At 40.0% G+C, this 288,358-nt stretch overlaps 1 pseudogene across 1 annotated transcript; it reads right to left on the bottom strand.

The window, feature by feature from the left end:
- Positions 1-169,216: 169,216 nt before the first annotated feature.
- Positions 169,217-170,332, bottom strand: LOC311619741 (neurofilament light polypeptide-like; annotated as a pseudogene). Its single transcript has one exon. The product of its transcript is annotated as a neurofilament light polypeptide-like (transcript).
- Positions 170,333-288,358: the final 118,026 nt, after the last annotated feature.

The following is a 288,358-nucleotide window of genomic DNA, read 5'->3' as shown; positions in this document are numbered from 1 at the left end:
AGGCAAGCTGCCCAGCTGAGCCCAGCCTGTTGACAAAATTCTAAGCAAAGAATTATTATTTTAGGCCACTGGTTTTAAGAGGTAGTTTGTTACACAATAATAATTACCTGTCACAAAACTGAATGAAAGCCTATGTTAAATACTCCAGTGGTTCTCTGATGTCTGAAAAAATCTATAATGATAAAAGTATATTATGCAAATAAACTGAGTAACCTAACAGCTGAATGACCATCCAGATGACCATGCCATGATTCATGATATGCACTGGTCCCAGGCCAGCCAAGGTGGGTGTGATGCAATTGGTCAGGGGGACCTGCCATCGCTCCACAAATTCCCCCCACAGTTGCCCCACTGAAGGCCCAGGCCACCAGCCAGCAGGGTGCTCAATTGAGGGTGGGGGCTCTGTGATTGCCCCAAAGAGGGAGGCCCAGGCTACCCAGCCAACAATGCTGCAGCAGGTAAATGGGGCCAGCCAGTGATCATCCACACAGGGAGGCCCAGGCCAGCCAAAGGATTGTACCCCATGCCTGTTGCCTGCAGAGGGAAGCAACTGGTGATGGGGGAGGAGGAGCAGTGCCACACAGACGGCAAGCAGTGGCAGTGGTGGGGGTGGGTCCAGCCCTGGCAGCTGGGGGAAGGAAAGCCCCGATAGGCCCTTATTGCCAGGCAGGCCTAGGGACCCTACCTGAGGGGTCCTGGATTGTGAAAGGGCACAGGCCAGGCAGAGGGATACCATGCGCCCTACACCAATTTCATGCACCAGGCCTCTAGTCCTATCTAATAAAAGAGTAATATGCAAATTGACTGTACCTCTGCTACACCCACAGGTCATGCCTATAAGCCACGCCCACCAGCCAATCAGGAGCAAGTATGCAAATTAACCCAAACAGAGAGAGCAGGAGGGAGGCTTGGTGTTTCCCCTTCGATGGAGGAAGCCAAGCTTTCTGCACAGCCTGGCCACTCCAGGCTAGGCCTCCACTCCAGGCTACAAAGTTTCAATTACAGAAGATAAATAAATCCCAACACAAATAGCAGCAGCCACAGAGCTGGAGAGTGTAGGAGGCTAGAGTTTTCCCTGGCAATGGAGAAAGCCAAGCTTCTGCAGCCCTGGCCTGTCTGGGTTCTGCTTAAGGCTACCAAGTTTCAATTATAGAAGGTACATAAATCCCAACAGAAATGGCTGCCACCACAGAGCAAGCAGAAGGCTTGGCTCCACTCCAGGGTACAAAGTTTCAATTGCAGAAGATAAATAAATCCCAAATACCAGGGCCTCTGCTTGGGTTTCCAGGGGGACATTGCAAGCCTGCAAATGATCACAGACACCTCTCCCAGGCCGCCCCACGCCCCAAGGGAACCCCCACCCTGATCTGGGATACCTTTCAGGGCAAACCAGCTGGCCGCACCCATGCACCAGGCCTCTATCCCAGTAGTCAGCAAACTGCAGCTCATAAGCCACATGGGGCTCTTTGGACCCTTGAGTTTGGCTTACAAGCTACAGTTTGTCAACCACTGGTCTAAGGTATCACCCAAGTCATTCTCCTAAAGCAGTGGTCAGCAAATCATAGCTCACCACCCACCAACTCAAGGGGTCAAAGAGCCGCAGTTTGCTGACCACTGCTCTATCCTGTCTAATAAAAGAGTAATATACAGATTGACCATCACTCTAACACACAAGATGGCTGCCTCCATGTGGTCAAAGATCCTGCCCCTATTTGGACAGAAGATGGCCACCACAAGATGACCAGCAGTGGAGGACAGTTGGGAGGGACTAGGCCTGCAAGGGATGGCAGTTGCGGGTGACCAGGCTGGCAGAGGAGGGAAGTTGGGGGTGACTGGGCCTGCATGGAAGGGCAGTTAGAAATGATCCAGGCCTGTAGGGGAGAGCAGTTGGGGGGGGGCATGCCTGCAGGGGAGGGCAGTTAGAGGTGACCAAGCCTCCAGGGGAGGGTGGTTAGGGGCAAATAAGCTGGCAGGGGAGCAATTAGGCATCAATCAGGCTGGCAGGGGAGTGGTTAGGGACAATCAGGAAGGCAGGCAGGTGAGCAGTTGGGAGCCAGCAGTCCTGGATTATGAGAGGGATGTCCCAGATTGGAGATGTGCTGGCTGGGCTGAGGGACACACCCTCCCATGCATGAATTTCATGCACCAGGCCTCTAGTATAATATAATATCACTCTCTCTCTCTCTCTCTCTCTCTCAATATATATATATATATATATATATATATATATATATATACACACACACACATACACACACACACACACACACACACACACACACACCGTATTTTTCGGACCATAAGACGCACCGGACCATAAGACGCACCAGTTTTTAGAGAAGGAAAATGAAGAAAAAAAGATTCTGAAACAAATAGTGTCCTAAAATATTTTATGTGCATTAAAACCCAACATCACAGTCATAAACACATGTAATCAGCCCTGTAAAGTAAACAGCAGCATTTAGAACCATTTTAGAGCCAGGCAAGCACACAAAGACCACACAGAGCCGGGCAAGTAAAAAAACTTTTTTTTTACAGTATATGTGTAGGCTATATTTGGACCATAAGACGCAGGGACTTTTTCCCCCCACTTCTGGGGGAAAAAAAGTGCGTCTTATGGTCCGAAAAATACGGTATATACTTTAATGTAATAGCAATTATAAAAATAAGCTGCCTTGCATAAAACAAAATCTAGTACACATGTGTGCTGAAGTCTTGAGAAAAGGATTCTAACAATTTTTTGATTCAGGTTTTAAGTTAAATTTACAACCTTAGAAGCAACATTTTTCAGGGGCAATTTTGTTCATACTGCAGAAACAAAATATGTGAGGCTAAAAAGAGAAAGAACGGGGGTAATTCCACAATATTTTTAAACTAAAATAGAAAGTTGAAACACTGGAACAATCATGAATACCAACTTAATACTCTGCTAATTTGAAAGATCTAAGTCAGACAAAACAGATTGGTTATTATAGAAAAATATAACCTTGATGACAAATGTAACTATTGTCCTTGGATCAATGGGTTCCTTGCTGCAGTAAGGAACCATTGTTAGAACTGATTTCTGATACTATTTCCTGATCTATGCGTTTTCCTGCTTGTCTTTCTCCCTTCTGGGTGAAAATATGGAGACCACTGGAAACACAGCATTTAGCATGGGAAGGGACAAAAGCAAGAGGAAGGACCCCTCCCTCCAGAACTTCTGCAAAATCAACGTAAAAGCAATCTTCCAATCATGTGTGTAAATAATCATTAAAATGATGAATCCTCCTTGCCTTTTCTCCGTTCTCTCCAGAGCATATTAAAAAATGACGATTTATTTAAAAAATGACCAACATCATTTGCATCTTTGCAACAGGGGGCTCCACACAAACGTGATTGCATTTTTCAACAGAATGTCTTCAGCCTGGCATGAGAAGATAACATATTTCAGAAATTACTATGCAGTATATTTGTAGGTTGTTTTTTTTTCATTTCTCAAGAGACATGTTCCTTCCAGAAGCACAGTTGATAAAACATGAGTTATTTTTATAATTTTGTTAGAAAGAAGCTGAAAGCACCTAACCAGCTTCAATAATCCTGTGAAATTAACTGCCAGTGATTTTTGCTCATTTTATATCCTTACTCTGAGCTTTGCTTTAAGGACTGCCTTGTTGTTGTTGTTGTTGTTGTTGTTGTTGAACCTGACAGAAAAAGAGTTTTAGAGTACGAAGAAATTACAAAAACATTTCTTTCTATTCTATAATTTTTAGACAGACCTGGTGCTCTTTTTCTTCACTCTAGAATGCCATCTAAAATTACTAAATGTTCATTAATTGTTAAGGTTAACATCAGCTGATCTGTGTCCTTTCAGTTTAAATGGTCATTTTCTTATAGCTAAAGTAATAAGACATTCATTCATTAGAGATTTGGGGTTTATTTATGAGTAGTAGAGTGTAACTGGAAGGTGTTAAACAGATGAATGAGACCAAGTGTATAGTATTTTACAAAGTGCTAACTGCAGAGTGGAAATGGATGGGAAGGAAGTAAGACTGGAAGTCGTATCAGGGCATGTTTCAGCAACCAAGGAAAGAGAATGACAGGAACCACAACTGCGCTGCTATATGGAATTACCACAATCTTAGTGGCTTAGATCAATACACATTTATTATTTTACAACTAGGGGCCCAGTACATGAAATTCATGCACTTGGGGTGGGGGGTTCCTTCAGCCCATCCTCTCACATACTAGGAGTCCTCAGGGGATGTGCTAGGCCACAGTCTGGCCTTCTTTTGTGGGAGGTGACCAGGCTGATCAGGGGAAGGCACCAAGCCCATCACCCCGCTGCTGCAGCCACTGCCAGTCACCGCAGCCACCAAGGTGTTTTCAACAACATGGACTCCAGTCCCTTCACCAAGAAAAAATGACAACTTTCTTCAGACATTTTCAAGATATGTCTTTCATAGGATATGACATATCTTTGTTGTTGTTGTTTTTATCCTCACCTGAGGATATGTTTCCATTGATTTTTAGAGAATGTGTAAGATAAAGGGAAGGAACAGAGAGAAACATCAAAGTGAGAGGAACACTTTGACTGGTTGCCTCCTGCATGAGCCCTGACCTGGGCACCAGCCAGGAAAAAGCCTGCAACCTAGGTACATGCCCTTGATCAGAACTGAACCCAGACCCTGAGGTTAGCAGGCCTGAGGCATTATACACTGAGCCAAACCAGCAGGATATGACATTTCTTAGCCCTCCAGCAGTGGACCTTCATTTTTTTCCTTTTAGGAGTGAGGTGGAAAAACCCTAGATCACCTTTTTGGATTCTTATTACCCAAGTTACTGAAAATATTACCAGTGGCATACAGGGAGCTTAGCCAATGAGTGGTCAGAAAATGTGTTTCCTTTGTAATCACACCAATCACCAGCTCAGTCCCTGCCCAGGCCTAAAGCCTCTGGCCCAGGCCTTAGTCCTGGGCAGGAGCCCCCAGCTCCCTCCAACGGCCGGCTCTGCCCCTGCCCATGCCTAAAGCCTCGGCTTTAGGCCTGGGCAGAGATTCCCTTGGCTCAGATAACTGGCTGGGCTCTGCCCAGGAGCCCCCTGGCACAGGCCCTTCCCAGACTGCTCAGGGCCCACATACATGGTGCCTGCCTTGGAGTGACCTGGGTGCTGAGGATGTTCCCGAGACCAGGCCGCTGGGCACCTATGTATGCAAATTAACTGCCATATTTGTTGGGTTAATTTGCATACTCACTCTGATTGGCTGTGGGCATAGTGGAGGTACAGTCAATTTATGGTTGTCTATTAGGTAAGATTCTGGGCTATCATTAAGAAGTCAGCAGGACTGTGAGCATTTCAGTTTCCCTTCCTTTTCTAGCTTTTAGAGACACATAGTCCTTGTCTCATGGAGCCCTTCCCCATCTTCAAAGCCAGCAATGGCTCATCAACTCTTCCTCAAAGTATCATTTCTCTGGTTTGGAATCTTTTGCCTCCCTCCTCCCAATTTAAGGACCCTTGTGATCTACCTGGATAATTCAGCTGATTGGCAACCTTAATTTCATCATCTCTTGCCATGTAACATAACATATTCACAGATTGGGAGTTAGAGTGTTGATATCTTGGGGGGGGGGCATTGTTTTGCCTCCACAGTGGGTACTGAGACAAGTGGAAGGATTCTGGAGATACTCAAGAAGCAGAAGTAATTGCACTTGGTGTACATGACTCCCTGTGTGCTCAGTCGATTCAGTTGTTCCTCTCTTCTTTCCGTCACTCACTGATAGCCTTGCATTATTTTATGGGAGGGAGCAGAAATATCTAGATAGCTGACCAAAACAAATCATTAAAATCAGGAAAATATAGAAAAAGAGGTCAGAACTGAAGTGGCTCAAAGGAAATATCAGAGTAAATGGCCAAGGATTACCTTTAGAAATACCCCATTTTCCTGAAAATAAGACAGTGTCTTATATTAATTTTTTGCTCCCAAAGATGCGCTAGGTCTTATTTTCAGGGGATGTCTTATTTTTCCATGAAGAAGAATACAGTACACATTTATTGTTAAATGAAAATAAAGGAAATTTATTACCTTTATACGGTACGGTAGTACTGTAGTTGTCAACACAAACCAGACAAACTGTGAATCCTACAGTATCAAGAATTTACTCATTTATTCAATGACAATCATGTCATCATCTTCTGGAACATCATCATAACAATCTAATTCCTGAATTTCCTGGTGAATTTCTTGTGACTCCATTTCTTTCAGAATCAGTGGACCAAATCTCTCATGTTTAGCAATAGCACTGTCCTTAAATGAGTACTTCTTGTCAAGGTATCCTACTCTCAGTGCATTTGCAATGCAACTGTCAGTGATTTTCTCCCATGAATTCTCCACCCAAGTCACAACTTCTTGCAGTTTAGGTTCCACAAAGTTTCCACGCTGGTTTCTCTCCATTCTATTTTCAATGTAGTCATTAATTTGCATGCGCAAATTGTCTTTGAATGGCTTGTTTATTGCAATATCAAGAGTCTGGAGATAGGCCGTCATTCCTGTGGGAATCATTATCTGATCTATTTTTCTTTCATGAAGAAATGTCTTCATGTCTTTAGTGGGGTGAGTGCTGGCTGCATCCCAGACTAGCAGACCTCTTTGGCTCCCTCTTATAACAAGTGGCAGCATTAAATCAACCCACTTCCTTATAACTGCTTGTGTGGCCGGGCTTTTTCAGTTTCAAGAATAAAAACACCGAAAACACGTTCAATCTTTTCCTTCTTGCCCTTAGAAATGATTAAAGGTGGGATTTTAATGCCATCCAGATGAATTGCCAAAATACAGGAAACACATGCACTTTCGTAAGCAGTGGAGGGAATGTACACTAAGGAAACACCCCACTGTTCAATTGTTTGAGATGATTGGCCCATAAACACTGCAGTTTCATCCATAGCAATCATGTTGGAAAGATTGTATTTAGAGAAGTCAGCATCATCAATAAAGGACTTGAATGCAAGTGCTCACTTAATAACTGAGTATCTTCCAACCTAAACAATGTTGTAAATCTTCTTAAAGACAGTTCACTTCACTGAAGGAAATTATTCAGCCAGTGTTGTGATGCTTTGAAGTCTTTGGGGGCTATGTCAAACTGTGGTGCCATTGCAAGGACAAATTCTTGAATCTGAGCCCTATTTACAACCAAAGCCTCTGCTCTCCTGTCAACAACCCATTCACAGATCAAGTCTTCCAGCTCGGAAAATAATGGTTGCCCACCTGATCCACACTTGTGCTTTTTACCATTTCCCTTGTCCACTTGTTCAGTGAAGTTACCATACTCTGCTTGCCATTTTCGGACCAATCGGATACTCAACATCTTCTCTTTGCAGAAAGCAGTAAGATTTTGGCCCCAAGAATCTTCCACGATTCCTTTATTGTACTCCATGGAGTAGCTTTTTCTTTTTGTGCTCATTTCTAGGGGTAAAAAAAAGGAATTGGAGTATCAAAGTGGGGGCAGGGGGATCACTTAAAATGACACAGGGGGGATCAGAGAGGAGAATCAAAATGGCACAGGAGAATCAGAGGGGGGATTACCATTTTAGTAACCCCTTTTGATCCTCCTGTGTCATTTTGATTGCCCCCTCTGATCCTCCTGTGTCATTTTAAGTGATCCCCCTCCCCCTACCCCTGTGCACTGAACACCTTCACCAGACATCCCCCCTACCCCTTTATCACACATTTACCCCCTGGTACTTGCCTGGGGACTGTCACTGGACTTGCTGGGACCTGGATCTGGGCTGGAGCAGGGTCTGCCACTGACTGAGAACCTTCAGTCATCATGAGGGCAGCTGCAAGCATCAGATAGTGTCACCAGAGACAGACCAGCACTCACCACCTTCACTGCATCCAGATGGCTCTAATCCTCCTGTTCTTCTACACACATCTGTGAAAGTCTCCTCCTCTCTCCTGCCCCGTGCTCACCTCTCACTCCGACCTCCGCTCCACCTCCACACAGCAGTGAAGTCAGGACTTCGTATAATGTTACTGGTTGTTAGACGCCAGTCGGAGCGGCCCTAGCAACCAGTTTATGGTAAATTAATTTTCATTCTGAGACAGAGCCTGGGGGGGGGCCTTATTTTCGGGGGGGGGGGATGCCTTATATTTCACTCAGAAGGAAACCTGTAAATAGATCTTATTTTCGGATGATTTTTTATTTTCGGGGAAACACAGTAGTTCTGAGATCTTCAATACACCAACAGAGGGGTGATTTTTATGCATTTCTCCTAACCATGATGATTTTACTCATCTTGGATAGCTCTTTAGGAAAATCTTAGTAATTACCCATTACACATGTAGTTTTAAACTATGCAACTTCCTGGTGATATTACCAACATGAATTACCACATTTCCTCAATTCTAAAATGCACATTTCCTCACATTATGTTCCTGAAATCAGGATAGATATGGACATATAATGTAGTGCTTACTGTTTTCCCCATTTCAAAAGCTGTTTGCAGCTAATGAAGTCTTCTAAATAAGGGTATATGGTGATTGTCATACATCCTTTGACATAATTGTATAACAATTAACAAATTGTTCTTATCTACTGGGTTACTAGTTATATAGGGGTTTCTACCAACACTAAATAAAATTATTTTAGAATGCAGTAGTCCCCCCTCACCTATAAGGGATACTTCCCAAGACCCCTAGTGGATGCCTGAAACCCAGAGAATACTGAACCTTACTATAAATGTTATCTATATATATAAAAGGCTAAGTGACCATCACATCTGAAACAACTGAACTGATGACCAAACAAGCTGTGTGGAGCAACCAGGCCAGCAAGGGGGTTAATGAGGGATAACCAAATGATTGAGCAGCAGGCTGTGTGCGGCAACCAAACCACCGAGCAGCAGGCTGTGTGGGGCGACCAGGCCCACAGGGGGGTTAGTGAGGGGCGACCAAACAACTGAGCAAAAGGCCTAAACCAGCAGTTGGATCTCCCCCAAGGGGTCCCAGATTGGAGAGGGTACAGGCTGAGTTAAGGGACTGCCCCCCCTCCGTGCATGAATTTCGTGTACCAGGCCTCTAGTCTTCCTATAAATCATACCTATGAAAATTTACAAATTAGGAACACTAAGAAACTAATAACAATAACTAATAATAAAATAGAACAATTACAATAACATACTATAATAAAAGTTATGAGAAGGGTAATGGGGCCATTATTACGTAAAATAAGGGTTATTTGAACACAGGCACTGTGATACTGTGACAGTCGATGTGATAATCCAGGCAACTACTAAGTTACTAACGGGCAGGTAACACAGTGTGTACATGCTGAACAAAGGGATGATTCATGACCTGGGCAGGACCGACTGCAATGGCAAGAGATTTCATCACACTACTCAGAACAGTGCACAATTTAAAAATATGAATTATTTATCTCTGGGATTTTCTATTTACTATTTTCAGACCATGGTTAACCATGGGTACCTAAAACCCTGGAAAACAAAACCACTGAAAAATAAGTACTAAAATTGATCTAAAGACAGTTATAATAGGCTAAACAATGGTATCAGTTCCCATCCCTAGATCCTGAGACTATTACTTTAGGGGGGCAAAAATCTTTGCAGGTGTGATTAATTTAAAGGTTTTGAGATAGTAGGATTATCCTGGATTATCAAGGTGGGCCCTAAATTCAATCCCATAGATCCTTTTAAGAGGGACATTTGACATACACAGAGGAGGTGATGTGAATGAAAATAGAGCAGAGAGTTTTGAAGGTGCTAACCTTGAAGATTGGAGTGATATAGAAACTAGTCAAGGAATGCCAGCAGCCACCAGAAGTTGAAAGAGTCAAAAAGCAACAGCAAAAAAACCCAAAACAGATTCTTCCCTTGAGCTCCAGAAGGAGTGTGGCCTTGGTAACACCTTGATTCAGCCTGTTGATACTGATTTCAAACTTCTAGTCTACAGAACTGCGAGGGAATACATTTCTGTTGTTTTAAGCCACCAAGTTTTGGGTACTTTGTTATAGCAGCCATAGGAAACTAATACAATCTTTTTTCTGACAATAATTATGCAGCAGGACCAGTGGTTTATTCAGAAAAATCATATATCTTTCTTATGACAGTAAAACAATTCTATGTGGACTTAGGAGAATGATTTTCTGTTCAATCTTAATTAAGCAAACTATACTTATTTTTTAATATTTCAGTGACTACAGTGAAAATTCTGGTTGTCAGTCTAGCAAATATCTTACTGCTGCCCATGATATAATAGGCATGTAATCTGGGCAGGAAAATGGACCCCAGGTCCACTTCTAGGGTGAGCACTGCTTTATCTCACCAGGTCGAAAACCCACATTATGTAGCTTTATCAGGGGTAGGTATGAAGAGTACATAGCACCACCTAAAACCACCCAATACTGAAATCAGACACTGAAACATGTGCAGAGAACTGCCTGTCTTCTTACAGCACCAGCCTGACCAGTCCACAACTCTGAATCAGTCCAACCTCCTGCTTTCTCCTGGGTTGTCAAACTGCATCAGTGAACAGTGTAACACACTCCATATCCCCATCGTTTCCCCCTTCCTTTTAGACATCAATGCTGCTCACATATTCCTTCACTTGCTATTGATAAGCTATCTTTTGAATTCTCCAATGCAATTAACTCCAAGTGTATATTACTTTCTTTTTGGGGTCTTAATCTATCTTACTCTCCTGTTCTCGGGTGAAGACCATGTTTATCCAGGCCTTGAGATGAGGGACATCACTTGTGAATGTCCTCAACTACTCCACCTGCCTCCCTTTCTCACTCCGTCATGGGTGACAGCTGGATTCAATGGCACCAAGCCCTCCGGCTCCAGATTAATTCTCATGGTGGTCTATTAGTCCAACCTCCAGATACCCAGCTGGAACTGGACACTGAACAAGGGAAAAGCAATTTATCAATGCCCTCTTTTTCTCATCAAAATCTTCCTTTCCTCACTGCACTCCATATTACTGTGGCAATTAGAACATAATGAAGAAAATGGAATTGGGAGTGGATGAAGGTGGAACGCAAAGCATCAACATCAGAATTTTCTGTTTTTCAAACCTCACAAAGATATGGCAATTGTTCTGATATCTCCAACTGCATTAGGAAGGTGGACGAGGACACTGACAGAGCAAACTCAGCTCCATTACTGACATCTCACACAATGGGAAGCTATTTTGGATGGCTGTAGCTTTGTACATGCATAGAAACACACCCCTTTAGCTGTGCTGAGATAAGTAAATCATAGCAGGTTAGCAACAGTTTTGTATTAAGAGTGTCAAGGAAAAAAAAACAAAACACCACACACAAAAAAAAGTAAGCAAGCATCACATGTTTTTTAGAGTCCCTTAACTTGGAAATCTCCTTTATATCCTTCCGTCTCCCTAGCCTTATCAACAGGTTAACTTTCCCAGATCACCATCCAACCACTGCTCCTCCTCTGAATGCTGCTGGAGATGGTAGTCTCAAGAGTCCTGTGCCAGATAGTAGTACCTCCCCCGTTTTCATTGGTGAAATCCTGCTCATCTCTCAAAGCTCAATGCAGACATTATTTCCTCTGTGCGTATTCAATGGCCTCTCTTTTCCACTTGTCCTATCACAGATGGTTACTCACATGGTCTCTGGCCCAGTGTTCATATTCCCACTGTATCTTTGCATAAATAGTCAGGCATTGGTAGATAACCCTTATTCCAACTTTGTGCTCTGTGGGGTGGGGGAGGAGAGGAGAACAGAGACATGATATCTTCATCTATATTTATATTTATATTTATATTTATATTTATATTTATATTTATATTTATATTTATATTTATATTTATATTTATACTAAAGGCCCAATGCATGGGTGGGGTCCTGTTGGCTCGGCCCCAATCGGGGAGCATCAAGGCCGGGCCTGTCAGGGGGAGGAGATGGTGGGAAATTGGCCGGCTGGCCCCCCTCCGATTGGTGGTGGGAGCAGGAGGGGAGGTGCCTGGTTGAGGGTTGGGCCAACTCTGGGGAGGTGTTATGGGCAGTGGACCCGGCTTGGGGTAGGGCCAATTGGGGGCCAGCAGCCAAGGGAAGGAGCTGAAGGTGCTTGGCCAGCCAGCTCTGCCCCTGATTGGAGTGGGGTGGGGGCTGATCAGGGGTGGAGTTGGCTGGAGGGAGGGACTGTGGGCTGACTGGAGTCATAGGGGCCCACTGGAGGTGGGGCCAGCCAAGGGGAAAGGGCCACAAGAGGTTGGCCAGCCAACCCTGACCCTGATCATGGTGGTGGGGGCTCATGAGGGGCAGGGCCAGGTGCTGGAAAGAGCTGCAGGAGGTTGGCCAGCCGGCCCCACCCCCTATTGGCATAGTGGGACTAATCAGGGGTGGGGCTGGCCAGGGGGAGGAACTGCTGGGGGTGGGAGTGGCCAACAGGCCTCACCCCTGATCCAGCTAGTTCTTTGGCCACAATGGATGTCATAGGGACTGGTCATTATGGTTGTTATGGCATTCTGGTCACGGGCTTTTTATAGATAGATAGATAGATAGATAGATAGATAGATAGATACTCTGCTCCCAACACGACTGTTGATACTATTTGGTTAAGGTGAATTTCCTGAATACAAAAATACATGTACAGCAGGTCCTCTTATCACGTCATTTCATTCAATGTTGTTTCGTTATAACATTGATGAGATGGCATAGGAATTTAACTACTGCTTATATCAATTAGCCTGTGGTAAAATTGGTTTTATTATACATTGTTATGCTAAAGGTCACAGAACCTATCACCGACATTAAGCGAGGACTTACACTGCAGGTGTATTGCTACAAAGGCACAATTTCCAGGGAACACAGCATGTGTAAGCTCTGGGAATTGTTGTATAATTCTATAATGCAATGCACTTTATGGTGGGGTGAAGTTGTTAATGGGGAAAGGCAGAGGTATCACACATTCCTGCTTAAAGAAACTGCAGGAGTCTGCAGCAGCCTTACTGAGATCCCTTTGAGTCTGCCCTCCAATGACCTTGGAGTAAAACACCAGACAGAGTTGTAAATTGGCTCATCTGTGCCACGGACCAGGAGTGCGCACAGGAGCTGAGACTCACACATGAAAAGGACATAGGAATGATTACTTTTCAAAGGGATATAAAACACCTGAATGGTGTAATACATGAATATTTCAGTATCACTAAATTCCTTACTGCATTAGTGACTGTCATCCACACAGAAATAGATAGCTTTGAACTTATCACCTTCATATTTCTAAACTAGCAAATGTAAAAATAGTTCTGCATGCTTGTTTGGACAAAATTTTGTAAGCCACAGCACAGATTGGCTTGTGTGTAGACTGCTGATAAGTTTTACTTGGAAGGTTGAATATTACTTCCTTTTATTATTCCTTCCCATGTTGTCAGGCACTGTGTTGGGCACTTGCATAAGAACAGGCATAGATTATCCCTTGAGTTGCAGGTAAGGAAAAGGAAGCTTTTCTGAGAGAGGGCTAATGACTTATTCAAGGTCACTGTCACAGGGGTCCTCAAACTTTTTAAAGTGGGGGCCAGATTACAGTCCGTCAGAGAGCTGGAGGGCCGGACTATATGAACTACTAATTCCTACTGTAACACCTCGGCTGCGCTCACTGCCCAAAAAACCTGGCGGGCCGGATCAGACTCCTCTGCGGGCCGCATGTGGCCCGCGGGCTGTAGTTTGAAGACCCCTGGAATGAGACTAGGTTTTGAACCTTAATCTGATGGGCTTCGAAAGCCCATGCATATAACTACTGGGAAGAACAGAGTGCTCTCTAATCAGGCATAGTAGTACAGCCACGCAAATGCCAGCAGAGTTGCTGTTAGCAGAAGAGGTATCTGAAGCCCTTCCCAAGTGAAGGAACCACTTTTTCCAGGCCTTTCTCATGTCAGGCATAACAAAGAGTTCCATTTTTGCTTTGTTTCCTTAGAATTTTTCATCAGAAAAGACACCAAGAGGTGTGTACAAATATAGTTGGCTCTAGTTGGCTCTCTGCTTCTCCATGCCATCTGCAAAGGGACCATAATACTTAAGGCAAAACAAGGGTGTCTGATGGTCATTACAGCTGCTTCAATTAGAGGACCTGTTGGCCTTTTTCTGGAGAACAAGCTTTAGAATTTGTACTTCCCAGGATGCTCTCCCCCACTACCCTCTCATTGTCTTCAGGTCTGTAGTGTCATCTCCCTGAAGCTGTTCTCTCACTGCCATAGCTTCCTGTCCTTTCCCTAGTCAGAGTTTCTATAAATTGTTCCCAAATCTGTGGTTCATTTGTCTTCTTCAATAAACTGAAAATTCTGTCTTTCTGCTTCTACCTCTTACACCAGAAAAGCAACTGGCATTTTAATATGAGTGCAACATATAATCTTTGCTCAATAAATAAATGATTCTTTCATATTATTATCAGCTATTAAGTATCTGAGGAACTAAGGATCATAACTGGTAGGTCTAATTTTATTAGGTAGGGTGAGCATGGTAATGAAGGAAGACTCAGGACACAGGTTTCTATTAAAGTGAGGACTGAGGATCATGGAAGTGCTTCAACTGGGGTTGGAGTACAGGTGGGACTGGGATGGAGCAGGAAATGTGATGTTCTCCATCATCATCATCCTCATCATCATCATCATCATCATCATCAGATGCTGGGCACAAGCTGTGATGGGGAGAAGGCAGAGGGGAAGAAATGAAATTACAGAAAAGAAGAATATGCTAGAAACAAAGTTGATAAGTTCTCAGTATTACTGGCAGCCAATCTTAGGGCCCTTCTTTGGGTTTTAGAAAAGTATGAGTGAAGGAAAGGTGTTGTGTATGTGTGTGTGTGTGTGTGTGTGTGTGTGTGTGTGTGTGTGTGTATTGTTTTTTGTTTTTGTTTTTTTAATCAGGAACTCTCATTTGGACTAGTTATGTTGTTTGGGAACTTTGCACATTTCAAGGATTTTATTTAATTCAGTGACTAATGGATGTACCAGCAAGATGTCAACCCGATTTCAAAGGAAAAGTCAATGAACACAAGCACACATGCATGCAAACACACACACACTCTCACTCAGAAATGATTCAATATATTCGCTAATAAATGTAAAAGTGGCTGATAGCATATTGTGCGAAAAATGCAATGTTTTGAAGTTATCTTTTCCGCAGAGTGAAAATCAATTGTGTCTCTACAAGACAAAATTCTTTTGCATTTTTTAATGTCAAAGATCATTCGCATTACTATCAGCTTTCCACTAACTCTATGCATGCAGAGTTGTAAAATAGCTTAATCAATGCAAAACAATCGAAGGTAACCACAGTTATAGAATCAGATAATCCTGGAGGGTCCACTGGAGAGGGCAGATACTCCATCAAAAAGATAGCCAACAAATTTTCCCCGCACATCCAAGTCTTTGATAATTTTCCTGACAAAATGAGTTTAAAATGAAAATGACTATGAGGTGGTAGTTAACTTAAAAGACTGTCGATCTTAGACCTTTAACCATAAGCTAAAGACAGTAACACCTAATACATGCAGTACATATTCTAAGTATTTTTATATATTACACTAGAGGTCTGGTGCACAAAATTCATGCAGTCAGGGGTGAGGGGGTCCCTCAGCCCGACCTGCACCCTCTCGTAGTCCAGGAGCCCTCAGGGAATGTCCAACAGATGGCTTAGGGCCACTCCCTGGGGAACGCAGGTGTAAGCCCTCAGTTGGACATCCTTAGTATTTCCATGGAGGCAGGAGAGGTTCCCACCACCGTTGCTGCACTCACCATGAGCCTGGCTTCTGGCTGAGTGGCGCTTCCCCTGTGAGAGTGCACTGACTACCAGGGGGCAGCTCCTGTGATAAGTTTCTGCCCCTGGTAGTCAGTGCACATCATAGAGGCTGGTTGACTGGTCAACTATCTGCCCTCCTGGTGGTTAGTGCATACCTGGTGAGTGGTTGAGCAGCCTTAGCATATTATGCTTTGATTGGTTGAACGAACGACTGGATAGTTAGCATATTAGGCTTTTATTATATAAAATATCTTCTTTGATCTCTATAACCCTGTGAATTATGTCCTACACTTTCCAAATTACAGACTGAAAACTGAGCACAGAGCAGTCCAGTTATTTGACTGAGGTCATCCAGCTGGAAGGCGGCAGAGCTGAAACTCCAGCCCAAGGAGTTTGGTTCTGCAGTCGGTGCTTTGGCCTGGACCAAGGTAATGACAGTTGGAAAATATAACAGTAGATGATTTTGAGATTAACTTGGGAGGAAACAGCTTGGAACTTTTGTTGATCATATTTGTGGAGAAGATCTGGGGAGGGGGGTAAGGTAACGAGGGCAGTCAGGAAGGAAAGAAGATAAAATATAGGAAAGAATTGAGGATGATATTATTCCATGTTTATCTGATATTTTGAAAATTGGAGAAAAAGAGTATCGAATTATATGGTGTTACTTTATTCCAGACAAGGGTAAGGTAGTATAAACTATAGCTGCCCCTGGCTGGAGATGACAGCCATCATTGTTCCCAGGAGATGACATGGTTCTTAGTAGAAATTAGAGTTCACACTGACAGGAGGGGCTTTAGCTTCAGGTGGATTGATGCAGAAAAGAAGTCTGGAAAGGCCCTGCCAGTGGACGTGGGTACACCTGGACAGGGATTTGAGCTCGTGGTGCCCAGAACTTGTTTGAGAAGGGAGGCCAGGGGTGGGAATGGGGGATTGAACACTTCCTTGCCATCCCTCCACTTTTCTGATTTGATTCCTTGCTTTGTAAGAAACAAACAAACAAACAAAAACAAAAAAACAAAACAAAACACTGCCATAGGGAGACCACAGTGGAGTCCTCTGAAGTCCGGGGCTCAGGGAGGGACTCTCATGTAGGAGTATGAGGTATATAGGCTTTACATGCATCATCTAAACCAAAATCTTCACTGCTCCTCAAATCCCATGAAGTCATTCTCTTACCATCCTCTTTGACAGGCGAGGAAAGTGAGACTCAGAGGGTTGACTCCCTGGCCCACTCCTGATGGAACACCATCTGGGCAGTCCTGCTCCAGAGGCTGTCTCCCCAGCACAATGCGATAACCAAAAGATATCCACAGAAAACAAAACTGAGACATTTTTTTTCCAAACCACTGAAATGAAATGTGGTTTAAAGAAGTCATATCTCATCTAAAATAATCTCTATTCAGACTGGAAGATATCTTGACAAGTGTCACATTACTTAAAACCCTAATACAAATATTACAGAGATTAAGATGATTCCTTTCTTTCAAGAGATTTTTCAATGTCTGATGTAATCCAGACCTCATCAATCCAAGGCATTGAAAGGAGCCCTCTCTCCTCCCCATCTCTAGGTACAGAGCAACGCCTCTTTTTGTAAATGAAAATTCAAGTGAATAAGAAACAATTTGTTTTTCTGGCCTCCTGGGAGATGAAACCAGAGTCCAGCTGGTCCTGGTTGTCAGAAAAAGTCTGGTTTGGGACCAGAGATCTCTATATGAAGAACAGAAGAACCACTGCTAGCCCCTGACATGTGAGGAGCAAAACATAACCACTGGATGCCAAATGTTTGTTTTTGCTCCATACAAAGAATAGTTTTTACGATGCATTTTCAAAACATGGTTGAGAAACCACACTGCAGCCTCAGGGACTGGAGCTTCTCCTGACACATAAAGGTGGTATACATTTCCAAATTAATGGTACCACCAATTTCCAACATGCTTTTACTAGGAAGTGTTCAGAATTCAGCACTTAAAGATACTGTGTTTCTCTCACTTAGACTTTTATGGTGCATGTTTGAAGGGGATAAATCAGGCAAATTAGCAATATTTGACTGTTCAACTTAGAATTAAACAAATTTTCTAGCTAAGCTTTAAAACTTGTAATTTTAGAACTTTGTTCACATTTAATTTCTGTGTAAATTATACAAATGCACTTTCATTAATCACCACCAGAAGAATGATAGAATAATACTTTCCATTCAAACTTACATAAACAACTTTCTATTTAGAGTCGAGCACTTTTGGTTTTTATGATTTTGCTGTGCCTTCACTTTTTTAAATTAATTACCAACTGCTAAAATATCCTCTTTCCTATTATAGGGTACTAAAAGTCTACATTTTGCATGTTAATAAATTTACAGTTTGCTGAGAGTAACTATAAATAGCATTAATGATATAAGACAGATACAGTTCTACTATTTTATTGTTTTAAAGAATACATTACAAACTGTCCCAGATTAAAGGAAACTAAGCATGTGGTGCACACGTGTGTGTGTGTGTGTGTGTGTGTGTATGTATGTGTGTGTGTGCATGTATGTAGATAGAGAGAGGGGAAAGAGAACACTGATGATAAATAAAAGTGTTACTTATTAGCAAGAGGTGAATCTGGGAAATATGAGTCTTCTTTTTACTATCCAATTTTTGCAACTTTTTAATAAGTTAGAAGATTACTACCTAATAAAAAAATTTTAAATGGCATGTTATGAAAAATTAATTAAAAAGTCCTCTTAGAACATTTTTCCCTGGAAAATTCTTTCATGCATTACTTATAAACTTAGTTATGTAACTATAAACAAATATTGAATATTTACTTTCCTTGCCCTGTTATACTCCTATTTATTTCAGCTGAGGCTACCTAAGAGTTAAGAGTCAGTGTGGCAGCAGGCAACAGATCTACAGACATCAAGGAGAAGCTGTTTCAGAAGAAAGAGGCCAGGCCATGCCTCCCCTTCTTCTTGGAGCTGCTTTTCCCAGCAGGAAACATTGGAAGTCCTGAGCCTTCCTGCACTGAGAGGTGCTAAGTACCTGGCCCTCAGTCAGTGCTCCTACATGAAGGAGGGAGTGAGGAAATACATGAACTCTGCATGGTGAAGGATGGATCTTTTAAATAACTTCATGTCAAATGCAGGCAACTGACTTCCACTTCTGGAAAAATTGAGTGAATATACATACTTCCCCCAATTCTGCCTGCTAAGTACAACTACAAACCCTAGATATTGTAAACAAAACAAACCCACAGAGACTCTACATGGTGGTGAGAAGAAGGCAGACTGGCAAGGGACTTCAGGACCCGAGGAATGGAATAGTGGTAGTTTCCTGGCTCTCCTCTTTGCTGTTACATATCCCAGATTTGGAACTCAGAAATGTCAATAGGTGTAGACTAAATGATAAATGACTTTGAGCTTTAGCCAAAGGGACAGCAAAGGGGCAGCCTAGCAACACAGTAAACTATGAGACAATAATTGCTCGACTCCAGCCAGAAATCACAGGCATGAACTGTGGCTGCATTTTCACCGTCAAAGCAAATGCCAAGTACGGAGCCAAACTTCCACCCTTGCTCACCTGTAACAAGTGCCTCAATTTCTTCCCCTCTCCAAAGGGGATAATGTAAAGATGAGGCCAACCAAGGAGTTGGGGCTTGTATTTCCACTGGGTGGTAGTAAACCCTCCACCACCAGTGTCAATGGAGAGCCTGAACTTTCACTCCATCCAGCAGTAATGAGGCATCTCTCTCTTTCCCCTCTGGGTGTGTGAGAACTTTCACTATCACCCAGTAGGCATGAGGACCTTCTCTGAAACCCCACCCACTTGGTTTCAGAGGAGGGCAAAGGGAAGCAGTAACCAGGCTCTTCTATCCTTCCCAGGGAAGAATTAGCAGAGGTCTAGAAGGAGCTAAAAGTCCCACCCCTTCCCAGCAGTAAGGAGGTGCCTTCTCCTCCACCAGCATCTTAGTGTCAACAGAAGCCAATTGATGAATCTGAAATTCTAATCCCCTGACAGTAGCAAGATGGACCCATTTCCTTTCCTAAAAAGGTGTCAAAGGAAGACAGCTAAATCTGAAGATTAAATTAAGGTCCAGAGTTTTACATCATAATATATCTAGATTTCAGTTGAAAATCACACATCATACCAAAAACTGGGAAAGTATCAAAATGAATGAGAAGTGACGATCAATGGGTGCAAAGACTGAGATAACAGAGATTCTAGAAATGACTGACAAAGATTTTAAAGCAGATGTCACTAAAATATTTGGATGAGAACATATGGACGTAGTCAAAACAAGTGAAAAACTAGAAATTCTCCACAAAGAAACAGAAAGATTCAGTAAAGAAATCAAAATATGCAAAGAAGAACCAAATGAAAATTTTATTTTTTAATTTTTTAAAAAATATATTTTATTGATTTTTTATAGAGAGGAAGAGAGAGGAATAGAGAGTTAGAAACATCGATGAGAGAGAATCATCGATCGGCTGCCTCTTGCACACCTCCTACTGGGGATGTGCCCGCAACCAAGGTACATGCCCTTGACCGGAATCGAACCTGGGACCCTTCAGTCCGAAGACCGACGCTCTACCACTGAGCCAAACCGGTTTTGGCCCAAATGAAAATTTTAGAGCTGAGAAATACCACAACCAAAATGAAACACTCCCTGAACAAGCTCAATAGTAGAACAGAGAGAACAGAGGAGTCAGTAAACTAGTGATAGAACAATAGAAGTGATCAAATTTGAACAACAGAGGAAAAAAAGATTAACAATAGAGGAACATAACCTCAGCAATCTGGAATATAGTAAAACATCTACATCTAACCGCCATGCCATTGGAGGGCCAGAAGGAGAGGAGACAGAGGACATAGCTGAAAAACTATTAGAAGAAATTATGGTTGAGAACTTTCCAAATTTGGCAAAAGGCATAAACCTACAGATGTGAAAGCTGAGCAAATGCCAAACAGGATAATTCACCAAAAAAAATCCATGCCAAATACATCATAAACTTCAGAAAACTAAAGATAAAGAAAAAACATTGTAAGTAGCCTGTAAGGGAAAACAATTTGAATAACAGTGGATTTTTCATTAGAAACCAGAGACCAGAAGGAAGTGGCAAAATATTTTGCCAATGAAAAATCTTGAAAGAAAGAACTGCCAGCCCAGAATTCTATATTCAATGAAAATATCTTTCAGGAATAAAAGGAAAATCAAGACATTCTTAGATGAAGAAAAATAATGAAAATTTCTCAGTAGCACACCCACTCTAAAAGAATGACTAAGGGAAATTCCCTAAACAGATAGAAAATGATAGAAAAAGAAACTTGGAACATTGAAAAGGGGGGAAAAAACTGGTTAGCAAAAATATGGATAGATAAATAGATTTTCCTTTTTCCCCTTGAGTTTTATAAATTGTTTGACAGTTGAAGCAAAAATTATAACTCTAACTTAATTCTAAATATATGCAGCCTTTAGACCTAAGGCTTATATGCATCTGCACAGAAGTAGAGGGAAGCATTGAAGAGTCTGACAAGCTTGAAAACAGAAATAAAAATTTAAAATAATTACAGACATGAAGACTAACTAAAAGGAATGTGAAGCAAATGGACTCAGCACTCAGAAATAATGACTAAAGGACTTTTATAATTCAGCCACACACATATATAGAGGCATATACAGATACAGAGGGTGAGACAGTTGACCCCAGAATCATGAAAAATGCATGTGGAGTTATTTACTGGTATTCTCAATAGAATGGCTTTTGACAAGCTTAGTTTCCTTTTCCCTATCCCTTTAATAAACAGCACTGTGAAATGTCAAACAAAGTGACAAGCTAAAGGCATCTTCCTCATTCATGGGCTCTCTACTATTCTTGTAGCCCTGGCCCCCTTTAAATCTGGACCTACTTGGGTCAAATTGGCAGTCTCAACCTTCTCCAGTCCCCACCAAGAATGCCTTCCACAGAGGCATAAGCTGTCTAACTCAAAACAACTCTGAATGTCACCAGTCATCCTTGTGGGCAGTCTTGCTCTCACCTTGAACTACTGCTTAGATGTTAGACTCATTCAGCTCAGTTCCTGAGTCCCACCCCAAGACTTCATATGGCCAAGCAAACATTTGCCCTGCCTTCATGGACTGTAACCTTTCTTGGTAAGCCACCTGTTCTATGGTCCCTTGAAGAGCAGGGTCTGGCATTACTCTTGTCTCAACCCCTACCCCCCTCAGTGGCCTAGGCCCCATTTCCTCAGGTCACACATTCCTTGTTGCTGCTGGCCCATGTGAACTTCTAAGCATCACCAGTTCCTGCTGCTCATGAGAACACCCCACTTCCTTACAGTGGAGGTCCCACACAAATGCTTCCTGAACACTTCCTCATGCCCACTGCCAAGCCCTTCAGAGAGCCTGTCAGAGATGCATTTCCTTTTCTGCCTCACTCTAGGAGATGCATCAGATGCTAGATCCATGCCTCTTCCTTCAGTGTCCCTCCTGCTGATCTAACCAGACATAAGCAGACATGCCCCAATATATGGGGGTGGGAGGAGAGAAAAGGGGAGGAAACATTGTATAAAAGTTTAAGGGGGAAACCTCACACACTTTGGATCACAAACATGTAAAATCCAACTTTAGAGAGAGATAGAAGCTATGCAGAATAGTGCTTCTGGATTTTCCAATTTCCCAAGTGACTATAATATAAGAAGAAAAGAGGGATAAGGAGGAAAATTTGGTTTACCCTAAAAGGGACATCTGCCTTCACCATTATTTAATAAGAGAAAGGGCATTTTAACAATAATAATATAGGATAAGCAATCACAGAGTTTAAAAATGGCATATATTAGCCGAAACTGGTTTGGCTCAATGGATAGAGTGTCGGCCTGAGGACTGAAAGGTCCCGGGTTCGATTCCTATCAAAGGCATGTACCTTGGTTGCGGGCACATCCCCAGTAGGGGATGTGCAAGTGGCAGCTGATTGATTATTCTCTCTCATCAATGTTTCTAACTCTCTATCCCTCTCTCTTCCTCTGTAAAAAATCAATAAAATATATATATATATTTAAATTTTTTTAATTAAATAAAAATGGCATAGATTAGCTTGGTTAAAAGTTTATATTGTGTTTTTTATTTGTTTGTTTACTTGGTTTTATACTCATTTAAACTATTTCATAGGCCAACAGTGTCACTTACCAGTATTTAGTTATTTTATCTTTTAGTAGTGGCTCAGTCACCGAGACAGAACACACTTCTGATTTTACAGATAAGAAAGCGATACATTTACCTGTTAAATACTAACTAATACAAATGGCACAAGCTGATTTCCAGTTCAGTGTTCTTTTCTTTTTTTTTTCTTATTTGCTAAATTAATTTCAAAATTACAATTTAAAGAAATATAATCTTAAATTAAGCCAGGGGAGGGATTATGTTAAATAATTTTTCTGTTTTTGCTAATATTGGCAACAACTATATTTAACTTCGTTAACCACCCCTTTCTTCTAAGGAGTCAAGAATCAGAGGTTTATATTCATAGATGTCTCACCCAAATGGGTCTCATATATTAGGTAAAAAAATAATGTGACTTCAGTGGTGACCTCTTGCTTTTTTATTCCAAGAAATAAGTACTGCAGCATTATTTTCATAGAGATTCTTCTTTGGCAAAATTTTGCTTTTTAAGTTGATTGCCAAGATTTCAAGATTGTGCTCAAAACTGAAAATAACACTCTTTTCAAATTTTTCCATGTCTCATATGTGCTTAAGCTCAGGGACTGAGCAGTCAAACAGCCTCTATTTGTAAGCTTAGAGTTATTTCTTCTCCTTCACTAACAATATTATCCAATTTCTATTTCCATATACTGTGTTATTTTTTTATCCCTTCTATCTGAAGATATTAATTCAGTTTTTCTCATTCCAGTCTATTTTTCCACACTCTTCTCATTCATGTTATGCTAAAGTAGTTTAGGAATTTGCTTTTCAGCACTAAAGTGAATAAATCACCCTTAATCTGGCATGTGAATGGATGTCTGATTGAATTCTACCACTTTATTTTGAGAGCTCTCATCAACTATTTCTGCTTTATTAATCTTAGGAAACTTTAGACATTTGACACAGTCTAATGCGGATATATAAAAGACAAAAAAAAACATAAATATATGTTTCTCTTAGAATAAGAATAAGAGTTCAAAAGTTTTAGAAAGAATAATCCAAACCACAAAGAATTCTGCGTATTCAAAAGGGCACCCATAGCCGAGACCGGTTTGGCTCAGTGGATAGAGCGTCAGCCTGCGAACTGAAAGGTCCCGGGTTCGATTCGGGCAAGGGCATGTACCTTGGTTGCGGGCATATCCCCAGTGGGGGGTGTGCAAGAGGCAGCTGATTGATGATTCTCTCTCATCGATGTTTCTAACTCTCTATCCCTCTCTCTTCCTCTCTGTGAAAAATCAATAAAAAATGTTTAAAAAAAGGGGGGGGCACCCATAATCCCTGCTTGCTTTTCTGGCTTCCCCCCCCCTTCACAAACTATTTCCCAGTTCCAGAAACACTAGATGAGAAAACTGAGTTTGTTCACTTGCAAATCTTTGCCACACAAAACCAGAAACTTGAGATTTTGCTCACTGAATTCTTAAAGTATCAAGTTTTAATCACTTAATAGAATTAATGTACTGAAATATTTTACTAAGTTCTTGATAGTTCATTTTAACTATTAAGCAGAATTATCATTTAGAAATTACAAAATTTGGCATTAGCCCTACTGGGTAGCTCAGTTGGTTAGAGCATTATCCCAATACAGTAAGGTTATGGATTTGATCCCTGGTCAGGGTACATACAAGAAACAACCAATGAATGTATAAATAAGTGGAGCAACAAATCGATGTTTCTCTCTCTCTCTCTTTCTCTCTCTCTCTCTCTCTCTCTCTCTCTCTCTCTCTCTTTCTGTCTCTCTTTCTCTCTCTCTTCTCAACAGTAAAAAAAAAAAAAGAAATTTGACATTAAACAACAATTAACATTATAATTCTGCTGTATAAGAGCTTTGTGACTGGGCGAGTTACCTTCCTACTCAAAGCCACACCTTTCTCTATTACCTACCCTATAGAGCTGGTAGTGACAATAATTATTACAGGTAGTTTACATTTACTAAATATTTATTATTCCAGACACTGCATTAGGTATTTTATATGATTACCTCATTTAATCCTCAAAGGTCAATGCAATGAGGTGTGAGCCATCATAACTATTGTGTGATCTGGAATTTGAATCCAGAACCTCTGACTGTGGGCACCATGCTCATAAGACCCCTTCAAGTGGATATTGTATGAAGCAGCAGATATAAAGTGCAAATCATTATAATAGACATAAGGGTCCAATAAAAGTTTGCTATTCTTTCATTAATATTGAAATAATAATTAATTAATACAAAAGAAAATTAATATAATAACCTTTTAAGGGATTTCTGTGCTTGTTCCAGGTAAGCCCTGACACTTGGACAGCCACAGACTCCCTGAAGACACGCACCGAGTGCCATTTACTTTTGTTCCTGAGGTTCTAATTCTAAGCATCTACTGTGGAGTCAGTGGCCTATAAATGCCAATTGAATTACAAAGGTGTTCATATGGTCATGAATATTTAATCTGTCACAATAATCAAAACTCGCTAAGAAAAAGACCTTGGCATTAGCAACTGGCCTAGAATAAAGGCCCCTGTTTCCTTTTGCCTGTCCTATTATGGGTATGGCTCTCATAATTGGTAAGGCTTCATAAGATTGTAGCAGAATTTTCACTGATACATCTTCTAGGGCAGTGTTTCCCAAACTTTTGACATATGTGTATCCCTTCTATAATTTTCTTAACGCTGAGTACCCCTCATACTCATGAGAATGTAGAATTGGGCACAGCTAAGCACGGTGCAGTGCATATCCCCACCAAACTCCAGTGCAACGCATACCCCCACCAAACTCTTCCCGTACCCCTGGGGGTACGTGTATCACACTTCGAGAAACACTGTTCTAGGGCAAGGGAAATAAAGGGAAAAAATAAATAAATGGGACAACGACAAAATAAAAAGCTTCTGGACAGCAAAAGAAGCCATCAACAAAATGAAAAGGGAACCCATTGTACGGGAGAAAATATTTGGTAATGATACATCTGAAAAGGGGTTTATTTTCAAAATATATGAAGAACTCATACAACTCAACAAAAGAAAAACAAACAATTCAATTTTAAAAATGGGCAAAGGACCTGAATGCACACTTCTCCAAAGAGGACATACAGTTGGTCAATAGATACATGCAAAAATGTCCAACATCACTAATCAACAGAAGATGCAAATTAAAATAACCATGAAGTATCACCTCACACCTGCCTGAATGGCTGCCATCAATAAATCAACAAATAACCAGTGCTGGTGAGGATGTGGGGGAAAGGGAACCCTCGTGCACTGCTGGTGGGAATGCAGACTGGTGCAGCCACTGTGGAAAACAGTATGGAGCTTCCTCAAACAATTATAAGTGTAACTGGCATTTGACCCAGTGATTCATTCCACTTCTAGGAATATATCTAAGAGTCCCAAAACAGCAATCAGAAAGAATATATGCACCTCTATGTTCATAGTAGCATTATTTACAAGAGCTAAGATCTGGAAATAACGCTAGTGCACATGAGTAGATGAATCGATAAAAAAGCTGTAGTATATTTACACCATGAATACTATGCAGCAGTACAAAAGAAGGATCTCTTACTCTTTGAGACAGCATGGAGGGAACTGGAGAGTGTTATGCTAAGCAAAATAAGCCAGTCAGAGAAAGACAAGTATCACATGATCTCACTCATATGTGGAATCTAATGAACAAAATAAACTGATGGACAAAATAGATCCAGAGACTTAGAAGGATGAAATAGACTGTCAAATTTAAGAGGGGAGGGATATGGGGGAGGGGAATGGAAGAGATTAACCAAAAAATGTATATTCATATATTTATAACCCATGTACATAGACAACAGTGTGGTGAAGGCCTGCGGTGGGCTAGGGGCTGTATGGAGAGGGAGCCAAGGAGGGGCAAATGAGAACATCTGTAATACTGTCAACAATGAAAATATTTTTAAAATATCTACATAAATAAATAATAAAAGATGTTCAGGTTGGTTATGAATAGTTAATCTGTCACAATAATCAAAAAATTCCAAAGAATAAGGACCTTGGCATTAGCAATAGGCCTAGAATATAGGGCCCTGCTTCCTTTTGCCTGTCTGTGATATGGGTATGGCTATCATAATTGGCAAGGCTTTGTAAGACTGTATTTTAATACCTATTTAGGATGTAAATAACTTTGTTCTATTTTTGTCCTTAACAAATAGTACTTATTAAGTAACCATCTGCTTCTCAGATTGTAATAAAATCATAGAAAGCAACCTAAGGGCTCATGCTCCCTTAATCAAGTCCAAATAAGACCCTGAAATGTCTCAAGAGAGATTGAATAATTGGTTGTTGGGAAATAAAAGGTTTTTAAGTGCACATCTAGGTAAAATATATGGTTTTGATCATTTCTAACTACTAGCGGAACATTGGAATAAAATTTATTATTTCTTCCTATTATTTTGTTTTATTACACTCCTAGTAAATGCCATTTCTTCATTCAAGAAGCAAATAATTTCAGATTGTTTAGTCAAATGCCTCCATCCTGCAAGTGAGGTCATCAAACTGATTAATAGCAGAACCAGGATTCTATTTCCTGATTTAGGGATTTTCCAGGCATCTGAAAAGAAACAGCCTCAGAAAGATGCAGGTTGAATAAGACAAGAAATGAGCTTCAGAACAGTTGAAACATCCAAAAACTAAGGGGCATATGTAATCAGAATATCCCAATACTATTAAAATGTGTAAACCTCATATTATTTTTCTCATGGCAAATTCTTATGAGATTTTACTTATCTTTAATTTTTTTGAAGAATAGGTTTATTAAAACTAAGCTAATTAAACATTTTTTAAAAAACTAAGCTAATTACTCTAACAATCAACTAATGGTTTTATACAAATCAACACATTTCTAGACAACTGCAGTTGAACCTTGAACAACATGGGTTTGAACTGTGTGGGTCCACTTATATGTGGATTATATCAAACAAATACATGCAACACTGTACATTTATTTTTTCTTCCTTATGATTTTCTTTTTTAAAGTATTTTTAATATTGTTTTTATTGATTCAGAGAGGAATAGAGAGGGAGAGAGACAGAGAAACACCAATGATAAGAGAGAATCAGCCGACTGCTTCCTGCATGCCCCCTACTGGGGATTGAGCCCAAAACCCAAGCATATGCTCTGACCGAGAATTAAACTGTGATCTCCTGGTTCATAGGTCAATGTTCATCCATTGAGCAACATTGGCTGGGCTCTTAGGATTTTCTTTAAAACATTTTCTTTCATGTATCTTACTTTATGATAAGAATACCGTATATAATACATATAACATACAAAGCATGAGTTACTTGACTGTTTTTGTCATCTGTAAGACTTCTAGTCAACAGTAGGGTATTAATAGTTAAGTTTTGGAAGAAGTCAAAAGTTATACACGGATTATATGTAGGTTAGCACCCACATTGTTCAAGGTTCAAGTGTACTTTAGTGACATTCTAGAAAATGTAGACATTTGGTCAAAGCTTTTTGCTAACCTGTTGTGGCTAAGAACCTATATGCATTCAAATCAACATTTCAAATTTCCTATAAATTTTTCCACTGTATACATTAACACATAAAATCTAACTTGGACGAGCCTAATTTAATCTTATACACCTGTGAGTGAGGTTGTTTTTAAAGCTGTTGTAATAAAACCTTAGATCCACATGGATCTAATTGCTCTATGTACAACTTTTCCCCCCCTCTCTGGACAAATAGATGTTGGTGATGAAGGGCAGGCCTCATTTAAAAAGAAACCAAATACAATAATTACTTAGGCATGGTAAAGCCTTAACTTGGCCACCACAAAACCCACCCTGAAAAAGAGTTTGCTGGCTGGAAGGAATGGGAAAACCAGGAACAACAAGTCAATTACAATTTCTTTATGGTCCATTGTAGCATGTTGAGTTTTCTAAAAATGGCCATAGCAATATTTCTGGTCCCACATGTCCTTCCTTGAGTTTGAGCAGGGCTTTGTGGCTGCAGGGATGAATGGAATCTGACAGAAACGAGGCTAAGTAATAAAGGAGAGAGAGCTTTTCAACTTGCCTCCTCAGGACACTCACCTTGGAACCCAGCCATATGTCACAAGGATGCTGGTCACAGGAAGAAGCCACCCGTGGGTAATTAGCTGACAATGCCAGCTGGGATCTCAAGGACAGCTGCCCTCATCTATCTGATCTGTGAGGGCGGGAGCCTCTGGATAATTTAATCCCAGCCTTTGAGCTGCCCTAGCCAATGCCAAGGGGGGCAGAGAGGAGCTAGTCTCACTGAGTCCTGCCCACACTGGAGATTCCTGAGCAAAGTAAGTGTCATTGTAACCCACTGCTTTTGTGGTCTGCTACCGAGCAATAGATGAGAACATCCAGTTTGGGAAAGATGCAATCATGAAGGAAAAATGAATTTCCATTTAAGTCTATCCTATTGGCTTTTAGCCATCTCTCTCATTTTCAAATTCTCACTGAAGAAATGAGTAGATTAGGCCAGTGTCAACATTTTGATCAGGTGCTAAATTTAACAGAGAAAGCCCATGGGTGAGAAGCTGGCACATCAAAACATTCACAGGCTGTACCTCTGGCAGGCCGCTGCTGTGCAGAAACGTCTGCTATTCGTATGGTGCAGTCACTGGGCTGGGCCCAAGCAAAAACCTAATCAGAGGAAACTGGCTTTAGCTGCCCCTGGTCCTTGCTTCCTGCCCCTTCAGTGATCCTGTTGCCCAGGCTTCCAGTCCTCCCAACACCAAAGCAGCTGAAAAACTCAGTCACACTGAAGTACTAATGAAATTTTAAGTTGTAGTCTTCTTAGAAACATAATGAATTATGGGAAGGGGAGGGGATAACAAGAGAAGCAATGCGAGTATTGTTAAGGGAATGAATGGTGGGGTTTTAGGAATCCATGTGAGAGACCGGCTGAGCTGGAGAGTTTTCTCATCACCTCTCAAATGACACCAGTAGCTGGGAGCATTCTAGCAGAAGGTACGGGAAGTTCCAGGACATGTACTGGTAACATGCCACAATGGATGGAAGAGCCATTCTAGATTTCCTGAGTGTAAAGTGACAAGGGAGGAATGTCAAGAAATCAATCTAGACTTGCGGGCAGGAGACCGAGGTGTGGGTCTCACATGCTCTGTGGTGCAGTGGATCCTCGCCTGAACGGTGGGAAGGCGCTGAAGAGTCCCACGTGCACAGGAGAAAAATGCCCGGATCGGGAGTCAGCAGCCCTAGAACCACATCTTGGCTCTTTGTGTCCTCAGGAGCCCAATAAGGCTCAGGGCTCAATAGGGTTGTGACTGCAAAGATTCCCCAGGTCTGAAAATCCACCCTTTCTGAATTATGTGACCCCAAGACATGAGGTCTAGGAAGGTGGGGGTCCCACAGGGTGAGCTGTGAGCTGGGGAGGCAGCCTCTCTATTTTTTCCAGGGCACTGGCCTGAAAATCAAAGAGAGGTCTGTGCTTTTATGCTTTTTCTTTACTTTTAAGAATACTCTATGCAAGACCTTGACAAAGTACTCACACTACACAAGGTTAAAGAAAACAACAGTATTCGCCAATGCTTCTTTAATCTCAAATTCTATTGTTCTTAACATCTTTTCCCCACCCCAGTCTTTAAGATGACATGTCTTTAAATTGCATGTGCATTTGCCAAGTAAAAAGTTGGAAAATTGGGCAAAAATATGTCACTGAGATATGTCTGTTTCCAAGGACAGAAAAGACTGGGAGAGGAGCCCAAATTTGAAACTGGGGACCAAAGATTGGCTAAACATTTTTAGAGTTTATTTGACAAAATGTCTTATAAAATTACAGCTTATTTCAGCCAAATAAATTTAGATGAAACTAAAATACAATGTGAGGAACCAGAAAGAAGGAATTTGTGCATTTTCCAAAGGAAACTCAGTACAGTACAGCCGTTTCTAGAAAAAATAGGCGCACGTTCCTAATTACACAAGGAACAGAAGAGATGTGAGAATTAAAACAGCTATGATACAGCCACCGACGACACACAGTATCTCTGCCTCTGATTAACTATGTGACCTTAGACTTTTCTATAACTTTAATCTGTCACATACATGCACAAAAATGTGATTATTGCAGACCTATGCCACCTCACGCAAGCCTGTGAAAAGAACTGGTGGGATATTAATAGATTTCCTGTAGCAGATATTACTGAACTTGAACTTCATTTTCGAGCTTGGGCAGGTCTTCCTGAGCTGCAAGGAGGTAACTGTCTTTTCTCCGCACTCAGGTCCGAGTCTCTGAGGTGACTAAGTATAAGCCCAGATTGTCACTTAGCTGACACGGCACAGCAACATTTCCGGCTGAGCAGCTAACGAACATCAGGGGCCTTTCTTGGCGCTATCAATTACTACTGAGGAAATCCAGCCTCGGGCTCAAGTATAAGCTAGAAGCACAACAGGGGAAACACAGACAGCTATGCATAGTCGCACACCCAGACACATACATATGTTCACACATGTGCATGTACACAAAGACACAGACACACAGATACTCACACAGTCCTCCACATATATTCACAGACAAGACAGACATCCACCCACACATGTATATGAAGGCAGGTACACAGACCCATGCACATGCCTACACATGTACACTAAATACAGAGATACAAAAGCCTCTCACATACATAGGTGAAACAGACATGGACAGTTAGACAGGCACATTTATATATACATACACACACACATGCACACACGCATGTACATTGATAGAAGGAGACAGACACAAACAATTCCATGCACCCTCGGCAGACCCGGCTTGCAGCAAGCCATGTGGGGTGAGTATGTGTGAGAGGGAGAGGCCACTCTGCCCATTAGACATAGACTCCAGCCTTGGAAAACTGTTGCCTTCCGAAGGAGGTTGAAAATGGGCCTCAAGATATTAGTGACTATGATCATTTATAATGTAACAAGTTATGACTCTAAACAGGATCCTGATGCATTGGTGGTATATGTGTGTTTCTTGGAGTGCTACATATAAGTAGCAGTATATTTCAACCCTAAAGATCTGTTTGGTAGCCCTAGTTGTCTGTGTCCAATTGATCAGTCATTAGGGAAGCTGATGACAGTCCAGCTTCCCCCTCCAGCCCCGGATTAAGACACTTGCCAATCAGAGAACTGACATAGCTGTATCTCTGCTGCTCAGATTCCCTGATGCATTCACATCAAAGGCCACATATTCTGAAAATTCATAACTTCCCCACCGGCAAGTCTTAAGACACAGCCAACCCAGAAAATAGCTGCTCAACAGGCATAAGCAAACCCTAGTAAATAGCCAAATCTGCAATTAGGAATCCCAGTCTTTTCCTTGGGGGTTTCCTCTCCTTCCTGCCTTTCCTCCCAGAGTAAAGATACTGCTTCTCTCCTCTGTGCTTCCAATGACAATCCAGAGAGCGAAACGGGAGGTGCAGATCTAAATCTACAGCCATTTCTATGTGTGTGTTTGTGTTTTTATACTATAGCAAGACCATTGGTGATTGTGAGCAAACAGATCATGGGCATTTCAGATCTCCTAGTCATCCTTAAAACTCAATATCTCTTCTCCAGGAAACGTGCCTTGACTATTCTATACACATCCCTCCCTATCACCCAGGTTAGACACCCCTCTCCTGGGTACTTCCAACACCATGTATACACTTCTCTCATTGCCCTTAACTCATTGTTTTATATCTGTTTATGTGGCCATTTTTCTATTACATTGCAGATTCCTTAGGAGGACAAGCAATATATTCAAATTTATTGTCTCAGGACCAGCCACATACAAAATAGGTACAAAAAAAAAAAACACAAAAAAACACACCTGTGATGTGTTAGGAAAAATGTGTGATTAGGGCTGCACATTCTATTGCTGGGATTTTCAGGTACCTTGGTGGTTTTATGGGACCTCCCTCCAAGTTCATCAGTCTCTGATAACCCATGACACCACAGCACATGAGACACGAAGGTGAAGTGGCAGTTCTCAGGTTTGGTGCACAAGATTCTCATAATGGTAGACAGAATTGCCACTAGCAGAAGACATCTTTCATTGGGATACAGTATTTGCTGTCTGAACTTTTAAAATAGTATTTTTTGCTCTTGGTATCATCTTTTACTCTAAGGACCATAGCAGCTTTCTTCCTTGAGAGAATCAATATGTTTCTGAGGCATGTATTGCTTTCATTATGAAATAATTTTTTAATGGAAAAAACTACTTTTTTAATCAACTGAAATCCACCAAATATCATCTGATTGCACAGTTCTTCTTTGACTTTCCTCAGAAGTATATTCAGAATCCCTTTAACATGACATGGACAGGGATGAGGGGGTGGGGAGGGGCTTAACAAATGTTAAGCCAGATTGTGTGAAGACTATATAGTCTGACAATGACAAAATTCAGGAGCTGTCATACGTGTTAAGAATTTTTAGTAGCCCAATGCCTTTGCTGTTGAGCATAGAATATGAAACTGGGAGTTTTTTGATGGAGTAAATCAGAGGTTTATTTAAAACATCACAGAACTTTGATTCCAAGAAAATCCTTGTACTAATGAATGCGACCAATGGGGAAGCTAATTTGGATTAAATTTTGCCTTTACAATTTTACAGATTTTACAATTTACAAATTTTACAATTTGGTCAGGAGGCACTGCCACAGGCAGTAATGGTTCGGGAGCTGAAGGCAGTTGAAAATTTAGTGTGCCTGCACAGAGATTTTACATTTCTGGTCTCTGAATTCTGTTCATGATCTTCTGTATTGCCTTTTTGGTTTGGTTTGTTTTTTAATCAGTAACCTTAAACTCCTTTCAAATGAGGTCATGAGTTTAAAACTTCTTATTTCTTCATAAAGTTATTATCAGTGTATTTTATTGTGTATGAATTACATTTCAACTAAAAACAGAATTCCTTTTCTCACAAAGAAAAAAAATTACTTTTTGAGTTAAGTGGGGTAGGATACTGCAGCTAAAATGTGTTTTTTGGGTTTTTTTTTTTACAACAAACATGAGTGAACAAATTCATAGCACTATTTGGAAATGAGATACATTCTACTTATATGTTTTCAGGTGCTCAAAGGAAAATATGTCAAAAACCTTTTAAGGGGCAAGATGGGAGGAGGACAGAGTGCAGCCTGGGAGATCCATTTATAGGTTGAGTTAAACAATTGATAGAGAAGGGGGTGGGTTTTAGTGGATTACAAGCATTAATAAACGTTTTTACAATTGGAAAGAAACCATTATAGGGTTTTATGGAGATCTTGGGAGTGCCCAATGGCATGAACCTTCTTTATAATACATGGTTATGACCAGAAATGCGAAAGGAAGTAAAAAGCGTGAGCGCACGTGCGTGCTTATGTGTGTGTGTGTGTGTGTGTGTGTGTGTGTGTGTGTGTGTATGTTTTAAGAGTAAAGTGTAAAAAAGGAGATGGAAGGAAGGGATTGGCCTAGATAACCTATAACATCATTTCCAAATCATAAATTCTATGTGTGCTGTGAGAGGTAGACATCTCAAAGGAAAAATAAATAGAAACAAAACAACTAATAAGCTGCAAATGGTGGAGAGTAGAAGAAACATTATCATCCCTCAAGTGTTTACTGTGTGCCAGATGAGATCTCATAGTAACCCTACCAGGTAAGTACAATTATTCTTATGTTAAAGACAAAGAATTTACAGCTCAGAGAGATTTAATAACGTAGCCAAGTTCATCCAAACAGCGAGAGGCAAGGCCAGGTTTCAGACTGACATTTGGCTGACTCCAAAGCCTGTTCTCCTCCCACAGCTCATCTGGCTTTGGACCTCAACGCCATTCTCCAATATGAGATGCTTGGCTCTTATTCAGCCAAAATGCACTCTGACAGCACGTGAGATGCAGCTATCTGAGGTAAATCCCTGCTTTGCTTCCCTAGGTGAATGTAGGTACAGCTAATGTATAACCTAGGGCAGTGGTCGGCAAACTCATTAGTCAACAGAGCCAAATACCAACAGTACAACAATTGAAATTTTTTTTGAGAGCCACATTTTTTAAACTTAAACTATATAGGTAGGTGCAGTATTATTAACTTAATAAGAGTACTCCTAAACTGGCCTTTGCTAAAAACTCAAGGGGAGAAAGAGCGCATGTGGCTCGAGAGCCACAGTTTGCTGACCACTGACCTAGGGAGATGCAACTCCAGCATCTGAGATCCTTACCAATTAGGCTCTCCCAGCATCTGCTAGCACCCAGCATCTGGAAGCATAGACACATCGTGTGCACTAGCCACAGCGTTTTAGTTTAGGAATAAAAAACTGTGCACTCGTATCCTTCTCTCCCTATTTATTTTCACATAAGCATTCACAAGCTCTGTGGAAATTACCCTCCTCAGTAAGGAAATCCAGAGGAGGCTGGAGAACAGCCACATTCCGAGGACCACAGAGGGGCCGTGAACAAACAACACAGTGGAAATCAGCCATGCAGGTCTAGGTTCTTTTTAACTCTATTCCCAACATCCTCTATTCCTTGTCATCACAACCACAATGTTTCTCTTTAACACACAATTCTTTACTTCATAAAAATGTCTACTAACTTCCCAGTAATATAATCATATTGTGACCTCTCAACCTTGTAACATATTAGCTACAGTAAATTGCATTTTTCACTAAAGTAATACGTTGGCTATATGGTGGTGAGTAAGCTATTCTAGGTGAAATTCTCATCCCCAAATTATATCCTCTTATGAATGGGCTTGTACTTTTCTCTTATTTTATTGCATGTCTGTAGAGTATCACTTATCACAGTAGCAAAAACTAGCACGTACGTTAATAATTATAGACTCTGCCTCTACTGTGAATATCAGTTGTTTGAAAACCAGAATGAGGATTAAGATTCCATGACTCTGTTTCTGGTTCTTAGCACTCATTGTTGTCACTCCATTGTGTCTCACTGGAAAATGTCTAAAACTGTAAAATTATTCCCAAGAAATCTGTGTTTAGGTGTTTTGTTTTGTTTTTTTGTTTTTTGTTTTTTGTTTTTTTTGTTTTTAATGCAGATCTCTGTGGAGATCTTTGCAGTTGTTTTTAAAAGTAGGAATTTTGCAATCTTGACATGTATGAAAGTCCACTTAATTTATCTGCCACCTTCAAGAGAAACAGTACAAACAAAAGTCTCTAAAAACAGGTTATATGACCAAATAACTTTTAGATATCCATTGTACCGTGCATACCCCTACCTCCACCAGAGCCTACAAAGCTCAGAGCAAAGGCCCATGAGGCCCTTCAGTGAAGGAGTCTGTTTAACTCTGTTAAACCTAGTATTCTAAACTGCATTTGATAACAGGATCTTTATTTTGAGCAATTTCCCTTAACAATCCATAAAATGCTGGGCATACTTTGAAAAAACGCTGACATAAACTATTCCAGACGGAATGAGGTTAAAGAAAAGAGTTTCCACATTAGATTTCATAACATCTCTCAAGTAGTCATCTCGGTGTCTGGCAAACAGAAAATCTTTCTGTAGCTGAGATAAATCCTTCATGCCACATTTTAAACATGTCCTACTGTCACGTTTCCGTGGAGAAGACCAACTGGTCACCGCTTTCCAGATAAGAAGTCATTATTTGTTTAGAGTTCTTTATTAGGACACCCATCTACTTTCTTTACCACAATAGGAGTAAGTACAGTGGATAAGTATTTCTTAAATATACCAGTGTTATACCATCTTTATGGCTCTACTTGAAATCATCCACTTTTTCCATTACCTTTTTAAGTGAGAAGGACCATAAATTTAATTGCTCTAGATTTTGAAAGACCCTGAATGCTCTGCTCAGGAATATTAACTTAATGGGGAACAAAGGAACCATGACAATTTCTTGGTGGGGGAGTGGTATGTATAGGTCATATTCATAGTAGAGTGAACTGAACGAAAGTAGGGCAAGCCAGTATTCTCAAAAGTAACTATTAGGTCTCATTCTCTAGCTTTGTGCCACACTCAGCATGTATAATATTTTGTCTTATACTTCACTTTTTTTCTTGCAAAGGAATTGCCCTGTATATATGTCTCCCTCTCACTCCCATAAAATTATTCTGCTTTACTTGATTACATTGCCACATTTATAGTAATTTTTTTTCATTTCCATCAAGTTTTTCAAGTGAGAATCCCATATGGCTCGGTACATGCAATTATATATGTAGCTGTTGATTGCAACTAGTCATGCTACTCAGACAGCTGGCCTCTGCCTGTGAGGAGTGCAGAAACACAAGGGGCAGATGGGTGACGGAGGGAAATCATAGACATGGACAAAACCCTTCCACCTCATTTCTTTTGTGTGAATCTTCTTGAAACCATTCCCACTCTCAGCAATGGTGCTTCTGATAATGAAGGACTAGTTATCATTCATTCTTCCAACCAATATGCATCCAATATCAAATAAATTCCAGGTTCTATTCTAGATTCTCTGGGCTACAACGATGAACAAAACATGAAAAAATTCCATGCTAACATTCTGGTTTGTCAAGAAAACAGATAATAAGCAATAAATATAATATAAAGTATGTATCATGTTATAAGATGGTAAATACTATAAGGAAACAGATAATAAGCAATATATTTAATAAAGTATGCATCATGTTAGAAGATGAGAAATACTATAAAAAATATTGAACAAATAAAGATTATCCAGAAGCCATTCTGAAAACTGTTTCAGGCATGCACGTGTGTTCATGCAGGTGTGTGGTAAGAGAGATATTTGATAATTTCTGTGTGTTTGTCAGATGTCTACTCTTTTGGAGAGAAAATTGTTGGAAGGATGTGACATGGATGAGCATGCAGACTAATCATGAGTAAGGCTGAAAACAGATATAAAGGGAGATCCCTGAGATAAGTATCGCCACCTTCCTAGAGATTATATATTAGCCCACTCCCATCTATTTCCATTAGGTTGTCACTGATGATAGCCTCCATTGGTCAAGCTGCAGGTTCATTCCAATAAAGACCTAAAAATGTGGCCTGTTTCCAGGTCCCAGAGCTTTAACCTATGATTTGTGTTTCTTACAAGGGAAATAATATGAAATAATTTAGATGAATGGAGATGGATGGGTGGGTGGGTGGATAGATGGATGGATGGATGGTGAATGGATGGAGGGATGGATGGATAAGGACAACTGGACACCTCTACAGGGATTCAAATCACCCTTCCAAAGGTGCTCCACTTCCCCATATCATGAGCAAAGGACATTTGTTTTGGATAATATTAGGTAAGTCCCCTTTTCTCTTACCCCTAAGCCCAATCAAGGTTCTCCACCTACAAGTAGGCCATCTGATTGTAAAATACATAATAAAAATAATCCCTAACCTCAAGACACCCTGTGAGAATGTAATAAAAAAAAAAAAAACCAATACCAACTAAATTACTCAAAACTGCCGAAACCGATTTGGCTCAATGGATAGAGCGTCGGCTTGGGGACTGAAAGGTTCCGGGTTCGATTCCGGTCAAGGGCATGTACCTTGGTTGCGGGCATATCCCCAGTAGGGGGTGTGCAAGAGGCAGCTGATTGATGACTCTCTCTCATCGATGTTTCTAACTCTCTATCTCTCTCCCTTCCTCTCTGTACAAAATCAATAAAATATATTTTAAAAAAGAAAAGAAAAGAAAAGAAATTACTCAAAACTAAAATTCAATGATTTTTCTCCTTATTATACAGGGAAACTACAATAGAAGACCTAGGAAATAGAAAACTACCCAAAATAAATAAATAGATCCAAAGATTAATTCTGCCAATCAAAATAAAGACTAGTTATTTTCCTGACTTATGTCACTATTTATTGCAAACCAACATGCATAGTTGAGCTTAAATATTCAGGAATCATAAAAAAAAAAAACCTGATTGCATTTTTAGACTATAGTCCTCCTGGGGTGAAGCATTAACTATTCATAAAGAAAAATGGAATAATCAGCCTTCATAATTTTAATTCTCTTTATCTCAACTGTACATACATTCCAATGGGGTGATTATTCTAATCATAATGGCTAATAACAAATTAGTTTATTTAAAAATTTATTGCTATCAGAGGACTCAATCCAATTCTAAAATTTTTAACCATTGTTTGCATGATGTACTATATGTTCAATTTCAGTCATAGGACTTGCAGACTGGGAATAGGAGAAGGATATTCATGAAAAGCATAACATCACCCAAGTTTTAAACACAAATTTTTATTGTAATTCCCTTCAAAGGACACACTCCTTAGAGATGCAACCTGAACTCTTTCATAAGTAAGAAGCTAACCTGAACTCTTAAATTTCTAGTGCTATGGGAAACACACACACACACACACACACACGTTTGAATCAATCCCTGAATTTAACCTGGAATTATTCTAGATCAAAAATTTTCAACTCTTTTCATCTCATGGCACGCATAAACTACTTACTAAAATGTTGTGGCACACCAAAAAATATATTTTTTGCCAATCTGACAAAAAAATACGTTTAAGTTGATTCATTCACACTGGACAGCTATTGTTGTGTTGGCTGATGTTGTCATTTTTTATCTGAGAGTCTAAGGCAAAAGAGGTCAGTGCCCCTAAGTGAATAGTCAGGTGTTTCACATTTTAAAAATTCTTGCAGTACACTGGTTAAAAATCACTATCCTAGAGAAAAGCTAATGTATCTTAATTTTTTTTTTACTTAATTCCAGACATTGCTAACCCTCCAAGTAGTTTATGAGAAGTTAAAAAAAAATTAGGGGTTTTCATCTGTATCTCTGTATACCATTCTCTTGTATCTCTCTGACTTCACGCAGTACCACTGCACTCCTGACTCACTCTACTGCAGTCCATCACCTCCCTGTTGCTCCTGAGAATGTCAGCCATGCTCCTACCTGAGGACACTGGTTCCTAGTTTCCTTCTGCCTGGAATGCTTTTCCCTCAAATAGCTAGATTCGGGATTTCTGCCACGTGTGATCTTACTTTAGAGCTCTGCCTTGATGTCTACACAGCACTTATCAACGTTTAATTCTGAGATACATATACAGTTTTATTTATTAAGTATTCCCTCTGCAATCATCTAAGTCCACAAGGTCAGAACCGTTGTTTTGTTCATTGCTCTAAACCCAGCAATGAGTTAAGTACCTAGCCTGTGCTATGCGCTCCACAAATACTCAGTGAATAAATAAAGAAGACAGACAAGTAAGAGCAGCTGCACTCTCTTTACTGATAAAGCTGGATTTGGCATACTTAAGAATGAAAGGAATATTTTGCTTGATCCTCTGGACTCCGTGTATCCTTTCTCATCCAATAAAAAAAAATGTTGTTTCCGAGAATATATTTTCCACCCTCTCAAAATTTAAGAACATAGGAGTTATAAGATAAATTGAACCTGATATTACTGAATACAGTTAGCATGTTTCTGAAAATATTTCTAGGTCAACATAGTTGTGCTTATTTTGCTGAAAATTTTGCATACAGCTCATTTATTATTCTTATTTTTTTTTTTTACATAGAAAAAGGTCCATGAAAGTAAAACTCTGTTTCCCTATTAACTTCACCTCCTACTGGATGATAAACAGAATCAGAGTTCTTAAGATTATTGCCTTAATAACTAATCATTGCACATAAAAAAAAAAACACAACAGGATTCGAAAATAACAATTGAGGCAGGAACTAACCTGCCTCAGGAGGTTACTAAATAGTAGGAGAATCTGACTTTTAAGACCTGATTTCCATTTCCTCCCAGTGCATAAACAAACCAAAAAGGAGATAAACCAGACCACAGAAACATGAGATAAAAGCCAAACCTGTCTCTAACCTCAAAAAGAACAAGATGTAGAGAGTATAAGTTGCCTCCAAGGATTGCCTAAGGCATTAGTTAATGTTTGCAAAGCATTTTCAGGATGAAAGCCACATTAGAACAGCTAAATCTTACCACTATCTCAATAACTGAAATACTATGTGTGTTTTTCATGTTGCATTAGAAAAAAAAAATTTAAGATTCTACAAAAAGAAAAGCCTTAACAGCTTTACAAAGGGGAAGTTTCCATTCATTCATCACGTTAACAGCAACCCTCTAGGGAGGACCAGAATTTGCCTTGTGTGAGTCTACTGCCAGCTTCAGAGTCCGTATGTAACACACCTTAATGACGGCAGCCTGTGGGGACTCAGCACTCTCCTTAATTTATTGGGAGGGAGTCAAGAAAACCACTTATTGACATACCAATCCTGGGCTCCACTACATTTGCTCCTGCAGGTTAATTACAGTATAGCAGGTGTACTAAGGCACGAGCTGAGGCTAGATGCTAATAATTCATTTCTATCCCCAACAATTCATGATGCTATTGAGTTTTGGTTTCTGTAAATCAGTGTTTTTCAAATGTATTTTTTTTCTATGCCACAAGCATTTGTGTAGTCTGGGAACTTGTTAGAAATGCAAGTTCTCAGGTCTCATTCCAGATCTATAGAATCCAAAATTCAGGGGGTGGGGTTCAATAATCTGTGCTGTAACAAGTGTTTCTGATAACGCAGATGCATTCCTTTAGAAGTTATATTTAGTTTACATTAAAAAACAACAACAATACCTGGATGCCAAAATCTAATTGGACAGAATAATTGACTTCTTACAAATTTTAAATTTAGTTAGCCAATGGGTATTAACTGCTGGGCATGTGATGAGCACTGGTCTGGGGCTGGAGATAGAGCAGTGAACAAAATGAACACAAACCCTGACCTCGGGGAGCTTACATTCTAGTTGAAGGAGGCAGACAAACAAAATAAGCAAATTATATGGTATTTCTGAAAATGATAAGTACTTTGGATGAAATAAAGAAATGAAGGGAAGAGCTGACGAGAGCAGCATTAATGCATTTTAAATAAGGTGGTCAGAGTCTGCATTACTGAGAAGGTAAAATTGAACTTCAGATCATGTACCTAATTGGTATGTCTGAGATTGTTAGAGGATGTTTTTTATATAAATTTTAAAGGCCCATTTATAAATTGATGTACAGAGGTGTTTATGTCAGGGTTACTGTTGAATAAGTATATTTTAAGTATGTTACAACAATTTTCAGAACACACATTATGTTTTGTATTCAAATCTTAGTTCTAACTTTATCCCTGATTTTACTGTTTGCATGTTTTAACTTCATTTTAGTACTTAAAATTATGTCATTTAACCATTATATTCAATCAAACAATTAATTTAAATATTATACAATTACATAAAAATAATTTACACATGCTAATTCCAGACATTTGATCCAATGGTAGACATAAGTAAAACAGAGCTGTAGTTAAGGTAGTCACATATCAGTAGGAATTAGGAAGAAAGGTTTAATGATTAGGAGACTTGGTTCAGTTTAGACCCAGAGCCCGGGGAATGCATTACTGAGTTGTTGTGGACTGAACTGTTTCCCTTCCTATGTTGAAGCCCTAACCTCCAATGCGACTGTATTTGAATTAAAGTTAAATGAGGTCATAAGGGCGGGGCTCTAATCCAACAGGACTGGTGTCCTTATGAAAAGAAGAAAAACCAGAGAGCTCTCCTCAGGTCCACAGAGGAAAGGCCATTTTAAGACAAGGTGAGAAGGTGGATGTCTACAAGCCAGGGAGAGATGTCTTTCCAGACACCCACCTTCCCAGCACACTGATCTTGAACTTCCAGCATCCAGAACTGTGATAAATAAGTTTCTGTTGCCAAAACCGGTTTGGCTCAGTGGATAAAGCATTGGCCTGCAGACTGAAAGGTCCTAGGTTTGATTCTGGTCAAAGGCATGTACATTGGTTGCAGGCACATCCCCAGTGGGGGGGTGCAGGAGGCAGCTGATCGATATTTCTATCTCTCTATCCCTCTCCCTTCTTCTCTGTAAAAAAAAATCAATAAAATATATTTAAAAAAAATAAGTTTCTGTTGTTTAAGTCACCCAGTCTATAAGCAGACTAATACATGAGGATAAGCATAGTCTTTTAAACAAGGAGAGTTCATTTGCATTTTGAGAAAAATCTCCCTGAAGGCTCTAAGCAATGCAAATTCTTAAAATAATATATATATATATATTATTGATTTCAGAGAGGAAGACAGAAATAGAAACATCAATGATGAGAGAGAATCATTGATTAGCCACCCCTCAACCGAAAGCCCAAGCTTATGCCCTGACCAGGAGTCAAACTGTGACTTTCTGGTTCATAGGTCAGTGCTCAGCCACTGTGCCACACTGATTGGGCACAATACAGACTCTTAAGCCCATCAAGACCAGGAGAAGGAAGGTGATTAAATTTCATGTTTCCATTATGGTCTCTCTCGGGGGAATATTCACCCACGTCCGTAGTATCACAGGATAGTGAGCTTGAGAAGTAGCCACAGTAGAATGCCAGGAGGTAGGAATAAGGTCAAGAATAACTAAAGCACAACTTGCGATCATTTCATTTTTATTTAATAAAGTAAGGGAGGACAGAATTCATTAAGTTGATTCATTAAGTTTATCATTAAATCATTATTTTTGGCATATCACTGGTTATTTTTTAGTACACTTGTATATACTACCGGTAGTTGCTAAGTTAGGTGTAGACTATTCAGTGATGTGCAAAAAGAAGACATATGTTCAAAAATTTTTAAATAATATTAATAAAATCATATAAATAAATATGTTACAAAGGTAATTACTATGAAGAAAAAAAGTGGGTTTCTGCTTCGGTCAGATAGAGATTTCCTAAGAAAGAGACATTAGGGCTGACCAGTCAAAGACCATTCTAAGTAGAGGAGAGGGAATTCTAGGACAGGTAGAGTGCAGAATGTCCTGTGTGAGATGATCTTGAAGAGTCAGGCAAGGGCAGATCATGCAATGACCAGATTATTCAAAAACTATAATAGACAGAGGAAGAAACTATATAAAAACATGGGAATATCATCAGCAAAATCCAAAGTTGTAAAAAAAATCTATAGGAATAAATTATCAGTTTCTCCAACAAATGTATTGCAAGAAAAAAGGGGGAAGGGGAGACCTATAATTTAAATAGATTTAAATAACATTTTGACCAACTATAGTATGTGGGGCTTGTTTAGATTATATATATATATATATAAATCTAAACAAGCCCCACATACTATATATATATATATATATATATATATATATATATATATATATATATATATAAGCCTAAGCAACCATTAACGACCAGTAGACCAAACAACTGGTCAACTGGTCGCTATGATGACACACTAACCACCAGAGGGCAGATGCTCAACGCAAATCATCGGTCAGGCCGAGGGACCTTGCCCATGCACAAATTTGTGCACCAAGTCTCTACTATACTATAAAAACTATATGAGACAAAACAGGAAATCTGAGTTGGATATTTGATGAAGGAAATCCATAGTCTCAATTTTTTTAGATGTGGTAATAATATTAAAGTTATTTTTGAAGGAATAATATTCAGAAATCATGCTAAAATATTTGCATATGGAATGACTTGAACATATGGAATTTCCTTCACAATAAGTCAGTGTCAGGGAAAGGAGAAAGGAAGTAGGAGTGAAGATAAAGCAAGATTGGCCATGAGTTGATGATTCTTGAAATTGAGTATTGGCCACTCTGAGATTCACTATGCTGCTCTCTTTTTCTTTTCATATATTTGAAATTATTCATGGGTAAAAAATAAGTTTTAAAAAGGAAAAAAGGAAAAGAAAAATATTTGGGGGAAAAGAGCTGCAAGTGCATGAGGAAATATCAGGAGACAAACCTAGTCTCCTTTCAATACATGTATATCATGTTCAGAAAATTCAAAATTCCACCTATATTCAGTGCATTTGAAGTCAGATCATTGCTGCTAGTACACATTTTCAATAGCATTTGAAATATTGACACAGCATTGGGAAATTTTGCAAATTTAAGCAGAAAGAATCCATTTGGAAGCACTCCAAAAGGGAATTACATTTTAGGGGGTCTATTTGAGCTAGCTGTAATCAGCAACTCAAGTGTGTGTTTTAAACTCATTGACTATGATTACATTTCAAACCAATCATCTTGTTTATTTCTGCTAAAATTTCAGAAACTAAGTGATGAACTTAAAATATCTGCCCTGCCCGGTCGGTGTCCTCTCTCTCTCTCTCTCTCTCTCTCTCTCTCTCTCTCTCTCTCTCTCTCTCTCTTTCTCTCTCTCTTTCCCTCCCTCCTCTTTTAAAGCAATTTTCTATCATAAATTCTGCTAATGGGAAAGAGACATTAAAGTAACTTGCTAATAAAATAGAATGTACAGCAAAAATAAGCCAAGAATTAAGCTTAAACAATTTAGTCATGCATTTTAGTGGGTTAATCAGGAAAAGTAAAGGAATTCATAACAAGAATATATGAATAGAAAGGAGGAAGATGAGACTGTGGGACAATTGGCATCCACAAACTGGCATTTAATTAAATTGTGTGGCCTTTCAAATTCCAATTATAATTGTAATCAAGAAAATTTTCTTTTAATTTTCAGAATGTTTTAAGTTCAAAATGATAATCAGAGCTCTGTTCTTTTGTCTTTGGGAACCATTTTCAGCAAAGAATTAATAGGAGTTCAAAATATCATATTTCCTCAGCCTATAATAGGTACATATAAAAATTTTAAAAACAACAAACACAAAAAGCAATTGTTTGCCTTGTATCAGAATGTTACTGCTCAGAACCAAAAGATCTCTCTGATTCTTGCACTTAACCTCCCCCCCCCCCTTTTTTTCTCTATAAAGACACAGTATGTTGGTCTGTTTCATAGAACTTGCTTCCTTCTTGAGGAAGAATAATGTCTGACTTTGTCAAGGATACCAGTCTCAATATCAAACACTTTTAAGACTAGCCTGTGGCCCATCACCCTGCCCCACCTCATTCTGTTCTACTTACCAGGTGTTAGTGATCTAACCCATCTGCCAAGGCTGCCCCCATATTTTCCTCAGAATTCCCAATTAGTAGGGATACTTCAAAGGGCCTCTAGGTCTCACTTAGGACCTTCCAAAACAGGTCTATATAGCCACCACCTACTCTCTGTTCTTGGACATCCCTAGTATGCCATTTTCTTGTCAATTACCTTCTCCAGAACCAACCAAAGAAAGTTACTATCAGCACTTCTCTTCATAAGTAGAACCGGGGCTCTTACTGAAATTTAAGTGATGTGCAGATCCTGCCCTTCATCTGCTTATGTTATGTTCCAATGCTAATAATCACACACATGCACAATCACATTACACAGTTGAATGGTTTATGTTCACCAACAGCAGGTATCAATAGATTCAAAAAATGAGAGCTAAATGAATAAGGGAGGGATATGGGAAGATCTATCAATTTCTAGGCAGACTTTAGCTAGCTGGAATGGTGAGACAGGGTCAGGTCCCCACAGGAGCCACTGAATAAAAAAGCCTTCATATTAAAGGGATTAAGAAGTACAAAAATGGCAGTTAGAAAATAGTCACAGCAATGTAAAGTGCAGGGAAAACAGTCAATAATATTGTGATAACAGTATGTTGTGTCAGGTGCATTCAAGACTTATCAGGGGATCACTTTGTAAATTTGTAAAACTGTCTCACCACTAGGCTGTACACCTGAAACTAATATAATAATGAATATCAACTATAATTTTAAAATTTTAATTAAAATTAATGAATAAGATGGCTTCAAATTATGAAGAACTGTGACTTTTCTGGTAAAAGTAAAAAAAGAGTTCAGACTCTATACTATATAGTAGCAATAATTATGAAATTAGGTTGAAGCGGTTGTCATTTGTAGCAAGCTGTGGAGAGCCTTGAATTCCAGGTGGTATAATAAAACTCACTTTTGCAGTTTTCTCTGGAGAAGATTTTGAGCAGAAGAAGAGAGATCTGACAAAAATCAATGACATAGAAAGATCAATCTGATGTGAAACTTATTAATGGAGCACAAAATAATGAAGGTCTTGACAGGGGCAGACAGAAGTAACAAAAAGAAGAGGAGAAAAGCTGCTTCAGAGAAGCAGAACAAAACAAAGCCAGAATAAGATTCTGAAACTAACGTACAAGAAAAGAAAGGGCATGGTCAAAGATGGCTCCTGGCTTAGATGACTGGTCATGGGCAGTGCATGTCAGAATAGAGTGTATGGCAATGAAATTCCAACTGTGAAAGAAGAAAATAAATTCATGTATCGGCAACCTGAGTTTGGGATTGTGGAAAGAAGCTTGCTGCTAAGAATGTTACAGTGAGAATATTTTCTTCAGACGGTATGCTGGAATAGGCTAGATGGGCCCCAGGGTCCTGACTAACTCCTTTGTTTCAAGCCTAGTCATTGGAATGTGTGTAGTTAGAGAAGTTGTTTTCCTGATTATCTCAGGATTTTGAGTCACTTCAAAAGCCAGAAGACATGGAGTCTAGTATTGACCAAAATTTTATCACCATCAGACTCTAAAATCTGTCAAATGTGGATAATCAATTCACAGTTTCAGTGGGGAGGGGATTTCCCTTCTTGCAAACAATAAGATTCTATTTCAATTCTGTTCTCACTGGGAGTCTCCCATTAGCTTCATACTGGCTGGCATCACCTCTACCCATCTATCCATTTCTCACTCACTGACGTGATCATATATCATGCAGCGACCAATAACCAATTCTACTTTTAGAGGAAAAAAAAGGTAGCACTTTGTATATTTGTGGATCATTATTTTAATAATTTCAACAACTGACATTCAAAAGTTAAAAAGTGGAGTTATGACAATTCCAGTAACTACTAAGAAGGCATGAAGACCAAGGGGGTACAGACCACAGTGCTTAAAAAGCGCTGGCAGCAAATGATGTTCATTTGACAAAGGTGGCTTATTCAAGAAAAAAAATATATAGAACCAAGGTTGGACTGATTTGAAAAAGGCTGAAGCCCTGGATCATTGGCCTCGCAGTAGGAAACTACAGGCAAATTCCCAGTCAGTTAAGACAGAGGGCGGTATTTCTCAGTAACTCATTCTCCAGGAGGGCACAGAAGAGTCTCTGGGACCCCTGGGAGCAAAATAGAAGACCTAGACAAGAGGCATGGTTCTCCCATGAGCATACTACAGGGTTTTGACTCACCAGGACTCTGAAACACTTTATTTACTTCAGCACTGGGGAATAAAGAAAGAAAGACCGTTTCAAAAGAAACACCCATAGACTTTCCAGTGGACCTCACTGATTTCAAGATCTGGCTCACAGATTGGACAGTGTGGCTCAATGGTTGACTATTGACTCATGAACCAGGATTACACAGTTAGATTTCCTGGGCTGGGCACATAGCAGATTGCTGCTCAATCCCCAACCTGGGCATGTGCCCAGCCCGAGGAATCTAACCATGTAGGGGGTATGCAGGAGGTAGCTGATCAATAATTCTCTCTCATCATTAGTACTTCTATCTCTCTCTCCCTCTCCCTTCTCTCTGAAATCAATAAAACATTTTTTTAAAAGATCTGGCTCATAAAGCACAAAGACCCACTTAAATTAGCTCAAATAAAGATGAGGCTGCTTTGAAAAGAGAGGAATCTCACAGAAGCCAACGACAGAAAATAATAGTACCTCCAGGCATCTTGGAAATTGGTCTGGCAGCCACTGGAAACAAGAGTGTACGCACTCTCAGGGCCATGGTCACCTTGTGGTTACCCTGCCTTGTTCCTTGAACTTGATCCACCTCCTCTCTCTGTCCATGGGCTTCTCATGCTTGTTCTTAACTGAGACTGAAACATGGCCAACTGGGCTTCCTCGGCCCCTCCTTTTCTCATCTTCACACACAGTCACTACAGTCTTCACAGCTCCCGCTCAGGTTTCAAATTCCCAAAAGCAGCACCTAATTGGCTCAGCTCATCTTCTGGAATCAACCCTCACAGGTCTCTGAACCCAAACTCCTCCTGGTCCTTCCAATGCTAGTGTGGATATCACTTCCTCTGACAAACCTCCCCTGTTACAGCCCCCTGGCCAGGCTGGGGTCCCTCCTATGAGCTCCCACTGCCTCACAGCTCTTACTGCCCTGTAACTGCCCTTGAATGTGTGTCTTCCCACTAAAATAGAAGCTCCTCAGGGATGGGACAACTTCATGTGTATAGTTACTTTCCTAGCACCCAGCTCTTCAAATAAATGAACCTGCATTTCATGGTTTTTAATAAACCAACCCTATGTTTAAATGATGCCTACAAACGTGGCTATACCTCAAGTCTGTACTCTTTGCTCTTGCTGAGGCCACCGTATACACTGCTATGTCTCTACAAAAGCACCTGCTATCCTTCCAGTTGTTAGGGCATTTAAATAAAGATCTCCTTCTTCTGTACAACTCAGCAATTGCAGTGTGCCACAAGAATTTTTAAAACATGCAAAACCTGATTATTTAGTCAGGGGCACTGACCTTTTTTCTCTTATATTGTCAAATTAAAAAAAAATTGACAACAGCCAACACAACAACAGCAGTCTAGTATGAATGAATCAAAATTAGACCTATTTTTTTTGTCAGATAGGCAAAAAAAATATGCTTTTGGTGTAATGCAGACTTTTAGTAATTAGTTTATGTGTGCCGTGAGATGAAAAAGGTTGAAAATTGCTGGTATAAACCCTTAGGATCCAGTGAAATTGACCAGTGAGAATGAATGAAAATTCAGTTCTTTTTACAGGCTATAAATTTATTGACAGGAATGTCAATAAATAAACTTACACTGGGTTATTTTTTATTTGCATTGAACAACACAGTATATAAATGATTTCTCTTATTCTGGATAAATCTAAAGTGGACTCAAAATGCCATTAAGACTCTCTCAATTGTCTAATGTGTTATTAATATATTATTAACAGAGACAGATTCATAGGAGCTTTAAAAAAGTAATTTTCTATACCTACGACTGCCGGCAACAAATTCTAAACCACATATCTGCAGAAAAGAAAATGACCCCTTCTCTAAAACATATGCTTGGTTCATCTCTTGCCCATAGTCTAGTTCTGCTCCATAAAGCACTGAATATACTTATTTTAAACCAATATATTTTCTCTCATTCTTTCTCTCAGTAAATAAATCTTATTTACCATTGCACACACACACAAAAATTAAGATACCTAGGGAAAAACTTAACTAAGGAGGTAAAAGACCTCTACTCAGAATACAGGATGTTGAAAAGAGATAGAGGAAGACATAAATAGATGGAAGAATATATGCAGTGTTCCTGGATTGGTAGAGTCAACATCATTAAAATGTCCATACGACTAAAAGCAATCTACAGATTCAATGCACTTCCCATTAAAATACCATGACTTATTTCACAGACCTAGAAAGAACTCTCCAAAAATTCATCTGGAATAAAAAAAGACCCTGAATAACTGCAGCAATCCTGAGGAAAAAGAACAAAGTAGGAGAGATCTCAATACCAGATATCAAGCTGTATTACAAAGCCAATGTTCTCAAAACAACCTGATACTGGCACAAGAACAAATATATAGACCAATGGAATAGATAGAGGACCCAGAAATAACCTAAACCACTATGTTCAATTAATATTTGAAAAAAAGAGGCAAGAACATATAATGGAGTCAAGACAGTCTCATCAATAAATGGTGCTGGAAAATTTGGTCAGACACATGCAAAAAAATGAAATTAGACCACCAACTTACACCATACACAAAAATAAACTCAAAATGGATAAAGGATTTAAATGTATGATGGGAAACCATAAAAATATTAGAGGAATCCACAGGCAGCAAAATCTCAGATATATGCCGAAGTAATATCTTCACCAATACAGCTCCTAGGGCAATGGAAACTAAAGAGGAAATAAACAAATGGGACTACATCAAAATAAAAAGCTTTTTCACAGCAAAAGAAACCATCAACAAAACAAGAAATCCCACTGCATGGGAGAACGTATCTGCCAATGTTATCTCCGATAAGGGTTTAATCTCCAACATTTACAGGGAACTCATACAACTTAACAAAAGGAAGATGAACAACCTAATAAAAAAAATGGGCAACAGACCTAAATAGACACTTTGCAAAGAAGATATAAGGAAGGCCAAGAGACATTTTAAAACATGTTCAAAGTCATCAATCATCCGAGAGATGCAAATCAAAATGACAATGAGGTACCCATCTCACACTCTTCAGAATGGCTATCATCAACAAATCAAAAAAGGACAAGTGCAGGTGAGGATGCAGAGGAAAAAGGAATCCTCCTGCAATACTGGTGGGAATCCAGACTGGTGCAGCCACTGTGGAGAACAGTATGGAGTTTCCTTAAAAAAAACTAAAAATGGAACTCCCATTTGACCCAGTGATCCCACTTCTAGGAATATATCCCAAGAAACTAGAAACACCAATCAGAAAGGATTTATGCACTCCTATGTTCATAGCAGCACAATTTACAATAGCTAAGATTTAAATCAGTCTAAGTGTCCATCCGCAGATGGGTGGATTAAAAAAATCTTTGGTACATCTACACAATGGAATACTATGCTGCTGCTATATAAAGGAAGGAACTCCTACCATTTGCAACAACATGGGTGGATCTGGAGAGCATTATGCTAAGCAAAATAAGTCAGTTGGAGAAAGATAATTATCACATGATCTCATTCATTTGTGGAATATAATGAACAACATAAACTGGTGAACAAAAACAGATCCAGAGACAGAAAAGCTTCGATCAGATGCTCAAACCTCAGGGGGAAGGTAGGGGAGGGTGGGGGTAAGGGAAAGAGATCAACCAAAGGATTTGTATGTATGAATATAAGCATAATCAATGGACACAGACAACAGGGTGTGAGGGGGAGGGCAGGATTGGAGGGAGGGGGCAATGGAGGGGGATAAGGACACATTTGTAATACCTTAATCAATAAAGGGAGGGAAAAAGTATTAGTAGTGAGTTGCATGCAGCCCATGGTCGCAAGTTTTACAAACTTGCACGTCTTTTTTTTTCACATGTCTCCATAGCAGAAACAGACCTGTCCACTTAAGTAAATCTATATCATCTTCGATCTTGTACCACATCTCATGAAATAAACAATGCTAATAGGGCAATCTTTACGTTCTTTCTCCATGGATCCAATTTTATCCATTTATGTACATAAGAAAGCCTATATTTTCAATGTTATTAAGACAGACGTTGCATTACTTCTCTCTTTCAAGTTCTAGAAGGTGGAGATTGGCAAGAGTGTGGACCACATTTAGCTGCCTTGAAAACTGTCAGCTTGTGTTGTCTACCGCAGACACCAACCCTTTGGAAAATCATAATTAACTCAGGCTTTTTGTTTATATGTTTGTTTTTAATCTCAGATTTCCACAGTTGAGTGCTAAATACCCAGTTTCTCAAGATTAATATGCTCAGAAATATAAATGACATTAATCTGACAAATTAACAAACTACATATGATTCTACGATGGCAGTTCCCAAATTCAAGTCCACTGAGTGTATTAAACCAGAATCTCTGGCCACAGCACCCAGAGTTGGAATTTTTAACATGCTCTGCTGTGTCCTTGATGCCCGGCCAAGTTTTGGAACTGCTCTCTGTACTATAGCAGCTAGAAAGTGAGCCAGAGGTCCTGGCAGGCTAGCTCAGTGGGTTAGAGCATTTGCCACTCTGTTGACTAATGAGTTTGCCGACCACTGGGATAGGGGCTTAATCACAAGGAACAACAGCCTGTAATTATTGGAATCGAGAGAGAGCGTCGTCCCAATATACCAAAGTCACAAGTTTGATCCCTGATCAGCACACTTACAAGAAACAACAAATGAATGCGTAAATAAGTGGAACGACAAACCCCCCGCCCCTCTCTTTCTCTGTCTCATAAGTAAAATTTGAAAAAAAAAAAATTTAAAAGAAAGAAAGTGAGCCAGACAGCCCTGCGTGGTGCAGGCCAAAGCAAGCTCAGGGACAGGCATTCTCACGGTGTCATAGCACCATGTTGTGGGTCATGGAGGAAACATTTCAGATGAATTCAGATCTAAGTTGTTCATCAGAGTGAACATAGAAATGAAATCCAAACCTCCCCCTGCTCAGATGAGAGGACATAGAGCCAGAGGGAGTCAGAGGCTGCACAGTGCATTGTGTCTGTCCCATTTGATCTTTTACCTGGCAATCCACCAATCCCTTCCAGCTCATCACAGAAAATCAAGAGCCCAGAGCTTTTTCTAGACAATAGCCACATCCCTCAAACCCTCTGGCACTTTTGTTTGTTCTCAAACGCCCTTGTTTGTACCCTTTTAGTTCAGAATTATGGAGCATATACTCACCCTCCATGACTGGCTTTCACTCTCAGGAGTTCCTAAATCAAGACCCTGGCTTTTTGTCTCCCCGTCTTGCCGCATTGCTTCTGCCTTGACTTACATCCTTTGTTTTTATTGAAAATGTCTGTTCAAGCACTTTCTGGAGTAGGAGAGATAGCAGTATAGGACTTTGGACATAAGCAAGCTAAACTTTCTAAATTAGGGACATTGGCTAACTAGCGAACTATGGAAGAACTACATGCAAAATACAGAAGAATCTCTGAGAGTAACATAACACACTCTGACCCAAAAGAAGCTCAGTTCTTAGGCTTTGCCGGAAGGAGAGCCATGGAGGATGCATCGGTGAGTATCAGAGAACCCGGTTGACAAAAGCGGAAACCGAGACAGATTGGGCCACTGGAGGGCATTCACGTGAATAAACGTCTCTCATTTCACTCCATAAGTGTAGGTAGGAACTCTCAAGGAAACCTGTGAGTGTATCTGTAAGTACTATATTTTTTAAAAAAATTAAACTGGACAAGGGAAGGGACACGAAATTTTAAATGATTATCAATTTCAGATGCAGCATGGAACATCAGGTGAGTGACACTCCTTCAGAAGGTACCTCAAATGAGTCCCACTCCTGTCTCAGTGCTAAGTGCATCACAGGCATCATCATTTCTTCATTTTATAATGCTTAGAGGATTCAGTTGGAGACAAATTATCTTAATTGACCAAAGCCAATAATTATGTTAAGAAATTTTAGGTGCCATCAATGCTGCTGCCAGTCCCAGAAATATAAGAAAAACTAGGCAATATATAGGTTTCTCATTAGCACACCCTCATGCCTAACTTACCTATATCATTTCTGTGAATGAGTGACCGCTCCTCTTGTCTCTCAGAGCATATACCTGCCCCAGACCTCTGACCACGTCATCTACGCCTGAACCTGCTGTCCCAGAGAGGGCTCGGGCTACCAAATCAGCAGGAAGAACACCCACTCGCTCAGGGACCAGGACTTGTCATATGTGAGTTAGGAGTCTATTTGCAGTAACTCAGGTGAGATAAGAGAGCCTTACCCAAGGTGGTGGCAGTGGGGATGGAGATAAATGATCAAATTCTGGAGAAATTAAATGATCAAAAGCACAGGTCCTGGTGACTGCTTGACTGTGACAGTGAAGGAGAAGAAACAGACAAAATGATTGCTAGGTGTTTTGACTTGGACAGCTAGGAAGATGATTGAGCTTTGAGGGGTGTCTGTAGGCAGGAGGAAGTTGTCTCACTCTTCATAGGTTGCTAATGCATGAGCCACATTTCACTTTCCTTCCAGGCAAAATACAAAAACTCCTTTACCCTCTAACTTTTAATTACAGTTTCCTACACAACATAAAAGTATACACATTTATGATTCAATGCCATGTCATTCAGTGGATCAGCACACTTTTTCACTGGGTTGATCCAACACACAGAAGTGCTAATGCCCTGGAATTAGCCACTTGAGATAAGAGAGAAACATAAAGGATTAAAGAGATTTGCCACAAGCATATCTTGAATAATGATCCTTGATTAGTATTGATTCTCTGTGTGATTTTCCAGACCAACTGATCAAAATTAAGAAGTCAAGCTCAAAAAGTCATCCAAACTTTGGGAAACATAAACTATTTCCCAGTCATTCTGTCAGCTCTTTTTAGGTAGAGCTTATGCTGGGGAACTTCAAAATAGCCCACTCATAAACAGCCTGAGAAGTAACCAGCTCAGGGTGACTTTAGCAGGTCAGAAAGACCATGCTAGACTAACATTATCTCTTACTGGGCTAAGACTATTTCTCCTTAGTTGAAAGTCCTAGCATTAATTTAGAAATTAGAATGTTAGAGTAGATAAGAGTTCAAGCTTTATGTCAGAATACAGTAGTTAAAGGTCCAACCATGCTGGCTGACCAATAGCAAGTCCCTGAAGCTCTATGAGATTAAATTTTCTCCTTTGTAAATTTGGCAACTATTTAACAAGCCTACTTACCACACAAGGGCTTTGTAAGGTTGCAAACAGGTAATAGTTGAGAAGGTGATCTATGGTTAAATAATATTAATTGTTAATAAGTTTTCATAAGTATGATTGTCATCATTATTACCTCAACCATTTCACCCTTTTGGTTAAGTAATATTATTCTAGAATCTGCTATCTGAATGCATCTGAGATAAATATGAAGGAAAGATTAATTGGAGGGGGGCATTCTCTGCCTTCTCACATAAACACACCACAGTGTGTTTTTCCCCTTGGTTTAGTTACACTAAGAAAGATTGAAAACAAATGGCAGGAGACTTCTTCCTATCTAGATAAAGAAAAGGAGATAAGTCTGAAGAGAAGGAAACTGAGAGGAATTCACAAAAAGATACTACCGTATTTTTCGGACCATAAGACGCACCAGTTTTTAGAGAAGGGAAATGAAGAAAAAAAGATTCTGAAACAAATAGTGTCCTAAAATATTTTATGTGCATTAAAACCCAACATCACAGTCATAAACACATGTAATCAATCCTGTAAAGTAAACAGCAGCATTTAGAACCATTTTAGAGCCGGGCAAGCACACAGAGACCACACAGAGCCGGGCAAGTAAAAAAACTTTTTTTACAGTATATGTGTAGGCTATATTTGGACCATAAGACACAGGGACTTTTTCCCCCCACTTCTGGGGGAAAAAAAGTGCATCTTATGGTCCGAAAAATATGGTATTTAAAACAGGGAAGTCATACACAAAACACAAATAAGGTGTTTGAAAGGCCAGGTTTTAGTAGTAGGGCAACTAGTGATGGAACATAAAGGTAGGGAAAGCATCCATCATCTGCAAACTGCTTTACATGATACAGAGCAGTTTATTCTCACTACTTTAAAAGAAGGGATAATTATTGCCAAAACAAGGCACAAAGATACTATTAAAATTGTGTGAAATTTATAAGTCCTATAAAAGAAGTCAAGCATCAAAGGAGATCATTAGAAGCAGAACTGACATCCAGAAGGAAGAATCTGTGATAATAAAAACAGCCTAATAAAACAAACAATACCACAGCTAAGTTATACTAGTACAGACAATGATAAAGAAAGAGAAATCTACAGAACCACAGAACCAACCAAGCATATTCAATATGAGAATAATCAGTGTACCAAAGACATAAAAATGTAGGCAAAGCATAAGCCTCACCTAGGGAATAAATTAGAGATAATTTATGGGCTGTCAAGATATCAAATTTTAATAAAGATAACTTTAAGGAATATGAATTATTGATTGGGAACAATCTTCATTCAAATATACTTGGGCACCTACTTGTCACATTTTAAAAGTCTGAAACACACAAAAGAGTATGAGGTCTAAAGAAGAAAGAAGTGGAGAAGATGAAGATGGGATATATAGGATATTTTGATTGCACACTTGGATAGACTCATATAGAGAAGTTGTGGATCAAATCTCCTCCAGAGACCTCTGCTAAGGAATATTATTACTTTTATGTGTTTATGTTTGGATTCTTGGGAGTTGAAGGCAATGCCCAGTATATTAATTTTTCTATGAGATCCACCAAAGAAAGGGAAGAATTTATTTCTAGGCCACCATACAGGAAGAAGCCACTACACAACCTCTTTGACATCTAAAGTGGCACAGATTGGAGATCCCTATGTCAGAGATCAAAGGAGCACAGGGAAGACACTTCCTTACTGAGGTCAAATCATATGATAGAAATTATTGTTTGATAAGCTGAGAACAGTTGCTGTGGCAGCTTACACTTGTTTTCATCCATCTGTCTCTTTGAACTATGCACCTTAGTTATCTGGAGACTGGTAGATTTAGACCCCATCTATATATACATATATATAAAAGCCTAAGCAACCATTTGATTGTTGGACTGTTTGACCATTTGACTGGTAGCTATGTCACACACTGATCACCAGGGAGAAGACACTCAAAGCACAGGCATGGAAACATGGAACAGACTGATGAATCTCAGAGAGAGGGGGTAGGGAGGAAGAGGGAAGAGATTAACCAAAGATCTTACATGCATACTAAAGGCTCAATGTACAATGCACAGATTCATGCACTGGTGGGGTCCCTCAGCCTGGCCTGCTGGGATGAGGCTGAAACCAGCAGACTGACAACCCCTGAGGAGTCCCAGATTGTGAGAGGGTGCAGGCCAGGCCGAGGGATCCCACTGGTTTACGAATCCGTGCACAGGGCCCCTAGTCTTATTACAAAGGTAAGAATATCCTGATGGATTACAGGTATAAGGCAGGCTTAAAAAAAAAATCAACCCAAATTTAAGGGAAAATGAAACATTATAAGAGAACAGACTCCAACAAAAATAAATTAGTTTTCTCTTTGAAGATAAAAGGTAGTTGTTAAAATTTTTTCTCTTTATGTTGAAAGTATTACAGATGTACAGATGTTTCCTTTTTTCCCCCATTGACCCCTTCTATACCACACCTACCACTGTCCCAGGCCTTCACCCCATTATTGTCTGCGTCCATGAGTTATGCATATATGCATATAAGTTCTTTGGTTAATCTCTGCCCACCCACACACACCTGCCTTCCCTCTGAGATTCAACAGTCTGTTCCATGCTTCTCTGTTTCTGGATCTATTTTGCTCTTTGAATTCGACATATGAGTGAGATTATGTGATACATGTTTTTCTCTGTCTGGTTTATGAGTGAGATTATATTTGTGACATGTGATACATGGCTTTCTCTGACTGGCTTATTTTGCTTAGCATAATACTTTCCAGCAAAAAAAAAAAAAAAAAAAAAAAAAAAAAAAAAAAAAAAAGGGAGCCCACTGAATGGGAGACATATTTGGCAACGATACATCTGATAAAGGATTAATATCCAAAATATATAAGGAACTCATACAACTTAACAAAAGAAAGACAAAACAATCCAATTTAAAAATGGGCAAAGGACCTCAATAGACACTTCTCCAAAGTAGATATACAGATTGCCAAGAGACATTTGAAAAATTGCTCAAAGTCACTAATCATCAGAGGGATTCAAATTAAAATGACCATGAGGGTATCACCTCACACCTGTCAGAATGGTTACCATCAATAAATCAACACATGACAAGTGCTGGCAAGGATATGGAGAAAAGGGAAACCTGGTACACTGCTAGTGGAATGGAAATTGGTGCAATGACTGTGGGAGAAAGTATGGAGTTTCATTAAAAAAAATTAAATACAGAACTACCATTGGACCAAGTGATGCCACTTCTAGGAATACATCCTAAGAAATCCAAAACACCACTCCAAAAGAATGTATGCACCCCTATGTTCATAGCAGCACAGTTTATAATAGCTAGGATCTGGAAACAGCCCTAGGGCCTATCAACAGATAAGTGGATAAAAAAGCTGTGGATACATTTATACCATGAAATACTATGCAGCAGTAAAAAAAAGACAGCATGGAGGGAAAAGGTAGTTTTCTAAAGTGACAGAAAAAGCGGGAAAAAAATATCAATGAGGTTGTACAGCTAAAAATATTTCAACAAGGAGAAACAAAGAATTAAAAACAATAAAAAGTAACTATAAGATCTGGCAAATTGAAAGATTTTCTAAAGTAATGGTTGAAATCCACATAAAAGAGTTAATTAGACCGCATTTTGAAAAGCATAACATAGAAATAGTACTTTATAAAGTATACCAGACTATGACATATCACCTGTGAAAAGTACTCAAGATTAACTTATTTAATTAAATATATATTTAAAGTAATGGTAATAACTGTATCAAAACTTTAAAAATATATCATCAAATTTGTAGATATTTTCAATGGGAAGGAAAAGTTTAAAATCAGCTATAGAAATGTCATAATGAAGTGGAATAAAAGGAGGCAACAATAAAGAAAAGCTTATAGAGCAAAGGAAATAATAGAAAGTTTTCATTATAATGTATAGGGCAAATAAACTAAACACCAATATAAAGCACAAGTAATTGAATGGTATAAAAACAAAATCCAACAATCTGAAGCTCACAAGAGACATACTTAAAATTTAAATATGTGGCCAAAACCTAAGGAATGATTTAAAGACTGCCATGCCTATGCAGATACAAAAATAAAATAAAAAATGGAGGTTTTTACTATGGTAAAAATTTAGAACATGTTAACAAGGTTACTATTATATTAAACAAATAAATTTACAGCTAAAGTTATCTTAATCAAGAGAATGTCTAATAATATTGCAGGTATATATTCTAAACAGGATAGTTACAATATATTCTGAAGAAAAATGGATTAAAAATGGTAAATATCATTGTATCTGAAAGCCTTGTCAGTTTACAATGTCAAGTTTAGTAGAGAGAAAATTAAGAATAAAAATGCATTTTTAAAAACAGTATCAAATAATGAATGGAATAAATATATCTTTGGAATAGTAAAACCTAACATTAAGAGAAAATAACTATTTTTATTAAATCCAAGTAAATTATATTTTAGACTTGCTTAGGCAAGAAAAACAATTGATAAATATCATCTATCTACATATATAAAATTCTAATATGCAAATAGATTGAACAGGGAAACAACCTAACAACTGAACAACCAGTTGCTATGATGTGTGCTGACAGGGAGGGGGTGTGGAGGGAACATGGCGGATATTGGTGGAGGTGGGATGGTGGTGCAGGTGAGCAGGGGCACCAGACCAAGGCAGGGTGCTGGTCGAGATCATCAGGTGGTTCCTGAAAATGCTTTGCTGCCACGTGCAGTGGTCCCACCTGGTGCTTGCACCTGTTGCCAGTGCCGGCCTTGCTCATATCCACTGACCAGAGCCACTGTTCATACCCACTACTGGTGCCCAGAGCCACTGTTCATACCCATTACTGGTACCCAGCACCGGTCCCGATCGCTTGGTGCCATCAGTGGGTGCAAGCGGCAGCTGCCGCCCTGATCACCCTTCAGAGTTTCTCCACCTCCCTACCCCGCTGTTGACAATGCTGGCCCCAATTGCACCCACTGCTGGCAATCGGGCAGGTGAGAGCAGGACCAGCGCCATCAGTGAATGGGAATAGCGACAGCGGGATCAGGGCTGCTGGCAGTCAGGGGGCTGAGGGTCACAGCAGAAGAGGTCAGGTGGAAGCATGGAGGATGGACCAAGAACTGCCCCTGTGCCCACCACAGCCTTGTGGACCATAGCTCCTTTCAAGGTGCATGAATTTGTGAACTGGTAAATGTATAAAATCTATTATCCTATATTTTCACCTTGTAATGTGATAAATAAGAAAAGACTTTAAAACTGTTCAACTGTGTGATTTTAAAATTGGCCCTTTAATGACTAGGTCATGGAGAAAATTCAGATTACAATAATGTGTTATTTAAATGATGTATATATTATTTTTAAAATTCTTTATATAGAGAATAATAAACATCAAAGTATGTAAACACTGAAGAAATATAGAGTCTAATAGTCATTAAGTCTTATTTTTTTTCAATAAAACTGCTTAAGTTTATTAAAAATTAAAGAATATAACCCTATAAAGCAAGATGTAGGTAAGGCAAATTTCTTCGTGTGTGTGTGTGTGTGTGTGTGTGTGTGCGCGTGTGTGTGTCATAAGGAAGAGATTTATCAAGACCTTGGAGACAAAAAATATTATCGATATAATAATAAGTAACAATAAAAATCTCCTACAAATGGAATACTTACTCTGGACCACTTACAGTGCTCAGCACTTTTCATTTTTATCCCATTAACCTCCAACTCTCCATCATCTATACTGCTCATTACTTTCAGCTTCCACCAAGTCACATGCGATAGAAGCTGGCTTATCAAATAGAGTAAGGATTGGCATAACTCTGCTGGAGGCTTTTGTTAAAGATCTAACTTGTAATTTTGATGACAGAGTAGAATACATTTAAATCATTCTAAAGCAGCTAAAACAGAAATCAAAAAAAGCTATTGCTACTGGCTGGTGGTTTCAAGACAAAGGGAAAGAATTTGAAGTGTTAGCATTTTATTAAACATGGCATTTTATTATTTATATTAAAAACTGTTTTTATTATATAAACAGTTTCAAGGGCATAGAAATTAAGATGTTGATATTCATTAATATTTCACTTTCTCAAATGAAATCCAACTCTGCTTTAGTCTCACTTCCAAATAACTGCCTCTAGTTCTCCATATGCTGTTCAGAATTGATTTTAGAGGTTTTGAAAGAACATAAAAGAGAGCTTATTGAATGCCTCTATGTTTTTATTATATTCTTACAGTCATCACTGATACATGGTGACAATCAATAAATGCCCCCAAAAAACCTTCCTTGCAAATAAAACTCTTGAATTCCTATTTTTCAAAGGTAGATTTCAAAGTGAAGTTAAATATAAAGGAACAAAAAGCACCCGTCATAAACTAATTTAGCCTTATTTATACAACTTCCTATACAAATACCATATGGTATATATATTATACAATAAAATGTTTAAATTGCCCTTTACCAAACTAATAACGCCACCCATTTCTATGAAAGCCTCTCATTGAATCAGACTCATTGATCAACATCTATCCTGGTCCTAATATTCCTAGGACTATTATGGGCAAATGGTGACATAATGAAATTAGACATTTCCAGATATCTGTTGTAACACAGGGATATTTCATTAGCCTGTGTTATTTTTTTTTCCTAAATAAGCTGACACAAATGAAAATAAACTCACAAGCAAGAAAAAAAATCGCTTTGCAAAAATAGGTATTCATTTCTATTTGTGATGTGAACTTCTGTATGCCTTGAATAGAACATGACTGTTCTTTCCTCAAAGTACAAAACCAAAATAGAACATTGTAAGATAATTAAAAACCTGTCCAACATACACCTAGATGAGGTTTCAAATATGTCATTTCTACTGACCTTGCAGACATGTAAGGCAAGAATGAAACTGTATTCTCTTGATGTGTAGAGCAGTGTGAGCCTTTCCATCACCCACAGGCAGAAATACAGCAGCACAAGCACAATCACACCAGAGAACCACCACCAAAAAAATGAGTAAGTAGCCCCTCAGTAGAGTATGACACTGCTTTCTGGACATCTCAACACACTTTACAGACACTGCTTATGATGAGCACTGCATCCTAACAATGAACTAACTAGGAAAAGTGGGAGGTCTGGGGTGAGAGAAGAGTAAGAGTAAGAAAGAATGTGATAAGAGGCAAGGGCAAAGCTGTGCCCCTCTGGTCACTGAGCTAACTGCCTCCCAGTTCATTTTATCCTCATCACACTCTAGGATGGAGATATCATTGTTCTCCTCCCCCTTTCCTGGCAGGTGGAGGCTTAGAGAAGTGAAGTAATCTGTTCCGGGCATGAAGCTAGTAAATTACAAGAGCCAGGCTTTAAAAACACGGAGCCCAAGCTCTTAACATTTCTGCTCACGCAGCCCTTCTGAGAGTTGTTTTGAACGTGATTCATAATATTGTTGTTTCTTCCAATGAAAACAGTTGGAACAATGCCAATTCTTGAATGTCCTGAGACAAAACACCAACTGTTTATTTCAACAGACCCCAGAGAAAGAGGATTTTTCTTTTCTTTTTGTTTTTTCATCCCATTGACTAGCGAGACCCCATGGCTACCTTGGACAAGAAGACTGCAGAGGCCAAGGTGACAATGCTGCCGTGATGAACTTTGTTCACAGTCTGGGCACTCTCTCATTTCAGTTCAGACCCGTTGAATTGTCCCTGTTGAAATCACTGCACGTCCTTTTGCTTGAATAAACAATAAGGAATTATGTTTTGAAGCAGTCCTGGCTGGATTTAAAAAATGAATATTATGGACTTGTTTGTATAAGTGGCCCAAATCTAAAATTTGGAATAAGTGTATAGCATCAGTATTATGTATTTCACCTGTGTGATAGTAACTATGCAGTAACATTTTCTCAAGTTTCACGTTTATAAAATGTTCTCTATTAGGACAGATCAAAGTAACTGGCAAATTTTCTGACTGAATTTAAATTCTTAAAGACATTTTAATGGCAATGCCGACTACAAAACTGGTAGGGAGTGTACCTTCCAAGAATATAATTTCACTAAAAATAATATGCAAAGAAATTTGATAATGGAAACAAAAATAATGACTTGAAAGAAATAAAATGGGCTTTTGAGAAGTAAATTATTGAAAGAACAGATGGATTGAAATTTGAATATTTTCATCACAGTAACACACATGCAATTCCCAGATAACACACAAACACAAATACTCTAAAGGCAGACAGTGACATCTTAATTCCATGCAAGATGCTGTAGTGCAGTGGTTGGCAAACTCATTAGTCAACAGAGCCAAATATTAACAGTGCAACAATTGAAATTTCTTTTGAGAGCCAAATTTTTTCAACTTAAACTTCTTCTGACGCTACCTCTTCAAAATAGACTCGCTGAGACCGTGGTATTTTGTGGAAGAGCCACACTGAAGGGGCCAAAGAACCGCATATGGGTCGGGAGCTGCAGTTTGCTGACCACTGCTGTAGTGTATTTCCTAGACACATGTGCCTGCCTCTTTAAAAAACAAACAAACAAAAACCCAGAAAAACAAAACAAAACAAAACATGATCTTCATTTCATCCCATTTTTTAGGATAACTTTCTTCTCCCCAAAATACGTTTTAATGTTGGGTAAATAATCACATTATATTAGAGGCTGATATTACAAATAAGCAGAAAACCATTTTATACATAGCTGTTGATATAAGATTTACAAGAAAGAGCAACAAACATCACACAAGGAGATTACATCAACAAAAAAGAATAGATAGATTTGTGGCACCATTTTCTTGCTGAATTCAAATTCAGCAATATGTGCTATATCCATTGCTGTTACAAAGTGCTCTAGTGACTAGGCCCTGGTGTTAGATTCCAAAGCAGAGTTTATTAAATACCCAGGCCATGTCTCTGAGCCCAATAAAAGCACTCATTCTCAGGCAGTCCAAAAACATAACGTACTTACATCACATCATCAAAAGAGTCCTTTTTAAAACAAATGGTCTAGTGGGCACAGAAGTGTCTATTGCTGCTTTTAGCCATATCCCTGAAACAGGAAGGAAAAATTTCCCCAAAATAATGTTAGGAATCTACCACACGCATAAGGTTTTCTTTCAAAAGCAAGCTCTAGTCTTCAAAAAAGTTTCATCCAAACTGCATTAATTGCAGAGAGATGGAAAGGGCTACTGGAAGAAGTCACCAACTGCTGGTTGATCCTTCAGCTTGGGTGGACCCCAGTCATCAGAGGCTCTGCAGCCCTTCTGCCGCCCTTGAAAGGTACACTCTGCCCGCCATTCTCACAGTGGGAGCTGTGCCAAGGACATGGCCTTCAGAGAGTAAGGCGTTGTTGAGACCAGCTGCCCTGAATATGTAACCCAATGCAGTTAAGGCCCCTCTATAATCTTTTAAGATTCTTAAGGGCAAATGCAGAGATTTATTCATCTTGTGGTCACCCAAGACAAGCGTCGTATTAGGTTCTCTTGCTGATTCAACCTACCACCTACCAACCTGGAGTGGTGTGGCTCTTTCTTCAGTCTCTTCTTACTATTTGTTCATGGGGCTCATGTGTGAACTGACAAGGACTAAAGCTAAGGGCATGGCCTCTGGAGCTAGGCCACCTTCATTTCAATGTACCAGCTCTGCTGCTTCCTGTCTGGGAAGCCTTGAGCAAGCACCTTAACCTGTCTATGTGTCTGTATTTTTGTCAATTATAAAATGGAGACAATAATAGTATCTTCTTCCTGGTTCTATTCTAAAGAATAAAGAAGCTGTTGTATGTAATAACTGAATATCTCCCAAACAGTCCTGTTTCTTATGTATAAAGAAAAAAAAAGAGAGAGAGAGAGAGGGTGAAGCATGGTTTGGTGAGGTTATGTGATGTCCCCAAAGTCACAAAGTTAATAAGCATCAAAGGTGGGCTCAGTCGCCACCTGCTTTGTATCATGTCATCATTTTCTCTATGCTCTTCAGAAAAAAGAAAAAAAAACAATTTTAAATTATGTGATTGCTTACTTTCTTTTCAAGGTCAAATTATGCATAAATTGTTTTGCTGTCTCATGATCTTCCTGAATGGGCAGAAAGCATATACGGGCCTTGAGTCAGCCATAGTGCACCTACTCCTCAAGAGACGGAATTCAGACCATCTTCGGTACAAGAGCTGGCTGGCTGAGTAAGGACAAGTAAAGGGAGACTATGAGCTTCACAGGTTTAAATTATGTGATTATTTACTTCCTACTCAATGTCAAATTTTGCATAGATTCTTTGGCTCTATCCAGAGGTAATTACTTTGTGCAAACTATATGCAAATTAAATACATATTAAAGGGCAGGGAGGAGACAAAAATGAGTTGTATCTAATCATAAAATTCTGAAATCACGTCCCTTAGCTTCGCTATTTACTTACTTTGACTTTCTCCCTGCTCATTTACTCGTTTTTTTAATCCATTTTTTCTCTCAGAAAACATCTTCCCAACTTCCTTAAAATTTTACACTAGAATTAGATTTCTCTTAGAAAATCCTTCTGTAAGGCCTGACTACCAGAGTGAAGTAGTAATTCGAAAATATCTATTTTGATGCTATGAAAATATGTGGTCTCATATATTTGATAACAGTTAAATGTTCTCAAATGGAACAGGGAGAGGAAATGACCAACTCTTTCAGTCATGTGTCTTCTTTCTCCATTCTTCCTCAATCTCTCCTAATATCAGGTCCCCTGTTACTAGAACTACAATGCTTAGAAAATTGACAAAGAATTTAGAGAAAATAAGAAGAATCTGGAAAGCATTAAAGCTAAATCACTTGCAGTAAGCCCCGGACTGAATTCACTCCCACGTACCATATTTATCATTTTTCTCCCTCTCTTCTCTGTTAGCTCCAAACACTGGGCTTGGTAAGAAGGAAACCCAGAGAAACTGTCAATTTTTCCCAAACAGGTGCAATTCCTGTTCCAAGATTGGCTTAAGGGAGCCCACAAGTCTTGCAATTATATGTAATATTTTGCATGTATTTGCATTAATACATTTTCCTGAAGTAAAAGTTTATCTTTGACTTTCGATCTCCACATGATCTGTGATCCAAATTGCCAAAGCCCTGCTAAGTGTCCTCCTCCTCTCTGCCTGCCACCCTAATGGGTATTATTTTCAGCCCAACACCACCAAGAACAAAAGCTGGATACTCTTGCAACTTCTTTATGAGATCAAAATAAGCAGTGGTGGGAAAGGAAAGAGAATAACAGTATGGGAAAAGGCGCTCCAGAGGGCTGGAGGTCAGTGGAAGGTGCTCCTGAAAGCTCATTTTCTCAGCTTCTTGTGTTCATGTATATTAACAGAGAGAATGAAATTAGCAGTGGCTCCCCTTTTATGCACCAACAAACTTCATGTTTGGAGATTTCTTTTAAAATGTTATATTGAGGTAAAATGCTCATATTCTGGTTCCCTGAAAATATGTTTGGGCTGTTACCTTGAGGAGTTTTATTTATAGGGCTCTCTCCCTTCTTTGCCAATTTTTCCTTCATGAAAATTTCCATGTCCTCAAGAAATGATTCTAAAGGGGCCAAATAATTCATTCTTAATTTAAAGTCAGCTTCCCATAGCAATGACGGACTAGAGTGATCAGTGGTTGAAGAAAGGACTTCTATTTCAAGGTTTCTATTCCTCTCTATCAACCCATAATAAAAGAGAAAATAAGCCAAAAAGTATCTGGCCTTTCCCCCCTCTCTAGACCAGAGGCTGAAACTCATAAATTTGTACAGAGAACACTCTAAGGGTTGAGTTCTCTAAATCTCTTCTTTCATCCCCTCTCCATGAGAAAATCAGGCTGGGGATTTTCCTCATCAGTCCATTATATAGGGTCTTCAGAACTACAACTTAATAACAAAACCATACATAATGATGGGAAACAATTTATATGTGTCAGACACTGTAATTTAAATATATTACTCATTTGATATAAATCCCAGGGCAAATCTCCAATTTATAGCTGAGAAGAACAAAGAACTAGAAATAGAGAGCCACTTCTCTTAACTCTGTATAGATTCATTCTTAGTGTCTATATTAGTCCTTACCAGAATCAACCTGGTAACAGTTAAAAATGCATTTAATCGGTCTCACACATTTGTGAATTACTGGATAATGAATATCCTCTCTTTCTTATTCATTTGTACCACCAAATGACTACCATATACCTTACATATAGTAAGACTATCAACAAATATTTACTGAGCTGACATGAACTTAACAAAATCTCCATCATTCCTCCAATTAGAAGTTTGTCTCCCACCCCTGCTATACCTCTCACTCTTTCTTACTTGCTTGTTCTTCCTTTTTCTCTTCTTACCATCCAGGGCCAAACCATCATGAAATGTGAAAATGCTCACAGTTTGTAATATGGATAGGAGAATAGAGGAGAAAAACCACTTGGAAAGTATTGCTTTTCCTTAATTTCTGACCTTTTAAATATAAATATTCTATTAGAGTCTCCAGCCCTTCACAGTATATATAAACACTTAACAATTTTTGCATAAATATTAGCTCTGGGATCACCATCTCATGGCAAAAAAGTTGTAACTATTTTATACTCTGTCCACAAATTGCAGAGATTATATAAAATTTTTTCTAAAACATTAGTTATACTCATATATTTTTCCTTGGTCTTTAAGGTAATAAAGGAGAAGAAAGACTCACATCTTCAAAAAAGAATCTGAATTCAAACGTTTTAGAAGAAAAATTGAAAAATCCCATTTCCTTTTGAGCAGTAGGGAAAAGATTTCTCAGCTAACCGGAGTAGGGATGACACGGTTCTTCCTAGGAAAGATAGCAGTTTAACAAAAACAACAAAGAATTTTGGTGTCTGAGGACTCTCTCTGGAATGCAGTCCCTTGAACAAATGAAGTGCTTCATCTATACCTTAATAACCAAAGGCATTCTACAGAGGCCAGAGCAACCTTTGATGTCTCCTTTGATATTAGATGTCAGTTGCTGAAGGAAAGAAGCTGTCCAATGAGTCAAAGAAGGCACTCATAAATGTCCCCACTGCACTGAAGCTCAAATTAAACTTCAATATCATGTTCCACAACCACAATATATTTTTCCCCTTAAACATTAAACTCTTATCTCAACATACTACTTACAAAGAAAGAATTGTGTACAAGAAAATGTTTCCTGTTATTATCCTAGAACAGTAGAAATAGGGAATACAAGAGGCATGTGGGCATACAATTTCAGTTCTTTAAACCAATTTGAAAAGTATTCAAGAGATGACAGTCAAAGTTGTAGTACAGAAATTTCTAGTATTATTAGAAGGGGCCATATGAACTCCTGTAGTTTTACAGATAAGAAAATAAAGTCAGAACTATCAAATGATTTGCATCAAGTCATACAATCATTTAATGTCAAAGTGTTGAAAGTCAATTGGATTTCAGATTCTTTATGCTTATTTCAATATTTATCTCAATATAACATGCCATTAATTTAGTCAAAGATCCCAGAGTGACAATTTCTATTCAATCATTTGTTTATTCTATTAGCCACTTCTATGATTAATAGTTTCAGGAACATTTCAATTTAATTTTTAAAATCTGATATTTAAAATATGTGTAAAGCACATCGCGTACTTTATCTTATCTATACTAATAAAGGGTAATATGCTAATTAGACTAGATAGACCAGACATCTTTCATACATCCTTCTGGACAAAGCCACAGTGGCTGGACCAAGGCAGAGGCAGTTAGAGGCAATCAGATCAGTAGGGGTTGATCAGGCCAGCAGGCAGAGGGGTTAGGGGCAGTCGCGCAGGCAGGTGGGGAGCTGTTAGGAGCCAGTGGTCCCAGATTGTGAAAGTTGTGAGAGGGATGTCTGACTGCCTATGGGATCGGGCCTAAACTGGCAGTCGGGCATCCCCCGAGGGGTCCCGAATTGGAGAGGGTGCAGGCCAGACTAAGGGAGCCACCCTATGCACAAATTTTGTGCACCAGACCTCTACTCTAGTATAATCAGAATAGCCATCTGAGTCAGAAATCTTCCCTGCCTTGCAGATGAGGTTGAGAGAGTTGTTATCCAGGAGCACAGAGTCAGTGAGTGATGGAGTAGGACCCAAGCCCAAATCCAAAGCCATCAACTCATCTATACCCTATAAAAGTAAAATAAAAGTCCATTCATCCAGTGTGTTCTCATCATATCTTTTTTCACTGGTATAACTGAGTATCTGTAATACAATGATTATTTATTTTTATTTGAAAAACAACAACCTTATTCATTTATCTTTGATGTCTCCTTAAGTTATAATAGTCTCAGCATATAGTACAAAATACACATCAGAAATGAATGAACCCTGGCTGTGTGGGGTCTTAAAGGGCCTTCTATAAAACATTTTGAAAGATAAATGTACATATTGAATACTGCAAGGTAAAATAGAACCCTGCATACGACAAGCTGATTCAAAAACAGAGAAAACAGCTGAAACCGGTTTGGCTCAGTGGATAGAGCATCTGCCTGCGGACTGAAAGGTCCCAGGTTCGATTCCGGTCAAGGGCATGTACCTTGGTTGCGGGCATATCCCCAGTAGGGGGTGTGCAAGAGGCAGCTAATTGATGATTCTCTCTCATCGATGTTTCTAACTTTCTGTCCCTCTCTCTTCCTCTCTGTAAAAAATCAATAAAAATATATTTAAAAAAAAAACAAACAGAGAAAACAGCTGACCACAGAGGGAGTGCACAGAGCTGGGAGTGCAAACCCTAGACCAGTTGGCTGCCCTGGAGTTTGAGATGGTCCAGTCAACCAGCCCCATGGATGCAAATCTGTGTCCCAGGCTAAAGCTAGCACATAAAGGACAATGAAGAATTCACAAGGTAAGCAAGGATGTCTTGAGCAAAGAGCATATACAAAAGCTTGGGTTGAATGAAAGCAAGGCATGTGGAAAGAACCTAGGAAATTCAATATGGTGGAGATGTCAACTACTGGCATAGTGGTGACAGGTGAGGCTGGAGAAGGAGGGAGGAGTCAGAAGAAACTGGTCTTTTGAGGTCTGTTAAAGAGTTTGACCTTTTTTCTGAGGGCCGTGGAGAACCAGGGGAGAGGTTTAAGCAGAGAGAGAACACAATCATATTTTGAACATAGTAGCATCTGCAGCACATAACATTTGCACATTGCCACTCTGGGGATTATGGCAGAAATAATCACCATGGGTAAAGCGGTGTCAAGATGAGGCCCAAGGACCAGAGCGCAACAGCAGTGATGGGAGCCAGAATCAGAGGTGGAAACAGGACTTTGGGAGAACATCTGGGATATAATCACAGGAACATCTAGCAATACTGAGGAGGCTCTAGTAGTAATAAGTGAAGACTCCCTTTATCACAAAGAAGAATGAATGAGAAAAGCACATTATATGTATGGAGTGATATGATGTAGGTACTACATATTTTCTCAAGGCATTTTAATTTTCTGCCAATTGGTCATTCATTTGTTATGTGTGAAAATTCTCCACTATCTGAACAATTCATTTGTCAGCATATTCACCACTCACATAAACAAACACGTTATGCACTTATATATCATTGCATAAGTGTCATAGGGCTTTTCCCTCTATTTTCTTATTTAATACTTGGAAGACTCTTATGAAGTTGGCAGAACAACAAGCACTATGCCCGTATCACTGATGAGGCTCACAGGGGTAAAGTGGCCAGAGTCAGTGAACAACAAACCAGAATTTGAATCTTCTGAAGTTCAGTGTTCTCTCAGCTACATAATCATAAGTGTAAGTAATTTAGTGTCTTTTTTAGAGTCTCCATCTGTCCAAACGTGCTGCACAGTGCTGACTCCAAGGAATCCGTGGGAATTAAATCACTGCTACTTGCCGCACATGCTCCTGCAGGTGCATAAGGAAGCTTGGCACTAAGAAGGTGAAAAACATCCAATGCTGCTGTGACCATATTTTCCGAATCCTTAATGTGGATACAGGGGCCAATAAATTTCAGTACAATTAAGCTAGTGAAGCAGAATATTTGACATTGGGACTGTCTTGGAAAATTGGAACTATACCATCTTACAATAACAATGATTATAATGAATAACATTTATCGAATGCTAACATTGTGCAAGGCACTTTCCCAGGTGCTTTCCTTGCATTAATACATCAATGCTCAGTATAACACAATGACCTAGGTAGTATTATTGTCTCCTAGAGGCCCAGTGCACAAAATTCATGCATGGGTGTGGTCCCTAGGCCTGGCCAGTGATTGAAGCACAAGCGCCTGGTGTGGAAGAGCAAGTCTCAGCTGACCTCTGGGCCCTGGGGAGCACCTGGGCCCTCAGCTCTGTGCACCCCTCTCCACCCGAGTCCCCACATGGAGATTCAGTGAGTGGGGTCAGACATAGCAGGCCAGGGCATAGCATGGGCCTCTGGGCCACCCAGCAGGCACCACATGGAAGCTGGGTGGGCAGCACACTCTCTCCTGGTCTGCCTTGCAGATTGGCTCCTGCGTGAACCCACAGGGAGCCCGAACCGCCCCTGCAGTCCCTGTGGCAGCTGCCTGGCTCACTCTGAAGAGGCCATGTGTGGGTGTAGGGCAGACTCCTGGCAGGCATGAGCACCTGAGTGCAGGGGCTTCTAGGTGCCCACGTGAGACCTGGCGTCCCAGGGGAGGGTAGCAGGGGGAGTGAGAGCGAGTTCAGCAGACACCCCGCATTCTCACGACACCTCTGTCCACAGGTAACCCGCAAGAGGTCGCAGGGTGTCACCATTTCCCGCCTAGTTCCACACTGCATCCTGGTGGTCACTGCACATCATAGCGAGCAGTCCAATTCCTGGTCAAATGACCATGCGAGGTGACAATTTGTATTGTAGGTTTTTATTATATAGGATACAGAGGGGAAACTGAGGCTCTGAGTGGCCAGTAACTTGCTCAAGGTCCCATAGCAAGTAATTAAGTAAAGTCATATTTAAACCTAAGTAATGCTGAATGAAAACATGTCTTCTTAATCACTGATGTTCTGCTACTTCTCACATTATCATCAGCAAAGTCTCTGTCTTCACATTCCCAGGAGGATACTTGAACTTCAAATACTACTTTCAGAAATACAAATACATCATATAGTTCTATCATTTGTGGCATATGTTACAAATAATGCTAACGTAGGATAGCAGGATATCATTACTCGATTTGGGAAACCAACAAAAGATCAGCTATAACTTCTTCATTATGAAAATAATAAAAAAAATGTGGACACCAATATTTTTCTTGAAAAGCAAATATTGGACAGTTGCTATCTACCCAGCCCTGTGGTAAACCCAGAGGTAATGCAAAAAATAGAAAACATATCTGTGCTCTCCAACCACCAGGAACACCCAGGTGGGCCTGAAAGAGATGCACTATTCAATTTTTGAAAAATAATAACCAAAACTTACTGAATTCACTGTTCTAAATTCATGTAGTAACTTTTTAAATCCTCACAAAATCCTAAGAATTGTTGTTGTTTATCCCATTTTATAGAAGAGAAAACTGAGGCACAGAGGTGGATTAATTTGTTCAGTAATTAGCAGAACTGATTCCTTAACTTGAGCCCATACTCTCAACACTAGCTCTCTTTATCTCAACTTCGTGCTTAAAATTAGGTGAATAATTTAGTCTGAATTATTATAACCCCAGATGTCTCAGGTTTAAGACAGAGGGATGAAGAAGCCTCACTTAAGCCTTAAGTCCAAACCAACTTCTCCAATGCAGCTTAGAAGTGAGGGCACTGGCCCAGGGACAGTCAGTGGTGTTCTGATGCCCAGCCTGCTATTGTCTTTTGTGTTTATCTTCCGTAGCTAAGAATAATATGTGGAGGAAGGGTAAACAGAAGGATAATCACTTCCTATGATTGGTTCTTCCTCTGGATACCTCAAACCTCAAAGCAATCCCAACGTTCAGCAGGAGGTGAACAAATAAAAACTGTAGAGTATTTCCAAACTCAGCAACGAAAGAAAAGAGCTACTAATAAAACAAGATGGATGCATTTCCAAGCAATTATGCTGAACACAAAAAGCCAGCGCAGTGGTGTGTGCACCATATGATTCCTCCTATTTGAAATCCTTGAAAAGATGGATCTCCTCTACAGTGACAGAGAGCAGGTCAGTGCTTACAGGGCTGTAAATGGATGGAGATTGTATAGGAAGGGCACAACCAGGTGGTAGAAATGTCAGGGGTTCTTTTGGAATTGATAAAAATGTTATATATGTATTACTTTTGGGAATGGTTATGCTGCCAGAGGGGTACACGAGTGGTGACCCTCCATTGTTTAGGGAAGTTCACTGGGCAATGACTGAAATAAAAATTTTCAGAAGCTCCCAGGAGAGGATGAGAGGTGAATAGAAGATTTTATTGGTGTAGAGTTACATTTCTTTGGTTCCAATATCCCATTTCATCCAAGCCAGTCCTGGAAGAGGGGCAGCTGGGAGTTCATTGGAGCCAGAAAGAGAGCCAGCGTCTAGAGTTTCCATTCCCTGTTGCAGCTGGGTGTGGTTCAGCATTCAGGCTGGATTAAAATGTGGAGCCCAGCATGGCCCAGTGCCATGTGGCCACATGGCACATGACAGGCAAGAGAGAGAAGGGGCTAATTTCCTTTATTTGGAAGTTTTTATATTTAGATTTTGAGTGCTTGCTGTGGCCACACCCATTCTGGCCACTGACTCATTTTTCAGGTGTGATGGGCAATTAGTCTCCTAACCCACTCAGACCTTGCTGGGCATGAGTATCAACTGCCTTTGTCTACCCTTCCCCCATCAGTGGGGAACAGACTTGGAGAATGTTAAATGCAGTTTTTTGGCAAAGTTGTATAAATGGCATGCCTATCTTTAGGTCTCCCGTTTCACTCCATTCTTGTTATTACAATGCTATCAGTTACGCGGTGCATAAGGCTGTCAAATCTCACTGAAATATATATACTTAAGATGGATGTATTTTTATTGGAATTCTGGATGAAATCTTGGACCATAAAAAGGACATTAGTGGGAACAGTGACAAATTTTTAATAAAATCTATATAGGCCTAGACAGCATGGCTCAATGATTGAGCATGGACCCATAAACCAGAAGGTCATAGTTCGATTCCTGATCAGGGCACATGCCCCACTTGTGGGCTCAGTCCCTAGTTTGGGGCATGCAGGAGGCAACCAATCAATGATGTTTCTATTTCTCATTTTCTGTCCCTTCCTCTCTGAATTAATAAAAGTATATATTTTTAAAGATCTATAGATTAGTTAATAACATGTGTCAATGCTAATTTTCCATATTAATGTGATTTTTTAAAATTTTTCCCTAAGTCTAAAATAATTTTAAAATGAAGAGTTTTTTAAAAAAATGAAAGCCCCTGAGTTTTTTGAGCTGAGTTCACCCAGAGGCCAAGGAAGACATTCTGCAGCCTCAGCTTCCCGCAGACCACAGCTCTTCCTCAAATAGGTCACCTCACAACTGTGGTCAAAGCCTTTCAGCAGAGTAGGTGGCCCTCCTACAACATGGTGCAACCAAAGAGCGTAAATAATGTTGGTAGAAGAGAAAAGGAATCTTTCCTGAGCCCAGACAAAACTATCCAAGGAACAGGTCATGTCCCCTATTCCCGCTCTCAATGTGGCTTTATATTTAAGGTATGAAAATTTCACTACCATTGCAGATGGGGTTTAGAAAGCAGGGAATAAGTCATTCTCTGCACAAACACTTTTAAAATTTATTTTTCCTACAAACAACCGCAACACACCAACAAAACATCAAGCCACGAAAGCCTGTGACCCCTGAGAGATAGAACTGCCCTGCTTATGGACTGCAGACAGTTTGCAGGCCACCATTGCAAGGTGAGGAAGCAAGATGAAGTCTCCTGGGCGGGACTTGAGCTGAGAGTCCCAGCAGGTCTTAGCGGTCAGAGTTCAAAGGGTGAGGAGAGGAGAGAGCTCCCTGGACAAAGAGCCCTGTAGACCTTTAGTTGGAACTCAGACTATTTTTACCTAAGGACAAAGCTCTGTCTTATGTTAAAAAACAGCTTGTAGATTTTTTTAAAAGGCTTCACTTCTAGAATACTTGATGTGTATTTGATTTGATTTTTTATTTTGAATTTTCACTCACATGGAAAGCTAGCTCCTTAGGGGAAAGCCATAAATAAGGTTTTGGAATTAGAAATAAGAACCTCATTGACCCTCGCACAGAATATTCAAGGCATATGCACGAACATTACTCGTGTCAGGATTTTAAAGGTTGATTAGTACGTCTATCACTATTGTAGAAGTAACGTACACATCATTATCATGATTTATATAAGAATGAAATGCAGGCATCTTTTGGTTATGTGATTTTCAAAACCTCAGATTTTCTCTGTAGACCTGGGAATCTATATTAAGGTCACACAAAAAGGAGGTTTAAGTTGGAACGTTGCTAAATAAACTAGAAATTCTGGTTTATTCTGTTATGTAATATGTTTGCATTTTAATGTAATATTTTAAATCAAATCAACCAAAGCATATGACACTTCCAATGTACAAATCAGAAGTCAATTAAAAGCACTCCATGTGTGATGATCCATATCTGTGATGTGTCCTGAGAATGAGAAAGTCTCTCTGCAGAACCCCAGCAGCCACCTGGTCCTTTGGTGTTCTAGGTGTGGGAGTGAACTGTAATTACGCAGCCACACACCCAGAAGGGAGACAGTCAAGTACAAACATATGACAAAAATAAACAAAACAAAAACCAGACTTATCCCCCAAACCTCTTTCTGTTCTTATTAAAAATAGGTTTTTGTTTGTTCCTTTCTTTTATTTTCCAGACATTGCCTTTCTGTTCCTATATTATTCAGGCGGCAAATAATTCTAGTAATTGTATATTGATGGCCCCACAGTATTGTCCTAAAAAATAAAACTTTAATTGGACTTTAAACGTTCACCTTAATTCAACTTGGATACTGAGGTCAGTCCCTACAGTGCAATAAGGCAAAGATATCCAGCTGAGCTGACAAATAGGGGCAGAAACACAACACATGTACCCAGGCTGGAGGCTGCATCTCTCTTGAGGAAGAAAAGCCTTTGTATTAATGTATAAAAGGTTCCCTCCAAAATGCACACTCTCTACTATTGAACACTTAAGTATCAGATAGTTTCATAATGCTGATGACCTTCACAGAGATTTGCTTAATAAATGTTTCCATTTTATTGGCAGCCAATTTCATTTTCTCAGCGATGTATATTCAATCATCAAACCATGTGTAAATTAATGTTCAAATAAAGAAGGTCATCGAGTTTTTCTAGGTATGTAGGAACAGTGGGTGCCTTAGTCATCTGTGTTTCCCCTGCCATCCCAACATGGGGCTTTGCACAGTGAGAATTTACTTCATTTGATTGAATTTATGAAAGAAATATTCCATTCATACCCTAGCTGCAAAAAATCTGACTAACATCATATTTTAAATGGTTATTTTGAAAGCTACACTTTTTTTGGCCTGAACCTGAACTCATGCCTAAATCAAACTCTCCTAAAATTTTTCCACCATAGAGTTGTAGATTCTAGAGGTTTACAGATGCATTTAAATTTCCATTGTCCACCAAGTGGGTGCAATGCAAAAGAATAATGCAATATAGACTAATAAAAATGCAAATAAAAATAACAACACTTCCTTCATCTCACCATGAGCATGTCTCTGGGAACCATAACTCACCCATTGTCTATAAAAAGTGTACCAAAAGCAAATGTTTCTCAAAGTAGAAAACAAATGCTAACTGGTTTCAGCTCATTCATTCTAAAAATAGAAGAACTTGCCCTGGTTGGTGTGGCTAAGTTAGTTGAGCATAGTCTTGGGCACCAGTCAGGGCACAAGCTCCCGTTGCCGGTTCAGTTCCCATTGGGGTCCATGTGGGAGGCAACCTATCAATGTTTCTCTCTCACATTGATGTTTTTCTCTCTCTCTCCCTCTCTATTTCTTTTTAAAAATCAATAAAAACATTATTTTTTTAAATAAAAAATAGAACTAGAATTTTTTCATCCACATTTTATGGCTCTCCGACAAATTCATCAGATTGAAATTAGCCAATATAGCATATCTGTTATAGTTTCCTTTTATTAAAATAATAAGTAGAAAAGGAAGATATGGGAGGAACAAGAGTTTAATGACTTCTAAGAGCTGAATTGAAACATAACATATATCTTCAACTAAAAATTTCTACTATTAATTTTTCATCATATCACATATTCTTATACTGGATACTGTGCAACCATTAACAATAAGCTATTTTTACAGACAAAATAAAACAAAAAAATTACACATATTATATAATATGTTTTTACTTTTTTAAAAATTGTGATCAGTCATCTTATTTATAAAAAGATGTAACAAAATTTTAAATGACACAAATATCATTTTCAAAACAACAGTTTGAATTATCATTTTTAAAACACCACCAAAAAGTGAGTGTATTTAACTTTCTCAGCTCATTAGTTTTTACTTTTTTTAATCAACTTTTTGGGATATAAGTTACATGAAATAAAATGCACACATTTAATGCACCTACTTAGATATTTTATGCAAAATTGATAGATGTATACACATTTTCATCTCCCTCAAAAGTTCCCCCACCGCCCCTGCACGAGGCAGCCACGGATCTGCTTTTTGTCACTGCAGGTCAGACTTGACTATTCTAGAAACTCATACCGCATATGCTCTTTAGGGCCTGGTTTCTTTCACTCAGCATTATGCTTTTAAGATGAATCCATGTTGTGGTATGTATCAATAATTCATAGCTTCTAGTGTGTGGATATGCCACAGTTTATTTATACATTCATTTGTTGATGGACATGTCGGTTGTCTCCACTTTGGGTAATATAAATAAATCTTCCATAAATATTCATGTAAAAGTCTTTTAGTGAATATGTGTCTTCATTTCTCTTGGTTAAATACCCAAGGAGTGGCATTGCTAGGTCTTATGCTAACTGTATTTAACTTTACTAAAAAATACCAATTTTCTTTTCCAAAAAGTTATACTGTCTTACATGTTACCAGAAATGTGTGAGAGTTCCATTGGCATTACAACCTCACCCTTGGTATTGTGAATCTTTCGTTGTGACAATTCTAGTGGGCGTATTGTGCTCCCATTGTGGTTAATTACTTCCAGAATCACTTCTTCACATTGCCACGTTTCAGTGAAGCAGCCAACATGTGTAGATAGCATTAATTAAATCACCAAACCCAAATCAATATCTCACGGTCTTGTCAGAGTTTAAACAGATCATCACTATAATGAAAATATGAATATCTCTGTTACAGATCCTTGCAGCCCAACTCCTAACTCTAAAGTCAAGAGGAAAATGGGGAAATAAAGGGTTAAACGCTCATGCGTGGAACCAACTTACACCCTCCAGCTGTGAACCATTAGGTTTGTCAGGATTACCTTCAGGAAACTCCTGCTGCTTTATTAAGACTAATAGGCAACAGCATTTTGACTTTTTGATAGGTGGAGTTATAAATCTACCATCAAAACTGGAGAAGACAGGCTAAGTTTATGTACACAAGGAGAATCTTTAACTATGGACCTCACAAGATGCTCAAACTAGGAATGTCCTATTTGTTCCAAGGAAGGAGGGGAAGGAGATGGAGAAACTGGGTCTGGACTAAGGAATTATTTTCCTTTAACCAAGTTTTACAGCAGGGCAGGTTACAGCTGTGCAGAACAAGTTCTGTTAATTCCTCTGTGTGTTAACCAAAGAATGTTTGCTCATATGAAATTGTTCCCTCTACATGTCTAGAAAAATTTTACTACTTTTATTGAATTTTATAAATTGTTTTTCTACATATTCTTTTATATGAAAATGAATACTTCAACTCTTGGAAGAGAACAAAGTAAAGATAAAGATAAAGGAAATGAACTGAATTTTAGTGTTTTATTAATAAAATAAAATCCTATTTGAGAGACAAAAAAGTTCTATTAAGCCATAAAATATTTTCAACTCCATTTGAGTGCCACTTTTCTTTTAATGGTTCCATGTTTAAGTCAGCCAACTCGAAAAATATAGCTTCTCATTGCACATAACTTTAATAAAAATGCATATAATTATGACTAAAATTTTCTTTTCAAAATTTATTCCTTTTCAAAAGTCAAGAATTTCCTAGTTGTTTTAGTTGTCTTTGATGTATATGACCTAAAATCTTTTAAACTGGTACAAGTATTCAGCCAAAAATATTTCCAGCTCCTCAAGTGGTGATCAAGAGACCTATTAAAATTCTGTTTAGATAGATTATCTTGTATATCTGATTATCTTTTTCTGATCTCCCAAAATCTAAATTTTGTCTGCCATATCTCTAGTCTGCTATTATCACTCCTAATAATGCTGGAAAGATCTCTCTAAAACACAAATCATTCTCATTACTTCCTTGCTTAACATTATCAATATTTCCTCAGAGGAAATATTCTAACCTGGGTTTTACCTCCCTATATTCATAGACAGAGTCTCCATCAAGGCAGGAACTTCATCTAGGAACATTTTTTTTTGTCTGTTCCCCAAATAAGTGGATGGATAAATGAATAAATGAATGAATGAATGACTATGTCTTTCAGGCCTTCAATCACTTATGGTGCTCTCATTGGAAAGAGTGCATGTGATGTTTATGAAGATGATTACATACTTTTGGACGAGTTCCTGGGGAGTGTGATGTGATTGTATACTTCAATAACATTTTGGGTAAAAGCAATGGCTTCCGGTTAATTGTTTTATTTCTCACAGTGCTCTATAGGCAATAAGCCCTCAAAAGATGTTGAACAAAATGGGATGTTGCCTGTGTTCTCTACATATACTCTTTCTACCCTTTCTAAATATAAAAGCAACCTATTGAGGCTGCTTGGCATGTGGCACTGCCACAGAAGGAGAGAGACTTGTGGCATGAAACACATAACTGAGTTTTTGGTGCCCAAACACCAGCACCACCAGCTTTCAGGGGAAGATGCATCTGGTGGACAGAAAGAGCTTCCTGGAGAGGCTGCAACCTGATCTGACACCTGCAGGAAGGGAAAGGTGTCACTGGGGAGAGAAGTGTGCATTTCCCAAAGGGAATGAGCTCAAGCAGCCAGGAACATAAAAGACAAAGACAAAAGCAGAAGTAATACAATCCCTGTCACCATTTCCCTTATGTTGAGACATTAGTATAATAGGATTCCATATTCCTTCTGCCCAACATTCCATTGTAATTTTATCACCATTCGCAACTCATTAAAAAATAGACTCTGGCTCCTCACTGAGACACAAAGCTAATAAGGAAGCGCCATTAGCATCAGGGCTTGGCTGGAGTAATTACTTCTAGCTGCATTTGGCTCCTCCAGTGAAATGTGGGGCTGTGAAGAAGTGATTCTGGAAGTGCTTTAACAGAACTTAGAACAGATGCTTTCATCTGGAACACTGGCTCCAGGGCTCATAAACCACGTGGGAACGGTCATCCATAAAAATCATTATTTCTGTGTGAAATGATTGACTAGAATCAGATTCCCAATTCTCAGGATTTTACTGTTGACACCACTGATGACACTCTCTAAGGGTATGCTTGGTAAACTTTTGATCTGGGTTGTGGTTTCTTACTCCACATCCTTTTTTTTTTTTTTTTTTTTTTAAGTAGATGGAGTTTTTGTTGTTATTCTTGTTTTTTTTTTGTTTTTTTTCTTGGCAAAAGTTAAAGAGTAAGGGAAATGAAGCCTATAGATCAGGCTTAATTTATGATGTGTAATGATGGGGAAGGAGCAATAATAATAATAATAATAATAATAATAATAAACTGCTAACAGAAAAGTGGACTTCAATTGTGGAGAGCATGTGATTAGAGACTGTGGCGGATGGAGGTGTCAGAATTCCTGTCCTTGAGAAGATGAAACAGTTATATCTGGGAGTCATCTTGGGTCTTATGAAGCAAACATACAGGGGGGGGTTAGGAGAAAACAATTACTGGGCAAAAGCCTGGATGGCTCTCAATAGACACATGAGGATACTTGGGGTTATCTTGGCTTTAGAGCCAAAGATACCAAGATTTAGGATTGACCATATGTGGAGACCACCCAACCCCCAAGGCCTCCTCTCCCATGAGGAGCATAGTGATGCTTCTTTCTTGGCTTGACTTCTGCCCCAGCCAGTGTCAACATTATCCTCAAGAGGCTCATGAGATACATGGATGATGCTTGGCCTACTTTATCTCCTTCTAGAACAGGACTTTCTTAGCTGCTATTATGTACTATTTTTAGCATCTCACTCTTATGTTCCACTCAAGTCTCACTCTCTTTTGTTCTCCACCCTGGGGCACTCTGTGCTTCAAGGCAATCATTCAGAGCCTTATTATTGCTCCCAGTGCTGCCCTTGTTCCTTTTGAAAGCCTTTTTTCCAATCACCAATTTCCAACAGTCCCCTAGCATGTTTCTCTCTATACTTTTAGATATGTGGCATAATATATAGTCAGAGTGTATTAGAATTTTTCAATCATAGCTATAGCATACCCAGAATGGCAGGTCCTCTGAAAAACTTTAACTAAATCCCAAAGAAGGGATGCTTTGAAAAGAAGAGTCCAAACATAAATCTAGAATATATTCTCTTAAACCTTGCTTTTGAAAGATGCAACTAAAAAAAAAGGAGAAATATTCTATAGAAAATACATAGATTCAAGATGTTGGGAATTTTTGCAAACCAAACCCATATCTTAAATAAGAACAAAGGCAAAGGAAATGTTATCTTAATTTTCTCCTGAGTAAAGTGAGCTATTTAATTTCTCTTATAAACATGGGAATGACAGAAAGTGCTGTTTCTGGCAGGTATACCTGCTTCCATAATAGTTCTCCTAGTAGGAGAAAAATTAGCAAGAAAGGATACTAGCAAAGTGTGGAACAGCAAAATGATACTTTTGCAAAAACTGTATGTAAATGAGGAAGATAAAAAATCATTATTTTGGGTTTTTTTACACCATAGAACCAAAAATATGTTTAAAATTCAGAGAAAGGTTTTAGAGTTTAGGTATGCCATTTTATAGAGTGACTTTAAAAACATAGGCTATGTGCCCTAGCCAGTTGGGCTCAGTTGATAGAGTGTTGGCCTGCAGACTGCAAGGTCCCAGGTTTGATTTTGGTCAAGGGCACATGCCCAGGTTGGGAGCTTAATTCCCAGTAGGGGGTATGCAGGAGGCAGCTGATCAATGATTCCCTTTCATCATTGACATTTCTGTCTCTTTCCCCCTCCCTTCTTCTCTGAAATCAATACAAATATACTAAAAACAAACAAAAATACATAGGCTATGGTGCCAAATTTTTAGATACAAAAGAATCTGAATCTTTTTTGAACTGAGGGACCTTGGTCGATGCATTTAACCTTTTCAGAGCCTGTTTTCCTCTGCCATAAAAGGGGGAGGTAATAATTATAATAACAGTAGGAATAATGATGGCCTCATAGGGCTGTGTAAGAGTGTAACTCAGTGTTTATTGATGCTGACCTGAAAGGTTTATATCATACATAAACGCACATAAAACCCTACATAAATACACATAAAACCCTACCCCAGAGTCTCACCATCATTTGAAAATGTATATGAAGAAAACAATGCATAGAAAGATGGGCACTCACCACATGAGACAAATTACCTTGAACGAGTAGGAAATGGTTAGTTTGCTAAGAGAAGGTCCAACATTAGGACAGAATCTGCCCGAGGGATGTTTTTCTGATAACTTGCCACTAAGTCAGACAGGCCCCTCTCTGGCCTTCTGTGCAAGAACACACTCTGTCTCTTCCTAGAGAAGCTAGCAGAGTTTATAGTTGATTTCTATTGTCATTGGTTCTAGTGAACAGCATTCTTAAATCAAGCAGCTGTCAGGCTGCTAACTGGCTTCCAGACTGAGCTACTCCAAACAGCCTCACCGCCTCACCAGGTCTGCAGAAAAGCATAAGGCCTATTAAGGCACAGAGGTCCCTGGGTGTCACATGGCTGCTCAGCTCCTGCTGCTCAGCTCCGGCTGCTCTTGCTCTGCAGCCCACTCCTCTTTGGGAACCAGGTGTTGAGAAACTAAATGGTGCTGAAGTCCAATACTTGTTATCAACCTAGACTTCACATGTCCTTAGAAAACCCTATCAGAATCTTAGAAGACCACTTTCCAAGTAGGAAATATGAAAAAGGGAGAGCATTTACGTAGAAACTGGTTGTTTGGGGGCAAAGAAAAAGAAAAAACATACACGGAGACAGATTTCTGGTTTTTAATTCAAGAGATTGCTGTGTTGTTCCCTCAGATCGATGGAAATGTTTTGCATTGTCTCTGTAAGTTCTAATACCAAGAAATTAAATGCATCGACCTAGGGTTGGTGACCCGTTTTTTTGTGTGTGTGTTTTGTTTTGTTTGTTTGTTTGTTTTTCTTTTAACCTGAGCTTTAAATGGCAAATGACAGTATATTTCTAGCATGGCTCTCATAAGGGAGGTTAATGGAGTAGTTGAGCATATAAGGGGAAATACGCAGGGTGTGTATTTCCTTCTTTATTTTTTTACTCCTGATCTTTGGATTGAACACTTCCTATTGATTTATCTTTAAATTCACTGAGTCCATATTTCTTCTACCATCTCAGGTCTGCTATTGAGACCATTCTAGGGAGTACATAAACTTAGTATTTTTTAAATTCTAGAATTTCCTATTAGTTCCTTCTATAGCTCCTTTCCCTCTAATACCATTCCCTATTTGTTGAGTTATTGTCATATTTTGATTCTTAAAACGTGATTTTCTTTAACCTTGAGAACATATTTGTAAATGCAACTTTGAAGATTTTTGTCTAAAAAATTCAATACTTGGTCCCTCTCAGTGTTATTTATTTTTTCTTCCTGAATAGTCACACTTTATTTATTTATTTATTTATTTATTTATTTACTTACTTACTTACTTACTTACTTATTTTGCCTGTCTCCTAAATCTTGGTTTAAAAAAAATGGACATTTCGGGTGATATTTTATAAAAATTATGAGCTCTATTTTATTTTTCTGAGAGTTTTGTTGTCGTTGCCTGGGTTTAAACTATGGAATGTCTCCTCTATAGAATTAGCCTCTGATGTCCCTGTTCAATTTTTAGTCTTATTTTTTTTTTTAATCTTTTTTTTTTTTTTACTTGATCTGCCAGGAGTTGCTCCTAAGTCTGCATACCTTAGAAGTTAACTAATGATTTGGGCTGACATCACCTAACCACCTTGGGCTATACACCTTCCATCTTCAGTGACTTAGGGAGCACACCTGCCTGGGGCTTAGGGAGCACATTCCAAATCACTCCCAGTGACAGCCAGTGCTAAGGTCTGTCTTGACTTCCACTGTTTGTGTGTGTGTGTGTGTGTGTGTGTGTGTGTGTGTGTGTGTGTGTGTAGTTTTCCAGTCTAACCTGCATGAGCACAGAGCCTGTCTCAGTCCTCCTATGACACTTTCACTTGCAGAACCCCCTGCCGACTTTCTGGCTCACCTCGGATAAGAACAGGACATTGGGCTAGCAAAGTTTCCACTAAGTTTTTAAGTTTTGTTGGCAAAACAGTGATTTTTTGTTCCCCCCCCCACCCCGAAGTGTTTGCCCAGAAACATCAAAGTCATTTGTTTGTTTGTTTGTTTGTCTTGGATCCATCTCTACTCTGGTAAGCTGGCAAACTACAGCTGGAAAGGTGGCTGGGAACAGCCCAGACAATAAGGTTGCAGATATCCTGACGTTCTTACCTGGGCCTCTAGAAATAGTTGAGTCATAAAGTCTTCTCAATATGTTTGTCCCTCTTTATTGAGTTTGCCTGCCCTGGGTGGGTTTTCTCAGCATTCTGTGCAGTTTTGTAGTTGGTTGTTATGGAGAGGTTTCTCCAAATTCTTCACTTTGCCATAACTGCAAACCCCTCTTATTCCTGTATCTTTAAAGTGGATGCTGATAGATAATAAATCACTCCAGTATGTAGGTTCTATTGGGTATTATTTAAAAGCAGGATGAAACAGTTTTGTTTTAAATCATCTACATTTATCGTATATAAGAAATGACATACTTTATAAACTCTTAACATGACTTAAAAACTTAAGATACTGACTTAAAAAATGTGTGAGGGCATGTGTAGTTTGTAAAGATTTAGTAGGTACATACTAGTAAGCCAAAAATTTTAAATCCCAGTTCTAGAAAACAGGGAAGTTTTAAGACCCAATTCCTCAGTCTCTAATATTTTGAAATATACCAGGTCTGAATTGAATCAAGCCTGTTGACCTTGTCTGGAATGGTTCAGTTTTAGTAAAAGTGACTCTGTTCTGTATCCTATTACAAAAGTTTCACCACATATAAAATAAATATTAAATACATTTAACAGCTCTTAAGGGTTGCCTGACCAGTGCGGCTCAGTGGCTGAGTGTCGACACATGAACCAGAGGGTCAGGGTTCAAACCTCGGTCAGGGCACATGCCCAAATTGCTGTCTCAGTCCCCAGTTGGGGGTATGTAGGTGGTAGCTGATCAATGTCTGTCTCTCTCTCTCTCTCTCTCTCTCTCTCTCTCTCTCTCTCTCTCTCTCATCAATAAAAATATATCCTAAAAAATAAACTCAATTGTTAAGGGTTAAATTAGGCTAGCAATTGCCTTCTTTAGTTTTGATGCTTCATATTAGGTATAATATTAGTCTTATAGATATCATGCAATACCCACTTATAATTAGAAAGTGACGGGTAATAGTCATTTAGCAATTTCTCTGTAATTCTCAAATTTTTTAGCTGTTTATCATTCTTTCCCCCAAATATGCATTGAATTATAATCTAACAGACCAATAATTACACTTCAGTTAGGCAAGTTGCCTCCTCAGCTTTCAAGAGATTTATGATAAAGCAATGACAGGCACATACCAAAATTAAATACTCTACAAAACATTGCAGATCACTAATAATGAATTAAACCTCCCCAAATAAGCATTATTATACCAGTTACCATGCATAAGATATGTAAAACTAACAAAACAAGTAGAGGACAATAATGTAAATGCAAGGAGAGAAAAAAAACACAAAACTAAGCATCTAAGAGGGACAAATGTATTTCACAAAGTTGAATTTCTCCTTTCTGCATTCCAATATATTCTTAACATAGTCTTGGTGGTTCCTTCTATGGAGTGAAATAGTAGTTGAAGGACAGGGGGCTAGAGAACTCATTTTTCACTTACTACTTTTATGGACATGTAGAATTTTACTTCTAATGCCATGTGCATGCATTTCCCACTCTAAATAAAAAAATAATTTAAAAAGTATACACATTGGAAAATATCTTCTACATGTTATGTAAGGCATGTTTCACAGCTATTGATATTACATTTGTAATGAAATCACACAATGTTCTTTGAATACACATTAGTAAATCAAATGCAAGGAAAACAAGAGATAAGTGGAGTCAACAAAATCAAAGAACAAATAAGGATTATGAGAAATAAAAAGGATAAGATTTAAGGTAGAGATAGTAAGTACAGGGTGAATTAAAGAATGGAGAATGCAGGATTCAAGGGGGAAAATCTGGGTTTTTATTAAGTATTTACATCAGGTTCTACATTGGGAGTATATGGACAGATGACTTTAAAAAATTGATGATTTCATAGCTAAAAAATGTAATTGAATTCTCTGTAGTACCACTCCTCCCCAAATGATGATCTTGCAAGAGAAGCATATGTAGAGGCTAAGAACATTGGCTCTAAAGTGAAAATTGAGTTCTCTGCCTTTTACTATTAAGTAACCTTGAGTCCAGTACTTAACTCTCCTCACTTCCATTTTCGTATCAGAAAAATAGGGTAATGGCCCAAAATACCTAACATGGTGCTTGCAGGAATCAATGACGTGGCACCCGATAAACAGTCAGAAGATGTCAGCAACCATTATTAAATGCTGATAACAGTGTGGATATGAATCCCAGGGCTTAATAACCAGAGTCACAAATTGTCACCATGTAAAAGGCCATCTGCTGCTCTATTATTAAGTTTATGAATTTTATTATATTTGAAAAATATGAGTTCATTGATAAGATTAAAAGTTGGTTGATTTTTAAAATGTTCTTGACATGCTGCTGCTCAGGGGAGGCCGGGGGGGGGGGGGGGGGGGGGAGGGGGCAGGTGGAGAAGGCAGCCAGGCTGCCAAGGTGACTATCATCATTTTTCAGATACCCAAAACAAACAATTAAAAAAAAAAACACTGGTGGATCTGGAGAAACTGGAACATCTGCACACTGTTTCTTGGAATGTAAAATGGTCCAGCTGCTATGGAAAACAGTATGGGGATTCCTCAAAATATTAAAAATAGGACTATAATATGATCTAGCAATCCTGCTTCTGGGTATAAGTCCAAATGAACTGAAATCAGGATCTCAAAGAGATTGTTGACTCCCATGTTCATCCCAGCATTATTTACAACACCCAAGATCTAAAAATACCCCAAGATGTTCGTAAGAGATGAATTTTAGTGTGGTATATAACAAGTGTGGTATATAACATACAATGGAATATTAATCAACCCTTAGAAAAGAGAAAATCCTACTACTTGCAACAGCATAGGTGGACCTAGAAGACATGCTAAGTTTAAGTGAATCGATCACAGAAAGATAAATACTGAATGTTCCTTTCATCTAAAATAGTCAAAATGACATAAACAAGTTGAAAGATAAAAATCATATAGTCATATCAATTGATGCAGAAAAAGCATTTGATAAAATCCAACACCCTTTCCTGATAAAAACTCTTAACAAGGTGGGAGTACAAGGATCATACCTCAACGTAATAAAAGCTATTTATGATAAACCCACAGCCAACATCATACTCAATGGGCAAAAACTAAAACCATTCCCTCTAAGAACAGGAACAAGACAGGGATGCCCACTATCGCCACTCCTCTTTGACATAGTACTGGAAGTACTAGCCATTGCAATTAGACAAGAGGAGGAAATAAAAGGCATCCAAATTGGAAAAGAAGAAGTAAAGTTATCCTTATTTGCAGACGACATGATATTGTATATAAAAAACCCAAAAGACTCCATTAAAAAACTAATTGGCTTAATAAATGAATTTGGCAATGTAGCAGGATACAAAATTAACACCAAGAAATCTATGGCATTTCTATACACCAACGGTGAGTTTATAGAAACAGAGACTAAAAAAGCAATTCCATTTACGATCGCACCAAAAAAATTAAGATACCTAGGAATAAACTTAACTAAGGAAGTAAAGGACCTATACGCGGAAAACTACACGACACTGAAAAAAGAGATAGAGGAAGATGTAAACAGATGGAAGAACATACCATGTTCATGGATTGGTAGAATCAACATCATCAAAATGTCCATACTTCCTAAAGCAATCTATAAGTTCAATGCACTCCCCATTAAAATACCAACGGCATATTTCACTGACCTAGAAAGAACTCTCCAAAAGTTCATTTGGAACAATAAAAGACCCCGAATAGCCACAGCAATCCTGAGAAAGAAGAGTAAAGTAGGAGGTATCTCAATACCAGACTTCAAACTGTATTACAAAGCCACTGTTCTCAAAACAGCCTGGTACTGGCACAAAAACAGACATATAGATCAATGGAATCGAATCGAGAACCCAGATATCAACCCAAATCACTATGCTCAATTAATATTTGACAAAGGAGGCACTAATATACAATGGAGTCAAGACAGTCTCTTCAATAAATGGTGTTGGGAAAATTGGACAGATACATGCAAAAGAATGAAACTAGATCACCAACTTACACCATACACAAAAATAAACTCAAAATGGATACAGGACTTAAACATCAGACTGGAAACCATAAAAATACTTGAAGCATCCACAGGCAACAAAATCTCAGACGTATGCCAAAAAAACTTCTTCACTGATACTACCCCTAGTGCAATGGAAGCTAAAGAGAAAATAAACAAATGGGACTACATCAAAATAAAAAGCTTTTTTACAGCAAAAGAAACCATCATCAAAACAACAAGAAAGCCCACTGTGTGGGAGAACATATTTGCAAATGTTACCACTGATAAAGGTTTAATCTCCAACATCTACAAACAGCTTATACAACTAAATAAAAGGAAGATGAATGATCCAATTAAAAAATGGGCAATGGACCTAAATAGAATATTTTCAAAAGAAGACAGAAGGAAGGCCAAAAAGCACATGAAAACATGCTCAAAGTCACTAATTATCCGAGAGATGCAAATCAAAACAACAATGCGGTACCATCTCACACCTGTCAGAATGGCCAACATCAACAAATCAACAAACGACAAGTGTTGGCGAGGTTGCGGAGAAAAAGGAACCCTCGTGCACTGCTGGTGGGAATGTAGACTGGTGCAACCACTGTGGAGAACAGTGTGGAGTTTCCTCAAAAAACTGAAAATGGAACTCCCATTTGACCCAGTAATCCCACTTCTAGGAATATATCCCAAGAAACTAGAAACACCAATCAGAAAGGATATATGCACCCCTATGTTCATAGCAGCACAATCTACAATAGCCAGAATTTGGAAACAGCCTAAGTGTCCGTCAGCAGATGATTGGATCCAAAAACTATGGTACATCTACACAATGGAATACTATGCTGCCATAAAAAAGAAGGATTTCTCATCATTTGCAGCATCCTGGATGGAATTGGAGAACATCATGCTGAGTGAAATAAGCCAGTCAATGAAAGAGAAACACCACATGACCTCACTCATTTGTGGATAATAAAGAACATTATAAACTGATGAACCATAAGATAGATATAGAGACAGTATATCAACAAGTAGACTGTCAAGTTACAGCGGGGACGGGAGGAAGATCTGGGGGAGATAATAGATCAACCGAAGGACTTGTATACATGCATATAAGTGCAACCAATGGACACAAAACTCTGGGGAGGGAGGGGATGTGTGGGAGGGAGGGAGGGGGTCAAAAAAAATCAATAAAATATATTAAAAAAATAAATAAATGAATAAAAAAAAAATACAATAACCCAGAACCCTCAGTTCAGAACATATGATCATTTTGTCATTTGGGATAAAATAAATCTCTCCTAAATATTTTTGAAAAGACTTTGCTGAATAGATTGCATAAAAAGATTGCAAGGATAAAGGAAACTCTCTAGAAGAACTTTAGAAGTATTCACCTACTTTGTTTGCTGGACAAACATTTATCTGAATACAGTTTGTGATGAGCAGTGTTCTAGACACTGGGGATCCAAACACAGTCCCTGGTCTCAAGGAGCTTAAAGCCAAGGGGCAGAGGACATGGACAGATAAATAGATGATGGTGGAAGAGTAAGTAAACACAGCATGGAAATAAACAGGTTTTAAAAAGAATAGTATAATATGATCTTAATTGTGTCAAATAAATGTATATTTATATGAATAAGAAAAAAAAATAAATAAAAAAAATAAAATAAAATAGTCAAAATGTAGGGAAGTAGGCAATGGTGGTTATCAGGGGATGGAGAGAGGTAGAGGGAGTTGCTATTCAATGGGTATAAAGTTACAGGTCTACAAGATGAGTAAATTCCAGAGAGCTGCTGTACAGCATTGTGCTAATCATCAATAAGATATTGTACACTTAAAAATTTTTAAGCAGGTCGATCTCATGTTAGATATTCTTACTACAAAAACAAAAACAAAAGAAAAACTTTTGGAAGTGATTGATATGTGTATTACCTTGACTGTGGTTGATGATAACAGGAGTGTATACATATGTCCAAACTCACAAAGCTATATACATTGTGTGTAATTTTTATATACCAAGTATTACTTCAATGAAGTTACTCCAAACAGAAAATACGAACAAGACAAAGATGCAATGTGTTTTATACAAAGAACATTTAGGAGTTCAAGATGAATGAAAACTGAATGGGAAAGCTATCTTATTCCAACAATTAAAAGTTTCGCCCTGAAAAGGATACTTGTTCTGCATTGCATAGCCATCCTGACATCACAACGACTTTTTATCTGCATGTTGAACAATGAGCTCAAAAATACAGAATGCTATAAAAAGCAGCAGCACAAAGGGGATCCTAAACACCTTGTGAAGAGCCAGAGCACAAAATTTGAATTTATTTCCAGGCAATCGGCTTGTTGAGTCACTAAAACTGTTGCTTAAGACATGCATGCCTGATTCAAGAGCCATTCATTGACTTCTGTCACTTAAAACAGCACAAGTCTTAGCAGTTGTAGAAAACTGAATATCTCAATGAGATTAAGTATCCTAAAATTAATCTATATATTAAATATAATTTTGATCAAAATCTTATCAATTTGAAAGAGTTAACATCCAGAGATAGCTAAGACTCCATAGGAAAATATGGCTCAGCTGGCTAGGCATTGTCCCGTGCACTGAAAGGATGCTAGTTCCATTCCCATTCAGGATGCATGCTGGGTTGCAGGCTTGATCCCTGGTAGGGAGCATGTGGGAAGTAGCTTGTTTTCCCTCACATCAATGTTTCTCTTTCTCCCTCTACCTTCTCTGTCTTTAAAAATCAATTTAAAAAAACTTTTTAAATTTATTTTTTCTTTACTGATTAAGGTATTACATATGTGTCATCCCCACAATCCTGCCCTCACTTCCTTGTGTCTGTGTCCATTGGTTATGCTTATATGCATGCATACAAGTCTTTTGGTTGATCTCTCTCCCTTAGCCCCACCCTCCCCTGCCTTCCCTCTGAGGTTTGACAATCTGATCAATGCTTCTCTGTCTCTGGATCTTTTTTTTTGTTCATCAGTTTATGTTATTCATTATATTCCACAAATTAATGAGATCATGTAATATTTATCTTGCTCTGACTGACTTATTTTGCTAAGCACAATGCTGTCCAGATCCATCCAGGCTGTTGCAAATGGTAGGAGTTCCTTCCTTTTTACAGCAGCATGGTATTTCGTTTTGTAGATGTACCACAGTTTTCTAATCCCCCATCTGCTGATGGGCATCAAAAACTTTTTTTAAAAAAATAGGATAAAAATGAAGTTAAGAGTAACTACAGTACCAAACATCAATAATTAATATGAAATTATAATATTTAAAACCATGTGGTACTGGCACAGGGAGAGCTAAAACAGACTCACAGATATATGAAAAGTTCATTGGGGGGAAAGGGCTGGACTTTTTTTTTTCTAAATCATATTCCAATCATTGTTTTTTCTTAAAGTGAAAGAAGAACTGTACTCCCAGGTTACCCTATACACACTAAAAGAATCAATTACAGGTTCCTTAAGGATATAAATATAAAAAAGCAAAACTAAAAACTGTTAGAAATAGAGTGTAGGAGTAAATCTTCGTGAATTTGGAATGGAGAACGAATTTCTTAAATAATACACAGTAATGCAAACCATAGAGGAAGTTGTCAAAATTAATAACTGTATTACTCTGCTCGGGATGCCATAAGAAAGTACCATACACTGAGTTGTATAAATAAAAAATTATTTTCCCACAGTTCTGGACACTAGCAGTCCAAATCAAAGGGTTTAGGGTGATCTCCTCTGAAGCCTCTCTCCTGGGCTTGCAGATGGCTGTCCTCTCCCTGTGTCTTCACATCAGCTGCCCTCTGTATCTGTCTGGATCCAAGTTTTTTTTATTATCAGGACAGTAATTGTATTGAATTAGAATCTACCCTAACAACCTCATATTGACTTAACTACCTCTTCAAACATTTTATTTCCAAATATAGTCATACACTGAAGTACTAGGGGTGAGGACTTCAGCATATGAATTTTCAGGTGACACAATTCAGCCCATAAAAACAATGCAATAGAAAAATGGGTAAAGGCTTAAAATGGGCACTTCACGGAAAAGAAAACTCTAACAGCCAATAGCACACTATGAAAATATGCTGAATCTCATTAGTATTCACAGAAAAACAAGTTAAAAACCACCATGGCACACTGTCTCATACCCACTAGATTGGCCAGAATTCTAAAGTCTAACAGCAGCAAGTATTAGCAAATATATGAATCAACTAGATTGCATATACTTGGCTGATGGGACTGAACATTTGTCTAACGACCTTAGAAAAAAAATTCTTCAGTCAGTCATGTTAATGGTGTCCATGCCCTAAGATTCAGAGATGTCAATCTTAGGAATATTCACCAGAGAAAGTCTTGTACACTTATATCTATGAGCACATAAAAATTGTTCATACAATAACTGTGGTAACAAAATGGCGGAAAACCAAATGCTTATCAATAGCATAATGGATACATAGCAGTACAATCCTATAATTAAATACTGTATAGCCGTTGAAAGGAACCCATTACAGCTTAAACAAAAATGTAGATGAATCTCAGGAACATAAAGATGAGTAAAAAAGCAATTTCAAAACTAATTCCTACAGAATAATGATTCCCTTTATATCCTTTCAAACCATTAAGATTATTTTTTAGCGATTCAAACAAATGTGGCAAAACCACACACAAAAAAAGAAAGAGAAAACAAGCAAAATCCTAGATGATGGTATTCTCTGAGGCAGTTGGAAGGGAATGGGCTGGGTGGAGGGTTCTACCACAATACAGAGGTATTTACTGAATTCATTCAAAACACTAAACCTAATGAGTGCATTTTTTTTTTACAATTTTTGTTTTATATTCAACACTTTAAAATATATCAAAGTAAAACTTAGAGCACAAAAGTAGATGAAAGAATGTGAGATAAAATGCTATAAAAGGCTTTTTATTAGAAATGAAAAATCTAAATAAATGTATTTAATCTATGCATAGCAACTATATCTGTGCCAAGTTCTAGTCATTGTCATTTATTTTAAATCATAATTTCATCATGTACTGATAGCAGAGTTTAAAAAAAAAAACTGCTAGCAAATAACATTATTTTTAAAATAAGATAAATGCTAATAAAATTATTCTTTCACCATAAATCTTAATGGAATGCTCTGTAAAGACAAGATGTTACCATATCAAATTCCTGTCATGTACAAAAAAGATGCTCATTTGATCTATTTCACAATAGGCTATTATGGGAACATATATTCCTTTTTTCATATATACCATGTCAAAGTCATCAGAACTACCCTGAAATTGATTTGGGGTTGGGGAAGGAACAATATGGCCTTGGTCTCATTTCCTTTAAATCAAAAAGTCACATTTAAAATGCAGACAAGTGTATAAACATGCAAGTTCAATTTCAAGGGAGGGAATCTGAGTCCAAATAACAGGGAGAGACAAATTCCATTTTTGGCCCAAATATTCATATACAGAGCCACTAGCTAGGCTTAGGATTTCATGCCCAGACAGACTTACAAGTATGAGCCCTAAAGGAATAGAAAAACCATAAATTGTGTCCTGACTCACCTAACATTGCTCCAGAAAACACAGTACAGTCACAAGGACACCATCCAACCCCACAAGCCTGTGAGAGCTGCTGTCTGCACTCTGGGGCTGCTAGGCTGCAAATAATAGAATATAGAATATAGAGTGTAGAATATAGAATGCAGAATATAGAATATAGAGTTTAGAATATAGAATGCAGAATATAGAATATAGAGTGTAGTATATAGAATGCAGAATATAGAGTATAGAATATAGAATGCAGAATATAGAATATAGAGTATAGAATATAGAGTGTAGAATATAGAATGCAGAATATAGAATATAAAGTGTAGAATATAGAATGCAGAACACAGAATTTAGAGTATAGAGTAGAATGTAGAATATGGAATATAGAACACAGAATACAAAATAAGAATACAGGATATAAAATATAGGAGGTTCAGCCTGGGAGGGAGAAACAGCCTGTCTTATGAAATGCACTCCTCCACCCCCTCCCCCTCCTCCCACAATTTCTGCCCTAGCCTCTGCCTATTCAATAGAAGTTTTAATATTTTTACTATAATTAACATGAAAGCAGCTTTCAGCAATATGGGGGATATTTAAATACAGCATTTACTCTGCTTGTAACAAGAATTCCACTATCTTTCCAATCTTAAGAAATGCTTAAAGAAGGGCTTCCTAGCTTTGCCTGGCTCTCGTCCATCGATTCCCACTCAAGTAGGAATGGAGCATTTAGCCAAGACAGACATCTGGACAGAGATACAGACCAACTGTGTTTTGTTTTTTTTCAAGGGTTTTTGGAACCCCCCATTCCTCTCTTAGCACACTCACCACAATCTTTATACCAACTTAGGATACTCTATACCCTTTACCCTTTAACAATCCTAAACACTCCCATGCCTGGTTAGGTACTAGGATAATCATTACCAATGGCACATAATAAATAAATAAAAATTCCCTAACCACAGATCAGAAAAAAATTGGAAAGCCCAGTCATTCAATATTTCCAATATAGAAATCATTCCAATGATGGAAAGACGTGTTGCTGCTTGGAAACCAGATGTGTGCTTAAAAGATTACCCTGAGCAAACATCTTCATGACTGTAATTAGCCCTGGATGCAGTGCGGAGATAATGAATTACATAAACATAGTAACAGGACAGCAAATACCCCTCTCCCTGGCACAACATACAGAAGGCACTCCTGTCTGAGCACAGCAGGGAGACAGCACTTCTGCTCCGGCCTGGCTGGGCAGAGAACCCCATCGGGTGTAATTAAATTTCACAAAATGTCAAAATGCAGCATGGAAACCATAACAGGTAATGTCACTGAGGCTCTGCATCTGGAGAAGTCCTCTGCATAATTTATGGAGTGTGTGCTGTCGCACTGCACGATCAAAGCAACAGGAAGGGGAAGGAGAAAGGCTCAAGGTGGTGGTGGACCCCGCCTGGTCATCTGAAACACAAATCTGCGATTTGCATAGTGAATATAGACCTGGGGATTACCGGGAAATGAGCCCTAAATCACAGGTACAATGCCTGGAGACTCAGGGAACCATATTAAGGAAACTTCCTTTGAAGCTATAAGAGGATTTATTGCTTTCTATTCATAGGTCCTCACACTATTACAAAAGCAAAAGCAGCTTGAAAATTGGGAGTTTTGAGCACAGCACTAGCTGGCCACACTGAGAGTTAAGTGCCTTCTGCATGCCTAATAGTGGGAAACCTAATAAAGGAAGTAGGAGCTTTAAGTTGCCAGAGGTTTCTTCATAGGAATAGTATAATTCGGAGCTGAAATTACAGGGTGCAACCCACATGACACCATGGGGTACCTTGATGATCAGACTGTTTTTAGATCCAGACCCCCAATTGGCTGTGACAGAAGATGAGTCTCCAGGGGGCAATAGGGCCCCAGATGCTGGGAGACCTCTCAGACTCAGAAGGAAACAGCTGAGAACAAAGCAGCCCCTCTCCACCCAGGAGCTCAGGCCTTGTCCTCTGAACTCAGCCCCTGGGAGGAGGAAGCTGCCCACATCAGTGCCCTCTCCAGAGCCCCCTTTCTTCTTTCCACCCCCTCCCTCCTCCCACCCTCCCACAGATAGTCTTGACCAGGAGAACTCCGCCAATGAGCTGAAAGGAACCCCTGAAGTCTAAAGTCAGGGGGCTGCACCATTTTCCAAGCTCTGCTGGGCCTTAGGAACCACCCTGCCTGCCCACTTCACACATCGGGAAAAGGAGCAGCAGAGACTAAAGGGCTGGGCTCCCAGAGCCCTGTCTTGGGTCTTGGCCTCCACTTTCCGACTCCAGGTCCTCCATTCTGTCCTTCAAAACGCAAAGCCACAGTGTAGGGCCCCATCTAAGGCAACTGAACCAGGAACTATTTTTAAGCAAGATCCCCAGAAGGTTCCCCTGCACATCAAGGTTTGAAAAGCACAGTCCCGCTCTCCCAACCCAGCAAAGCAGATCTGGGTTCCAATCCCTACTGCTTCATTTTCAAACTAAGCAGATTCCTTAAAATTATACGTCTCTCAATTCCCACTGCAAACTCATCACAATCCTTACCTACTAGGGTTCTTGTGAGGAGTAAACAAATGAATATGTGAAAAGTGCTTAGCGTATGCCTAGCATAAAAGAAATTCTACACGAGTTTTAGCAATCATTATTTTAATACGACTTTTATGTTGACTTGACAGGGGAAACATCAGAAAAGTTATCAACTTCTGCATACAGATGCCTCTGCTTTAAAAAATAATGGATTTTGCAAGGCTTTTAAGGTTTAATATCGTGACTCCCTGGTGACTTCAAAGAACAAAGAAAACTTCCAGGATCAATATAAAAGGACCGCTATCCCAGTTTCATCCTTTGCCACAATGCCCAGAGTTCTGGATAACCCAGTAGGTCAAGCATGTTTCAGATACTCAGAGAGCAAGCCACATTTCCACGCTACCCCCCAACATTTAGAAAAATGCAGCTCTAGGAATTTATTTGATTTTGCAATAAAAAAAAAATCTAGTACCTTTGCTAATGTTTGCATATACCCTGTTTCCCCGAAAATAAGACAGTGTCTTATATTAATTTTTGCTCCCAAAGATGCGCTAGGTCTTATTTTCAGGGGATGTGTTATGTATTTTTCCATGAAGAAGAATACTGTACACATTTATTGTTAAATGAAAATAAAGGAAATTTATTACCTGTATATGGTACGGCAGTACGGTAGTTGTCAACACAAACCGGACAAACTGTGAATCCTACAATATCAAGAATTTACTCATTTATTCAATGACAATCATGTCATCATCTTCTGGAACATCATCATAACAATCCAATTCCTGAATTTCCTGGTGAATTTCTTGTGACTCCATTTCTTTCAGAATCAGTGGACCAAATCTCTCATGTTTAGCAATAGCATTCTGAGACAGAGCCTAGGGGGGCCTTATTTTCGGGGGGATGCCTTATATTTCACTCAGGAGGAAACTTGTAAGTAGGTCTTATTTTTGGAGGATGTTTTATTTTCGGGGAAACACGGTAGGTAAGTTTTGTTATTTGCATACAGGTTATTTCAAAATATATCTTTTTTCAAATCTTTATGTGTGTTATTTCTCTTTTCTCACCTAATTACACAAGCTAGGCAAGAATACATTTTAGTTTTGATTACAGACATAGGGGCATGTTTGCAGCCCCTCATGGACATTAATAGATTCCACCACTGTGAATTACTTGAAACTATTCTAATATATCAGATCATTGTATGCATTTTACATGCTGCACCATCAGCCTAAATGTCCTTCCTTATTTTTAACCAGTCTTATTACCCTTCCACTAAGCACTGCCAGGAACACACCTCTGGTAGAACAAGTTGAGTTTATTACTCATCAAAGAGAAGAACAGTGCACTCCTAGGGAACTATGGGGTGCCAGAAAGAGAGTTTAGAAAGAACAGGATTAGGGCCAGCATTCGGTGACTATGCATAGGAAGGAAGAGCTTTGCTCAGGATTGGCTGTGTCTATGATTGAGTTTCTCAGTAAATCTTATCAACAAGATGGGAGAAATGAAGCCAAGTTAAGCATGTAATTTGTAAAGAAGGAGCAGGCACTCCTAGTATGCAAGATGGAGGAATAGCTGGCAGTTCTTGCGCTTTGGGCAACATGCAAGCTTTCATCTATGTTCAGACATGATTTCAAAATGCTTTTGTTTTTGACGTGATCTATCAGAGCACAGACCATTAACATCTGATGTTGATGTTCTATGAAACTGTTGATGTGCAACAGAATACCTACACCTACCTATGCATGCCAGGTCAGTTCCTAGCTGTCTGTGGCTATTTTTCTCACCGGGAAAGCATTTGGTCATTCAGAATTGAGGAATGCCTCCCATAGATCCCTCCAAGCTCTCTCCCTCTGAGTCAGGTGTCTGTCCTCAGTGCTCCATTGCTGGCTGTGTCTGCCACTTCTGGAGCCCATGCCAAGCCAAGCTGTCCAGGTCTGTTTACTCCTCATTCCTCTGCTAGACCAGGAGCTCTTGCTGGCAGGACTTCTCATCTATGTTCGTAGAGTGTCTCCTGTTTCCCCCAAGGTCTTTTCTCCACTCTGTTCTACCCAGGAGCCTGCCCTATGTGGTCAACAATTTGCTCCAATGCTCTCCGTCTTCTAGTCTGGTTTCAACAGGAGATGAGAGGAAGGGGGGAAAGGAAGGTCAGGGTATATTCCTGTGGCACCCTCCCTTCAAGGTTGTCTCAAGATGGGTGTGTCACTCGTTATAAGTCTCAAGGGAACATTTCTACAAGAGTCTCCTCTCCTCTTCAGGCCTCTGGGTGGTAGCAGTAACTGCCCTCAGTAGTCCCGTGCACCTCACCATTCATTATGGAGGCCTCTGTCCGCCTTTGTGAATAATATCCTCCTCCAGTTATGCTAACTTAAGTATGTCTTCTTTTCCTCTTGTGTCTCTTTACACTGTGTTTCTATCTGGTTGCAGATCTATTTCTGTATCACATATGATCTATTGCTGAGACTATGACCCCAAGCTCATGGGTTTCCATTCTGGACCCAGCCCAGTGCCTGGCATGCCTTTGGACGGATGGATATATCTATTCTTTGTATTAAACATTTCTCTTTTTTCTATAGTAAGAGTGCTTTCCAGGTGGGCAGGAAAGAGATCATTTGTATGTGGCAGAATCTCCAGAAAAGGACTCAGGGTAAGATGGTGATAATCCACACAAGGGTAATATTCTTGGAGTTGATGGCTAGAGAGAGATGAGACAAGTCAAGATGCGGGGGCATGAATAGTGCTACAAGTTGAAAAAAAGAAAAGTATAATTATGCCATCTGAATCCATTTTTTCAAAAGGCACTTAAAATATTTTATCTGAGAAGTGATATTTAAAAAAAAAAAAAAAAAACAGAGAAAGGAAGTTTGAGGAGCTTGCCTATCGATCCAATGATCACACGCAACTCAACCCACCATCTTCTCAAGAACTATTCCACACACAAAGCTCCGAGGTAGCTTTTCCAAAATGCAGTTTGTAAAAACCAGCCACACTTCTTCCTAGAAGAGGCAGATAGATTATACTAAATGTACTAGTAGCATATACCACTTACAATTCTGGGCTTGAGTGCCTGTAAAACCATCTTCCACATCTGTCTACAATTTTAGCAAAATAATAATACCCATATCTAGAGACAAGGAGATGCTATCATGTCCTAGCTTCCATTTAGCCTTTAAAATAAAGTCAGATTTACTGCAGGCAAGGATGATAGAACCATCTATGAGAAAGATCATTGGAGGGTGACGGATTGCCATCTGCAACAAAGGATGGTGGGTATTAGCACAAGGGATGATTTCATTATTTCTCGATGCCAACAGAGGTTTCACCTGATTGTTCTCCAGCTGTTCCACATTAAAATAAATTGTGCACGTTTAAAAGAGCCAGTAACGAGGGTAATAATGACTCCTATGCTCTTGCATCTTAATAGTCAACTTTGCAAGAATTATTTGGGGTATAAGTAAGGCAGGAACTGCCCTAGGCAGTTTGGCTCAGTAGATAGGGCATCGGCCCATGGACTGCAGAGCCCCCGTGTTCCATTACAGTCAAGGGCATGTACCTCGGTTGCAGGCTCAATCCCTAACCCTGATCAGGGCCCATGCGAGAGGCAACTAATTGATGTGTCTCTCTCACATTGCTGTTTCTCTCTCTTTTTCCCTCTCCTTTCCACTCTCTTTACAAAATAATAATAATAACAATAATAATAATAATAAATGGAAAAAATATCCTCTGGTGAGAATTAAAAATATAAAATAATAAGGCAGGAACCACACTAAAAAATTCTACTTTAAATTGATCCAAAAAGAGGGAAAATTCTCCTTGCAATTTATATTTTTTAATTCTGTTTTATGGGAGGCATAATAACAATAGCTACATTCTGTCCTCTAAATATATCTGAAAGAAAGATGGGGTGATATTCAAAAAAGAAAAGTCACTGGATATTAGGTCTCATATTCTCTTACAAACATCATCTGTTAGTAACTACCTCGGAGGTAGTTACTATGATCATCTCTGTAATGATGATCATAGTAACTACCTCCGAGGAATCCTGCTAGTATTTAAAAGGGAAAACTTCTTTCATAGTGTATAGCACATATTAAGGGATAAAAAGTAAGTGTTCCTATTACCAGCCACACTGAGGGGTCTGGGTCTTGTTGTCACCATTAGAAGGGTCTTAGAATAGAGTGGCATAATGAAGCATTCGCTTATATTAATCAAAAGTCTCCAGAATTATGCCTCTCACCTCTGTACTCAGTTGTCCGTGTCTAATAATGCTGCATGTCTGCTCTTACACATGTCAAGCATCACGGTACAGTTAACATGGACTTTGGTCAAGAAAGACCTACCCCTAGCTGGTTTGGCTCAGTGGATAGAGCATTGGACTACAGACTGGAAGGTCCTGGGTTCAAAGTCAAGGGCATATGTTCGGGTTGTAGGTTCCATCCCCAGTAGGGGGCGTGCAGAAGGCAGCCAATCAATGATACTCTCTAATCGTTGATGTTTCTATCTCTCTCTTCCTCTCCTTTCCTCTTTGAAATCAATAAAAATATATTTTAAAAAAGAAAGAAAGACCTAGATTCTTCCCAGCTGGCATGAGCATCAGCATATGAACCAGGAGGTCATGGTTCAATTTCAGGTCAGGTCACATGCCCCAGTTGCAGGCTTGATCCCCAGTGTGGAGTGTACAGGAGGCAACTGATCAATGATTTCCTCTCATCATTGATGTTTCTATCTCTCTATCCCTGTCCTTTCCTCTCTGAAATCAATAAAAATATATATTTTTTTAAAGACCTAGGTTCAAATAGGACTACATGTATTTGTCTTGAGAAGGTATTCTCTCTGAACTCAATTTTCTCTCAGGTAAAAGAAAAATGTAAATAATAAAAGTAAACTGCATATTTTATTATGAGGCTTAAATGAGATAAAGTGAAGCATATTACAATAGATAACCAGGCACACAGCTGACACACTGGGAAGGTGGCAAAACTGGCAGACACTTTCAGGCCCCACTTCCTGCCCAGCACTGGGCACTATCTAAGTTTAATCATCCCAACAACCCTATGAGAGATGTTGTTATTAGTCCCATTGTACACATGGGAAAACTGAGGTACAAAAGGTTAAGTAACTTGCCAAATGATATGGGTAGCAGAGCTGCATGTGAACCTGATAAGTCTGACCCAGAGACTCAACTTCACCTTCTCCACCGCCCTTTTCTCCCTGAAAAAGTGATTACTTGGGCCAATATCCTCTCCCCAGGCTCAGCGCTGCTCCCTACTTCACTGACTCACCCATCAGAAGGCCTTTGGTTACCAGAAAAGCCATAATCCCAGGGAAACCCTCTGTGTTCTCTGGGAAGTCGTTAGTTTCTGCCCTGCATGTTATCCTTAAAGCAGATGCTGACAGCCATTGCTAGTGTATAGGGAAGCTGAAGAGACAGCTAAGGTCTCAGATGTTCACCCGTCACATCGCTTTTCCTCCCAGAGAAACACATTTTGGTCAAAAGTACTATCTTCTGAACACGGTTGGCATTCCCTCTCCCTCTCCTGCTGCAACCTGACAAAATTTACAATCAGGTTGGCTTTCTGCCTTGGCGTGGGCCTCAACGCCTTCTGAGCTACTTCTCTATCCAAGTCCTCACTCCTTGTCAGCCTTCTCCTTGGCTCCTTTGCCAACAGTAATTTTTCTGTACTCAACACCACCTGCTTTTCTTCACCCCCTTCTGTATTGCCTGCTCCTTTTATTGTTTATCTTGAGAAGCTCCAGTTTCTTTGCTTTGACAACACAGGCCTACTATCTTTAACGGCATGTCCCCCCAGAAACATTAATGTACCTGAAATGGTTCGCTGATATTCCTTTGAGGACCTCTACCCAGCATTTTACTGCAGAAAATAAATATAACCTACTCTTAAGAACAGGGCTCACGTCTCTGTGCCTTTTTATAGTACAATGATCAACCACTCTCTTTTACTCTCTTAAGTATATGACACATTTTAAAATATATGTTGAAACATCTGTTGCCTCCCAAGCAGCTGAAAGCTATTTCCTGAAGCCATGATTCACTCCTTTCTGATACACGCTGACATTCTGTCTTTTCGCTCCTCCACGTGCCTCTGATACTTTGGGACAGGGAGGCGTGACTCACATCGGGATGGTGTATGTCTTTTCAAACACTCACCTGGGTCGGCCTCTATCTAATCAGGTCACAGGCCTCACTGGGCCTGAAGAAGAGGTGGCCTGGCCTGATTTTGCCCGTGGATACAGGGACACAGCATATTTTTCAAATGGATGAACCCCTAACCTCTACCTAGCGCGTCAAAACTTCCTAAGTCCCCCTCGTGGTTTGCAAGTCGTTTTCCAGGACTGCCTCTGTGAGCAGATGGGTGACCTGCATCCATCAGCTGGAAGAGCACAAGTTATATTGAGAGTTCTACAAACCAGAGAGCATAAAACCCAAATCATTTTGAATCAAAATATGGAAATAGCTATAGAATCAATCTTTTGGAATGTGCCACATTCCCCCATGCTATGCATGTTGGACCGCCATTATCAAATTTGTGTGAAGCTCAGTTTTATTTAAGTTCATTTTACTTCAATTTCAGATGTTAATCATTTGCATTTCCAGCAATCACAGATCCTCCTGCCTCAAGGCAGTTAGTGGTTAACAACTACTATAAAGCCATACTGGGATTATAGAGATTACCTGGAGCCTCTAGGGTTATTTCCATTCTGTGTAAACATTGTCAGAACATAATTCAGTGAATGTCTTTGTGTGAACTTTGTTTCTCAACAGTATTTGGTTTCTGTTGTAAGCATTAGCCTATTCCAGGCCAGTTAAAAATGCATAATAGCACTAACCAGTTTGGCCCTAACCAGTTTTGGATAGAGCTTGTGGACTGAAAGGTCCCAGGTTCAATTCTGATCAAGGGCATGTACCTGGGTTGCAGGCACATTCCTACTGTGTTTCCCCAAAAATAAGACATCCTCCGAAAATAAGACCTACTTGCAGGTTTCCTTCTGAGTGAAATATAAGGCATCCCCCGAAAATAAGCCCCCCCCCCCTAGGAGTCACAAGAAATTCACCAGGAAATTCAGGAATTGGATTGTTATGATGATGTTCCAGAAGATGATGACATGATTGTCATTGAATAAATGAGTACATTCTTGATATTGTAGGATTCACAGTTTGTCTGGTTTGTGTTGACAACTACCATACTACCATACCGTATATAGGTAATAAATTTCCTTTATTTTCATTTAACAATAAATGTGTACCATATTCTTCTTCATGGAAAAATAAGACATCCCCTGAAAATAAGACCTAGCGCATCTTTGGGAGCAAAAATTAATATAAGACACTGTCTTATTTTCGGTGAAACAGGGTAGTAAGAGGTGTGCAGGAGGCAGCTGATGTTTCTCTCTCATCAATGTTGCTAACTATCTCTCCCCCCTTCCTCTCTGTAAAAAAAAAAAAAATCAATAAAATATATTAAAAACATTGAATTTTTAAAAATGCATAATAGTATAAATAACCAATTATGCCCTGCATGGTGTTGATCAGTGGTTGGAGTGTCAGCATACACACTGGAGGGTCACAGGTATGATTCCCTATCAAGGGTACATAACCTGGGTGGCAGGTTTGACCATGCATTAGGCAATCTTTCTCTCTCTCTCTCTCTCTCTCTCTCTCTCTCTCTCTCTCTCTCTCTCTCTCTCTCTCTCTTTCCCTCTCCCTCCCTCCCTTTTCTCTCCTTTCCTCCCTTTTCTCTCATTCTCTCCCGTTTCTTTCCTTCCCTCCCTCCTTCTCCCCTTCTTTCCGCCTTCCACTCTCTCTAAAAATCAATGGGAGGTGAAGCAACCAATTATATCATAATGGTGGTCTCATCAAATTCAGAACCCTGCTAAGCCTGCGTTAGGTGAGCAGAGAAAAACTAATGACAGAAGAGAGAGCAACCTCCATGCAGAAGGCTGGAGTCCAACTCCCTCCCCCCACACAAATGGCCCTCCATGTTGGCCAAGGCAGTAGCACCTTTAACATATAAATCTTGTCCACCTGTGAAGTTGTGAGATGCCCTGCCATAGCTAACTTCTCTTTACACATGGTGAGAGAGTGACTTGGTTAGGAGCAAGAAGAGGGAGCAGGCTGCAAAGATTTGATTTCCAGCCTTACTATACACTTCCTGTGTGACCCTGAGCAAATTACTTTTGCTTACTTATGCCTCCGTGGTTTCATCTGTGAATTCACAAATATGGAATCCAAAAATGAGGATCAATTAGATATTATAAACTAGATTATAGAGCTACAGATATATACAGATAAGGTTTAGACATACTACTGGTTTTGTTTCCTGGGTAGAACCTGGACTGTTACAGCCAGTTTATTCATTACTCTGGATATGCCTAAAATCCCTGAGGCATTTTTTAATGAATTCAGAATTGTATCTGATTAGTAGGTGTTAAACAAATATGAATAAATGTTTATAGAATTCAACTGATAGAAAAGACTACATTTGATAAACCTTCTGTGATGGGAATGAAGAAAAGTTAACTCACAAGGTGGGGTGTGTCCCTACGAACCTCGGTTGACTCAGGTGGGTTTGGCAAGCATGAACAGGAGAGCTGTATGCACCTACCCAGACTGAATGTCAGCTGTGCTGCATGCTGTCTCAGGTGATAAACTAGGAGAAAAGCAAAGTAAGCTATCTGCAAGGGAAACAGAATCATAGAACATCACTAAGCAACATCAATAGCATAAATGAAAAATAATGCACATGGGCTTAAATGACAAAGCAGAGGGCAATGGTCATGCATTAGAAGGGAAAGAGATTTTGAGCTAAGAGGAGCTAAGAGAAGGGTCTCCTAGAGGTCTGGATATCAGGGATATTCTACAGGAAAAGCACAGTGCTTTGCAGCAAAATAGAGTGATCAGTCCGAAGATAACAACAACAAAAAACAGACGATGGTGGTTTGCCAGGAAAAAGAAGCATTTAAATGGTTTCTCTACAATGTAGATCCAGGTTTAACAATAAATTTGGCAATAAAAAATGGAGAGCCAGAGCTGCAAAGAATAACTCTGCAAATAAAATATGCCTTAGCAAACAGCATAAAAGCACATGCATTTTTGTTAACACAAGATGTCTTCAAGCTGTAGCGCCCCAAAGACATAATTATCTAAAACTGAAATTGCAACATTTTTAAAACGTAGGCAAATGTGCCTAAATACTGAGAGCAGTAAAGAGAATTCTCACAGCAGAACTCATAAAAGGAAGGACAGATGTTTGATGTAAAGAATCAATATCTGCCTTACAGAAAAAAAGATGTCTTGTGGATTGTTTTCTCTGGACTACAACATCCCAAAGAATTGACCTCAAACTAAATAGTTCCTAGATAATTTTCCCCTTACGATAACCTAAGTATTCCAGGGGTAATTCAATATAAGTGATATCAAGAAGGATACCATAGTGAATGACCCATAAACAACTCTTAATTTTTTTTTTCATTCAGCAAACATTTTTGAGCCTTTAATATGAGCCAGGCACTATTTCAAAGCTGGGAACATAGCAGTGAGCAGGACATTTGATGTTTCTGCATTTATAGAGCTTACATTCTACTGAGGAGTGTGAACACCAAACAAATGAAGAAGCAGGAAATAGCAGTGAAGTTAAGTATTGTGCAGAACAACAGGGTGATGAGGTGGAATGTTGTAAGCAAGGGAAGAAGTTGTAGGAAATGGGGTTGGGAGGTGTGCACATGGCATTCCTGGAAGCCCTTTTAGGCAGGATGAGAAAGAGGGATCTCATTCTAAGTGGAAAGGGAAGCTGATAGAGGTATGTAAGTATGATTAAGACATAATATGAGTCTTTTTAAAGATCATTGTGATTAATGGGTGAATAATGAATTAACAGAGATGGAGAGGCCAATAAAGAGCTTTTGATTTAGGTGAGATGAGAAATAATGATAGCTTGAGTTAGGATAGTGGCAACAGAGGTAGAATGTGGTGCATACATTTGGAATGTGCTTGAAGGTATTATTAACAATCTCATCAGGAAATGGGGGAAATTCAAGATTACTCTCAGATTATTCTGAGTGACTAGGCAGATGCTGAGGCCATTCATTTAGATGAGGAAGCTTGAAAAATATTTAAGGAGAAATATAACTGAAAATGTCAAAGGGGCATTTGAACATATGGATCTAGTGGAGATAAACTTGGGTGTCACCAGCTTATAGATGATAAATAGTATAAAGCCATTAGACTGGATGAGAGCTGGATAGACACAGAAGAAAAGAAACATCTCTTTAGAGACCTGAGGAATGCCATCTTTTAGCAGCCAGCCAATGTGTCATAGTAACCAGCTTCTAATAATTCTTGTCGCTTACTGTCCAAGACCTTGTGTAGTGCCCACTAACCCCTGTCCTCACCAGTGAATCAGGTCCAGCGTATGTGACCAATAGAATACAGAAGAATGGTGTATGATTTTCAAGGTTTAGTCATAAAAGTAATTGCGCATCTGCCTAGCTCTCTTTGTGTGCTCACTCAAAGGAAAGCCATACGCCATGGTGAGAGGACCCTCAAGCAGCACTGTGAAGAAGCCATATGAGGGAGTCAATCCAAACTGAACCTTCAGATAACTGTAGACTCGGTTGACATCTGATGGCAACTTCATGAGACCCCAGGCGGCTCTCAAATTCCAGAGCCAGAGTAACTGAGAAAAGCAGTTTAAAAATGTAATGGCTGGAGCACTTTTGTTTGTTTGTTTACCATTCAATGAAGATTTACCAGGTACAGGTGCCAAGGAAACAACAGAAGATAGAACGAAGTCCCTGCCTTCAAGGGGCTTACATTGTAATTTGTGGGACATCATTATCCCTTTAAAAAATGTAAGTGGGGGAAATGTGTCTCTATTTTTGACAGACAACAGAATTACCTTCTGTTAGCTCATGAAAAAGAAAACCCAATATACAGATTTGGACAACCATGGAAATTTAAATAATAGCATTCTGCTATTGATTTTACTACATAAAACAACATAATTAATACAGTGACAGTTCTGATTAACTCAATTTTCTTTTCAGCTATCAATATTTGAGAGCAGAGAGGGAAGGGGAAAGAAAAGGAAAAAGAGTAAAATATAGTCTAAGACTTTATCCTACCTATGACTTTCGGAAAGTGAGTCATTCCCATTACTTTAATTTTACACAGTTATAAACTGAGGATATCTACCACATATGCATCAATAGCTTTGTGATTAAAAGATGACAACCAATTTTATTTTTTAAAACATCAATGTTGTATACTAGTATGCTGTATAAATCATACAAAAACAAACTTTTCTCCATAGGATTTTATGAATCATGAAGATTAAATAATAAGGATAAATTAAATAATGAAGAAGGTATTCTTCATTTCTTTCAAATGGAGAATTGTCATATCTCCCTTATTCCTGATTCTTGTAGCTGGCTCTCACACACTGGGGACCTGTCTAAGAAGAAAAATAACAGCATTTTGCTGATCATTTATCACATCTCTATCCCTCCAGTGTTCTTTATTAGGTACCAGCAAAATGTTCTCCACTGTTGATTGCTTTCTCCTTCCTGGCATTTCAAATCCTTCGGCCTTGCCCTTCACAATGCTGATATTGAAATTTAAAAAAAAAAAAAAAAAAAAAAATAGGCAGCAATTTGCTTGTTATTCAATAATCACTTATTTTGTCAATCAGAGATAAGCTCTCTAAAGGCAGACACGTAGTCATGGAATATTTGCTGCAGCACTACTGGGTACAGCTGAAGGTAGACTAAGTGAAAATAAAAGTGAGGGCCTGCTCTAAAACTAAGAAGATACGTAGTTAAAACGTCTAGAAATTATTTTGTAATGAAACAATTTTCTAAACATTTTCCCTCAATATGATTTTATAATATGATATTATCATATTTGTAGTTACCCAGGCTACCTTCTTACCTCTGTGAAAAAGAGCAACTTATCTAGCAAATTATCCAAGTTTATAGCCATATAATAAGTATTTATTGAATATCTATAGTATGTGAAACACTGTTCAAAGATACTCAGTAGACCTAAAAGACAAACCCAAATTAGTAATCTCAGATGGAAAGAGATTGTTGTGGTTTTCCTACGTTTTATATTTGGGTTTTAAAGCCTTTTCTAACTTAGATTTAAGTACTCTATTATTTACTAGTAGCAGGGGGTTCTCAATTACAAAAGTTATTAAAATTAGTACCTGTATACTGAACTTGTTATTTTTAATGTCCTTTACTAACCATAATCCAAAGAAAGCTTAAATGTATATAAAGTAGTTGGCTCATAACCTCAGAGGTTTGGGGGTCTGATAGCAATGGAGGCAGAAGGAAATGAGATGCATAAAATGAATGGCTTCTGTCATTCTCCTCAAACTAGAGGGCCTGAGGCCACTGGGCAACTCTTCCCACTTGCAATTCCCAGTGGCATGGTGGCCCAGGGATGAGTGAAGGCCATCTAGTGATCAGACAAAATAAAATGTAAGAATATCTTTCATGTTATCTTTTCATGAATATGCTGAGAGGGGCTAGAAGTTTAGGGACAACTTTAAGTCTTTTTAGATTCTTATAATCTCAGGGTCGCCTGGGAAACAACTTCCTACTGTAAGCCAATTATTAAGAATTTACAGCTATACCAGCATAGATCTTTCTAGGTAAGTTGAGATAATAAAAAAAAAAAAAAAAAATACTTGGTCACATAATACCTTAAAGATTTAGGAGACCAAGATTGGATAAAACCTTGGGATTCCTAAAGTATATTTTGTTTTACGTCTAACCCATTGTTTATGAGGGAACTGATTACATGGCCTGATTAACCAAATGTTGATGTAGTTACCTCAATAATTTAGGTAAAAAGCTAGGTAACTTGAGAACCAGTTTGTGAGTGGTAGTCTGCAAACCAAGCCTACCATAGTTGTCACCACTGAGAAGAGGGGAAAGGAATGAGGTTTTGTTTTTTTTAATGGAAATATTTTTAAGGGAAATATTAGCTGTATTTAAAATGTTTCATTTCCTGGAAAGTCTAGAAGAATTCAAACTGTTCAAAGTTTTCTTGCTGTGTGTCTACTTTATTTTTCTATTTTTAAACTTTTTTCTAATTTTTTAACTTTTCAGAAAAATGGGGTGGGGGGAGGAAAAGCAGCCTATGAAAGAATTACTACAAAATATGTTTGAAGAAGGACTAGTATAATCTAAATAAGGAATTGAAAAGAAAACTATAAACATAAAAATTGAAAGTATGGAACACTTCATTTCAAATAGGAGGCATACTAGACCACATTTGCTTTTTCCCTTTTTAATTGCCTCACTTTTTTTAAGAAATTAATGACTCACTAGTGCACAGCCATGACCAATTACAGTGAAGCATTGCTTTAGCGTGCCTTCAGTAAATGCCTGCACAGACATGCTTTCATTTTGAAAAGTTTTGGCCAAAATACCATAAAAGTAATTATTTGCTTGACACAAAACAAATATATATAATGTTACACATAAAGGTATTTCCTGAGAAACAGAAAATAAAAAAAAAAAACCATCAGATATAATAAGCAGGACCCATGTCCTCATTCTATTAGCAAGGTGGCTGTCACTTGACAGCCTTCAAAAATGTATTAAAGTGCTGCTTACAGATGGAATTGTAATACATTTCATATTTTATTTCAAGGTGAATAAGGGCCTTCTGAAAAATGTAGAGCCAAAGGCTCTGAACAGTGAAATCCCACTTACTGGTATCTCCAGCACCATTACATGGATAACTGCAGAATAAATTAGCAGTGCCCAACATGTGTAAAATGTAAGCTAATGCCACACAGGATATGGAGAAAAATAGATCATAACCAAGCCCTCCATGTCTTTGAATGTTTCCAGCTGCTTAAGAACACTTTCTAGCTTTTCAATGCTGTGCAAAAAATTTAAACTTCTGAGCCTTGCCTTTTACATGTGTTAAGTGTGGCAAAAGCAACTACTTCACAGGGACATGGTGAAGGCTCATGTATTAATTTCCTGGCTTATATAGACACTCCAAGCTATTTCCTCTTTCCTTCCCAATAGCAGAGATGTAATGAAAAATTAAAGCAAAACTCTCAAGAAGTTGAAAAATAGCTTCAGAGATGCATGAAACAGGAAACTGATCTGATGCCCTATCTTCCATTCCCAATTTCAGAATAACTAGTCAATTCCATGAGGACTATACTACAATAATAACAACATCAACACTTATGAATATCTCTTTAATGTTTTAAGTTATGCTGAGTCTTAAGCTAAACAATTTATGTACTTAATCCTATTTAAACCTCACATCTACCTCTTAAGGCTGTATTCCCATTACTCCCATTTGTGCAGTGAGAAGATAACACAAATTCATGATACAACTACTCATTAAGAAAGTCAAGTCTTGAACCCAGTACTCTGACTCCAGAAGCTAGCTAGGTGCCTAATCACTAGGCCATGTTATGCCATCCTATTAAATCCCACTTATTGGTATCTCCAGCATCATGACATGGATAACTGTAGAATAAATTAGCAGTGCCCAACATGAGTAAAATGAACAAGACAAGACATTCCAGACTTTTTTTTTTTTCAGAAAAAGAGTACTCCAATATGACCATTCAAGTCACTATGCAATTCTCCTTTTATGAAAACTAAACTCTATTTCTTACTGTTCAAGCCCTAATTCTAAGAGGTTTGATAGTACAGGCGTTGTCATACAATCTTGATCAAAGTGAATTCCTGACAATTAATAGATGCAGTCTGCTATTGAACTGCACTTACTACATCCCTTAAGAAAACACAGTCAAATTAGGCTACAGAGCTTCCTAAGGACCAAGCCAGAAAAATATATTTACCTTAACATCTGTTTATTTCCTTTGCCAAGCAAATAAGCAATGTTCTGCTCTAGCACCAAGTTTACCAGCTGCCTGGATGCAATGAGCATGAGTTAAATCCAAGCCAAACCACATAATTAGTTGAGTTTTACATATCAGCCAGGTACACAAGAAGAGTCCAGATGGAAGTATGTTTAATGAATGGCCTTTTAATTTTAATTTTCATGGACAGGCCACTAATGAAATACATTTGCTGTTGTTCCCCCTACTCTTCAAGAGAATTCACTCAAATGCACCTTATTCAACATAAACTAGCTGCCTTTTTATCATGATAACATTATCAAAATTAAATATAATAAACTTTAAAAGTGAGGCTATGTTTAATGTATTTGTAATAGCAAGAAAACAAGACATTACTGCCAATGTATTCATTTTATCTCTAATTATCAACTGTGTGGGGACATATTTCCTGTCTTCCAACCAAGGTCTCAGATCTCGCTGGCCAGTAGACAGCTGTTGTTCTACCCAACTATCTCCAATTGAAAGTGTTTAAAAAATGATGAAAGTAATTAGAAGCTAGAAATTAAATTATAAACTTAGATATTGGATAAATAATAAGAAAGTTTCCACTTGTTTTTACTTTCTTTGGAGGAAAAACAAAACTTTAGAAGGTCAAATCAAATTAATAGGTACAAATATAGTTACTCCATCCTGTAAAATAAAATCATACCCTGAAGGCTCCTAATACCGTGTTTAAATATTAAAATTATTTCCAGCTACAAATAGGTACAAAGAAAAATTTAAGGGTTAGTTAATATTGAACTTTCATGAATAGGCAGGATTCAATTATGGTAAAAATCAGAATTATTGATCAACAATTAACTGTCATTACCAATTGATTGTTTAAAAATAATGAAAACAAGTGGCTTGAATATTTTTAATCTTCACATTTAAATAATATGTTCCTTGGCTTTAGATCATGTTTTCCTACACAGAAATCTAAATCAAAGATGAGTATGTCACCAAAAGTAGCAATGAGGGTTTGTTGCCAAGGACAGGAGTGTTCTTGGTATTTCCCTAAACTTCCTCCATGACAGGGCTCCTCAGCACACTACACAGGGCCTGAGATGTCTGCTGTTGTGACACATTTTGCAGTTGCATACCTCTCTCATGCCACTCATGCTTCACGTTCTGCCTAAAGACGCTCCCATCTTCCCTCAGCTCACTGTCTATTAGGACTCAGCTCCAGTTAAATACCTCAAGTTGGGTAAGATGCTCCATCCTGTGGTTTTAAAACACTTTGTACATGCATCTATCATTGTATTTTTTTATTTATATGACTTGCCCACTCCAGGATAAGCAGACCTTTAAATAATGCTGAAACAGTCTCTTTTATGAGAACCTGGAATCAGAACAGAGCAAATCTAGTTCATCTCTTTTCAAGACAAATACACCATGCAAGGCTGAGATGGAGACAATGCTATACTCAGAACATTAAGAAGGCATTATGGGAAAGCCAATCTTTGAAGAGAGGAGGAAAAGGAAGACCATGTGGACAAAAGTAAGAGGGAAGGCACCCATCCCTCAATAGGCCAAAAATAAATCAATTTGATTTACCATTCCCTGTGTCCAAAAACAGGGCTCACACATGCAACCTTGGGTTTTGTGAGATTCTTCTATATCCTTCAACAAATTTGCTTAAACGATGCTGAAAGTATTTTTGTTTTTAATAAGGAAATGATCCCTAAAACACTTTATCTATATATGAAAGGCTAATATGCAAAGTGTCCCCTTGGGAGTTTGACTGGGAGATTGGGAGTTCAATCACTCGCTATGATGTGCTCTGACCACCAGGGGGTAGCATGGAACATGGCAGGAGACCAGCAGCGGTGGTGGCTGGGTGCTGAGGAAGCGAGGGAAGGAGGAGTCAGAGAGGAGGGGAAGCTGATGGTCCCTGATCCCCAGCCAGGCTTAGGGTCCCTGCCCATGCACAAATTTCATGCACTGGGCCTCTAGTTTAGAAAAGGAATGATATGTATCTGTTACCCAAATGAGACAATGAGTGTCTTTTGCTGTATTAGATCAGAACAAGGATTCCCTCTCAGCCCCCAACACCCAGCAGAATCTCCCAATGTTGTACCCACCATTAAAAGAATAGCAGTTTTTAAAAGAAGAAAAATAGCAGTACAGTTTTATAAGGTTTTAGTATAGAAGGAGCTTAGGAGGTATTCAAAAACTTGGGAAGTATTCCTCTAACTGCCACTATTTTAAAGATGAGAACAAGGAGACCCAGAGAGGTGAGAAAACTGGCCCCAGATCATATAGAAAGTGAGATTCACAGTAGAGCCTAGGTTTCCCATTGGGCAAGCCATTTCCTCTCCTACCCAACATGCTTTCTTAAATTTTTGACTCAAGCACAACCAGGGAAACATCTATGTTGTGACATCAACTTTTAGAAGAACAAAACTAAACAGTGGTTTTATATCCTGCAGATCAAAAGTGGCAATGAGGGTTAATAAGACTCCATTTATTTAAGACATTCCATTCTCATAGTCTTCACAATGATAGCACCTTAAACTATTTGACATTGAAAATTGGGACTCAAAAGAACTGTTGGTCCAGAAAGGAACTCACTACAGATTGATTCATTTGCCTCTCAGCATAACCATTATGGCTTTTCTCAGTTTAGGTTCTTACAAGGGTATTTCTTAGATCACATGATCTCACACATCTAGAGGAAAGGATGAACAACATAGACTGATGAACAAAAACAGACTAAGAGAAAGAGAAGCACCGAACAGACTTTCAAACCTCAGAGGGAAAGTAGAGGAGGGTGGGGGTAAAGGGGAAGAGATCAACCAATGGACTTGTGTGCATGCATATGGGTCTGGCCAGCGGCCATGGACAACGGTGGGGAGGGGGGGGGAGTGAGGGCATATGTAGGGAGGGGTATGGGGTGGAATGAGTACAATTATGTGATACCATAATCAATAAAAAAAAAAATGGGGAAAAAATAAAATAAAATATGCAAAAATTAAAAAAAAGGAATAGGCACTAATTATTTAAAACAAAACAAAACAAAAAAAGAAGGTATTCAAAAGGGGCTCTCCATCTCAGCTGTAAATTAGTTGCTTTGAATGGAGATATAAAATACAAGTGCTTATTTTTCTTTCCATAAAAATCAAGATTTCAGTTTTCAATTTAAATAAGCAATCATTTAATCATTTAAAATAGGTTCCTTATATTTGAAGTATACAATTCCTTTCACCATTGGTCAAAAATAAAAATTACTTAAAGCTTAAAAAAAAAAAAAAAAAGTATAAAAGAGAAAAAATAGCCCTAGCTGGTTTGACTCAGTGGATAGAGCATCAGCAGTCAGAATGAAGGGTCCTGAGTTCAATTCTAGTCAAGAGCATACCTCAGTTACAGGTTTGATCCCTAACCCTGGTGGAAATCAAGCAATTAATCTGTCTCTCTCACACTGATGTTTTTCTTACTCTCCAAAATTTAATGGAAAAATATCCTTGGATGAGGAATAAAAAAAATAAAAAATAAAAACACTCATAGACACAGATAACAGTATGGTGATTACCAGAGGGACAGTGAGATTGTGGGAGGTAGAAGAAGGGAAATAAATAATGATGGAAGGAGACTTGAGTTGGGATAGTGAACACACAATATAATATACAGATGAATCATATACCGTATTTTTCGGACCATAAGACACACTTTTTTCCCCCCCAGAAGTGGGGGGGAAAAGTCCCTGCGTCTTATGGTCCAAATATAGCCTACACATATATTGTAAAAAAAAAGTTTTTTTACTTGCCCGGTTCTGTGTGGTCTCTGTGTGCTTGCCCAGCTCTAAAATGGTTCTAAATGCTGCTGTTTACTTTACAGGGTTGATTACATGTGTTTATGACTGTGATGTTGGGTTTTAATGCACATAAAATATTTTCGGACACTATTTGTTTCAGAATCTTTTTTTCTTCATTTCCCTTCTCTAGAAACTGGTGCGTCTTATGGTCCGGTGCGTCTTATGGTCCAAAAAATACGGTACTTGAAATCTATGTACTTCTATTAAACAATGTCTCTCCAATAATTTCAATTAAAAAAAGTATTTTTTAAATATATTTTTATTGATTTTCAATAATATTTTATTGAAAGGGGAGAGAGAGAGAAATTAGTGATGAGAGAATCATTGATCAGTTGCCTCCTGCATACCCCCTACTGGGGATCAAGCCTGCAACTTGGGCATGTGCCCTTGACCAGAATCAAACCTGGGACCTTTCAGTCCATAGGCTGGTGCTTTATTCATGGAACCAAACAAGCTAGGGCAGAAAAAAATTATTTTAAAAAAATCTATGATAAAAACAATTATCTGTTACATAAAGCTCTATCAATCAATAAATAATTTTTTTGATTATTCACTGGATGCAGCAGGATGCCAGCCCTTAATTTCAACAAAAACATTATCCTTTCACCTACCCAAATCTGGATGGTTAGGTTTGTTCTCTTTCTTTTTCAGATTATGATAAATTAGTTGTCTCCGTTCCCTAGAAATCAAGATTTATGTGCTCTTTAAATACTTCAACACTACTTTAGAGGTTAAATTGTTAAGGTCAGAAAAATGGTGGAAGAATAGATAGGCGGATTCTGAGCCCTGTCCCGAAGCAGAAAGAGAGAGCAGCTGACGGTCTTGTGCTATGAGTGTTTATTAGCAAGCTGGGAGACAGCGAACACCAGAAGAAACTGCTGGGGGGCCGCTGACAGGGGTACCCCTCACAGGGAAGCACCCACGCGGGGCTAGGGGGAAATCCTGCCATCTTGAGAGGAAGATTGGATCCTGTCAGACGCCTGAATATCCACAGCCGCAGCGACCACCAAGCAGCTGTGACCCCCAGAACACTGATCCCAGGCAGCGCAAACACTTGGACTCACAGGAGTGCCCCACCGCATAGTGAAAAGGTCAGATTTCGCAGGGAGAGGGTGGTGAGTGTTCCCGGCTTGGTGAAGACAAAGGCTGGCGCGCACAGAGCACGCAGAAACTGGAGGACAGGGGCGGTGATTACAAGTAGAAGCCCCGGCTGTTGGGCAGGTGTCACCCGTGAAAGTGGACAGGGCTCCTAGCAGGGGAGATATCTAAAGAGCAACACATTTGGATCCAGCTCGGAGGGATATCGGAGAGTTGCGGGAGATTGCTGTTGGCTCGGATTGCCCCCTCCCCCCCTCCATTGATCAGTGCCACAGAGAGGGGAGAAAAAAAAAAAAAAAGCTGGAGAGGCTTTAGAGCACATGTGTCAAACACAAGGCCCGCGGGCCAAATCCAGCCCGCCAGGCCTTGCAATGTGGCCCGCACCGCGCTGTCATCACTGCACTCCGCTGTCAGTTTATGACATTGTCAGTTTATGACTGTTCAGTAAACCATTCGGCCCGCGATTTAGGCTGGATTTTAGATTTTGGCCCCTTCTCTGATTGAGTTCGACACCCCTATTTTAGAGCCTGGGAAGTCAACCTAGAAACACTGCCACAAAGAGGCTAATTCACAAATTGACTCTAGTGTAATAAAAACAAAGCTAAACCTGCTTAAAAATCAGGACTGGATCACAATAATAGAGGAAGCGAATGACATTCATTACTGCAAATTTTATTTAAAATTTTTAAATTTTATTATTTTTTTAATTTTTTAATTTTTGTTTTTTATTTTTGTTTTCATTATTTGCAACGTTTACTCAAACTATTTTTTTTCTTTCTCCTCACTTGATTTTATCTTTATAATTATTACATTGTATACATAATCAACATTATTACAACTACTATTTTACCTTTTTTATCTTATTTTCTTTTGTTTATTTTTATTATTTTTATTTATTTTTTTTTATTTCAAGATTACTGTTCTACAGTCTTTATCTATCTTTCCTTCTCCAATGCCTTATTCTATCTCAACCCTACCTTTTTGCCTTCACTCTCTTTATAACTTTTTCCTTTGATGCCCTGTTTATCTTAACCCTTTCCTGCTCTAGATTTTCCCCATTCTTTCTGTTTACCCCCTCCTAAAATTTCACCCTACTTGTCTATATCTACTTTCCAACCCCCTGCTCCAAGCCATTCACACCTCCCTCGCCGCTGTCCTAAAACCAAAACAACAACAAAAAAAACAGTCATTCTCTCTATCTCTTTGAAGTTGTATGTTGAATGTTAACTATACTGAAGTTGTATGCTTTTTTTATAAGATTGATTTACCTATTCTTTTTGTTTGATTGTATATTTTTGTTAGCTGGGTTCTAGTCACCTTTATTGGTGGTTATTAATATCACAAACACATTTCTATTCAGTGCCTTGTGTGTTGTACCTGGTTGTGTTGTATTTTGTGCCTTTAAATTAGGGGTGTCAAACTCAATCAGAGAAGGGGCCAAAATCTAAAATCCAGCCTAAATCGCGGGCTGAATGGTTTACTGAACAGTCATAAACTGACAATGTCATAAACTGACAGCGGAGTGCAGTGATGACAGCGCGGTGCAGGCCACATTGCAAGGCCTGGCAGGCTGGATTTGGCCCGCGGGCCTTGTGTTTGACACATGTGCTTTAAATCAAAGCACGAGAGAGAGAACTACACAACCAGACATCCTAAAAAGAGAGATCATGGGGAGACAAAAAAACAGCCCACATACAAAAGAAAAGCAGGCATCACCAGAAAAGGAAGTAAACGAGATAGAGGCAAGCAACCTACCAGAGCAAGAATTCAGAGTAATGATCATAAGATGGCTAAAAAGAATGGAAGACAAATTTGACAATATGAGTAAGAACCAAGAAGAAATGAAAATGACATTGCTACTGTAAAGAACTCAATAGAAAGCATCAAGAGTAGACTAAAAGAAGCAGAGGACAGCATCAATGAGCTAGAAGACAAGATGGAAAAAAATACCCAATTAGAGCAGATTCTGGGGGGAAAAATTAAAAAGCAGGAGGAAAGTCTAAGGGAACTTTGGGACAATACAAAACAAAACAATATTAGAATAATAGGGGTTCCAGAAGAAAAGGAAACTGAGGAAGACATGGAAAACGTATTTCAAGAAATAATGACAGAAAACTTTCCTGAGATAGAGAAGGAAAAACCCACACAAATCCAAGATGCTCGCAGAGTCCCAAGCAAAATGAACCCCAGAAGACAGACGCCAAGGCACATGATAATTAAACTGGCAAACACCAACGACAAAAAAAGAATTTTAAAAGCAGCCAGAGAGAGACAGAAAGTTACATATAAAGAAACCCCCATCAGACTAGCAACTGACTTCTCCACAGAAACTTATCAGGCCAGAAGGGAATGGGATGAAATATACAAATTCATGCAAAGGAAGGGTCTGAATCCAAGAATACTGTACTCAGCAAGGCTATCAATCAAAATTGAAGGGGAAATCAGGAGCTTCACAGACAAAAACAGACTAAGGGAATTTATCTCCACCAAACCAGCAATGCAAGAAGTGCTAAAGGGACTACTGTAAAATTAAAGAAATAGAAAGCAAAGAAGGAACACAGGGGTATAGAATAAAAATGGCATCAAATAAGTACCTATTAATAATAACTTTAAATGTAAATGGACTAAATGTTCCAATCAAAACGGATTGGATAAGAAAACAAGACCCATATATCTGTTGTCTACAAGAAACCCACCTCAGAAAAAAAGATGCACACAGACTGAGGGTGAAGGGATGGAAAAAGGTTTTCCAGCTGAATGGAAATGAAAAAAAAGCTGGGGTAGCAATACTTATATCTGACAAATTAAATTTCAGAGTGAAGGACATAACAAGAGATAATGAAGGCCACTTCATAATACTAAAGGGAGCAATCCAACAAGAAGAAATAACCCTGTTAAATATGTATGCACCCAATACAGGAGCACCCAAATACATTTAAAAAAAAAGAAACTGCTGGAGGATATTAAGGGAGAGATTAATAGCAATAAAATCATAGTAGGAGATTTTAATACCCAACTGTCACCCTTTAACAAATCATCTAAACAAAAAATCAGCAAAGAAATATCAATCCTAAATGACTCACTAGACCAGATGGAATTAACCAACATCTTCAGAACATTCCACCCCAAAGCCACAGAATATACATTCTACTCAAGCGCACATGGGACATTCTCAAAGATAGACCACATTTTGGGACATAGGCAAAGTCTCTTCAAATTCAAGAAGATAAAAATCATATCAAGTATCTTCTCAGACCATAATGGCATAAAACTGGAAATTAACTACAATAAAAATAATCCAAAGAAATCAAACATATGGAGACTAAACAGCATGCTATTAAACAAGGACTGGGTTACCAAAGAAATGAAGGAAGAAATTAAAAACATCCTGGAAACAAATGACAATGAAAACACAACTATACAAAATCTATGGGACACAGCAAAAGCAGTTTTGGGAGGGAAGTTCATATCCCTACAAGCCTATTGCAAAAAAAACAAGAAAAAATGGTAACAAATTATCTAACTCTACAACTCAAAGAGTTAGAAAAAGAGCAACAAGAAAAACCCAGTGTAAGCAGAAGGAAGGAAATAAAGAAAATCAGAGTGGAGATGAACGATATAGAGACCAAAGAAACAATACATAAGATCAACAAAACCAAGAGCTGGTTCTTTGAAAGGATAAACAAGATAGTTGAACCTCTAGCCAGGCTAACCAAGAAACAAAGAGAGAGGACTTAAATAAACAAAATCAGAAATGAAAGAGGTGAAATAACAACAGACCCCGCCGAAATACAAAGGATTGTTTCAAAATACTACGAACAACTCTATTCCAAAAAACTGAACAACCTGGAGGAAATTGAAATATTCCTAGAAAAATACAACCTTCCAAAACTCAATCAGGAAGAATCTAAAAATCTCAATAGAGCAGTGACTTGGGAAGAAATTGAAACAGTCATCAAAAAGCTTCCAGCAAACAAAAGCCCAGGGCCAGATGGCTTCACAGGAGAGTTTTACCAAACATTCAAGGAAGAACTAAAACCTATCCTCCTCAGACTATTCCAAAAAATTCAAGAGGAAGAAACACTTCCAAACTCCTTCTATGAAGCCAGCATCACCCTAATACCAAAACCAGATAAAGACAACTCAATGAAAGAGAATTACAGGCCAATATTCCTCATGAACATAGATGCCAAAATCCTCAACAAAATTCTAGCAAATCGGCTCCAGCAGAGCATCACAAAGATCATATACCATGACCAAGTTGGATTTATTCCAGGAATGCAAGGATGGTACAATATCCACAAATCAATAAACGTGATACATCACATAAACAAATCTAAAGATAAAAATCATATAGTCATATCAATTGATGTAGAAAAAGCATTTGATAAAATCCAACACCCTTTCCTGATAAAAACTCTCAACAAGGTGGGAGTACAAGGATCATAACTCAACATAATAAAAGCTATATATGATAAACCCACAGCCAACATTATACTCAATGGGCAAAAACTAAAACCATTCCCTCTAAGAACAGGAACAAGACAGGGATGCCCACTATCGCCACTCCTCTTTGACATAGTACTGGAAGTACTAGCCATCGCAATTAGACAGGAAGAGGAAATAAAAGACATCCAAATTGGAAAAGAAGAAGTAAAGTTATCCTTATTTGCAGATGACATGATATTGTACATAAAAAAAAAAAGACTCCATTAAAAAACTAGGTAATTTACTTAATAAATGAATTTGGCAATTTAGCAGGATACAAAATTAACGCCAAGAAATCTATGGCATTTCTATACACCAACAGCGAACTTATAGAAACAGAGACTAAAATAGCAATTCCATTTACCATTGCACCAAAAAAATTAAGATACCTAGGAATAAACTTAACTAAGGAAGTAGAGGACCTATATGCGGAAAACTACACGACACTGAAAAAAGAGATAGAGGACGATGTAAACAGATGGAAGAACATACCATGTTCATGGATTGGTAGAATCAACATCATCAAAATGTCCATACTTCCTAAAGCAATCTATAGGTTCAATGCACTCCCCATTAAAATACCAATGGCATATTTCACTGACCTAGAAAGAACTCTCCAAAAGTTCATTTGGAACAATAAAAGACCCCGAATAGCCACAGCAATCCTGAGAAAGAAGAGTAAAGTAGGAGGTATCTCAATACCAGACTTCAAGCTGTATTACAAAGCCACTGTTCTCAAAACAGCCTGGTACTGGCACAAGAACAGACATATACATCAATGGAATAGAATCGAGAACCCAGATATCAACCCAAATCACTATGCTCAGTTAATATTTGACAAAGGAGGCACAAATATACAATGGAGTCAAGAAAGTCTCTTCAATAAATGGTGTTGGGAAAATTGGACAGATACATGCAAAAGAATGAAACTAGATCACCAACTTACACCATACACACAAAAAAAACTAAAAATGGATACAGGATTAAACATAAGACAGGAAACCATAAAAATACTAGAGGCATCCACAGGCAGCAAAATCTCAGACATATGCCAAAAGAACTTCTTCACTGATACTGCCCCTAGGGCAATGGAAGCTAAAGAGAAAATAAACAAATGGGACTATATCAAAATAAAAAGCTTTTTTACAGCAAAAGAAACCATCAACAAAACAATAAGAAAGCCCACTGTATGGGAGAACATATTTGCAAATGTTATCACTGATAAAGGTTTAATCTCCAACATCTACAGACAGTTTATACAACTAAATAAAAGGAAGATGAATGATCCAATTAAAAAATGGGCAATGGACCTAAATAGAATATTTTCAAAAGAAGACAGAAGGAAACCTAAGAGGCACATGAAAACATGCTCAAAGTCACTAATTATCCAAGAGATGCAAATCAAAACAACAATGTGGTACCATCTCACACCTGTCAGAATAGCCAACATCAACAAATCAACAAACGACAAGTGTTGGTGAGGTTGCGAAGAAAAAGGAACCCTAGTGCACTGCTGGTGGGAATGCAGACTGGTGCAACCACTATGGAGAACAGTATGGAGTTTCCACAAAAAAACTGAAAATGGAACTCCCATTTGACCCAGTAATCTCACTCCTAGGAATATATCCCAATAAACTAGAAACACCAATCAGAAAGGATATATGCACCCCTATGTTCATAGCAGCACAATCTACAATAGCTAGAATCTGGAAACAGCCTAAGTGCCCATCAGCAGATGATTGGATCCAAAAACTATGGTACATCTACACAATGGAATACTATGCTGCCATAAAAAAGAATGAATTCTCATCATTTGCAGCAACCTGGATAAAACTAGAGAACATCATGCTGAGTGAAATAAACCAGTCAATGAAATGAAATACCACATGACCTCACTCATTTATAGATATTAAAGAACATTATAAATTGATGAACCAAAAGTCAGATATAAAGATAGTAAAGCAACAAGCAGACTGTCAAATTACAGCCGGGAGGATAAGAAGATCTGAGGGAGATAAGAGATCAACCAAAGGACTTGTATACATGCATATAAGTACAACCAATGGACACAAAACTCTGGGGAGGCAGGGTATGTATGGGGGGTGGGGGGGCAATGTTAAAATATGTACACAGATAATAATTTAATAAAAAATATTATAAAAAAAAATGTTAATGGCAAATCCTTAAATGTCAGTCTCCTCATAGAGCCTGCTGCTTACAGTAATTTCAAAATCAATATGCATTTTCTAGATTATATATAAACTAGATTATATATAAACTGAATTTTGTGCACAAGGGGGTGGGGGGTGTCCCTCAGCCCAACCTGCACCCTCTCCAATCTGGGACCCCTCAAGGGATGTTCAACTGCCCTTTTGCCTGATGGAATCGGGTCTAAACAGGCAATCAGACATTCCTCTCACAATCCAGGACTGCTGGCTCCCAACTTCTCGCATGCCTGCCTTTCTGATTGCCTCTAATCACTTCTGCCTTCCAGCCTGATCACCCACTTCTTAACCACTCCCATGCCAGCCTGATTGATGTTTAACTGCTCCCCTGCCAGCCTGTTTGCCTCCAACTTCCCTCCTCTGCTGACCTGGTCACCCCTAACTGCCCTCCCCTGAAGTCTTGATTACCTCCAACTGTCCTCTCTTACAGACCTGGTCCCTCTCAACTGCCCTCCTTTGCAGGCCTGGTGCCTCCCAACTGCCCTCCCCTGCTGGCCATCTTGTGGTGGCCATTTTGTGTCCACATAGGGGCAGGATCTTTGACCACATGGGAGCAGCCATCTTGTGTGTTGGAGTGATGGTCAATCTGTATATTACTCTTTTATTAGGTAGGATAATGAAGACCATGATTTGAATAATACAAACAGTATTAATATTTTTAAAGTGTACATACAAAAAGCAGAGCTTCCTGTATGAAAATAAAGTTTATTTATCTAAAAAATTGGTAAACTTTATATCTTTACTTCTTGAATTTCAACCTAATATTTTTTTTTTAACTAATGCTACTTCATTCCACAGAGACTCCAAAAATATTAAAAGGGCATTCTTTTTTCTTAATTGTTAGTCATAGAAAAATAAAGAATAAGCATAAGTCATTTTTTTTCAATCAATTTATAATGAGGATGGTGTTCGTTAGTTAAACACATACACCCTTCTGTTAGGAATGAATGTTACCCAGGCATTCCATGAGCATTCTAAACACTGATGACTTTACATTTTCCCAAATGCTTTTTATTTTCTATTTATTTACATTCTATTTTTGCTTCCTTTCAAATGTTATAAGCTCATTAAAAGAGAGAAAATAACATATTATTAATGTGTAAAATCCAAACATTTTCCCTAATGAATGTGACAGAGAAGGAGGGAGCACTGCAGAAAGAACATGGTTCTCAACAACAACTTTTCAATGTTGACTTAGCATAAAACACGCATGGGGAAGTCCCAGCACTACTATTAGCTGCCCCTGTGAAAAAGATGGTTGCTAGCCTTTTCATGTGTTATCTCATTATTCCTCATAACAACCCTATGGGTACTAGTATTTTTGTCCTTGTACACCTTAGGTACCCGAGGCACAAAGAGTTTAAGAAATTTGCCCATGATCATATACCTGACAAAGAGTGCACCTGAATAAGCACCCAGACACTCTTGAATGTATGCTCTTAACCACTCAGTAAACTGCATACTTCACATGTTTTTGTAATTGCAAAATTTTAAGATCTATTAGCATAATTTAAAACAATTATCACAGTTCCCACCCTTTAGTAAATACTAGGTGATAATATATCAGTCTCTATAAGGGTTATTGGGTTGATAATCATGATCATGAGTTATGATTCTTGTTACTTAATTATAAAATACTTGTATTCTGTTATTTTCTGATTTAGAATTCCAATTTTCTCAGCTGAAAAAAAGGCCCTCTAAACTCTTCATATTCTTTTTTCAGTTTTTCAAATGTGCATATCTAGCATTCTGTCACAAACATTCTACAAAATATAGTATCACTCAGTACTCAAAATATGTGATATGATTTTAATGGGTGAAAAGTTAGAAGTTTCATTTAATTTAATTTATTGAGGTGACATTGGTTAATAGGGTCAAAATGTTAGAGTTTTAAGCCAAGTAATTTGGGATCACAAGGATTTGCTGCCTATTCTAGAATTATGTTCTCATGGAAGAACTGTAACTACATAATTTGAATTTTTACAACATAAACTAAGATTGTTCTTATAATCACAACCTTTCAGCCAGTTACATTAAAAGGAAGAAGAAAAAACTAAGGAAAACAGGGAAAGCGGGGGGGGGGAAAAAGGGGTGGGGGGAAGCTAGTTTGTATTTTTCAAAAGAATGGAGAGATGTTTGATGATCTTCAAATTGTGCCTCTACACCAGAGATAGAGAATTCCAAATGGTGACTGATGCAAAAGCTTGAGACTGGGATACTCACCAAGAAGTTGTTACGACAGCAACTGAATTGCATATCAGTGCCTATAATCTGAGAGCATCTCTTTCAATATATGATCCTGGGCATTTATTAGAAAGCAGATGCATATATTTAATTAATTTCAACTGAATTTATCTTCCACTGACTGAAATTCACATGGGTGATCAAAAATGCCAAGCACCAGTACCCAATTAACATTAAGCAAAATGAACCAAGGACAGCAGCAGCTAGAACCTCTACCAAATGCTACCGATAAATTAAAGAAATTTTGTCTCTTTAGCATGTGATTTATTTGGGAAAAGCTTTTAATGTTAATTTCTAAATGAAGCCAAGAAGCATTTTATTGAAATGAACCATTTTAGTGTTGAGTCATTTTAAGTACCAAGTTGTAAATAAGCTTTTAAATGAATATGTCAAGGTAATTCCTGTTTTACTACATAGTCTAGTGACTCAATTAGGAGATATATATAATATAAATTATATAATGTAATATAACATATTATATATATATATATATATATATATATAATACATATAAGCAGAGAGTACATTATATATATATATTTATATATATATTTATATATATATATATATATATATATATATATATATGCAAGACTTTAGAACAAAACCCTCTTCCCTAATGATAATCCCCAAAAGAAGATGGCTCATAATTTAGAAAACTAACAATATAAGACTACTGAAGCTTCTTTTATAATCTTCTCAACGGCTCTCACCATTTATGTTTCTCCTATTGTAAAATGACATCTGGACATGCTCCCAGTTAATCATTTCCTTCCCTAATTAGGAACATTTGCCTTGTCATCATTATCACCCTACTACCTCTCCAATGCCTAGCATGCACTAAGAATGTCTCTAAGTCAGGGGCCTAAGTAGAAACAAAAATCTATGTATAGTTAATTATTTTATAAAATGAAACTATTTTGTAAACAATATAAAATATTGTTTATGCAACTGGATAAGATTGGGAAAAGATCATAGAGGTATCAGAATTATTAAATTCCAATAATAGGATATGTTGTGAAGGGTTAGTTATAAATTATTTTAAAGCATCCAGGTTACACTGAAACCTGAAGGTTGACAAGCTCCTCTGAGAAGTAATTGTACATAAACTGTTTCAATTTTGGCATAGTATGAGAGGAAGAGATCACCAACCATTAGGGTAAGTAAATAACAGCAACGGGGTGAAATTTTAACAAATTCTGAAATGGTAAATAGACACTAGCCTGTCAGTTTGGATGTCTGGGAGCCCCAGATTTAAGGGAGTATATGCTCATTGACCAGCTTTTATACCAGGGCTTCTCCTGGAGATTCACAGAATGGGACAGAGATGGTACTGGCATAAGCCCCGTCAGTGGGACAGGCACTAAACCCTATCTCATATGAAGCATGGGATAAAAAAAAAACCTTTTGTCCCTGCTCTTGGACAAAGTGCAGTGTGGGGGAAGGAGGGCTAGCAGCCAAGGCAATCTACAGCTATGGGAGGAGTGGGACTGCTATGTGATCCAAAGCAGAGGCTACAGAACACGTGTCCCCACTCACCCTTCAAAACCCCTCACAGATGTAGGTCAAACTATGCCTAAGGGTAGGAGATAGGGGAGGAGTTAAGGGGGAAAGAAGGGTCACTTGTAGTTAGGACACAGATCTGAAACTCTAAGAAAGCTCTGTCCCAAAATTGCAGGCGAACAAGACCCCCCCACCCCCTCCAAGACTGAAGCTACATCAGGAGAAGCAAAAAAGCCCATCAACCCTCATCACTATCCTTTACCAAATAGACAGCTTTAACAATCTGCAACTTGGGAGGAATAAGCGCATAGAAAAATACCCATGTGCAGCTCAGGTCTGCAGGGCCTGCTGATAGCCAAGAGCAGAACAGGAGCCCTGGGAAAAACCCTACCATGATGCAGTCCTCATGCTAAGCACCAAGTGTCAGCTGCCCTCCATTTCCAAGAAATTTGAAGACAGGTGCCCTGAAGGTAACTATAGCAACAACAAACCCTGCTCACTACTGATAGGTACTCTGGACATGACAGAAGAAGCCATGCACAATTCCAGGTGTAAGTAGTATTTACCTCCATCTTTTCTACTATTTGAAAAGTAAGCCCAGCATTCAATGAAAAATTATGACACACAAAAAGGAAAATAACAAAAGACATATAATAAAGCAGTCAACAGAACCAGACCCAGGAAAGACTCAGATGTTAGAATCACCAGACAGACCAGGGCATTAAAATAATTAAAATTGATGTGTTAAAGTATTTAGTTAAAAAAAAAAAAAAAGTAGACAATATACATTCCCAAATCGCAAGTTTCATCAGAGAGATAGAAACTATAAAAAGGAATCAAATAAATATTCTAGAACATATAAATCCAAACACACACACATCACATACACATCTGTAACAGAGCATTCCTTGAACAGATTTATCAACAGACTAGACACAATAGAGCAAAACAGAATTAATGAATTTGAAAATAGGCCAATAGGAATTATCCCAACTTAGTTACAAAGGATAAAAAAGAGTGAGAAAATAAAGAACATATTATTCAAGAGACATAGAATATCAAATAATTTAACATACATGTACTTGCAGGCAAGAGGATAAAAGAGAGTAGGACAGAAAGAGTAATTAAAGAGAGAATTTTCAAAATTAACAAAAGACAACAAACCACAGGTCCAAAAAATTCAGAGAATCTAAACAGTATAAATATCAAGAAAACCCCACTGGGCAAATAGTAGTCAAACTTCTGAAACCCAGGGATAAAGGGGAAATCTTGACACTAGACAGAGAAAAAGAAACATTTCTACAGATGCACAAAGATAGGAAGTGAAACAAATGTCTTGACAGAAATTAGGCAAGCAGAAGACAAAGGAGTCACATCTTCAAAGAACTGAAAGGAAAACATGATCAATTCAGGATTCTATATGCAGTGAGAATACCTTCCAAAATTGAGGGCAAAATGAAGATTTTCCCAGGAAAACAAAAGCTAAGAGAATTAATTGCCAGCAGATCTACACTTCAAGAAATGTTATAGAATATTCTTCAGGTATGAGGAAGCTTATACCAAATAGAAATAAAGGGCATGAGAAAAGAGAAAATGTGGGTAAATATGTCAAACATTTTTCTTCACTTTAATTTTTTTAAAATGTGCAAGAACGATAGCATGAAGGAAAAGAGAGAGGAAATAAAAGTATACTAAGATAAGAGTCTTGCACAATACAAATCCTATTATATTATTTGAAAGTGAACTGTCATAGTTAAAGATTGGTAGAAAAATATAGGACAACCCAAATATTTAAAAAGATGGGAAACTAATAATTAAATAGGGGGCATAAATATAATCATAAAAATACTCAAAATGAAGTTGATAAAAGAGAAACAAAGGAACAGGAACAATTGAGGTACATGGAAAATAACTAGAATGAGATAGAAAAGATGGCAGGTTTAAATACAAACATATCTACCATTCCATTAATGGCATAAACACTTCAATTAAAGGCAGAGATTGTTCGATTGGATGAAAAAAAAAAGCAAGGCTTAATTACATACTTTATAAAGGAAACTGACTAAATATAAAAAACACAGAGCCCTGCCAGTATGGCTAAGTGGTTGAGCATCAACCTATGAACCAAGATGTCAGAGTTCAATTCCGGGTCAGGACACATGCCTGGGTTGCAGGCTCAATCCCAGTGAGGTAATGTGCAGGAGGCAACCGATCAATAATTCTCTCTCATCATTGATGTTTCTATCTCTCCCTTTCTGAAATCAATAAAAATATACTTAATAAAAATATATTTAATAATAAATACACATAGATCAAAAGGATAGACAAAAATATACTATGTAAGTACTAATTAAAATTGTGGGGAGGGGGTAGAGGTGGATGAGGGCATAAAGGGGATAAATGGTGATGAAAAATTAAAAGGTTTTTAAAAAATGGCAATGATTCTAAAATTTATATGGAAATGTACAGAACCAAGAAGAGTACCAGACTGACAAATCTCAGAGGGAAGGAGGTAGGGGAAACAGGAAAACATTAACCAAAGAACTTACATGTATACATGCATAGCCCATGGATACAGACAATAGGGCAATGAAACTTGGGCCAGGTGGATGGGTGCAAAGAGAGGTAAATGGGAAACATCTATAATACTATCAACAATTTAAAATTATTTAAAAGTAAATACATGAAAGCAGGTATGGCTACATTAATATCAGACTACTTGAACTTCTGAACAAATCATACTGTTGATAAAAAGGGACATTCCATAATGGAAAATGGGTGTATTCATTGACATAACAATCCTGTGTATACAATTAATTATGTAGTTCAAATATAGAAATAATAAATGGTGTTGTAATAGTTTTGGCTTGTACCAGTAACAAATGCTGCAGCGAAGTTACTGCTCCCTTAGTGCCCACCACAACCTTCCTGCTTTGTCAACTTAATGGATAATGGTCTTGATAACAGCCATCATAAAGTCTAGGATTAAAGACTGGAATATTTCTTTCCCAATAAAACAAAACTTTCATAGCAACATATGTCCTAAGATATCTTTTAGCAAGAAATTTCATACAAAAATAAATGGGAGGAAATCAGAAGAAACACACTGAAATTTGGGAGGGAATAAAAGATTTTCAAAAATTTTGAAATTAGATCCCCTTTCATGTCATTACTTGCACATTTACTTATTAATTAGGCTCAAACTTTTATCAAAACACTTTCAAGTGAAGAGATTAATCCATTAGTCAAACATCATTCCACAAACATCACTTTAACAAGTGGCTATATGTTCTGTGGAGACTCATTATTTAACTTCACACCTTGTTCATTCATTTTTTTCACTTTTGACAGGGAACAGCTGAATCAAGTCAAGAACTACTCATCTGAATTCAGCCACCAGGAAAAGGTGTTTAAAATACAGAGAGGAGGAATAACAGATTAAGGACACTCTTGCAGAATAAAATATTATTTATGAACAATACATGGTTTAATCACAAGTGTATTTTTTTCTCTCTCTTACAAATCTCACTGCCCTACCTCACCAAGTCCCTCTCCAACCAGTAAAATGCTGATAATAGTGATCTGAAATGCATTTGGCCTCTCCTAGCATATGTATGAATAAAACTCAACATTTCACCTAAGGAAATATTAAGTAATAAGAGGATAATTTATACGGTTTTCTACTGTGGGGGAAAAGAATAAAGCACAAGGCCTATAAAAATAAAATATTAAAATGACACAGAGTTTGGTTTCTCAGTGGACTATATGTGTATATCCCTCTAGAATTCATATGTTGAAGCCTAAATCCCCAGTAGGATGACATTGGGATGTGAGACTTTTGGGAGGTAATTAGTCCAAGAGAGTGGATCCCTAATGAATGGGTTTCGTGCCTTAGAAGAGGCTGAAAAAATGAGAATCTTCCCCTTCCGCCCTGTGAGAACACAGCAAGAAAATGAAACCGGAAGTGGGCCCACACCAGACATCAAACCTGCTAACACATCCATCTTAGACTTCCAGCCTCTAAAACTGTGAGAAATAGACTCCTTTTGTTTATAAGCCACCCGGTCTATGGTATTTGGTTACAGCAGCCTGAACAGACCAAGACAGTTACTCATTCCAATGGTACCAATTAAAATAGTACAGTGGTGCCTCGCATAAAGAACGCCTCGCACAGCGAACGCTGCACACAACGAACTTCATTTCATGATTCATACAACGAACTTCGTTTCACACAACGAAGTCGCCCGAGCTTCCACGACTGCTTCGCCCGAGCTTCCACGATCGCTGCCGATGTATTGCATCCTTCCGTGCAGGCACTGCAGGCAGTCGTTAGTCACTGCGCTTAACTTAAGCACGTATCGCGGCAATCGTTCTTCATTACGAATTAAATCACGCACGTATCACGGCAGTCGTCCTTTTAAGTTAAACTCAATACACTGTATCCGGATTCAGCTGAAGCAAACAGGATCAACGATCTTTACTCCGATACTCTTGTCCGTTATTTCCGGCAGATGTTGGAGAAAAGAGAAAAACAAACGACTTTGGACAGGTTTTTCATGAAACCATCAGCCAAAAAGCAGAAAATGGATGAAGATGTGCAAGATTCGGTAGACTGTACTTAGTCTGTCTTAAAATTTAAAAAATGTGTGTTTTTTTTAAAAAAAATTATGTTTTTAGATGTATCTAAATAAAAATAATAACAAAAATTTATCTTTTTTTATGTCATCTTAGCATATTTTATGCTACAGAACGAATTATTTTTTTTAACATGTATTGTTATGGGAAAACGCGTTTCACATAACGAACTTTTCGCATAACAGACTTGCTCCTGGAACGAATTAAGTTTGTTGTGTGAGGCACCACTGTATATGCCTTCTTATATCCCCTAATTGTACACACCTTATAATTTTACTTTAGTACCAAATATGAAACTGAATCAAATCCTATCTCAGTAACTTGATTTACATGCAAGGTAATTAAAGAGTTTTAAGATTCACTAGGTAGAAATCTCACTAATGTTTCACCCATCAAAGTCAAAAACCAGTCCATTTTAAGCAAATCCTAGTGGTCATGAACCACTAAATTCCATGAGTGCAGGATGTTGTTTCATTAACTGCCACACCTCCACCACCTAGAATGAAGCCTGCCATGTAACAGACACTCAGTAAATATTGTTAAATCAGTCAGGGAATACGAGAGGCCCTCCAGCACAGGCCACTACAGAGAAGAAAATAAACACCCGTGAGTTCACTGAGCCAAGAACTATCTCAATGTATATTGTGGTGACTATCATAAAAATATGAAACACACTCACACATGATGAGGAATAAGGAAAATAAAGATGGTACTTCATGTACAAATCCCCGAGCTTTCTAATGTTAAGGTGGGGGGGGGGGTAGAGGGGAGGATTGTGTGCATTAATTTGACCAATTGTTCAGGTGGGGAAAGAGTAAATACAAAAAATATTCTTATTTCTCAAGTAGCAGTTCAGGGAAAAGATGATAGCAAAGAAACTTCTTTTGATCCAGAGCTGTGTATACACACAGTCCAAGATTTCCAATGCAATAAATTCTACTCCTAAGCCAAAGAAAATAAAATTGGGCAACTAAGTAAGTGCAATGGAAAGGAACGGATTTTCCCCATGTTTGATGACATGTGTAACCCATATTTTATTTATCAGATAAAGTATTTAGTCTGATTTGTGTCAGCCTCAGAGTAATAAGTTCAATATGATCTCACCCTGGGGTTTTACACAGAAACAGCACTCACAAATGAACTCAATAACAACAAAAACCCACACAACTTCATTTCTTCATTCCCTCTATGTCTCTTAGAATCTCTGATCCACCATTTATCACAATGCACTCATGCTTTGCTATGCACTGTATTATGTTCCCCAAAAGCTCATATTGACACTCTAACCTAGGGGTGTCGAACTCAATCAGAGAAGGGGCCAAAATCTAAAATCCAGCCTAAATTGCGGGCCGAATGGTTTACTGAACAGTCATAAACTGACAATGTCATAAACTGACAGCGGAGTGCAGTGATGACAGCGAGGTGCGGGCCACATTGCAAGGCCTGGCGGGCTGGATTTGGCCCGCGGACCTTGTGTTTGACACATGTGCTCTAACCCCTCATGTGATGGCATTGGATGGTAGGAACATTGAGAGGTAATTAAACTTTGATAAGTGTGGGGCATACATGATGGGATTTATGCCCTTATAAAAAGAAACACTGGAAAGCTTGCCTTCTCTCCCTCTCCCTACTTCATCCTCTCTCTCCCCCTCCTTCTCCCTCATGTGAGAAGAAAGCCATCTGCAAGCCAGGAATACAGCCTTCCCTGGGAAATGAATCAGCCAGCACCTTGATCTTGGACTTCCTGGCCTCCGGAACGGATAGAAATCCATTTCTGTTTTGAAACCACCCAACCTGTGGTATTCTGTTCCAAAGTGACTAAGACATGTTTACAGGAAAACAATACTAACGAATATGAAACAAAGATAATGTCACAGTCCCATTAGGGAGCAGTGACCTCTGTGTTAGAAGTTTAGATATACACTGTCACAGTTAGCCCTGGACCTCTCCTGAGGAAGGTATTATTGGTGCTGTCATTTTACACAGCAAGAAACTGAAGCTCAGGGAGAGTCAATAAGTGTCCTGAAAAGCGCTGGAATCGGGGTTGAAAGCAGCCCTCTGCCTGCATTGGCAGAGCGTGAAGTACTAGACATGTGCCCTCTTCAAGACTTGTTAATTAAACACAATCTAGCTCCTGCTACAAAAGAACAAAGATTCCAAATACTTTGACGATATACATAAAACCATGACAGTTTTCTTTTCAAAAGAAGGAAGTTCTCCTCCTTACTCATGAACATGACCACCTGTAAACCTGTCCCATGGTGTGTGGATGGCAGTCCAGGTATCTCACCCTCTAATTGCCAGTGATAGGGGTTAAACATGAAAATAACCGCAAAGCGCCCCACCCAACTCCTCAACTATGCTAACTCCTTGCCGGGACTCCAAACTGCAACCTGCCCACAGCACAGCGGTAAAGGTGCGGGTTCCAGGCATCAGACATAAGCCCATGCTGCCACTTACTCACTTTGGAACCTGTTAGAGATTTCACTCTCAGACCCTCGGATATTTCCATGAGAAAATATCCCTAAGAGCGTAGCATATACCCCGGCGCTGAGAAGACTATATCACATGCTTCTCCTCCTCTTCCTCCCCCTCACCCTTTGCTCACTTCCCCTCTTCCTTTTCCTTCTCCTCCCCCTTTCCCTGCCCTTCCTTCTCCTTTTCTCTTCTTCCCCTTCCTTTTCCTCCCCCTCTCCCTTCTCCTTCTCCCCTCCACTTCCTCCCCCTCTACCTCTTCCGCCTCCTTCTCCTCCTCCTCCTTCGTCTCTTCCTTCTTCTCCTCCTCCTCTTCCCTGTCCCCCACACTCTGCTCACCCTCCCCACCCCCTCCTGTAGAACTTCATTCTGTCAGGTACCCTCCTGACCCAGCCCATTTCACCAGTCTTCCCTAAGATTGTTTCCCCCTGTAACTATAACCAGCTTTGGGAATCCCTTGCCATTAAATTTAAAATGAATATAAAACCTTCCAGTGTTCCAGCTAATATCATTTCCCCTCTATCTTCATTGGCCAATGTACTGAGAGTGTTCTAAGTACTCACTCCCAACAATGCCTTACCACCGGCTCATTCACTGATTCATTTCACAAGCATTCGAGCAGCTACCATTTGCCAGGCTCTGTGCCAGGAACCAGGAACACAGTGTGAGCTAAAAGGGGCAAGGTCCCTGCTCTCACAGTGCTCACCAACCTGAGTTCAATGCCAATACCTAGCGCTCAGCTTCCTCTACAGCACATGTGTCAAACACAAGGCCCGCGAGCCAAATCCAGCCTGCCAGGCCTTGCAATGTGGCCCACACCGCGCTGTCATCACTGCACTCCGCTGTCAGTTTATGACATTGTCAGTTTATGACTGTTCAGTAAACCATTTGGCCCTCGATTTAGGCTGGATTTTAGATTTTAGCCCCTTCTCTGATTGAGTTCGACACCCCTACTCTACAGGAAGGAAAGCTATTGGCGGGGGAGTGGGGCGGTGAGGAGGGAGGCAGAGACCTTGCCTTCCTTTGTCCTCAGGGCATCCCTGGTGCCTGGAGTATTCCAGGCGTGTGGTAGATGCTTTAAAAAATATTTGTTGAATGAATAGCTTAATAGGATAAAAGAATGAGTGGATGAAAACAGGAGGAAATAACTAGAAACCAAGATGCAGAAAAGAGGGGGTTTTCAGGACTGCGCAGAAAACATAACTTGAAGTGGTAAAATACTAACACTATAAATAAAACTTTGTACTTATTAAAATTCTTACTTGTCCATCAGAAGCAGCCTAATTGAGCGAGCACCTGTGCGGGTAAATCTATGTCAGTCTTCATAGCTGGATCAAAGAAGACAACAGTGAAACTACAAAGGCTCTGGGAGGCGTGTGCTCTAAAAGCATTTTTTTACCTCTTCACAAACATTTCTTAGAAGCGAGTCCCCTGGGCTCCCTCCCATGCTTGTGCTGTAATAAATTCTCCTCTAACACAAAGACCAGGCAGAGGCAGAGCAGGGGGGAGGTAGAACTCTATCCTCCCCAGAAATCTAAGGGCGCCTCTTCTCTGATGCCCAGAGCTCTTCCACGGGGAAGCAGCACAGTGTTTGTTCTTCTTAATTGAGCTTTCACAGGCCCACATCTCACTCCCCTGTTTCTAAATGAGAGCAGACAGCTGAGCTCCTTACTGCTCGCTTCTTTCTCCCCTTCCACTACTGCTTGCTTTCCAATCTGACTTAGGAAACGAAGAAATGAAGAAAGAGCAAGGGAGAAGGGTTGGAGGGAGGGAAACACTGGGAGGTCACAAAGAACTGACCTAGTGCTTCACTTCCCCGGTCATCATATACTCAGTAGGGGACACTAAGCATTAACACACACGGGTGAGGTTCCCAGCCCAGTACCTCATCGCAGACCCCACGGCTCAGGCATACATGGGGACTCCACAGCCCTTGGGTCCTGGTGGCAATGGGGAGTGGCAGCCACTCAAGGCTCCTCATGCTTCTGGCTTGCTGAGAGGGTATGCTGGGGGCTCCCGTGCTGCTGTGGGCTGCCCTAATGGATGACCCCAGAGTCCCCAATTACCCATGGAATTGAGGGAAAACAAACTCAGCAGAATAACAAAGCTTGCAAGAAGAAATAACAGTTCCCTGGCCCACCCGCCCCTTTCTTGAGTCCTGTTCCCTAAATGCAAACATTTTCACATCTTTTCAATCCTTTTTTTTTTTTTTTTTTTTTTTAGTATTTACCTCCATGTTTTAAAATAGCATGTTTTTCATTTTTAAGCATTATCACATTGACTTCTTTCTATGGAAACTAGGATTTGGCCATCTTACATCGTTTTTACCAACCACCACGTGTACACACATGCAAACACACATTCCCTTCCCCGGCATCCTCCAAAGATGACCCTCTCAGAACACAGTTGAATCAGTTTTTACATTTCTTTACTATGGCCATGTAATTATTGTCCGTCACTGCTTCACAGTTTTCTACAGTTACATTTTCTTTCTTGAGCCGTACTGGGATATAATCTCATGCCTATCAGATTGTCAAAAATTAAATAGCTAATGTCATAAAGTGTTGGTGAGGAGGAAGCACAAAAGGAATTCTCACAGGATGTTGCTGTGAGTATGCACAGCTACGTTCAGACTATGTGAATTTAGGAAGGTTACTTTCTGTGCCTCTGTTTCCCTCTGTATAAAACAAGGATAACTGACTAATTGTGGGCATTCAATAACTTCATACCTGCAGTAGTACAGCACAGTGCCTGATGTATGGCCAGGACTCTAGAAATATTAAATACCACTGTTGGCCTGGTCTCCCTATTATACTCTGCATGCTTCTTTATAGCAAGTATAACAACTATAACCACTGTAATCAAGTGTTCATGTAATACTTTTGTGATATCTGTCTCCTCACCCATTTAAAAGCTCTTCAAGGACAAGAATGATATATTTTGCTCTCATCTATACCCTTAATGTTAGCGGAGTGCCCTGCATACAAAAAAATCTATGTTGAGTGAAAAGATGAAGGAAGAATGAGTGAGTGCCTCCACTAACACAGAGATGTGGAGTGTGAGGGCTAAAGTTACTTTCAAAGGACAGGATTGGAGACTGAGCTATGAGGCTCCTAAGCAGCTTGATTCCTTTTACAGACTTGGTGGTTTGTTATGATGAAGGTCAAGGATGGTTTGTAGAATGAAGGGAGAGTTATACCTTTTGGATAAAGAAGCCTGGCTCTGTGGAGATGCGACGAAAAGAGTAGGACGTGTAGGTGACCACTGGCTGGAGAGTCGAGAGACCACAAGAAACATTATTTCACAGATAAAATTAAAACAGCTCTGGACTGGACCAGAGAGAACAATTGTCACATCCATTTGCTGCCTAGAGCAATGTAGAACAAAGCTAGGAGAACTCTTTTGAGGGTGTTTGAGAAGAAAAAGGAAAGCAAAGATCAATAGCTCAGTCTCTGTTAAAGCAAGGCTGGTCTGCCAATTTTCACATGACATTACATTATAATTGTTCCATTGGTTCAGGGGAAAGAAAAGAAAGAAAATCTCATAGGAGCCCCAGGGAGGTCCTCAGGCTCATGGCACTTGGTTACTGGGACATTTGGCACAAAATCCGTGCCTGAGCTGAGCTTGGCTTCTAATGAGAACTGGGCTCTTAGCCTTTTTCAAATGGCTGGGATTTACAGAGAGCTGACAGAGCAGCAGGCTCCATTAAATGATCTCCAATTATCAACTTCACAGGCAAGGAGGTGATTAAAATTTAATGACACATCCCAGCTTGTTGACATTCAATAGAGCTGCTGTCATCTTCCTTTCAGGGAGAATAAAGAAGAGGGAAATGTTGAGAAAAAGGAATATTTTTAAGGTAAAATTCTTCAACTGACAAGGTAGAAGGATAAATCAGCCACAAAAAGAAATAGATCAAAAGTGATTTGCCTTATAATTACTGATTTAGAGTCCTCATGTCAAATGGTTGCTATTTTGGGATTTAATAGGGAAAGAAATTTTCAGTATGTGCTTCAACTTCTAATATGCTTAGTCAGGACATTCTTATCAATTCTCCACAAATTAAAATGGCTATGTTTTATACTTTTCTTAGTTAAATGGGCTCTAAATAAAGTTTTGCTATAGTTTGAATATGATTTATGATAAGGAAGTAAACAATGTGCCCTACGGTTCAAATTGAATCTCTGCAAACTTGTAAGAAGCAATGCCCAGACTGTTTGGGCATATATATATATATATATATATATATATATATATATATATAGAGAGAGAGAGAGAGAGAGAGAGAGAGAGAGAGAGAGGGGAAGGGAGAGGCAGAAAGAGATAGAAACATCAATATGAGAGAATCATTGATCAGCTGCCTCTTGCACACCCCCTACTGGAAATGGAGCCCGCAGCCCAGACACGTGCCCTGACTAGGAATCAAAACCTTGACCTCCTGGTTCATAGGTTGACACTCAACCATTGAGCCATGCCTGCCAGGTTGAGGCAGTTTCTTCAGCAGCATCACTGGAGGAAGACACAGCCTTGGGGTTCAGCAGCACCTTTTGCTACATCACCTATTTAGAGGCAGGAGTCACCGCTGAATCCATGAAGCCTGGGGCCCCCACAGTGGGAAGGCATAGGGGGCCCTAAGAAAGCCCTGAAGACATGAACATCGGACTCTGGAGAATTGGAATATGCACACAGTACATAAAGAGCCAGAAACAAAGTGGTATTTCATTAGTTATTTTAAACATTAATGTGACAAAACCAGTAGCTTCCCCTGTATAGTCATACCAGGCAAGCTACAAGATAGATTTTTTCAAGTCCTGATTATACTTAATCTTCATGCCAAGTTATCACAGAGACAGATCTTAGGGCAACATCTACCTACTGGGAGCCAGCACCAACTGGTCTGAGGAGAACATTCTCACCTATCCCATGTGGTTGGTCCCAGATTGCTGCTCCAGTCAGCGGGGGTACCTCTTTTTTGCTCTTTCCCACCCTCAATCTCTCTCTCCCTCTCTACTTCTGCCAAAGGATACACAAGGAATCCCATTGGTTAGCTATAACTTCTGCCCGAGCATTTCAGGATCCTTGTGCCAAGGGACCAAAAGGCAAAACAAGTCACCATTCCAAGCAGGAATAATTGTGCCTGATCATTGGTAAGTGGTGAGGTTGCTGTTGCACAATAGAAATAGAGAGGACTGTTTGGTGTCCAGGCAATCCACCAGTGTGACATTTGGAACTTCCTTGTTTAATCCTATATAATAAAGATGTAATATGCAAATCGTCATTACTCCATGAAGCATAATGACCAACCATGTAATGACTGGATCACAATCAGCAGGAGGGTGGGGCAGTGAGTTACAAGTGAGCAGTGGAGAGCTATAGGAGCAGGCAGGGCAGCAGCTATGGGAGGGGGGTAAGAGGAGTTACAGGAGGGTGGGGCAGTGGGCCGAGTGCTACTGGAAGGTGGCAGTGAGCTACTGGCAAGCTACTGGCACACGGATTCATGTGCAGGGCTACTAGTCTACACTAATAAAAGAGAAAGATGCAAATTGACTGTACCTTCATGACACCCACCAGCCAATCAGGAGTGAGTATGCAAATTAACCCAACAAAGATGGCAGGTTAATTTGCATACACAGGCACTCGAGGCCAAGGGTGGGATGCTTGCATCGTTGCCATAGTGATGACCCAGGTGTTCCACACCACCCTAGCTGCTCCAAGCCTCTGGGCAGAATGGGAAGGTAGAAAGGCAGCTCTGGGCTGAAGCAAAAGTGGTGCTGGCAGCCAGGGGAAGGAAGGCCCATTCTTGCATGAATCTTCATGCATCAGGCCTCTAGTTTTTTATTATAATTGGGCAAGTGGAGCAACCAGATCTTAGAAGAACATGATGATCAGGGTGCAACAGGATAGAAGTCCATAACTTAAAAAAAAAAAAAAAAAAAAAAAAGGAAAAAAAAATGCTGGTAGTCAGTAGCTTTTTAATTTGTGAAGGAATATGTTGGGTGATAAGGGTCTGGGTCTGGCCACCAGGTAAATGACTAAGATGGACAGAGGTGCTAGCGAGTGTAAGAGGAAGAATGGGTACTAAAGAAATTGAGGCCCTGAGACCAGCTCCAGGAGTGAGTTATGATTTCATCTCACTCATAGTCCTCCCTCAAGTTCCCCCCAGGAAGAGGTCCACTGAAATTTTAGAACAGCCAATCCCAGAATGAATAGAGAAAACTGGATTCAAGCATTATCAGGAGTGAATCACCCAAATCTCCTTGTAGGAAATCACTCACTTGATGCTAAGAGTGCTGTCAAGCAAACTATTCAAGGATTGCCATAGAGACAGAGTGCTGCCTTGTCCAAGGTCATGGCCCTCCTCAGAGTGGCCTGATTCTAATGACTAACCAATGGCCTGGCCATCTCAAACAACTCAGGACCAATCTGAAGTGCCATTCTAGCTAGAGAGCTCTCCATGGGGTCAGCCTAGGCTATCACTGGGCCTGAATCACACATCAGCGATTCCCTCTGTCCAAGCCTGCTTCCGCCTACCCCCTTCCACGTGTATTCATTCTTAAAAATCATGCCGTCCACTCAATTATATATGTCTGTGTCCCAGAAACCAACCAGCAGTAGTCATTTAACCTCAGTGTCTTCAAATCTAAAATGAGGGAAAACCTTGCCCTGTTCATTTTATAGCGTGGGAAAAGCCAAATTGCACAATTTGTATTTTTGAAACCATAAAGACTGATAAAACTATAATGCTACAATTACTATTTTTGTTATCTAAATAATCATGTCCCCAATTCTTCCATTTGCTATCCTTTTTTCTACTATAATCCAGTTTTCTTCTAATGCTAAAACTTAAAAACTATTAGCTGGTTCCACCTGAAAAGTGGATTTACTCCACTGAAAAGGAAAAAGGGTTTTGACTATAAATGCAAATCTTATTTTTCCTTCACAAATTAAAAAGCTACTGACTACCAGCATTATTTTTCCTTTTTTTTTTCTTTTTCTTTTTTTTTTTAAGTTATGGACTTCTATCCTGTTGTCTGTGCATTGCTATGGCAACACACAGGGAAAAATCCTTTATCTACTTTCCCAGATTTTAAAAATAAACAAAACAAAATATTAACCAAAACCAGTGGCCTTGATAAGACTATTCTTCGCAATCAGTGTGAACCCAATGAAGCAGAAGTGGTCACCACCTGTTCTCTCCCCAGGATGAGCAAACAGTCCAACTCCACTCTATTAATTAACTTGTGGGTAGGAAATAAGTGTCAAGTAGGTTAGCATCTTCCCACTGTGGAGTCTATTGTAGTTTAAAAAGGTAGCCCAATGCTTTGCACATGGGTGCAGCTGCCTGAATCTGTTGCCATTGCTCTGGATAGATGATGAAAAAAGAACTTTCTGGATGAGCTAGTTACTTTTAAAATACCCAGTAACCCCACTGATCACCTATGAAATATGCTATATCACTCTACTCTTCCCATTTGGTTTTAATTGTTTTTGTTTCATGCCAGATCCTGAAGTCATTTCCTAAATTTAAAATAAGCTAAAACTGGAAACTCAAGTACAATATTTACCCACCTGCTGGGTCACTTGATATCGAAACTCCCCAGAAAACTCATCAATACTTGCCAAGGGCATCTGTGATGACAAACTCTGGTCATCACCCTTCTCATCTGCACAGTGAAGGGTAGCAGCCTGCTGTGGGGAACAGCGGCCAGTGGGAAGATGTTAGACAGCTCAGCAGTACCCAGCACAGAGCCTGAATCACATGAGAGTGCACATAAAAACTTTCCACTGGAGGTCAAGAATACAGCCTCCGTCCTCTTATCCCCAGACCTTCTGAAATTTTTGGCACACACCTCATTAACTACTCTTGCAAAACGTTTGAACCAAGTACAAATAACTTTTGGGTAAGTAATGTTAACATTTTAAATAACAAGTTTTTAAACTGTTGTTATATAGAAACTTAGTCTTGGAATGTGCTCCAGATATTCCATTCATGTTTAAGAATATATTTTCTCCCTAGCTGGTTTTGCTCAGTGGATAGAGCCTCAGCCTCTGGACTGAAGGGTCCCGGTTTTGATTCCAGTCAAGGGGATGTACCTTGATTGCAGACTCTTCCCCAGCCCAGGCCCTGGTTTGGGCTCGTGCAGGAGGCAGCCAATCAATATCTTTCTCTCAGATTCATGTTTCTCTGTCTTTCCCTCTCTCTTCCACTCTCCTTAAAAAAAATCAATGGAAAAATATCCTTGGGCAAGGATTAACAGAAAAAAAAAACAAAGAATATATTTTCAATTTTAAAAGGTGATAAGAAAATAATAAAGGTACTATCTCAATGTATCATATACAAAAGGAAACCATCAACACATAAACTAATGCTCTGCCAGGTCATTAAACCTCCCAAGCCTCCTATGGGTAAAGCTGAACTCTTGGAAATGTGTCATTAATTTAGAGGCTATATTTTGCCTAAATCTTTTTAAAATTCAGACTTTCCCATATCAGGAAGAGGAGACAAGATGTCAACCTATCAGAAGGACTTGTTCTGAGCCTAGTCCCAGAACAGATAGAATCAGCTTCTAAGAGTCGCTCAGGGAGTATAGATTGGCAAGCTAAGGTGTAGCAGAACTCTAAAAAGAAGGTAAGGGTCCTCTGGACAGGATTTCCTGACCAAGCAGCCAGCACTGAGGCGGCGAGACCTCTCCTGGAGCTACGGGCTCAGAGGGAAGGCTATGCCATCTTACGAAGAAAGGAGGACCTTCTCTGAGGCCTGGAAAACCCACAGCAGAAGAGACCATCGAGCAACTGTGACGCCCCAATCGGCGCAAACACGTGGATTCAAGGGAGTTCTTCAATCACCCATGGAAAGGTCCGAGTTTGCGGGGGAAACATGAGGATTCTGGGTCACTGCAGTGCAGGCAGCAACTGTACCCATGGCGCGCCCCAGCAGCTCTGCGCCCCCAGTGGCTCTGCACCCCAAGGGCCCCACGCCACGAGTGGCCCTTACCCCGCGTGGCCCCGTGCCCAGAGCTGCATCGAAAGAGACAGGGACTGCAGAGAGAATCACGCGCTGCAAGACCCAGTGCTGGGTTTGGTGTGATCTTCCCCAAAATCGGGTGTTTTTTAAAAACACCAAGGGACGCGGGACAAGTTGTTAAGAATCGGGACCGTCCCGCCAAAAGCAGAACATCTGGACACCTTGGCGCAGACCCATCCTGCACCTGATCCCCTTCACCTCCTTGCTTCTGAGTACTAGGGAAGGACTGCCCAGTTTGGCATATCCTGGGAGACTGCAGGGGGAAATTGCCTTCCTGGAAACAGGGGATCAGAGCGAGAAGAAACAATCTGGGAACTGAGTCAATCTGGGAGCCGGCACCCAGGCAGCTTTCCTCAACTAAACATAGAGCTATAGAGAAAGAAGGCTAGAGCAGCCAAAAAAAGACTGGGAAGTCAAACCGGAAACACTGCCATCTAGGGGCTGAATTACAAACTGATTTTCCCCCCTTTTTACCTTTCTTTCTTTTATTTTTATTTTTTAATTTTTATTTTTTATTACTTTTAATTAATCAAAAGTAAATGGACACAAATAACTAAGAAATAGCCTACTTAAAATTAAGGACTAGCTTACAAAACTGAGGTGCAGTGGAACGCAGGGAACTGCAATACTGTCTGGACCAAGAAATAGGCATGCCAAATAGAATAACAGAGGAAGTGAATGACCACTACTGCACACTTTTATGCTAATTTTTCTATTTTTTATTTTATTTTCATCTTTTACATCTTTTAGTTTATTTTCATTTTTTACATCTTTTACTTAAGAAACGGATTTTTTTCTTTTTTCCTCACTTGATTTTACTTTTGCAATTATTACATTTTTCAATTTCAATCATCATTATTACTACTGCTATTTTGCATTTTTTGTTTCCCCCTTTTTTTTTTGTACCATTTTAATTTCTTTTTATTTTACATTTGGATTAGTCTTCATTCCATTTTAATCTCTACTATAGCATCATTCAACCCTATCTCAACTCGACCTTTATGCCATCATTCTCTTACTAACCTTTACCCTTTGCATCTCCTGTTTATCTTATCCCTTTCCAGCTTTAGTTTTTCCCTACTCTTTCTGTATACCCCCTGCTAAAATTCTCACCATACTTATAGACCTAATTTTCAACCCCCTGCTCCAAGTGAATAAATACCACTCTCTTTGCTATATTAACCAGTTAAAAAAAGAAAGAAAGAAAAAAAACTGTTTTCCTCTCTATCCTTTTGTTATTGTTTGCGTGAATGTTGATTATACTGAATTTTTATGCTTTTTAGTGAAATTGATATGCTTATTCTTTTGTTGTTATTGTTGCTTAGTATTTTTTAATTGCTTTGTTTTTGTTTATTTTTTACTTCTGTTTATTGTAGCCTTGCTTAATAATAGTGGATATTGTAGTTTGTATTAATCTCCAAGTATTGTTGCTGGCATTTGCGGGGATTAGTGGTTGTTCTATGGGAATTTTCTCCATAAATATATATATATTTATTTATTTATTAATTTTCTCCATAAATATATATATATATATATATATATATATATATATTTATTTATTTATTAATTTTCTCCATAAATATATATATATATATATATATATATATATATATATATATTTATGGGAATTTTCTCCATAAATATATATATATATATATATATATATATATATATATATATGGTTTGTTTCCCCTTTCTCTCTCAATCTGCTTCATCTCTCTCCCTCTCTCTCTCTCTCTCTCTCTCTCTCTCTCTCTCTCTCTCTCTTTCTCTCTTTTTATTTTTTTATCCTGTTTTCCAATTTCATTTCCACATTACTTTTTTTCTTTGTATCTCATTATTTATCCCTCTTTTTTTTTTTAAACCTTTCTTCTTTCTCCCCTACCCCCTAATTTGCCTTTCTCTAGTGATCACCTTTATTAGAGGTTAGTAATATCGCAAATACATTCCTGTTCAGTGCTTTTTGTGTTGTACCTGGCAGAGTTGTATTTTGTGCCTTTAAATCAATGCAGGAGTAAGAAAACCACATAACCAGACATCCTGAAAAGAGAGACCATGGGCAGACAAAGAAATAGCTTGCACATGAAAGAAAAGCAGACTTTCCCATATCAGCTTGAGATACAAGGAAATTACATAAGCAAGTGTAAGCTACACATAGGCGTTCAGCTCAAATATACATGACACAAGGCTCAGAGGCACTCTCCACTGTTACAAGTAGTTGTCATTATTATAAATTTTCAATGCTTTGTAGCTGAAAACCCACGGGTATAATTTTACTTTAAACTCCCTGAGTTCATGACTCAGTGAGCTTTCACTGGATATTAAACCATCCCCAACATCTAGTGGCTGAACATTTTTTATTTAGCACAGGATTGTGTTGGTTGGCAATTTGGATCTAGTGCCGCTGGGTCTGTGGGATCACTCCATGCATCTGCGGCCCACACCATGTAGGTACTACTGATTTGGCTAATCTCTCTCCCATGTCTGGGGCCTCAGCTAGGACAGTTTCTTTGTGCTGTGTATGCTCTCTCCTCCTCTCATCCTCCAGCAGGTGACCTGGGCTTGTTCACATGGTCACAGGGTTCAACGAGAGAGAGCAAAGTAAGCACAAAACCTTTTGTAGCCCAAGCTCAGAATGTCCCCTACTGCATCCATTCTATGGGACAAACAGGGTATGAAACCAGCACAATTCAAAGGCTGGAGAAGTAGAGTCCCCCTCTTCATAGTAAGGGAAGAATTTGTGGTCATTTTTGTAATCACCTTCTTGGTGATCTGATCAGTACATATAAGAAATGTCATACAATTGTATTAAGTGGGATAACATGCAAAATTCACAGGCTACATTAGAAATATGCCATAAATATCAGTGTCTTTCTCTCCTCCATTCCCTTTAGATTAAGAAAAGGGGCCACCAAGCAAGGAGAAAGTTTTCCTGTGTAGCTTATAGACATCATCTCATTAACTCAAAGTTTCATTTGATGTTATTTTTCTGGTTACCTTTAATAACTTAATGAATATATTAATTATAAATGTATATAAAATCAACTTAATTGTATGTGCACATATGTATTGATGTCAAGTCACACACAAAGAGAAATTCTGTACCAACATATACCATCATGAAAGCTTCTCTCCAAAGAGATCTCAGTGTGCCAATTCTGCCCAGTGTTTAGTCCTGAATCTGAGCTGGCCCACAGACTCACTAGGACTTGCTAAATATGATGACAGTAGTGCCGGTTTCCAGGCCCAGAACATAAGAGACTGGCAGCTTCCATCCACTATATCTTAGAAAGTAATGCTTAGAGCGCAGGACCTTTATGTAAGAAGCCCAGCTATGCCCCCACTGCCTGTAGTCATTCCAGCCTTCAGCTATTTAAAGCAACACAGATGAGGCCCCAAGAGATGAGGCAGAGATAAATCATCCTTCCTATGCTCTGAATTCCTGACCCACAGAATCACAGATACAGAATAATAATAAAATGTTTTTAAGCCACTACACTTTAAGTAGTTTGCAACTCAGCAATAGATCATTGGAACAACCAGGAATACTCTGTGCATAGCTGAATATTTTCACTGAGAACAGAGAACTGAAAGCTATTATAGTGCTGCTGTTAGAACACACAGTCCATTGATCCGTGAATCTGAGAGGAAGTGGAAATCAGGAAGGCCGGCATGATTTAAAGGAGGCGGGCAGGGGAGGGTGGTGTCACTGTGGTGTCAAGACCCAGCTCAGACTCACAGTCTGTGAGGCCATGATTATGAGCAGAGCAGCTGCGAGGCCCCGATCTGCTCCATGTGCACGGAGGCTCCTTGACCACTTAGCTCCGCATCACCTGCAGGGCCTCCTGAAGGTTAAACAGAGAACCAGGCTCACCAGCAGTGAGATCTTGGAGCAAAGCCAGGCGCCTGGGTCTGGATGAACATTCACTGCGCATGTGGACATAGAGACAACACCATGACCTGCAAGTGCTCCTGAGTGCAGCAAATTGGAATGAGGCGATCACAAACGTGTCAAGCATGGCTCATGCTTTAGTGACATCCTGAAGCACTTCCCATCATTTCACAGTCCAGTCAGGCACCACTGGGAGGCCAGGGCATCCGCACAATGTGCCAGTCCCACGAACCCCACCGTAAAGACTGTAGCATCCCCAGAGCAGAGAGTGACAGAGGAAAAAAGTGTGAGAGCTGCGAACGCTGATGCCAGTCTGAAAGCCAATTACCATATGAGTGAACACATTGAGAAGGGCGGTCCATCTGGCCTCCTCAGCCACCTCATTTCACTCTGACACGAGCACCAAGCATTGGGCACTTACCTGTGCTGCATTTTCTTTCTGGGTCCTCTCGGAGGATGGGGTCAGATTTCTGAAACACAAGATGCCAGCAATCAACCATGACTAGCAATCACTATATGTCTACATGAGGCACACACTGTGGTTCAATTAGCCAACTCCAGCAGTTCAACAATTGAGTGGTTTACTCAATGAACAACAAAAAATATAATATAATGGCAAAAATCTATCAATCATTTTAAGAGTTTTATTGAGATATAGTTCCGGTAGCCACCTATTAAGTATCACCTATTTGTCAGGTACTATTCAAGGAGTTTAAGAACCAAGAGACAGTCAAGACACCTGGAAACTACACACACTTTAATAAAGAGAACTAAATACCATGGGAAGACACTGAAGAAGGGGGGAAATGTAGACTGAAGACTGGGAAGGCTTCTTGGAAGAGCTGGCCTGTGAGCTGACGACAGAGGAGGAGGATTTCAAACAAGCAGAAGTCAAGGAAATATGCATTCAAGACCAGAGAGAAAAAGGTACATTCTAGCAGAGTCAGCAAGAGGAGCAAAGGAACATGGGTCTACAACAACATGGGGTGTTTCTGGAAGGGGAAGCATAGGTAGAGTGACAAGAGAAGCAAGTGAATGAAAGGAGTGAGAGAGGATCACAAGAGGCAAAGCTGGAAGGGAAGTTGGGGCCACACTATGGAAAGTCTGGAATGCATGCTGAGACACGTGGAATTAATTGTATTAAAAAGAGATCAACCAAAAGACTTGAGTGCATGCATATCAGCATAACCAATGGACGCAAAACTCTGGGGGCTGAGAGCATGTATGGGAGTGAGGTGTGTGTTGGGGGGGGTGGGGAGCCCAATGGTAAGCTATGTACACATATAATACCTTAATTAAAAAATTAAAAATAAATTTAAAAAAGAAGTGCTAAATTGTGAGGTGCTAAGAATCACAGAAAGACCAACTCAAGATGATAAAAAAAAAATGCATGTAATGGGAGAAAAGTACTTCTGCTTCAAACTGCAAGCTACTACCATTAGGGAGACTTCACATGCCCCTCTGAGGATCAGAACCACCAGGAGGGCGGGGCCGGGGTCCATCTCTATGGCTGCATCCCAGCTCCCCTGGGGCTGTCTGACTTGTAGTGTGGATGTGAATACGTGTGATGACAAGGAGTAAATGAATTTCCCCTGTCCACCCAATTTTAAAATTGTTTCTTTTGTTTGTATCACAGCATACTGCTTGTTCCTGTAGCCATTTATAGGCTTCAGTGTTTTTCTCTGAGACTGTGAGCAATTGATGGGCAGGAACCAGGCTGTGGCTGTTCACACCCCCTGACGCCTAACAGAGTGCCTTAAAACAGAAGTTACTCATTATTTGTTGAGTGTATAAATAATGTGGAAGATAAAACAGTCTAATTATATCGCATCAACATGTTCACCTATGCCAAAAACAACAACACACCTATTTAAATCTGCTGTTCATTTCTGAGTACATAGCCAAAGAAATGAAATTACTATGTTGAAGAAATGGCTGCACTCCCATGTTCACCACAGTGTTATTTACAATAGCCAAGACATGGAAGCAAGCTTAGTGTCTACCAATGGATAAATGGATCAAGAATATACACAATGGCATATTATTCAGTCATAAAAAATGAAACCCTGCCATTATAACAACATTGACGGGCCTTCAGGACAGCATGCTAAGTGAAATACGTCAGAGAAAGACAAATACTATATGATCTCAATTATATGTGGAATCTAAAAAAATTGAACTTATAGATATAGAGGAGATTGGTGGTTGCCAGAGATGAGTGTGGGAAATTGGTGGAAGTGGTTAAAAGGTAAAAAACAAACAAAAAAACAAACAAAAAAAAACAACTTCTAATTATAAGATACAAACTTCTAGTTATAAGATAAATAATTCCTGTTTATTAAAAGTACAGTATGGTAACTCTAGATAACAATACTATAATGTATATATGAAAGTTGCTAAAAGAGTAGACCTTAAAAGTTCTCATCACACACCCTAACCAGTTTGGCTCGGCCTGCAGACTTAAGGGTCCCAGGTTCAATTCCAGTCAAAGGTATATACCCTGGTTGTGGGCACATCCCCAGTATGGGGTATGCAGGAGGCAGCTGGCCGATGTTTCTCTCTTATCAGTGTTTCTGGCTCTCTATCTCTCTTCCTCTCTGTAAAAAATCAATAAATTATATTGTTTAAAAAAGTTCTAATCACACACAAAAATTATAACTACCTGAGGTGACAGACATTAACTAAATTGCGACAATTGTTTCACAATATATACATATATCAAATCATCATATTGCACAATGTCGTATGCAAATATATCTCAATAAAACTCTTAAAATGATTGATAGATTTTTGCCATTATTTTTGTTATCATTTATGAATTTTGGTTTTTGTTCAGCACTTAACAATGAAGTGATAATTCCCATTACTTCCTTGTGTATATGTGTGTGTGTGTGTGTGTGTATGTGTGTGTATAATTTTCCATCCCTTTGTCATCCATAAAATGCATCTTTTTTCCTATTTAATATTCTCCTTAGAAACCTGAACTGGAGTCTATTTAAATGAGTCTCCTCTTTTTCATTTCCATAACTTGATTCTTCAAACAAGTTTTTCACCTCCTTCCTACACCCTTCCCATCTTCTGTGAATGCAAATGGCCTTCTCTAACATTTTCCCCTAAGTAAATGTCCAGCTCTCCAAGCACTTTGCTCTTCTATCTTGTTTCTATGGATTCTTTTCTATTAGTGCCAAAGTGTGTTGAAACCTTTTTAAAAGGTCATTTTACTAATAGGACATTTGACTTTCTTAGTCTTCAATCTAAATTCTATCAGCTTGTGATCATATTGCCCAAGTCTCCCAAGGTTCAAAGCACTCCCTCTCTGCAAGCTTTGAGCTCAGAGAGTTACCTACCCTATTCACTTATTCATTCTTCTAATAATTATCCTCACACTTCTACCTTGTTTCCCTGAAAATAAGACAGTGTCTTATATTAATTTTTTCTCCCAAAGTTGCGCTAGGTCTTATTTTCAGGGGATGTCTTATCTTTCCATGTGCTAGGTCTTATTTTCGGAGGATGTCTTATTTTCAGGGAAACACGGTATTAGCACACATTTTAACGAGACTAAAACTGTGATTGAGCTCTACTTTAAAAATAGGAAGATGCTTTCTACAGAGAATGCCATGAGACATTCTGTAGAACTTAAAGTATGGGTCTTGGGTCTTTTATCGTCATCTATTTTCTAAAATGATTTTTTAAACTGTATTCAATTTAACCTTTTGAAATCAATACCTAAATTTTTATCATTATTTTAATTACTTGAAAAGATGTTATTTCTACTGTATCCTAAGTGCTGATATTATAAAAGTGATATCACCTAATCACATGTACTTCATGAGATCCAAATGTAATAACAACTGAAGCCCAGGATCTTCTATTTACATAAATGTTAACAACCTCATTTTATATCCTTTTTTCCTCCTGAAAGTTATATTTCCCTCTTAGCATTTTTTTCTTATTGTAACAAATTGTCATGCTTGAAATCCTTTTGCTATTTGTCCTATTTCTCTGTATCAAAATATGCACATAAATTCATTTTTTTTCTTTTGACCATAAGGCTTTAAAAGTGTTAACAATTATTTTGGATGAAGTTATCATTATTGTTTTTGTTAATATACCATCAACTTAGCATAAATATATTATAATCTTTAAAGCTAAGTGTGAAATATAAAATATGCACCTTTCGCAAGATGGAGGTGGCTTTGAATATTTTGGGTTTGGTTTTGTTGTTTCTTCTTGTCTCTGAGATCGCTATTACTTATTGCTGGAAGTAGAGAGCATGCAGCATCAACTCTACTAGTTCTTGCCTCTATAGATTGTTCACATGAACTAGTGAAAGTAGAAGAGGTTGTGTTACCGCAATGACTTAATTCTTTGAGCTCTTCCTATGTTATATGCCAAAAATTATATAATGGTCTATGTTCACACATATATTTGTTATGCTATCAGATAACAACTCATTGGGTCCCCATTCCATTTGGCTGAAAGTAAATAATTGGAATCCACCATATTTACTACACTGTTCTTAGATTCATTCACTTTTCAGATACTGGGAAGTCCATAAAAAAATTAAATAAATAAAATAAAAAAGCTTTGCCAACACTTAAGAAAATATTATCGCTCACACCTGTTATTCTTTTATATAAAAGCACCTTATTTAATCAACATATTTTTGGAGAGGGGTGTCTCTAAATCTCTCCTGAGGAATACACTATCTCTAGCTTCCAAGGCTGTTTGCTATCCAAACATTTCCTCCACTCAGAAGGCTCAGATTCTGCTGGAACATAAACTATTCAGGGGAAAGTGTCTCCCTAACATGTACTTTAAATATTTTCATCAAAGCTGTTGAGCTGTAGATTAGTTAAAGCAATAATGGAAAATACTCTCCATACAATATAACAAGCAAGTCATTCTTCATTATCAAATCAATTGGCCAAATAAGACTTCTTCCTATGAAAAAAAAAAGAAAGCTGACTTCATTTTTAAATTCAAATATCTGTATTTTCATAAGTCCCTATAACAACCAGCTTTCTTCTGAATTTCATTCATGCCAACACTGACATGGAACAAATATAGGCATACCCCCTTTTATTGTATTTCACTTTATTGTGATTCACAGATGCTGCACTTTTTACAAATCAAAAGCAAGAACCTCCATGTGCAAAATCATATGACTCACATTATCGTGGTGGTCTGGAACTGAACCCCACAATGTCTCTGATGTGTGCCTTGATCCAATATCCAATGTTTTACCCTTTACAGAACAAGAATATAGTAGGAGATGCAAAGGTGCTGTTGAAAGAAAGGCTTCAATAACGGAGTAATGGGAAATATCACTTCATTGTTAAGTGCTGAATAAAGAACAAAGATCATAAATTATAACAAAAATAATAGCAAGTGAAATGAAAGTTATCTGACACAGCATTTCAAATTGTGTGCTTATCTGTGGCCACCAGAGTGTTTACATGTGCGGCACAACACCACTCTACGTAGAGGCATCTCTTATATTTGTAAACTGAGATCAAGGCAACTGTGGAAGAGAGAAGAGAAAGAACGAGTCCAATGTCACTTTGCTGGTCCACATTCAAACAATTATAGGAAAATTAGGAAAATGGACATTGAGGCACTAGAAACATGTTCTTTTACAACTGCATCCCTTAAAAAGTCTTTGTGTTTTCTCAATAATACATGTACCCCAGCAAGGTTAGTGTAAATTAGCTGTGGATACTATGATAAGAAGAAAAAAAAGTAGTCTTAATGACACTATCTTGGTGTACGATCAAAGGAAGGTCATTGAGCTAGAATAATTATACTTTCTTATTTTTTTTTCTTTCCTTCCCCCCCCACTTTTTTTTTTAACAATTAGGTGCCCACTTGAATATTTTTCCATAGAAAAACAGCAAGTGGAACCAAAAATAATATATTTTACTATTAATACAGAACTTAGCACTTCCAACATTTGTGAATATCTTTGAATCTTGATAAAGAATAAAAGTTATTTGATATTTTGAAAGTTAAAAGTTTAATCCTGGGTTAATTTGACATACCAACAATCCTATCTAATAAAGAAGGAATATGCTATTGACCCTCATGCCAGCATAAATTTGACAGCGCCCACAACCAATAAGAAGAAAATATGATATGCTAATTGACTGTCACGCCCTCATAGATGGCAGCAAACACAGCCACAAGATGGTGGTGCCCAGTTCCCTCAGCCCTGCTGTGGCAAGCACATGGCAAGGCCTGGCCCATCCCCAGGAAGGCCCGGCCTTGCTGCACATCTGCCTCCAGGGTCCCCCAGACCCTTTAGCCACCCAGGGCCAGCAGAGGTGCAGGCAAGCCTCGGATGTCAACTGCCCAGCTGCCAGGGCCACCCCAGGCTCAGGTAACCAGGGACAGCCCCTAATTGCTGGGTCACCTCCAACCCCTGAGGGCTCCCAGACTGTGAGAGGGGGCAGGCTGGACTGAGAGACTCCCCTCCAGTGCATGAATTTTCATGCACCGAGCCTCTAATTATATATGTCTTGTTAATAGGAATGAATCATTTGATGATAATAGTAAACAGTTAATGCTTACTAAGTGCCAGGCACTTTACATGTGTGATCATTACAACATCCCTGTGAGACAGATACCATTATCATCTCCATTTTACACACAAGGAAACTGAGGCATAACAAGTATAAATTATTTTTACAAAGTCACACAATTGCTAAGTGATAGAAAGGAGATTTGTGCTTGCTAGACAAACAGGTCACATAATTCTTTCTGTCTTTCTCATTTGAAGAATTCCATGTCTACTTTATTTGGTGATTACAGAGTATTCATAGTTCTGCATTAAAAATATTATAACTATAAAGAAATAGTGAGAAAAATGCATAAATTTAAGAACAGGAATAATAACCCAACATGATAGACAACCCAAAGGATGCTTGCTGCTTAAAATGGTAAGGATCATGAAGTTTCTGCAATAAAAACTGTAGCCTTTGTTCTTACTTATGATGATAATGTTAGTTAATTAGAAAAGCAGTTGGTCCTGAGAGTACAATAAATGCAATTTTGAACACTAATAAAGGGAAGCTGTCAAGTAGATCCAGCTAATGATTTATTAAAGATACAGAAACCAGTGGAATTTTTGTTCCCTGTTCATCACATGTTATTTCAATTCAAGTGGAACGTTTGATTTTGAGAGGGGGAAAGAGATCAATTTCATTTTTACTGTATTTTGGGTCTACTATTCCATATTCCAATTATACTTACAACTTCAGTATAAACAGAGTAAATAGCAACAAGCAACGCCATTAACAAAAGAACCATGATTCTTGCAGCCTGTTTTGTCACAAACGTGTGTCAACACAAGAGTCATCAGGCAGTGTAAAGTGATATTTGCTGCACAAAAATACATGTTTTGAATGCAATGTGATTCTTGTATTCAAAACATTCCAAACAGGGAAAGCAGGGGAATAAGAATTACCCTAAAATCTGTTATTCTATATATTTGAGTAAATATCACTCTTTGTTCTAAACCAAATTGCAGGAAATAACTGCAAATGTAGTACTGTACTATTTCAGGAAACTCTGATTCCAGATACTCAGCACGTGGTAGATGCTGACCCAGTTCCTTCCTCATCTCACACATAGTGCACTCCCAGCCCTCCCACTCCTGAGCTCACACTGTCAGGCTCTTCCTAACCTGCTGAATTTTCAAAGATAAGTCCTGTAGTGCTTCTGAGTCAGAGTCACAGAGACCAAAGATGAGGGGGGAAATCACTGAGCTTGTCCTGCTGTGATATACCTACCTGTAACTGGGACAAACCAGGCATGAGTATGTCCTCTCACCCAGGGTTCCACAAGGAATCAACCAACCTTCCAGATTATGCATCTGTACAAACCATCTAATTATTGCCCCATGAGGGAATCCTCAGGCTATCAGAAGACTTATCAGTAGATTCTGTTGAGATTTAAAGAGATAGGCAAAACCATAACTTTTTGAAAATTTTATTAAAAGACTAGAGCCTTGGCACACAAAATTCATGCATGGGTACAGTCCCTAGGCCTGGCCTGCAATCAGGACCATCTTCCCCAGCTGTCAGCAGCTGGCCCTACCCCTGCCGCCACCCACCCATGGTTCCCAGTTAGTCATCAGGTGATTGGAGCCTGCAGGCTGAGGGGAGGGACCTAGAAGCTGACCTTTCCTACCTGCTTGCCTGCCCCACCCCCAACCGCCAGTCACCCTTCATGTGTGGGACGACTGGTGAGGCTGGGATCTTGGCCTGGCACCCCAGTTCCCCGTTTCCCATTGGGTGATTGGACACTACCAGCCAAGGAAAAGGACCAAGAGGTTGGCCAGCAGCTTGGGCCTGAGGGCTGGGGGCAGCTCCTGCATTGAGCATCTTCCCCCCTGGTGGTCAGAGCATGTCATAGTGACTGGTCATTCCACCATTTGGTTGATTTGTATATTACCCTTTTATTATATAGGATTACTAATATAAATCCCTACTGAACTGAGTTTCTGAATTTTAAAATTACAAATACACTAATGAAAAAGAGAAGGAGAAGAAACCTATTGTTCACTCTTAAAAAAATGAACATTCTGAGATATAAATGTTGAACAGAAACTTCTAAAGGTTGTCTTTGATTTTTTTAAAAAAAAAAACAGGCTATAAATTCCCAACTAAGAAATGTACATGCAGGAGATGAAGGGCAAAGGATAGAAGGTGTGGAGGAGAACATAGACACTCTCATTAAAGTTGTTTATACTGTCTAGACTCCAAGCTATTTTATCAAAACAATAGTAAATGTCTTTATTCTCATGCCCTTGACATGGTTTTCTCATGCAAACACTTCCTCTGTGCCAAATGATTTGAGAATCTGGAAATCTAGAATTTATATATGGCATATGTTTATACTAGATATCTATTATGCAGATAATGTGCAACCTACAGAATTTTGAACATCCCAGATTATAGTTTAGCAAATCAATCTAATGAGAGCAGTGGAGGTCTTGGTTGTCCACTTCATTTCCATTCCCACTGGAATACACTGAAGTAATCATGTGTCCACCAAAAACAGAAAAAATAAGTGTTGGGAAGGATCTAACCCCAGTGCTCTATCACGAGGCTTACCGTAACCTACTTGTTTGTTGGAGCAGCTTCTGTGTAACTCAGCTTTCTTCTTAGCCTCCATATCTAAGATGGAGGAAGGTGAGTCCAATGAATGCCCAGTAAGGTAGACTGGTAGGACTTGTAAAGAGCAGTGGCTGATGGTGTATGTCATCTGAGATGGAAACCTCCAGCATGTGAGTAAAGGGCTTCAGAACATGCATCCCAAGATAAGCCACTGAGGCAGGTGCACTATTTGGAGCCAAAGGCAATGGAGACCCTGTAGGCTGGAGAGAAACTTTTACCTCTCCCTTCAAGAACTTAAATTGGGGCCTTGCCCATAAAAGTTATCACCAGACATAACTTTTTATGACCTAGCTATAAGGCAGGGCAAACTTCTAATGAATGAACATCTGCTCTTCTCATCCTCCTGCAAATGAGTTCCCTCCACTCTGGAGCTCCAAGGTGCCTTGCTCACTTCATCCTGAGCTCAGAATGTCATATATACCTCATTTTAACTCTCTGTCTCTGAACCTCTCATGCATGTAGGATCTCTGGCTGTCTCACATATATAGGGTTCCCATATGTGCATATGTAGTTAAATGTGGTTATTTTTCTTTTGTTAATCTTTCTCATGTAGATTTAATGATTAGACAGCTGGAAGAACCCAGAAAGGCGAAGGAAAGTTTTGTGGATAGATGTGTGTGAATATGTGTGTGTGAGTGCATGGATGTGAGTAAATGGGTAAGTGTATGTGTACATGTGCATGGATAGGTGAGTGGGATTAATGAAGAGCTCATGCAAACACACACATACACACATACATTGTGTTGCAAGTTTTCCTCAATTCCTCTCTTTTCCTGACCCCCTACATTAATGCTTTGTTGGATCCTTTTAACTTCTCCAAAGCATGTCCCCAATTTGTCTCTACTTCTCACCATCTTTATTACAGCCACCAGGTTGAAGCCACCATCACCTTTCATCTGGACCCAGCAGACACCTCCTAGCCCAGTGGTCAGCAAACTCATTAGTCAACCGAGCCAAATATCAACAGTACAACGATGGAAATTTCTTTTGGGAGCCAAATTTTTTAAACTTAAACTTCTTCTAACACCACTTCTTCAAAATAGACTCGCATAGGCCGTGGTATTCTGTGGAAGAGCCACACTCAAGGGGCCAAAGAGCTCCATGTGGCTTGCGAGCTGCAGTTTGCTGACCACGGTCCTAGCCAGTTGTATATTTTTATTCTCACTCCCTACAATTCATTTCCACACAAAGTCACAATGAATGCTTAAAACATAATTTAAATCACTCATTCTTCTGCTTTAAATCCTCCAACGTACTACAACTAAATGAAAACTTCCTGGCTCCCATCTAATGCCTTTGACCTAGCTGCACCCTTTGCCAGAATGGCCTTCACACAAGCACACACTTTTTGTCTTTTAGGTTAAACATTACCTCTGCCGAAGCCTTCTCTGACCACTCAGTTTTAAGTTGTCATTTCTCACATTGCCAGATTTTAATCTTTGTATAGCCCTCAGAAGATGAGACCCGCAAGGAAACAAAAGCCATGCTAAGTATTTTAAGAGAGAATTTAATATTATGTTAACCAGGTCTGAAGTTGTTTACTAGGTCAGTGGTCGGCAAACTCATTAATCAACAGAGCCACAGTTTGCAACCACTGTACTAGGTAATTGGAAAGGGAAAAAAAGATACACCTGAAACTAATACAAGAGAATATTTAATGTAAACTGTAATTGGGGAAAAAATATTTAAGTAGGGGAAACTGAGTTGGAAGGAAAGGAATTGAAATAGCCTAGCCAACTATATCCCCAAAGTATAAAAACCACTCTTTTATTTTTGTTATGTGAAAATATTCAATAATAACAAATTATATAGAGAATAATATGATAAATTTTCTATACCCCCATAACCAACATAAGAAATAAAATATGTTTAATACTAAAAACAATGGGGAAAAAACATAATGTATCAACTACTGGAAGCAGGTTCTAACTTTAGAACATAATTCATAGGGCTGAACCAAGCAATGAAAGAGGTTGGAATTATTCAAAAGAAGAAGCTCAGAATAGAGACCTGGCAGAGCTGAAAGTAAGATCTCCGAGGAGGCAGCTGAGATTCACCTCTGCTACCGGGAGGCACCGTGGCTGCGGCAAGAAGCCTGCTTGGGGGACTAACGTTCACAGCACACCGGAAGGTAAGGAAGCAGACAGGAAAGATGAAACCCTTCTCCAAAATCGAAGTCTTCCCCCCTCCTCTCTCTCTCTCTCTCTCTCTCTCTCTCTCTCTCTCTCTCTCTCTCTCTCTCTCTCTCTCTCTCTCTCTCTCTCTCTCTCTCTCCTGCTTCCATTGGCAAATCTAAGTAGGGATCCAGCTGGCCAAGCAGAAGTGTGGTTTGCACAGACCCATCCTCCACAACACAAAGATGAGTGGAGAAAGGTAGAGGAGGGTTCAGACAGCAAAGCAAATAGCTTGATAACTGGCACAAGCATGTCTCACTTTTGTTTTCCTTATTTATTCATTTATACATTTGTTTGTTGTCGGTTCTCCCCCTGCTAGGAAGTTGAGCCATATGAAAATGCCCCTTCTGACATCCAAAAAACCTTTACATATTAGCAATTTCATATGGTTCAATCTAATAGGTAGATTATTAAGTACCTGTGGGTAGGAACTTCATCTGTCGTACTCAATAGTTTGTGTCCAAACAATAGTTTGTGTGATCATGGTCTGACACACCAAGATCAGTGTGTCAGCCTTAGAGTTGAACTACTTTGCAAGCAGATAATCTCAACCTAATTTTTGAAAAAGCAATAAATACCCTCATGTAAGCTCCTCCCTCTTCCAATTGCAGGTGCCACTTATTAAAATTAAAGCTCTCAAACTTTTGCTGTCAAAACAAATGACAGATCCAGGTTTTTCCATTCAAAGCTGGTTTCGCCACATGCTTGCACGCATTTCACAGGCATACAGGGCCTTGAATCACTCATTTACCTCTATCTAAAAACAAAAGGCAAAGATAAATTTACCTTTGATGAAGGGGAGGCCAAACCATCTCCCCTGCTGTTCCACCCCATAAGGCCAACAGGATTTCAGAGTTAACCATCCTCAAGGGGACTGCCTGGTGTGGTGTTAAGAGCATGGAATGAGGAGTCAGACTGTCAGGTGAGGGCAATCCTGACTCTGACCATTATTATTTGTGTCAATTGGGCAAGTCATTCAAATTCTCTGTGCCTCAGTTTCCACGTGTGTTTATTTTAAACAATAATAGAACATAACCCATAGGGTAGCTGTGAGCATTCAATTGAACTAATACAAGTGAAAAACGTTAAACTCTTAAGTGCTACATATACCCCACGGTTCTTAAGTTTCTAGTAAGTATCTGAGATTCCCCAGGACCGTGGTTGGCAAACTGCGGCTCTCGAACCACATGCGGCTCTTTGGCCCCTTGAGTGTGGCTCTTCCGCAAAATACCACGGCCTAAGCGAGTCTATTTTGAAGAAGTGGCATTAGAAGTTTGAGTTTAAAAAATTTGGCTCTCGAAAGAAATTTCAATCGTTGTGCTGTTGATATTTGGCTCTGCTGACTAATGAGTTTGCCGACCTCTGCCCCAAGAGTTGATACTATGACTGCACATCTCCTAAACCCCACTCCACAAATTCTAAGTCACTGCACCTGGAGGGGAGCCCGGAGGTCTGCCTGTTCACTACACATCTCAGTTAAATGAAGGCAGGCAGTTCTGAGACAGTAAGCACAGGTCTACCAACTTAAGCGCAAGATACAGAGGGTCAGCCAAACCCAGCACACATTCACTGCCACCTAAGCTAAAATTCCAGCAAGAAAAAAGAAATATACTCTTTTATCATCTGTGTTCAGTACCTGAAATGATGGGTTCTACAACACTTCCTGAGTGAGCTTCCGCAGCCCGATACGAAACACATAGCACATCCCCCTGTCTTTCCCTAAAGCCGCTGGTCTTTCTTCTTCCCCTTTTCTTGCCATCATCACAGCTCTCAGATGCTTATAAGTGGTTTCCATGGTCTCCTTAGAGCATTCAACCAATACATAACATCTGGTGCTTCTTGTTTTTCCTCTGAGGAGAGTCCCTCTGGCCCTCAATCATTTTGATTGCTCTTCTTCTGCATGCCTCCCAGGGATCTGTACCAGGAAAAATCAGCAAATCATCTTCACTTCATGTATCTCAAGTACAAAAGGATATGATTCCCAGGCACCAGTACAAACTTACAGAGCACTTGGAGGTGAAAGCAAAGTTCATGGTTGTGATCCAAGTTTAATGCATGACACCTCATATGCCTTTAAAGAAAAGGGATGAGGGAGCATAAGGAATGAGGAAGGGGAGCTGATGGAGAGGTGCCTGTACTCATGGCCAAATTCAGGGGCAGTTACTGTCACAATTGTCACCTCCAGGGTCCTCAAACTTTTTAAAGTAGGGGCCAGATCACGGTCCCTCAGAGAGCTGGAGGGCCAGACTATATGAACTACTAATTCCTACTGTAACACCTCGGCTGCGCTCACTGCCCAAAAAACCTGGCGGGCAGGATCAGACTCCTCTGCGGGCCGTATGTGGCCCGCGGGCCGTAGTTTGAAGACCCCTGCCTTAGTATTTACAGCAACAACTACATCAAAGAAGAGGTGTGGAAAACAAGGACAAGAAAGATCACTAACTCCATGTAGAAGGTGGCAAGTCCGGGGGGGGGGGGGGGGGAGGAAAAAAAAAAAACTCAAAAAGGAAGTCAGGCCCTGGTCGGTTTGGCTCAGTGGATAGAGCGTTGGCCTGCAGACTGGAGGGTCCTGGGTTCAGTTCCAGTTGGGGTACATGCCCAGGGTTGTAGGCTTGGTCCCCAGTAAGGGGTGTGTAGGGACAGCTGATTGATGATTCTCTATCTTCATTGATGTTTCTCTCTCCTTCTCCCTCTCTGAAATCAATTTAAAAAATACCTTTAAAAAAAAAAGAAGTCATAAAATAATACAAGTTACATCAGAAAAACATTAAGAAACCTCTTTAAAAGTGATTGCAGGGTTGATGGGGTTTTGCAAAGGTTTATTTGTTTATTTTTCTCTTAAAGGTTGGTGATGGGTAAAGTGCTGCCGGGAGCAGGGATTCATGTTCATTGCTTTGAGGAGAAGCTATTTTCAGTCCCTGTACTCTATTTAATCCAAGAGGGGACATTCCCTGGCTTCCTGCTTGTTGACTGAGAGAATGAAAGAAATGACCCTCCTCCAGAAAGCAGGTTACCAACATGGCAGGAGTTTAGTTCAGCCTGAGTGGGGTATGAGGAGAACTCCCTGTAGTTCTGGGTTTGCCCTTAGGTTATTTATAGACTTAAACTTCAAGGCAGGATCCACCAACAGTCATGCTTCAATATGCTGTCCAGGAGGAAGTGCTGAAGATCCTCACCCTCCACGGAGAGTCACAGCCAGAACAGGTTCCAGCTGAAAGCCACAAGTGCTCTCCTGAGAATCAGAGCTTGCTCCTTCACTGCACAGGAACCAGGACTCTGGGGTGTCCAGAGACATCCTAGTTAGGAAATAGGACCAAGGTAACTTTATACCAACAATTAAAAAAAAGAGAGAGAGAGAGCCAAAACTGATTTGGCTCCATGGATAGAGCATCGGCCTGAAGACTGAAGGGTCTCAGGTTCGATTCCCATCAGGGGAATGTACCTTGGTTGTGGCACATCTCCAGTAGGAGGTGTGCAGGAGGCAGCTGATCGATGTTTCTCTCTCTTCGATGTTTCTAACTGTCTATCCTTCTCCCCTCCTCTCTGTAAAGAATCAATAAAATATATTTAAAATAATAATAATAAAAATAAATTTAAAAATTAAAGATATCGGCAACCTTATTTATTATCTGAAAAAGTTCCTATATTCACAAAAATAATCATTCATTCACTAACATTTAGTGAGCATTGATTCTGTGTGCAAGGATCTGTTCTAGGGCCTAAAGACACACCTCATAAAGCTTACTTATTCTGGGGACAAACCAGGAGAGTATCTGAGGAAGAGAAAGCAGAATGTGCAGGCTCCTGAAAGGGCAGTGTGCTTGAATGCACTTGGAATATTCATGGAACAAGGGATCTAGAATGCAACAAGAGTGTGGAGTGAGCAAGTTGAAGGTGCATAGAAAATTACATCTCAGAGGTCACCAAGGGTCAGATCAAACAGAGCCTGTTAAACAGCCTATTAAACAGAAAGCATGGATTATCATGTGTGTGTTTTGGAGGTGGGGGTGGAAGGACACAACCAACCAAGTATTCCTTTTTAATTTTTTAAGTGGGATAATTGATTGCTCAGAGCTAGGAGAAGTATAAATACTACTCCCAAGGAAGTGAGAAAATTACTTACTTGATAAAAAAAAAATAGATGGCTCTGGAGTATGCCTTCATCCAGAGCCCCACCAGATGATACACAGGAGCATCATCTTATCCAGGAGTATCACACTCCCATTTTCCTCCTGCATATGAAAGCTGAAATCTAAGGCATATACATTCAGTCTCCCATCATTAACTCATCATCTCTGGATACCTCAGGTAATAATTAATTTTTCTCTGTAAAACTACCATTGCCTTCAATATTGCTTTACCTGAGCTATATTACTGCAGACTCTTATCCCAAGAGCTGGAAGAATAACTACACATAAAGTTATAAGTAACATAAGCACATAAATGTTATAAATATTTCTTGAATGAATGAATGAATGAATGAACAGTGTATTTGTCCATCTGTAACAGGGAAATATGGTTCCCTGGGCCCAGTAAGACTTTTCTGATAACTGAGGATGGTCTATATGCATTTAAGGCAAACAACCTAAAGGTCACCTACACCTTCCATAATTCTTTCTATCTGAGGAAGACTTCCCTTTAATGAATGGGGTGTTTTCTTCCTGTTCCTGCTACACCGAGCATGCAAATGCCAGAACCAAGACTGAATAACACAGACAAAACAGATGGGCCTCTGGCCATGGAGAGCCTCTCGGCAGTGGGTGCAGAGCGGCCAGACCCCGCAGAGAGCTACTGGCGCATGGATTCATGCACAGGGCTACTGGTTGGTATAAAACGGCACTGCTAACACAGTTCAACCAGGACTTGTCATCAAGACCATGGGGGGAACCCTAGTCAGTTTGGCTCAGTGGATAGAGCATCTGCCTGTGGACTGACAGGTCCTTGTTAGATTCTAACCAAGGGCACATGCCTGGGTTGTGAGCCCAGTCCCCAGTAGGGGCCGTGCAGGAGGCAGCTGATCAATGATTCTCTCTCTTTCCCTCTCCTTTCCTCTCTGAAATCAATTTAAAAATATATATTTTTAAAACGACCATGCGAAAGAGGGCATCATGGTTGTTTTGTGCACTTATAAATTATTCACACTAAAAATGCTGGACCATGACAACAGAAATGCTGAAACAAAAATAAACAAAAATTATTTCTATTGGGAGGCCAGCACTGGGAAGCCTGCACACCTCTGTGTTCCTTTACTCCTTTGCATCTGTTCCAGTCTTGATGGCGAACTTTTTTGATGGATTGGTGAGCCCCGGAGAGCACAAAAGGATCGGGATCCTCTTTTCTCCAAAGTGCTACCTTCTCAGCATCTGCAATGTTGCCCAGGAGCCTACAAAAAATTCCCAACTTGGAAGCAGCGCCCCCACCCACCCAACCAAGGCCCAAGCGACCACGCAGGTCCTCTGCCGCGGTAGGTGGGGTCTGGCGGGTGGGGTGGGAATGTGTTCCAGCACCACACCCAAGGAAGAGCTGAGGGGATGCAGATTCCAGGGAAAGTTCATTCCAGCTGCCCAAGGGGCCCTCTGGAACTACTGCAGGCGGGGCGCTAGAATCAGCCTGTGAAAATACAAGGCGTCTGTGTTTTGCCTGGCAAATCTAGGCCCAGACGCCCAGAGAAGAAGGCGCGAGGAACTTACAGGACGGTGGCTGGCAGCGGGCATGGAGGGAAGGAAGGCAATAAAGGGAAAAGAGAAAGGGGGGGGGGGGGGAATCCAGTACAACAACTTGCTGAGAGAGAGAGAGAGAGAGAGAGAGAGAGAGAGAGAGAGAGAGAGAGAGAGAGAGAGAGAGACCAGAGAGAGAGAGGGTCCAAAGCAAGCAGTTCCGCCAATTCCAATTCGCAGTGGTGCTTAGACCAAGGATGCTGTGCCCCAGCAGCCAGCAGCAAGATTTCCCAGGCATGTGGAGCGGGGTCCTGGCACAGGGCCACCCAGAGAAGCAAAGAACGGGCACCAGGGGTCCCACCTGCCCTGCCCTGCCCGTTAATGCTCACCCCATCTCCTTCTCTCCTTCCCCTAAGAGGGCTGGAGAGGACCTCAGCTAGCGGCACTTGGGGCCAGGGCGAGCTTAGCTGGGTCCGGATTCCCCACGCCCCTCCCTCAGACAGAAAAATGGCCGCTGCCTCCCGGGACAAAGGGACAGGATGCCCAGCCTGCACCTCTCGCATCCCATCGCCCTGTCCACATCCCCTCCTTGGACCCTTTTGTCCCTCACCCGGTCCTGCGCCCGCGGGTGCAGCTGTGGGTGGAGGGGACCCTGGGGAAATGAGTGTCCTGAGCCCCTTTCCGGAAACCAGCCCTGCCCTGGTTGTCCTAAGGCACCACTGGCTGTTTAAAAAAAACAAACAAACAAACAAAAAAGTTTCGATTTTGGGTTTGGGTCTAAACGCTGAATTGGCTTCTGCAACATATCCCCATTTTATTTTTTATTTAAACTCTTGAGACAATCTGAGAGATGCCAGACCAAATTCCTCTTCCTTCTCCAAACGATCACTTGGGACTGATTATTATTCCCTGGGCTTTGCAGGGGTTTGAACTGTTCCTGCTAACCATACCCAGAGAACTGTGCGAGTCATCTGGCTCTGGCTCCTAATCGTCCCTGTCTTCTTCAAAGGTCGTTTTTCTTTTTAAAATGTGAGTTATAAGCTGTCAATAATTTGATATCCCAGAGTGCCGTGCACTAGATAAGCCTCTGTTGGAAAGTCTGTTAACTCTTTCAGGTCTATTGTAAAGGGCCTCTGCTGCAGATGAATAGCAGTGGCCTCTGACGAGTCCCCGGATCTTCCCTCAGAGATGCAGGACCTGTTTCCCCAATTTCTGGGAGTCCTGAAGGCAGGAACCCTCAGGTGCCAGTTCTCTTTAGAGTCATCTCAACCAAGGTCATCTCACCAAGGTCATCTTCCCCTTCCAGGGGTAGCATGTACCCTGGTCAGGAGGATGAGACAAGGCTGCTCTTCCATAACGAAGCAGAGGGGAACATGTAATAAAGTTGGGTGATGCACTGGGTGCCTCTTGGTATTTCCTTGCCCAAATGTAACTGTAAATGACATTCACAGCAATGCTGGTCTAAGAAGGAGATGGTGATCTTTTTCCACACTATATTTTCCATTTTTGACCACCAAATGTGTGTGGGTTTTTCCCACACCAACCAATTCTTCAACACCAGCTGGGAATCTATAATAATAAAACCATAATATGCAAATCGACCGAATGGCCGAATAGCAGAACAACCATCCAGACGATCACGCTATGACATGCACTGGAGCCAGGCCAGCCAAGGCGGGTGTGATGCGATTGGTTGGGGCCCCACCATCTCCCCACCATGGCCCCACAGAGGGAGGCCCAGGCTCCCTGGCTAGGTGCTGTGGTGGGTGGGTGGGGCCTCTCTCTACAGGGCATTCAATTGCAGGGCTCCCGGACTACAAGAGGGTATAGGCGGGGCTAAGGAACCCTCTCCCATGAATTTGTGCATGGGACCTCTAGTCCTATAATAGAACTCAATCCTGACACTATTACCTAGAGACAGCATCAAACCCCACAAGTTAAGGGCTCAGTCCCACAAGACTGCCTCCACCTCAGAAGCCAGTGAAAGTCCAGGTTGTCACCTGTGCTTCTGACTTACTGGCTATAAATGGGAGGGTCCCACAATCCCCTCTTTGCATTTAATAATTTGCTAGCATGGCTCATAGAACTCAGGAAAGCAGTTTACCTACTAGATTGCTCATTTAATGTAAAAGGACACAACTCAGAAGAGCTAGCTATGGTGGAAGGAGTGTGGAGTTTCTATGCCTTCTCCAGGCAGGCCAGACTCCCAGCACCTCCATGTGTTCACAATCGAAAGCTCTCTGAAGTTCAGTTAGGGCAGTAGTCAGCAAACTCTTTAGTCAACAGAGCCAAATATCAACAGTACAATGATTGAAATTTCTTTCGAGAGCCAAATTTTTAAACTTAAACTTCTTCTAATGCCACTCCTTTAAAATAGACTTGCCCAGGCCGTGGTATTTTGTGGAAGAGCCACACTCAAGGGGCCAATGAGCCACAGTTTGCAAACTACGGAGTTAGGGGTTTTTATAGAGGATTTTATTGTATAGACTTCACTGATAAAATTATTGGTCATTGGTGATGAATTCAACCTCCAACCTCTCTCCCCTCACTGCAGGTCAAGAGAGTGGAGCTGAAATTCCAGGCCCTCTACTCACCTGGCTGGTTTCCCTGGCAACCAGTCCTCCATCCTTTGGGGCTTTCCAAAATTCATCAACATAAACTGAAGTGTGGTTGAAAGTCACTTATATATGGAATCTAAAGAAGAAAATAAAGGAACAAGCAAAATAGAAAAAGAATCATAGATGTGGAGAACAGACTGATGGTTGCAAGAGGGGAGGGATGCTGGGGATCTGGGTGGAAAAGGTGAAGGGATTATGAAGGGATTAAGAACTACAAATCGGCAGTTACAAAACAGTCACAGGGATGTAAACTACAGCATAGGGAATAAGTCAATAATATTGCAATAACTATGTGTAGGACCAGATGGGTACTTTAAATATCAGGGGGATCATTTTGTAAAGTATATGATTGTCTAACTACAGTGCAATAAACATGAAAATAATACAAAATAATATTGAATGTAACTGTAATTGAAAAAGAAATTAAAAAGGGGGGGGGCTTGTTTTGAATAACAAAGGACACTTTTTTCATTTTATATCTCTTACTAGAGGCCCAGTGCACTAGAGGCCCTCAGCCTAGCCTGTACCCTCTCCAATCTGGAACCCCTCAGGGGATGTCCGATTACCGGTTTAGGCCTTATACCATTAGACTGGCAGTTTGACATCCCTCTCACAATCTGGGACTGCTACCTCCCAACTGCTTGCCTGCCTGCCATTTTGATCACCCCCTAACCACTCCTCTGCCAGCCCGATTGCCCACAACTGCCCTTCCCTGTTAGCCTGGTCCCCTCCAACTGCCCTCCCCTGCAGGCCCAGGTGCCCATAACTGTCCTCCCCTGCAGGCCTGGTAACCCCCAACTGCTCTCCCCTGCCAGCCCAGACACCCCTAACTGCCCTCCCCGCCAGCCATCTTGTGACGGCCATTTTGTGCAGGAGTGTGATGGTCAAGTTGCATATTATCTCTTTATTATATAGGATCAATTGGGTATTTCCACAGGTTTTAGAAACTCTGTTCTGGAAAAAGACTATATGTATATATTCATGCACTGGAGAGTGGGTCCTTCAGCTTGGCTTGCCCCCTCTCACAGTCTGGGAGCCCTAAGGGACAGGAGGTGACCCAGTAATCAGGGGAAGGCAATGCCCATCACACCTCTGCTGCTGCCACTGCCAGGAGTGCAAGCCTCAGCCAGCCCTGATTACCTGTGCCTCAGGCCAGCCCTGGGCAGCTGGGCAGCTGCCAGCCAAAGCTTGCCTGTGCCTCGGACTGGCCCTGGGCAGCTGGGGAGCTGAGAGGACTGGGTGCCACCATCTTGTGGCTGTGGGCACCACCATCTTTGAGGGCAGAGCAGTCAATTAGCATATTTTCTCCTTATTGGCTGTAGGTGCTGCAATCTTTGAGGGTGGGGCAGTCAATTAGCATATTCCCTTCTTATTAGCTGTGGGTGCTGCCATCTTTGCAATGGTGTGAGGATCAATTAGGATATTTCCTCTTTATTAAATAGGATATTGTTATTATTACTAGTGGCCTGGTGCATGAAATCTGGGGGGGGGGGGGATGTCCCTCAGCCTGGCCTGTATCCTCTTCAATTTGGGACCCCTGTGAGTTCTGGCCTAAACTGGCAGTCAGACAACCCTCTTGCAATCTGAGACTGCTGGCTCCTAACCGCTCACCTGCCTGCCTACTTGATTGCCTCTAACCACTCTGCATGCTGGCCTGCTCACCCCCAACTGCCCTCCTCTCCTGGTCTGATCACTCCTAACCACCTCTGCCTCAGCCTCACCACCGTGGCTTTGTCCAGAAAGACGTCTGGAAGTTCTCATGGTCTAATTAGCACATTACCCTTTTATTAATATAGATAGGATATGACATACTGCCATAACTATAACATATCTACCAGTATTACTCTATGAGAATACCGGTATGTACTTCATGTGATAGGAAGGAATCTAATAAATTACATTGTATGTTATAAATAGTAGGATATATTATATTCATAGCAATAATATACACCTTGTGACTTCCCTTTCTGATTTGGGAATGGTTCCCCAGTTCTTTGAATGTTTCCTGGCCCCTAATGTGTGTGTGTGTGTGTGTGTGTGTGTGTGTGTGTGTGTGTATATATATTGTCATTCAGTATAACTTTATTTACTGTTTATTGCACCTTATTTGAGGTCTTTAATTTCTAACCACCAAAGATTCAAAGGACTACTTTTTCCATGAAGTTTAACATTAACATTAGTGAATTTATGTATCCATCTGTTTTTATTGTAAACATCTGAATTATTCACATTGTCACAGATCCTGAACTCATAAGCATGGACCATGCACAGGCTGGCAGCAAGCCAGGAAGCCACTCTGCAAGCAAACAGATACTTTGCATATGGAGAAAAGCCATAGCACAACATTTAATGTCTAACCTGAGTCACCTCAGAATGTTATATATATTGACTTCTTAATTCATATAGTATCAGGAACTCAACTGCCTGGCTGGTGATGGGGTTGACCTGGTTTCAGGAGGATTATTCCTGAAATAATTAATCTTTCTTCTTGGTTGCTTGCTTCTCCCCAGCACCTTCATCTTTCTTCTTGTCCTCAGCTTCTTGGGCATCTTCTCCTTCACCTTCACCTCCTTCTTCCTCTTTTGCATCCTCAAATTCTTCCTTAGCATCTTCTTCCTCTTCCTCTCCTTTCTATTCCTCAGCCACTTCCTTCTTCTCCTCTTCAGTTTCTCCTTCAGAGGGGGTTCATCCTTAGCTTCCTCGGCTTTTGCAGCCTCAATGGTCTCCTCCACCTCGATCTGCTCCTCCTGGACATGCTGATGTATTAAGAAGGGAAGGAGTGAGTGGACATCAAGTAGGAGCTGGTCTATAAACCACCATAGGCAGATCAACCTGGGAACTCTGGGAGTAGCCGCTGGCTATGCTTCCCACACTGGTGAAACTGAGCTGGGCCTCCTCACCTTCCAAGAGTTTCCTGTAAGCTGCAATGTCAATGTCCCAAACCATCTTCACATTGAGGAGGTCCTAGTATTCTTTTAAATATCATGCCATTTCACTCTCTGTAGTTCTCAACTCATTTTCTAATTTGTTGATTGTGTCCTGCAGAGTACTGAAACCAGAGTTCTGCTTATCCTCCACCTCTTGCAGTTGCTTTCCTATGCTTCGTTCATGCCCTGACTTGCTTAGATCTCCAGGTCTTGGCCTTGAGCAGACGTAGGCTCTCAGACACCTCGTCCCTGGAGGCGCTTTTGGTCAGCAAGGTGAAACAGCTCTTGTACCATTCTTCGGCATTCTGCATGTTCTTGGCAGCCAGCTTCTTGTACTGGGAGCAGATGTCCTTGAGCAGCAGAGGTCGGACTTAGAGAATATGTCCATCTCCACAGAGATCTGAGCATACTCGATTTGTGCCTGGAGCTTGGTAATCTCTTCATGCACCTTCTTCAGAAAGGCGATTTCATCCATCAGGCTGTCCATGTGCTTTTCAAGCTCAGCGCCAGCAAGAGCTGCCTCCTCTGCACCTTTGTGTGCCTCCATCAGCCAGCCCTCGGTATCCTCATGGTTCAGCACCTCTTCCTGGTAGCGTGCCTGCAGGTTGCTCCCACTCCCTTCCAAGCTCTGGTGCCTCCTAACTGCCCACTGCCCTCTCCTCATCAGGGACAGGGTGCAGTGAGGCAGGGCACAGGCATCCCATTTTCATTAAAATGTTCAACCCCTGCCTGCTTCACCTGTGTCCATAGACAGCCTGGGACAGACAGTGATCCCAGAGACCCTGGCCACCCCTGCCTGCCCGGGTCCCTGATCTAGGCCTAGACCCCCCCAGGCAGTGTCAGGCACTGCCTGCCCTGCCTGCATATGCAAATTTACCTGCCATCTTTGTTGGGTTAATTTGCATATCATTCTTGATTGGCTGGTGGGCGTAGCGGAGGTATGGTCAATTAGTATCTATCTCTTTTATTAGTGTAGATTATTATAACTCACAATACTCCACAAGTTAAACCACCAAGACCTCTAGAATGAAAGGTGAGGGTGAGGATTTAGAATGGATAATGGGGGAGTTAAGACAATGAGTACCAATTATAGCATTAAGAATAACCACACAAATGAAAGCTGTTGTTTATCCTACACATATTCCACTGCCTCTCTCTTATGAGAACCCCTGTAATTGCAGTTAGTGCTCACCCAGAAAATCTAGAATTATTTATCCATCCTAGATCTTTAACTTAATTACACCTGCAAAACCTCTTTTTCAAGATAGGTAGCATTAACAGTTTCCAGGGATATCTTTGGGGCCATAGTTCAACCTACTTCAAGGGGCAAACCAGCTGAGTAGGCTCTTGACAATAAGAATATCCAGATATCTGTCAGACTCTCTTACATCACTTTCAAGTCTAGAATTCTATAAAAATTGGTATTCTTTGAGTTAGATATTATAAGGACAATATAACTGTTTTTGTTATCATAGTTATTATTGTTTGGGGGATAATTTGAAAACTTTAACAACAAAATTTATTGTTAAAATCTGAAGTAAGGAAAATAAATAAGAGAAGATGGAAATAAAAATGTAGACACCGAGAATAAGAAAGATAATACAGAATCAGGGGAGTAAGAAAAAGAAGACACAGGTAATACAGAAAATTATTTATACAATAAACTGAGGACTAAAGTTTCTTAAGATGGTACCTGTGAATACATTGTCTCCCTGTGGAAAGTCTTAAAATCATCACCTCAGTGAATACTAAGTAGCTGGGCAAATTGAATCTCCATGTTATGCCGGGGGACCATAAACAGTCTACAGATCACAATTAGGCCACTTACAAGGAAGGCTCAGTTTTCTATGATCACACAGAGCAAATAACAAATTATGTAAGAGGTTTTCTTAATACAGGAATCCAAAGGAAAAATCTCTCCCTATCTGCCTGTTAATCTCTATCTCTTTGTGTGTCTGTCTATCTCTAGCTTTTGTTATACCATTGACTATATGAAAGAACATTTGCAAGAGATCACATGGCCCCAGTTGCTGGCCCAGATCCTCTCTCAGGGCCCAGTAAACTGGAAGAGCAAATTTTGCAAGTGCTCATCTGAGTAGACTCCTAACCCTTATTGTCACAGCTCCAGAAGTACCTTGCTTCCTCGCAGAGTGCAGTTCTGACATTAGATCGTTAGGGGAATATTAGAGCTAACAATTCAGAAAATACGCCTGGTGAGATGGTTATTAAATAAAATATTACTCATTAGGTTGCTTTAATCACTCCCATTATGTGGCAAGTAGGAACTGAAAATGGTTTAAACCATAAATCTGTTTAATATAATTTGTAAAATAAAAGCATCAAATTTCATTCCTCATTACAGTAAGCATTTTGGTGCAAAGCTTTGGGGTGAGTACTGGGCCAATCAACAAAGGAGAGGCCACACCCTGGCGTTGCTTAAATTTTACCAGAAATTAAAAAACACACTGGTATACAACAACCACTGGTATCCAGAACTACCACTCCAGAACTCTCACCTCCCCCACTCCTGTGCCTACACTTCTAAATGTGCAAATGAGGGAAATAATGGGACAGTTTCTAATATCTCTTTCACCTCAAAGATAAAATGATTTTGTTCTATACATAAACCAAATGCTGTAAATTAATCAGGAAAGACGTGGTAGAAATAACGGTAGCTAACTTTTGTTGGGTTTTTATTTTATGCCAGGCATGGAGCTAAAAATCTTCACAGGCTTTGAACAATTTAAGCCTCACAACAACTATTTAGAACAGGTATTATTATTATATTCTGTTGTCAATGAAAGAATGTCCAGCCTAAGAAAAAGTCTTAAAATAGTTTATTTGAGCCAAACTGATGACAGTTGCCCAGAAGCAAAATCTCAACAGATTGAGAAAATGTTATGCGGAGTGGAGGTTTTGCTGCTTACTTTATGCATTAGAATCAATGGAGAGATGTAAGTGTTGTATCGCAAATCAGCGAGCTGGATAAGATGACTTAATGAGCCAATTAGTTAGAAGTCATCTTTTTTGTGCTCAGGTTCAGAGCAGTTTACCGCTATCAAATTCTGAACAAACACAGGAGGAAATATTTCCTTTTTATATTCTTCTAATTTTTTGTGTAAGTTATTTGTGTAGACAGCTTATAACCTTGAGTATATATCATATCTATAAAGATACCTGTAACCTTAAGGATCGTATCTATACAGGCACCTGGCATCAATGTCAGTGTATCAGATGGCTAGCTTACAAGGATAGACAATTTAATTTATCTTTTCGATTCAAGAAAAAAAAAAAAAAAAAGCCAAAACCGGTTTCGCTCAGTGGTGGAGCATCAGTCTGTGGACTGAAGGGTCCCGGGTTTGATTCCGGTCAAGGGCATGTGCCTTGGTTGCAGGCACATCCCAGTGGGGGGTGTGCAAGAGGCAGCTGGTCGATGTTTCTCTCTCATCAACGTTTCTAGCTCTCTATCTCTCTCCCTTCCTCTCTGTAAAAAATCAATAAAATATATTTTTTAAAAAGTTATTTTACAGTCTAAAAATAACAGAGTTGACCTACAGAATAAGAGACTGTCTAAGAATAACAAAGTAGTTCAAACAGCAGTTTCAAACAGCAGTTTTCCAAAGGAGGGATTACTATGCTTCATAAGGAGGGTTGCATGAAATTCATTGTTGGTAGATTAGAGAATCGAGAGAAAGCAAATCAGGAACATCTCTAGAATTGGATAAATAGCAAAACAAAGATACTTGCACTTTTCTTACATTGGTGGGTGCAAGATAATTAACATTCCCAGCACATAGAGATGGTATGTGAGCAACAAGAACAATGAAGCGTTCTGTGGTCTCCTGCTCTGGCCACATGCAGTTGTGCCTTCAAGGAGTCTGGGGAAAACACTACTCTGACACTTCAAAGATATGTTATTTTAGAAGCACAAAGACAATAGACAATTTCAAAGGCCTTTGTCAAGGAGGCTCCAGGCCTAGACTGTAGCTACCCACCATGAGCCACTTTTAGTTAGAGATGTTTTTGTTCATAGCACTCCGTGTGGTTACTTTTGGTCTCTGGGTATGTCAGGCATCTCCTGAGCATGTCAGGTGTAGTGTGTGGCCCCTTTTTCATCCACATCTTTTAGAAATGGGAAAAAACAAATTAGTAATAGGTTTTAGACATTCACAGCTAGAGTGGTGGGGTCACATATGTGGTTATTCAAGTGGGAATTAAAGGTAAACAAACTGGTAGAAAACTTAGGAACAATGTATTTCTTATAAGTGTGGGAGATATCCACCTCCTAAATTGATCGCAGAATTATTTATTTTGACTCCATCTCCATGGGCAAGACCCTAATTTAAGCCCTCATCATCTTCCACCAGGATGCTTGCACAGGCTCCGACAGACCATACCACAGCTTCCCTTGGCCCACCCAGCCCCAATCCAGCATGATCTTTCCAAAACTCTCATCTGATGTTGCCTTTCCTCAATAAATATTTGCTGACTTAATCTATGAAACTTATAGAACATTGATGTTAAAAATTAAGAATTGATTATTGGTGAAAAGAAAGTAGTGATGGTCCCCAAGGCAGGTAGAAGAATTGGGACTGAAATAATAAAACAAAGGGAACCTCTGCAGATCCCAAGCCCAGGAAAAGGTGTGAGAAAATCCATTTGAGGAACTCCGTTCCCCCCGTGGGTAAGGAACACACTGAAGGAAAGAAAGAAAGACCAGTCGTGGAGCTGTGGGACAGCAGCCATGACACCATAATGCCGCAACCTTTTGCAGCAAGGATTCAGAATCTGGAAAAGGAGCCACGTGCGAACAGATATACTAGATAATATAAATTTGGAAGGTGGAGGCCCTTCTCTAGTGGAATGGTTCCCTGGATTTCTGGACCCATAGCTTTTTATTTAGTAGAATATATATTTGCCCTTTACCAAAGCAAACTGTAATTTCAATGGTAAGGTTTGGTAAACAGTAAAGGATTATCAGATTAGGGTATTGCCTTAAGCCAGCAGCAGAGTAATACAATGCTGATTCTCAGCCTTTGCTGATTTATATGTTAACTACTTGTTGGTCTTAGCCTCCAGCACCATACACCAACTTTTTCAATATCTTTACATTTATAAGGTTTCTAAAACCCCAATTTGTAACTAGAAGTGCTTTCTAGGAACAAAAAGAAACCATAAAGAATTTTTTTTATCTAACAGATAGCTCATTGATGATGAACATCTTTGTCTATTTCTAATGTTTTATTATTTCAACATAGTAAATACATATTCTTAGAGTAAACATTTGCTGGAATTCTCAGTCTCCACCTATATTTTTAATCTCCATAATATTATATTAATACCAATGTGAATGATCACTTTATCTTATTTTTTAAAATAATAGCAACATATAAAACATATTCCCTTAATTCCTAACCTATTCATTCCAAAAAAAAAAAAGCTATAATCTTTTCTTCATCACCGATCTCTATTCTCGGTCAGAACAGATACACAAACATTACTTGAATCTCATACTGAACCAGGCAATCTGTACACTTTTCAGTCTGTGCTATTTTGGTTCAGTGAATTTCATTTCAATTCTTTTTCTGCTATGTCTGGTTTCACAATATGATTAATGACAACACTTGTCTTAGTCTCCCAACAATTGCCTTAAGAATATGCAATACTGGATTTATTCACTTACTATAAATGCAAAAATGAGGTGCAATTTTCAATGTAAATATTGCCCTTATAATACACAGATATTTATCATAGACTTTTTTAAAAACCAGTTTCTTACCTTTTTGCCCACTGAAGTGTTCTATGTGGCAACCATTAACTTTTTTAAATAAATATCATCTGTGAAAAGTATCAGATTAACATTTGCAAATTAAACTCTATTTAGCTAAGACAGCATCATGGTAGAAACCTGTCCACCCATTTAATATGTCCTCAGAATTCTACCTCAGAAAGACCAAGAATCATTTTCCCAGGAGTGGGGAATATTAATTAGAATTTTAGTAATAAAGTAATTTATAAAGTGAATGTCATAAGTAAATTGACATAATAGCATTCCAATGATCAATGTGAGAAACCACTGGACTTTTTTCCTCTTTGAATTCTCTTACCAGAACCCACTGGCATTCATTTCTCTGAATCCTCATACTTAGGTGCCTGTGCAACATCACTGCCATGCTAGAATGAGCAATATTCAAAACCCGTTTCCAGCTGCAGGCTTCCGCAGTGGCTCTGGTCCCAGCGCAGGCACAGCTGGGCTCAGTGGGCCCCCCTCGGCCTCCAAGTCTGGATTTCAACTTCACAAAAATGTTACCAGTTCCTCCTACTTGCCAGGCCTTTCACTAACAGGCTGGCATACATGTTGTTCACATGGGAGCACTTCTAGACCCTTTTTTGGTGTGGCTAGCTCCCCGGGCCTTCAGGTCCCTGCTAAAAGGTCACTTCTTCAGCGAGGTCTTAGTTGCCCCTGAGACTAGATTTGATCCTCCTGATATGTGTTCTCATAGCTCCCTGTCTTAGCATCGCAGGGATCATACTTTCATTAATGTCTGCCTTCTCCCTAGACTATAAGCTCCTTAAGAGCTGATAGTCGCCAAAACCAGTTTGGCTCAGTAGATAGACTGAAAGGTCCCAGGTTCGATTCTGGTCAAGGGCATGTACATTGGTTGCGAGCACATCCCTAGTAAGGGGTGTGCAGGAAGCAGCTGGTCAATGTTTCTCTCTCATCGATGTTTCTAACTATCTCTCTCCCTTCCTCTCTGTAAAAAAATCAATAAAATATATTTTTTTAAAGAGCTGATAGTCATTAGGTGCTCAATAAGAGGTGGTTTGCATAACTATTTTAAAAATAAAATAGGATATGTATAACATGCACAAACACATAGAGTAAGGATTTATTGAATAAAACCTGTTTTATTTTTATTATAGCAGTTTTCATGTTCAGTGACATTTGTTAATATGATAGCAAATCTGTAAAGCCACTAGAATCAAACAAAGGTCACTTCAAAGTACCCAGCTTACGAAGAATGCGATGGCCACATCCCTAGAAAATTATCAAAGCCAAGCTCAGCTGCCATGGCATCCATTTGGCCCAACTTTTGCAGCCCCTGCGGCCCTTTAGAAACATGACTTACTATACATTTCCACCTTTCAGTTAAAAAAATAGTAGGAAATATGATCAGAACAATGTTAATGAACTACAAGATAATTCTAAAATAATTTGTGTGTTTCACAGGATAAAACAAATACAGGATGAGGCAAAAATAGGTTTACAGTTGTATGTGAAACAGTTTATTCTTGTGTTATTATTTATTAATTATTATATTATTTTTCAGACGAACAACTGTAAACCTACATTTGCTGACCCTGTAAGTTAAACACATCAGTGTAGTTGGGAAAGAGGACTTCCAGCACAGGAAGACAGAGATTATTGACTGCAATAATGTGGAACCAACCACGAACAAATAAAACAGTCTGGATGAAATTTTGAAAGCGTTATGCAAAGTGATAAAAGATACAGAGTACATGATACAGAATTCCGTTTGTATGAATTTCCAGATGAGACAAAACCAATCCATGGTGACAGAAAGCTGACTGGTGGTTCTATGAAACAAGGAGAGTTGGGCAAACTGTAGACAAGACATTTTGGAGGTTATGCAAATATTCTGTATCTTCATTGGAGTGGCGTTTACATGGAATTTGCATTTGTCAAAACCTTTAAAGAGGTACATTTTAACATATGTGAAGTATACAACAAAAAGTTTAAAAATTATTTACAAAAGAGACTTCGTGGTGCTGAAAGATACTATCACTTTTTTTTTTTTTTAGAAACATAGAGGTAGTACTCACTTGTATCTTTAAAATGTTTTAAGTAGGTTTGGCTCAGTGAATAGAGCGTTGGCCTACGGACTGGAAGGTCCTGGGTTCGATTCCGGTCAATGGAAATGTACGTTGGTTGTGGGCACATCCCCAGTGGGGGGTGTGCAGGAAGCAACTGATTGATGTTTCTCTCTCATTAATGTTTCTAACCTTCTATTCCTCTCTGGAAAGTCAGTAAAATAAAATAAAAGTAATCGATGTAGAAAGTTTCACGTGTGTAGTGTGTGTATGCATAAGTATGTGAGTGTGTGTGTGCACATATGTGTTTCAGTTTGCTCTTATTCCTGAACTGCAAAACACCCTGTACCTCATTAGTAATTTAAAATGTATTAAGTCAACTAGGGCAAGGTGACTCTGAGGCCACTCATGGCCCTGTTTGCACTACCTCAGCTTTTGTTATCTGAATGCCTAAACAACTCACATTCTAAAGATTCATAGCTCAGTAACAGGATATGTTAGTGGAAGCTGCTCTCCTGAGTGAGCCCAGGTCCTATCTTGTATGTAGATCAGAGAAACTTACCGTAGCTCAAATAGAACTAGGCACAGGCGACTTTCCACTGTCTTTCTCATACATACATGAAAAATAGACCTGATACACATGGAAAATACAGGAACACCTCTAATCCCTCCAAAACAGCTGGGAAAGGTTTCAAAGCTTGTCAAGCCCCAAACACTTCTTTGACGCCACACAACTACAGCTGTCCCAACATGTCTCTCAGCAGGAGCAATGTGGGTCATGGCCCACCATATGCTGGATTCTAAGCAGCATTGGTCTCCCTCATCACTTCCCTTCAAGTGTAGATACAACAAAAGTTTCAAAAGTAGTAAGAGAGTCCTAGCTCTGTTGAGAGTATCATTATAAGACAGACATTCTCCTTAGCTTCATATGATAAACATCAGATGTGATGTTTTCCTATTTATATAAATAACATTTTCACTGACATCCATGACTGAGAGATTAAAGCAAATAACAGTTACACCGAAGTTTGGCTTTGCTGGAACTGAGGTAAGTCAAGAGGACGTTACCCAGCCAGTGCCTCATTCTAAGCTTGCTCCAGAGGCTCCTGGTGCATACCAGAGGACCGAACAATAACAGTAATAATATCCTCAGTGGAAAGCAGATGGCTTAGTTCCAGTCACTGGGAGAGGCACAAACCTTCAGGTTTCTCTCAGATATATTTGGTTTGCTTAGGAAATCTAAAGCTCTCTGAATCTCACTTTTAACACAGAAAACGTGCTCTGGAAGAGAAAGAAGGGTGCATTTGAAGCTTAGTTGAAATGTAGCTGGAGGAAAATCATTCAACTTAAAAGAAGAAAGCCTCTAAAACACTGTCAGCTTTCTCATTGTTTCTTAGTGTTAAATTGTAAGATGTATTGCATTGTTTTCCGAAGCTACTAGTAGAGTCATAGTTTAAGTCTTTCAAGGTCCTGAATTCCTAAATATTTCAAACGCAATTTGTTAAATAACCTGACCAATAGAATTTTAGCAGGAATTCTGTATCTGCTGCTCAATGGCTCAATGAACCTGAGCCTGCCCCTTGGCCTCTCCAAATGTCAATGCTTTTATGATTAAGAAATAGGCCTGGCACATTCAGGGGCATGGGACCTGGCTTAAAAACAGCAAACAAAAGTATCTAGGCATTAACCTGCATTATCCCTCTTAATTCCTCAAACAACTATGAGGTAGTGCTTAGCAACTCCATTTTTACATATGAGGAAACGGAGGCCATGAAAAGTTAAGTGACTTCCTTGTGGCCACAAAGCTACTAGGAAGAGGGGCAAGGTTGCTAGGAAACACAAGCCTGCCTGTTTCCAAAGCCCTTACCCTGCTCACTGTCTCCTCCTGCCTCTCTCCTCCTCGTTTAATAAGGACAATGAGGCCAACATGCAGTCTTTTTCACTTTTCACAGTGGCCTCATATACATGGTCTCATTTGATAATTACAACTCCCTATATAGATGATAGGGAAGGGCAGTGATTTTTGTTCAGTGATACAGGTGTGGGAGCAGGGGCTTAGAAACTTCCCAAGGTCACAACATTAAGAAATGTCAAATTAGGCCAAGACCGGTTTGGCTCAATGGATAGAGCGTCGGCTTGGGGACTGAAGGGTCCCGGGTTCGATTCCGGTCAAGGGCATGTACCTTGGTTGCGGGCATATCCCCAGTAGGGGGTGTGCAAGAGGCAGCTGATCGATGACTCTCTCTCATCGATGTTTCTAACTCTCTATCTCTCTCCCTTCCTCTCTGTACAAAATCAATAAAATATATTAAAAAAAAAAAAAAAAAAAAGAAATGTCAAATTAGGCACTGGATTCAGTCTCCTAATCTCATGTCAATATGCTTTTTTGTTGTTGCTCTTGTGGTTTTTATTAATCCTCACCCAAGTATAGTTTTTCCATTGATTTTTTTACAGAGTGCGGGAGGGGTAAGGAGAGAGGAGGGAGAGAAAAAGAGAAATATCCATGTGAAAGAGACACATCAATTGGTTGCCTTTTTGCACAGACCCTGACAGGGCCAGGGATTGAACCTGCAACTTGGTACATGCTCTTGACCGGGAATCAAAGCTGAGACTCTCAGGTGTGCAATCTGATGCTCTAACCATTGGTAATACTGGCCAGGGCATTTCGATGTGCTTTTCATTACATCTTATTTTTTAAAATAAAATTGACCCTAAATATAAACTGAGTGGCCAGATTATTATGATCTCTGAACGCATAATAATCTGGCCACCCAGTGTACTCCTCTTGAGTACCTCATTTATTTGATATCAAAAATACTATAAATCATGCACTTGATCAGTTTTCCCTTTTGCACTGGCCGATAGAAAGTCAGGGCAAATAGATGGTTGATCTCCAACCAAGTCTAGAATACCCTTGGTACCCTTTTAAGATAAATACACTGATTGGCCGGATTATTATGTGTTCAGAGATCAAAATAATCTGGCCACTCAGTGTATAACACCTATACATGTCTCATCTATTTCCATACTCTGTGAAATCTTGATCCTTTAGCAAAAATTTGCTTTTCAGTGGCACCGAGATTCTTGTGTAGAAGAGTATAAAGTTCTTGGCCAAGCACTTCCAACTCTGAGGCATATTAGAGCCAGCTGAGGTTAAGGGCAGTGTGACTATTCAAGTCAGAAAGAAATCTGTGGCAAATGTATCTGTACACACTTAAATGTCTTAAATGTTTGATTCCTACAGTATTTTTCACTGGACTTTCTGATTCTTCCCATTCCTTGCTTTCACTATTCCAGGGAGAAAATCTTTTAGCACATCTGATTCATTTCCTTTCCAATGTTTTGGAAGAGAAAACCACAAAATAAAATACAGCTCTTGTTTATGGAGTTAGATTGCATTTCCCAAGACACAGATGACTGCGGCTACTTATCATTTACGAGAAATTCTAAAAACCCCTCTCCTGTGCCTAGAGGTAATAGCTCCATCTCCTTCCAGGGTCACTTCCTATCTGTGTGAAATACAGTAAGTGATTGGGAGGTTCACTTAGGAAGCTAGGCTGAAGAAGTAAATAGGAAATACCCAGTCACTCCTGAGTCATGTCCTAGCCAAACCTTATTGGATGCTTTTGGCAAGGCACTTTTCTTAAAGCTGGGACTGCCATCGCTCACCCCTCAGGCAGTGAGGTACATGAAATGAGAGTGGATATTGAGGGCTTATGAACTGTCAGTGCTTATTATTCATGCGCATCGCTTTTGTGATCCTCACTACTTACTCCTCACACTGCAGCGAAAGTACTTTTCCTCCACATTTTTCAGATGTTGAAACTGGGAGTTGGAAACATTAAGTAATGGGCTCAAGATCATTCCCCTAGTATATGATGGGACCACAATTTGAAAAGTAAGCCTGTGATTCCAGAGTTATTGTTTTAACTACTATGCAGTTCTTCTACTAGACTGGACTACTCTAGAATATACCACTCTAATATATACTTTACTATATTACCATATGCTAGGTTCAATTATGCCCTGCTGTACTGTATCATATCACACTATGTTATGCTGTAGCATAATACACCACTCTAATATGTAACATACAATGTAATATAATATAGCACAATATATTATCCATACATGGATACACATCCATATAAGCTATATGAATACTATAATATGCTACACTGTGCTATACTATTTAGCATAAGGTAATTTAACAACTTAATTTAAATTAAATTAAATCAGCATCACTGTAGCTGGAGCATGCATACATGGAAGAGGTGACTAATGTTCCGGAATGGTTTACTGATGACATGGATGAGCCCACAGGATACCTGGATGAGGTGGGGAAGCTGCAGCCTCAGAGAGTCCATTACCTGGGAAATGTTTCTTGGTTTTGCTCAGGAAATGCTACCACATTTGGCTACTTGAAGATCCATTTCCACTTTGGGCTCCCAAATGAAAGATTTGAGAGGAACATCTTTCCTTAAACAGATTGCAAACACCCCTGGTTTTCATAGTTTTGGAAGAATATATCTTAACCTGGGATATATAAGAGAATGAATGCTGCATAAAGAACTCTTTTTATGTTAAAGAAAATTATTCTAAAATAAAGAATAATTTACCAAGTTATACAACCTTAGAAAATCAAGCTTTTTATTTTTTTCCCTTCAGCTTGTGCTCAAATGAATATTTTTACATGTTCAAATGAGAGCACAGAACTGATTTTATATTCAGCCTTCATTACATCAAGCTTTAGGTGTTTTTTTTTAAATATTTGAATAGGAGGATAAAGGTGCTTCAAGGGTCATATCAAAGATGAAAAGCCAGAACTTAAACATGTTCAGTACCTAGCAACCTCAAAATACAAAGAAAAGAAAGATCAACCTCATCTAATGGTTCATTTCCTTGGATTTAAGCCACAAATTTAGAACCATGTTTACACTGACAGTGAACGAAAGTAAGCAAGTAAAGCCCAGGAAATAATTCCTTTCTTCGGCCATGAAACCTTTGGCTTGTTAAAAGTTAAATGTTAGCCACCTGTGTGAACTTCACAGCCCTTCAATAACCTGTTAATGTTCACAAAATACCTGAGAACTAGCAGGAAGGTATTCTAAAATCAGAAGCTTCTGTCTGTAGAAAAGGCATGTCAATAGACAAGTGTGACTGCTGGGACCTCAGAGAGAGTTATAGCTGACAAACGTGACTGAATGAATGAATGAATGAATGAGCGAGCCTGCACTGTGCACTGTGTGGCAGCTAGAATGTCATGGTTATGTACTATGTGGTGCTATATATCATGTGGCCATCTATCCCTTTACCCTCCATCCCAAATAGGAACTTCTTGGGGAAACATTAATAGCTATGTTTCCCAAAGTGTTTAAAAATTAGTTAACAAACAGTGTTAAAACCAGCTTGGGATAATGAAGGTGCATGTACGAGTGTGATAAATGCCTCCCCGGGGAGCTCTCAGAAAAGCCAGCGTGGAGTCGTGGGAATTGGTATTAGGTCCAGTCAGAACTTGACATCTTCACTAACGATCTGGAAAAGGGAGTGAATGACTCATTAATAAAATTCGCACTTGAAGTGGAATGATTGATGGGATGCAAGAAAGCAGAGAAATTAGTGATGTTTAGTAAAATGAGATGCAACTAAGGAAAATGCTCACTCATCTATGTAGACAGAAATCACCATTTGAAACTCAGTTAACAGGACCGATCAGTCTGGAAAGCGTGGCTGCCAGCAGAGGACTGGGGTCAACGAGGGAAGAAGGTTAGAGAGGAGATGGGAGGCCAAGCCAGTACAATCTGAGCTTCTCTCTGGAAAGACCTCATGACAGCTGTCCAGGGTTCACGTGCCTCTCACAGGTCCTGACCCCAAGCCAACTTCTGACATCCACTCTGCCTCTGCCTGGTGGCCAGCCTGTCCTCTGACTTCTAGCTCTGGCTTGGAAAAATGACTCCAGATGGGCTTTCCATCACTGCTCTGCACAATGAGAACTTAATGGTGACCAACACTTTGCTGCTTTGGGGCAAGTATCTAGGTCAAGGACAGAGGTATGGGCCCGGACCTGGGAATGAAGGTTAGGAGTATTTCTGGGTAGACCTGGGAATTATATCTTCATCTGTGGTCTATAGCTTATTACAAGTTTTCTAAGGTAAAAGTGGAACCAACCAAGGCCCAAACCACTTTCCATTCCAGCATTCTTAGGAAGTACATCATGGACTATCTGCTGTTTGCTGCTGGCTATCTCATCCACTAGCTTCTAGGCAAACCCAAATTATTCTGAATAAAATTTCCATTTGGACTTACACTTGCCTTCAGCACTATGCTGACCTTATTCCCTTTAGTTACCCTATTAGTGGCCACTCCTGCTCAGATCCTGCAGTGATTGCTGCTCATTAGTTAAGAAACAGTCATTTTAGCCGTGGGGCAGGAAAGTGGGGAAGGAAACCACGAGCTCCTCATTAATATGTATACTGTCTCTTTCCAGTACACGAATCATTGCACTTAATTTTTCCAAATCAAGTCAAATCTGCATGTATTGGGAAAATGTCTAATATCTTCATTGACAAGAAGCTTGAGGGATGGATACAATGCAGGAAAATTAAAGGGTCCCTCTGGTCTCAAGTCCGTCACCGTTGCCACCAAGAGGGTCACTTGATGTAAAGCTCATGTCCTGCGTCAAAGGTAAGTGCCATTGCTATTCACAGTCCTGTTACATATGGCACCACTCCTTCTGTGACCACGTGGCTTGGCTACTGGTCCTACTAAGACCTTTAAGGCTGAAGCACTATGGGTTCATACCCCAGGCATCAATGTCCTGTACCTCCTGGGATTGGGCCAGATAAGTCTCTACCAGTGAACACTTAAGATTAGAAAAAAAATGAAAGATAATTGGTTTGCCTTCTCTCCTTCACCTTCTTGAGCCTTAGCTTTAAAAAGGCTCCTAACCACCCACCTGGTGTGGCTCAGTTGTTGAGCATTGACCTATGAACAAGAAGGTCACAGGTGGATTCCTATTAAGGGCATATGCCCAGGTTTTGGGCTCGATCCCCATTGGGAAGCATGCTGGAGGCAGCTGATCAATGATTCTCTCTCATCATTGATGTTTCTCTCTCTCCCTCTCCCTTCCTCTCTGAAATATATATATATATATATATATATATATATATATATATATATATATATATAGGCTCCTAACCTGCCCTGAAACAAGGGAACTTTATGCCTCTAGACCAGGGGTCCTCAAACTTTTTAAAGTGGGGGCCAGATCACGGTCCCTCAGAGAGCTGGAGGGCCGGACTATATGAACTACTAATTCCTACTGTAACACCTCGGCTGCACTCACTGCCCAAAAAACCTGGCGGGCCGGATCAGACTCCTCTGCGGGCTGCATGTGGCCCGCGGGCCGTAGTTTGAAGACCCCTGCTCTAGACCAAGAGCCTGCTCACCCTCTTGAATGGGAGAAGGGGAAAATTCCTCCTTTCTCATTGTTGAGTCAATGTCTTCATTGTGCTATCCTGTCATAAGGAATTCCTTATGTTATCCTGCCATATGGCTATATGTACTGACACTGAGTTTAATGCTTATGATTTTTAAACCCTAAAACTAAAAATGGAAAGTTTCAGAATAAGATCTGGTCCATTATTTAATCAAAATTCCATTGAAAGCAAGTATCCTTATTTTCTTAAGTCATCCATACAGCTTATTTTAAATTTATGGTTATTTAACATTTGGAACAGATAAGGATTAACCGTGCGAACAGGAATATGAAGTACTATGTGCCAAAGTTTTATTTGCCAAAGAAGAAATGGTAATGGTAGGCAGAATCGATGTAGTTCTATGCATCTTAAATCAGAAAGCATCTGACAGACTGTGGACTTGGATGGAGCCTTTCAGAGTTAAGGTTACTGGTCCAAAACTGACTTGTGGCACAAGGACCTCCTAGAAGGCCCTCACATCATTTTAGTCCAGACCTCATTCTGCTAAGAGTCTCTGTAGGACTCTGTGTCCAGGACACACATCCCTTCTTTTCTTGTAACATTAAAAGACCCCATTTAAAGACACAGCCCTCTGAGAATGCAGTGTGTGGACAATGCCTGGACCAGCTCTGATGGACTTAACTATGGAGGAGCCTTTTCTAGGTTCGAAGTGGCTACTGGAGCCAGAAGCATTGCTTTTCAAATCATTATCAGACATCTCCATCCAGGGTTTCAGAAGAAAAGACCTAACACTTCCGAACCCCTGCAGCCATGGCTTCTGCTTTCCTGACAGGAAGCCCCAACTGTGGCCGACCCAGAGCCCAGCTCCAATGATCCTTCCCTTGGAGCCAGTACCGAGGCTGCTGTTGAGAGTACATTGGCTGTCACCCCCAATTAACCTGACAGGATACAGGCCTTCCAAACCCTCCTGGGACTGAGAGAAAAGAAGAGGCTTGGGGTGGGAAAGTAAAAAAGGTTTTTGTGTTCCTGGCTTTTCTTGCAGGTAAACCTCTTAGAAAATTGCTGTCTTTATTGTTTCCATGCACTTGGCTCCTGTTATTCCAACACAAGTCTAGAAGGCTGTGTCAGCCCATCCATCAGCTTTCACGGGCTGAGGACCTCTGGGAAACGTGAAAACCACTCAACAAATTGGGAATGTTAATGACAGGGTCCAAGTACACACCACGTCTTGGACACTTCCTTCCTGGGCCTCCCCCCAGCTTAAAAGGATATGGAACATTATTGCGAAGGGAAGTTTTTTTAAAGCACACGTGAGTGTGTGTGCCTGTGCATGTGTTCACAGGCTCAAAGGAGAGGACTCAGCCAAAGCCACGGGGGATTTCTAAAGGAAGTGAATCTTTCCCAGAGAACCCTTTTCCCCTCTGGAAATGGACAATACACCACCCCTCTTCCCAGAATTATTACAATCTTTCCTGCAGGGATCTGTCATAAGATATTTCCCCATATGTAAATGAGTCTTTTTATTTAACCACTTACTATTTTTTCTCCACACATCTGAATTTAGCTGAAAGATAAACCCTCTTCTAATTTTAGAATATGTTGAGCATTTTTACAATAAGTTTACAATTTGTAATTATTTCCCTGACTAATGTCAACCATCCCAAGGTAGTGAGTCCAACCAATTTCCCCTAACCTGCTCTTGGTGTAAGTTGCACATCAGTAGTCACATAACACCCCAGCTTACCATTTAGAAGTTAAACTGATGGTTGGCTTTCAGTGAGGAACATGGCTGGAAAAATTGGGGAAGACTGAATGGTGGCTATGTTGTCATTGTTCTTCCAGGTTGGCATAGTTGCTTTTGCTGCTTTTATGACAATAAATGCCAACGTTAGCCTAATTCTGTAATGATGGGCCTAAATGTTTTGTTCCTCTAAGACTCCCTGACCACAGTAGGCCTCTTACTTGCTCCAACGCAGCCAACAGTGAGCACACAATGAGACAAATATCTGAAACAAGAATTTCATGCAAACATTTGGAATTGATTCCAGCTATTGTAATTGTGACTAGACGCTAGTTGTTGTTTTTTAAAAATAAGTTGTCTACATTAAGTAAGTGATATTATTGTATCGTATATTGTTAAGAAGGGAACCTTGAGTTTGATTTTGAAGTATATATTCTCACTTTTCTTGGGAAGCTTTCAGCAAGTTGTCTGTAGGCCTAAAAAAATTGATGTTTTATTTACACTCAGAAGTAGAGGAAAATACATAGTTTTTACTCATAAATGATTATTAAAATCGGGTTCTAAGAAGTTTCTGAGGATATTTTACTCAGAACACGTGGGAGATGTGTGGTAGGAATAAGGAACCACCAAGTGATAAAAACCTAAAAATTATGATAGAAATGGTACTCAAAGATTTTTTTTCCAGTTTCGATTACCCATCAGTAGTTTTTAAGAGAGTGGGATACTCTAGGGGAATGAATATACCTGTAGTTTGAAAATATTCTTCCCATTAAGATACAGATTTTATTGAAGCTGTTGGCAAGCATCCTCTTTCAAAAATGAATGGAAGTGATTATAAAAGAATATAAAGTATCTCAGTGATTTTTCATATTGATTACAGATTGAAATGACATACTGAACATACTGACTTAATTAAAATATATTTTAATATTAATTTTACTTTCCTTTTTTATTTTTAACAAGATTACTAATACATTTACAATTACATATGTGACAACATACAATATATTTTTTTGGACAGTGCAAGTCTAGACTTTGACTTCCAGAGGCAATTTACTAAAAAGGAGAAATTTGCATAGCAGATGTAAGTGAAGATACTAAGATAAAGACTAGATTACTGTTTTGGTGAAATGCTTTTGTGAATAGACATTAATAGACAATATCTATTAGTGTATATGCTCCCCCCACCATGCTTTTTATGTGTGTATTTTTCCCCCTGCAAAAACATTGATTCAGTTGGGAACGTTATGACTTAGTAATTTAATCCAAACTTCAGAAATCTCTTTTTTCTGGATCTCTAAGTCAAGAAATGTTTAAAGACATTATATATTGTGCTCCTTTCTTTATTTGGGGGGAGGGCTGGTTTGACTACTGCAATCTTACAATTCAGGGTCTCAGATGAGTGGGTATTTTTGTAAAAGGGCCTTCAGTGAAAATTCTGAGAGTTCCATGTTTGCTCATTCTATTTATTTCAGCTGTAACTATCAGTAAGCTCTCTGATGCCCTGAAGTGTCCTGGTAAGATGGTAACTACTAGTAATCGTGCTTTCATATGCATAACTCACTTCCCGCTCTGCAGGACTTGCTTTTTGGGCTGTCATTGGCTCAGGAAGAAACCAGCAATGAGAGAGTAGAAGTATTTGGGTTTTGGGTTGCATTACATGTGGAGTGATGAGGAAAAAATAGCTCAGCACCCTTCTTCCTGTTCCTTCATGACACCCACAATTTTTGAAAATTGGAACCCAGAGGTGTTTTAAGCAGCAAGTATCACATGAGGTGCCTAGTAACAGGCTGTCTCACTATTGTGTTTGCAGAGATCTCCCCACCATTATGGGATACAGAAAAATAATACATACTCAAAGTTATAGAATAATTGGACGTTGGTAATAATTTTCACTCACCCATTGAATAGCTTATCTTTATAAATGATCAAGTTTTTTCTGCTTTTCTCCTGGCATTTTAATGGTATTTATAATCTCTTTATAGCTAATGCAGATTCTTTATTTGGGGGTGTTTCTCCTGCTAAAAATATTTTTGACAGGCATGAACCCATCCTACTTCTATTCAGTAAGTATAATTTCACACTGCCTTGTGGCTCTTGAGCTGATATATAACTGTGAAAAAGCTGTCAAGAATTGTGAACTAGCTTTTGTTACGTATTGCTTTTCACTGTGCACTCCATTCACACCGAGGAACTCAATGACAGACAAAGCTAAATTGATTTTTTTTTCTCTCTCTCTCTACTTGAATTCAAACAATAACTGGTGAACAGGAATTAAAAGGCCACTAAAGCATTTTCCCTATCTTTATAAATGATATACCACCTACCTGCTTGCAATTTATCTTTGTGAGCACAATTGCCTTTATTGAACATACAAGATGAACAGGTTTTTTAAAGTTATTAAACATCATAATCATTAGACATATGAATGAAGGCCCACAGTCTTTTATTGCAGAAAACTGGTACCCTAAGGTGTTTTAAGCAGCAAGCATCATTCGAGTGCCTACTAACAAGCTGACTCAGTATTCTTGGTCTAAATTTATATCTTACCTTTTCCTCACCCTGCCTTTCTGTTCATAGTATTTATGATGCAGACTTATGAATGCTCTAAGAGGACCATAAAAAGTTAGTATGACAGACTATGTGATCTAGATATTATATTCCAACTTACTTTATATAACAATTTCAGTTAATCTAGGGGAACAAAAATGAAGTTATTGATTTCCAAGATAGAGAGATTCTTTCTTTAACCTTCTGCTGGTGATTCAGTTGGGATAACATTCCCAACTGATGGAATTATCTGGATCCCACCTATATGCCATCACAAAAACCATAGGCAGTCTACGCTAAGCCACCTGGAAATGCTACCTGTACGTCTCAAGTGGGACAAAGACTTCCCTGGGGACACATGGGCATGATACACTAACTTCCAGAGCCTTAACTTCCATGTGTATCCTTTCTAAAATCGGCCAGTCTCAGAACATACCATAGGCATGGCACCAGATGATTCTCTGCTCCCTCTTCCCTGTTCACCAAAAGCTTCTCAAATATATATATATATATATATATATATATATATATATATATATATAAAGGGAGAGAGAGAGAGAAACATCAGTGATGAGAATCATTGATTGGTTGCCTCTTGTATGCCCCCTACTGGGGATTAAACCCACAACCCAAGCATGTGCCCTGACCATGAATTGAACCATGATCACTTGGTTCACAGGTCAACGCTCAACCACTGAGCAACACCGGCCAGGCTAGAGAACTCTTCTTTATAAACGTAAGTCAGCATTTTCACTCACCCATTACTAAGTCCTCACTTACAATTCTGATGCAAAATCCTGAGGCTCCAGCAAAAGGACAATTTAAAGTGCTCAGGTCAACAAAACTTCCCTTTTCCAAGACCCCAAAACACCAATGTGTACCTCATCTTCTTTCTTTTACCCTTTCTCAAAAGGGTAAAGCATGGCATTAGAAATCGGACTTTTTGGCCTGTGTTGGGAATGTTCTGAATTCAGGGGAGAAACATTTATCATAAAAATGAGTATCATACATTTATTAGAATTTTAAAAATGAAACTAGACTTAGTGACAGAAAGCACATCCAATATGCAATTGGTTTCATAATAAAAACTGACTTTGTTCATTAAGCTGGTAGATATCCTTCATAAATTGAATGAGTTAAGTCTTCATGTTTTAATAAGAATCTTTAACACATAATATTTGTATTATATGCAAATTATAATAAATACTAGGGGCCCAGTGCACGAATTCATGCACCTTGAAAGGAACTGTGGGCTGTGAGGCTGCGGTGGGCACATGGGCAGGTCTCAGCCCACCCTCCATGCCCCAGGCTGGCCCTTCCACCAAGGCCCCCAGGCCCTTCTCTGCTGGCAGCCCTACTCCCACCACTGTAGCTCCCACACTCTCACTCCCGCTGATGGCACAGAATGATTGGGGCCAGCGCCAGCAGCGGGTCAAGCAGCTGCTGCTGCCCTGTTTGCCCATCAGGAGCCGGGGAGGTGGAGAAACCCAGAGGGGTGATCAGGACCAGCGCTGGGCACTGGCAGTGGGTGTGAGCACCAGGCAGGACCATGGCACATGGGAGCAAAGAATTTTCAGTAACCACCAGAGGCTCACCCTGATGACAGCAACTGGAGTTGGTGATAGCAACTGGCACCCTGCCTTGGTCTGGTACCCCCACTCACCTGCTCCTGCCACAGCTGACACCCACCATGTTCCACAGTCCGCCGCCTGCTGCCAAATCCCGCCATGTTATGTGCATGCCCCCTGATTTTCAGCGCACATCATAGCAACCGGTTGTTCAGTTGTTTGGTTGTTCTGCCATTTGGTTTATTTGCATATTAGGGTTTGACATATATACAGATATTTTTAAATGTTTTATTTAAAATATTTTATATTTTTAAAGTATTATTTTATTTTTTATATGTCAAATACATTTTATTTTTTATCATTCTTATTGTTTATTGTTAAATTTAATTAATTAATCATTAATTAATTTTTAAAAAAAGACACCATAACATCTAGGACCTACATGCACATGGCACCATGTTAGGTATTCCATGACCTGAATCCAGAGGTATAATAGAAGTTTTATTTAAAGTATTATTTTAAAGGTGTAGGAAAATAACAATATTTTCATTTTACAACCCATTCTAAGTTTGGTGGATTAATCAAGTTGACTCTAAGTGACAGATATTAGATATAAGTAAAAATTCCTTTGCTAAAGGTAAAGCCTTATAGAATACTTCCCTTGAATTGGGCCAATGAATGACTCTAATAACAGTTGCAAATCATTTTGCATCAGGTGGGTTCCGCTTATTTGCTTTCAACAAAGGAATTGAGTTGTCAGCTGCTACAAGATTCAAAACAATTTTTTATGATAAATCACTATGTGAATTTCGGCACTTTGAAAGGAGTTCAAAGAACTGAATCATTGCTAGCATACAATTCCTCCCATCCTCTTATGCATGAACAATCTGTAAAAAAAAAAAAAAAAAAAGGAAAAATTGTTCATACTGCCCACTGATTTGTTCTGTCAGTAGGTAATATTCATCCACAAAGATAAGATCAACAGCCCCAAAAGTGCATCTCTACATTTAATATTTCATTATCAAAATGTGTTGTATATATGTGTGTGTGGCTTGATCAAATATGTATTAATAACAAAGTTAATGGCAACTTAAGTCAAATTAAACACTGTTTAAATCATTACAGCCTTACAACTACAGGAAATTAAAATTGTTAAATTTATATACATATCTATGATAAGAAATAAAGTAATACAAGATTTTTTCCAATATAAATACATATTACAACAAGATAAAGTAGAAATAATGGAACAGAAATATTTCTTTCACGGGAAAAAGAAGGATGTAAAATATCCCAGCTCTTAAGGAAGAGTTTCTCCACATTTGTTCAAATGAAAGATGGAGTTTCACATCCCTGTGGCATTTAGATTCCACTGAGTACATTTAACACAGGGATATTAAGGTTTTATTTTAAAATGTCAGATATACAGTGAACTGAAAATCCTTTCTATTTAAGATGATTAGGCATATTTAAACATTTATCTAAAAGATGAGACTTTTTAAAAATTATTTTATGAGCCAAAAAGGTAAACTGCTTCTGCTGTAAACTATATAGAATTTCTGACAAGTGCTTTTTTTTTTTTTTTTTGTCAAGTGCAAAATAGTGCTTAGAGTACCTTAAGACAGTTAGTAGGAGAAGGAACAAATGGGAAGGGCAGGTAACTATCTTAGTACAACACGTGCTGAGAGTGCATGTAATTTCAGGTAACCTTGGGCAGAGTTATCTCAAGTACATAGGGTGTGAGTTGGATTCTAAGGAAAATCCTAACGGTAAAATAGCCTGTTTAAAAGTTTCAGCAGGTTTGGGTGCTAAATGAAAAGGATCTATGGGCATAAGAGAAAAGGGCCAAAAGATCCTGGGAGCAGATATTCATTTAGGGAAGAATGCTGGAGAAGGCCAATTGCATTCATAATGACAGGAGAAGTGTAAGAAGTTAGGAATTGTTGGGAGACCGATTACACTGGGAAATGAAAAACAAGAGACTTGTTTTTAAAAAAGTAGATCCCAGGTCAGCTTTCTAAAAAGGAAGAGGTGCACTTTGTACAAAACATAAGGATAAATTATATTTTAAAATGTTTAAATCATGCAGGAATAAATGGGTAATGAGAAATAATTTCCCTTTGTTAAATCAGGAACAAAAAAAAAAAAAAAAATAGGCCATAACTGAGAAAAGGTAGAATGGGAAATTTTTTTTTTAATCTATTTTTGGTATTCATCTGACTTCACTAGAGTATTTCAATTGCCATATTAATTACACTCTCAGCAATGATTCAGTAAGTGCCCACTGGATGCAAGGCACTCTTGGGGTAATGGGAGGGTATGAGAGCAGGCACACATTGGTCCCTGCCTACAAGTTGTTTAGAGTTCACAAAAGCAAAAGAACATAAAAATAACTAAGCTCACAGATTGTTGTGTACTAACAAGAACCTCAGCAGGGAGAGAAATTGATTCCAACTTGGGTAAGCAGGGAAGAATCTATTCATTTACTCATCCTTTCCATAAATATTCATGCACATGCTCCATGCCAGCAGAGACTGCTCAGAGCATCAGGGACCCTGTCCCCACCCACACATCAGGCCTGGTGACACAGAGGTGTCTCCTGAAAGTGCGGATGGCATGTGAAGTTTGCCCAGCTCCATCCACCTCCCAGGTCATGGCAGCCTACAGTTTGTAGCAGAAATATGTGTTGCCCATTTGCATGCATTTCTCTTTAACCATGAGTTGACCAATTCCTTTTTTTTTTTATTCCTTATAATTTAGATATTTCATTATAAAAGAATGAAGTCCACTGTCTTACTGTGACAACGAGGCTTTTTCTATTTGAGCCCCAATTTCACTTCCAGCTTTGCCTCTCATCACTCTTCCTCAATACCTATCCTTTCCTTCACTCCATGCCCTGTGCCTCCCCCTCTGGAAACACCCCATGTTGCTTTAGATCCCTATTCATTAGCCACTCTTGTTTCCTCTGCCTAGAAGCATCTTTTTCTTTCTGGCCTTGAATAGACGTTGCCTCCACTTCTGCTTCCAGACATCCTCCTTGTCTGTCCATTCCCTCAGTTCACAGGCCAGCTCTTCCATGAAGCCTTCCCAGGTGCTCCAGTCCAAACTTCTCCCATTACTTCTTTGTCTGTGGCAATCATTTCTTCTCTTGATGGCATGTGCAGTTTTCTGGTATAATATTAACCCCTTCTTTTGAATCCCCTCCAAAGTGCAAATTCCTCGAGAAAGGTTGTATTCCTCCCATTGGCACAGTAACATATAGGAGGAAGGTAGGGAAAGTTTGTTTACCAAAATAAAACACTCAATTGATGAACACGGTGTGTAGACTTACATTTGCTGATTACCAGCACCTTATCTGTCAGAACCCTAATCTCTCCAGCTGGGACATAGGGTAAAGGCTCATTAAAGGCTGGGTGCTTGTGTCAGAATGTCCGGAGTGGCTGAGGAGGCCAGATGAACAGCTCCTTTCCAGTATGTTCGCTGACATATAATTGGTTTTAGATCTGGCGTCAGTGCTAGCAGCTCTAATGGTATTTTCCTCTCTGAGCCTCTGCTACATGAGACATCATGGTCTTTATGCAGAAAACATTCGACCTGTACTTTCTGCTGCTGCTGCAGCTTCCCAGTAGCTCCTGACTGGACTGTGAGATGAGAAGCAAGTCTCTGGGGCATCATTTGCCATGCTTGCAGGATTCATGATCGCCTCGATCCAAGTAGCTACTCCCTGCAGCATTTGCAGGTCACTGTGTTCCCTGTGTTCTGCATGTGTTCATTCGTACTGTGATGACATCACTCTAGGTCAAGGCCCTGGCTCTGTCCCAGGATCTCACTGCTGATGAGCCTGGTTCTGTTTAACCTTCAGGAGGCCCTGCAGGGATGCGGAGCTAAGTGCTCGAGGAGCCTCCGTGCACACGGAGCAGATCTGGGCCTCGCAGCTGCTCTGCTCATAATCATGGCCTTACAGACTGTGAGTCTGAGCTGGGTCTTGACACCATGGTGACACCACCCTCCCCTGCCCGCCTCCTTTAAATCATGCTGGCCTTCCTGATTTCCACTTCCTCTCAGATTCACGGATCAATGGACTATGTGTTCTAGCAGCAGCACTGTAATAGCTTTCAGCTCTTTGCTCCCAATGAAAATATTTGTCTGTGTTCATGGTATTTTTTGGTGTAAATCAGTAAAGAAATTTTTTATGTGACTTGCTCTCAATCTATATGTATGTATATAATTACATTTATTTTATTTTGATTTATAATAGATTTAGTCCACTGTAATAAAGTTAATTTATAGCAATATCCATGTGAAATTTTATTTCCTTTCTAATTATTTTATTGTTTGACTTTAGAGAGAGGAAGAAGAGGAAGAGAAGAGAGAGAGAGAGAGAGAGAGAGAGAGAGAGAGAGAGAGAGAGAGAGACTTGTTGTTCCACTTATCTATGCATTCATTGGTTGCTTCATGTATATCTCTGGGACTAGGGATCAAACCTGCAACATTGATGTATCTACACTCTAACCAACTGAGCTATCTGGCCAGGGTTTATGTGAGTTTTAAATTAATAACATAATTTTCCAAACACTCAATGAAGCAAAGCCAATGTTAGTGCTCTCACTAAGGAGAAGAGAGAGTTCCATCAAGATTTATATAGCATCTACTTTGTGTCTGTTCTCTCACTGAATACAACAATCACATGAAGTGGGAGGTGAAAGGTGTTCTGCTCATTCTAAGATGACGAGCTGAGGTTGAGAAAGTTTAAGAAGCCACTTGTACATGTATAACTAGAAGGGGAAGGAGTGTGCATTTCAATCTTGGGTGATCTAGCTCTGGCACCCATGCTCATTAAACTTCCTCTCAAAGCAAGTTTATTATGAGGATTATGACTAACCTATTTCTCAGGAAATTATTATCTGCTCTTAAATGGTCATCGATTTCCCCATCTGCTCTTTTGTCTGCCTCAGCTCTGACCCCTGTTCCTTCCCTTAGTGAACTCTGGTTCCCCATTTAAGAGTTCACTCAAAATGTGACTTCATCTTCAAAGCACTGCCTGAACCATATCCCACCTCTGCTTTTGACGGAATTATTCTGTTCATAGCTATGCACGTCTCTGAAAATGTGCCTTAATTTTAGCAGTGCACTACAGTTAGTCATTCCTGCCTCTCTCTCTTCTCAACCACTTACTTTAATCACCCTGATATCCCAGGTCCAGCATGGTGGCTGCACTCAGCCTTTGCTCAAGAACTACTTATGAAAAAATAGTTGAGTGAATGAATTTTGATTATGCAAACTGACTCTCCAAAGAAGGAAGTTGAAAATTAAATTAAGTATTAAAGTCCTGTGCCACCCCTCCTGAACTCCTCCCTCTGTAAGGTCAATGTTAAATCTCTGTGACCATGAGCATCTACCAAGATAGAGGTACAGCTCCTCTGCAGGGAAAAGCTTGGGAGCTTCTTGGGGACCAGGGACAGGACATGAGAACAGAAGATGCTGATGTGCTCACTGAAGGGACACCTGATTCCAGTTTGTGAATTCTGATCTTTGGCTCAGTTTATTGACCAGCATCTGTACAATATACTCTCACAAATGATCCAGTGTCTCTGTTTGAGAAACACTGCCCTAAACCAGTTTAGACCTTGGAAAAACCAGGTCTAAATATATGTTCCTGAATATATGAAGTGCTGCTGTGGAAGTCTTAAATCAAAGTAAACTTAAAGTCCCTGATTAGCCTGGCTGGTGTGGTTCAATGGTTGAGCATCAACCTGTGAACCAAGAGGTCATAGTTTGATTCCCCATCAACACACATGCCCAGGTTAAGAGCTGGATTCCTGGGGGGTGAGAGGGTGCAGGAGACAGCCAATCAATGATTCTTTCTCATCATTGATATTTCTCTCTCTCTTCCCCCTCTCCATTCCTGTCTGAAATCAATTTTTTTAAAAAAGAAAGAAAACTTTTAAAGTCCCTGATTACAAAGGAGGATCAATTCCCCACTCTTTGGTTTAATCTTGTTCCTTCGTGATTTCCCAGTGGGTAGTTATTATATTGTAGGGGTGCTGTGAAGCCTGTATGCTGTGAAGTATACATGCCTGCACAATTTTACATGCACTGATATGGACAGGCCTGAGTTACAAAAAGATAGAGCCAGAACTCTACATGTTTTCATTTGCAGTTCACATAAAGACACTGAGGCTCATTGAGTTTAAATGACTTGAATTAGACAGTGGCCAAGTAGGAATGGATCTCTGTCATTGCGCTTTGAGTCCTGGATTCATTGTACCTCTTTATGGCTCCTCCATGTTAATCCTGCCTTTTGTTGGTCATTTGTGGGGCCTATTCATCAGGGCCTCTGTGGCCCCTGGTGTGAGCACCACAAAACTGCTAACTGTAGAGTGAGAAGCCTCCTGGTGAGGTTGCCAGTGAGCTTGCCCAGGCCCACAGGTGTTGTTATCAGCGGGTTGCACAAGGTTTAAGCAGAGGGGGGTGAGGAGAAAGAGGTAGTGGGAAAAGAACACTGAGCCAGTCCTATTGACTGGCTCAGTGATCTGATGTCACATTGGGGGGCAAGCATGACACCCCAGGTCTACCAAGGTCAATGATACTGATCCCAACAGGTGAATACTGGCCTCAATACCTGATAATACCTGGTCTTTGGCCCAGTTTATTGACCAGCATCTTACAAGATAGTCTCACAAATGATCCAGTGTCTCTGTTTGAGAAACACTGCCCTAAACCAGTTTAGACCTTGGGAAAATCCATTATGTTTGTGGTAATTCAACATGAAAAATCGGTATAACCATGTCTTTCAAAGATCCATCTTGTATCCTTGATTTGACTTCAGGCAAGCGACCATAGAAGGAAAGAAAGCTCTTGTGTTGTCTTAGGCCATAACTGCATGGATACATTTTATAGCTGAAGATGGACCAATGAGAAGAAGCCACACATCTTTGGCCCTAAACACCTTTTCCTTATTCCTCGACCTGTGCCCCGAATTAGACTCTTCTCCTCTTAAACCCTCCTCCTCCTTCGCAGTGAAGACAATGAGACACAATGTTGTAATATCAAAGACACCAGGCATTAAGCCTGTTAGAACTCATGACACCGGTAATTAAGCTTATTGGAATTCCATAAACCACACAGGAAGATCAGTTGACACTTTTTAGTCACAAGTTATATTCAAATAAGAGCTTTATTTAGTAGTCTACTTTCATTTTTTTTTAATTAAGCATATGCATTTTACCTGTTGGTTATTGATGATAAGAACGGCTAAGGCATATTAGAAGTTTCAGCACACACTATGATTTTCTTCCTCTATTAAATCCATAAATAGCAGCCATTTGGCATGCAGACTTTAATAGCAGTAATTATAAGAACTTATCTCTACTGAACTTTTTTTACAGGTGATTTACTCTCATGTCTTGTCAGATGAAAATTTTATTTGAATTATCTGATTTTTAAATTTTTCCTATGTCTTTATTCTCCTTGCCAATAAAATGACAGAAGTGCTAATGAGTGGCAACAAGCTGAGATGAAAAGTTACCTTCTGATCACCTTCCTGCCTGGGCACGTGATCTTTGGAGACTGTTTAATAACTGGCTCCCTATAAATACCAGGGTGTGAAAAAGAGGCAAGGAACCCCGTTATCACTTTGACCCAAGCTCATGTCAAGCAAGCATTTTACTACAGAGACCTAATGCCATGAGTCAGAGGACCTCCCCTTGGCTTAGGTGAGAATGCCTTTCCTTGACTGGTGGGAGTAATTGCACCGCCCACCTTCCTTTTAGAGCAGTGGCTCTATAGCAGTTCACTAGCAGGGTGGCCTAAGACCATTGGAAAACACAGATATTTACATTACGATTCATTAACAGTAGCAAAATTATAGTTATGAAGTATCAATGAAAATAATTTTATGGTTGGGACTCACCACAACATGAGGAACTGTATTAAAGGGTCTCGGCAATAGAAAGGTTGAGAACCACTATTTTAGAGATTGAGCCTATAATCCCTACTTGCTTCCCACTTTCTTCCTGCCTCCACCTTGTCTCTGCCTCCTAACTTCTTTCTGCTCTGCCTCACTGCCCACAAAAGGATGTGACAACCAACTGCAGATATGCTCTCTCATGGTCCAGTCCAGAGCTGTTTCAACATCCCCATTGAAGTCTTATCTCCACTGGTCTCAGAACTCTCCAGCCCACTGTACTGTGACCTGTACTCCTTTCTCTTCTTTCATCCTGTCTCTCTTGAGCCAGGTCTTTCTCAAAAAGGATAATTTTCTCTTTTGTTCCACTAAAATCCGACTTAACTTTCTTCATAATAAACTCAGAGAAGTCCTATGGCAGGAATGATACTGCTGCCATGTAGCTTAGAGGGCCCATTACTCATCTTTTCAAATTCTGTGCTTCCCAAAACATTTAACACATCCAGCAACTCTGCATACACAAAAGCAGCCACATACACAATGTATGCCCTGTGTGCCTGGCGCTCTGCTGGACGTTAGGAGTAGAGCCAAACAGAAGCCAGATAAGATCACTGCCCTCTAAGAGCTTAGAGTCTGATGGGAAGGCAGACACCCCATGTGGGCTACAGTACAGTTAATTACCATTGTGACAAGTGCTACAAAGGGAAAGTTCAGAACATCGTGAAAGTGTCTAATAGTGTCTAACTGGCCAATAACAGAGAATGTTTCCTGAGTGTGGACCATCTATCACTCAAGCTTCACACAACCCTGTAAGATAAGGGCTGTTAGTACTTTCACTTTACAGAGGAAGAAATTAAGATTTAAAGAACAATCAGCCTAAAGTGAAACAGCTAATGAGGATGTATTCAGGGTTTGGACCCACATTTGTGTGACTCTAAAGACAATGTCACTAGTCCACGTGTACCCCTGCCTCCATGGAAGGAACAACTATTTTGTGAGAGAGAGATCCTCAGCCTGCCTTAGCTGGGATAGCTACTCAACAGTTGGTTGGAAATGCAGACTCTCAAGACTCAGGCTCCACCGCACATGGGGAACTGGAGGCAAGGCACCAGCAAGGTTAGCTCAGTGAGTCAGCCCTTTTCCCACTGTATATGTGACAGGTCTCCTGTTAAACTCTCAGGGGTGGGAAGCTAATTAGGATCACGTTTGTGTTCACTAACAGCTCCATTTACCAAATGATTCTTTATAGCCTTCTAGGTGGGACATTTTTACAGGAAGCAAAACAAACATCAATAGTTCGCTTTTTCTTTTTAATCTCCAAGTATAGGCTAATTTAGAGAGTAGCCTGACTGGACAGCATGTCACAGCCCTGTTTTAAAGTGTACAAGATGTTTACCAAGTAAGGAAGGCAGCTTTCCCTCTTTTGAAAAGAAATTTTTCACCCGGTCAGTATGGCTCAGTGGTTGAGCATCAACCTAGGAACCAGGAGGTCATGATTCAATATGCCCAAGTTGTGGCTCGATCCCTAGTCGGTGTGTGCAGGAGGCAGCCTATCAATCACTCTCTCTCTCTCTCTCATCATTGATGTTTCTCTTTATCTCCCTCCCTTCTTCTCTGAAATCAACAAAAATATATTTTAAAAAAGAAAAGGAAGCTATCAATATTAAAATTATTTTGGGAATTTATACTTGTACTTTCAAAGTAGGACATAGATTACATAGCTTAATAAAACTTCTAAGGTATAGGGACTCCGTAGTCAGAGGGTCTGGGATTTAAACCCTGGTTTGGCTCTGTCATACATTCCATACTGGGCACTGGAAATAATGGTGGCGCCACATTTTTCAAGCTGGAAAGGGCGTTAAGGAGGAATTTTGTTGTTATTAAATTTGAGAGTGGTTCATGACAAATAACTTTACATGAATCTGTACTGGGGGCATTGTTAGAAGGCTGAAACAAATTTGCCAACAAAACACCAAACTTAAGGGGGAAAAAATCTTTCCTTATTGAATATCATTTCCCATTTAGTGATTGTGTTAAAGGAGAAAACTCTTAATATATTATGGAAACATTGGACTGAGGATATACATCTTGCAATCAGATAAAATTTAAGTTGACTTTGCCTTTTCACTGTATTGTTCCACAGTATATACTACTTCCTACACCAAATATCCTACCCCAAACACCAAATTCAAGCCCACAGATTTTCCCTTTTACATTTGAAATCTCAGTAAATTCTACGACAAATCTTATCTTAACTATAAATATATATTTCCTTATAAATAACAAACAACATTTATGTATAATATATAACATGATTTGTTATATTATACATTTATTATGTTTGATATATAGGTATAACATAATATGCATACTATATATGTTATGTTTAGTATAGTCTCTAGATAGATAGTCTCTTGTTTGATTTCCTTTTCATTTAATAGTGACTAAAGTATGCAATGAGGATAGTTTTTGTCTCAGAAAATTCAAGAACCTTTTTTCTCTTCTTATTTTTTCTATAGCAGCTCAGCCTGCTGAGTTTGTCATGTTCAATCATATTATAAATTATGTTCAATCATATTGAATAAACATTTATTCAATAAATATTTATTGAGCACCTACTACTTGCTAAGCTGGGGGCTAAGCAAACCACAAAACAAAACCCAGCCCTCGTGAAACTTAGCTGTGACTATGATGTTTTTGCTCAAAATATTCTACCTTTTGTGGATAAGGCATGGCTTAGATGTTCAGTGAATCTTAAAAAGTCTTTCTTATAATTACCTTTACATAGGCAAGTAAATCAAGTAAGACAGGTTTTGGAGTAAAGTTTCATGTTTGGCACTAAATTAAAACCACAAAGTATTAATTTAAGTCCCCTCATGGGAGCATATAAATATTATGCCCTTCACTGTTCTGGAAACTAAATGCTTCTTTAAGATTAACACAAATGTAACCTTAGAGGAAATAAAAAGTCTGGTCTTCTGATTAAGAAAAAAAAAAAAGGTATCACGGTCCTAAGATGGACTTCTGAGTTTTGTGTTGCACACACATTGTACTCTGCGTAGACCAATTCATCACTATCAACAACAAATCAATTTTGAGAGAAACTCACTGAGTTTTTCCACACCTTTCTTATTGATTGGTCTCAGGCCATTCTCAACTTCATTCCGCTGCTGCCTTTGATAAGTAACTAAATGAATTGAATGTGGAGAAAGTAGGACCATCTATTAAACTTAAGTTTGTTTGTGGGTTCATATTTGTGGAATAGATACCCACACCCACATCTCAGTCACCTGTGGTTAGGTAACAAGCCATCCCAGATCTTAGTGGGGTGAAGCAACAACTGCTTTATGATGCTCACGGTGTCTGTGGGTTTGGCATTCAGAAAGGGCGCAGTGGGGAAGGCTCCCCTCTGCTCCACTGTCTGCTGGAACCTCGGCTCAGTGACCTGCAAGGCTAGAGGTGACCGAGAGACTGGGACTGGGGATCCACTTCCAAGATGGCTTCTTGGCTCCCATGGTCAGCGCTGGGCCTACAATCTTGAAGGATGGGCTCCACTGGACTGGGAAGCTGACACGTGGTCTCTCTGACACTGCATTATGGGATAGCCAGACTGCTCTCATGGTGGCTCAGGACTCCAAGAGAAAATGTTCCCAGTGAATACAGTGGAAGTTGTAGGCTCAGAATCGCATGACATCCCCTCAGTGGCACTGCATGGGTTGGAGCAGCCACACATTCATTGAGGGTCAAGGGAAGGAGACCAGGATCCCATCTCTCCATGGAAGATGCTTTAAAAAGTGTTCAGCCATGTTTTAAAACCTCCATGCCCCATCATTTTAAATGTCTTCATGAAAATGTAAAACCTAATGAATGAATAGATGTCAATTATTAAATGTTAATAAGTGACCAGTTATTTATGGACTTTTCTTAACTCAAATGGAAAGTGGATATCATTTAACATTTTGTTTTAAAGATTATTTCTAATGTCTATAAGAGTTCCTCTTCTTTTCCCCCACTCTACCTTCAGTTCTTTCTCCCATGAATTTTCTTTGCCTAGTGATGTGCTGGGTCACATATTGCTGTGGAATTCTTCCTCTTTCTTGGGTGGTAGAAACACTGCAGTCATCCATCAGTGATGGCTACAGTTAGACTATTTCAACTTGACTTGTGATGATGCTGGAACCTGAGGAACAGAAACTTCCAAGCAGTATCCAGTACTAAACCAACAATTGTAATTCTTGTAAAACCATTTTTTTATTAAAACAATTCCATACTTATTTACACTAATGATCATATACTAAATACGCTTCAGATTTTTTATGCCGTTTTCAAATTTTTCAATTCCACATGCATCCAAAGCTTTTACATTATTGATAAAATATATATTAAATATAATGACAGAAAAATAGCTTCTGCTACACTTAGTACTCCCTGGTGTTACTGGAGTGTAGGCACACTTAGTGAGTGTTAAGGTTCTTCAGACAGAGGTGAGTAAAGAAGTATTTTGCTGGGAAGAGTAGGCAGATGGCCTTATTTTGTCATAGGAGAAACAGAAATGTTTTTAAACGTCTTATTGTAAAACCTTTAATAAAACTGTTTGAATTGGTCTGGTATCCTTTAATAAAACTGTTTGAATTAGTCTGGTATCCTTTAGTTGGTTTCCTTTAATTATGGTCTGTTTTCCTTGGGGAAGTGGCATTGGGGAACAGGGTTTTGTCCTAGAGAGCTCTCCAGATTTTAATGTTCTTTACCTTAACTGATTTTTCCAAATTGGATTCTCAATTTTCTTTATCATGGCTTCATAGAAATATAGAGATTTCCAGAAAATTATACCATTTTGAGGCAAAAGGGCAGAAGAGAGGCTTTTGTTTACTAAAGGCACTATCAGTAGTTCACTAACATTCAGTGGAGAATGTTGCTATTCATTCTGAGCCCAGCCCCAGAGTGTGTGGTAGAAGAGAAATTACCCTCAATGAGTTCATCTAAAAGCTCACTGAAAACTGCTTTGGTGCTTGAACTGGGCTCAACATCAACATAGATCATTACCATCAAACACTTCTTGGCACCTTTCAGAACTCAGCACTAAAAGCTTCTTCCAAATAATTGCATGCCAAGGAAGCAAAATTTTAATTTTAATTTATGAACAGCAGTTGGTGGTCCCTAGTTGCTGATGTCCCTGGGTCATTTTGCTTACTGTGGATTGGGAACTGGTGCTTAGGGGCTCTTCATTCCCCCATGTGAATTTCACTTAGTGGATAGTAAGTTCTTTCTCCATCAGACCCCTGGTTTTTCTCTTCCTTGGGGGCCCATACTTGGTAACCCAGTCAGGCCATGAAATCCTGAAAAATCATGCGTCAGTGTAGATCTGCCTAGGAAGACTTCTTTGGTCTTGCAAAAAGTTAGAGGTCAGAATGGAATTCATCCCCTTCCAAAGGCAACCTGTTACCCTGATCCAAATGGACTTCCTCCCAGCATCACTTGACACATGCTTGCACTGAGGATCATTAGTATTAAGAGAGAACTGAATAACATTTTGAAGGTTTTTTTAAATGGGACCTGACAAAGTATGGACTCCAAGTGATATGATGTGTCAATATAGGTATATCATTTGTGACAACTGTACTAATCTGGTGGAAGATGTTGATAACTGGGAAGGCTAAGCATGTGTGGGGGCAGAGGATATATGGGAAATCTTCAATTGTGCTATAGACTTAAAACTGCTCTAAAAATTGTCTATAAAAATGAGGGACCTTACATATTATTTTCAGGCCACCCCTCCCGATTCTGAAAGTCATTTCCTGTATGCTTCTGATGACTTTGAAATGTTATGCAAAGATGAATTCTACTTGCACATAATAAGCTATTGTGAAATAGCAGACCAAGTGAACATCTTTATAGAAACAACAAAAACCTTTATGCTGGAGCATCTAGCCTCCTCAGGGCATTCAATTAATTATGAGCTTGGACTAAATAAGACTTTTTATAGCACCTTGACATTTATCTGGGTGCATTGTTTTATAAACAACATTATTCACTCACAATTTTGGTTCTATCTTTATTGCATGGTGATCCTGTAATTCTAAGTGATAAATTTCCACAAGAAGTACTTGGCAGGTTTACAATTAAGTTTTGTAAAGATTTAAAAATTTGCCTCACCTTCTTTGGTTTAGCTTTCTCTATTTTCTTTTGTCCAGTTTTTTACTAAATTGTGTGTTAAATATTAAGTGGACAAGAAAGAATTTTAACGGAAGGTATATAAAGTTTAAAGAATGGCATGCAATGAACACCTTTGTATTGCGTGTTCTTTCCCAATTCTATTCCCTTCTCAAGCTCCACGGTTTAGAATTGAATTAATTATTCTCATTTTCATTTTTATTGTATTACCATGTGTTTGTACCTCTAAACAATCTATCTTTTATTTCTTTGTGCTTTTTAAGTATACGTAGATTAAATTTTTCTATAGGTATTTTTGTAGACTTGTTTTTCTCACTCAACAGTATACCACTGTGATTCCTCCATGTTATTCACATAGATGAAATTAAGTTCTACTTCTAAATAATGTATTCAACAAATGTATGGCTACCAGTATTTATTTATAATTATATAACTAAACATTGAGAGCTCCAGCTTTTTTGCTATCACAGACAATGCTATCACAAATAAGATATATAAGTCTCTGATGCACAACACTTTTTTTCTGAAAAATTCCTATTCAGGAGTGGTTTTTCAAGTTATAAGAAATGAATTTCTTCAACATCACTAAGTAAGCCAAAATGTTTCTGGAAATGGTTGTACCAATCTATATTGCATCAGCAGAGATGTGATCAAATTGGTGTCAAATTTTAAAATACATCAATTTGGTTGATGCAAAGTGCTAAGTGCATCAGTGAGGTTTTATATTATTTTTCCCATATTTTAATGACAATAAAAATCTTTTCATATGTTTGTCATTGGCCATTTAACTTTCTTTTAAATTTGAAGTGTCTATTTTTCTATTGAATCATTAACAAATTTTAACAATAATTTTTATTGCATGAAATGTACAGTTTGTGCATTTTTTTTATAATGTATATACCACTATAACTACACCACTACAATATACTAGTAAAGAATATTCTTCTTGCTGAAAACTGGTTTGGATCAGTGGATAGAGCATTGGCCTGTGGACTGAAAGGTCCAGGTTCGATTTTGGTCAAGGGCATGTACCTTGGTTGCAGGCACATCCCCAGTGGGGGGTGTGCAGGAGGCAGTTGATCAATGATTCTCTCTCATTGATGTTTCTAACTCTCTATCCCTCTTTCTTCCTCTCTGTAAAAAAGTCAATAAAATATATATTTTTTAAAAAGAATATTCTTCTTTCTCAGGAAGCTCCCTGCCTCAGAAGCAACCACTGATCTGACTACTGTCATCGTAGATTAATTTTACTTGTTTGAGAATTTCAAATAAGTGGAGTCATTATATGATAGGTACATTTTGATGTTTGGCTTTTCACATTCAGCAAAACGTTTTTGAGATTCATTGGTATTGTTGCATCTCTTCAAGAATTACTCTCTTTTATTACTAAGTAGTCTGTTTATCCACAGTCCTATTAATGGACATTGCAAAAATTCCAGCTATGGCTATTATGAATAGAGTTGCTAGGAATATTATTATACAAGCTTTTGGTAAATAATAAGTGTTTCAATGTCTCCTCTTCTAATTCTAATATATGTCCTTGAGTTAGTTTCCATTGACTGAATAGTCTTATCTTATGAGTTGTGTTTTCCTGAATACTTGGTAATCTTTTTTTATATATTATTTTATCATTTCAAGTATTACAAATAGTAGTACATATTTCTTCTTTCGGTTGATTTCTTAACTTCCCCCTTTAATCCTCCCAGCGTTCCCACTGTAATTTGACAGTTTGTTTGATGCTTCTCTGCCTCTGTATCTATTTTTGTTCATCAGTTTATAATGTTCTCCTGATTTCCCCTTCAATTTTGATTGGATAGAGTATTCTTGGATTCAGTCTTTTGCTTTGCAACATTTATATACCTCCTTTTATTCTCTTCTGGCTTGATGTGTTTCTGTTGAGAAATCATTTGATAATCTGATAAGGGATCATTTGCAGGTAATTCTGTCTCTCTTACAGAGATTCTCTCTTTGTCATTAACATTTTTTCAGTGTAATTATGACGTATCTTGGTGTGGGTCTTTTGGGATTCATCTTGCCTGGGACGCTCTGTATTTGTGGAAATTTTTTCTTCCCCATATCTGGGAAGTTTTCTGTCATTATTTCTTCAAATAGATTTTCTAATCCTTGCTGTTCTTATTGTCCTTCTGGCAGCCCTATTATATGTATGTTACTCCATTTGTGTTGTCCCAAAGCTCCCTTGGGCTCTCCTCCTGTTTTTTAAGTTTTTTCTTCAGTTGCTATTCAGATTGGGCTTGTTTCTCTACCTTATCTTCTAACTCACTAATTCAGCTCTCTTCTTCTAGTCTACTGTTGAAACCTTCTATGGTGTTTTTGATTGTAGCTATATCACTTTTGATTTATCCCTGATTTTTGCATAGTTTGTTGATTTTCTTGTTCATTCTGTGTATGAACTGTACGACCATTACTCCGAATTATTTTTCTGTCATGTTGCATACCTCAGTTTCACTTATTTCCTTTCTTGGTGATTCCTCTTTTTCTTTTCTCTGGGGATTGTTTCATAATCTCCCCCATTCTAGCTCTCATCATAAGGTTAAATGCTGAGTTGCTGGGGCCTGGACCATGTGCAGTGAGAGCTTCACACCACCCAGTGTCATTGAAGATCTCTGACACCAAGATGTGTGGCTTCCATGGTTTGAAGAGAGCCACGTTCACCCAGAATCAGAGTCGCTGGTGTTCAGTGCAGCCTCGTGCACACACCTAGAATCAGGAACCCCTCCTGTGCCATGCTGATAGAGACCCTGCTGGTGCAAGCTGAAAATCAGAGTCTCCCAGCTCCCCCTGTGCCTGCACCGAGAATCAAGCATCAGAGTCTCTGTTGCTTGGTGCAGCCTCACACTAAGAATCAGTGTCCCTGTGTGCATGCACTGAGAGTTGGAGTCACTGTCTTTTAGTATGCATGCACTGGGAATGAGGAATCCCAGGCATGCATAATATGACACAGAGTCGAGTCACCGGTGGTCAGTGCTGCCTCTTACACAGAGAATCAGGGTCCCAGGTCTGTTTGGGGGACTGGGTTGCACAGTTACCCTGTGTTGGCAGGAGGTCCACTCCTGTGCTGTGGAAAACAGACTTCCATGTGTGCTTGCCCAGAATCAAAGTCAGGTGGCACTGCCTCCCTGTGTGGGTGTGGAGTCTAGTCTCTGCAAGAAACGGATTCCCAGTATCTGCATACCCAGGCTCAAATTTGGGCAGTGGAACAGAGCCACCCTGTATGGGCAGGAGGCCTGCTTGTGCAGGATGGGACCAGAAATTCCTATGGTGCTGCAGTGAGCCTGTGGGGAGGAAGATGGGCTCTGTGGCTCACAGAAATCTGTGGCCTCCAGATTCTTGGTGTCTGTGAGTCTGCAGCTGAGGTCTCAGGCCTCTGTCCCAAGTGGCTGCAGGGTCCAGGTTTGAATCTGAGACCAGATTGGGTGGTGCTGAGGCCAGGATCCTAGTCTCAAGCAGATCTGTTTTCAAGATGGCATGGTCTCTGTGCCTGCGCTGGCCACCCCCGGAGTGTCCATGGTGGCAGCAGGTTTCACCATCTAAAGGTGCCTGTTTTGGCAGCCTCTTAGAAGATCCACAAGGTCTAACTGTCCTTAGTTCATACACACACACACACACACACACACACACATCCACATACTCTATCGCTTCCTCACTTACACACTCTCCCTCCCTACCTTCTTGTTGGTAGCCATCTTTTCTCTCCTCTCTTTTTCTTTTCTCCCCATACTTGGTAATCTTGACTGAATGCCAAACATTACAAATGTTGCCTTGTTGGGCAATGGAAATGTTTGCATTCTATTGCTTTTCTTGAGCTTATTCTGCTATGTAGTTAAGTTACTTGAAACAGTTTTCTCCCTTTAAGTCTTACTTTTATGATTTGTTATGCAGGCCTAGGCTAATTATTTCTCTACCCAGGCAAGCTCTCCTTAAGTACTTTACCCAAGGTCCTGTGAAATATGAGTGTTTCTGAGTTTTTGGCAGGTGGAAATAGGCATTGATCCCAGTCTTAGATGAGGACCAGTCACTATTCCCTTTAATCCTTTTTCTGGTTCTTTCTCAAAGTACTGAATCTTGGGTAGTTTCCTCACACATGTGCTGACTACTCGAGCAGACAGCTCTGTAGACTTCCCGGGACCTGTCTCTGTGCAGCTCTACCCTCTAAACCCCAGATGCCTTGTGTCCCTGGCCTCAGCTCCAGGCCTCCAGCTCAGGGAGTCTACCTCAGTTTTCCCTCCCTACAGTCTAGCAATTCTTGTGTGTTTCCCATCTCTCAGAGATCACTGCCCTTCATTCCCTGGTGTCCAGTGTCTTAAAAACTGTTGTTGTGTGTATGCACTGAGAGTTGGAGTCACTGGCAGTTGGAGTCACTGTATTTTGTCTTTGGCGAGAGGAAGAGTTGGGGGAGGGTGGAGGTGACGTGAGGATTTAGCAGAAAGATTAATCAGGTCCCTGTTACTCCACTTTGGCCAGTCAGCACCAATGTGTTGTATGTTTACATGACACTCTGGGAGGATGTTACCCTTGAGGGTAGGAGGCCATTCTTAAATTCAGGATATATGAAAAGTGTGCCTTTCTTTATAATGTGGGGAAAGTGGGCAAGTGAGGGGAAGGGGTGGAAAGAGAACCAAAATGACACCTGGATGGCACACTCCTCCTCAGGCTACTCAAGGGTGAGGAGCATGCCCCTCTGCCTGCTTTCTCTGCCTGAGTCCGGGAAACCTCCCGCTCAGCATCTGCCAGCATGCGTCATTGTTCTGGTCCTTGCTGAGCTGGGGGGCTTTGCGGGTCCATTAGTTAAGAGCAAATACAGTTGGAAAGAGAATGTCTCATTAAAGCTGAGCCCAAGCTGAGAGTTAAGCTTTCCTGGAGATGTTAACCTATTTGAATAACAATGTTTACTGTGTCTTTATGCAAAAGTGGCCGTACACCCCACAGCAGTGTTGGTGGTGGTCCCACCTGATGTGAGAGGAAGGGTTGCAGTAAGCAGGCAGATGAATTGGGGGATTCTCTTCCACGTAGGCTTTGTCGGAGAGGAATCCCTGTTCTGTTGGAGAGAAGTGGCCTCCCAGACACAATCGGCTGAAAGAGGCTGCCCTGGATGTGACTAGGAGCATTCGACTGTGTGCATGCAGAACTCCAGCAGCTATTTAAGTTCTGCCTCAGCCCCCAGTCCCTGACTATCCCAACTCCTCATCCTCCTCACTCTTCTCAGCAATGTTAGAGATATGTGCCACTTGCCCTTGACAGCTTGAGTTAAACTAAGGACACTAGGATCCTAGTCAGTGTCCCTAGCATTTTGTGTTAGAACACAGAGGACAGTGTAGACCACATGTGTCAAACACAAGGCCCGCGGGCCAAATCCAGCCCGCCAGGCCTTGCAATGTGGCCCGCACGGCGCTGTCATCACTGCACTCCGCTGTCAGTTAATGACATTGTCAGTTTATGACTGTTCAGTAAACCATTCGGCCCACGATTTAGGCTGGATTTTAGATTTTGGCCCCTTCTCTGATTGAGTTCGACACCCCTAGTGTAGACAGTACTCACTTGTTTAAGGGGAAAGGCGACACCGTGTTCACACACATGCTGGACTCATAGAAACCACTTCATTTTCATGGTCCTGTGTCCTCCTTTCCAATCACTAGGTAAACTTAGTCCTGTGTAAACACTTTCCCTTCCTACCTTGTAAAAACTTTACCTCTCACACTTTCCTCTCTAAAAATGGTCTGTGAAAGACTCAGGTAGGTTTTGCCAAGGGCAGTTGAAGTCCAGGTTGGTGGCAAACCCTGGACATCAGCGTCATTGGGTGTCTCAGCCACATGCTCCTGAGACGACCCCAAAGGAAGAGTGGGTCCCCATGGCTGCAGAGCAAGAGCAGCTGGAGCCGAGCAGCCACGTGAAGCCCAAGGACCCGCTGTGCCCTAACAAGCTTAACGCTTTTCTGCAGACCCAGCGAGGCAGTGAGGCTGTTTGGAGTAGCTCAGTCTGGAAGGCAGTTAGCAGCCTGGCAGCTGCTTAATTCAAGAATAACATTGTTCAGAACTGAGGCATACAAATATGTTTCATAGTAATGTTTTAATTTTGTTATGAAAAGGTATTTAAAAGTTTTTAAATTTCAAACACATTTCACAAAAGCAGATAAATAGCTCCAAAGGTTGTCACTACTGTGACTAGTTCCATTACCATCTGATTTTTTAATTTCTCTAAAAGGAAGGACAGAGCACACATAAACAGGCTCAAGCCAGTGTTGAACTGCTCTGCTTTCTTTTCCAGGTTGTGTTTTTCTGTTTCTTTTGAAAGATGTGAAATTTTCTCTTAGAACTTTTTCTCCCTATGTACTTTATTGTTCTTGCACATGAAAACATATTGTCCTATTCTTTCTTATCTGCCTCTCATGATAAAATACTTTTTCTTTTTCCTTTGGGTTCTTTTGCTCAGTTCTTAATGTGCCAGATATAGCACTAAGCACTTCACATGGATGTTTTTCTTTAATTTACTTGCCTATCAAGTAAGTATTATTATCTCAATTTTACAGAAGACAAAGCTGATGTTACAAGAACTCCAGTACCATGGGCACAGGGTAACACAGGGTGAAATCTTCATTTGAAACTCAGAAGTCTGACTCCAAAGTCCATATTTATAAAATGGCATACTATAAATGTTGGAGTTTAAACCCTTATCAGAGATAATATTAGCAAATATGTTCTCCCATGCAATGGGCTTTCTTGTTGTTGTGTTGATGGTTTCTTTTGCTGTGCAGAAGCTTTTAATTTTGATGTGGTCACATTTGTTTATTTTCTCCTTAGTCTCCATTGCCCTAGGAGTTGTATCAGTAAAGATATTGCTATGACAAATATCTTCTATTTTGTTGCTTATGGTTTTTTCTAAGATTTTTATGTTTCCTGTCTTACATTTGTCCTTTATCCATTTTGAGTTTATTTTTGTGTATGGGGTAAATTGGTCTAGTTCCTTTTTTTTTTTTTTTTTTTTCATGTATCTGTCCAATTGTCCCAACACCATTTATTGAAGAGACTCCTGATGTCATTGTATGCTCTTGCCTCCTTTGTCAATATTAATTGAGCATTATGGCTTGGGTCAATTTCTGGGTTCTCTGTTTTATTCCACTGGTCTACATGTCTGTTTTTGTGCCAGTACCAGGCAGTTTTGAGAACAGTGGCTTTGTAGTGTAGTTTGATATCTGGTATTGTGATCCCTCCAACTTTGTTCTTCTTTCTCAAGATTGCTGCAGCTATTTGGGGTCTTTTTTTATTATTATTATTATTCCAGATGAATTTTTAGAGAGTTTGTTCTAGGTCTTTGAAGTATACTGTTGGTATCTTAATGGGGATTTATAGATTGCTTTGGGTAGTATGGACATTTTAATGATGTCAATTTTACCAATCCATAAACATGGTATAGTCTTACATTTTTTATGACTTCCTTTATCTCTTTTTTCAGCATCCTGTAATTTTCTGAGTATAGATCCTTTACCTCCTTGGTTAAATTTATCCCTAGGTATCTTAATTTTTTTTCTTGCAATAGTAAAATTTTTTTAGTTTCTATGATAAGGAACTCATACAACTTAACAAAAGGAAGATAAACAATCCAATTAAAAAATGGGCAAAGGACCTAAATAGATACTTTTCGAAAGAGGACATTCAAAAAGCCAAGAGACATATGAAAATCTGCTCAAATCACTAATCATCCGAGAGATGCAAATTAAAACAACAATGAGGTACCATCTCACACCTCTCATAATGGCTATCATCAACAAATCAACAAACGACAAATGCTGGCAAGGATGCAGAGAAAAAGGACCCTTCTTGCATGATGCTGTGGGAATGCAGACTGGTGCAGCACAGTAGAAAATAGTATGACATTTCCTCAAAAAATTAAAAAAAGAACTTCATTTTGACCCAGCAATCCCACTTCTAGGAATATATTCCAAGAAAACAGAAATACTAATCAGAAAGAATATGTGCACTCCTAAGTTCATAGCAGCACAATGTACAATAGCTAAGATGTGGAAACAGCCTAAGTGCCCATCAGCAGATGAGTGAATTAGAAAATTATGCTGCATCTATACAATGGAATACTATGCTGGTGTAAAAATGAAGGAATTTTTACTATTTGCAACAGCATCAGTGGAACTTGAGAGCATTATGCTAAGCGAAATAAGCCAGTCGGAGAAAGATAAATATCACATGATCTCACTCATTTGCTGGAAGCCATGACTTTCCCAATACTGTCATAACAGTGCACCAAGGAACACGGAAGGCAGATGAACCTTGGGTGTTAGGAGGCTGACACTAAGCACCAATTGTTCCTTGTTGAGATAGTGGTGGCTTAAAGCAATTTCCTGACCTAGTAGCCTCAAAGTAAATGTTTGCTGGACCTTACTGATTGATCTTTACTGATCTTTATTGACCTTAGAGACAGTCTGTCTGCTACCTGTTTGCTGTGCTTTACTGAGGGCAAGGTGTGTATCTAAAACTGAATAAAAAGCGGATAAGGCCAGGTTTCAGTGTGCCTCTCCAAGAGAGAGGTCTCCATCTGGCCCCCATGCCTTCTAAATTCATATTTCTTGTCTAGTGTTTTCATTTATGTGTTGGCCCCTTCTTCTGATCCTGAACCCCTGCCACAAAGGTTGTGGCACTAATTTGTGGAATATAATGAGCATCATAAATTGGTGAACAAAAAATACAGAGGCAAAGAAGCATCGAATAGACTGTCAAACTTCAGTGGGAAGGCAAGGGAGGGTTGTGGGACTGTAAGAGATCAACCACAGGACTTGTATGCATGCATATAAGTATAACCAATGGACACAGACACTAGGGGGGTGAAGGCATGTGTTGGGGTGGTGAGGAGACCAGGGGGAAGGTCAATGAGGAAAAAGGAGACATATGTACTACTATTTGTAATACTTCAAACAATAAAAAAAAATTTAATGGCATACTAAAATCTAAAACTTTTCTGCAAATGTTGAAACTTATTTTCTCCTTCATACCTGAAAGTTGTATTGTTATAGAAAATTGCATTCCATTACATATTGAAAAAAGAGTAAATGCTAATTTTAAAATCTTTTTCTCCTGTGTTTCAACACTTGTTCTGTTGCAAAATAACTGAAAAATATGCTTTTGGGAAGACACAGGCATTTTGGTCTTATTCTTGTGTTTCTGTTTACAATAAAAAGAATCTTAGTTCATTTACTCAGGGGGAAATCCAGATAAAGTTTTGGTGGGATGTTAGATGATTTACAATTCTAGTGTGATTTGAAAATATCCAAACATCTTGGATCTGTCTGGCTTTAGAAACAATTTCTATTATGCATCTCGTGGAAAACATACCAGTCTAAGGCTCAAGAGAGTACACTCTGGATTTTGATTGACTTCTACATTTCTTTTAGATCAAATGTATCTTGTCTGGAATTTATTGAACATAACTAAGTATTTCAAGGACTGCCACGCTTGTTAAGCTGTAGCTCTGATTGGAAATCCCACTGTAGTTCTGACTCTAAGCAGGCATTATAGCATTAGGGATCATTGACTGGCATCCATGGTCCCTAGTGGGTCCCATTTCAATTGTCTACATTTGTTTAATAGAATTCTAGAAGAATTCCCTACAAGGTTATGACCCACTGCTTGGATGACTTCTAAAGTCACTTCTAAAAAAAAAAACCATTTGTTTATATAACTTTCTTTACTTACTGATTTTCTCTCTACATTTTGTATGCATCTGTTTAGTTGAAAAGTGTATTAAATTTGTGGAAGCATTCTTATAGTTTAAGTTAGGGGTGTCGAACTCAATCAGAGAAGGGGCCAAAATCTAAAATCCAGCCTAAATCGCGGGCCGAATGGTTTACTGAACAGTCATAAACTGACAATGTCATAAACTGACAGCGGAGTGCAGTGATGACAGCGCGGTGCGGGCCATATTGCAAGGCCTGGCGGGCTGGATTTGGCCCGCGGGCCGTGTGTTTGACACATGTGGTTTAAGTCTTCATCTTTATCAATTCGTTAAAAAATTCTTAGTGTGCTGGGTAAGAGCAAAGAAAGTGTGACCATGTCCTCTCATATTAAATCACGTCACTTTATTGTGCATCACTATTGCATGCTATGCTTTTCCATTAGAACATGCATCACACTTTGCAACTATAAACAATTAAGACAATAGATTTGAGATCTCAGTTTATTTCTTAGAGCAGTGTGGATAGAAAGAGAAATTACAACATGATCTCCATCCTCAGTATAGAAAGAAGGAAAATCATTCTTGAAACCACTCAGTTGAATATTGTCAGAAATAAAGAGGAGAAGGGAGAGTGGGCAACAGGAAAGGAAGACTCTCAGTGGACACTCGACTTGTGGGAAGGTATGTGGGGAGAGAAAAATGGAAGAGAACATGTCAAGGTCCGTAGAAGAGCAGGATCAGCAAGAAAGACAGGAAGATAGAGCACATGATGCAAAGGTCAATCCAAGGATAGCATAGAAGTGGAGGATTTTTCTGGTTGCAGTCCTGTTTTCCTCTGCCTGTCTCCTAGAGAAACAAAACACATGCTTTACCTAATGTCAGGAGTTGGGTGGAAGAAAGGTTAGAGCTGGTGCCAGAACCAGAAGGATGTTGGATTGGATGTGTCATGGCTCTAGAACAAGATAGGTCCACACAGTCAAGATTTATGATGAATAGGGTGTGTTGTGTTTTGGTTTTTTTTAAGAGAAAGAGCAGCTCACAGATTCATAACAGCCTCTGATATATATATATTGATCATGAGATGCCCAGGGGTTGAAGAGCACAGGAGGACTAGACTTGTGTAGGGTCGAAGGACAAGATTCTAAAAAAAAAATAATTGCTCAGCAATTGCTAAGCAAACCTTCTACTAGATGGAGATAAAAATCTGTCAAGCCGAAACCAGTTTGGCTCAGTGGTAGAGCGTCGGCCTGCGGACTGAAAGGTCCCAGGTTCGATTCCAGTCAAGGGCATGTACATTGGTTGCGGGCACATCCCCGGTAGGGGGTGTGCAGGAGGCAGCTGGTCGATGTTTCTCTCTCATTGACGTTTCTAGCTATCTCTCTCCTTTCCTCTCTGTAAGAAAAATCAATAAAATATATATTTTTTTAAATCTGTCAATCACTGTATCCACACTTCTGAGACCTTAGGATAGGGGTGTCGAACTCAATCAGAGAAAGGGCCAAAATCTAAAATCCAGCCTAAATCGCGGGCCGAATGGTTTACTGAACAGTCATAAACTGACAATGTCATAAACTGACAGCGGAGTGCAGTGATGACAGCGCGGTGCGGGCCACATTGCAAGGCCTGGCGAGCTGGATTTGGCCCGCGGGCCTTGTGTTTGACACATGTGCCTTAGGAGAACCAAAATAAGGATGATCCAGGGCAGAAGCTGAGCCAAGAAAGATGCACAGATGAGGGTTCCTAAAGAATGCTGCTAAAACCAAGAGATCATATCATTTAAAATTGAAGGATGGATAAAAAGCTTCCCAGACAAGAAAAGGCTAAAGAAGTTCATCACCACCAAACCATATTATATGAAATGTTCAACAGTCTTCATTAATAAGAAGGAGGAAAAAGGTCAAAAATATGAACAATAATATGGCAACAAATACATACCTATCAACAATTGAATCTAAAAAAATAAAATAAAATAAAAAATAAAAAAAATAAACAAGCAGAACAAAAACAGGCTCATAGATACAGAAAACATTTTGCCAGTTGCTAGATGGGAAGGGAATTGAGGCAATGACTGAAAAAGATGAAAGGATTAAGAAGCCAAATTGGTAGTTACAGTATAGTATAGGAAGATAAAGTACAGCATAGGGAATGTAGTCAATATTTTAATAACTATGTATGGTGTCAAGTGGGTGAGAGATTTACAGGGATGATCACTTAGTAAGTTATAAAATATCTAATCACTGGAGTATATACATGAAACTAGTATAATATTGTATGTCAACTATAATTGAAAAATAGAAAATGATTTTTAAAAAATAATACACAAGTCATGAGTTTAAAAGATAATATGTTAGTTTCTGATTGGAGCTGGTTGAACTAGCTCCTTTCTCCCAAATGTAATTAGTTTGGAGTGATTCCAAATGGTTTCCTTTCGGCTTAAAAAAAAAATGGTATGCTATGCTATGCCAGCTTTTCAAATACTATGTAAACAGTTTACTCTCAATATTGGTTTGAATTCAAATGAATGAAAAGGTAAAGTGTGACTATCAGTTTTCATTTGGAATGAATATGTTTTGAGAGGGGACAATATTCTGGGTAATCATGACTCTAGCATTAAGGATGTCCCTTTTAATTATATTTTTACTTTCTTTTTAAATCCTTTTTGTGTTGCAGATGCAGCTGTTTAAAACCTCATAATTCATATATTTTATTTAAAACTAGAAGCCCGGTGCACAAAATTCCCTCAGCCCAGCCTGCACCCTCTCCAATCTGGGACCCCTCGAGGGATGTTCAACTGCCCCTTAAACGGGCATTCAGACATCCATCTCACAATCCAGGACTGCTGGCTCCCCACTGCTCGCCTGCCTGCCTTCCTGAATGCCCTTAACCGCTTCTGCTTGCCAGTCTAATCACCCCCATGCCAGCCTGTTTGCCCCCAACTTCCCTCCTCTTCCAACCTGGTCACCCCTAACTGTCCTCCCCTGCAGGGTTGATCACCTCCAACTGCCCTCCCTTGCAGACCTGGTCCCTCTCAACTGCCCTCCCTTGAAGGCCTGGTGCCTCCCAACTGCCCTCCCCTGATGGCCAACTTGTGTCCACATGGGGGAAGGATCTTTTACCACATGGGGGCAGCCATCTTGTATGTTGAAGTGATGGTCAATCTGCATATTACTCTTTTATTAGATAGGATAGAGGCTGGTGCATGGGTGGGGGCCAGCTGGTTTGCCCTGAAGGATGTCCCAGATCAGGCAGGGGGTTCCCTTGGGATGTGGGGCAGCTTGGGCAAGGGCCCTTTGGTGGTTTACAGGCCAGCCACACCCTCCAGTGACCCAAGCAGAGGCCCTGGTATCTGGAATTTTTTACCGTCTACAATTAAAACTTTGTAGCCTGGAGCAGAGCCAAGCCCCCTGCTCACTCTGTGGCTGCCTCCATTTCTGTTTGGTTTTATGTACCTTCTATAATTGAAACTTTGTATCTTTGAGTGGAGGCCTAGGCTGGCCAGGGTGTGTGGAAAGCTTGGCTTTCTCTGTTGAAACCCAAGTCTCTCAACTGCTCTCTGTGGCTGTAGCCATCTTGGTTGGGGTTAATTTGCATACTTGCTCTAATTGGCTGGTGGGCGTGGGTTGAGCAGAGTGATGGTTAACTTGCATATTACTCTTTTATTAGATAGTATGTCTATCTAAATAATTTAATTGAGCTTGTAACTTTAAAAAATACTATTTTAAATTTAAAATGCAAACAGAGGCCAAAGATAAGCCCACATAGTAAGACCAAAAGAGAGCTTAAAATCAAAATGAATAGTGTTGTACACGTGTAAACATCCCATGGCTCAACTGCAGCCAGATACAAAATAAGCAAATATTTCTGTTGCAATTCTCTTTTCCATGCCCCTGCTTCTTTTAAGTGTTTATTATAGGAAAACATCCAACCCATACAAAGGTAGAGAGAACAGCATAACGAACCCATGTACACAGCACTCAACAATCAACACATGGACAACCTTGTTTCCTCTGTGTTCTACCATCCCACCTAAGTCCCCCAAGATTATTTTGAAGCAAATCCCAGAGGTCATATCTTTTTATAAATACCGTGTTTACCCGAAAATAAGACCTAGCGTATAGAAAGATAAGACATCCCCTGAAAATAAGACCTAGCGCAACTTTGGGAGAAAAAATTAATATAAGACACACTTATTTTCAGGGAAACAGGGTATTATGCATGTTATTATGTATTTCTAAGACACAAGAACCCTTTTAATAAGTATAACTTCAATACAACTGTCACTTCTAAAAAATTAACAATTTCTTAATATCATCAAATATCCAATCAATGTTTAAATTGCTCTGATAATTATTTTTATAAGTGATTTTCAATAGTTGTTTGGTTCAAATAGGAATCTAAACAAAATCAACATGTTTCAGTTGCTTGAGAAATCTTTCAAGTTATCTTAAATCTATAGTTCCTCTTCTTTTTTCCTTGCAATGCATCCATTGATGAAACTGGGTCATTTGTTTTATAGTTTTTCACATTCTGGATTGTGCTGATTATATCCCTGGGTTATCAGTTGACTTAGACTTTTGTTTCCTGTATTTGCTTATAAACTGGTAGCTGGACCTTAAGGCTTGTTCAAATAGACCTCTGATTGCTTTCTTGACATGGCTATGTCCTAGATTTTTTTTGTGTGTGTGTAGTATTTCCATCAGAAGAATGTCTAATTTTCTGCTCTATGGTGATTAGTTGGTTCTGGTATTGTCAGCCTGATCCATTCCCATCAGCTTTCAATCTAGTAGTGTTAGCAGCTATTGCTGATCATTGGTCTAGATCCAGCATTTCAAGAGGAAGAGACTGAAATGTTTTTAAATATTTTTAAGAGCCGGGAGGAAGGTGTGATGAGTGACAAAGCTGTGCCATCTTCCTGCAAAGTTTGGTCAGCACAAGAGTCATCACTAAGTTGGTAGCTACGTAGCATCAGTGGACCTTATAAGCCAGCCTTACTATGTAAACATGCAAGGACAATTAAAGTTCAAGTCCCAAAGAGAAAAGCAACAGTCAAGCCTTCAACAATTGTAGTCTAACATTTTACAAACATTTTACAAACAGCATTTAAAGAGGAAAGACTAAAGAAACACCACTGAAATATACTCATCCTCATCTTCACTTTTTTCAGCCCATTTATTCATTGAGGCTTAAGAGTAGGAGGAATGAATAATCCTTCTCATTTACCTTCAACCTAATCATTATTGATTATTTTCTACTTCAACCAATAGGAGAAAGGGGGCAGAAATGAAGTGGAAAGAGGTGGGAAGGCTGTTCCAGACCAATAGCTACTGGTACATTTTGTTCAATTGGATTTTAGTTGCCAAAACACTTTTAACCAAACTGTATACAACCTATAAAAAAGAAGAAACTCAACAGCATCATAAAATGTTGGAAATGACTATGTTTGAAACTGGCGATAGCTCATGGTGTGGTATGACTGCTATATTATAATTGATCTGTGGGAGCAAATGTAATGGAGCACTGGGTTGGTAAGGATTTTTCTTGACTTTATACCAACTAATTAAGGAGAGTGCCGAGTCCTTACAGGTTGTCATCTCACTCAGGTATGTTAAATATGAACTTTTGTAATGGCAGCCAACACCACACACAGCCAAGCCTATCTCTCCCCAGAGTGTTTTTGATAAAGTGATGAATGAGTGAAATTTCCTCCTTGGAAGGTCATTAGCCTTTTTTTTTTTCTCCATGTGGAAATTGTTTCAAAGATTTTTAAGGCAGCATGGAAAAATTAAGAAAGCATTCCAGCTGGATTGATAGAAAGATTTAGCCCTTCTGTGGTAGCTTTTATTTTGAAAATTCTTTTCAAATAGTAACTAATCCATCTGGCAATCCTTTGAGGTCACTTACACTCTCTATATTTTGCTCTTTTAGAGTTTAGGAAAAGGGATTTGGCTTCTACATCAATTTTTATGCATTGGCCTCTCTCTCTTTTCCTGGTTTGTTTACACACTGGAGTTTTGAGAAGTCAGATTCTCCCACTAATTACCAACCTCTCAAGTCAGAGACAGCTACTTGTTCTGTGTGATGATTAGTTACAAAGGGCATGATCTTGAGGGAGCTGATTCTTGGGCATCTCAACAGTGAAAGTAAACATTTATGAAAATAGAAACTGATTTATGAGCATGTTTCTGTCACAAAAAATGAACAATGTATGAGTTGCATGCAAAAATATCAATATAGTAATTACAACTAGGTTGGCCTAGAATATTTCCCAAGTGACATATATACTATTTGATAAGTTTCCTTGAAGTGGTTTTATAGTCCTTAAATTTTTGTCCTTAAACTTATGTCCTTTAAATTTTTGAAAGAGCTGGTTACTAGAAAAATAAATTTTGAATGAGCGAGCATATACACAGAGATATACACAGAATAACATAAAATAATTATTTTATTTTCTCCTAGAATAGACTCTCAGTTGCACCTAATTCACTTTGACTGATAGGGGGATTCTATTCTCTGTAGTCTCACTCTTCCTTTCTACCTGTCACTCAGGAGGGATTGAGGGCTTACAATGGGCTACACATTTTTCCAATTGATGAGACCACAGCAGTAAACAAACGAAGAGGCCAGCTCTTACTGAGCTTATAGTTGAAATAATAAATGATTATAAAAACCTGTGTAAATATATATATTGTTAAGTGCATTTATAACATGCATTTATCTAAGTAAATATTAACTTATGTCTTATACTTATATGATGCATGAATGTGTGTCAGGTGTTGATAAGTGCTATAAAGAGAAGGAGAAAGTCTCAAAAACACGATATTTGAACAATGATACAAAAAAAAAAAAAAGTAAAGGAGTGAGCCATGTAGCTATTTGAGGAAAAATATTCCAGACATAAAAAAAAGCAAGTGCCAAGGCCCTAGGGCAGGAAAGTATGAGTATTCACAGACCAGCAAGGAGGCTGGCTGGGCTGGAACAGACTAGGCTGGAGTAGAGCCATATAAAGTCATATTAGAAAGGGGAGGGGTGGTGGTGGTGGCAGTGGTGGTGTGTATTACAGAATCAAGCCTTCATCTTTTTAAGCCTCATTTACTCCCCCCTCTCCTGACATGTTTTTTCCACTTGGCCTGTGACTGTTGACAGTCAGGTGGTTGTGTCTGCTTTTCTTCTTGATGGAGCCAGGCCATGGGTGGTGGAGGACAAGACTAGGGAGAAAAATATTTAGGTTCTGTAGATCCTTCTCTGTGTATTTGCAAATGTTAGGGCTGAGTATTAAAGGGGGAAATAGGCTCAGTCAGTAAAGAGCCTATGAGACATACAAATCTTCCTTTTACTAATTCTGGCTGTCTTTAAATACCTTGTTTTGGTGCATATTCATGTTTGCAATCTCTTCTCCACAAACTAAATAACCTTCTTCTGCTACCCACCTTACTATCAGGGAGGTGAGGGGCTGGTAGAATATGCTGTTACAATTATCTTTAATATTTTATTTCTTATATTTAAACTACATTTTTAAGAGTTACAGATTAATACATGTGAGAAATAAAAAGCAATTAAAATAAAATATCAACTGCATTATCTCCCCTTCTCTAAACCTTACCTCAGGGGGTCAGTATAGAACATTTGCTTTTGTACATGTTTACCCTTACTGAAAACAAGCACATACTCGATATGTTTGAAAACTAATTTGAATTAAACACCATTCCATATTGCAGAATATTTTAGGTTGCTTCAACATCAGGTTGGAGGATTCATGTAGCTAGATGACAACAGAGCATACACAGATTTTTGCCAAAGTTTTGTCCAGAGTTGAGAGGAGTCAAGATTCAGAAGGAAGCTTTTGTTATTCAGAAGAAATAATTGCAAGATGAAATTAGTGATTGATTCTAGTTTTCTATTTTTTTCATAGCCCAAGAAACTTTGGCTTGAGTGGTAATTTATTATTTGCCAGAAAAAAATATCTGTACTTCAGAGGAATGCAGCCCTTATGACTGTGAGAACAAGAACAACATATTGTTCCCTCCTGCTCCTCTTAATCATTTCCTCCTAATACTCACACCCACAGGGCTGGATTAAATCTTACTAATGTTGAGATCAATTTAGAAATTCAGTATTGGATTAAGTCCTTAGTCAATAATGATTTTTAAATGAACTAATTTGCTCTTGACATTGTGATTAAGATAATCATTCCATTGAAATATATGTACAGCAGAGATAAAGGGTATTGAAGCACTGAAGGCTGATTATTCCATTCTCTTCCATGACTGGTTAATGCTTGTACCCCACGAGGACCATAGACTGAGAGTGCACTTGGGTTTTCCTTTATGATTCTTGTACATTCAAGCTGGACAAAGCATGCGGGCTTGCGATAAATAGAGACATAAATCAGAAAAATTGCCGGTCTAATTTTGACTGCTTAAGACAATTAATGCCCTTGATCTATTTTTATAGTCCTCTGTTTCTAATGTCTTCTAATGTGGTCTTGCACAACAAGAAGAAACATCACTGAATTTTATTTGCGTAAATTATTCTGTAATGGTTTTTCATCACTATCTCACAGGGTGCCTTGAGATTTGGGGTTACTTTTATAATTATTTTAGTCATGTGTCATACTTGTAAATGGGAAATCTTGGGCGGGGTTGAGGGAGGAAGAGACCTGACTTGCCTAATAATGAGAACAATGAGATGCCCTTTGTGCGTGAATGTGAAACAGTGGAGTCCTCCTCAGCAGAGTGAAGTGAAGACTTTTTCTTTTCCATAGAGGGAATCCTCTGTCCCAATCTATCCACATATTTCCATCCATCTTTTCTCACATTAATCCTATCATAACCAACACAAAGCATAGCCCATAGCTCTTAGGACCTGAAAAACAAGCCAAATTCTCAGGTCCACATGGGAGAAATCTGAAGCCTGACCATCAGAAGTGATCACCAGTGACAACTTGGTGAAATGGATGGGTGGGTGGGTGTAGTAGGACTAATGCATCTCCTCACTTGGGGAGGTGGCTGCATTTATCTGAGGGATGAGATGCCTGTTCTCAGCCTTCCTTTCAATTATTGTCCACACTCATTTGTATCCCATCCCCCTATAAACCTACTCACAAAAAAAAAAATACACAGATATCTCATAAAAAAACACACACAGATTTTCAAGCATATCTATCTATCTATCTATCATCTGTCTATCTATCTCTATCTCTCCTCACATCCCAACAAGAAAGGAAAAATAGAATGTAAGCCACTTTATTTATTACTGTGTGACAAATTACCACAAACTTAGCAAGTTAAAACAACCCACATTATTATCTCACAGTGTCTGTAGGTTAGGAGTCCAGCTTAGCTGAGTCCTCTACAAGGCTACAATCAAGGTGATGGTCAGGGCTAGGTTCTCATCTGAAGGCTTGACTGAGAATGAATTCATGTCCAAACTCACTCTGCTCTTGGCAGAATGCATCTGTGAAGCTGATATCCTTAGCTTCTTGTTAGCTAGTGACCAGGAGTCTCTCTCAGTTACTAGAGGAACTATACATCCCATGGCCCTCTCCAGAGGCTTGCTCACAACATGCAGGTTACTTCTTCAAAGCTGGAAGGGAGAACATCCCTAGCATCTATCAACTGGCAAGATGGAGACATATATCTTGTAATCACAAGAATGGTTACATCACCTTTGTTATGGCCTGATGGCTAAAAACAATTTCAGCTCAAAGGGAGAGGATTTCACAAAACCATGAACAATAGGAGGTAGGAATCAAGGGGCCACCTTACAGCCTGTCTACTGTCTTACTATGCAATAATTATTTGTTCATTATACCTCATCTCATTCCTTAAAAGATATGGAGTGGATTATGGGTATAAGTACTATATGGCAAGCCATTGCCCTGACATAGATATATACAGTTTACTAAATAGTAAACTGGACTAGAAAAATAACATTCCAGTCAGAAAAAAGAAAGTGAACAAATGCATGAAATTGAGAGTGGTTTGGATAAAAATTATGAAGCTGCTTTACTCAGGAGGTGTAACATATGGAAGTGAGAGATGATAGTCAGAAAGATGGGGAACATGACTAAAAGGGTAAGAAGTTTGGATTTCTCATCTAAAAGGATACTATTCGAAAAGGAAAGAGATTCATTTATGCTTCCATTGATTGTCGCACTCACCTTAAGCTCTGTACTTCCCCTCTGTCACATAAAAGTGATAGAAATTGAGGGTCACATACATATGTAAACTTAAGTAATGTCTGACTCCTCTGTCATAATCCAAATTTCCCTCACCATGGAACCATGCACTGTCAGTGTTTGTTTTGTTTGGTTTGTTTGTGTTTGTTTTGCAACCCTGCCTGGCATAGTGACAACACTCTGTAGTGCTCAGTATGTGTTCGTTGAATAAATGGAAGGATGAATGAATGACTCTCAATAAGTGTTGTGCTAGTAAGTGCAAACTCTGCCTGCAGAATACCTTTTTTACTTAAAATACATTAGAAAAGCCCTGGCTGGTGTGGCTCAGTTGTTGGAGCCTTGTCCAGTACATCCAAAGGGTGGAGGATTCAATTCCCGTTCAGAGCACATACCGAGGTTGCTGGTTTGATGCCCAGTCAGTGTGTGTGCAACCAATCAATGTTTCTCTCTCAATTATCTCTCCTCTCCTCTCATCTTCTCCACTCCTTTTCTCTCCCCTCCCATCCCCTCTCCTCTCCTCTTTCTCTTTCTCCCTCTCTCCATTCCTCTCTCAGAAATCAATTAAAGTATGTCCTCGGGTGAGAATTTAAAAAAAAACAAACAATAATAAAATTGAGATACTTTTCAAATCAGCAATAACAGGACTCAGGCTACCTTAGCAGATAGGTGTAAAACAGTTCTTTCAAGTCTTCAGAGATGGACCCTCAGAGCCCAATTAACATTAATTACCCATCTGGGTGGTGACTGTGACTTCCATTTCAGCTTCGTTAGAAGTGATGGGAGGATGAAATTTGGGCAGAAGAAAAGTGGGAGGGGGGATTTCCAAGGACCACATGAAGGCATTTTTATTTTTTTTTTTTATTTTTTTTTGATGAATGTGAGGAATCAGGTGAGAAGGTGAAACCCAACCTGAGTGCCTATTCACCAGAGGACAGGATAGGCCACCCTTAGTCCTTAGTCTGTGCTGAGTGAAGCTCAGAGGCAGAGATTGGAAAAGTGTGAGCTGACTTTTATGTAAGTTCTCCTTAGTCATCTGAAGGATCTGGGCTCATTCATCATCATCTTCCCTCCCACTGATGGCCATTACCGTTCTCCACAGAGTGATTCATTGCCAGGGTGAAAATCTTCGGAAATTGCCTTCACACAAAAAAATATGCTCCGTGGCTCCAAACAGTCAATAACTCTGCCCCCATGAGACACATGTTTTTTTCTCCTAATCTTCGTCTTTTTGTGTGTGTGTGTGATTTGTCTGGTCGTATACTGTAAGTTATCTCAGAGTCTGTGCTGCAGTCTTCAACATAGGGATTGTTGAATGGTTTTCCCCTCAACCTTCCAGTGAACAAACCTTATAACTCAATCTCATTCTCTAAACATTACATTTGAATACTTACGGGCATTTAACTACTTGTTCTTTCTCCTCCTTCATTTTTATTGAGGGAGTGCATGTTGCTAAGAAAGTTCTAGAAATCTCCCCTCCATCCAATTCAAACATTTCTTGATGCTATCACTTTACTGTTGGGTTTCCTTAAGAGGCTCTGAGTGGCCGCACAGGTGGTGTTCAAGTCCTGAGATGAACACTCTGGGATGGAAGGGCGATGTCCAGGCAGGGTTAGTAAAGTTCATGGGAAGAAGATGGTAGAGAAAAGAGAGGATAGAATTCTGGGACTGGATATGTCAGGAAGTGGGAGTAGGGTGAACAAATCCTGGTAGTGACTAAAGGGAGGAGAATTTGTATGAATCACAAAGCGTTACACAATCTGACTTGACTCCAGATGGCACTCTTAAAAATAAATTTCTTATGTGTTCCATGACAGTTTTTCATCTAAGATAGGGAGGAAGTAAAAAGATATAGAATATATGCATGGAATGTCTCACAGCTGTTAAAATGAATGCATCAACATGTATGCATCACAAAAACATGTGAGTGAAAAAAGAGGTTACAGTACAATATGATACTCTTTGCATAGAATTTCAAACATACAAACTAAAACCACAAATTAAAAATATTTTTAATAAAACAGGAGATTTAAAAGAATTTATAAACTCACAGAATAATTTTTTTAATTCGGGGAAGAAAACTTAACCACTGGGTCCCTGTGTTTCTTCTATGCCCCTTTTTGCACATCTCCTTACTTCAAAGACCCTGACTTATTCCTTCTGTTCTTCCCATTCCTGTGAGATGTTTAACTTTGGCAAGTCATTTCATCTGTGAGGGTTCCCATTTCCTCAGCTGTAAAATAGGGGGAATGAATATTGCTGGCTCAAGTCCTTTGTTGTTTTTCAGTAAATTGATTTTATTTTGACTGATGTCCCCTGTCAGATCCCCAGAAAGCTAACTTAGATTTCATACCCCTGATTCTCTAATCTGAGACCAAGAGCCAATTTACCCTACATGTCAGAGGCAGCCCATGTGTGCATGTGGAGGAGCGCTGTCCAAAGTTCCAGATCAAAAGTACTAAGGCTGGAGGAGGGGAGGCTCTGGGATGGAGTGGTTAGCACTGAGCTGAGGCTGCAGCCAGGCTCTGCCCCTGACCTGCTCTGAGTCACCTCCTTCAGCCTTGTTCCTGCACCAGCGTGTAGGGTCATTGTGAGGCTGAGCCAGGGTGAGCCATGGAGGGCACTGGGCACAGTGGCCAGCATGTGGGAGCACTGAGAGCATGTCAACTGTTTCTATAGTCTTTGTTGTCATCATCATCATCACCATCATCATGAAATTGTCTAAGCTTAAATCCAGGAGCCCAATAAGGCTTATGTGTCTATTTTGTAGAAATAACCAGACTTTTTTTTTTTTTTTAAGAATAAAATTGACTGCCTTTTTGGAGTCTCTGAATGTCAGGCATGCTTCCAGGATCAGAATCTGTACCTGATGCTATGGTTGCCAAAGAAAATTAATCGTCCCTCTTCCCACCTCCTTCATCCTCCACCTCGGCTGACAGGGAGCTTCTTTAAACTCTTGTCATAAGAGCTAAAGATAGTAACTTACTTTTAGGTTTTTAATGCTTAAGCAGAGTTTGGGAAGTCAGTATATTCAAATGCAACAGAAGGGCAGACTCATCACATAAAACTACTCTATTAGTTAAAATTAATGTTTGTCCTGGCTGGTGTGGTTCAGTCAGTTGAGCCTTGTTCCAAGCACCAAAAGTTTGCCAGTTTGATTCCCGCTCAGGTCATATGTCCGGGGCTGTGGACTCAATCCCTAGGGAGCATACAGGAGGCAGCCTATAAACGTTTTGCTCTCACATTGATGTTTCTCTCTCTCTCTCCCTCTCCCTTGCTCTCTCTCTAAAAATCAATAACTTTTTAAAAAATGAATGTTTATCAAGAAAAGCAAACAATGGGAAGATTCAGTGGCTTATTTATAAATGAGCATTTCAGTTATCACCTACGTATGCAAACTACAAAAGAAAAACAAAAGAGACATTCTTAAGGAGTTTGGAAATTTAGCAAACATAACAGGAAATAAGAAATGAATCACTTTCTTGTCCTGCTGTTCATAAACCTCCTTTTACTATTGCTGATTTCCCCATTCCTCTCTAGGGTGGTAAATGGAACAAAATGGACACTAAAAACGCAACTTTTTATTGTGCTATCTGAAAGTCAGAGGCCCTTGAACAAAGCCTTTCCCAAGGCATTCCGTAGTGTCAAGTTATTCATCTGTCACATCTGAAGTTATTCTCCTTTTTTCTGGGCTGAATTTTATACAAATCCCTTTTCCTGTAATTATATATAATACAACAGACCATGGTACCCAAAGTGTTGTACCTGCTCATCTTTTGACCTAGGTCTGGCAGTTCTCCCACCTCCTTGAATAATTTAACTCTTTTTATTTGTCATCACAGGATAAATATATTTTCATGAGTCAAAGCATTTAATAACAAAATGACTTACCAGGTTCCTCTCACGTTTATTCTTACTCCCTAAAGAACCCCTAAAGTTCTAGTGGAAAAACTGAATAACTATGTTATGGAAAGAGCAGAGTCCACCACCAGCTTTTGCTCTTTTTCTTGGTTTAAATTTTTTTAATGTTTACTCTTTGTGATTCTCACCAAGATTTTATAATTGGTATTATTATTTCAGTGTGCCATAAACATTGCTGTTTGTAATGGTGAAGTCAGTTTCTTAAGCCTAATGTACTTTGCTTAACTTAATGCTCCAAAATCTTATAACAGGAACTCATTACCAATTAGTCTTGTGATGCTTCTGAATTTTTGAGAACTGTTTCAAAGGTCAAGAGTCATTTTTATAATCTGGAGCCATCCTGTCCTCCCTATTTCTGTTCAGGACGTGAGATGCTATTTAAAGGAACACATCCTTTTCTACCCTAAGAAAATCATGGAAGGTATAATTAGGGATAGAAGCAGCTAAAGCAAGTGCACTCCACTGAATGCCTGCTGGACATTTTTTAATGCATTGGATGCTGACCTGACTGATCACCAGATTCTGACAGTGTTTTGATTTAGTCCTAAATATACTGTCTAAAGTGTCTATGAAAGTGAGGCAAACATGATGGGCACACCTTCTGGGGGAGAAAACACTGCCAACAACCAATCCCCAGAAATCACTGATAAGATGCAGTTGCCTAATAGGGGGTTGGTGCTTTGTCGCTGACACTTGGTAATTATATAACTTTTATATGTTACTCTTCACACTCGGACATTTTGATGATTACCTGGTCTTCTATATTTCATTTTGAAATGTTATGAGTTAATATACATGAGGGACCTGCGGTGTTCAGAAATAAAGGTGCAATGGAAACACATCTCTACCTGAATATCAGACACAGCCCAGCCATCAAAACGGTGCTCCTGGCCACCCATCACAGCCTGACCCACTGCCACCGTCTCCTCCTAGGTGATGGGGAACCCATACTATCAGCTGAGTGGACCAAAATGTTTGGCATCCCTCTTTCTCTCAAGTTCATCACTAAATGTTGTTGGTCCCTCCATGAAAATATATTCAAAATCTGGCCACTTAGTACCACCCTGGTTCCAGTTACCACACTCTCTACTAATTTATCTCCTTGCTTCTAATCTTGCATTCTCTCCCAGTCTGTTCTTAGTAAAGCAACCAAAATAACACATCGGATTAAGTTACTCCTTTGCTTAAAACCTTCCACAGCTTCCCGTCTTACTCTGAGTAAAACTTTACGAAAACATACAAACTCTGACCTGGTCTAAGCCCAACTTCCCCATGCTATTACTTTCCCTACCACCACCCTGATATCCTCTCTGCTCACTTCCCACCAGCTACACTGTCCTCCTCGCTGTTCCATGAATACAGCACACACCATCCCACTAGGGCCTCTGCCTGGACCCTCTGCCAGGAACACTGCACCCTGGAGTTCCTCCTTCAAGTTCCTACTGAGTTGTCATCTTCCCAATGAGGCCTTCCCTGAACACCCAGTGTAGGATTGTGGCCAACCCCCACCCATCCTAAAGCTCTGCATTCCAGGTACTCTATGTCTACTTCTTCTCCCCCCATAATACTTACCATATTTTTAATATGCTACCTAATTTACTTATGTCTTTGTCTTTTGAAACCACACTCCCCATTCCAATTAGAATGTCAGCTCCATAAACGAAAGAAATGTTTCTTGTGTGGCTCAGTGATGTTTCCCAGGGAACCTAGAATCATGTTTAGCACATGTGAGGCACTGCTTCCAAATTTGTTGGATGAAAGAATGGTGAGAACCATTGCCGAGGATGGGGAAAAGGACCTTTAAGATGATTAAGTGAATTTTGTCCAATTATGATACTTAACATAGCCTTACCTGGATTATACAATAGCTTTATGTGCTCTTGCCTACATCAAGTTGGAAGTCTTTGGGAGCAGAGCGATGCTGTATTCATCTTTTGCCCAACAGTCCCTCCACTCCTTGCATATTTATTAAGTAAATCTTAGGTTTTAATTTTACATACAGAAAGTCAAGAGACATATGAAAACATGCTCAAAGTCACCAATCATCTGAGACATGCAAATCAAAACAACAGTGAGGTACCACCTCACACCTGTCAGAATGGTATCATCAACAAATGACAAGTGCTGGCAAAGATGCGGAGAAAAGGGAGCCCTCATGCACTGCTGATGGGAATGCAGACTGGTGCAGCCACTGTGGAGAACAGTATGGCATGTCCTCAAAAAATTAAAAATGGAACTCCCATTTGACCCAGAAATCTCACTTCTAGGAATATATCCCAAGAAACAAGGAACACCAATCAGAAAAGATATATGCACCCCAATGTTCATACCAGCACAATTCACCATAGCAAAGATTTGGAAACAGCCTAAGAGTCCATCAGCAGATGAGTGGATTAAAAAAAACTGTGGTACATCTACACAATGGAATACTACACTGCTGCAAAAAAAGAAGGAACTCTTACCATTCGCAACAGCACGGGTGGCATGAAGAGCATTATGCTAAGCGAAATAAGCCAGTCGGAGAAAGATAAATATCATGTGGTCTCACTCATTTGTGGACTATAATGAACATAAACTGATGAACAAAAACAGATCCAGTGACATAGAAACATCGAACAGACTGACCAACCTCAGAGGGAAGCAGGGGAGGATGGAAGGGAGTAATAGATCAACCAAAGGACTTGTACGCATCCATATAAAAGCATGACCAATGGACAGAGGCAGGGCATGTGCTAGGGGGAGGAAGCAGGCAGGGAGAGGTCAAAGGGGGAAGGGGAGGAGATGTATGTAATGCTTTAAACAATAAATAATTTAAATTAAATAAAAGAAAAACCACCACCAAACAGATCTTCATCGAGCTATTCTTTAGCAATACCACCTTAAAAAAAAAAAATCCCTTTGGAACCATTTGTTTTAAAGTTATAGCACATTTCTAACCAGTCAACAGTTAAGTGTAAAATGTCGTGGGAGGAAATTCACCTGGTTGACTATTGATTTAAAAAGAGGCATGCACGTATACAGAGAAGGACAAAAACATAGACTGAGGCATTAGGATGTCCGTGTGACAATTCGTTTTAAAAATGCACCCATGCCAACATTGTATTGCCTCAATGTTGTGAGATTCACTTCAATGTTTGTTTTCAGAGGTAGTTGGTTAGCATGTAAAGTACTCAGGAGTCCGTATTTCGGAGGGGACTCCACCTGCTCTTCTACCATTGTTGTCAAAATCCATGCCAGATGTTTCTTCTTCAGTATAGGTTGTTAGAAAACAATTTTATTCTGGTGCAGTGAGTGGTGGACAGGATGAGTGGCTGGAAAGAATGTACAGGCACCATCACCAATGAATGAAAAAGGTCTAAGACTGAAACTCCCAGCAGCCTTGAGGAGCTAGAACCCAGGTCTGTGTGGTCCTGTGTGTGTCCCCCCCGCCCCCCCACACACACACACACACACACTCCAAAAAGACTCTGAGCCTGACCTTACCGGAAGGCGGGCTGCTCTGCCTCAGAGTATTCTCACATTGTCCTCAGAGAAAGTTTTCCCTGTAAGATGATGTAGGGAAACCGTGACGGAGTGGGGACCTCCCTGAGCTCACAAGAGCAGATGGCGAGAAAACTCTTTTTGTATTTGCTTGCTGATAAATGTTTGTCTTTCCGGCTGCACTTTATCCAAGACCTGCTGTCAATGTTACATCCCATCTGGCTGTAAACACCAAAGACAACCAGTATTTACAAAGAACCTGACAATCTTGAAGCAGCCAAATTGGCTTAGGTTCATTTCCAACACCAGAACTCTGGTATTTGGTATTAAAAAGCGACCTGACGAGAGAATAATTTTCATGCCAGTCTTCTGGAGTCACTAGAAAATTCTAGTCATTCAAATCTATCACAATCCTTATTGACTTCAGTAACTTTGGCCCATGGATTCTAATTGTCTACATACAGATACTATACATAGACAGAATTAACATCTTATTTAACAAAGTCCCTTTTTGGTAATGATTTAAGGACAAATGTTCCTAGAAAACCATTTTAGCCACACATTTGTTTTTATCATCTTGAACGAATTTTCTAGGAAAATAATAACTCCCAATTAGTGATCGTTGGGTTGAGTTTTTATCATGTCTTTGCCACATTTTTTTTAAAAAATATACTTTTTACAGAGAGAAAGGGAGAGAGATAGAAAGTTAGAAACATTGATGAGAGAGAAACATCGATCAGCTGCTTTCTGCACACCTCCTACTGGGGATGTGCCCGCAACCAAGATACATGCCCTTGACCGGAATCAAACCCGGGACCTTTCAGTCCGCAGGCTGACGCTCTATCCACTGAGCCAAACCAGTTTCGGCCTTTGCCACATTTTTTCAAGCCTCATGTGGATCATTTCTAAACTTTATACTGTTCTCTCTCTTAGATAGACTTTAAAGATTTAGGTTGATAGCACTTGTTGGATATGGATGCATCTTCCATATGTTGACGAATATGTATCTGAATGACTGCTGAGCTCTGAGATACAGGTGTCTGGTGCCATTTTTAAACTGGGCTTCCTTTTTTACCCATTGCTACATTTCATTAGTCTGTTACCATTGCCCTTTTAAATTATGGAGGCAGGCCGTTTGAATGTACATTTAATTAGGTGGGAGAAGTGAACTATTCTTTTAAGTGAGTTATCTGTGAATGGAGCTTTTTAAACACCTCTTAAAATGCCAAATAATCCATCACACTTTTATCGCCATCTGCCTCAGAAAGAGGAAATTGGGTTCCGTCCAAAGAAGATAGAAGATATTTGGCATTGCATAAATGCAGCCAGGGTAGCAGGAATCAAATCTGTATTAATAGGAGCTCCTCCAGAAGCTGTTATGCAAGTAAACCTCTCTTTTATGTTTAGCTGCTAACATAGAAGCTTACTGGATTACTGTTACTTTTACATGTCGTGACGGGAGCCAGAAGACTCTCACCATATTTGCTTGACAAAGTATGATGAACGTCTGACTGCCTTCAGGGCCTACAGCTCCAAAATATTTGAATCTTCACCAAGTGAGTGAACCTCTGGAGATTAGATTTGGATTCTTTGCCTTATTGATCTCAGATTACAAGGCAAAGGCACCATTTTCTAGGTGGCAATCAATATTAAGGGGTAGAAGAATGAGAGATTATGTCTTGTAGTTTTATAAACACGTGGGTTTTCACCTGCCTTCTCTGGTCTGTCATTGGGAAGAAAGTTTGGCCTTGGAACAAGTTTGGAATGAGTTTGGGAGAACAATGAAGTGTATAAATCAACTTTTGTCTCCCAGCAATTTCGTGTCTTCATTCACATTTATCAGTGAATTTCAGAGCTTGTGAAAGTCATGGAATGAATCACCACCTGAGCTGCGTGGAGTGTGGTCTGGCAGCCAGGCTGCTGAGGTCCTGAAACAACCCTTTTCTGCCCCAGGTCAGCTTTGCCTTGTTGCTTTCAGAGGAAAGAAAAAGTGAAGTGTGTTTTCTCTGCATGTCTGCATAGAAGCTACAGAGCCCTGTGCTCATGTCACGGGAGACCTACCCCACTGTAGCAAGGTGTTGTAGCCATCTCGTCCTAAATCAAAGACACAGCCAAATGCAAAGTCCTTAAGAGATACAGCAGAAATGATTTGGCTTCTCAGAATCAGATATTAACTTTTCTTGCCTTAAAACTGTCCCCAGCTCTGGCTGGTGTGACTCTGTTGGTTGAGCATCGATCCATGCAACCCCATGCACCGAGCTCACAAGTTCAATTCCTGGTCAGGGCACATGAGGGGGTTGCAAGCTCAATCTCCAGTAGGGGACATGCAGGAGGCAGCAATCAGTGTTTCATTCTCATTGATGTTTTACTCTCTCTGTCCTTCTCCTTTCCTCTCCCTCTAAAATTGATAAAAAGACATTTAAAATAAAAAAAGGCTACAACCAGATTTTCTTGCCCATACCCTGGTGCAGGTCTATGTGTCTGTGTAAGCCGTATGTGTGTCTCTGTCTCTCCCAGTTGGGCCCCATGTTCTGAAAGCTGATCTAAGAGTAAAAAGAGCAAGGGACAGCAGGGAGTTTCCATTACACTTCTGTCCGGAGATGGAATTCATCTGTGATAATTCATAGCATTGAGCAAAACCTGGCTGTGCTGGTAGCAGCTGAGTGACAGTCTGGCCTTTATTCCGTCACTTTGGAGACTCTTTGAGAGGTGTTAAGAGAAAGAATTTCTCTTTGCAGTTCAGAAGGAGACTTCCCTGTATTCTCCAAGCCAGAAAGGAAAATGAAGCCCAGTAACAGCTGCCCCGGGAAATATATTCATATCTCACCTCTGGTTTTCACAAGTCTGTTATGAGATAGGTCAGATAGCAACACCTTTATTTTTGACAGATCATCCAGTTAAAGCACACAAAAAAGTAATTTCCCTGAAGTCACACTGTTGATCATGGATAAAATATGTGTGCTGTTGGTGGCTGTATTATTAGGTACTTTAATTCTAATCTCTATTCCTTTTCCTCCAGTAATTAGAAAGAATTCAGTTTCCATTGCACTCTTTTTCTAAAAATTAAATTACTCTTTTTAGAAATCAAATCATTTCCTTTGGAAAATGACCCAAAGTCCCTCTAATTCCTTAGACTTTCTGAGTTTCATCCAAACCTATTAGGCTGAAATAAATACACATCATTTAGAACATTTTGTCAGGTCTGTGATCTCCAAGATCCAGATTTGGGCTGTCCCCACAGTTTTTCTTACCCTTGGAAATTTACCCATGTCCTAAAATGTTGTCAAACTTCCCAATTTTCTGCTTGGGAAATGTATTTTAGAGAAATGTCTTAAAATATCTTAAATCTAGCCGAAACTGGTTTGGTTCAGTAGATATAGCATCGGCCTGCTGACTTGAAAGGTCCCAGGTTTGATTCCAGTCAAGGGCATATACCTTGGTTGCGGGCACCTCCCTAGTGGGGGTTGTGCAGGAGGCAGCTAATGGATGCTTCTCTCTCATCAATGTTTCTGACTCTCTATCCCTCTCCCTTCCTCTCTGTAAAAAATCAATAAAATATATTTTTTTAACAAAATATTTTAAATCTATCTGAGCTGACTGGAGTAGAGGAAGGTCAAAAAGTATGGACAATTCAACTTTAGGTTGAAGAATCATTGGTGAATATTATTCATTTTCAAAATTACCTTCATAAAAATTAGATGGTTTTCACTGGTCTTAAATGATATATCTACAAATATAAAAGCCTAATATGCAAATTGACCCCTCAGGAGTTCAACCGGGAGACCTGATTGCTCACTATGATGTGCGCTGACCAGCAAGGGCAGGGAGTGGGGGGAAGAACAGTTGGCAGCTGGCAGCTGGGGAAGGGAAGCCCAGCCAGCAGCCCAAAGGCCCTGATCAGCCCTGATCACCAGCCAGTCCTAGGGATCCTACCCATACATGAATTTCATGCACCGGGCTTCAAGTTTTAAAATAAAGAAAAACATGGGCCTGCTTCCTACCTTTTCAGATCAGCACACCCCACTAAGAATATAATGTGGTTGCCTGCACATGTCCAAGCTCCCACTATGGAATCTCCGCGTTCTCCTCACCAGCCCCCCAGTGACCTCACATCACAGGTTAATAATTCATACCACCAACTTTCAGAACTAGAGTGACCTTTGGAACCTGTGGGGAAGTGCAGGAATTGGTTGGAAAATCTGCTAGGAGGATTCTCTAGAATAGGGGTGTCGAACTCAATCAGAGAAGGGGCCAAAATCTAAAATCCAGCCTAAATCGCGGGCCGAATGGTTTACTGAACAGTCATAAACTGACAATGTCATAAACTGACAGCGGAGTGCAGTGATGACAGCGCGGTGCGGGCCACATTGCAAGGCCTGGCCGGCTGAATTTGGCCCGCGGGCCTTGTGTTTGACACATGTGCTCTAGAAGGTCGGGGCCTCAAGGGATTCTTGCCGAAGACAACAAACCCTTCCTTGATTTTTCCAAACAAGTCTGAGCCCCTGAGCGTTTTACTGGAATCTTCATAATTAGACTTCAAAACATCCTTGTTTTAAAGACACTACAAATACATGTGTTTTCTCAAGGATGCTTACCCAGTTGATAGTATCTAGTGATTAATTTTAGTTCAAGTTGTTGTTACAATAAAAGCCTAAGGAGGCAGGTGAATGGAGCTGTTTGTTTCCTACAGCCAAGCAGTCCATTAGCCCTCTCTTTCACAAAAACATGTGTCAGAATAATTACTCATCCATTGCTCAGAGTCTGCCAGTCAGCCCCGGCAGGAATTGAGCCCTACTGGGCAGAGCTCTGAGCATCAGGCCTCACTTGTCTCCTTTTAAAGTTGAGGCACTTGAAGATGGCAGGGTTAATGTGCCTGACCAAGGTGACCAACGATGTGTTAGTGGCAGGTCATGTCTTGAGTCTGGACATCACTACTGATCTGAGGCTGTACTTTCTCTGGATGTGGGACTCTTTAATAACCCTCTGTTGCCTTGATAAAGACCAACCCCAAGGCAGGTCATATAGCCAACCCTCAAGAACTCTCTCCTTCCCACATTGGTCTAATCTTTTCATTCTTTCAATGAGAACTTAAAAATGAAACAGATGAATAAATAATGGCAAAGTGGATTTGGTCCAAAATTAATTTGTCCTTTATTATTGTGTGTTTCAAAGACTGGGGCACAAGGACGTTTTAGTGGGCTTGTTCATGGTTTCCCCGGTTCATTCCAGCCAGCAATCTCTTCTTCAGGTGGGTTTTGTGGTGGACAAGAGGGTCCTTTACATGCCCAGGTAATTATTGCTCACAATTCCATCCTTATGAGGCCTGCCCTCTGTCACCAACACCAACCGCTCCAGAGGGACAGTCCTTTTGTGTATAACAAATAGATCCTTATGAAGCTAAGGAGCTCATTACCTCAGCTTCAAAACCAGCCACAGAGCAGGTTGAATGAGCTCATGTTTGCACTCACTCTATTTGCAGTGGCTTCCCTCCAATTGGAAGCTTGACAGTTAAATGGGAAAGTGACTGGAGTGTATTCAGGATTTAGCAGCAATCATTTGCCATCACATCTTTGTGCAAACTGCAGAAACCCAGGGCAGTGAGAGTGTTTGAGACCGACCTCTTACACTGCTCTGCAATAATGAAGAACTAGCTAATGCACTAGGACAGCCTTTTAGAGATCTAATATGTGAATGTTTCTCAAGAAAAGAATGAGCCCTCTATGAAAGTTAGTTGTATGGTTTACAATGCGCAGGGGGACACCAGTGTACCCCCAAAGTAGCCCTGCTTCCCCACCCAGCTCAGGCAAAGCATCCCTTTTATACATGCACTTGACTAAATGCATGTGGGGTGACCACCCTGTGTTCACTGTGATAGAGGATGACATTGAGCATCAAGAGAGTCCCTATTTGGGTATGATGACATGGGTCAAAGGGAATCTGTTCCCATTTATTTCTTTGTTGATATGTATCTATTTCCAAACAAATGAGGTAGTGTGGGTCTGAAAATATTTAATCAAGAAAATTTAGTGTAGTAGAGCTCTGAATGGAAGATATAATATAATTGAGATCTTAACTTCAGTTTTTCCAAATGATATTATACGAAATCTAACATGGGCTGGTCCTAAAGTGACTTCATGAAGAAAAGGCTTGTAGGAAGGTTTCGGTCTGTGAATTCAGATGAAAACAGTATTGATGAGCTGGGTTACCAAATAGAATGAAACAGAAGTCTTATTTCATTGTTCCGCCAAGCAATTGGCAAAGGTGTTCACACAGAAAGAACAACACGTTTTTAAAGAGTCTTCTAGGACCGTGGTCGGCAAACTCATTAGTCAACAGAGTGGCAAACTGCAGCTCGAGAGGATGTTAGCCAAGTGTCTTGGGGTTTCTGCTTCACTGCTTTTCCAGCAACAGGGACCTTCACCTGGTATCTGCTTACACCATTTGATCTCCTCCCAGCTCCAGTGGGCTGCCAGTCTATCTGTTCCCTATTCCAGGCATTTAATCCCTGCTAAATTAGCTGTCTGTGCCCAAATTGGCCAATTCTATCCACCTGGCTTTGCTTGCTTCCCTTTCCAGCTGGTGCCCAGTGGTTGCTCATTTCAGATGTGCCCAGTATCCCATCTGTTACCCTTTACCTGCCTCTGTTAGTGTTCCTTGGGCTTAATTCACTCATTCCCAACCTTGAAAAGAATCCTCTAATCTGTGGGTTTTTTCCTATTAAAAAGCCACAACATTTGCTGGCTAATGTCTTAAAAATAGGCTGTTTCCCCATGAGTTTGTTCTCTTTGTCCTCAACTATGTGGAGACTGAAACTTGCTCATCTCTAGTCCATGGCTCACAGCATGTCCCTTCCCCCAGTGATCATTGCAAAGTTGTTCCTCATCCCCCATCACCTCACTCTATGGGTGACTAATTCCTCAATGAAATAAGCATATGAGGTCCCTAAAGTCAGGGAGCAGGGTCCACAAGTGCCATCTCCATGCTGCTAAGAAGGTCATGTGGAATGAGTGCCCTCTGCATCTCTCTGTTCACAAGCTCTATTTCATTTTCTTCCTTTCCTATTGCCTCAGGGAAAGAGCTGTGTCTATTACATAGTGTGTAAAATGTCATTTGATTATTCCTGTAAAAAGGCAGCTTTCATCACTTATACAGATAAATGACAAAATTAATTCATAAGTGGAAGTTCTGAAGAATAAAATGTTGTTGGTAATTCCAGTCACAAGTCTCTCATCAGTTCATCCCAATCATTCCAGTCTCGTCATGTCTCTCTCACCAGCTGCCACTGAAGGGAGATTTTAATTCAGCAAACTTTAGACAAGAGAAAAATGTTCTGAAAGACTGAACCTTTCCATGTCAAACTGCTCCATCACATCCGGGTTTACATAATCCCATGGGATGTCTGCCAAGCTACACTACCATGGGTTTGCATTAGTGGCAAACAACAAAAGCTGACTTTGGATTACTTAAATAAGAATAACGATATACTGCAAGGGTTGGGGAGCTCACAGAATTTAAGAGGATGTTGAGCTGACTTGTAGAAAACAAGAAATGAAAGATGCTGTGTGCTAAATTGTGTTCCCCAAAAACTCATAATGTTGATGTTCTAATCCTCGCACCTTAGAATGTGACTGGGTTTGGGTTTTCTAAGAGGTGGTTGGGTTAAAAAGAAGATATTATCAAGACCTCAATCCAATCTAAGAGTATCCTTAAAAGGATAGGAGGTTAGGACACAGAGAAGGACACCAGGGATGCATGTGCATAGAAGAAAGATCATGTGAGGACACAGCAAGAAGGTGGCCATCTGCAAGCCTGGGAGAGAGGCCCCAGAGAAAACCAAATCTGCCAGCACCTTGAAATGGACATCCAGCCTCCAGAACTGTGAGAAAATAAATGTCTATTGTTCAAGCCACTCAGTCTGTGATACTGTGTTATAGCAGGAGCTTGGCAGTAAGCTCTGAGCATCATCACTGAGACAAATGGATAAACTCCCATCACCTTTGTCTCTCCTCACATCAAAGTGCTCATAGAGGGAATCTCATTAGCTGAGAATGAATTCAGCCCACATCCTCTCACCTCCACCAGCTGAGTGAAATGACTTGGCTTCTTCTCCTCAGAGAACTCCATGAGGGAGAGAGCAGAGAACCTGCACAGGTTGACTCTGCTAGTAAGAGTGGCTACGAAGGGGGAACAGATTCTGGGGTGCCAAAAAAATGGCAACTAGGACCTTTAAAGCCTGACCATTTGACTTTCTTAATAGAAAATAAGAATTCAGTTGGGCATGCATGCCTTCTATTTTTAAATACACTAAGTAGTACTGTGTCAGAGCCAATGAAATTAACCTTTGCTTTTGGGTTCCATTCCATCCCCAACATACCACGAGAACCCAGCACCCTGAGTCCTAATACCAATAATGAGGTCTCCATTTACTGGAATGGTGTCCTCAATGGCATGCACATTTTAACTCAATTTTGCAATCCCATTTTGCACTAAGGACCCCGAGGCCTGGCGAGAGTGACTAACTGGCACAGGTTGACTCTGCTGGTAAGAGGAAAGGTAGAATTTGATCATGTGACTTAAAAGCCAAAGAATACACAATCTTTTGTTCTTATATTTTTCAACCTAAACCCCATTAAAGAGAAAAAAAATTCACAATTGTGCTGCAAGGACTTTTCTTTCATTCCTATTAGAAAGAAGCCATCTGATGTCCAAACATGGAGACATCTCACCCAGGTAAAGCCTTCCATTTGTTTGGATTAAGACAATTACTGACAGAACTTTTAAACAGGTCAATTTTCCCTCCAGAGTCTTCGCCATACAGAAAAAGACATAATAAAATAACTTTTCTTTGAATTCTCTTCAACTTGCTTAAGCGTGTCCATGGACCACCGTTAAGAACCCATGGCCTCGCCGAAACCGGTTTGGCTCAGTGGATAGAGCGTTGGTCTGCGGACTGAAAGGTCCCAGTTAGATTCCGATTGCGGGCACATCCCTGATGGGGGGTTGTGCAGGAGGCAGCTGGTCGATGTATCTCTCTCATTGATGTTTCCAACTCTCTATCCCTCTACCTTCCTCTCTGTGAAAAATCAATAAAATATATTTAAATTAAAAAAAAATAAAAAAAAAATAAAAAACCCATGGCCTCAATCAGGAGGAGAGACCAGGATCAGGACATATTCCCACATAGGATGTGCAGATGTCCATTTACTGGAAAAAAGCTGATGGACTCCTAAAGGACTTGATCTCAGTAGAACTTAAAAATTAACACTTCAACCAGGGGTCAGCCAACTACAGGCTTTGGATCAAATCCAGTCCTCCACCTATTTTTGTAAGTAAAGTTCTATGGAACACAGCCATGTCCATTTGTTTCTGTATTCTCTGTAGCTGCTTTCATATTACAACGGCGATATATGACTCCCCCCAAAAATATTTACTCTCTGGCTCTTTTCAGAAACCCCAAAGCCTCCAGGTTGACCCCCAAGTCCTCTCAGGTCTCTTCACCCCCAGACTCAGCCTTCTAAGATCCAGCCACACTGAATTTCATACAGTCCCTCAAAAGGCCTACACTCTCCAGTCTACGAGTACTCTGCCCCCCTCACCTCCTTCCCCTCTAGAAGCTAATTTCAATCTATTCTTTAAGTCTCAGAAGCTTCCCCTGGCCCCCTGGTCTGACATAATCTTCCTCCTCTCTGCTCCCGTGGCTCCCTGATTACCACTCTGACAACCCATTTAGTAATTGGGCACTTCTGACTGTGCCCAGCCCCTAGCACGGTGCATAGTGAACCCTGCATATATATACATTGAATTGCTCCAATTTTCAAACGCTTGAAAATTCATTTGTCCGAACCGTGTCACTTCTAAAATTTTCCCCTATTAACAATTCTGCTCTGGGCCACACACGCCTTTAGACCTTTTCCTTTCTCTTTGTTCACCTGGAACCCCAAGTGCATTTTGAACACACAGTACATTCTGGCCTGGCTGGCAGGTGATAATTACCTCAAACAAGCACGACTTTACTACCCACCACTGCTGGGTAATTAAGGAACTTCCAGTCCCATGCACCCTCCTAGGCCTGGCGTGAGTTTTCCTTCCAACTGGCACCCTGAGAACTGTGCGTGTGAAGGAGGATGGGGTCACCCTGCAGGCAGAGAGCAGGTGGGAGAGAGTCTCTCACACACACCGGAGGCAGGGGGCCCCACACCGAAGGGAACCGGAATGGTGGGAAAGGACAAAGGGAAAGAAGGCAGAGAACAAAGGCACAGTCGATCTGATCTTTTACAGAGGAGGTCGTGGTTTGGGGTTATTCTCCTTTTATGAAAACCGTTTAATCTTTTCTTGTTTTGGCTCTCCTTTGAGCTTATAGAGATAACTGAGGCTATTTCCTCAAATCTCCATGATTAAAAAGTCTGTCCCCTTCTAGATGGATAGACATCAAAGGGAAAAAGGTTTGCTTAATTCCTGCCTCCTTCCAGTAGGAGGAGTGTCTGTGGTTGACCTCTGCGGGTCAAGCTTTGCAGCAGCAGCAGCAGCAAAGGCCCAGTAACATCCCATCTTCTGCCCACTGCACCCCAAATTAGGAGAGCCAGGCGGGCCTGATAACTGCGAGTGTGACCCTGGTTATGCTGTGCCTCAGGTCTAGAAATGGGCCCAGCTGTGCTCCCAGAGATGCCTCAGGTCAGATAACAGAGCCCCAACCCAGCTCTCTGATACATGGAAACCCTTTGGTTTACATGCTAAAGGCATTTTGTTCACCTGCACATCGCATGTTTGTTTAGATACCTTTGTCAATATGTTACATATCAGCATGTTTAGTGTCTCATACAATTCACAAAAATCGAAGGTCCTGCCAAAATCGGTTTGGCTCAGTGGATAGAGTGTCGGCCTGCGGACTGAAAGGTCCCAGGTTCGATTCCGGTCAAGGGCATGTACATTGGTTGCGGACACATCCACGGTAGGGGGTGTGCAAAAGGCAGCTGATACCGTAGATGTTTCTTTTTCCCCTCTCTCTTCCTCTCTGTAAAATATATATATATATATATATATATATATATATATATATATATATATATGCCATATATATTTTAAATCGAAAGTCCTAACTTAGAGAAAAGAACTACAAATACAGATTCATGAAACTGAGCAAATGTGAAAGAAACTGACAACATTGCTAGGCAATATTCTTTGTTGCTCTTCTTTTTTTAATTTATTAATTCTAGGTTTGGAATTCAAACCCTGCCCCACAATGCCCATGGTCCCTACAACTATGCTAATGCCTTGAAGGATCAAGGTCAAAACAGAGAAGCGATCTACCATCACAGAGTGGCCCTCAGGTAAGCGTGGTGCACCATATGGGAGCTGCTGTTGTGCCTTTCAGGCCTTGCATTTCCCTCACCCCTCCCAGTTTGTGGGGGGTTGGGTTGTGACAATGAACATCTCCCTGGAGGTGGTTTAGGTCTTAGATTCCGAGTCTTATGGCTCAGTATTCAAATCTGTTATACATGTAGTTACTCCACCTTGCTTTTAACTCTTAGTTTTTTCCTGCAACATTCCCACTGCTACACTTTATGTAATGAAGTGACGTTCTGTTGAATACATATATGCAGGCAAACACTATGCAACTATATAAAAAAAAAAGGATTGCCCTAACCTGTTTGGCTCAATGGATAGAGCATCGGCCTGTGGACTCAAGGGTCCCAGGTTTGATTCTAGTCAAAGGCATGTACCTTGGTTGCGGGCACATACCCAGTGTGCAGGAGGCAGCTGATCGACATTTCTCTCTCATCGATGTTTCTAACTCTCTATCCCTCTCTCTTCCTCTCTGTAAAAAATCAATAAAATATATATTTTTTAAAGGATCTATTATCCTTTGAGACAACATGGAGGGACCTGTCAGAGAAAGACAAATATTACATGATCTCACTTACATGTAGAATCTAATGAACAAATTAAACTGAAGAACAAAATAGACCCAGAGACATGGAAACATGGAACAGACTGATGAATCTCAGAGGGAAGTGGGTGGGGGAAGAGATCAACCGAAGAACTTGTATGCATATATGCATAACCCACGGACACAGACAATTGTGTAGTGAAGGCCTGGGGCAGGGCAGGAACCGGATGGAGGGGGGCAAAGGAGGGACATCTCTAATATTCTCAACAATAAGATAAAATAAAATTTAAAAAAATAAAAAAATAAAACAAACAAACAAAAAAACACTGGTTAGTTCTCAGGTCGTGTGTTCTAGTGAATCATTAAGGTTATATATATGAAAAAATCTAAGTCTCCCACTGCTTGAGAAAGATTTCTATGGAGACATTTGAGGGTAGTTAAGATGCCCTACCAGGTCATGTTATTATAGATTAAGAGTATAATGAGGCAGTGCCCTGGGCAACCCCCTGCACCTGTCTCTGGCCTCAGCAGTTTGTGGACAGAGCAGACCTAGGGATGCCCCTTCTTCCAGCCTCTGACCAGCCTCCAACCTCTTTTCCAGTCACCACCTTCGGAACCACCTCAGCCATCCTCAGCCTCCGAAACCAGCCAACGCCATTTTTGTTTTTGTTTTTGTTTTTTTCTACCTTAACTCCTTATTGCCGAACAACCATGAGCTCCCAAATTGGTCAGAATTATTCCACCCAGGTGGAGGCTGCAGTCACCCGCCTGGCCAGCCTGCACCTGCGCCTACCTCTCTTTGGGCTTCTATTTCAACCAGGGCGATGTGGCCCTGGAGAGCGTGGGCTGCTTCTTGCACGAAGAGTTCAAGGGCAGGCACTGAGCGTCACTTAAAGATGCAAACCAGCATGAGGCCAAGTTCTCTTCCAGGACATGCTGAGGCCTCCCAGGATGAGTGGGCAGAACTCAGGGCCATGGAAGCCGCCCGGCCTTGGAGAGGAGCCTGAACCAGCCCTTTGGGAGCTGCAGGCCCTGGGTTCTGCCCACACAGGCCCTCATCCTGTGGCTCCTGCAGAACCACTTCCGGGGACGGGGTGAAACTCATCTAGGAGATGGGTGACACCTGGCTCACCTCCACAGGCTGGCCGGCCCCAGGCTGGGCTGGGCGAGTATCTCTTCTAAAGGCTCACCCGCAAGCAGGCAAGTCAGGCAACCATTGGAGCCCAGAGGCCTTTGAGGGGCCCCTGGTGGCTGGCTTTTGCCTGAGCCTCTCCTTGAAACCACATGGCATCCTTTTAGCCACCCTCAAGCCCTCTCCCATGCAGTGAACCAAATGGAAACAAGAAAGCTTTTGCAGCAGAAAAAAGAAGTAAAATGAGAAGGCACTTTATTGCCATGTTTGGAATTTAAGGCTTTTCAACTAGGTTTCCAGATAGAATACAAATAAATAATATAATAATAAATACCAGGTGCTACAAGAATAAACTGTTTTTGCATACTCCATGTTGTAAACCTACTTTTGCCCACTCCTGTATTTATATTTTGCCGGGTTCAGGGTTGGGATGCTCTGCTCACACCTCCCAGTGGGCTGCAGAATACCAAGCACGCTGAGACCCTGACTTTATTTTATTCTGAGGCAAAGCCTGTTGCTGCACCGGTTCTCCGGCCTTCTTTTGTATCTCAATGCTGTTTTCATGGCTACCATCTCTCAAGATTCCAGATAAGACATATACCTGACCTTGACAATGTGGAGACTTGGCAAGTAAAACATATGACAGTGCAGTAAAGCAGGGCGGAGGCTCGTTGAACACTGTGACGCTCATAGAAGCCTTTTCAGGAGGACGCCGTGCCCACAGGCTGGCCCACAGAATGTGGCTGAGTTGCCTAATACAGTTCCACTTCTGTAGGTGCTCGAAACACATATACCAATAGGTACACACAATGGGATAACATATTTCTCTTAAGAGATGGAGGCTCTGTTTTCTAAAGTTCTACCCAGATGTGCACTGTATTTGCCTGAAAAAATATAGGCTGAAAGGAAAGGTCTTAGTATTTTATTTTCTATTCTTAAAATCTATTTCCTGTCAGGTTCAAACAAAAATAATAAGGCGGACTCTAAGCCACTTGGGATAAGGATATAAAGTGAGTATGATTCAGTAGTGGTTAATTTTAAAGAATTATAGCAGTCACTTGAACACTTTGAGCTTATCTCCAGTGAAACCATAAAAATAAAGGTTGTTTTATTAAATGGGCTTTGGTGAGAAACATGTTTCCTGAGAGATGAAAACAAACTTACAAATACACTGCATAGTGATTAATGAAATGTTTTGTCCTCTCAGACCACCCTTACACTGGCTTGTAGAAGGGCAGGCCCCTATTAGGAATATTCAACAGATGTTGGTGTTTTTATCGGCGTTAGAAAGAAATGGGGGAAATGCCAGGATTCTTCATTATTTGGGTGATCATTTATTCTAGGTCCCTGGTCGGCAAACTGCGGCTCTTGAGCCACATGCGGCTCACAATCCGCAGTTTGCCTCTCTATTGACTAATGAGTTGGCCGACCACTGACCTAGATCTTGATTCCAATAATTACAGGCTGTTGTTGTTCCTAGTGATTAAGCCCCTATCCCAGTAGTCAGCAAACTCATCAGTCAACAGAGCAGCAAACTGTGGCTCGCAAGCCACATGTGAGCCGCATTTTGCCGACCACTGCTCTAGGTGATTAAAAGTTGCCATTACTTTGATATTGCTAATTCTACATAAAAGTTGCCCAGGAAAGAATTCCTTTTCTTTCCAAGTGCCTCATGCCCTCTCCCACCTCAGTGTATCTTATTCTTTCCATGTTTGTACACAGTAAATCGCAGAGTAATGGGGAATTGCAGGGCTAAAGCTTCTGAAGTCCTCCCAACAGTCATTGTTACAGGCCTAACGAGGGGGCAGACCCCAAAAGCAATAGTGACATTAGTCATTTGAATTGTATTTACTGCCAGTCAAACACTTTGGGGATGGCTTACATTTCTCCAGCTAGCCAAGTGTAAAACTGGAAATTATATACAACATGGCCATTCTGTTTCTTATAAATTTTTCTTTTATTTTTACAATATTGAGAATTACCCCTGCCCCCTTCCCTCTGGGCATGGCCCATTTAGGTATAACTTTTTAAGGTGTTTTTTTTTTGTTTGTTTGATTGTTTTAAATATATTTTTTATTGATTTCAGAGAGGAAGGGAGAGGAAGAAAAAGATAGAAACATCAACGATGAGAGAAAAATCATTGATCTGAGCTCAAAACCCAGGTATTGTGCCCTGATCAGCAATGGAACTGTGACCTCCTGGCTCATAGGTCAACGCTCAACCGCTGAGCCACACTGGCTAGGCCATGTAGGTATATCTAAATATCATGGGACATTTTTTTTTTAAATCAATCTTTATTGTTCATATTATTACAAAGGTTCCTCATTTCTTCCCCCCTCCGCCAGGTTCCCACCCCACTCTCCGCCCCCTTCCCCTCCCCCATTGTCCTCATCCATAGGTGCACAGTTTATGTTCAGTCTCTTCCTCCCTCCCTTTCCCGAAAGTAAATCCCTTTTCAGATAGTAAATCAGTTACTTAGCATTTTCTCATATCAATAATACCTCCACATGCCCAAAGATACACTTCACACAAAAGACATTTCCAAATAGGTCAACCCACCTCATCCAGGCCCCGCACAAGGCACTCACAGATCAACACCCCAGCGCTATACTAACTCAACACATCCAGATCTAAGCCTTCATCACTTGATTAAGCAGACCCTCAAGTTCCCGCAAAAGTTTCCAGCCATGTCTGAGAGGCAGCCTTGGGGCGGGGGCAAGCGAGGAGCGAGCTGTTCCGGGCCTGGCTGCTTCGGGCCTGGCCTCTGTTGCTCTGGTCCGTTCCACAACCAGCTGCTCCAGGTCTGGCCACTGCCGCTCCAGACCTGGTTGCTCCGGACTTGGCTGCTGCTGCTCTGGGCCTGGCCACATCATGGGACATTTTTATCTAAAAAAAAAAAAAAAAAATAGCCGGGACCGGTTTGGCTCAATGGATAGAGCGTCGGCTTGGGGACTGAAGAGTCCCGGGTTCGATTCCGGTCAAGGGCATGTACCTTGGTTGTGGGCATATCCCCAGTAGGGGGTGTGCAAGAGGCAGCTGATCGATGACTCTCTCTCATCGATGTTTCTAACTCTCTATCTCTCTCCCTTCCTCTCTGTACAAAATCAATAAAATATATTTTTAAAAAAAAAATTTAAAAAAAAAATACTGCATTTAAAGTTACAGTTTTAGTTTAAAACCTAAATCATCGAGGGGCGGAGGGGGAGGAAAAAGTCAAAACATTTCCCTTACATGTTTAGCAAGCAAGAATGTTAGCTTCACTTTGCAAGGCAACTCTCGTGTTTATACCTGTTCTGGGTTCCGTAAGGCTTGGGATTCTGTCTGCTGACCCTGGAGGACCTGCCATGTCCCTCAAAGCTTTCTGACCGCACAGTTCCCCTGGGAAGGTTTCTGCCATTCCGCCTCGTACAACCGGAGAGGAAAGACTAGACCACCCAGCGTCTCAGCTCTTCCTGCACGAGCTCTCCGAAAGCAGTGCCTCGTCCCAGACACCCAAAAGGAGCCGTAGGGACCCGGCCTGGGTGAAGTGCTGAAGGTACTCCTTCGAGAGCTGCTTAATTAATATAAAAGGTTAATTTTAAGTGGAGAACCATGAATCAAATAACACTTAGCCTTAATCATTTTCTTTTAACCTGAACCATACAAATGTACATTGGCCCACATTTTAAAGTCAGACCAAGGCAATTTTTTAATTTTTTTTTATAAATATATTTTATTGATTTTTTTTTTTTTACAGAGAGGAAGAGAGAGAAATAGAGAGCCAGAAACATCGATGAGAGAGAAACATCAATCAGCTGCCTCCTATGCACCCCCCACTGGGGATGTGCCCACAACCAAGGTACAAGCCCTTTGACCGGCATTGAACCCAGAACCTTACAGTCCACAGGCCAACGCTCTATTCACTGAGCCAAACCGGTTTCGGCTGGCCAAGGCATTTTAATAAGAGCCCATCAATTGCAAAACTGAGTCATCATTCTCACATACACCATACCCAAAATGCATCCTCTCTGGTTATCATCAGCTTGTGCCTCTTTAAGGTGGAATGAGCATTTAAAGACGCACAAGTCAGTTGAGTTGAGAACCCACAGTTTTCAGGATTTTTTTTCCCTACAGTCTTTCACAAGTTGTCTCATCAACACCTAATCAAACAGCAGTTTTACATTTTTGGCAACTTCGCTTTTTTTAGCCTTTCCAAAGCACTAACATGGTTTTCATGGAAAAGGCAACTCTTTTTGCACTCAGTTTTTATCCATTTATAGAATGTTTCACTAAATTGTATAATTACAATAAAAGGGCAACTGAGTAAACTTGGGAATGAACATGAGGGGACTCTTGGCAAACAAACAGCTCAACCCGTGGGCGCAGATGTGCCCAGGCTTACTCAGGAGCCCAGCTCTTCCTCAAGGGTTCAGTAGGGCACAGCTAACCTCCACCGAGGGCTGGACAGTGTCCGCTAACCTGGTGACTCCTTGAAGTGGAGATTATTTGAAAGAGTTTCTACTATGGGTACAATCCATTGGCTATAGGTAAAATAGTAAAAACTGTAGTCTACTATGATTCAGTCTCTCTGGATGACAATTATTGGTTCTTTTTAGCTGGTCAAAAACCCTGATTTAGGGATTACAGAGTAAGGTTTGCTGCTTCCCTGTGAGTCAGCCTGGTCTCTCCAATGTCACCAGACTACTACCTCATTGTCCAGGGAATATTTGTTCATCTAGAATGTCCCTCCTGCCTCTCCACTCCCATAATGCTCCCGCAGCACCAGCGCTCGGAGCTTTGCTGATGTGCCCCAGGTATTTAGAGAGCAGCAGGTGCACGATTTAATCCTGAGGAGAGGCTGAGATCCTCAGTCACCCAGACAACTGTTTTCATCTTCCCATGTATGGTTTCAGCACAAAATAAACAGTAAATCAACCAGTATTGCAGTCAAACTGGAGATACATTACCCTGCCCTGTGATAGATTGAGTATGCCTGAGCCTCCAGGGACCCTTAGAATGATTTATATGCTCCTAATTTAGGTGTCTGCTGTTGATATCCAGAGCAGAGCCTCTGAAAGGAAAGAAAACTGTGCAAACAGAATTGCAGTTTCCTGATGGTGTTCTATTTGTATCACTGAAAAGAAAGAACCATATTTTAAATGATTCTATATGAAGAAAACCCTGTTTACTTTTTCCCCCCTATATAATAAAAGCCTAATATGCAAATCGACCAAAAGGTAGAACAATTGGTTGCTATGACATGCACTGACCACCAGGGGGAAGATGCTCAACGCAGGAGCTGCCCCAACCTGCAGGCCCAGACTGGAGGCAACGGGGGGGCCAGGGCTGGCAAATGGGCAGCACCAGGCCAGCCAAGGCAGGTGCTGGCGGGGACCCACCCATCTCCCAGCCAGTCACCCTGCAGATAAGCCCTGATCGCCAGCCAGGCCTAGGGACCTTACCTGTGCACAAATTTCATGCACCAGACCTCTAGTGTATACATTTTTTTATTGATTTCAGAGAGGAAGGGAGAGGGAGAGAGAGAGAGAAACATCAATGATGAAAGAAAATCATTGATAGGCTGTTCCCTATATGCCCCACTCTGGGGATCAAGCCTGAAACCCAGGCATATGCCCTGACCAGGAATCAAATCATAACCTCCTGGTTCATAGGTTGACACTCAACCACTGAGCCACATCGGCCAGGCTCCTTTTTTTAATTTTATTTTATTGTTTTAAGTATTCATTTACTAAAACATGGTAAAGGAACAGACTGACATTGTTATTAAAACTCATTTAATGCATACAGTGGAGACTTGTTATAATAATTATGCCGATTGATAATAGTACTTCATTATCCTTCCTGTGTCAACAACTGGATCTCCTCAAGAAAATTGCATAAGACTTGCATGTATATCTTTTCAATAAGAAAAAAAGGTATTCCAAAAATTCACTATGGTTGAATAGTACAGAAACATATCATTAGAGCTGAAATGAAATATAACAAAAGTTAACTGCAAGTGCAAACTGACCTACTTCTTTATAATATCCAAAGTGCATTTAAGAATATTCTTATAAAATATTTCTATGAAAAGTGTGTTTGATAAAATGTGTGTAGTTTGTAAAAACGAGGATCCAAATGAGGTACCATCTCACACCTGTCAGAATGGCTATAATCAGCAAATCAACAAATAACAAGTGCTGGAGAGGATGCAGAGAAAAAGGAACCCTTGTGCACTGCTGGTGGGAATGCAGACTGGTGCAACCACTGGTGCAACCACTCTGCACTCCACTGCTCCCCAATCTGTCCCCATTGGCACCACCATTCTCTCCAGCCTGGATCACTGCCTGATGCCCATTGGCCTCCCTGCCTCCTTGTCTATCTCTGCCCCATCATTTCTCACCTGGCAGCCTCAGGATTTGGGGTCCTTGGTTCAATACATCTTAAAATCAAAGCACTATGATTTTCACCCAAAACTGTTTTGGTTTGTTTTGTTTTGTTTGTTTTTTTTGCCTCAAACCACTCTTGCACATCAAAAACTAGTATAACATATGATCTATTATGAGCCCATTAGGCAAGTTTGTCAAGGGGTTGTTTGGATTAGTCACACAGTGGTCACATGTCACATGGAGTTTCCTCAAAAAACTAAGAATGGAACTCCCATTTGACCCAGTGATCCCACTTCTAGGACTATATCCCAAGAAACTAGAAACATCAATCAGAAAGGATATATGCACCCCTATGTGCATAGTAGCACAATTTATAATAGCTAAGATTTGGAAACAGCCTAAGTGCCAATCAGCAGATGAGTGGATTAAAAACTGTAGAACATCTACACAATGAAATACTATGCTGCTGTAAAAAGGAAGAAACTCCTACCATTTGCAACAGCACTGATGGTCCTGGGGAGCATTATGCTGAGCAAAATAAGTCAGTCAAAGAAATATAAATATCACATGATTTCACTCACTTGTAGATTATAATGAACAACATAAACTGATGAACAAAAACAGATCCAGAGACAGAGAAGCATTGATCAGATGCTCAAACCTCAAAGGGAAGGTAGGGAAAGGTGGGGGGAAGGGAGAGAGATCAACCAAAGGACTTGTATGCATGCATATAAGCCTAACTAATGGACACAGACAACAGGGGTGAGGGCATGAGTGGGGGGAGGTGAGAAATAGGGGATAAGAACACATATGTAATACTTTAATCAATCAATAAAGAAAGAAAGAAGAAAAAAAACTGGGACCCAGTGAGCAGGATAAAAACACTGCCTTATTTACACGCCTATTTTTGAATGAACTTATGAAGTAACTCCCATAACTACAGATGGCCTCGTACGCCAGCTGGCATGTGTTTCTGGAAGGAATTAAAATTCCAGCACCACTTGTTGCCGGGGTTTAACACACAGAGATGGCTCCTCTACTGGAATGGGGTTATTACCACATTGCTGCTCACATTCAGAGACTGGAATAGGAAACTTGACGTTATTTTTTTGTGTCTCCTTTTTGATGGAATCACATTCTCACTATATGCATAGTGTTAAGTCTGGCAGTCTTGATCAAAATCCAAGAAACATTATTTTTATTTTTTTTTAAATAGAGTTATTTTAGTCACACAGTGGTCACATGTCTAAATACATCTTAAAATCAAAGCACTATGATTTTCACCCAAAACTATTTTTTTTTTTGCCTCAAATCACTCTTGCACATCAAAAACTAGCATAACGAATGATCTATTATGAGTCCATTAGGCAAGTTTGTCAAGGGGTTGTTTGGATTGTCTGTAAGAATGGGGGCATTGGTATCAGCTATCTTGCAGAGTTCCTGTGAGAATTAAATCAGTTAATTCAAGTTAAGCATTTAACAATGGCTGGTGCCAACTGGTGAGTTCTGTGCTATTATTACATTTAGAATCTCTGCACTCCACTGCTCCCCAATCTGTCCCCATTGGCACCACCATTCTCTCCAGCCTGGATCACTGCCTGATGCCCATTGGCCTCCCTGCCTCCCTGTCTATCTCTTCCCCATCATTTCTCACCTGGCAGCCTCAGGATTTGGGATCCTTGGTTCAAGTCACTCTTCTGCTCAGAGCCTGACACCAGCCCCACTTCACCCAGAGTCAAAGTCAAAGTCCTCACATCAGTCTGCACACTCCCTAGTCTGGCCCATCCCTCCTGTCCCCACCACCTTCTGCTTGTTTCTCGTCCCCTCAGTTCCAGCCTCAGTGGACTCTTTGCTGCTCCTGGAGCTCCCCAGGCACAGCCCTGCCTCTGGGCTTTTGCACTTGTTGGTCCCCCTGCCCTGAAAAAGTGCTTTTCCCCTCACATCTGCATGGCTCACCTCCATGCTTCCCTCAGGACTTCTGCCACCTCCTCCGTGAAGCCTTCCCTGACCATCCTACTTAAGTCAAGACACACACACACCCCAGTATTTCCTCTCCCTCTTCTCTGATTTATTTTCCTCCACAGCACTCCCCACCCTCTGACGTTTTACTTGCTGTTTATTCATGGTCTGTCTCCCTCCTCTAGAAGAGCAAATTGTTTTATGATCCAGCACAGGGCACAGTATCAGGCACATGGCAGGCCTACAATAAATATATTAGTTGAATACACTAATATAAATATATTAGTTGAATACACCAATATTCCATCTAGTATGTTTTTTTATCTTAAAGTGGTATTGTCTGAAATAAAAAATATATATATTTCTTTTTTAATTATTTTACTTTAATTTTTTTCTCTACTCTTCATTTCTCCTAAGGGCGTATCAGTTGTATTTACTTTTTCCTGTGTTCCTTCTTGTTTAGAATTCATTTCTAAACTGACATTCTTTGGCTTTTATTTCTAATTCCTTCCTAAATCCAGTCACATCCTTTCTGTTTTTCTAATTCTGATTTATGATCCTCATGTCTTGCATCATTTTCAGCCCATTTTGAAATAATGAGTTATAGTTTTCATTGGGGTTGTGGACACACCTTCCTGGTGTGCGTTCATTGTCTCCATGCATGTCACTCTGCTTATGATTCCTTTTATAATAGCCTTGAAACTCTGCTGTTGCCATGTATGTGAAATTTGTTTTCCTGAACTTTCGAATGAGCCACAGTCCCGGGTAGCTTTCCCATGCACAGAGCTTTCTGCGTAAGGCTTTCACGTAGGGACTAAATCCCGGACCTCCCCTACTTGAGTGAAGGTCTTTCTGTCTGTCATCCTTGTTGTCCCTGCCCCAATGTGCCTCCACCTCACTCCCGGCACCCATCCTCAATGTGGGCCCATCCCATGAGGTTCCTGGGGCATCACAGCTGCAGCCCTTTCTCTACTTGTGTCTGCCTGGAATTCCATTTGATTTTAAGCGCAATGAAGAGGCATGGGGGGGGAAACTGGTTTGGTGTCTGCGAGGGTCATCTGCTTTGAATGAAGAAGGGTTGGCACACTTGGGAAGGCACTCCCAATAAAGACTCTTCCTGCACGCATCCTTCACGCACAACACACAGCCGTGGAAACTGAGGAATACAAGATGATTCTAGTCTTCACTCAGTGAATGAAGAAATAACAGGTGACGTTGACTGAAAGGAGCAAGAGCAAGGCTTATTCTGAAGACAGGAACGTCACGGTGGAGATGGAGAGCTGGTGTTTCAGCCTGGTCCGGGTTCATGAAGCCTGTAGGAACGACTGAGGCGGCCTGGAGGTTCTGCAGCTGCCGGGGCTCCCCTCTGCATGAAAGGCCCAAGGGCCCTAAAATAAACTGGGCATAGGAAACAGGCTCAGAAGTGAAACTACCACACTCATTAGAACTGGATGGAGCAGGGGTGGCCTTTGGAACTTTTTACACAAAGCATTTCAGAGGTTCCCCAGCCACCTGGGGAGAGACTCTGTTGGCTCTGCTGTTACAGGGAAAGGACCCAAGTTACAGGCACAAATCCAAGCCACACAGTCATAGAAAGCATCATAGTCATAGCACAGCCCCGGGCTTCTGACTCCCAATCCAGTTCTCTTTCCACTTCACCAAAGACGCTTCCCACCCATCCTGGCCCCACAGCACGAAAAGCTAGGTTCTTTTCACAACACAATGTTCGCAGGAGCAGAGAAGTCTGATGGTGCTTTTAAGAAAGAATTTAATTAAATTCCCTACTTTCTGGGACTTACACAGGTAAGCCTCAACTCTCAGAACAGTGAGCTGTGTAGAGGACTCATTTTCTGATTCTTCAACCATGGTTTCACTCTCAATAGGGTTGGCAAATAAACAGGAGGGAGGTTCTCTGGATCACCCTAGTTATACCATGCTGCATTTAGGGTAGATTGATTGATTATTACTTCTTGGGATTAAGGAAGGAAGATACCCCTTGACCCCCTACCCCCAACCTCCCACCCGTCAATGTCTACCCCAACAGAGTGAAGGAAGACTAACAGTGATAGAACAGTGGCACCTCCTAACACTGAGTTTGTCTGGGGTAGTTTTTAGTCCTGAAAAATCCAGGATTTATGAGTGAGGTTTTTTTAAGGGGTTTGGTTGTTGGTTGTTGTCCTTGTTGTTTTGGCAGTCATGTTTTTCTCTTTGAATTTTTTTCTCAACAGGAAGTTGAAAATAAATATCTGACCTTAAGAATATTTTAACCTCCAACAAATAAAATCTGAGAAAAGAAATCAGGCAAGTAAACCTGGATGTATACACAGAAAAGGGGAAATTACAAACTATGGCGCATGAGGCAATTTTTTAAAATGTTTTTATTGATTTCAGAGAGGAAGGGGAAAAGGAGAGAGATAGCAATATCAATGATGAGAGAGAATCATGGATCAGCTGCTTCCTGCACGCCCCCTACTGGGGATCAAGCTCACAACCTTGGCATGTGCCTTGACCAGGAATCGAACTGTGACCTTCTGGTTCATAGGTCGACCTTCAACAAATGAGCCACACTAGTTGGGCACACGAGGCTATTTTAATTCAGCATGAAATTACAAATCATTTGAACAATGGAAAAACTGATGACATCCATAACTCTTAAATAGATTGTGCAAACTCTAAATTCTTAATATAAAAAAAACCTAAACTTTGCTCAAAGACAGAGCTTAAAAATAGTAAAACCAAAAGCATTTTGTATTTTAATTTAATTTTTATATAACACCTGGTAAGCCAAATCTTACTCACTCACTGAGTGTTACTGATTTTAAAAGGCTTTCAATTGTGGCTATAAGTGTTCAGAGATATGTTCATTTTGTGTGATGGGAAGCAAAATTTTCCAGTTAAAGAAATAATCTTATTGGCCCAGATTGTTTAGATATATTTAACTTCTATTTCAGTTTCCTTCTCTGAAATGTTACAGTTGAACAGATTGACAAAGGAGAAAAAGCAGCAATTATTCCACACTGAAGATCAATTGGTAGAGGCATATTTACATATAGCATATGCTATGTGACTGTTGAGCATTCTGACTATAGCTCAGAGGGCTGTAGTCACAGTTATATTGAAGCATAAGTCAGTACTCATCTACAGAAAACAAGTACCCGTATTTTCCGGCGTTTAAGATGACTTTTGAAATGAAAAAAAGTCAACCGAAAATCGGGGGCAAAAGACCAAAATTACACAAAAATTACCTGCAGATCTTGACGGCAAAGTAAGTCTTTTCTTTAAAGTGGGGGGTAGTCTTATACAGCGAATATAGGCCTAAACATATGTTTTAACTGTAAAATTAGGGGGTCGTCTTATACGCTGGAAAATACGGTAGATATACCAGAATCATCTGCCTCAACACTTGGAGAACACAAGTGTTTTTGATATACTAATTTTTTGTTTGTTTATTAGAACCTACTTAGTGTCTCCTAGATTTGGTTTCCTCAACTGTAAAGTAGGCAAAATATTTTTTCCTGAAAAAAAAAGGGGGGGGACAAATAAATGAGATAGTATATGGGAGAGTATAAATTGCAAAGTATAAGATAAATGTAAAATGTCATTACCACTATTTTAGATCACTTGGTCTTTATTATCCTTTATTTCTAAATTTTATTTTTCCTTTAGGCAAATACAATGGCTAGGAGGGAAGGAAATAATTTTCTTGTTTACTTACTTAACTACTTCTGTTCAATGAAATGCTGTTAGATGCAAAGTGATATCCCCTTAAATATATGTAGATATACTAGAAGCCCGATGCACAAAATTCGTGCAAGGGACTTAGCCCTCGCAGCCCCAGCTTCATCTGGAAGGATGGCCAGAAGGATGTCTGGAAGGTCGTTTGGCTGTCCAGTATAATTAGCATGTTATGCTTTTATTATTGTAGATATAAATATATACTGTGCTTATCAAACATTTAAGTTTTCTAATATCTGAGTAAAAAATTTTTAATAAAGTAGGAGTCTTTTTTATAACAAATAATTTATTCTCTGTCTTTCTTTTCTGTGTAACTCCTTCAACTATTTATCTTGTATTTATATTTGCCTTTTAACAATAAGATTTATTACTTGAGAATACTTCATAGGCTCTTATAATTTAAAAATTTTAAGATTTTTCTTTATTGATTTTTTTTTTTTTACAGAAAGAGAAACAGAGGAGAGAGAGAAAGAGAGTGAGAAAGAGAGAGAGAGAGAGAGAACATCAACTTGAGAGCAGAACATTGATCAGCTGCCTCCTGCATGCCCCCTACTGGGAGTCAAGCCCTCAACAGGGGCATGTGCCCTGACCAGGAATCAAACCCGCACTGTTTCCATGCACAAGCCAATGCTCAACCAACTGAATCACACACACCAGGACATAATACAAAGTTTTAATTCATCTTAAAGGAAAAAATTATGTTTTTAAAAGTTGGGGGCAATCAAAAGCAGTGGCTATTCTCAGAGGGTCTTCAAAAGTAGACTAAAAATCACTAGTATTTTCCAAGTCAGTGAAATATTTGTTTTTTATACCAATGGGACTCTGAGTTTCTTTAGATCTTTTGACAATTGATGTGGAAACAGAGACACCTCTTAAATTATTCATCTTTCCAGTAGAAATGATCCCCACTTAACTTTTCTGAACATCTAAGCTCCCACATAATTCAAGGCCACAGTTAATTAAAGATAAAAACCCAAAGTAGGTTTTACCATTGCATGGGTCTGTGGTAAGTAGGAGAAAAAGATATGTTTTCTAAAACTAAATGTATTTAAAAATAAGAAGTGCGCTATCTTTTACCTGGTTGTGGAAGAATATTTTTAATAAAATACAGCTTTGTTTCCTAAATGATGTAGTGCTCGCCTGTGGTTGGGTGAAGCCGCAGAAATTTTTACTAATCAAATACCTAGAGAGAGACAGGATATTACTTACAGGCCTGTGTCATTACCAGAAACGAAAAATGTCTACACATTATCCAGATCTCCCTCCATGTTACCGCAACAGCTTGGTAATAGAATCAGTCGATTACAGTAAATGCCAGCAAGCCAATTCTAATTTGGGGGCTATTTGTTCAAACAAAGTCTCTACTCTGACTTTGAGCAAAAGGTTTTCTGTGCTCACAGAGCTCATTTTTTTTTTTTTTTTTTTTTGGTTTTTTTTTTCTTTCTCTTTCTTGATGTTTGTGTCTGGTTTCCAGAGCTCAGGGATGAAGTTATTTTCTGGTTCAGGTCAAAAAAAAGAAAATGAAGAGAAAAACAATTCTGTAGTCAGTGAACATGATGATTTTAAGGACAGTGGGATCATATGTGAATATAAAGTCCCAGAAAGAGGTTGAGAGCCAGTTGGAGAGGAGAGGGAGGCTGTGGGATTGGGGCAGGGAAAGGTGGGGGGAGAGAGACAGGCATCTTAACAGATGGGTGAGCCCATTGGCCAAGTTCTCATCGACTTTGGTTTGATCTTTCCCCTAGTGAGTGACTTTCACATCAGATGCTTAATTCAAAGACCAAAAAACACAGAGAAATAAGGAAAAGACCAAGTTTTAAGAAATTACCTATTCTGTGCCCTGGCTGGTTTGACTCGGTATTTAGAGCATGCGCCAGAGGACTGAGGGGTCAATTCCTAATTAAGGGCATGTACCTTGGTTGTGGGATTGTCCCCAGGCCTATCCTCTTCTGTGATCAAAAGAGGGAAATTCCCCAAGTAGGCTTTCTATGACTACTTGTCATCTGAGAAACACCGAACCTAGGAATTGCCCTCTCAGTGTTCACAAGACATCCCCTAAATCTACTACAGGTCACAGAGCTTTCCTTAAATCAGTAAGTCTGGCCTGGGATATGCTCTTTATAATCACTTCCAGGGAGTTAACTAGTTTTTGTGTATGAGATACCCAGGTCTTTCACAGGCATGGAACACAAGAGTATGTTTTGCCTCCTGTCATAGTTGCAATAATTTCTAACTCCTTTTAGAGACATCACTTGGGGCCTGCTGTTCCTCTGTTATGGCTCACAGTGTGCTTGGGGACAGAGGAGGCCCGGGGATTGCCTGCCAATGAAAGGTGTGCGCACAGAGGTTACAGGCCTGTGCCAGCTGCCTCTACTGTGTCCCAGCTGTGTGTGGGCCCTTTACACTATTGCAACGTCACTTTCTTGGTCTTTCAAGAAGAACTCCTTCTGCTCCAAAATTAAATGGATCTTCTTAGATAGGAAAGAACAGGGGGCAAGCGCAGCATTTGTTTTATTCCTTGGATATCATCTCAGCTTTTCTACATTAAAGGCTGCTGCATAGTTTTGTTCCTTGATAGAGATGGAGAGAACCTATTAGATTGCCAAATGTGTCCACTCTAAATGTAGCAGAAACATCTAAATTTGTGACTGTGATCATTTTGGTTTCTTTCTTGTTGAGGAAGTAAGTAGATTCCCTTGCTTTCCTACATCAGCACAAATGTTCTTTAGTGCTGGACACCTAGCACTCCTTCACATCTGCTTATGAATTTTGGTTTGCAGGCTTTTTCTTTTTCTTTTTTAACATCATTATGCATTGTTTAATATTTTAAATTAAATTTATTGGGGTGGCATTGGTTAACAAAACCATACAAGTTTCAAATGTACAACTCAACAAAACATCACCTGCACACTACATCATTCACCCATCGCCCCAAGCAGAGTCTCTTTCCATCCTCATTTCCCCCCTTTGCTTAATGTTTTTATTTTTATATTAGAGGCCCGGTGCACAAAATTCATGCACAGGAGCCAGAAAGGGGGGGGGGGGGGGCAGACCAAACCCAGCCTGTACCCTCTCCAATCAAGGACCCCTCAGGGGATGACTAACTGCCGGTTTAGGCCCGATCCTAGGGATCGGGCCTAAACCCGCAGTCAGACATCCCTCTCACAATCCGGGGTAGTTGGCTCCTAACTGCACATCCACCTGCCAGCCTGATTACCCCCAACTGCCTCCCCACTGGCCTGGTCACTGCTAACTGCCCCCCCACAGCTGGCCTGGTCACACCTTACTGCCACACAGCCCCCCCAGCCTGGTCACTGCAACTGCCCCTCTGTTGACCTGGTCACCCCTAACTGCCCCTCTGGTGCCCTGGTCACCCCAATTGCCCCCAACCAGCCTGGTTGCCCCCAACTGCCTCCCACTGGCCTGGTCGCCTCCAACTGCCATCCCTTGCTGTCCCTCTGCCAGCCTGGTCACCCCCAACTGCACTTCCCTGCCAGCATGGTCACCCCACACACCCTGCTGTTCTGGTTGTTTTGGTCATGACAGCCCCTGGCTTTTTATATATTAGGATGTTTTACAATGATTGTCATGCTGGAAATAACATTGGAGGAGGAAGTCTCTCACAGTAGAAGGAGAGGGAAATGACCCAAAATAGTAAGGCCAAATGAAGAACCATTTTAGAAATAGAAATTATTTTTATTTTTATATATTTTTTCTTACTTAGTTTTATAAAGTTGGCATGCCTTTCCTTTTTCACAATGCTGCTTTTACACATCGTAAAGACATTTATGTAAATCCCTCATATACAAACCAAAAAATCCCCACCCACTTGTGTAAATAGAGGGCTCTCTGTGAGCAGGTGTCACAATCCCACCAGACAGAAACTCAATACCTCAAGAGAAGTCTTCTACCAAAAGAACTTGTAAATAACTCTATAAGCCATAAAAAATTGGTTTTCACTTTAATCATGGTAGTTTTGTGTAATATTTCTAAATCTTGCATTAATTTGAGGTTATATTTATACTACTGTGTGGCAAATCTATTCTCAGCTGCCAAATTTGTCTGCCTCCAACAGAAAAATATACCACACTAAATTGCCTTTTTTTTTTTCACACGAAAGAAGTTAACTTGCCTTTTTATTTATTTTAGGCCATAAAAATTGGCATAGGCATACACATTCTGAAGAGAGGGTAAGGGAAGAATTCAATGTTTTCCTTGGGTTGGGAATACCTGGATTTAGAAAAATGAAAATTGTACCAAACTTAAAAATGTTTAAGCAATCATGGCTTAGCATTTATACTATTTCAGGCTGTGTCTACACCATGCAACCACCCTGAAAAACCCTGGAACACTGACCAGATACACAGCACAGGCAAAGATCCACTATCAGAATGCTCTCCAGCCACATTCTCAACACAACTAGGTTCTTACGACCACCTCAGGAATCTCCTTAAATAAACATCTACCATTGATCAGGCGGCCTTGTGATTCCTTCTCCACTCATTTAATTGTGGTGTTGAGGCCTCTTCCTGGAGCTTATTAGGGCTTTCAAGCTTTGGGAGGATCATCTGAATTGATTCTATCCCTTGTCAATCAAGAGAAGCATCTACCCCTGATGTCTTCCTGGAGATACAAGTTCAGAGGGATGCTCATACTACTCATTAAGTTTGGACGGGGTGAGTTCAATGGTCAAATAAACTTAGGAAATGCTGAGGTAAGCGCAGATACCTAGGTTCCTTTGTTATGAGAGTCATGAATATACTAATTAACCTTTGTGACTCTTCAAAAAAGGAATAGAGTATTCAGAATTTCCCTAGAAACTCTTCTTTGGAAGAATTTTCCCGAGACAAAATATGCCACGGATATACATGGAAGACTGGTTTAGAAAAAGGAACAGTTACTTTAAGGTGTTGTAACTAAATAGCGCGACTACAACAATTTGGACTAAGAAGTAGGAAATGAAGTGAGATTTACCCGTAGCTATTGTGGTAAACTTTGCTCTTATGAATGACTCCTAGACATCATCAATGGTGCTTGCTTTTCACTCACCGCTCTCTCGAGGATTACTAATACAGTCAGGGTCACTGAGGACTGGGTGACAAGAAGGGTTCTGCACCTTGTATTCTTGTCAATTGTGGCAATAGCCCTGGGAGAAGTGATTTCTCAGGATTAGGGTGAGAATGGGGGTTGAACTTCTAACCTAAACGTCACATTAAAAATAACATATATGGCAAAACAAATTTAAAAATGGTTGGAATAATGGAAAGAAATGATATGTTCATGTCTACAAGTTATTATGTTAGTAATTACTCCAGATGCTGAAATGGTTTCCATTTTGTAAATTTCTGGAGGCTGAGATATATACTTGCTCATTTTTTTGTGCATCTTCAAGTACTTACCATGGTCTTTTGTTTAAATAAGTGAAAATAACTTATCAGAACTTTGATCATCCCATATCATGCAATTGTTACACCCCATTTTATCTACAGAGATGAAAAACTGAAATGAACATTAGACTAAAAATAACTTGAAGGGCTTTCTTTAAAACTCACAATTTAATAAACTATCTTGAATATGGCAATAAACTAGGTTTGCCTTTTTAATGTATGAATGTTTATGTGCCATCTTAATGGATAATTATTCTAGAATTCTTAATGTGTATAAGGATGTATCGTTTTCTCAGATGTGTGCCTAGGCTTCTTTAGAAAATGATTTTGTTGGATCTATCTATTCCTGGGAAAGCTGTGGTTGCCCAGGTGAGCAAATAGATACACTACTTGACACAGGTGCCTTCCTTCCCATTTTTCATCACTACCTTGTTGATGTCTCCCTGTGTGGCCTCTACCTGCCCCCTCACCATCTCCTCTTAGGATACTGTGTAGCTGATGCTCTTTTCTCTTCACAGTAGTAGAATTGACTTAATTGCCTCAATATTTGAGTGTAACGCATCTTTTTTCCTGCCTTTTTATTTATTTTCAGAGGCATATTCACTCAGAGGCTTCTCCCTCTTGCTAATTTGTGTGTGTGTTTGTGTATTTATCTTGGGCTCCATGTTAAGGGAAGAATTGATTTGAGTTAATCATGGAATGATCTTAATATACTAACTACAAGGAGATAGATTTTATCATTTATGTTAAAAAATAGCTTCATCTATCTTGTTGGAGCAAAAAAACAAGGGGAGTACACTACACACAAAAAAGATGCTAATAAACTACTATTTTTGAAAAGTGGGGAAAAAAGTAACTCAGTACAAGCTAAGGAAGTTGAAAATTAGATGATATTGTTATAATTTGGTATCATCAAAAAATGATTAAATTGAATACAGAAATACATGCTTTGAAAGCTCTACAATTTTTGCACCAAGAAATTCCCTAAGAAAATAAAAGGGAATCAAAGAATGGGAGAAAATGTGTGCTAGTTATTTTTTTTCCAGCTTTATTGAGATATAATAAAGAGAAGTATAACTATTTTTTGCTTTATTATTTAGGTTTAATACCATATGATGCTTAATACTTTACTCTGCTATTTTTAAGTTATGGCCACTTACTTTTTTTTTTTGAATCACTGAAATATTTCCATATGTCCTGCTTATGGACCAAATAACATAAAAATGGGGGGGGGGGATTTTTTCAGTTAATTTTTGGGCTCCTGGACCATACGTACCATATCATTAAAATGTTATTTCAAGACTCATGTGAGTGTGTGTGTATGTGAACAATTATTCCTAAAGCAGCTTTAATGACCTGGTTATAAATGCCACTTGATTGTACTGGAAGATTTCCTTCTATTAATGATTATAACATCATGGTAAGTGTGGCTCTAAATGAAAACAATAGCAGAGATCTCTTACGTTTCATTTTGCTAAGTCCTAGGCAAGATAATGATACTGTGAAGTTTCCTTTTTAAATCACATATTATCTTTAGTGCATGCAAATAAAATTTAGGGGGGAAATTTGATTATTTTGAGCATGGAAATGGTTATTTTTACAATAAAGGTGGTTATTATTAGGTAGCCAGTAACAGGAAAATGTGTCTAATTTCATCAGCCCCTGTTGTTCAGCCAAGCTACTGACAATGGCTTATATTTGTATGCAACTTTGTCACTTTTTGAGTGCCCATCATTATTTCATTAGAACCTCACAATTAGTCTGTGAAATAAAAAGGGACAAAGAGGCAATGGAAGCCCTAAAGGTTCAAGAATTTGTTCAGAATCATGCAGCAAATTAGTTTCAGGGTTAGGTTTGCCAAACTGCTTTATCACCTTGCCCGTCCAGATATAGATTGTATTATCAGTAGCTAACTCAATCAAGTAGATTAAAACTGTCATCAGAGCTAACATTTTTAAATAATACTTTGTATGTTTCTTCTATATTCATTATTTAATTTCATCTGTATAACAATGTTTTGAGACTAATGGAATAATAATCATTCCCTTTGAAATATAGACTTTGGGGTTCAGCAATATTATGCGACTTTGGTCTTGGTTGTAGAAGATTCGAGCTTGAATCCATGCCCTTTGATTCCTGCTCACGTCCTTATCCACTACTCCATGCTGCTCTGATTACCACTCCAATGCAGAAATTTATATTTACCTTTATAACAATGTATGTTTACTTCTTTGGAGGAAAAAAAGCATCTTTTCTATATCTTTCTTACAGAGACCAAATTAGCTTACATTTCCTGAACCAGAATCTCTGAGAGGTGACTGAGAAACAGCAGGGATCATCCAAATAGAGATAACTCTGAACTTTAACACACATTCCTTAAGATATATGTGATTCTAAATCACAGCAATGGCCCAAAGGCGAAAGAAAGATTTTTCAATTTGATTTTTATTTGCTCAGTTTTACTGATTTATTTAAGATTTTGTTTACCTCTCTTGGCAGCTTTTATATTTTTACCCTATGAAAGCATAACCCTGGTATGTGTCCAGAAAACTGTGGAAGACTTGTAGAGATCTGATACAACGCAAACGTTTCTCATCCATGGAAATGCAAATTATTTCTAGCAGAATACAAGTGATTAGTGCCCTGTGGACACTGACCAGTTCTGCTTCCATTTGTAAATTCATCTCAACAGTCCCCTGAATTCTTCTCTGAACTGGTTAAAACATATCAATGGTTCTCTCACTAATTCGTGAGTTAAACAAAATCTTTAACATATGTTTGGTTTATACGTGTATCACACCCTGATATTACCTTTTAAAAATCCTTTAAATCTGGAACTTAATATTTATTTCAAGAACCCATGCTAGCTCTTTAGAGGTGACGAGTTTAGACTAGATTGGAGCATCTCTGTGAGACAGGTGCTATACTATGTAATAAAAGACTATGTGGTCGTGATGCCCTCATGCCATGACGCCCTCACGCAGTAATAGTGATCACCAGCAGGCTGCGTGCACAGGGAGCCTGCGCAGGTGAGTATGTGGGGTGAGGTGCAGGCGGTTGGGTAGGGGTTTGACACTGTGTGCACAGCAGAGAAACAGGTCCCGTGGCTCCATGCCTCAAGGCTGGGGGTCCTGTGGCTGCACGCGGCAATGCCAGGAATCCCGCAGCTCCACATGGAGTGGAGGCGGGATCCCCGGCTCCAGCGTACCTCTTTGGGGCAATCCATCAAGGAGTTCCAGGTGGCAATTGATCTCAGGGCTCCTGCACTGGGAGAGGGTACAGGCCAGGCTGGGGGACACCCTCCTCCCCAAGTGCACAAATTTCATGCACTGGGCCTCCAGTCGTATACATTATGAGAATAAGAATACAAGAAAATTAAAATTGGAAGATGAGCAAAGTGCTCAAAGCTCAAGAGCAAATGGTGAGTGGAACTAGCACATTCTGCTGCCTTCCCGGGCCCCCTCAGAGCTGGGACACTCCTGGCCCTTCTTTATTAATGACCTGGATTTTGAAAGAACTGTAAAGCTTTGTCCAACCCCAAAGTCAATAAGACATTGGTCTTCCAGAACATCCTAGCCTTATACTTTATATGGGAATATCTGATAAGTATTATTTGGGTCCTTCAAACCATATGGTAGGCCAGCTTTGGGCCTTTTCAGAGCAAGTAGACCACACTGAGTATTATTTAAATACTTTAGGATTCTTCTGTGACCATTTCACTGACCTTGAAACTAATCCATTCATATTCTGTGCAGCACAGCTCCAGTGTGAGGGGCTGATTAGGAACAGGTTTCCCTGCTGGCATCCTTCATTTACGCCAATTACTGCTGGTTATGGTTGGAAACAAGAATGTAAAACAAATTCTATGTCCTGAAAGTAGGTAAGATTAGCATACCCTTTTTATGGATGAGCACAAGTCTCTCAAGGAACTGAATATTTTTAATTTATAATTAATGTTACAAATAATTGTAAGTTTATTCTGTAAATTCTTAGGCATGATATTTGTTATCTATTACTGAAACTAAAGACTAAAGTTCAAACTTTCCTACTTTTCATCTGAAGCTCCTTAGAATCCATAGAGCCAGGCTCACTCGTCAATGACTGGGAAATACAATTCTACCCCAATACATTTTGTGGTGTTGAGAAATCGCTAATATTTTCATGTTCCTCACAGTCAAGTTTTCTTGAACAAAAATTCCTGACAAACTGGGTAAAGGGAAGGCTGACCAGTAGTCACCATGCCGTGGAAGTTAGGAACAGTGAATTACTCCTGAGAAACATATGGGTTTATCTCCCCCCTGGAGTCCTTTATTTATATTTCAAAATGTAATAAAATTCTGAGCCATACATTTATACTCCAAAGAGTGGTAACACTTAGAAACCTGATTTTCTGTTTAACAGAGGTTTTGTTCACATTAAAAAGTTAAAGATTTTCTCGCCCCACTAGAGTGGCTCAGAGGTTGACCTACAAATGAGGAGGTCACGGTCTGATTCCCAGTCAGGGCACATGCCCTGATTGCGGGCTCCATCCCCAGTGGGGGACCTACAGGAGGCAGCCAATCAGTGATTCTCTGTCATCATTGGTGTTTTTATTTCTCTCCTCCTCTCCCTTCCTCTCTGAAATCAATAAAATAAAATAAATAAATAAAAATTTAAATAAACGATAGTTTCTCTCCCTCTTTCAGTACCGTTAAGCCTATATCTTTAAGCTGCAGTTTCATCATTTCAGCGGCCCTTTCCTAGAGGATGGGCCCTGCACACACAGGGTGACATCCGCCTCATCACACTGCCTGAGGAGAACTGGGGCATGGCAAACCCACACTAAGATGCTCTGTAAGCAGCCCATCTACCCGCCTTTGATCCAGAAGCCTCATGCTTGCTGTCAGGAGAAAACAAATCCACAGAGATATTCAAAATTAATCAAATAGAATGTTACAGAGAATCTCATTTGCGAGTTTTTTGAGAAGTGAGAACCCTTCTAGTTCACTTGAAATGTGCTTTCATTTGCATTTGTGTTTACCTATGCTCAGCTGTTTATATGAAACCGAGTTATCTGTAAAAGGGTGATAAAAATGCTTACCTACTCTCTCAAAATTTGGACATTATTTCCACATAAAAAGAATTCTAATTCTTAAGATTTACTCTACCTTCAGTGATAACTTGAAACAACTTGCAAATCAGGATATAAGTTGAGAAAGGAGTAATTCAATGAAAGAAGCAGAGAAATAAGGCATGCTCATTGGCCCGTATCTCTTGCACTCATTATCTTCCTCTAGGATACCAGACATAAAACCCCACGTCTACGTCCACTTCCTCTAGTTTCTCAACTTCCTATCTTAAACTAGCCTGGGCTTAATTTTACCCTGCCCTGAAGGCTGAGCTTTGTATATGAGACTCTTGAGATCATCAAAACACTTTCCAATCTAAAAAGTGTTAGTTCTATGTCAGCCAGGAAGAGAGACATGAATAAATTTAGATTGACTGTCAGACCTCAGAGGGAAGGTAGGGGAGAGTGAGGACAATGGGGAGAGATCAACCAAAGGACTTGTGTGCATGCATATGAGCCTAACCAGTGGTCATAGATAACAGGGGTTGGGGTTATGCATGGGGGGGGGGGGGGGGGAGGTTGGGATGGGAATGGGGGAATGATGACAAATATGTAATACCTTAATCAATAAAGAAATTTTTTAAAAAGTAAAAAAATTAAATTAAAAATTTAAATTGAGAGCCATGAGGGGAAAAAAGAGCAAACAAGAAACTGAGACACTATAAATTCCCTTGGGTCACACTACCCTTGGGGAGAGCTGCTTGCCTGTGAGGTTCCATCTTTTCATAATGACTCCCCTCCCTGTTGGGCAGCCATCTTGGGCAGGTCCAACCCACCTCCTCTTTTCACCACCTTCCATGCTGTGCCGCCTGTCTGCTGGGCAGTGTTGCAGGGCTCTCTGTCCCTCAGCCTTCCCACGACCCTCCTTTCCCAACGGAAAAGTACAACAGTCATTGACACTTAAAAGTCCATTTACAAGGCACTTCCACTTCTCTCCTGCACCCAGAAACAGGCTGAAGGTCATCCATGTCTTCCACTGCAGGTGAATAGCCTCATGTAACTGACAACCTCTTTGACACTCAGTTTTCGCATCAGAGAAGAAGCTGGTGACTGGGTCTAAGTGCACTCATAGACCACTCTAGTTTTCTAAGAATCTGTGATTGCAAAGAAGAGTCTAAGATTCTCAACTCCTAAACCCAAAGGTCAACTAAAGAAGCCCTATTTCCATTTGAATGGTGCCTTCTGGAGACAATTCCCCCACCTTTGTAGGAAGCTGTTAGTCATCTACTAAGTGGAAATTTTAGGCCAAGTGGAAAGTGCCTGGTTAGTGGGAAAGCAACAATGGTTTTAAAATTTATTGAGTGTTATCATGTGCAAACACTCTGCCAAACATAATACCCATATTAGCCTCTTCAACCCTTCAGGATACAGGTGCCTCAAAACATTTTTCCTTCACTTTGCATTCAGTAAAAAATGACTTTATTACTTTTGGTATGCAATTCTATAAAGAAGTGAGGTTCGGGTTGAGTTTTATAAGTTTTTTGCATATTGATGAAAAGATTATGATTACTCCACTGAATTGCCTTTGCATTATCAAAAATGAGTTGGTCACATTTGTGTCCCTTTATTCTGTTCATTATCCTAAATGTTTACCTTTATACCAATACCACACTGTCTTGGTAACTCTAGCTCATATTAAGTGTCAAAATCCAGTACTTAAGTCTTTCTTTTTTTTAAATTTATTTATTGTCTAAAGTTTTACATATGTCTCCATTTTCCCTGATTGACAACCCTCCTCCTCAGCCATTCCCACCCCAGGCAAGCCCCCATTCCCCTAGTATCAGTATCCATTGGTTATGCTAATATGCATGCAAACCAGTCCATTGGTTACATCCCTGCCATTTGTCTCTGGATCTATTCTTTTTTTTTTTTTTTTTTTTTTAAATAAATTTTTATTGTTCATATTATTACAAGTGTTCCTTTTCCGCCCCCTTCCCACCCCACCCTCTGCCCTTTCCCCAACCCCCATTGTCCTCATCCATAGGTGCACAGTTTATGTTCAGTCTCTTCCCACATTCCCCTGTCCCCTTTTCCCCAAGAATCATCAGTTCACTCCCCTTCCATACCTCTGATTCTATTATATTCAACAGTTAATATTGTTCATCAGATTTTTTTTTTTAATTTCCTTGGTTTTTAGATTCACTTGTTGATAGTTACGTATTTGTTGTTCATATTTTTATCTTTATTTACTTTCTCTTCTGAAAGAACCCCCTTCAGCAATTCATATAATTCTGGTTTGGTGGTGATGAACTCCTTTAGCTTTTTTTTTATTAGTGAAGCTCTTTATCTGACCTTCGATTCTGAGTGATAGCTTTGCTGGGTAGAGTATTTTTGGCTGTAGGTTCTTGCTATTCATCACCTTGAATATTTCTTGCCATTCCCGTCTGGCCTGCATGGTTTCTGTTGAGAAATCAGCTGACAATCGTATAGGTGCTCCTTTATAGGTAACCACCTGCTTAGCTCTTGCTGCTTTTAATATTCTCTCTTTGTCCTTTGCTCTTGGAATCTTAATTATGATTTGTCTTGGTGTGGTCCTCTTTGGATTCCTCTTATTTGGAGTTCTGTGTGCTTCCTGGACTTGTAAGTCCAATTCTTTCCCCAGGTGGGGGAAGTTTTCTGTCACTATTTCTTTCAGTATGTTTTCGATATCTTGCTCTCTCTCATCTTCTGGGACCCCCATGATTCTGATGTTGGATCGTTTGAAGTTGTCCCAGAGGTTTCTTACATTATCTTCAATTTTCTGGATTCTCTTGCCTTCTAGCTTCTGTGGAGGAGTGTCTTCTGGCTCTTTATGTTCCAAATCTTTGACTTGATTCTTGCGATCTTCCCTTCTGTTTTTAGGACTCTGTAGAATATTTTTTATTTCAGACAATGTATTCTTTATTTCTTGTTGATCCCTTAGCATTTCTTGTTGATCCCTTTTCATATCCTCATAGGTCTCATTTATTTTATCGGCCTTTTCTAGGAGTCTCTTGAAAAACCCTATAAGTGTGGTTTTGAACTCTATATCCAGTCGCTTTTTGTCCTCCATTTCTTTCCTTTGTGATCTATTTGGTTTAGGCATTTTCGCAGGCAGCTTTCCTGATGGGGCGGCGTTTCAGGGTGGAGCCTACAGCCTCGGCTTCCGTCAGCCCCGCCCTATGCGACTCCTGAGACTCAGGGTCCTTCAGTACTTGTTGCAAGCGCCTCTGAGAGAAAGGTGCCCTCGATTTTCGCCTGCTACCAAACAGTGTAAGCTCTCCCGCAATGGGCCCGAAACTGGGGTTCAGTTCAATTGGAAGTGGAGTTGGAGGTGGCGTTCACAGCAGTCTGGAGCCCCAGTCTCCTTCCCGTCAGGGTAATCCCGCGGCACAGCCGGCCGTCCCTTCTCTGGGGGCAGTGAGTGCGCCTCCGGGACCTCCTTTCTCCGCTACCCCGGGGTTCCGACTTACAGCCCAGCTCCCTATGGCTGAGCCTGAGTCCCCGGGGTCTGGCCCAGAACTGGGGTTCAGAGCAGTCGGGGGCCCAGCACAGTCGGAGTTTTATCTCCTTTCCGCTAGGGAACGCCCGCCAGGCACTCGGCCTCCCTCCTCTCCGGCTCCGACCTCTTCGCGTGCGCCGCGTGTCTCCGTACCTTAGGCTTTTACAGCTCCTCCGTGCTTCCTTCTGGTTTTCTCCTTGCTTCTTGTTGTAGGATTTCCAGTCAGTCGACTTTCCTGTAGTTCTGGGTAATGTCCATTTTATATTTTAGTTGTATTTATTAAAATTGTTGTGTGCGGCTGCGGCTAGTTGCCTACCCGAGCAGCCATCTTGGATTCCCTCTCTGGATCTATTCTTGTTCATCAAATTAGGTTGATCATTATATTCCACATATGAGTAAGATCATCTGATATTTATCTTTCTCCGACTGGCTTATTTCACTTAGACTAATGCTCTCCAGTTCCATCCATGCTGTTGCAAATGGTAAAAGTTCCTTCTTTTTTATAACGGCATAGTATTCCATTGTATAGATGCACCACAGTTTTTTAATCCACTCATCTGCTGATGGGCACTTAGTTTGTTTCCAAATATTAGCTATAGTAAATTGTACTGCTATGAACATCAGGGTTGCATATATCCTTTCTGATTGGTGCTTCTTGGGATATAGTCCTAGAAGTGGGATTACTGAGTCAAATGGGAGTTCCATTTTTAACTTTTGAGGACACTCCGTACTGTCTTCCAGAGTGAATGCACCCGTCTGCAATTTCCACCAGCAATGCATGAGGCTTCCTTAAAAACATGGGACACTTCAAGAATTTGCATGTCATCCTTGCACAGGGGCCATGCTAATCTTCTCTGTATCATTCCAATTTTAGTACATGTGCTGCCGAAGCGAGCACAAGTACTTAAGTTCTTCAAGATTATTTGGCCATTCTACATATTTTGCATTTCCATGTATATGTTAGAGCCAATTTGTCAATTTCTATAAAAAAATTCCTCAAATTTTGACTGGAATTTCATTAACTCTCTGGATCAATTTGGGAATGATGACATCTCACCAATATGAGTTTTTCAACTTATAAGCATGGTTTAAATCTCCATCTGTTTAGTGTTTCTTTCTCTCAGTAAGGTTTTATATTTTCAATATGGAAGTTTTGTATTTTTGCTAAAATTTTCCCTAGTTTTATGCTACTTAAATGGCATCTTTGAAATTCCTTTTTTTAAATTCTTTAGTGCTAGTATATAGGAAGAAAATCTTAGTATATTAATCTTTTATCTGGCAAGTTTGCTAAATTGACTTACAATTTTCAACTTTTACAACGGTGTGAAAGCCACACATTCAGCAGAAACTGAACTTTGAATATTAATTGTGATCTTTCCCAGGCTACAAAAACACAGTACAACACTCTCTCATGATGGTGGGCATGAGGTGATTTTGCCTAACTGTAGCTCATGTAAGTGTTCTGAGCATGTTGAAGATAGGCTGGGCTAGGCTATGAGGTAGGTATTAAATGCATTTTCGACATAACAATATTTTCTGCTTATGATGGGTTTATTGGAGCCCCTGTGTTCCTCCATCTTCAGCAGGGGGAATGAAGTGCTCCAAAGCTTTTCCAATCACACCACACAGGCTGGGCTCCTGGGCTGCCTCTCGCTGCTGCTGCAGGGACCCAACATGATGCTGTAACTGATTCTCCAAGCAAGGGAGGAACAAATGATTTTCTCTCTTACGGTGATTTTTGGCCTAAAAAATGTTTCATTTGTTACCACCATATAATAAGAATATGTAGTCGCCAGACAGTCCTAATATATAGCTTGTGTATAGAATCTATTCAAAAGACTCCCCGCCTAAACTAGATGATATATTTCCATTGTATTTCCAAGGGGTGCACTGCCCAACCCAGTTTTCAGATGAAGAACAGAGGCTTTGGGAGACCACGTGGCCTGCCCAGGCTTACACAGTCCGTTATTGACCAATCTTGGACTGGAACTCAGTGTTCTAAAAACTCACATCACTTGTCATTTTTACCAGGACTAGCATTAACTAATAAATCCACTTACATCATTAGCCAGTCTATCACAGTTTTTCACTGACCAAACTCAAATGTTTCCATTCCAAATATCTTGAGACCTAATCTAGTTACTTAGAAATTATATTAAATTACATTTTTAAGCACAACCCTCTTGCCTTAAAAAGGACAAAAGATGAAGAATGCACCATGAAAAATTTGGGGGGAAAGTTGAAAGGTGTTCGTGTAGAACAATAGATGTTTTTTGCAAGTTATTGTAACATACTGAACACAGGCTACACAGAATGTAATCAAATTTTCTTCTCTCTGTACATACCAGGTAAGTGATTATTTATGCTGGACGAGGCCATAAAAATGGGTGCTCTAACTAGATACAAAAGTTTCTCATTCAGACTTTTTATCATTTAACTCTCAAAATTCCATTTTTTTAAGAGTCACAATGTCTAATCTTTATGTATAATTCAGTCAGTTAGGAAAAAAGAAGAAACCACACTTCTTCATTTGATAGAGACATTGTTTGGGGATTAAAATAATAATAATAATAATAATAATAATAATGAAGAAGAAGAAGAAAAAACAACACAAAGAAACAGAAATTGAGAAGCCCTCCCAGGAGTTCAGATTCAGACCGCAGTTAATAGGGCATTTACTGCCACCAAGTGGTTTGCTAAGTCCACTTAATTCTGTAACTGCTATTTCTAACATTCTCCCCAAATATCAATACTTTTTCAAAGCATCTGTTTTCAGTTTAAATGAAAATACCATGAAACCTTAGACAGGGAATGCTGAAAACTTATCCTAAATGGACACACTAACAAGTTCTTAATTGCTGGGTGGGAAAGTGTGGTAAATCTTTATTTGCTTTTTCTAACCTTCTTTTATTGAAACAGACAAGAAACTAGGGTGACGAAAATGCTTTTACTCAACACATGGGAAGGCAGTGTCACTGCTGATAAACAAAGGGAAAATCCCTTTGGAAACTACAAATGTTTAATGGAAACATTTATATTCTTTGAATGGGGTCTGATTTCTAGTAAGTATTGTTTTTACGAAACACATGGTGAAGTTAGTACTGCTGCCATGTCCTACCCCATCCCCAACTCTCCACCTTTTGGAGGTTCCTGGGGAGTGTTTAGAGAGTGGGTCTTTAAAGCCATAGGAGATTTTATCCATGTCATGATACCTATTTGGATAGCATGGGAACTAGCTCACAATGGACATGCAGAGCAGAGCTCTCGTGAAGGATCACTTCTTCCTATTGCAGCATTTCCCATCACCACACCCAACTGTCAACAAGCAGTTGACATTAGAGCCAAGTGCAGGAGTGGAAATGCATTTTGTAGAGTAATACTATAGGAGACTATTTAGGCATGAAATAACTCCAGCACCTGCTGTCCCCTTGGCAACCGGAGGTATGGTGTTGGAACAAGCCAGCCAGCCAGCCGCTGTGATCTTTGACCTTGGCTCATTGGCCTAGGAGTCTTCTTGAAGTTTTTATTTAGCTTTTAGCATCTTGTTAAATTTAATCTGATATTAAACATTAATTGTTGGGCCCAAACTCTGCATGCTTACTAAGGCAGTGTTTCTCAATATGACAAATGACCACCTATGCCAATTTCTAGGGCCCCATGCCAGATCTACTGAAACCTTCAGAACTCTGAAATTTAGCAAGTACTCCATGTGATTCTTATGCTCTCAAATTTGGGGGTTACTTATCTAAGGGGGTCAGAGAAAAGTGGTTCCCAAATGTTGCTACTCAATAGGACAATCTAGGGATCCCTTTAAAAATATTTTTGCCTGGTTCCTCCCCACAGATATCTGGATTGGTTTGGGAGTGGCCTGGTCATTAGGAGTTTTTAAAACTCTCCACAAATATAATATGTAAAATAATTTAGGAGCCTGTCATTGAGGATTCTAGATCATCACCTGAGGACTATTTAACAGACAAGGAACTAGCAGGTGCCAATAGGTAATAATATTGCCAAACTCTGCAGCTGTCTTTGACTCTAAACTGCTTATGCCATTTAACCAGGATATTATTTAACCCTAATAGTTTCATCAGTGTCAACTAAACACCCTTAGCAGAAGCTTTGAGACTTTGAGTGTGCTGCCCTTGGTTTCACATTAATTTCAAAAGGATGCAGGGTATTCTTGTCTGTGGCTCACGTGGGCTAACTCAGACCTGCAGCTAATGGAAGAGGGTGCGAACTGGTGGTATTTACTTGGACACCTTTTCAACTATTTTGGTTTTAGCCATTCATTCAACAAATACGGACTGATTAGTTCATGCTTTGTTCATTACTACAAAAAAAACAACCTGACCTACGGACTTCCATAAAATACCATGGACGAAGTGGCTTACAGAACAGAACTGTATCTTCTCAGAATTCTGGAGACTAGAAGTCCAAGATCAAGGTGTCTTCTAAGTTAATTTCTTCTGAGGCCCCTCCCCTTAGCTGGAAGATGGCCACACCTGTTGACATGATCTTTCGCTGTGCATGTTCATCTCTGGTATCTCCCTATGTATGCACTTCTATAACACCAAGCATCATGGACTCGAGCCTCTTCTAGTGGCCTAACTTAGTCACCTTTTCAAAGGCCTTGTCTTGGAATGCAGTCACCTTCTTAGGTACTAGAAGTAGGAGCTTCAACATATAAATTTGGGGGCAACACAATTCTACCCATAACAACCTATTTCACAACATATAATGAAAATTAATGCAGCCCTGGCCAAGTGGCTCAGTTGGTTGAAGCATTGTCCCAAGCACCAAAAGGTTGTGGGTGAGAGATGCACCCAATCAATGTTTTCCTCTCTCTTTCCCTTCCTCCTTCTCTAAAATCAATAAACATATCCTTGGGTAAAGATTTAAAAGAATAGCCGAAGCCGGTTTGGCTCAGTGGATAGAGCGTCGGCCTGAGGACTGAAAGGTCCCAGGTTCGATTCCGGTCAAGGGCATGTACCTTGGTTGCGGGCACATCCCCAGTAGGGGGCGTGCAAGAGGCAGCTGATCGATGATTCTCTCTCATCGATGTTTCTAACTCTCTATCCCTCTCTCTTCCTCTCTGTAAAAAATCAATAAAATATATTTTTTAAAAAAGATTTAAAAGAATAGATTAATAAATAATGCACCTCAAATTAAAAATATTTTTCTTAAGCTCTGGCTCAGTACATTTAGTGTAAAATAAAATGTTGGCTTCCCTGGCTCTGGGCCCTATATCATTATCCTACTAAAAATAGCTGTTTGGGGGCAGAGTTTGCCTCCATATGACTTTGTGGCTCAGTCAATGAAACTTCTGATGTTTTCTTTTTTCACATGAACTTTATTAACCCAAGCCTCACCCATCTGGCAGGTGTATAGCCAATTTCTTATACTTGAGTTGAAGGATTCATATTTACCTGTACTTTGTTTCATCTTCTTGACATTAATCCAAAATTTTAGACTTTTGGGGACTTATTTTTCTGTATTTTCCCGACATTCATTGTGGAAATAATCCTCTTCAAGCTATTATAATTGGGCAAATTTGATGTGAATATTTTCTGATTATTTAAGTTATTAATAAAAATGCTAAAGATATCAGGACAGGAGGAAAACCAAGATGACAATGTAAGTAAACAACTAATCTGCCGCCTCGCACAACAATTTCAAAACTACAACTAAAAGACAAAACGTCTATCACCCAGAACCACGGGAAAACTGGCTGAAAAGAAAAAAAAAGCACAAGTGCTGAAAAGCTGAAAAGCCTAGGTTCGGAGGCACGCACAGCGGGCTGGTGGTGGGCGACTGGGTTCGCGGCTTTTTTCAACCTGAAGGGATACAAGCTCCCGATCACCTTAAAATCCAGTTTCTGAGGTAACGCGGGGGATCCAGACGCCTACCGGGAGAAACTGGGCTGTCAGCCAGCGAGTCCAAAAGTGAGGGTGACTTTTTTTCAGAGGTACACGCAGCAATCATTGTTTACTGCGCTGGAGAGAGGGAACGCAGGGTCTTGGAAACACGGAAAGGCAGAGACTGCTAAAGGCAACCATTGCTGTTTGCCACGCCCCAGCCTAGTGACATCCTTAGACCCCGCCCCGCTCCATCCTGAGGCCCCGCCCTGCCCTGAGTTCCCACCCCACACATTCTACAAACCCACCCAGGCTCCATACAGCTGCTTTTGCATATAAATGGCCTGTATTGTGGAAGCTTAAGGAAATAAACTGCAGCTCCAGCTCCAAAACCGCCAAATCCCAAGCAAAGAGGAGAAAACTGTAGTTCTTGCTGTAGCTCCTGCTGAGTGGCCTCAGACAGTAGCTGACCTGCACACCATTGGAGATCCAGAAACTAGTGTATGTAGTGGTTGGTGTGAGACAACACCAGATTTCAACTACTCTCATAAGGGACACATTCAAGAGACAGACTCAGTGAGCACCAAAGCCCTATGGGAACAAGTCCTCCCCTATAAACGTGTCTCCAGCACAGCAATTCTTCCGTTATAGACACAGCGGGTCCTCATAGCCAATTGGCCTGGAGGTCAATTTTTCCCAGTGATACCAACAACAATCAAGACTTAGCTACAACAAGGGTGTACACACAGTCCACAACGGGGTGCACAAGAGTGTCCACATCAGGCAACTGGGAGGCTGACCCATTGAACCATATAGAACACCCAGTCCCACAAAGCTACCCTACCAACTCAGGGAAGCAGCGAAAATGCCGAGAAAAGAAAATAGATCTCAAATGAAAGAACTGGAGGAGAACAAAAGACTGAATATAGAGTTCAAAACCTCAGTTATAAGGCTTTTCAAGAATTTCCTAGAAAAGGTGGATAAATTTAACAAGACCCTCGAGGATATGAAAAAGGACCAACTAAAAATTAAACATACACTGACTGAAATAAAAATTATTATACAAAGACCCAACAGCAGACTAGAAAAACACAAGAATCAAGTCAAAGATTTGGAATATAGAGGTAAATGACGCTTTTCCGGAGAAACAAGAAGAGAAGAGAATCCAGAAAGTTGAAGATAATGTAAGAAGCCTCTGGGACAATTTCAAGCATACCAACTTCAGAATTATGGGGGTACCAGAAGAAGAGAGAGAGCAAGACACTAAAAACCTATTTGAAGGAATAATGACAGAAAACTTCCCCCATCTGGTGAGAGAAAAAACTTACAAGTCCAGGAAGCGCACAGAACCCCAAACAAAAGGAATCCAAAGAGGACCACACCAAGACACATCATAATTAAAATGCCAAGAGCAAAAGACAAAGAGAGAATCTTACAAGCAGCAAGAGAAAAACAGTTACCTACAAGGGAGCACCCATACAACTATCAGCTGATTTCTCAACAGAAACCATGCAGGCCAGACGGGAGTGGCAAGAAATATTCAAAGTGATGAATAGCAAGAACCTACAACCAAGATTACTCTACCCAGCAAAGTTATCATTCAGAATTGAAGGGCAGATAAAGAGCTTCACAGATCAGAAAAAGCTAAAGGAGTACATCACCAACAAACTAGTATCATATGAAATGCTAAAAGGTGTTCTTTAAAAAGAGGAAAAAGAAGAAAAAAGTAAAGATAAAAATTGTGAATAACAAACACATATCTATCAGCAAGTGAATCTAAAAGTCAAGTGAATTAAAAAACTGGTGAATATAATAGAATCAGGGGCATAGAATGGGAGGGTATTGATAATTCTCAGGAGGGAAGGGGTATCTGTGTGGGGGGTACGGGAAGAGACGGGACAAAAATCATATACCTATGGATGAGGACGGGGGTGGGAGGGCAGCAGGGAGGTAAGGGCGATCGGGTGGAGGGGAGTTATGGGGTGGGGGGGAGAAACAATAGTAATAATCTGAACAATAAAGATTTTTTTTAAAAAAAAGATATCAGTGCAAGATAGGTTCATGCCCTCTTCACAAGTTCATCTCTATTTTAATCAAGTTTCTTGGTATAGTTTTTCAACCAGCTATGAATTCACCCTAGTAATTATCATCCAGCTCACATTTATTAATCTTGTCTACAAGGCTGTCAAGGTTACTTAGTCAAATACTGTGCTGAAAGCATCCCCCTGAGAGAGACTAATGAACTTTATCAAAGTGAGTGTGAAATACCTTGTTCTTATTGCTTTGCTGACTGCCATTTCTTGTTGTCAGTGACAACAAAACCATGAGTGTCATAATCCTTCCTAGTATTTTGTCTGTGGCTGATATTATGTTCTCTAGTCTGTTATTTTTAAATCTTTTTTTGCAGAAGTTTTTAGATTTAGAAAAAAATATTAGCCATTAACCATAATTTTTAAGGATTATGCAATCAATAAGAACATTTTACCTAATGTTTGTGTACCACTTTTCAAACATTTTATCACACTTGAATTTCACTAGGACACTTAGAAAGAAGATTGATGAGTAGAAAACATAAAAGTGCAGCCCAGCTGGTGTTGCTCAATGGTTGAGCATCAACCTATGAATCAGGAGGTCATGGTTTGATTCCTGGTCAGGGAACATGCCTGAGTTTCGGGCTCAATTCCCAATAGGGACCATGCAGGAAGCAGACTATCAATGACTCGCTCTCATAATTGATGATTCCATCTCTTTCTCTCTGAAATCAATAAAAAATATATATATTTTTTTTAATATGGAAGTGTAGCTTAACAGAGTTTTCTAGCCAAAGTAGAGAATTTGATATGGAGATATTTATAATACAAGATACAAAGTTGAACAGTGAACATATAGAAAGAGGTAGTAAGTACTCTGCTGAAAGCATCCCCCTGAGAGAGACTAATGAACTTTGGACACTGGAGTCCAAATTTGAAATTGGTAGATAATAGGGAACAAACATAGATTTATGAGGAGAGGAACTATGTAAGGGCTGTTATTTACATTCTGGTTAGAGTGGTTGAGAGCTTGGATTTGGGCAGAGGGTGGTGAGGGGTGGAATCTGCTGAGAAGAAGATTGCACTAAGCTTGGGGACAGTTGGAATATGAAATGTGAAAGGAAAAGAGAATCAGAAAATTAAGAATTCCAGAGCAGAGCACCTAGAGGACTGAGAAGACATGTGGCCACTTGTGAGCCACAAGGAAGCCAGGGAGAAGCAAGATTTTTAGGAAGAAAAGAAATTAGATCAGCTTTCAAATGATTTTTTTTTTCAATTACACAAGTGGCATAAAAAATATAATTGCAAGCTTGGATAAAGAACACAAAATAAAAACTCTCATCTGATCTGCCACCTGTCAACACAATTATAATCATTTTGATGTATTTTCTGCAGGAACTTTGGAGATGGTTCATTTTATATGCTATTATATCACATTACTACATATATATATATATACAAATATATATATAATTGCACATATTTTTTCCATGTGGCTACATGGAACTAAAACATTTTAGTAACTTTTTTTAGTATTTATTAAATAAATTTATCTTAAGTGACTTAATTCCCTTGCTATTGGTCGTTTAGATTGCTACCAATTTGAACATACATGTGTTTACAGGTTTTCCAAAAGTATATCTTGAACTGTTCCTTATGGTGGATTTCTAGAAGTCCTGAGTCAACATTTATGAATATGTTTCATGGCTCTTAAGACACAATATTAGTTTGCTTCCAAAAGAGAGTAACAATCTCCACTTCCACTGGCAGTGTTCAACTTGGTGTTAATGGGACATTTATATTGTAATGGCATATGGACATTGAAAGCAAGAGAAATTGAGGCTGGAAATATAGATTGTGAGATATATATATATATATATATATATATATATATATATATACACACACACACACACACACACACACACACAAATACAATAAACAAAATCAAACAGGTAAATTCTTCAGGAGAGTGAATGAAAATGGAAAATAAATTTTTTAATTTATTATTTATTTGTGTGGGGGGTTTTTTTGTTGTTGTTGTTAATCTTCACCTGAGGGTATTTTTCCATTGATTTTTAGACAGAGTGGGAGGCAGGGGGAGAAACAGAAGCATCACTGTGAGAGAGACACATCGATTGATTGCCTCCCACGTGAACCCTGACCAGGGCCAGATATCCAGCCTGCAACCGAGGTACATGCCCTTGACTGGAATTGAACCCAGGACCCTTCAGTCTGCAGGGCAACACTATCCACTGCATATTAGTAAACTTCTCATTTTGTAGATGAGGTGCACAGAATGAGACCTGGCTGGCCGAAGGTCATAAAAATAGCAGGTGATGATGTTTGGAGGAGCAGGGGGGAAGGGAAAGGGAAGGGAGGTCATATAAGAGAACAATGACTGTGCATTGTCATAGGAGTTAAAGACTAAACCTTGTCAAACAGAAGGTGTCAGCATCAGTGTCAAAAAGCAGCAAAAAAAATTTTTTAATTAAAAACTGAGAAAGGAAAGTAAATTATTGGACTTGGAAAGAGGGTGGTCTATGACTCACAGATTCTCCTTCGATCCTCCTTAAGTTCTGAGAACTGGCTGTTACCCAGACTCACAGATAGACTTTTAGACATTTACAAGCACACAAACACTATAAGCTCCCTAGTTCTGCCCCAGGTAATAGTCTGTAGTAAAAAGGGGAAACTCAACATTCTTCATAACTCTGACCACCTATAAATTATTACTAGTCTCAGGTTGCAAACTGTTTTAAAAAGCTATTAATTTAATATCGGCATTCAATCAAGTGTTTTCCTTTTCCATATAATTTTGGTATATGACTTCACCCAGCACAAGAATAAAAAGGCAAATAGGACCAATTAAATTTAAGAGCAGTATCCACAGGGTCAATTTCTCCTTCTACAAGGATGATGCTTTGGATATTTTCAGACACTCATGCCACTCTGGGCAAGTGGAAATAAACTGTATTTCACTTTAAGGATTCCAGGAACAGAGAGAAGGTCAGTGTTCCTGGAAGGATAGGAAATGAAACCAAATCTGCCTGGGATGATGTGGAGCTGGATAAACAGGAAGCTGCAATTACCTGCCACATGGTTTTCTCTCCCCCTCCTCCACCTCCTCCTCCTCCTCCTCCTTTTTTTCCTCCTCCTCCTCCTCCTCCTCCTCCTCCTCCTCCTCCTCCTCCTCCTCCTCCTCCTCTTCCTCCTCCTCCTCTTCCTGCTCCTCCTCCTTCTGCCACCACCTCCATTTTCATGGTCTCCTGACTGCTTTCTCTTTGTGTTTGTGGCTCATGGCTCATGTCACAATTTCCTTGAACTTTTACAAGCTTTGGCATTTCCTCTTTAAATGCTATTTCTCTCTCGCTTGCATTGTCACTGTGCTGTGTTGATCACACTATGCTGGGTGCTGAGAAACTCTCAGAGTTGGGGGGAGGGAGAGACAGTTGCTGGGTAGGTGGATGGGAAGAATGCCAGATTAAATTACAACCGTGGGAAAGACAAACCTGTGAGCAAATACTGAAAAGCTTTACTTCTCATAAAATACCCACTTTATGGCAAATGAGTGGGGGGAACTGTTTTTGTAGAGAGCATAAAAGAAGCAGTAGTATCTCTGCTTTGTTTTTCTTAATTGGTGTGCCTTGAATTGCAGGATTCTTAGAGAAATAATTAGCAAAAAAATGGAAACTTCCATTGATCCTCAATTTCCTAGAGAGGTGGTAACTTAGAAAGTCAACTGGCTGTTGGGGAGATAACTCTGGTGCTACAACCCGAGTGAAAGGATTTCCAGGAAGTAGTTCAGGTGCATGATGGTGAAGCCAGGACACCAGGCAAGTTTCCAGGAATAGCAGCCCACAAGCCCATCTTCCCTTCATTTGCTTTGAATTCCACACCCTATCTGTATGTTATCTTACAACATCTATTCAATAAATATTCATTTCTCCTCCAAGCTTTTGCTACTGAAGTTACAAGAAAAGTTCTCCAACTGCTATCAGTTGTCCAAGAGAGAAATGAACTTTCAAGAATCCTTCTCAGATGCAGCAAGAGCATTGCTGGAGCTCTGGGGCTCTGAGTTGCTGTAAGTCCATATATTCTTCTAAATTCTTCCCAACTATGCCAGGGTAGCTTCCTTCTTTTTTTTCTTTTCTTTTTTTAATACATATTTTATTGATTTTTTACAGAAAGGAAGGGAGAGAGACAGAGAGCTAGAAATATCCATGAGAGAGAAACATCGATCAGCCGCCTCCTGCATACCTCCAAGGGATGTGCCTGCAACCAAGGTACATGCCCTTGACTTGAATCAAACCTGGGATCCTTCAGTCCGCAGGCTGACGCTCTATCCACTGAGCCAAACCGGTTTTGGCGGGCAGGTTCCTTCTTGAACCCTATCGCTACACTAACTGTTGGGAACTTAGTGCAAGTTCCTCCTTTATCTCCACGTGTGACTCTACCGGCTTATTGGGGAGATCGCCCCTAGTAAACCTGGCATCATGGAAAGACACACACGTGTGTGAGTGACTCCTTTCGGGGATGCTCTCTTGTTCACGACAACTGTTCTCCTGGTCATACGTGTTTTTAATCAAACATGTCCTATATGTAGCTCAACTTTTCCTTCTGAACTCACAGCGTCAACTGAAAACGCAAATGGCCAGGCTTGGTTCAGAACCTTCTAATTTGACGTATTAAGTAGAAAAAGAACTTGTTTGAAACTGACTGCTTAAAAATTGTTAGACTATTCAAAAGTATTGATACTTAAAAAGTGGACTATACTACTTTAAAATAATGCATTGCCTTCCCAGAGATTATAAAAATAAGCTTTGTGTAAATCAAATCAACACCAGATTTTTGCCTTCTCCAGTGGTTCCCCTTGACTCATTTAATAAGTAGAGTTTTAGTCGCTCCTGGAAATTTAGAATCATCACAGAAAGTGAAGAAAGCTGGCTACAGAGACCCCTTTCAATGAACCTGAGTTCTGAGACTAAAGAGATTATTTGCTCTTATCATGAGTGATCATTAGGGGGTCCCTTGTTATCATTTAAAACTTTAAAATTGAAATCCAATTCAGAAATAGGAGCAAAACATCTTAAGGGGAAAAAATAAATAAATAAATAAATATATATATATATATATATATATATATATATATATATATGTGTGTGTGTGTGTGTGTGTGTGTGTGTGTGTGTGTGTGTGTATATAATGTCTTCACCTACTTTAATCAGGGGGAAAAAAGTGGGGGAAAATAAAATTAAAGCTAGTAAATCAAATCATGGAAACTGTTATTTTAGTGTTGAATTTTGCTTCTGAAAGTTACAACGTCAGGGAACTGATTTTAATATAACTTTTCAGGAAACAGAGTTTAGTTTAAATAATGCATTTAAAATTTAAAATATCCATAGGTTGTTTTTTTTTTTTTAAAGCACATTGGATGCCACTGTGCCACTGTGTGAGTTCATGATAACAGGTCTAGTAAGCTGGGATGACATTTGAATCATGACAGTACTTGATGTGCATCTCGAACACATTTTTATTCACAAGTTAAAGGTGCCATTTCTGAGAAAATGATAATTTAATTATCACTCTGCGTTCCCCTTTTCATTTTTCTGGCTGAATAATCAGCAGCTGCAAGTTGGCATAATAAGGTTAGGAAACATGTCCATGCTCAGAGCATCTTGAAAAGATGGCCGTGGGCCTGGTGCTGGCCACTGGCTTTCATCAGACCTTCAGCCTGGTGCTGGGAGGTCAGGACACTGTTTCATGGTGGCGGAACCTCGGTAGTCCCAGTTAAATCAACTTTGCCAGCTTCCACGGGAAGCTGGAAAAAACCGCTGACATGATCTTATTTGTGAAAATGTATAGTTTGATATCTAAAGGCCAGTAGATAGGGGAAGGGAATGCCTTTTTTTTTTTTTCTTTTAGAAAAATTAAAATAGACCTCTCCAGGACACCTGGTTCCACCCTGACAGGTACGGGTGTGGTGAGAGAGGCTTCGTGTTGTCATTTACTCGGGTTGTTTGCACGGCCCTCAGAATGGGGCAGATGCCAGAAATGAACAAGGCGACTTGGTGAATGAGGACATGAGCTTGCTTCGCTGTCTCTGCGGTCTGTTCGACGGTAAGTGTGGGCACCTCGTGAGAAGTATGCGTCAGCAAGAAGCCCCACATTCCAGTGACCATGGGAGGGATATTTAAATCAAATGCAGTGCCTGTGCCTCATATAATATATACATATTTTATTGATACAGAGAGGAAGAGAGAGGGATAGAGTTGGAAACATCGATGAGAGAGAATCATCAATCAACTGCCTCTTGCACACCCCCTACTGGGGATGTGCCCATAACCCAGGTACATGCCCTTGACCAGAATCGAACCCCGGACCTTTCAGTCCGCAGACCGACGCTCTATCCACTGAGCCAAACCGGTTTCGGCGCGCCTGTGCCTCATTTAATGGAGAGTCAGCTTCTGCTAATGGTGCCTGTAAAAGGCCGAGTCTTGAGATGTCAGATCTTCCATTTTTTTCTAAAGTAATAAAGGCTGGAATTTTATGTAAAATTTCTCAGTCTTTGCAACTAATTTTAAAATGTTTGCTCATTTCGTGGGCCAACCTAAATGTCCCATGTTTAGTTGTGTGCGCTCTCTGGCCTAGGAGGCGTGAGGCCTGCCCCTGCTCTGGGGAGAGGCATCAATGCCTATGACACAAGCCGGGAAGTGACCGCCCCAGTGGGCACAAGGGTGCCAAGGACCTGAGCAGGGGCAGCGAGGAAGAGTCCGCGGAGGAAGAGGCGCAGAAGGTGGGGTTTAGAGGCGGGTCAGGGAGGGCATCCTGCCCGGGTGGGAAAGCACAGGTTGGTCCTGGTGAACTGCCAGCGGTTCCGTGTGCTCCAGCCTCGGGCTGAGGAAATGTCCCAAGAAAAGGATCTCCATGAGCACCCCCACCCACAGAAAACTCCTCAGAGAACGGTACGAACTGTGTGAGGTAGGTTCACAGAGAATATGAACATTGGAAATGATTTTAAAAGGCAGCGTTAAGCACTGCCCGTCCTTAACAGCCCCAGCAGGGTGGCCGCTGTTCCATAGGTAGTACCCGTTTTTATTGGGAGAGTCTCTGGGCCGAAAAGAAAAGCCTCATACATCTTAACGGTTAACCTTTTCAAGCAAATATGTTGAGCCCTTTTCCATCTTAAAGGTGTGCTTGGTTCGGTCCAAGTGTGTCCAGAGAGCCAGACGTCCTTTCCAGCAGACCTCAGCTTCTGGCCTTTCTCTCTGAGCACCACATCCCTCGAAGTGCTATTTTAGGACAGAGGAACTTTGTATCTGCAAAGTGAGGTAAACCTTCATGAGACAGAGCATGTAATTGGATCTTCGTTTCTCCTTTAAAAGGAAACGTGACTGCCTCCAGGGACAGAGCCGCAGTCCGCTCACTAGAGTGCAGACGACAGCAGCCACCCTACCCACCAGCCCAAGCACCACAACGCCTTGCCTTTTTTCTTTCTGAAACCTTTTAAGGTAATGACCTCTAGGGATAGGAGATTGTACTCAGATCATTGAGAAATTAGTTCTGTGCCGTCTCTTTTTCTTCTGGATATGCAATGACAGAGATATCTATGTGAAAAAAAGAACTGAAAGGCCGTTCATTTTCCAAGTGCAGTTGTTGATGCATTCAAACAGTTGTTGGAAAATAAGACTCCAAGAATCTGGATTTAAAGTTAGTAACACAGACATGAAGTATAGGTGTTTTTCATAGTTAATGCTGACATAAATGCAAGCACAGCATGGTAAGTGTTTATCACAATACCTGGTATATAGCAGGTGCTCAGTAATATTAGTTCTCCCATTTGACCCTCCCCCTCCCATTACAGTTGCTTTTAGTCTGGATTTTTTTAATCATGTATTTTCTTTTTTATTCTTTCAACGAGCAATTTGAGGAAATGTACCAGGCTTCGCTAAAGAAACGAGTAGAAAGCTCAGGCTTAAACATGAACCACAGCATTGCCTGGTAAGTGAGACGAAGGGAAACTGTTCTGTTGAGATCAGGTAACACTGATTGCTGATCAGGTCTATCTGTGACGAAAATGACAGTGACCCAAATAATGCCTCAGAAATAAAATACACCAGGCTCGGCAGGAAGCTCACACTGGTGACAGCCACACTGTACCATGGGACTGTGACTTCTCTGAATTCTCAAGTTCAGCTCAGTAAAAGCACCCAGCCATTGTGATCAGACCTCTAAGGCCAACTCTACAGGATAGGGGAAGTGCTCTTGATGACTTAGGAAGCAGTCATCTGCTGTTAGTACCATTTGTACACATTTTTAAATCCATCTTGCAATGCACACCCACAGAGTTACAGAACCTGCCTTTAAATCTGGTCCCAGTACACGGTAGACACTAGTTTCCACAGATTATGCAAATCTTCATACCCTTTGCTCTTTCCTTATTTAAAATACCTTATGGAAGCAATATGAACATTGGTAAGATGCTATTGTATGGCGGGTGCTATATAAAATACACTTAGTTCATCTTATTTAATGTAAAATCTCTTGGGCGGGAATTCTTTTTTATGATCTGTGCAGAGCTCCATATATTGTTGGCATGCAATGAGTGCTTATAAATAATGAAAAGAAAGATGTCAAGTTTCATGCAAGAAAATGATTTTATTTGCATTGACTAATGGACTGGCTGCCTGCAGTAAACTGCAGTTTTAATTATTTTTTTCAACAGGACAAATTTAAAGAAATTTTCTTTTCTTTTTCCTACTCTTTTAAAGAGTGATTTGAGGAAGCTGAGTAAATTTATGAGGTTAGAGTAAAAGACTGTCTAGAAAGCCCAGACTTTAATGTGAACATAATTGAAACTCTTCTGTTTTCTAGAAAGTGAGTCACATCATGAATTATTTTAAAGCTGAGCTGCTCAGGCAACCTGCTTTTATTTGTGCATATAAAATTGCTGGATGTTTTTCCTATTCATCTATAAGCAACATAATACAAACTAGGAGTTACACACATTAAGAAATCGAAAACCAAAATACTCAAGAGAAAAGCCTAATCTTCTTCCTTCTATTTCAACGACAAACTCCCAAGTCAACCCACTGTTGGCTCTATTTATCTTGCCAACAATCTACTTTCTCTTTGCCTTTGTGTTAACATATTATATTTATGAAGTTCCCCCAATTCCTCCCTGCCACCTGTTGCATGCAGATTTGTCGATGGGGCATCTCTTGTCTCCTGCCAGTCAAACTTGCCTTCTAAGGCAACCTGTCTGGAAAAATTATAGTGCAAAGAATAAAC

This window comes from Pipistrellus hanaki (assembly GCF_964339955.1).
Source record: "Pipistrellus hanaki genome assembly, chromosome: 3".
NCBI lineage: Eukaryota > Metazoa > Chordata > Mammalia > Chiroptera > Vespertilionidae > Pipistrellus > Pipistrellus hanaki.
This window is presented reverse-complemented; position numbering and strand designations above follow the sequence as displayed.